The 282,326-nt window shown below is 37.6% G+C and overlaps 20 protein-coding genes, 1 long non-coding RNA gene and 1 other non-coding gene across 54 annotated transcripts in view; 10 read left to right on the top strand and 12 right to left on the bottom strand.

The window, feature by feature from the left end:
• The window catches only part of tle3a (TLE family member 3, transcriptional corepressor a), a 26,837-nt gene extending 14,721 nt beyond the window's left edge, over positions 1 to 12,116 (top strand). For 6 of the 9 annotated variants that reach the window (XM_028038566.1, XM_028038556.1, XM_028038529.1 and 3 more), the window contains 14 exons: positions 430 to 634; positions 1,923 to 1,930; positions 3,273 to 3,395; positions 4,558 to 4,608; positions 4,691 to 4,843; positions 5,294 to 5,426; positions 5,561 to 5,736; positions 6,473 to 6,546; positions 6,631 to 6,880; positions 8,021 to 8,268; positions 8,398 to 8,545; positions 8,632 to 8,782; positions 9,851 to 9,927; positions 10,203 to 12,116. In XM_028038566.1, the coding sequence (XP_027894367.1) occupies positions 430 to 634; positions 1,923 to 1,930; positions 3,273 to 3,395; positions 4,558 to 4,608; positions 4,691 to 4,843; positions 5,294 to 5,426; positions 5,561 to 5,736; positions 6,473 to 6,546; positions 6,631 to 6,880; positions 8,021 to 8,268; positions 8,398 to 8,545; positions 8,632 to 8,782; positions 9,851 to 9,927; positions 10,203 to 10,310 (1,905 nt within the window). In that variant the 3' untranslated portion in view covers positions 10,311 to 12,116. The remainder of the gene's footprint in view (positions 1 to 429; positions 635 to 1,922; positions 1,931 to 3,272; positions 3,396 to 4,557; positions 4,609 to 4,690; positions 4,844 to 5,293; positions 5,427 to 5,560; positions 5,737 to 6,472; positions 6,547 to 6,630; positions 6,881 to 8,020; positions 8,269 to 8,397; positions 8,546 to 8,631; positions 8,783 to 9,850; positions 9,928 to 10,202) is intronic. The other 3 variants (XM_028038539.1, XM_028038583.1, XM_028038590.1) reach the window with 1 other exon arrangement.
• Positions 12,117 to 85,407: 73,291 nt separating this feature from the next.
• Positions 85,408 to 96,183, bottom strand: kif23 (kinesin family member 23). Of its 8 annotated transcripts, XM_028003552.1 has the most exons (25): positions 96,032 to 96,183; positions 95,735 to 95,801; positions 95,474 to 95,602; positions 94,989 to 95,094; positions 94,430 to 94,566; positions 94,223 to 94,335; positions 93,965 to 94,135; positions 93,776 to 93,820; positions 92,900 to 93,012; positions 92,510 to 92,631; positions 92,297 to 92,399; positions 92,140 to 92,219; positions 91,949 to 92,068; positions 91,729 to 91,873; positions 90,677 to 90,838; positions 90,407 to 90,573; positions 90,149 to 90,322; positions 89,878 to 90,036; positions 89,767 to 89,829; positions 88,360 to 88,785; positions 87,981 to 88,214; positions 86,951 to 87,039; positions 86,110 to 86,188; positions 85,733 to 85,803; positions 85,408 to 85,650 (listed from the first exon to the last, which is right to left on the bottom strand). In XM_028003552.1, exons 1-25 carry the CDS (start codon positions 96,043 to 96,045, stop codon positions 85,635 to 85,637), a joined length of 3,105 nt encoding a protein of 1,034 aa, XP_027859353.1. In that variant the 5' UTR covers positions 96,046 to 96,183; the 3' UTR covers positions 85,408 to 85,634. The 8 variants fall into 8 exon arrangements, with proteins under 8 accessions (XP_027859353.1, XP_027859330.1, XP_027859339.1 ...); XM_028003529.1 differs by having other exon boundaries at positions 89,767 to 90,036; XM_028003538.1 differs by having other exon boundaries at positions 88,369 to 88,785; positions 89,767 to 90,036.
• On the bottom strand, positions 92,756 to 92,853 carry LOC114137784 (Z30 small nucleolar RNA). Its single transcript, XR_003594102.1, has one exon. It is a non-coding gene; the product is annotated as a Z30 small nucleolar RNA (small nucleolar RNA).
• A 560-nt stretch (positions 96,184 to 96,743) lies between the features above and the next one.
• ddb2 (damage-specific DNA binding protein 2) lies at positions 96,744 to 108,529 on the top strand. Of its 3 annotated transcripts, XM_028000799.1 has the most exons (12): positions 96,744 to 96,762; positions 101,936 to 102,006; positions 102,098 to 102,232; positions 102,326 to 102,435; positions 103,706 to 103,897; positions 104,358 to 104,524; positions 105,689 to 105,788; positions 106,058 to 106,235; positions 106,795 to 106,940; positions 107,132 to 107,287; positions 107,379 to 107,424; positions 108,070 to 108,529. In XM_028000799.1, the coding sequence occupies exons 3-12, from the start codon at positions 102,106 to 102,108 to the stop codon at positions 108,324 to 108,326; spliced, it is 1,479 nt and encodes a 492-aa protein (XP_027856600.1). In that variant the 5' UTR covers positions 96,744 to 96,762; positions 101,936 to 102,006; positions 102,098 to 102,105; the 3' UTR covers positions 108,327 to 108,529. The 3 variants fall into 3 exon arrangements, with proteins under 3 accessions (XP_027856600.1, XP_027856611.1, XP_027856620.1); XM_028000810.1 differs by lacking the exons at positions 96,744 to 96,762; positions 104,358 to 104,524 and adding an exon at positions 104,061 to 104,206 and having other exon boundaries at positions 101,916 to 102,006; XM_028000819.1 differs by lacking the exons at positions 96,744 to 96,762; positions 103,706 to 103,897 and having other exon boundaries at positions 101,916 to 102,006.
• On the bottom strand, positions 108,326 to 109,414 carry LOC114134309 (protein FAM180B). Of its 2 annotated transcripts, none has more exons than XM_028000832.1 (3): positions 109,275 to 109,414; positions 109,049 to 109,107; positions 108,326 to 108,951 (listed from the first exon to the last, which is right to left on the bottom strand). In XM_028000832.1, the coding sequence occupies exons 1-3, from the start codon at positions 109,339 to 109,341 to the stop codon at positions 108,604 to 108,606; spliced, it is 474 nt and encodes a 157-aa protein (XP_027856633.1). In that variant the 5' UTR covers positions 109,342 to 109,414; the 3' UTR covers positions 108,326 to 108,603. The 2 variants fall into 2 exon arrangements, with proteins under 2 accessions (XP_027856633.1, XP_027856641.1); XM_028000840.1 differs by having other exon boundaries at positions 109,049 to 109,121; positions 109,275 to 109,413.
• Positions 109,415 to 109,985: 571 nt separating this feature from the next.
• Positions 109,986 to 114,428, top strand: kbtbd4 (kelch repeat and BTB (POZ) domain containing 4). The gene is made up of 5 exons (XM_028002323.1): positions 109,986 to 110,078; positions 111,123 to 111,593; positions 112,018 to 112,159; positions 112,244 to 112,350; positions 113,120 to 114,428. The coding sequence occupies exons 2-5, from the start codon at positions 111,132 to 111,134 to the stop codon at positions 113,978 to 113,980; spliced, it is 1,572 nt and encodes a 523-aa protein (XP_027858124.1). The 5' UTR covers positions 109,986 to 110,078; positions 111,123 to 111,131; the 3' UTR covers positions 113,981 to 114,428.
• Positions 114,429 to 115,603: 1,175 nt separating this feature from the next.
• On the top strand, positions 115,604 to 125,808 carry rapsn (receptor-associated protein of the synapse, 43kD). Its single transcript, XM_028032522.1, has 8 exons — positions 115,604 to 116,553; positions 119,101 to 119,439; positions 121,227 to 121,385; positions 121,907 to 122,005; positions 122,178 to 122,300; positions 122,418 to 122,471; positions 122,564 to 122,763; positions 123,973 to 125,808. The coding sequence occupies exons 1-8, from the start codon at positions 116,329 to 116,331 to the stop codon at positions 124,043 to 124,045; spliced, it is 1,272 nt and encodes a 423-aa protein (XP_027888323.1). The 5' UTR covers positions 115,604 to 116,328; the 3' UTR covers positions 124,046 to 125,808.
• A 204-nt stretch (positions 125,809 to 126,012) lies between these two features.
• On the top strand, positions 126,013 to 130,709 carry LOC114153751 (zinc-binding protein A33-like). Its single transcript, XM_028032512.1, has 6 exons — positions 126,013 to 126,405; positions 126,620 to 126,715; positions 126,891 to 127,121; positions 129,078 to 129,100; positions 129,180 to 129,298; positions 129,926 to 130,709. Exons 1-6 carry the CDS (start codon positions 126,013 to 126,015, stop codon positions 130,480 to 130,482), a joined length of 1,419 nt encoding a protein of 472 aa, XP_027888313.1. The 3' UTR covers positions 130,483 to 130,709.
• Positions 130,623 to 148,174, bottom strand: ighmbp2 (immunoglobulin mu DNA binding protein 2). 4 transcript variants are annotated; one of them, XM_028032468.1, is made up of 16 exons: positions 148,064 to 148,173; positions 147,748 to 147,836; positions 146,726 to 146,895; positions 146,435 to 146,630; positions 146,256 to 146,353; positions 146,009 to 146,172; positions 145,704 to 145,904; positions 145,478 to 145,625; positions 145,231 to 145,405; positions 144,432 to 144,614; positions 144,220 to 144,338; positions 144,033 to 144,127; positions 142,726 to 142,849; positions 141,843 to 142,637; positions 141,568 to 141,767; positions 130,623 to 130,903 (listed from the first exon to the last, which is right to left on the bottom strand). In XM_028032468.1, exons 2-16 carry the CDS (start codon positions 147,822 to 147,824, stop codon positions 130,706 to 130,708), a joined length of 2,943 nt encoding a protein of 980 aa, XP_027888269.1. In that variant the 5' UTR covers positions 147,825 to 147,836; positions 148,064 to 148,173; the 3' UTR covers positions 130,623 to 130,705. The 4 variants fall into 4 exon arrangements, with proteins under 4 accessions (XP_027888269.1, XP_027888242.1, XP_027888249.1 ...); XM_028032441.1 differs by having other exon boundaries at positions 141,568 to 142,637; positions 148,064 to 148,174; XM_028032448.1 differs by having other exon boundaries at positions 141,568 to 142,637; positions 148,029 to 148,162.
• An 86-nt stretch (positions 148,175 to 148,260) lies between these two features.
• Positions 148,261 to 152,525, top strand: chid1 (chitinase domain containing 1). Of its 2 annotated transcripts, none has more exons than XM_028032535.1 (12): positions 148,261 to 148,640; positions 148,749 to 148,892; positions 149,636 to 149,768; positions 149,850 to 149,894; positions 149,976 to 150,082; positions 150,170 to 150,231; positions 150,317 to 150,406; positions 150,511 to 150,612; positions 150,698 to 150,847; positions 151,709 to 151,789; positions 151,861 to 151,900; positions 152,006 to 152,525. In XM_028032535.1, exons 1-12 carry the CDS (start codon positions 148,533 to 148,535, stop codon positions 152,102 to 152,104), a joined length of 1,161 nt encoding a protein of 386 aa, XP_027888336.1. In that variant the 5' UTR covers positions 148,261 to 148,532; the 3' UTR covers positions 152,105 to 152,525. The 2 variants fall into 2 exon arrangements, with proteins under 2 accessions (XP_027888336.1, XP_027888328.1); XM_028032527.1 differs by having other exon boundaries at positions 151,858 to 151,900.
• Positions 152,526 to 153,743: 1,218 nt separating this feature from the next.
• Positions 153,744 to 156,849, bottom strand: gatd1 (glutamine amidotransferase class 1 domain containing 1). The gene is made up of 7 exons (XM_028032568.1): positions 156,699 to 156,849; positions 156,450 to 156,526; positions 154,626 to 154,731; positions 154,420 to 154,527; positions 154,249 to 154,340; positions 154,071 to 154,164; positions 153,744 to 153,988 (listed from the first exon to the last, which is right to left on the bottom strand). Exons 1-7 carry the CDS (start codon positions 156,745 to 156,747, stop codon positions 153,873 to 153,875), a joined length of 642 nt encoding a protein of 213 aa, XP_027888369.1. The 5' UTR covers positions 156,748 to 156,849; the 3' UTR covers positions 153,744 to 153,872.
• Positions 156,850 to 156,874: 25 nt separating this feature from the next.
• cd151 (CD151 molecule) lies at positions 156,875 to 162,604 on the bottom strand. Of its 2 annotated transcripts, XM_028032548.1 has the most exons (9): positions 162,441 to 162,604; positions 161,483 to 161,567; positions 160,078 to 160,269; positions 159,365 to 159,439; positions 158,931 to 158,951; positions 158,522 to 158,626; positions 158,214 to 158,369; positions 157,622 to 157,708; positions 156,875 to 157,533 (listed from the first exon to the last, which is right to left on the bottom strand). In XM_028032548.1, the coding sequence occupies exons 2-9, from the start codon at positions 161,564 to 161,566 to the stop codon at positions 157,474 to 157,476; spliced, it is 780 nt and encodes a 259-aa protein (XP_027888349.1). In that variant the 5' UTR covers position 161,567; positions 162,441 to 162,604; the 3' UTR covers positions 156,875 to 157,473. The 2 variants fall into 2 exon arrangements, with proteins under 2 accessions (XP_027888349.1, XP_027888356.1); XM_028032555.1 differs by lacking the exon at positions 158,931 to 158,951.
• Positions 162,605 to 162,732: 128 nt separating this feature from the next.
• On the bottom strand, positions 162,733 to 174,368 carry cracr2b (calcium release activated channel regulator 2B). Of its 3 annotated transcripts, none has more exons than XM_028032480.1 (18): positions 174,263 to 174,368; positions 172,575 to 172,831; positions 172,377 to 172,488; positions 171,109 to 171,256; positions 170,579 to 170,725; positions 170,392 to 170,488; positions 169,592 to 169,687; positions 169,327 to 169,514; positions 169,144 to 169,215; positions 168,348 to 168,402; positions 167,675 to 167,754; positions 167,460 to 167,583; positions 167,263 to 167,374; positions 164,994 to 165,075; positions 164,779 to 164,893; positions 164,470 to 164,577; positions 164,256 to 164,332; positions 162,733 to 163,023 (listed from the first exon to the last, which is right to left on the bottom strand). In XM_028032480.1, the coding sequence occupies exons 2-18, from the start codon at positions 172,827 to 172,829 to the stop codon at positions 162,921 to 162,923; spliced, it is 1,971 nt and encodes a 656-aa protein (XP_027888281.1). In that variant the 5' UTR covers positions 172,830 to 172,831; positions 174,263 to 174,368; the 3' UTR covers positions 162,733 to 162,920. The 3 variants fall into 3 exon arrangements, with proteins under 3 accessions (XP_027888281.1, XP_027888291.1, XP_027888300.1); XM_028032490.1 differs by having other exon boundaries at positions 167,463 to 167,583; XM_028032499.1 differs by having other exon boundaries at positions 170,398 to 170,488.
• Positions 174,369 to 174,785: 417 nt separating this feature from the next.
• On the top strand, positions 174,786 to 180,764 carry tmem138 (transmembrane protein 138). The gene is made up of 5 exons (XM_028026726.1): positions 174,786 to 175,020; positions 175,475 to 175,931; positions 178,189 to 178,360; positions 179,858 to 179,933; positions 180,007 to 180,764. Exons 2-5 carry the CDS (start codon positions 175,804 to 175,806, stop codon positions 180,117 to 180,119), a joined length of 489 nt encoding a protein of 162 aa, XP_027882527.1. The 5' UTR covers positions 174,786 to 175,020; positions 175,475 to 175,803; the 3' UTR covers positions 180,120 to 180,764.
• Positions 180,765 to 182,052: 1,288 nt separating this feature from the next.
• tmem258 (transmembrane protein 258) lies at positions 182,053 to 183,783 on the bottom strand. Its single transcript, XM_028026693.1, has 4 exons — positions 183,627 to 183,783; positions 183,215 to 183,324; positions 182,306 to 182,434; positions 182,053 to 182,211 (listed from the first exon to the last, which is right to left on the bottom strand). The coding sequence occupies exons 1-3, from the start codon at positions 183,627 to 183,629 to the stop codon at positions 182,308 to 182,310; spliced, it is 240 nt and encodes a 79-aa protein (XP_027882494.1). The 5' UTR covers positions 183,630 to 183,783; the 3' UTR covers positions 182,053 to 182,211; positions 182,306 to 182,307.
• Positions 183,784 to 184,018: 235 nt separating this feature from the next.
• On the bottom strand, positions 184,019 to 210,674 carry myrf (myelin regulatory factor). Of its 5 annotated transcripts, none has more exons than XM_028000685.1 (27): positions 210,077 to 210,674; positions 197,800 to 197,890; positions 197,384 to 197,662; positions 195,672 to 195,733; positions 195,246 to 195,468; positions 195,066 to 195,166; positions 194,789 to 194,903; positions 193,535 to 193,730; positions 193,214 to 193,290; positions 193,023 to 193,133; positions 192,817 to 192,922; positions 190,998 to 191,198; positions 190,557 to 190,665; positions 190,104 to 190,213; positions 189,859 to 190,019; positions 189,688 to 189,760; positions 189,494 to 189,576; positions 189,323 to 189,391; positions 189,146 to 189,229; positions 188,916 to 188,983; positions 188,749 to 188,823; positions 188,437 to 188,667; positions 188,172 to 188,265; positions 188,000 to 188,062; positions 187,147 to 187,252; positions 186,966 to 187,040; positions 184,019 to 186,816 (listed from the first exon to the last, which is right to left on the bottom strand). In XM_028000685.1, exons 1-27 carry the CDS (start codon positions 210,120 to 210,122, stop codon positions 186,736 to 186,738), a joined length of 3,090 nt encoding a protein of 1,029 aa, XP_027856486.1. In that variant the 5' UTR covers positions 210,123 to 210,674; the 3' UTR covers positions 184,019 to 186,735. The 5 variants fall into 5 exon arrangements, with proteins under 5 accessions (XP_027856486.1, XP_027856498.1, XP_027856515.1 ...); XM_028000697.1 differs by having other exon boundaries at positions 192,832 to 192,922; XM_028000714.1 differs by having other exon boundaries at positions 195,087 to 195,166.
• On the top strand, positions 209,130 to 212,745 carry LOC114134258 (uncharacterized). Its single transcript, XR_003593364.1, has 2 exons — positions 209,130 to 209,467; positions 212,094 to 212,745. It is a non-coding gene; the product is annotated as an uncharacterized LOC114134258 (long non-coding RNA).
• A 367-nt stretch (positions 212,746 to 213,112) lies between these two features.
• Positions 213,113 to 217,265, top strand: LOC114151236 (transmembrane protein 80-like). The gene is made up of 6 exons (XM_028028329.1): positions 213,113 to 213,204; positions 213,337 to 213,353; positions 213,458 to 213,551; positions 213,643 to 213,735; positions 213,840 to 214,041; positions 215,840 to 217,265. The coding sequence occupies exons 1-6, from the start codon at positions 213,186 to 213,188 to the stop codon at positions 215,850 to 215,852; spliced, it is 438 nt and encodes a 145-aa protein (XP_027884130.1). The 5' UTR covers positions 213,113 to 213,185; the 3' UTR covers positions 215,853 to 217,265.
• A 1,020-nt stretch (positions 217,266 to 218,285) lies between these two features.
• On the top strand, positions 218,286 to 249,444 carry eps8l2 (EPS8 signaling adaptor L2). Of its 4 annotated transcripts, none has more exons than XM_028028253.1 (20): positions 218,286 to 218,549; positions 225,738 to 225,788; positions 226,179 to 226,225; positions 233,427 to 233,491; positions 236,206 to 236,367; positions 236,727 to 236,876; positions 238,093 to 238,172; positions 238,288 to 238,400; positions 238,506 to 238,576; positions 238,683 to 238,809; positions 240,382 to 240,470; positions 240,563 to 240,637; positions 242,099 to 242,247; positions 242,336 to 242,504; positions 242,599 to 242,721; positions 242,889 to 243,005; positions 243,951 to 244,026; positions 244,121 to 244,289; positions 246,147 to 246,279; positions 247,718 to 249,444. In XM_028028253.1, exons 2-20 carry the CDS (start codon positions 225,742 to 225,744, stop codon positions 247,796 to 247,798), a joined length of 2,043 nt encoding a protein of 680 aa, XP_027884054.1. In that variant the 5' UTR covers positions 218,286 to 218,549; positions 225,738 to 225,741; the 3' UTR covers positions 247,799 to 249,444. The 4 variants fall into 4 exon arrangements, with proteins under 4 accessions (XP_027884054.1, XP_027884065.1, XP_027884072.1 ...); XM_028028264.1 differs by having other exon boundaries at positions 218,286 to 218,562; XM_028028271.1 differs by having other exon boundaries at positions 218,287 to 218,549; positions 238,521 to 238,576.
• Positions 249,445 to 249,790: 346 nt separating this feature from the next.
• LOC114151212 (fatty acid desaturase 2-like) lies at positions 249,791 to 256,812 on the bottom strand. Its single transcript, XM_028028293.1, has 13 exons — positions 256,511 to 256,812; positions 256,015 to 256,289; positions 253,770 to 253,880; positions 252,881 to 253,078; positions 252,697 to 252,798; positions 252,507 to 252,632; positions 252,352 to 252,412; positions 252,196 to 252,272; positions 251,984 to 252,081; positions 251,610 to 251,706; positions 250,737 to 250,816; positions 250,301 to 250,426; positions 249,791 to 250,041 (listed from the first exon to the last, which is right to left on the bottom strand). Exons 2-13 carry the CDS (start codon positions 256,222 to 256,224, stop codon positions 249,990 to 249,992), a joined length of 1,338 nt encoding a protein of 445 aa, XP_027884094.1. The 5' UTR covers positions 256,225 to 256,289; positions 256,511 to 256,812; the 3' UTR covers positions 249,791 to 249,989.
• A 4,724-nt stretch (positions 256,813 to 261,536) lies between these two features.
• LOC114151228 (fatty acid desaturase 2-like) lies at positions 261,537 to 267,425 on the bottom strand. Its single transcript, XM_028028317.1, has 13 exons — positions 267,192 to 267,425; positions 266,675 to 266,929; positions 265,410 to 265,520; positions 265,073 to 265,270; positions 264,893 to 264,994; positions 264,693 to 264,818; positions 264,543 to 264,603; positions 264,367 to 264,443; positions 263,738 to 263,835; positions 263,062 to 263,158; positions 262,782 to 262,861; positions 262,333 to 262,458; positions 261,537 to 262,122 (listed from the first exon to the last, which is right to left on the bottom strand). Exons 2-13 carry the CDS (start codon positions 266,858 to 266,860, stop codon positions 262,071 to 262,073), a joined length of 1,314 nt encoding a protein of 437 aa, XP_027884118.1. The 5' UTR covers positions 266,861 to 266,929; positions 267,192 to 267,425; the 3' UTR covers positions 261,537 to 262,070.
• Positions 267,426 to 269,466: 2,041 nt separating this feature from the next.
• Positions 269,467 to 278,464, bottom strand: fads2 (fatty acid desaturase 2). Its single transcript, XM_028028305.1, has 13 exons — positions 278,287 to 278,464; positions 277,748 to 278,022; positions 272,785 to 272,895; positions 272,416 to 272,613; positions 272,234 to 272,335; positions 272,043 to 272,168; positions 271,897 to 271,957; positions 271,741 to 271,817; positions 271,479 to 271,576; positions 271,133 to 271,229; positions 270,324 to 270,403; positions 270,082 to 270,207; positions 269,467 to 269,894 (listed from the first exon to the last, which is right to left on the bottom strand). The coding sequence occupies exons 2-13, from the start codon at positions 277,955 to 277,957 to the stop codon at positions 269,843 to 269,845; spliced, it is 1,338 nt and encodes a 445-aa protein (XP_027884106.1). The 5' UTR covers positions 277,958 to 278,022; positions 278,287 to 278,464; the 3' UTR covers positions 269,467 to 269,842.
• Positions 278,465 to 282,326: the final 3,862 nt, after the last annotated feature.

Raw genomic sequence — 282,326 nt, 5'->3', positions numbered from 1 at the left:
TTTTGAGAGAGAGCAGTGCTTTCAGCAGATAACAAGAAGGCTGAACAGTTTATACAGCAGTCTGTTTTACCTTTTTGAGCTTCCGATCTCTTTTGTCATGAAAATGTTGAAATCTTAGTCTCAGTCTTCTAGGGAGTAAACAATCTGTTTTTAGAAAAAGTAACCATGTTAGCTGTGCTAATTGCTACAATAAGATTCCAAAGAGTTTAAACTGCCAAGTCTGTGATCATATTGTCTTGATTTAAAAGTTGCATCAGTGCATTTCTATTTTTTGCAATAACTTCTGCTTCCTCAATCTTAGGGCCCATGCCACTTTAACTTGAAATGGAAAAAGACGTGTGCATTTGCTAATGCTGTGTGCTGCAAGGGGCTTCTCCTTCCCTCCAACCCACTTGGTGTTTGTCTGTCTGCATCCCTGTTGTCTTGCAGCAGCAGCAGCTCCAGGCGCAGCACCTCTCCCATGCTGCTCACGGCCCTCCGGTCCAGCTGCCGCCCCACCCCTCGGGGCTGCAGCCACCTGGAATCCCCCCTGTGACTGGCTCTGGATCGGGCCTGCTGGCCCTCGGGGCTCTGGGCAGCCAAACTCATCTCCCGGTGAAGGATGAGAAGAACCATCATGACCTCGAGCACAGAGGTGTGTTATATTACCGCGTTTTGAAAGTTTATTTAGCTGAAATTGGAAATATTATGAGATGCTGTTTAGCTAACATGCATGATAAGACTGAATATCCAGTTTCATTCTAATTATAAAAAAAATTTCTTCTTTAACATTTATTGTTGTCAATTTGAAAAATGTGTTTGAATAACCTTTCGAGCAGACTACAAGGGTTCCTACGTAGCCTTCAAAGCTCAAAAGTTGTGGAATTTAAATTTCTTAGTGTTTTCCAATCCTTGGTAACTACAGAAAAATAAAAGTGAGATCAGAAAAATTGCTGAATCAATTAGCTGAAAACTAAAATCAAAATTTTTTATCAAAAGTTATTGGTGAACACGTTTGGGCATTTTCGCAGTTTTTGTCACCGCTAGCTCCATCTGGGGTTTAAAATGCAAATCCCAAAATGGCAATTAAAGAGACTTTTAAATGCTAAGAATCTGGAAACGTGTGGAATTATGAAATTAAAAGTATATAGGAATCATATGTTTTTGACATTCTGCTTTGTAAAGAGTGTAACAGGTTCATATCTGATGGTTAAGCTAATGGCTTAGCTTAGCTTGGTTGTGCGATCTTACACTCAAAGATTGCTAACAAATAACAGGAGTGATATGTGCTGATCGGTCGTTTTTGAAAGCAGATGTATTCTCTAACACCCAAATTAGGAACAGTGTAGTTGACTTCTTTCAGCCAGCTGAGCAGAAGTGCTCAATAACATGAGGGCAAAAGGTTTTATGCTATATTCCAAACAGAATATCCTGGGCATCTGGCATGTTCTGGCATCTCGTCAAAGGTCATTAGAAATGAAATGTTGTTCTCAACTGACTTATCTGGTTAAATTAAAAGGACATTAAACTGTCTGAACATGTTTTTAAAAACATGATGTACCAAAATTGACCGTGTCTAGTTGAAATGAAATATATGGTATCTTAACCTTGTTTTAAAACATGTTAAATGTGGGCAAAATAACGCGTAGAGTATGCAATGCTTCTTATTAGAGCAGTATCATGGAGCTCTTAGGTGTGAAACCCAACCTGTCGGTTCACATTCTGTCTGTGTAATGAGCGGTTGCATTCCCAGCCCATGACGACTGCATCAGTTATTCAGCAGCTCCAGCATATGTCGATGAACGGAGCCTTGAGCCCCACAGCTGATTCACACATACTCAGCCAGAAGCTTTTGCTACTTTTGACTAACTGACATGCTTTTTCTCTTTGCTCACTTGGGTTCCCTCATCATCTCTGCTGCCTCTGTGACATCCGTGGAGCAGAAAGCACGGTGAGTGTCCAGGACCGCAGCGATTGTTGGGCTTCACTGTATCTTATTGCTGATTTGATATGCTGTTATAATCTGCTTTTAGAATTTTGAGTAATGGCATTTGGAGTGTAAAACCTGTGTACTATCATGCTGGAGAGATTAGAAGGCTTGTAATTTCATCACAATTGAAGAAGGACTTTGCCCTCCTTCTCTTAAAGGATTTGTTTGATCCCCTCTACTGTCTCTCTTGTTTACCAACTCCTGCTTTCTTCTTTTTGGCCGTGTGATGAATATTCATGCTCTCTGTTAGGCTGGAACCTGCTGAAGTGTTTTATTCAAGGCGCTGCAATGTCGGATGACTTGTGACGGGCCTGTGCGGTTCTGTTTCCGTGGGCCACGCCGGCTGAATGGGCTCAGTCATCTCTGAAGAAATGGAGCTCCTGGGGCGATTAGCAAGCCCTGTTTTGTTTTCTGTGTTCTCGTCCCAGGTCATCTGATAGTAGAGTGGTGACTTTGGTTAATGAGTCACGCTAAGCATCTCTTTAAAGGTCAGCCATTATGCAGACAGTGGCCCTTTGCCCAGACTTCCAGTCCATCAACCATTGTTCCCCTCCTCTGGTTTTTGTCTGTGCTGTTGCTTTGGCTCTCTGATGGAGGGACGTAGAGATTCGGGACAACTTGGCAGTTTGCAGGCAAATGGCAAGCTCCCCGTGAAAGCTGCTGGAGTCCTGCCGAGTGCCTCCCCTTCTGTTGGCGCTTGGAGTGAGCCATCCCAGCTTGTGTAGGCAGGTTCCACGGAGAAGCACCAGTCAGTCCCACGCTGCCGTGCCCACTGGCAGGATATAGATTCTTTTTCTTTATCAGAGCTCAAAGCAGGAGCTGACACAGTGCCCAATGCCCAGAGCCCACTGAATATAGTTTCTCTCTGTCTCTCTCTCGCATGCTTAGTCCAAATGACTCTGAGGAGAAAAGGCCCTCTGTTCAGTCACAACACATTGCTCAAGCCCCTGTGAGGCTGTTTGTTGTCCAGTTATAAGGAGAAGGGGTGGGCGAGCTCAGAAAACAAGCCGTACTCCGTTTAATTTAGATAACGGCTCATTCTGTTGTGTATCTCGGTGTATGTATGTGTGTGTGAGAGCTTGGGCTCGGTTGGTGTCAGGGTACTGTTTGGTGCTGGCCCACAGCTGCATGTTTAGACGACTGCTGTGCCCATATCATTGTGTGAATGAGGCGTTTTTAGCATTTGCATTAGCTCGATGTGTTCATTGTTTAATTTGAAATGCATACGTTATTTTGCTGCTGGATTTTGCAAAGGCAAATAAAGTGGCAGTAAAAAAGAAAAATTACTTTTTTCTTTCTCTAGAATAACTCGATATCGCCATCAGAAAGCTTGCGAACAGCCAGCGAGAAACATCGCAGCTCCTCAGACTACAGCTTGGATTCAAAGAAACGCAAAGTGGAGGAGAAGGACAGCATGAGCAGATATGTATGTTGATTAAAGGATAAGAACAGAAGTGCTTCACATCTAGTTTTAGCTATTAAAGCTAAAAATATTCAGACATTTTAAAAAATGAAACACAAGATTAAATTAGCTTGTAGCTTCACATTAAACCCCATTTTTATGACAGAGCAACCAAAAGTTGTACATAACTGTGAAACCTTTGCCCATTTTACAATAATAGCTCAATGTCAATCCATAATCCCCACAGCAGGATGCTACTACACTGATTGACTGTTGAGGTGGTGGGTTTAGGTCAACTGCAGCAGAGATACATCTAAAATATGTAAGACCATGGACCTGAGAACCAACAGTCTGATGTTTTAAATGTGTCCCTGCTCCAGCACAGCTGGGTGGTTATATTACCACTTTAACATGATATTAATTTTGTTCTGGTCTGATATGTAAACTTCCAATAAAATACACTAAAGTTTGTATCCTGACAAATCTAGCTTGATATAAAACCAGCCCCTTGTTTCTACACTTTGCTTCATACAGCTGGTCTATCGGTTATTGATAAATTATTGTTTGCTGGAGGTGTGGACTCTTTTAAAGTTTTACATTTTTCCCATTTATTCATTAACGTTTTGTGTGACTTATGTAATGCATCAGTTTATCACTATGAAGTTAAGTGGAAATTGCTTGCACTGTAAAGAACCATTAACACTTAATGTTAATGTTGAACATTAACATTAATGTTAATCAATGTTCTGAGTCGCCAACACAGACCGAACGGCTTTGTTCACTGTTGCCACTCTACAGGCAGACTACAATTCTAAAACAATGCAGGGAATCGACGTCATTGTTCACAACTTCTCTTTCTGTTTGTTGATTTGCCTGGTTGAAATTCTACTTGAGGAGTCCACTGCAATGGGAGAAATCCCAGGCAGAACACTAAAGAGAGATGAGAATCTAGCGGAATTCCAGAAGAAGGCGAAGGCCAAAAAAAAAATCAGTCAAAAGTTTCTCAACCTTATGAAAACTTTTGCAGTGCCCTGTGGATATGAACCATTATTCTACTTGAATGGCATCTTCACAGTGACAACTATCACTGTCTCTGTCTCCAGGCTTATCCAACTCTCAGAAAGAAACACACGTTTATCCAGAGTATGTCTACTAAGGTGGCTGATTTTTCTAACTATGTCTGCAGGACAGTGATGGAGAGAAGAGTGACGATTTGGTGGTAGATGTGTCTAATGAGGTGAGCAGTTTGTAGTTTTAAATGATAACACCCACTTTTTACCAAAGCTGTTACATAACCGTAAATATTGGTGTTTTATCAGGATCCCGCTACTCCACGGGCAAGCCCGGCCCATTCCCCGCCAGAAAATGGCATCGATAAACCGCGCCCACCCAAGAAAGACACGCCCAACAGCCCAGCGTCGGTGGCCTCCTCTGGGAGTACCCCGTCCTCCAAAGCCAAGGAGCTCAGTCACGTAAGACATCAAGAGAGATGAGGACAAACTAGGACAGAAGGGGGTTTTAAAAAGGAATTGCAGGGAGAGCAAAAGGGTATGTGCGAATAGATCTGGAGCATTTTCTGCTGTGGATTAGGAATGGCTGTCTGTGCTTTAAGTGCATGACTAAAATGTCAGGGATAATATTGTCCCGCATCAGGATCAGTCAGGTCTCCTCTGTTAATAGCTCAATGTATTTAACTATTCTGGGATTTTTGCCTCTGCCTCGCTGAAAGATTAAAGCTAAAGAGGATAGAAACGGCCCCATCTCCATTGTGACCGTAATAGGTTTTAGAATAAATAGCAGTTTATGGCTGTGGGTTGTCAGAATTAGATTGGATTAGGTTCAGTTTGCTCTCAAATTGTCAGTCTGCACAGTGCCTGGTTTTTGGGATTGTGAATGCGCTTGCTCTCTTGTTCCCCTGACAGAATGACAAATCCTCCACGCCTGGTCTCAAATCCAACACCCCCACCCCGCGTAACGATGCCCCCACCCCTGGCACGAGCTCCACTCCTGGGCTCAGACCCATCCTGGGCAAACCACCAGGCATGGAGGCTCTTGGTTGGTACCATCTCTGTCCTTGTTAGAGGCTGAATTTATTTGTTTTATTATTATTCTTTTCCAGTATGCGGTCATCTCACATAATGATATCCCTCTCCTGTTTTGGTTTTTCTTAATTTCTTTTTTTCCTGTAGCAGCACCAGCTTTGCGGACCCCTCTGTCCATTGCGGGCTCCTATCCTACTCCCTTTGCCATGATGGGCCACCATGAAATGAATGGAAGTCTGACGAGTCCGGGCGTATACGCTGGCCTGCACATCTCCCCTCAGATGAGTGCTGCAGCAGCCGCAGCGTATGGACGCACCCCCATGGTAATGATTCTGCCTCTTTCAATATGCCACTCACGATGTCACATTCAGTGCAAATCTGACTTTTCGTGTCATTTGTGACCCATATCTGTTTTGTTTTTTTTTTCCAAAATTTGACAAAGGCAAGTCAAAAATATATTTGTTTTTTAAGGCAACGAGCCTTCATGTTGCATTTTATCCAAATTTTCTACCATGGAGATTAAAACCTCAAAATCAAATGTAAAACAAAATGGATGAAATGGCCAGGGCAGACATGTAGCTAAGCAAACTTTTTGATGGTTTTGATTGTACAAACGTTTCAGAAACGCGTGACATATCCATATTTCCTTCCTTAAACAAGTGCCGTATGAGATGTGTCTCCTTCTGAGCATGGGGAACTTCAGTGCCGGAGATCGTTCACAACAACAGTAGTGGTTGCCATAAAGACATAATGTGAATAACTTTGCAAAATGGAGAAAAAAAAATCACCAGGAAGTGCTACCAGTTTGGGATCACAGCAACAACTCTATATTTCGGATGCAGTTACTGAATAAAAAACGCCTCCACTTCTAATATAAATGATGAAGAAGATTTTTGTATTTTCTGTGATGTTCTTATGTCCGATGTTTTAGTTTCTAAAGAAAAATTTGGACATATTAGTAAAAATTCAGATTGATGCAACTCTATCTGGACAGTTTGAGAGTTTTTTTCTTTGATCACAGAGCTGAATTTCAGACATTTATGTCTTCTCATTCTTTAGGGTTTTGACCCTCACCCACATATGAGAGCCCCTGGCCTTCCAGCTAGCCTCACGTCCATTTCTGGGGGCAAACCGTGAGTGTCTCATAAAATGTGTAGCACTTTTACACATTTCCAAGCCCAACGACTTTAACTTCACTTCTATGTATCGTTCTGTAGTGCGTACTCTTTCCACGTCAGCGCAGATGGTCAGATGCAACCTGTACCCTTCCCGCCCGATGCCCTCATTGGCCCCGGTATCCCGCGTCATGCACGTCAGATCAACACGCTAAGCCACGGCGAAGTGGTGTGTGCTGTCACCATTAGCAACCCCACCCGTCACGTCTACACCGGTGGTAAGGGCTGTGTCAAAATCTGGGACATCAGTCAGCCAGGCAGCAAAAGCCCCGTATCCCAACTGGACTGTCTGGTAAGAACCTTCTCTCGATTCACTCGTTTCTGACATTTTACAATTAGCCTTTGTTGTGGAGTTTATAAACTGTGTCACTCCATCTAAAATCGGATAATCCTTTGTTGAGGATTATATTCCAACTGTTACAGGGATAACATCCCACTTAAGAGTCTGATATTAAATGTACTGACTCAGAAATGCAAACATTTATTCAGTGTTTGAACAATACTGATCAAAACAATACCAGGCTCAAAAGTATGAGTATTATTACTTTCCAGATCTATGCAAGTGTGAAGAAATGTTTCAAAACAATTTTTTACATCATCATCATTGCTAGCAATCAATTGATGCAGGTAGTTACTATTACCAGTGCCTTCCATGCTTAAGTTATATGTTCAGAAAAGGAAAAGAAAATCCAAAAATGCCCTATGAGGATGATTGACAGCACTAAAACCCTCCTTCTGCCTCTGACTGGTTGCTCCTGACCAATCTGTGCAGCTCTTTCTGCAGATAGTAGCACATGGAGAAGTCAGAGGAGCTTGATTTTTTTTTTTTTTTGAATTTTAAACAAGTTATGTGCCTCATATTATACTGTCTGGATATACTGACGTTTTTAACAAATGTGTACAAAATAATTTTTTTATAAGAGTTACCTCCTGCAGCTTTAATTTGGGTCCAGGTTCGAACCACCATCTGCCAATTAGGAACCTTTGTTCTTAGTGGCAAAACTTTACTTTTGGGGGACTAAAAGTAAAGGAAATTACGACCACAAATTGGAAAAATGTTCAAAGAACATTTTTAGTTTGGTTTTACATATGTGTCATTCCTTGTTTTTCTTTGAACACTGTTGGCTACAGAAAAAAATGACCATGCAGGTTTTTGTTGTTAGTACAGAGCACAAATTTATGCTAGGAAGAAAAACACTGAATAATTCAAAGATCATTGTGTGGAAAAATATTGAATTTTAAAATTGGGAAATTTAAAATATATGCACAATCGTGACCATCTGTACGTCTTTCCACTTGATTCAGGTCAGCCTGGAGAACACCTGTTAGTTGATTTGGTCTGAGGATTTTCTTCCTGATTCGTTTCTAGTTCTCTGCACTCCTCTCACTGGCCAGAGCTTGTATTGATTGGCTTTTGTCCTCCATACGACAGAACAGGGATAACTACATCCGATCCTGTAAGCTCCTGCCTGATGGTCGCACATTGATTGTTGGAGGCGAGGCCAGCACTCTGACCATCTGGGACCTGGCCTCCCAGACGCCCCGCATCAAGGCTGAGCTCACCTCGTCCGCCCCGGCGTGCTACGCCTTGGCTATCAGCCCCGACGCCAAAGTCTGCTTCTCCTGCTGCAGTGATGGAAACATCGCCGTTTGGGACCTGCACAACCAGACTCTTGTTAGGTTAGGGGGGAAAAAAAAAACATATTCCCAGTGTGCGGGGTCTGGCCCCATAACAGAACCGCTCTTGTGTGAGGAGCTTTTAAAGAGGATGTCAATACATGTTTGTGTTCCTTCTTACTCTGATTGCAGGCAGTTCCAGGGTCATACAGATGGTGCTAGCTGTATTGACATTTCTCATGATGGTACTAAACTGTGGACAGGCGGCCTTGATAACACTGTTCGCTCTTGGGATCTGAGGGAGGGTCGACAGCTGCAGCAGCATGACTTCACTTCACAGGTACAGCCATTTAATACAGAACCAAACGTGTAGCCCACCAATATGTTGTTTTAGCCACTGAACTGTTAATACTGTCCCGCCCCCAGATCTTCTCCTTGGGCTACTGTCCGACAGGAGAGTGGCTTGCTGTTGGAATGGAGAGCAGCAATGTGGAGGTGCTCCATCATTCGAAGCCTGACAAGTATCAGCTGCACCTGCACGAGAGCTGTGTCCTCTCCCTTAAGTTCGCCTACTGTGGTATGAACTAACCCTCATAAAAGGAACAGAGAATAATGTGGCACATTGCAAAACTATTAACACCCCTTAAAATTGTTGTTACAAACTTGAACTTTTACTGTTTTTAGCTAGATCGACACAAATTTGTAAGTTGGTCTTAAGTGAAAGTAAAAAGAAAGTTTTTCTATTTATTTTTACTTTTACGAATTAAAATCTGAAATATGTGGCGTGTACTTTTATTTAGCCCATTTTACTCTGATAATCCTATGTAAAATCCACTTCATTCAACTACAATTAGAAGTCACCAGCGCAGCAGAAAACTTACTATACATCAACCCAAACACAACACCCCCACTTCTGGCAGCATCGTGCTGAGGGGATGATTTTCTACATGTGTGAAGGGGAAGCTGGAGATATAAAAAATTGGATGGAGATGAATAAAGGGTATCCCTGGAATCTAACCCATCTAGAAAATTCAGTCAAGTCTTTTACAGGATGTAAGAAAATAGTAAACCCTAACAATTAAAGAATTTGAAAATCTTTGTTTTACTAATGCAAACCTGTGGGATAATTCTGGATCATTTTTGGGGACGGGGAGTGTACAATGAGTCACAGATCCCGTTTCTACAGACATCAGACTGCTTACATCGTTTTGTTTTTAACAGAAATCTTTCTTAGTTTTTGTTTTTGCCTCTAATTTGGCAGGAGTTTTTGTGAATAGATGTGCAAAACTGTTAGACAGTTATAATTGAAGCAAAAGAAGGCTCAATAAAATGTTCTAGGATGACTGAATATGAAATGCATTCTGCATTTTACAGACTTTTATTCCAGAGAAAAAAGCTTAAACTCATATATCATTTTCTTTCTACTATGCAATTATGCACTCCTTTTTACTCTATCACATGAAATCCCAATAAAATACAAAACAAGAAGCATTTTATGGTACTACTGTAAGAGCTAAAGCCTTTTTTCAGTTGTTTTGTCCTCAAGGCTAGAGATGTAATGAGTCTTGTTCTGAAGGTATTTTCCTGGTCTCTCATTAGTTCAAGGAGGCCTGATCATGGCACTGCCTTTTTTTTTTTTTTGCAGGTAAATGGTTTGTAAGCACTGGGAAGGACAATCTGTTGAACGCTTGGAGGACTCCTTATGGCGCCAGCATATTCCAGGTATGCAGATCAATACCCTTTGTCTGCAGCCGCGGCCAAAAGAACGAGCGGAAGGACACGCCGACCGCTGTCTCACAGGTCTACCCTATCAGTGAAAACTGAAACTGAATTATTGACCTGACAAAGGAGTCTTTTTGAGGGCCAAAAACTTGATGTCACCGCAATCTAATCTACCCCTGTAGTCAGCTAATCTTCCCCACTTTACTTTAAATGGATCTAAGTGTATTAGTCGCTTTCAGGAATAACACATTTTTATCTTCTTCTCTCTTTAACAGTCCAAGGAATCCTCTTCGGTCCTGAGCTGCGACATCTCAACGGACGACAAGTACATCGTGACGGGCTCCGGTGACAAGAAGGCCACCGTGTATGAAGTGATTTATTAGAACTGCTTAGGACGGCTTCGGATCGGAGCATGCCCATGCTTATGAACGGCATGCTCTTCCTCCTCCGTCTATCTTCCCTCAAACAGACTACATGGATTCTGCTTTGCAGGACAGGAAGTTTGGCAGTGCCAGACTGGAATGGATGGTGGCGCTGTTCTGGACCTGGATTTTATGTCTTGATTATTACAACACTCTGTACAGCAAGAGCGGTTTTGCGAAGGCACTGAGAAAAGGAAATTAAACAAAAAGACGTCTTGCTGTTTTGTTTTTTTTCCCTGTTGGATTTTTTTTTTAATGCTTTCGATTGTGGAGATAAAGTTCCATGACACAACTAGAAGCGGTGCTTCACTTTGGAGCTTTTCCTCGGAGGTCCTGTGAAAAGTGTACATAATGGAGTAATAAATGGCCTTTTATAGATTTATATTTTGGTGTCCAATTTCGCTTGTGATGGTTCTTTCTTGTTCTCTCTGTGATTTTCTGTCCCCTTTGGGGATGGAAATTAGATTAGGACTTTGTAAGAGGATATTCTGTTTCCTCCCCCCTCTCCCCTCTTTTCCATTTTTTTCCCATGTTCTTTGTCAAGAGCAACCTTTTTCGGAAATCTAATTTGGAGGGTTTTTTTTCCTTTCTTTCCCGACAACAGCTTTTTTTTTTTTTTTGTTTGCTACTTGGTACAAAACAGATGCTTGTTCCAAGGAGTTTAGCCACAGAAGTCTCCGGAACTGCCCGTTTCCACCCCGCCCCCTGTCTGGAGGACGAAAAAATTCATTGTTTTCAGTTTTCATTGGCCCACTGGCTTTGGTCAGCAGAAACTCAACTCTGAAATGAAGATCTGTCCCTGAACACTGGCTGCCTTCAGTAATACCAAAATGGATAACTAACAACTGGGAGACTGATGGATTTCCTGAAAGGCAGCCGTGACTTGAGCTCAGATGTTGACTCAACCATTGTATGAAAATTCATTGCTCCGCTCTGCAAAGTCATCAGTCTGTGCAAGTTAATTATTGCCTTCCTTGTTTTGACGGCCTGTGACTGATATGCAAGACTTGCTTGGTTACACAGATGGCAAGAAAAGCCACGTCCACATTTGACATCCTAGGTATGCCATTTGCTTTCTTCAGTACTCGCAATATTCTGCCTGGAAAACTCTTACAGCAACAACCTCTGCATAAACTGTCGCATACACTCATCTTCACCCATAAGGATTGTACAGTAGACAGTTGTTGATAAGTCAATAAACTGTTTTTATATAAAGTATAATCTGGACTTGATTTCTAACCTGCTGTTGCCATTCTGCTTACCAAGGTGTTTAGTGAATAGCTGAATGTTTTAACTCTTATTTAATTTATCTTAAAGAGGATTAAACCTTAACATGAAAGTAACAGAAGAGTCAGGGAGAATCTGAAAAAAATCCAACCCTGTTTTCACAAAATCTGCATATCAGCTCTTTTTCAAATAGTAAAATTATATTTTTTTTTATTTAATTTTGAATGACTTATTTGCCTAATTGTATTTCCGTCATTGTTTTGGCTGCTGTTTCAACTAGTTCACTGGCGTAGATTAGTGCCAAGACTACAGATGTCTGCAAATGTTAATTTGAATCTCTTTATATTAAACTAGCAACTATTATGCTAATAAGCTCATTTTCAGATGAGATTTTGTGCAGCTTTTCTTGCAAGGGAATAAATAACAACTATGTATCCTCCATCAATCTTTGTGATAAATTCAGTTAATCCAAAATCTGAAACTTCTGAAACATAAGGTGTTCTGTTGAAATAAATGGTTTTAGATACATTTTTCAAAGAAGACTAAGGTATCACTCCAGACTTTTTTCCACTTTCAGAAATAAAATAGAAATAATAATCTGATTGATGGTACCTGCTTACACTTAAAATGGCATCAGATTTTTTGTTAGTTTTATTTATTTCCTGACTCTGGAACTTTTACAGCTACAATTTTCTTCCAGTGCAAATACTTTTTTTTTTTTTATTTCTAGAGGACACCTCAGTGCTTTGGGTTAAAATTAGCAGGTTCTTGCTATATTTTTAATTATTCTCAAGTAAGGTTGCATCAGAGCATGATACTGCCACTGCCATGTTTCACTGTGTTTCTTTGGCAATAGGGTTATTCTTTTGAAATTGTGGCCTATTCAGCTGTAGCTCTACCTATAACACTTTCTTCCATAAGTTTGTGAAGTCTTTAGTCAGGCTTGGATATTTTTTATGAAAGGACTTCTGTCTTGCCAGTCAACAATTTAGTCATATATGCAATGCTGTAGAACTTTATTTTAATATCTTTGTCCTAACCGATACTTTTGTACAATTAGATATATTTGATCTTCTCTCTTCAAACCATGATTTAAATGTGGAAGACCCAGACATAGACAAACATTTTTAAAAAGTTCAAGCTTGTTGATGGTTTTGTAGCACTTTGGAGGTGAAAATATGTTTTTGTACAGTTTTATGATGCTAATAATCTGAAATTATTTAGCATTTTGTGCAAGTGTTACACAGATATGACATATGTACACATTCTAATGATCACCCCCCAAAATTTTAAAAGACATTTTACTTACCTTCCTTTTGATTAATGTGGTACAGTAACTCACAGAGATCTTGCACATCAAAGGTTTTTGAAGTTGGGGCATTTTGTGACTGTAGCAGGAGATTATATGCAGGTTTCCTACCTAATAGAATTCCAAGACTGAATAAAAGTGTTCAGTCTCTAAGTTTGGGTACAAAAACAACAACAACAACAACAAAAAAAAAGCAAAAGAAAAATCAGTATTTGTACTTTTTTTTTTAAAAATAGAGATTGTGTAACACTGCAACACAAGGTCTTACAAGGTTAACTTGAAAGATGAAAATGTCAGGAAAAGACTACTAAGACAGCGGAACTCTATTTTTGGTTCATTGAATTTGTTATTATCGATGGCATGTAGACACAAGAAGACAAAACGCTGAAATTAAATCAAGGCATGCTATTAGATTAAGGGTGTGTCCACACTTATGCTTTGTTTACCTTTGCTTCTGGTACACTGGCCTGTATCCTAAAAAAATCTATAACAATAAAACAAAAGACGTAGCGAAATAAGGGATAAAAGCATGACCAAAAAAGCAACAGAAGTTAACACTGTTATTCACCAAGAATGCAGCTATTATAACACAGACACCATGTTCCCGTGTTTCCAGAAGCTTAAAGAATGCCTTTGATCATGAGGCGTTATCACAGTCAGAGACTTTATAATTAATTTTTTTATTATTCAAACAAAAAACATTTATGCAATAAGGCATAAATGTCATACGATCTTTTTCGTATGTCCCTGTTTATATTTCTTTTTATTGAACTGTATGGAATAGTACTTCCCAATAAAGGTGGGAAACATTTTGATATTATTTGTTATGGCATCATATTTTGACATGGGAGTCCAACACAATGTGTAACATGTTTGTATCCACTGTTTGTAGGGTATGCTAAAAGTATCTTGTCTTTGTGTCTACTGCCTGGAAGCCAGAAGCATGTCCACTGAGTCCTCGCTTCAGTTCGTCTTGTTACTATCGCAAGGATTCTCCTGTACTCCAGTCTGCATTTACAGTACGTGCAATATTATTCACAGGCTCTCCTTGACAGTAAATGGAAGTGCATCAGCAAATGGCAGTAAATGCATCCAGAGCTGACATCTATCTCAGGAGAACTGCAGACATAAGCGGAAGACTCTCCGTGTGCTGTTAGAGCGGCTGTGGTGGATCTCCTGGCTTAACTGGAACTCAGAAAATGACAGAGCTCACATTAATATTTGAGGGATGAACTTGGTGCAGCTTTCAAAGGCGCAGTGTGCCCCAAGTGTGGTCACTGTCAGCTCCAATCTCTTCTTAGGTTTTCATGGTTGTACTGTGACATCACACGGTCATCTTCAGTGTGATTCAGTAAGACAGAAGTTTTATTCAGAGCCACTTCATAAAGGAAAGAAATGACGTAAACACAGCTCTTGAGTTCTGGTGAGTGGCCTCTTGGTCGCTGAATTCGTTGGGGCAGGATGAGGAGAATGGCCCAGTCCATCCACTCCACCGCAACACTTTTCTAGGACCATGTGCTTGAAGCAGTGAGCTCTTCATAAGGCTGTCTCTCCAGAGATGTTGTTGCTGGATTACAAAAGCGGGGCCGGATGCTTTCAGCATGGAGCCAGCCGCCGCGCTACGCTCTCACGGGCTCATTTGTTAAAAGCTGTAGTCTTTCTTTTCCCACATGAAGTGTGTAGTTCCTGTGTGCATTTGTACCTTAAGCTCCCAGCTCAAGTACGATTTTCTTCCTCTCTTAATCAAACAGTGGAATATCTGCAGATGAAAGGCCGCACCTCTAAGAGCCTAATCGTGGACATCGAGGGGGTCATTGTCTCGCCTTCCGCTGATCTACGTTTCAATGGAAGGCTTTCAGCAGGTTCTCATGCAAAAGCCCGTGCTGCTCTCGACTATTTAAAGAAGGGTAGTGGTGCAGGATGAGAGACTAGAGTGGCCCGAGTGCTTTACAGAAGTTCAAAACACAAGAGCATAGTCCAGTTGCATAGTCTGTCTGGATTGTTAGAGGCAAGATCTGAAAACCATGCAGGAAACCAAGTGGTGACTGATAATATGCTACCTTTTTTGGTTTACCAAGTAGCACAGTTAAGCATGGGCTGGTTCCTTGTGTCAAGTTATGCTCAGGTTTTAAAATGCTAAAAATTTTCCATCAGGACAAATATTTTAATATCCTTCAATGAGATACCAGAGAAAGTGCAGCAGTGACATTGTATGGTGCATGGAGTAATGCAAAGTCCCCTCTCCCCCACCTGTTGCTGGACACTTCTTGTCATCTGGTGGAAAGAAGAATTGTACATTTTTCCTCATTTGCAATATTTCCGTCAATAGTAAAGGCAAAAACTCAAAATGTAGAAATTCAAAGTGCACCACTCATCACTCATTAAAATAGCACTTTTTGAAAATATCACTATTATTATTGATTTAGGTTTTTGGACCCACTTACTCATAAATATAACAGATAATGGCCTTTAAGTCAAATCAGAATAATTTTAGCATTTCTGCCATCAATATTTACTGTTTATTTCACAGACAGTACCTACATTTCCTCATAGTAGACTGAGTAGAATGAGTGAAGGATGACTTGAAATTTTTGGCTACCAAAGTGGGTACAAAGGCTCTGCCAGGTTGAAACTGATTTGTGGGGTTTATGAAACATCTAGCTGTAAAGGGAATCATTTTGGACCTGGATAAGTCGCATAAAGAACTACATAAACTGACAAAAGAAAGTAACAGTGAAGGGAATTAAAGGAAATGACCATCACCAGTTTTTATTGTGACATGTACCAGTACATTTTAGGATGGATAATATCTTTTATTCTGAGCATTAATGTGTAAAAAGTAGAATAGCGAAAAGATGGAATAGTCTATGCCATACGCATTTTTTTCTGCTTAAGTTTATCCATCAAAATCAAAGAAGTAATAAATAAAATGTATAGAAAGCATTGCAATCAGTGTATGGTAATAATCAATATGCCATTTTAATTTGGCTGCAGAAATAAGAGTCTTTCTGTTTTAAATAAAAGCTGTGTGATCATGTTAGATATTTCTGCTTTAAATTCTTGGTGTAAAAATTACGATACCCTGAAACTCTGGTGTTTTTACTGAAGATTATCATAATGTGAGAATCTCATAATGGCCCTTTCCAACCCACAACCCGAACAGAATATTGTCTTGATCTTATGGCTGAAACTCTGTTTAGTATGTTCTCCTTTTCATCACACAGAAAATCTTTTTCTTTTCTCTCTTTTTTTTCTGACAGCGTGAGACTGGCACCTTCCTGAAATTCAGAATATTAATAATCCTCTAATCACCTGAGCATTGCCAGTCCTCGGTTTTATCTCCAATGCATGTGAAAGCCCCCGGTGCCTAGTGATTACAGCATTTGATCTGGGTAATAATGTCTTCACTGTTGCCCTGCCTAGGGCCCAAAGGCAACACAGCTCTAATCCACAGTGCATTCTAGTGGAATCGCATTACACAAAGACCACCAGGGTTCTCTTATAGAGGGGAGGGCCAAGGGATGGGGGGGGGGGGGGGGGTAAAGTACGAGGTTGCCATGGAAACAAGCTCCCCGCTCTCTGTTTTTCTCTCTCTCCTCTCTCTTTTATGTAGACACACACTCATACACACCGACATTACAGGCACACTCACTCCTGGGACAGATAAGCGAAAGACAGGTTCTGTGTTTACCTTCTGTGGACCCTCCAATCCCCAAGCAGGTTGAGCCCTGATAACATGAAGCCTGTACAGTCACCGACCACTGACAGCAGATAAGCACTCCAGCAGAGCAGAGCAGTCATCGCCCTCCAACCAGGATGAACAAACCTGGGAGACCCGGATTCATTTGGATTAGGGTGGATTGCTGCTTGCCAGCTCTGCCTCTGTCACTCGCTGTGTTCAGACTGCTGATGTTCACAGGACTCTCTACATGAAAACTTGATGTTGCTCTTTACCCCGTGGAGAGCTTAGTGAAATGACACGGCCACACGAGTGGACTGGATGCTATTTTAGATATTGAGGTCAAGGCGGCTGCCGGCATTGGCCACGTTTGAGGCAACGCAGCTATTACGATAAAATAAATAATTTCCTCTCCGCTTGTCTTTAGAACCGCTGTTTTGTTTATGCTTTAGTAATAAAGGTTTTCCAGAAGAACTAATTCCAAAAATTCTGTAAATAATATGGCTTCTGATTAGATTGTTTTTTCTTGTTACTTTAATGCCCCATGAAGGGACCCACATGCTCTTTGATGTTAAGATCAAGACAGCTACAAGTGCTTCTTTATTATGTGCATTATGCTAAGATGCTAATTATTTTTCCACACACATTCAGTGATTAAAGCACAGCTGGAGGTGTATAAGTAACATGACTAATTACGGAGGAAATGCTGATATTGAGCTAAGGTGATGAGAACTGGATTTCCCTTTGGCTAATCTTCGCCTGTGTTTGCTTCTAATTATTATTTAAAATAATTTACACGATGGCTACTTTTGCTGAATTGGAAAAAATCTGCTCCTACATATAAGGAATTTTGCAGTTGGTTTTGATTTAACAAAATGTGTACACTTTACTGCTTTGTGGATTAATATTTCAATATAATTTGTCAGAATGTCTATCTTTCCGTTATTTTTGGAAGGATTGTTGAATGTATAAACACAATCCCATTTTCTCCTTGGTGATCATAATAGTTGCTTTAAGCCATTTAATGCAGTGTAAAGGTAACAACAGTCAGTGAATGTTGGTACTTTTCAATAAGAAACATACTCTTGTGTAATTCAGACAGGAACCAATACAATCTCTAAGGAAATATGGCTTGCAAGTTCTTTTTGTTTGTTTGTTTTCTTTTGACAATATCCTGTGCAATCAAGTGATTCACAGATATATTTGCTAACTCCAGGCTATCGGTTGTTGGTTAACAATGAAAAGATGCGAGTTTACATGATTTGATCATGTGAGTGGTGTGTTGTCTGAAATTAGCTGTGAAGATCTGAAAACATCCATATCTTTATCAAATACACTCCGAAAACCCCCAGCTCATCTTTCTTTTAAGGAAGAGAGTTTGACATTGAAACACATCTATATTTCATTTCTGAGAAATAGTTTTTAGCTAGTATGTAAACCTTTGAAAGTTATCTTTTGATTGTCTTTCTGAAGCTGGTGGCACCATATCATATATTAAATGTGTGTTTACAAAAACCAGTAGCATAATTCTTTATGTTGACACTAAAGTACGAGATAAAGTTTTACCTGACTTGAAAAAGTTAACCTAATAATCTCATAATGTTCTGTACTCATATTATACATGGAGAAAAATATGGAGGTGGTTTGTTTTGAATCTGTAAAAAAAAGTCACCAATAATAAGTATGTTCCTACAGAAAAGAGATGTGTAGGATTTTCTGAGGCTAAGGATTAAGATGATGACGAAAAGTCAAACTAATACTGTCTAAAAAGGCAAGCTTAAAAAGCTTTAAAAATAGGAAAGTTAAAACAATCTAATGGAAACTCATGAATCTTCGTTTTTCTAGTTAAAAACTTGATATACTGACATGTCTGTCACTCCTGGCACTCTCATCGCCCCTGGCCAAGGCACCACCATGTTCTATTGAAAAGACAGAGGGGGCAATCTTTCAAAAAGGATCTGTTTTTGAAAATATATTATGATATAATCATGCTTTCCCTCTAAAAGCCCTGGGGGAAACCTGTCTGTCAGACGGCAGCCCTCTCTTAGCTGTCCGGGCCTGAGCAGAAACAGCAGTTGTGTGTTAATAGAACCCAGAGGCACTGTGAAACCTTACCCATTTTGCTTTACGCTTTCAGCCAGGAGATTAAAGTCAGGGAAACATTACAGGAGGCTTGATAATTGCCCCTGTGTCTCCAGCAGACAAAAGGCAACGCTCTGGCAATTCCCCTCGGTAAATTGTCAAGAGAGGCTCAAGGATCCTTCAAGGCTGCAGCAAATTGTACAGTGCTGTCTAACAAACTACCAATCTCTGGATATTATGAGGCTTCCATATATCTTCGGCCATAATGACAGCCTGCACCACCGTAATAGAGTGCGAGCACACTTCCAATAGAAAAATTGCCACCTTGGCTCCCGGTCTTTGCTTTTCACTTTTCACTTTTGTTCCCATTTGTATTTTGATTTATTTTTGCTATCATTTTTATGTCGGTCCAGAGTTGTTTGGCTGCTGTTACCACCAACAGATGATTGCAACCTTTCCGCCTGAGGGCCACTTGATTCCCCGACAAAAAACCCCCCAAAAAAACATAAATCTGTGATCAGTTAATGAGCTGCCATCCATGCTTGGTGTTAAGGGTGTCTCCAAATTAACAGAGGCTTTTGTCATGACTCTCCTCTCTCACTTTCTTCCTCTTACTGCCACTCTCTCCGCCCTTCCTCCTGCTCTTCAATTTTCTCCCTCTACCTGCCTGCTTCATGCTCCAGCAGCTCCATGTCTGTGGCTCTGGCACTGAGCGGCGTTCATTGTCAGCACGGTTCATGTTTAGAATTAGCCGTTTAATGAGAACAAAAGAAATTAATTGGTGGTTTAGGCCTAATGAGACGTCTGTGAAATTAACAGGCCCCGTCAATAGAAACAAATAAAATCCTTCAGCGCGATGTTGGGGAGCATTATTCTGACAAAGCTTTTGACACAATGATGAATAGCAGGTCAGGAGAGACCATCTGTGCTTTTTTAAACCCCTGCAGGAGGCGGGGGGATGGAATGTGGGCCGGCTTCGAAGAGATGGTGATAAAAGAGGGAGAGAGGCTCAAAATGGGGGAGAGAGGGAGGGAAAAAGCTGAGAAAAAAACAAATTCACCAGCTTTGTTCATCACCCTTTAGCATGATACCACTGTCTAACCATGGTTACAAAGGAAATAAAAAACACAGGCATTAGCATGTGAAAGGCACTGGGTCTCTGACTATGCGTCCAGAAAGCCAAAGAGCTCTGATTTCGAGGGATATTTAACCTCCATTCAGACAGCAACAAAGGCCTGGCTGTCGCGCTGAGAGCAGTGGTTCAGCCTGATTGGGGCTCAGGGGGGAGGGAATGAGAGAGAAGGGGGGACAGGCAGGATCACAGACCTCATTTGTTCCCCCTCTTTACTTTAGCCCGTCTCTGTTCCCACTGAAGAGCAGCATTTCCTCTCTCTCTCTCTCTCCACCCCCCCACGTTGCTCCCCTCCCTCCCTTTGCTCTCAGAGTTGTAAATGTAAGACCGGAGGAATAAATTGGATGGGAAGGAGGTGAGGAGGCAGAAACAGAGAGCAGTAATACATCTCTATCATGTTTGCTGACCTTTATTTACCGAGCGCTCAGCAACATCTTTATGCGTCTGCTAGGCTTCCTCTCTTTTTAATGGCTTCGCCGTATGAAAGTTGCGGACGTGATGGAGCCGGTTATCTGCATGTCGTCGGCCCCGGCCAGTGACTCAGCCTCTCTGCGGCCACCCAGAGGGGTCGGCCCTGCCCAGTCCAGCCTGTTTGTGTATCATGGAGGAACTGTTTGCTTTCCTGTGCTGATCAAATAAACAGGCCATGTCTTTGGGGGGAGGTGGAAGGTTGGAGTAGTGGTGTTGTTTAGCTCTATGGTCAAAGATAAGGAATTGTTTGATGCAGTAGAGAGAAACGAGAGCGATTTAGGTCAGCTAATCTGATTTACACAGAGATGGTCTGGCCGTTGCAGGGAGCAGTAATTACATAGAGGGATTAGCCCCCCCCTCTCACGCTTCTCCTCCCTCCCAAAGCTGCCAACCTACTGCGAGGAGAGAGGGGTGCTGGCTTAAAGGCCTGAGAACTGCTCGAGTATGTTGCTGCAACAACAACAGCTTGAGCAGCTCTTGGTGCAGATTAAAAACGCCGGAGATTGAGCTCAAAACAATGGGAGCATTAGGAAAAACTAGAATTGCTGATCTTGTTTACAAGCATTTAATTGTGCTGTTCCATCCATCCGTCCTTTTTCATTCTTTCTTCCCTTTTTGAAGGTTCCACATTTACATTCTAACCACTTAAGGACTCCTTGTTTCTTTGAAAATGTGAAGATGTTGATGTAAATGTGAGCAAGATTTTGCATTCATACTTCACCAAACTGGCTATAAAGCAATGAGGTTTTTGAAAATCTTGATCTGGAAAACGCTGGAATTTGGACATAGAAATGTGAAAACGTAAAAACGGTGAAATGGGAACTCTCGGCGTATGACACATAATTTTAGATAACTGTAATTCTTAGCCTCTGCATTTCAGACATTGTTAGTTATTTTTCCATTGGCGCAGAGTTTCTTTTGTGCTTGTCTTTAAAAATGCACAGCTGAATTATAATTGCCCTGCCAGAGCTGTCACTTCATCCAGAGGAATGACTTGCACGCTTGGCTGCTGTCTCTAAAGTGTGCTTGGCTAATCCACTCATTGCTTTGTGCATTCAGTCCTGTGAACCATAGGGCACCCGCTTGGATGCCCGTGCATAAATTACTGCCATGGAACATAAAGTGCTGGGAGGATTTTTCTTAACGATCGCCAGCGCTTTAAATGCTTCTGCTTCAACAGTCGATACTGCTCAGCCCATTCAATTATTCAGCGGCCCGTCCCTCATTAACAAAATCCTGACCTTGACATGTCTGCCCTGTTTCTCTCCCCTGACAGACTCAGCTCTCCAAACGACTCTGTTTGCTCTCATATTGGCTGGGAAATCCATGCATATTGATAAGTTGTTTGCAGTGTAATTGAAAATGTCAGTTATGAGGCCCAAGCAGACAAAGGTCAAAACCAAGAATAAAAGCTGACAGGCTTATGTCCATTGAATATATACAGTGATGTGTACAGGTGCAACTCAATCAAGTCAAATCTAATTTTAAATTTAATTCATTTAAATAATTAAGTTTTAAAATATGAAAGTTTTTATACAGAGACAGAGATGTTCCATGTGACTTTTGATGGTTACGATGATTATGGTTTATAGCTAACGAAAACCCCAAATTGAACTTCTCAGAAAATTGCAATATTGTGAAAAATCAATAAAGAAGATGACTTTTAATGCAAAATTTCATTGAAAAGTATATTTGTACTCCCATTGCTGCTTTTCTTGTATGAAATGCTAAGGAAATCAGACTGAGGATCAGCAGAGGTTCTAAGGAAACTCAGGTTGCTTTAATTGTGGCCTTTTTAATCTCTTTTGTTGCCGTTATTTTCTCTCATCTTCTTCTTGACGATGTTGTTTAAGTTAGACCAGAGTGATGTTGAATCCAGCACAAATGTCACTTTTGGCATTTTCTGAGTTTCACTTCTGTAATAAATTAACTTTTGATGATATTCTAATTTGTTTAAATGCACATGTGGGTCAAATTAGGTCATATGTGTAAAGCTCCTCTAGGTCTGAGGTAATCAGATGACTATTTTCCATTTCATATCATTTTATGGATTGGTCAAATGATGTCACTTGATTAAAATTCTTCTCCGTTGCCAAAGGTCAAATTGCTCATCATTCATATCTCTCACGGTCTGGGTAAACATCCACATCTCAAACATTCGATAGGATTTATGAATATGCTTATCAGGAGCGTAACTCATAATGTCTTGAGGAGTAGCAGGTGTCCTGTGGGAGCCTCCTTCTCTGGGCACGATGTTGTACCTTTTCCATCAGTGACATGAGGTGTCAATCAAACCCTGATATGTAATATTCCTTTGCGATGTCAATATCTTAATCTGAGCCTGAGGGGGTGTCACCCAAGGCCAGCATATTGGCCACTATTTCTGCATAAACAACGATTTGAACCTCAATCCCTGGGGCAGGTATGCTGGGTAACGGGCCTCCTCTCGCCCCTATCGCCAGACGCTGTCCTCCCCCCGCAGGCGGGAGCAGTGACTGCCTGCTGGTTCTTTAATCGATTGCTAATGGGTTCAATTCCATCGTTGAGGGAGCTCCTTGGAACATGGCCCTGAGACTGAATGAAGTGGAAATACCATTTGCGGCTTTATGAGCCGTTATACTGCAGTGAGAGACCTCTATTCGGCATGCTTCATAGCGCTGCGCAGAGTTTTGCACCACCCGGTTGATAGTTTTTCTTGCGCCGGCTCCCACTGCTTTCGTCTCAGTGCTTCCCATTTACACCGTGCCCTAAAGCATTTACATCCACTCAATCTGCAACAAAATAGCTTTGCTTTACTGCACTCCTGCAAGCCTTGATGTGTAGGGTAATGATATTAGTATATCTCCCTTATATACACTGTGGCCCAGCACACTCACTCCCCTTTTTATGCAGGGATAGTCATCAGCTTTTATCAGGAGTTATAACCCCGTGTAACTCAAGCTTCTGACATCACTTTGTCTTATTGCCTACACTATCTGTAAAGGATAATTTATGAAACTGCAGTTCTGTCTTTCTATGGCAATAAAATGTTTATACCTCTTGCAGTGAAGGAGCTTGTGCCATATAGCGTGCCCTCCCTGATTTACAGATCTGCCCGGATTTCTGCAGAGCTCTTATGAGCTTGCTCTGGCTGAAGTGCAAAGCTAAGCAGCCAACACTGTTCTACATTTCACAGCCAGTCCCAGCAGACATGTGCTCTTTGAAGCATTCTGGGCCAGGGATACAAGCCTTGTTTGTTCAGTACTTCCACAGAGGTAAGAGAGAAAGGGAGAAAACAGACCTAAAAATTATTTTCTTCTGTCACGGCAGTAGAGAGTAACAGACTTTGACGTCTTAACAGTAAGTTGCTGCCAGATGCCTTGATGCAATCGGCCATGTCAAACAGGAAGAGAAACAAATGCTTCATTGAACCGGAGGTTATCTTAGAGATTGTTAGGGGAGGAATGGCGAGGGATAAAGAGGGAGGAGGCAACAGCAGGAGGCTCTGTGGGTGTCAGCACACTCGGGGATGGTTATTCTCAACCCTCTGTATAAGCACTTTCTTAGATGTTGTGTGAATAATTAGTGTGCCTGGCCTAGATTGTCTCAACGATGGACAGTTAATCTCCTGAAGAACACCGAGGAGAAAGCTGCAATCAAGGAAGCCACCGACTCCTGAGGAGGACCCGGTGCCAGAACGCTGCAGCGGGGTACAAAGCACATGTTTGTGTTTGTTCTTTCAGGTTCCTCTTCCACCGCCAAGTAGAGTATGACAGGATTTACATGCAGGCTTCTAATCTTTGTAAGCGAACCTGTTTCGGGATGTAATTCACATGGTATGTCTTTTGATTCGGATTAGTCCAGGCAATCCTCTTACCCCGTGGCTCAGTATAACTTATCACTGACAGGGCCGTCTCGTGGAGCGGTGCAAATCCTTATATCCACCCCTCCCAGACTTCCAACTCGTAATTCTAATCTGTCCAAATCTGATCTGAGACTTTAACTTCCAAATACCTCTTGAAAGCCACAGCTCAAACTGAAGTTCATGCAAGGTCTTTGGATTACATAAATTGAGGTTAGGGATTTCCACTATGTTCTTATGTTGCAGAATAAAGCACTATGTAGTCTGGGGTGGCATTTCTATGATTGCTTTGGCTCTTTCATGTTGATTCTTCAGTAAAAGCATAATTTCTCATATTAATTTCTAAATATTCCTAAATGCTTGACATTCTATATAATTCTTTAACTTAACCCTATATGGTTGACTGTATCATAAAAACACACTTATACACACTATGAAATTTATCTCTGTAGTAATTGTAATCAAGAATAGATTATACTCTATGCACTACAAAATTTCACCATTTATCATTTTTATCATTTTGCTCTATAAAGCAGGTTTTTGTAGAAAAGTTACTTTGAAAAGTAGCAGGAATTTCAGAAAAAACACAAAAAATGCATATATTGTTATATAAATAAGATGAGGAGGATGTGTAGAATACATGACCAAAACAATACAATATTTTGCAACCATTTCTATCTTTCCTTTCAATAATTAAAGTGTAAGATGTATTTTATGATGTTTAAAAGGTAGGTGTCTCAAAAGGTTAGTATCAAAACAATGATACATCTGGTGTTAAAGACTGAAAACAATGAAGATAATGAAATATATCTCTTTAAATGGGAATTTATACAAAATGAGATATGCTATTGAATTGGTCAAATTTCATGTATTGTATAATAATTAAATTGATCTTCTTTATATTAAAATCTACAGTATGTACTATATTTGAACATAGAACTAAATGAAAGTGATTTCACTTGACAAAAAATTTAAGAAAAAGCTTTTTAAACATTGCATATTTACATGATGGCATGCTTCAAGATTCCATAAAATATTAAAATGTATGCATCATGTTCAATATCCTTTAAGGTTCTTTATAATTCAATAAACAGGATTTAAAGTGGAAGCATATATGCTCCACTTTTTCTGCCTCAGCTGGAAGGCCACAAACGCATTCCTATTAAACCTCGCAAGATTATGCCTTAATCTCAGTGAACACATGTTGGGTGGAATAAAAGCAATTTTATTTCTGAAACAGTACTCCACACAGCTTGCTCTCTCCCTCCTGCCATAATCTCATCCCGGCTTCTGCAGCAGAATTAAAAGTCTTGCTGTCGTGCCAAAGCAGTTGTGTTTTTAAGAAGGCAAAAAGAGATCAAGGTCCTAATTAGAAGTTGTAACACATTTAAATGCCCCCCTCCCCTCCTGAATTTGACTGCAGCTACAGCCTGAAGACAAACTTGGATTTCAGGGTCTGTGTGCTCTGCTAGTGGTGAGACAGTGGTGTGAAGATGATGATAAGCCAAAGCTCTAAATCCCAGACTCAGCTGTCTTATCTGGAGCTTGCTGGGCTGTGCAGCACGCTTTAATGGAGGCGGCTTGCTGTCTAAGCTTTAGCTACAATCGCATTAAGATTCCCCGTCACCTTAACTAGGCATGTTTGTTGTCAGTTTTTGATTGAATCTTGTGAATTTAGGATCATGCCGCTTAAAGTCACCCCACAGTTTTAATTCCTTTGAATACTGAGTCCCCAAGAAGGAAGGAAGTCTAATTTAATCTCTTATCACATGAGTAAAATGACATTGATTCTGCAACTAAGAATATATCACCTTCAAAAGGAGTCAAGCTGTCTTTTTTTAATCTTGCATCAAATAAAGGATTTGCCCTTTTGCTGCCATTATTAGAAGTGGAAAAAAATAAAGACTCAAGTGTTGAAATGAAACTAAATCATGTTGTTTTTGTCATTCAAATCAACACTTGTTTTATTTTTTGATAACATGAAAAACAAACCAGTAAAAACCTTTTTAAAAAATAATTCTGCATCCTTTTGTATCTGTAACAAACTGGTATTCACTTCTTCCTTTTACCTCTTTTAGATCAGTTTACTGGAAAAGCCAAGATCTAAGATGACTGAGTTGCCTAACATAGAACCATAAAAAGATTTTATGGTGTTTGGTTTGACATCTGCATAATAATTAAGCTTTAACATGTATGAAATAAAACAATATCATCAAATTCACAAAAGATTCCCAAATCAAATATACTGCAACAATTAAAGCTTATTTTGGTTCAAAACCCTGTAGAGAATTGGGCTGAAGTAGGGTTGGATAAAATGTGCACTTTATCTGAGAACTTCCTCTTATTGCGCCTTTACATCCGCTTGTAAACAACAATGAAATACACAATATCCATCAAAGAATACTTTAGCATGCCTACAATATCCTGTGGGATCCATTTATTCACAAGGGTCATTTAATTTAAGAGATTTTTGAAAATAAATGTATGATCAATAAAATCATCTTATAAAATAAGCATAAAAGAGTTAACTGTTCAGGCCCGCTGGTCATAAAATGAAAGTTCAAAATCTATTGTCTCAATGTGTTTTTCCAAACTAATTGCTTTTCAAATAAACAACTATTTGGTTTGTAAGGGCTGAGTGGCAAAACTGTCTGTCTGAGGGTAAAAACAGGAAAACCAGAAAATTTTTTTCATTAAGCTCTCTCAAACCCAGAAGAATAATTGCAGCAGATTCTGGTTTCCTCAAAGTGGACTTTATTATTTATTATATGCCACCAAATCAGTAGTCTTTACTCTTTATATTTTCATAAATGCCAGTTGTTACATTCATTACTATAGCTTAATAGGTTAATTAAACCTTTAAATGACCACCTGAATTAAAAAAAAAGTGTTTATTAATCAAGTTTGACCAAGCAGTGCTGGCAGCTAACATCCTTTTATCTCAAAGATAAAGTAACGGGTGTTTTGTGAAATTTTTATATTTTGACGCTGTGGTGCATATCCAGTTAAAACCCAAAACAGTAGTGGATGCAGTGGAGAAAAAAAGTCAGTTGGTTGCCATGGAGACTCAACACAGACTGGTGGACACACATTGATGATCAAGAAGTCTTTCTTCTGCAAGTTATCTTGCTGCTTGGAAGTCAAGATATATTACATTTCCTGCTCCTCTAAGTGCTACTTCATCTCCTGATATTGTTTCATCCAACAATTTGTTTAACTTTATATTTTAGACATAAATGTAAAAACAATATTTTCAAAGTCCATCATATTGTGAATGAATAATATGAACTGGAAGGTTAAATAACAGACCTCTAAAGCATTTTAACAGTCAAACGGCTCAGAAAGTTGTGTAGGGACACGTTGGGCTAAGCTTCACTCTTGCTAGCCTGCTCTGGCAGCACCACAGCCTTTGTTATATCCTCTTTTGTTTATCACTGCACTCCCTCACACTCAGCCACAAACATTCACATGAAGAACACGCACGCATCACACCAGCACCCCAATGAGTCCTCACTCAGTGCAGCGATGAACTCCTGTGCAGACTTTAACACTCTGCTGCCTCTCAGGCAAATGCCAAAACAAATCTTGTCATAATTAGCTGTAATCCCGCTCATTACCGTCTGCTTAATTATCCTATTAATAGCACTTCCTGGGAGAGCTTGTTTGCTGTGCAGGCAAATGTTTGTTCCTAAATTAGCAGACAAGAAGACAGCTCCATTGTTCAAACACAGGCTTTGACAAAGCAGAACAGGCAGGATTAACAACAGACAGAACAGGCCACAAGCCCATCTTCGCTTGGAGCTGACAGGCAGGGAGGAGGCAGCCCAGGCTAACAACAACACTCTTATCCTTCAAGCTGCTGTGTAATCTACATAGTCAAGTACATACAATCAGCATGGGCAACTTGTCATATCAGCTGCAGTGAGCTATGAAAGAAACATGAGTGACAAAAACAGAACAAGCTACAGGTGCAAAATGGGGGGAAAAAAACTTGGAGTAGTATTTTTAATGGTATGATAAGTTTTTTTTTTCTTGCCTTTTGCCTGATGAACATCATAAACCACCAAAACAGCAAGAAATACATTTTGTGGCCAGTTTCTGTTCTTTGGGGGTTTGAAGTGGGCTATGCTTTAACCTGCTTATATCATGTTTTCAAATTTCTCTTTGGGCACTGTAAAATAAGACAATAAAAGAACATCATCCATATACTTGTTTATATCTTGTTTTTTCTAAAAACAAAAGGCAAAATCTAGCCACCAAACAATTTTTGTTGCCTCTTTATAAAATGCTGAATAAAATAGAAATATTCCAGTCTCTGTCCACTTTTTCTTGACATGAAACATCACATGCAGTAAAAAGAGAATTTGATTCAACAGTCAAGGTAAAACTGCTTTCAAAAGGCAATTAGCTGACATGAATCTCAAAACAACATGGTCAAATATCTAAAAGTTTGATATTTAGGGTTTACCAAGTCCTAAAAATTACTCCTGTGCTTGACCATGCAAAAGGGACCATCAAAATCAACTGTGTTTTTCCAATTATAAACACTATTGCAATGTTTTGTGCTATCTCTACCAAGGAACAAATGTATTATCTTTTTAATTACAAGGTACTGAAAGGGCACATTCCCTGAAGGAAGTAGGATTTTTATGATCTCAAGTAATAGGGATTGTCATTTGAAAAGACAAAAATGGAAATAAAAACATAAACAATCATTTCAAAAGCAGGTTTTTCATGACAGCCTGTTAGAGCATATGTTTTGAAAAAAGGTTGTGTAAAATTATCAGCTGTGGTATATGTGGTGCATACACTTATTGGACAAGAGTTTAACATTTTAATTCCGACTGGCCAATCACCAACCAAGGATAATCCACCTAAAAATAATCTAATTTCTACTTTGTACTCAAAGTTTTACATATCTGTCCACTCACATTATTCTAAATCCCGTTCTCTACGGGCTTTTTGTGTCCAGCTCCCTTTTGCACATCACAGCCATCCCCAGATTTCTGCTACTCTCAGTAAAATTATTATTTAGTCCTTTTGTAAGCAAGCAGTGTCCCAGATCACAAATTAATCTTTCATATGTTTCCAAGATCTAGCCTGCTGTAATCCCATCTGTATGAGACACAACAAAGCACAGCGAGAGAGTGCCCATGAATTATTCATTCATTTCTCATGAAAGGCTTTCGTTATGTCTGTCATGTTTCACTCTTGCAGGGAAAATCCATTGATCCTTGCCTTTTCTCTGACAACAAGAACAAACAACCGACATCACATGGGCTGTGCATTTTGCAACACACCGGCAAATAGATCTGAGAGAAAATGCATCAGCAAACGGTTGCAAGGTTATCTATTCTACATATGTGCATAATTCGAACACACAAATCGCTCACTCATAACCGTCCTCACACCAGATTAAACATATCTCTTACCTAATAGCTGCGAGAGCGGCCTGAGGGAAAATGCTTAAGCGAGACACAGTGGATGAAGTCACATGTGCCTTGCCAGAAATCATTTATCTCCAGTATTATTATAATGTAACGAGCATGTCTTCTTTCTAACAAGTTGCCTCCATAATTCAGCGCTACAGAATAGAGAAAACAGCATTGTTAACAAGAAAAAGGCTTTAAATCACAAGCAGGGGTACATTTCCTGTGAAATATTAATGTGGAAAGTGTGTTTGTGTACAAGGAACAAAGGCCAGAGTGTTGTACATCAATGGGCTGACAGTGCTGCGGGCTCTGCTTACTCCAACTATGGCACATTGTGTATGTATAAGGGATTGGTGCATTGGGGAAAGAGAGAGAGGGTCATTTATAATGTATAGGCCTGCTGGAGCATGAAGTGTTGAGTCTGCCTGGGTTAGTGTGCACCGCTCAGTGTGGCTGGTCTTCACCTCACTCCAAGCAGTTGCCTTATTTACTTTAAAGGCTGTACTCTGGTGACTTGTTTGGGATCTCAGGATGCCTGATGGATAAGACAGATCCAATTTATTTTTACTGGGATGACCCGAGAAGACACGACTCTCCCTTTGAAAGTCATACAGTCCGCATTAGTGTCTCTTTACCTGCAGTGTAATGAGGTTAGTTGGGGAGTTGTCTGCAGGGTGCTTCAGTGATGCTCAGCAATTCCAAAGTGGCAGGCCTGGATTGAATACAATCAAAACCAGTCCAGTTGCTTTCTGCTGAGCTACAGCTATGAAGACACACACTCATCCCACAGACTGGGCAACAAACTGGTGGTTTAGGCACTGTTGTCTAGTTAAGTCTGGGAAACTTAGAGTAGGTGATACACAACTGAGAATAAAGAAAAAGAAGCTAAGAAAAATAATTTAGCACTTTAAAGCAATTCAAACAAAAAAAAGTGTCATATAAGTTGACCAGAATGCTATGGTAACATAGTTTTCAATTTCACAACGGACCATTGTTTCATTTTGGTTTCAGCCAAACAATGGGCGTGTTTCAATGTTTAATTATTTTCATTGATATGACGTCTTTCTACTGCCGGTACTGTTACAGGCATAAGTGAACTAGCTGCTAATCATCCCCAGAACAGTAAAGGTCTCCTAGAGCCCTCGGCTTCTGAGCTGTGCTCAAATTTAATCAAAATAAATTACATTTTAAAACTGAAAGCAATGTTTAAATTTAGAATTTGCATGAAATGAAAATTATTTTCAATTAAAATGTGATTTAGCAAAAATAAAGAACTAATAAATGCATTCAGTGTAACAGTACAAAGGCAACTCTTGCTAGCTTGATAAATAGTCAAGATTAAACAAGAAGCAAATTCTACTCAAGATATGCCATTCAGTGTTTGGACAGCTCCACTGACAACCCTCTTCAGTGTGGAAGCTGTTGCTTCAGAATGTAGACTAATAGTTAGCAATTTTTGGTGCTAGTGAGAAATGTCACATAAAGCATAAATTATGTAGCATTTGCAAGCTGTTTAAAAGAAAAAGTTATTTTCTACAATGTGTTGAGACATTTCTGAAGTTTGTTTAAGTCGCAAGAGATCGACAGAAAATGAGACTTTAGAAATTAATGAGAAGGCTGAATAGAGAACAAGAGTTGCTCTCTTTTTTCCATTTTCTGCTTCAACTGTTGGTACTGGAACATGTCGGATTTGAAAAAGATGGCTTTCTTTAAGAAATCTTGTAGTGAAGATAACGATTAACATTCTCAAAGATGTGACATGAAAACTGCAAATTTAGTAATGCTAACTGTGCTAAACAGGTCTATCGCTAACATAAGAAGCTCAAGAAAGACATTATATCTCATAAAGTGCTCCCACACAGTGGCATGCCATTACCTCTATGCTTAATATTAACAATCATTGGGCTGTTACATCAGGAGGGCTAAAAAATATATGTAAAAATATTTTCTTTTGTTTTTATTTAAGTGCCTGGAGAGAGAATTTATCGATTCTGGTATCAGTAGGTCAAAAATTTGCAAAGCATGGATATTAGAATCAGCCATAAAATTCTTACTTGTGCAACATTTCATTTGGACTAATTTGAAAGACTGATGCTGTCTTACAGATGGGTTTATTGCAGTAATGGCATGCTTATTCTTTGTTTAATTGATCCCTGAAGGGTGAAGCGCTTCATCCTCTTTTTGTAGGGAGGTCAGACAGTTGTAAAACTTCCCCAGCAGCTGTCAGGGATTTGCTGTCTTGCTCTAGGACACTTCTGCTGTGCAGATGCTACTTCTTCCTAAACCCAAGCTCTCCTGCTGAAGAGCTGACTTCAAATTAGCAGCCTGCTACCCAAATTTATTTCTTTTTTACATCAGCCGAATCGCTTTTCCTGTCCTCCGAGTTGCTGAATCTGGCATTAGGGGTTGTCTGAAAATAACTTGAAACTTTCTATAAAAGTCCTCCAATTATTCACCAGGGAACTCAAGAAGCAGTTGTCTGCTCCCCCACAGATGGCACAGACTCCAGGGTGGCACCGCTTGTTGTTTTTGATGAGCTGTGCATATACAAAAGCAAAACATCTGGAGCTGCCATGTGGCCTCTCCATTTGGCCAACTTCGTACCTCCCTGAGCCAGATGCACCCAAACAACTGTGAGCTAAACAGCATGAATGATTCATGGAGAACTGAGAGGCGCGGCTCACACCAGAGACCTGCCAGCCACTTTGATTGGAAATCTGAAAAAAAAAAGCTATAAATATGCAGGAGACATTAATCCTGCTGGGTGGAGAATGATTTGTCAAATGATGTGTGTTTGACCAACATGGTGGGCATATTCAGATGGCAAAATAAACATGTAACATCACATTTTCATCATTAGGTTGTTAAGATTGTTAAAATATTGACGGTTATTGCTTGGTACTGGGTTTATCCTGTGCACAAAAAAAAAAGAGTATGAATTGGAGAGATTTTGTGTTTTTCCCAATCTATTTAAATTGGTATGGACATGAAATCGACAGAAGTACAAAATCCAAGTTACACAGAAAGACCGAAGGCCGAGATTTGAACTCAAGACTCTCTTGTTGCAAATCAACAGCATTCACACCTACTCCACCATGCAGCCAATTTTAAAAAGACAAAAGCAATATGCCAAGCATACATTTCCTTTATGTTAAGAAATATTACATCTTTTGGGAGATGTTTGGTTATGGTTGAACATCAGTTTCTCTGCTTATCCCTCCTGTTGTGAACACAGCGCAAATTTATCTCAGTTTAGTCTTGATATTATCCTGTTTTAGTACACACAGCAGAACTATGACAAGCATGCAAACACAAAACCCCATTTCTGCAGCTGAGATCAGAAAAAAGACTGTGGTGCATAACTCAACAGCTTTGATGTGAGCAATATGCATAAATGTGTGTCAGACGTTTCTGCCGCACTACTGTTTTCAAAAGAATCATGTTGAATGAACTCTGTTTTGTGATTGTCTTCCTGGCTGACCTAAAGTTGTTGTGCATTGTTCTAATCAGAAAATTGTGGTTAAAATTTTACTTTTCAGATTATGACGCACTAAAGAGTTATCAGTGAGTCAAATTTCTTCTGAGATGTTGGCTTACTCTTTGAAATCATGGCCTATTAGGCAGCAATGGTGGTGATCAAGGCAGGCAGCAAGAGTCTGAATTATGACCTGAAAGTGGCTAGTCTCTTTATAGGTTTTCTCTACTATAGTATATTGCACTTTTCAGGTAAGTTAGGTTTCTAACCACGGATTGTTATATGATTTAGCTGCACTCGTGCTATTTTCTTAGGCTTACCAGTTCACTCTCATGTTAACACATTCAGAAATAAGTCAGTCATATGGCAGCAACTCAGTACAATTAGGTTTCGATGGGTAAAGATTTCTTGCTGAAGTTCAAATCAGGCATCAGAATGGGTAAAAAAGATGAGTAGGTGATTTCGTTAGTGATATGAATGTTGGTTAAAGATAGGCTTCAGGGCAACAGCAGTAAGGTGTATCTAATAAAGTGTTTCTGCACATCTTCCGGTGAGACAAGGCTCAATTATGACTTTAGGACTCACCAGTTAAACAGCACCTCAAACCTAATTTCATTTATTTGTGCAGCATTTATAACGTCTGCCCACTGATAGACGTATAAATTACTACCGAAGCACTCAACATCATATTGGTAGTGGATGCTAATAAAAATAATTTTACAGGAAGCACAAATTAGCTGTCATTTATTTGGAGTGGCCAGGTAGTCACCAAAACATTTAGAAACGTCATTTTGTTTAATGCAACACGCAGCGGTTCTGAGAGTGACATGACTTGAGCTGTCCAGAAGAGAGGTTTTCTTATTTTCTCATTCAAAGATGTCTTCCGCTGAGTTTTGTCCATTTATAAACATAGTGTTGCTGTGGAGGTTTCATGTCATCCTGCTGAGTCATGACCTATAAAGACTGCACACCTTTAATTTACCTTATCTCAGCTGGAAACAGTCTCTCCTCTCATAAATCTGTATTAAGCAAAACTAAAACATGCCAGACAGAAAATGTTAGAGTCTGCCAAGGCAGATCTACATGAGGCCCAACTGGCCCTTTGCAGTAGAGGGATACATTTCATTTGGACTAATTTGAACGACCGATCCTGTTTTACAGATTTACTGCAGTAATGGCATGTTTGTTCTTTGATTTTGACAAGAGGCAGTATTACCCAGCCTAGACTCTTTTGTCCCCCAAAGGAAACATTTTCAGATCTTCCTCTGCCTTCTGCCACATTTATCTGTGAGGTTTTCTTATTTGTAGTGTATGCAAAAAGCAGTGGTCTCCACAACAGTTTAATTTGTATTGATGTCACAGTGAACGAACCAAACATGAATTACGTCAACAAGATCGCAAAGTTTTTCAGGTTGAGGAGAGGTGTTGGTACTTTTTGCTAATTTTTTGCACACTACAAACAGAATAAGTACAGCTCTGGTTGAGTTAGTATTAAGGATAACTGTCTGATTGATATATTTAAGGTCATTTTTTCAGACAGTAGTTTTATTCTGTGAGGGATTAGTAATGAATCTGAATTCATTCTAACATGGTGATTTAATCTTTGGTCTCATTGCAACTGCAAACTGCAATATATTTTAGTTTGATTTTATGAACAAGGTAGTACAGAATTATAAAATATCATCCGTAGCATTCAATTAACCTTTTTGTTTAATCTGGAAAGTTAAATGTTCAAATGTAATTAGCCCTACTGACCTAATAATTCATAGAACTTCTTGCATATCTACAGGTTGATATTTTTGCTCTTTCTTTCTAATCCACATGCCTGTTGAGTCAAATTTAAAGGAACACATCGATGAATAGCAATTTTCAAGGCTTTACAAAAAAAAAGGATTTAAGGCTAGATTTTAATTTTGCCATTTTCACACAAAAAAGGCTTCCCAGTAGCATAATAATGTTGTTAGTCTTCACACCATATATTTTGCACTTAAGCAAAAAAGTTTAGTTTTGGTTTCATTTGAAAAGAGCATATTATTTCATATGTTTGTTGTATGCTCCTTTTGTTCTGTTAACAGATTCCTCCACCTGAGCTGTGGGTCATTCCAGCTCCTCCAGAGTCGCCAAGGGCCTCTTGGCTTCTTCTGTGTTTAATTTTCTCCTTGTCTGGCCTGTCAGTGAGTTTATTACCATGTTTTGATAGGTTTGCAGTTGTGTCATAATGCTTCTATTCCATAAAAGAACGATACCGTGTGAGATTTACAGCGCTTAGATTATTGCTATGTAATAAAAAACGTTCTTTAAACATCTCCAAAACTTCAGCCCTGACCTGCTTATTGTGCACTTTTTGAGTTTATTCACTAATGTTCTTCAACAAACCTCTGAGGCCGTCTCAGAACACACACTCAGATTAAACAGTACACACTGTTTACTGAATAGATGTTTAAAAGCTTTTTAATACTAACAACACAAAATTAGCCAAGAAAAAATATTGTTTGGAGTGCTATAATAAGACAATAACAGCTTGCCATCAGAAATGGACAACTTCTTCAGATGATGTGGCAAGCTGGCAGGCAAAGTCATTTTGTAAGTGTGAATTTGGATCATTGTCGTGTGAAAGAGGCCTGGGGTTAATGATGTGTGTCACCGTCTATAAAGAGAAAAATAAACACGCAGAGATGCTGAAGCAGCTCTGTGGAAGAATGTGTTATCATAGCTCTGACAGCATGCTGTAGACTCAGCACCAATGCCATTCACTGTCTAATGAGATGAGCTCTCACTGCTAATTAACCCATCCATAACTCCCAGAGCTGCATTCATCCCTGCATAAACTGAGCGAGAGAGAGAAACAAAAGCCTTGCAGGGAATGTTTAGACTAAAACCTTCTTGTTTTTCACACAGGTTTGTGGCTTTTAATATATTTCTTTTGTTAAAAAGAGATGAGAAGAGATGATAGGAAGCAAAATCGAGTGTTCTATAAAATTGATCTTCCTCAGCGGTTACAAATAAAACTGCCCACATCTCAGCACAACCATGTGGGAAGGTGTCACATTGACAGATTCAGTGTGAACGCAGCCTAGGGGAACATTTCGCTTGTATGAAAGCGCAGTTTTGAGTTTAGGTGCCAAACCTCTGCCTCAAACCTCACATTGATCAGAGGCAAGTAAAGAACTGAGAAGACATTTCTTAATCAGCGGAAAGTATGTCTAACCGTCGTACGACCGAAATGAATTTGTGGTCAGCTTTGACCTAAAGATGCAGAAACTGAAAGAAGCAGTTTATTCTTGTACAGATCTGAATGGCGACCTCTAAGATGAGATGATGTGGGTCATCTGAGCCCGAAGAATATATTACCTTCCTTTTAGTAGCTGTTTGAGGAAGAAAATGGATTTAAAACAATGCAGACTAGTGAAGATCTTTTTAGTAAAGCTGCCTCTCAACTCTTCTGAGAATTAAGTTTGGCTCTGGCCTATGGAAACCAGACTGTGTGTGAGCTCTTATTTGCAACCACAGCAGGAAAGTTGTCATTCATAAAGTCATTAAGTGACACATTTATAACTTTTAAGTGATACACAAACTGCAATCTGGCTAGCTGAGAGTTCGGTATGTTCAAAATTTAATTTGACAATTAGCATTTATGAGCATCATTAAAGATTTTGCGTTTTTTATTTTTCAGATGGCAGATGGGGCCCATAAATTAGACTACAAGCACATACACGGTAAAATAAACAGTTTCTTAGTCAAGTATATTTATGGAAGTAAAATTTATCCACACCTAGGGCAGATGTTTCTTAATTAAACATTAAGAAGTGTCATTTTATGATTAAATACCCCATGAGCATAGGAAGTGGAATTTTTTTACATACAGAGCATAAATAATTGAAACAAGTAAGCACCTGTTTTATTTTTAAATAGCAAACATATCTCTTCTGATGCTGTGTGTTCATTGCAGGTAAGCAGAAATTAAATCCAAACTTGCAGCAAATAGGGTGTTCTCAAAGCATTTTATATCCACTAGATCTTTTATGAAAATATCATAAAAACGATTTCCTTTAATATGTCTACTTTAGTGTAAACATTGGAAAAAATGCAAGACATTTGTAAGTCACATGGGAAAGATATTTTCACAAAATAACAACAAAGGGAAGGTAATCTATCATAATCCATAGTTTAGGGTAATAATTGTATCTAGAAAATAAAAATGGATGTAGAGTAGAAATAAATTGGGGAACTTCAGGTGTAACAGACGCATTAGATGTAAAGGTCCACACAAAAAGTTCTTGAAGTGTTAAAAACAATTAATGAAAAACAAGATCAACAATTAATCTTAATGTTTACATTTGTAGAGCTTTACAGATTCACAATTTCTTATTAAAAAGAGGTTATGGGTTTTATTTTTTCCACTGTATTGTGTTGATCAACACAGAGGGAGGGCATCAGAAAAGCATTAATGCCCTTGTATAAAAATAAATTCAACTGTTTCTGGTTTGTTGCGTTGACGACTGCTTTCAATCCCCCCGCCTTCTCTGATTCCCTTTGGTTTCAGAACTAAGCTGCGTGAAAACGGATTAAGATCATGCTTTGAATGAGTCATCACTTTAAACTACAGATGGAGTTTACAGTTCAAAGAGGATTAAAAATATTAAAGAAGGCATTTTCTTTCTGTTCAAATGATTGAGTTTTGCTCCACTGCATCGCTAAATCACCCAGTGTACACAAATTCAAAGGATTAAGGAAAATATAAATCGTCTAGGTCTCTCTTATGATTTGCTCTGCATGTGGATTGCCTCAGAGTAATATCCAATTAAATAATGCATTGTTTCTAAGAAAAGAGGGGTGTGTCACAGAGGTCAGTGAAAGCACAGGAGGATGAAGTCCACAATCACTGTGCAGAAGGCATCATGTGATTAAACAGCTTATGAGCTTTTTTTTTCTCATTGTGTTGTATGGAAGACATGGTTGCAGAGATTTGTTCTCGCTTTTACTTTTACTCTTTAGATTATCGCTGTGGCAAAAAATAATGTGCGCAATTAATCTGACCTGCAAAGAAGTACACTGTAGTGCTGCATTATTCTACAGTGACTGTCTCTGCAGTTCATTGTTAAAAGGATCTATGACACTCACTTCTTTTTTATGTGACCCTGAAGGAAAAAATAAATTTTTACAACTAAAACTCATAAAAAACTGCACACAGGATTTTTCTAGGCTTGTTTTTAACGACTTTCTTCCTCCAACCCTTCCTTAAAGGCCAGATGTGTAAAGTGGATTGACTTTTGTAGCTGTAATGTTGCAAAACATGTATAATATAAAATATATATAAAATACAGGAATACACTTGCAACATTTGTTTGTGTTCACACTCCTACATGATTGCAGTTAACTAACCGAGATGACCTCTAACCTAATTGAGTCATTTAAGGTCATTGAGACTATTTGGATATACCAGCAAGGGTTAACATCAGGGAACAGAAACCTCACATCCCTATTTGGCAGCGGACCCCTGGTTGAGCTGATGACCAGTAAGCACATGAATGGATCGATATCTTCTCTTTGAGGGAACAATCTTCACTTTTAATGACAATGTATTGACTTTTCAATAACTGCTCATGTTTCAGCAGTGCTAATCCTTTTGCCTTCTCTGGAAAGTAGATCCTTAACTGTGTTCAGTAACGCATACATTACTGGCTGCGTGTATCATGTGTGCATCTATGCATTTCTGTGTTTAGTTTTGACATGAATTTCACCAGTATTGTGGATTTAAAAGCCACTTTGTGGGTCATTTTGACTCTTCAGGTCACGTGACCCTGAATTGTGGGTTGTTTGGAAGCAGAGTGACCACCATGAGCTCCTCTGCTCTGACAGTCTGCTCCCTATTATTAAATTATGAGGTGTGTGTGCTATCACAGCCAGTGAGTGAAACAGAAGTGAACCCAAAACTATTAATTTTATGTGGGGTTTTTTTACAGCTGGTGGTCTCTTAGAATGTTACTTTTGTTTTATTTGCAAAAAAAAATTTAAATGATGAAATAAATGAAAGACATTTGTTTAAAAATAAAAATAAAATAAAATAAAGTTTTTGTTCTCAGGATGACTTAGATACAGACACTTCTAAATACTATCAGAACCTTTTTGGGTTCTCACTGTTTCTCTGCGTTTTACTTTGGAAACTACCGAAGTGGACTTTGTTATTTTGTGGTGATCTAATATATTCCGGTATCTACATTCATATTTGTGGCAATGATAACAGGATATCAGCTGTACATGTACAATGGTGGCTCACACAGAAAGCTGGACAGATTTCTCACAACCTCAGTCTGACAGACAAGAGGAGCAAGTCTGTACATGTGCTGCTCAGTCAGGGGTGCTGCTGCTCACTGGTGTGAAGAACAACACACCACATAACAAACAGACATGTCTGAGGTTTTCATGGTGCAGGAATATCAAGAGTCGAGAAAAATAAATAAATCTGTGCACTTTTCTATGACAAAATTCAATTAGTCAAGAAATTAATCTTGTGTTATATATTCAAATGGCTCAAAGTGGTACCACTACATGTTGTCAAAGAGACAACTTATGTTAACTTTAAAAAAAATCATATCTTAAAAGAGAATAAAGAACAGAGTGAAAAATTCCCTTAAGTTGTTCTCATCCTGCTCCAGAAAAGAGTGAACAGTTTTAAATCACTATTGCATTTCCTCAATGTTTTGATTTTAATTGCATAGTTGTTTAAAGATATAAAAGGCTTCAAAGAATTTCTTTTTACAGAGGACAACTAGTCATGTGTAGATTTAAAACGAGCAATACCATGTGATTTACAGAATCAGCATTTTTAAAATGCTGTATTTTATTCTGAAGAGCTCAATTTAAATATTCGTCAGTAAGACTGGCTAGGCTTTTTTTCCCCAAGCAAAAATAAGTTGTTTTAAGGATGCCATACATACACAGCTCCTTTAGTAAAATTCGGTTGTCCATGGATTGGACAACAACATTTTAATGACTTTCTCAGCAAATTCACAAAAAGTAAAGATCTACGCCGCTATGTCATAGCTAGGAAAACAGGATCCGAGTTCTTAGTTTTGACAGTCAGTTGGAGGCAAGCTGAAGAGGAAGTTGCTAAATTATCCACCAAGCAGAAGTTAGTTGGAAGTTGCAAGTCTAATGAAGCAAGGTGTAATGTCTGAACCAATCTCAAGCCCAGAATTTGGTTCCTTAAGGAGAAGCTGCCTTATATGCACACCCGTTAATGTCAAATACAATGACAACTTGCATCCAGAATTTTTCACAGGCTATTTTTCCGCTTCACTTGAATAATAAATACCTACAAATACAAATTTACACCCAAACTGTCTTTGATAGGCATAAAAACATGATACATCTAAACAACTGATCAAGCCCTTGTCCCACACTGGTAGTGTATGGCAAATAATAACAACACTAAAAAATAACACAGAATTCATCTGGAAGAAAGTTGCTCAAAGTAGTTTGATATTTTTCTCAGTGTTTTAATGGGACAACAAGACAGCAAAGATCAGCCCTTTTTCTGACAAGCACTGATTTATGGTTGTACAAGTCAGACTCTAACACAAGTTTTTGTATAATTAACTCTGCAACACCAAGAGCATCATTTTCAGATGAGTACTAATGAGACCTCTCCATTGGAAACAGAGTTACTTTTCCTCAGAAACTTGCTGTGTTGAACTACAAGAGTTAAGCTTGAGGGAAAAATGTATAATGTTGTCTGAAACTAGTTTCAAGCAATTAGTTTTTGCTTTTTGCATTGAAAATGTATAATTTTGCTTCCAAGAGCCAAGTTACATGACTTCTATCAGCTAATATATTGACTATGATACAAACCATTTTGGAAAAACCAGATAATGTTTCATAAAAGAATCAAATAAACAACTAGAGACATTTTGACAATTTTAAGGAGCAAAATATTTTTATAATCCACCTGTAAAAGACAGAAATATTTTTAAAAATAATTTAATACAGATTACTGTCATTAAAACTTGATTTATTTTCTGTATAAGTAAACCAAGGCAGTATTATATGTTATAATGCTATACTACTTGACATATAGTCTTCTAAATGTCATCTTGATGACAGCTTTGTACATATACGTGCAAAGCAAATATAACCGAGAGTGCAATTTCCCCTCAGCTACTTGTGTCTACCTCATTGTCGAATTCAAGAGCAGAGAGGAGCAAGAGGCCGTGTGTTAAGTGTCTTATTAGTGGGAAATGACTGCAGTGTCAGACGTAGCCGGGCTGTCACAGTGCAGCCATCATTAGAATAAGCATGAGGAGCTCTTGTCGTGGATGGAATCACATTTTAATCCGCACCACATTATTACTGCGGCGAGGAAGGTCAGCACTCAGGCACATTTAGGCAGGAATAAACCCCCTCGAGAGTTTATGATAATGTCTTCCCTCAATGGGGGATATTGGTCATATTTTAGTTTCGAGCTTTTTGTAGAATACGCCTCAGCTAATGAAGAGCCTAATGTAATGCAGCTGTGCGGGCCGCCATGGTAACCATGAATAATTCAGCCTACTTGTTCTTTGGTATCCCGGTCTCAGGAGGGCTCTGCCTATATTGTCCATTATGACAGACCATTATCCAGCCTTCAGCTTGCTAGCTCTCAGATGGTGCGCTGAGCCCATTTGTTACCCTCTTGGCCCTGGTAACCTTCAACCAGCTGGAGAGAATGATTGAGATCGTACTGTTATATAAACATGAGAGCAAGAGGTGCAAGAGGCAAGAAAACGAAGAGACCTCTGCACACCAGGGAATTCAACGAGGCCCTTCCATTTCATTACAAGTGCATATTACATTTCCCTCCAAAGCCATCAGTTACTTTTTGAATACAAATGGCACAGACAGACCACTGAGATGCATCAACGTGCATGTTCTGCTTTCAATGGTTGTGGAGAATGTATTCAGGTAATTTACACATCTACAAAAACATCAGATGCAAAAATTGTACAAAAATGTTTTTTAAGTGTGTCATAAGTACATAGACCTTCATCATATAGAGTGGAAAATGTCTGTTATCTGGGTGACTGATCAAGTAGAAATTGTGATCATAACAAGCCTTTGTCATAATGCTGTAAGTTAAATAAATGAGTGTAGTACCACAGAAATATAAAAAAAAAAAGAAAAAAAGAAATCTAAAACAAATAGTGAACTACATATTTAATTGATGAGGGAATATATCTTATTAGGTAATAAAAATGTATCTTATTCTCAACCAAACATTATGCAGTTTACAAATGAAAGACTATTTTTGGTTTTGGCTTAGGCAAAAGAAGCAAGTTAAATATCACACCCCACAGAACAAATAAATGGTATAAAATTGTGAGAATTACCTACTAAGTATCATAAATGAAATATCTGATCGCGCTGGCTTCACTAATGTGCTAAAGTGTTAAAAGATTCTGTCATCCATAATTAGCTCTCTTTCACGTTAATGTTTCTCACCGCTCTGTTCTGACCGACCCATGACTCACTGTTATCAAGAAAGACGCGAATGTGCATGACATTTGCCATATTTAATCAGATTGGACTGTACATCAACCTATTTATGGAGCATTATGATGCATTTGCTCCATCAGTTCTTGCCACAACATGCTGCTAAATATGTATTTCCAGTAAATATAGTATCTTTTGTTCGTCTTTTTTCTTGTTCCAGTCACATTTGCAGCTTCTGATGGAATTAAATCAAAGCGTTTTCTGTATTTTAGCATGAAATGTTTTTCTCTTGCGTGCAGCAGTATGGATAGACACCAATGTGCAGTGATATTCAAAAAATTTAAATTGTTTTTCATTTATTTCAGTACCTTAATTCACCAGGTGAAACATGTTTTAGAGATTAATTACATAAAGACCAAAGCATTTATTTCTGCTAATAATAATGATGTTCCACATTTAGGATTGGGAAATTACATCAGATTAACAAAAACATTTTTAATACAGAAATACTGTCTTGAAAAGTATGTTTAATACCTGCTTAAATCTGACAATCTGGCTGTATTTTACTGTAAGAGTGTTATTGATGTAATCTGCTCGATTTTGAAATGGTTCCTCCTGTTGGCATGAATTTCCTTGAAATGTACTTCCTGATATTTTATATTTTTTTCTTTCATATTTAAAATATGTATTACTTTAGTTCCACTTTACCATTGTGTTCTTTATTTTATTACATATTGTAAAAAACTTGACAAATTCATCTGAAAACATTGAAGGGTAAGGAATATTCTGAGGTACTGCGCTTTAATCTCATTTTTGCTAAATTAACGATCACTATTCTAAAAAAAAAACTGGTTGAGTCTAAAAGGGAATTAGGTGTGTGATTGGATTTATTCTGGAATCTCGTTGGTATTGGACCAACCGGTTCAGGAGGTGTGATGCATTTGATCTAGTCATTAGAACAGGCAGGATGCTCTGCGCCCTGCTACATCGGCCATTTCAAATCAATGCTTGTGGCTGGCCTTAAATCAGTCAGCGTGTTGAATCTCAGAGATTCATCAGTGGGTTGTTCCTGAGAGGCTGAATGGTGAGTAGGAGGGAGACAGATATTGGAAATAAGGAGGCGGGAGGGGAGGGGAAGGGAGGTACACTCTTAGTGACTGACCTCTGTAATTACCCCGTGCTTCAGCTTGAATCCAAATGTGACCTGATTTAGATAATTGCCTATTGGAAAAACCATTGAGCCTTACTCAAGCCGCTGCTCTGGAGTGATCTCTGGCCGGACTGTCATGAAACCTCAGCAGACTTGTGGCAGATCAGCGGCTGTGCAAGGGTCTGATGTTTAGTAGGGAAGTGAATTGAGACTGATGTTTGTGTTCTTGTGATTCCATCCCAGCCGTCGTCCCAAGGGCAGGGCAGTGTAATCAGGGCTGTGATAGCATCTCTTGGGGAGGAGGAGGAGGAAGCAGAAGCCTGTGGGCTGATCCAGAGGGCAGATATATTTATCTAGGTAATGAGAGTCCAAACACTGTGCCTCTGCAGAGAAGGCCGGGGACATGGCCTAGTGCGCTGAGAGACCCGACGGTGCCATGGCAGCGTGGTCCCCGTGCTGCTCATTAAACTTCCATCAGCGTGTGGTCACCATGTTCCTGCCAGGCCTCCAAAGTGCCCGTTATTAATTCATGAAAGCACACTGCACATGTGATTGAGTCTGGCAAGCACTGAAGCATTGAGGCACAAGAGATGGGGAAAATATTGTCTGTATCTGAACACCCAACCCTCCACCAGCCCCCCACCCCTCATCCTACACTTTCCCCTCCTGGCAGTGTGCCCTTGAAAAAACAAAACTGAGACAGAGACACAGATACACTACACTGTGAAACATTAATAGGCAGTTTGCCTGCAGCTAGAGTAGTGCAGGTCATGTGAACGTGCATGTGCGCAGGAAGTGGGCGTTCTGGGCACATTTATGAATTCATCAAGACCTGTTTTGCATGCTTTGAACACATTTGCTTTAGTGTTTTATGAATGTGGACGAGGAGGTGGCGGGGTATTGTCAAGACGCTGGGTGAATACACCAACAACAAATGTCCTGTTGTTCGGGGATTGGAGGCTCGTACACACAGCAAGCCTGCCACTTTTATCTCCAATCCACAGACGGTGCTCTCTAAAGCTTGCGTTGCGAAGGCCGCCTTTAAAAAAAGGAGACAGTAAATTGGCCTGGATATGGATTGTTGCAATTGAATTTAAAACATTAGCTTCAGGATAATAAGGGCTGCTGCAGAGAAAATCTAGGAAATGCATTTGGTCATTAGAGCATAGTGGGATGGGACTAATGATATTCAGGGGTGGGCTTGCGTGTAGGCAGGGGGAAAAAAACTGAAAACCATTTTTAGGATGAATGATGAATGAGTTATTTCAGGGGGAGAGCAGGAGAGGAATGGACAGAGGAAGCAAAATAGAAAAGAGGGAGACAAGGGAGATGGTAAGAGAGAGGACTGCTACATGATTTCAAATTAACCATTATTGTTGGCTTTGTCATGTATTATGTCTCCTGAGGCTGTGAATCTTGAGCTCATTTTCACAGAGATGAGGGGAGTAGTCCACTGTCACAGCTAGAACGTGTACAGCTGGCTTGAGCTTCTCATTCTACGGCCAATTAGAACTCTTCTTCCTCCCAATCCTTAGCCCCAGCTCTGCAGAGCAAATCTCACCATGCATAGCTCATTGTTAGGCTTACTCAATGTCCAATTAACAGAATGTTCCTCTTAGTTCCTTCCCATACAGTGGAAAATAAGGCATTGCCCAGCAAGTGTCTGTGATGACATAATGATATCAGAGAAAGCTTTTGAGTTATAATTATACCTAAGGAAAGAACTGTGCCCAACCATAAAACTGTAATAAGTTCCATAAAAAATGATATGCTCTTACAAGTTGTTGTTTTTTCTCCAAGTCCTAGTTAATTCTCAAACCAAATACAGTCTCAAGTATTTCATCCCAAGTCCAAGTCAAATGCTGAGTCTTTTGCTTCAAGTCAAGTCTCATCTCTTTTGCTTCAAGTCCTCATCAAATCTCCAGTCTTTCACCCAAACTTAAGTTTCAAATCATCCTTGAACAGCAAGTCTATTTCAAGTCTAAAATCTTTCACTTGTCTCTCATATTTTTGAGAGACAAGTCCAAGTGAAGTCTCAGGTTTTTAAGTACCAAGTCCAGATCAAGTCTCAAAACCGTAACTCTAAGTCCAAATCAGAATCAGGTCTCAAATTTAAGTTGAGCCTCAAGCTTTCTCCCAATGTCTATGCCCAAATCAAGTCTCTTTACCTCAAGGGGAAAGTCCAACTCAGAGTCCACGTAAAGTCTTTTGCTAGTTTAAGTCATTTCAAGTCCCTTAGGGTCAAACACAATTCAAGTCTCAAATATTTTTGCTCTAGTCCAGGTCTTAAGTCAATGAGGGGGTTGTATAACTCCAATTGCATTTTCTATCTCTGTTGATATGTACCTTAAAACCTCAGTCAGGGCAGTGCAACCATGGCTAGACATACTGAAACTGAAAGTAAACAAACAGTACACCACCATTTCTCTGTTTCTCTCATTCATCATTAGCTAAATTCACAAACCGCTTCTGCTCTTCAAACTCATTTTCTAATTGGCATTGACTTGTTATGTGAAGAAGACAAAATGGCAACTTCAATAAAAGAGAGTGGGGATATCTCTGAATTATATTAACTCATGTTTACTGTCTTGAAATATGAAAGGCAGTGGTAATAATGTGCTGCTACTGCTGCTGGCCAACCCAGGAGCAATGCTGTCAAATTTCATCAGAGTGTAATTAATAAGGCAGGCTGGAGGAGCTCCTCGCGTATTAATAGCCACATTAAACTGCGGTGTTTATTTCATTTGGTCAGTATGCGGTGTCACTCTGAGATGGGTGGAAAATGTAGCACTAAAATAATATGGAGAAGTTAAAGTCTACCGTGAAACAAGCTAAACATGTCACATCAATTACACTAAGGACCTAATTAACTATTCTATTCTTGTTTAGGTTTTTTTATGTTGTATTAATTAAATATCTATTGCTTGTGACTTCTGCGACTGCCAGTACATTACCAATATAGTGGAGGCCTATGCTGTTTGTGTTAGTTAATGTAATTGCTATTGTTAATGAGACTTGATAAAGAAGATTCTGAAAACAGCTTTAGTAATCTTAAATACTCATATCTACTTTTTAACCTCATGAGTAAAACTCAGCAGACAGGAAACTTACACAAAGATCTGTATTTTGTTGCTAATTTACTGTATTTGTAAAGATTTGACATGCCAATATCAATTTTATTTGATTCTGATTTATCATTAAGTTATTTTAATTGTAATTCAATTTCAACCCCACTGCACTGAGAGCTCAATAATTATTGATATTACAATTAGAGGTGATGTCACACCATTTAAGAGATATGGAAAAACACAGTAATTGCTGTAAAACAGGTATAATCTATTATTAAAAAACAGAGATTATGCTTGTTTTGCTTCATTGATTTTAGCTAAAAACATTTGTTTTTATGCCAAATGTTTCACAGTATATTTGATCTTTTTAGACATTTATCCTACTTTATTTTACTGTTTTATTGCACATTTGTTTTCTGGGAAACATCTACATAATGTTTACCATAATGTAAATACATCATGTAAATGGTATGTTGTCTTTTTTAATTCACAAATACGAATACACATTACATAAAATGTCATCGCTTGTATAAAAGTATCCTGTTTCTGATAACTGTAGAGTGTTTTAATATAATTTTGTATTTTGTTTAATAGATTTTTAAAGCATTTAGATGTTTTTGTGTGAGTCTACATACATCGATGCTTCTGTTATTTCTCCTGAATAAAATAAAGAATATTTATTTTATTTCATATTCTGTTTTTGTGTTTTTGTTTCCCATTGCGCAGTCTTTGACTTCCACTTGTGATTGAAAAGTGTTGCATAATAAAGGTGAGTTGGGTAGCACCTTATATTTAGTATTAGTGTGGTAAGCAGTAATAACTGAAAATATTAGTCTGCGTGTGTTTTGCCATGGAGATCATTGCCTTAACGCTAAGATCTTCAAAAGACAGCAAACATTTCCAAAGTCGTTTTACTTCAGTAACAGCTTCAATACTAAAGAGTGTTGCTGGTCATGTATAAAAAACAGACATCCATGGCTGGGTTTTGACTGTCTTACACATACTGGTCTCTCTCTCTTAGTGGACTCATAGGTAATGTAGTAATACCCTAAAGTAGATGTTGGTTTGGTCATGCATGGAAAATATCTGTATATTTAAATGAACACTGTTTTCAGAAAAAAACTTTGTGTCAATGTTCTTCATGAGCCTAATATCATTTAATAAAGGACACCTTGATCGGAACCCAAACATTTGAAAGGGGAATCTGGAAATCCAATAACTACTGGTTGGTATCTGTGCCAACACTGAAAAACAACCTCAGTTTATGTGATTAAGTTGTTTATTTATAGGTGATGCTCAAAGAAGAGTAGATTTGTGTTACATGAACATTGTCGTGGGATGAAAGCTTTGTAAGAAAATACACAAGAAGTTTCCGCTTTCTAGGCGTGACTCATCATTTCTAAATTCTCTGCACAGACGCATCTGTGATTACTTTTCACCTTACCCTCAGACGTATTGACACAGTATTAGTTCATGTTTTTTGCAGCTTGAAGCATGTTTTCTGCCAGCAGAGCATACATTTACCACAAACTAATGTGCATCACCTGGCTGACCTATCTGTCTGCAATTTGGACTCCTGGACATGATGCCTCTGCCTCAGCTGTCAGTGGCGCAGGAGTGTCAGCGTGCCAAGACGAGTAATGCGTCATATCATGTGCTGGCATGTGAAATTTTGGGAAGCCCTGTCAAGATATCTGTTACTGTGAATAGCTGAACGATTAAAGGATGACCCGACTTCTAAAAGGCATAAAGTGAAACATTTCTTAAATATTTTTAATGAGATTATTGTTTTACTTCATTTTAACAGTGGAGGTCAGAGAAAAGCTGGAAGAAACTTTCATCACCCTGCGATACTAAAAATAAAGGTACTACATGGAGCTACACATCCAGAGGTTGCCCTTAGAGTCGGTAAGTATTAAGATTTATACCCCTGTGAGCTGTATTTAGCTAAGTTACAGTTTTATTTTTTAACAGAAAATAATTTGTACTTGGTTAGAAAACAGGATTAATAGTTGAAAAACTAAATAAATATACAAAGAAAGAAACTGTGTTTGTAAATGTGAGCCCTGTTTTTCCTGTTCTAGACTATGGGAACATCTTGAACTGTTGTTAATCTGCACTGTCCCTTTCAAGAATGCTTGGGTAACCAAAGGCCATCTGTAGCAATATAACTTACTTTGACATTAGAGCATAGAAATTATATTATTATCTTGCCTGATCCCTTTAGTAATAGTTTTAGAAGACATATTTTTCAAATTGCTTTGAAAGAATTTTTAACCATAATGTAAGCAAGCTTAGCCAACAGTAAACTATATAATTGGGATCTATAACACAGCACATTGATATCTATGTATCTATTCAAGTTTCAGATTAGGCATTTGGAGATTGATTTTATTATTTTATTTTATAATTTTTCCCAGTCAGAAATCCAATTAAAGTTATTAAAACAAATAACACAAGCACAAAATAAAAAAATAAATCCCTGGAATGTGGTGTAATAACGCACTAAACTTAAATCAGCTTAGATTGTCTACATTACTGTTGTGTTTTCATCCCACTTAACTTTAAGCAGATGACCTTCATGATGCTCCAGTTTCTACTTCTGGTTTTCTTAACAGCAATAGATATTGTATCACAAACTAAGTTTCTGCAGGACAGACTTTAAGGGTCTCCTTGTTTTTTTCTTATTACGTTTCTGTTGTTATTTGTAATCTGTAATACCTTACTTGTTGTAGAAAAAGGTCATACATCTAAGTCATTGTGTCAACAGATATTACCAGTCCATGACTTCACAACAAGTCACAACTCCATGTTTCACTGTGGAGTATATCGTGTGCTACTTCACCTTATTAGATGATCATGAATCCATTGGGAAAATGTTTACACAATGCAACCTGGAAAGAACAGAAAAATGCCATCTTTGTTCTTGCTATTTAGTTGAAAGCCTGGCACAAATTCCAAACTTCATTTCACTCGGGGCAGAGCTAGAGAGGACTGACTAGCAGATATAACAAGTTCATAGGCTAAACCACACAGTTTTTGATATTAAGTGCTTCATACAGTAGGTATTTGCCCACTGCAGCATTAGAAGGGCAGGGCATCCAAGAACTAGAAAATAAAACTTCTCATATGACAATCATACCCTCAACAAGTTAGCTACTACTTATCCTTGCTTCCCTTACCTTTACTGAGCACTGGGAGACTAGGTTACCTGCTTTCTGCTGGAAAAGCTATCTAATAATTGCTTGTCTTTTAATTGGTTGAAGGAGGGGCTTATCCAGGTCACCATTCTGGCAAGAATCACCACTGCAACCACAGTAAGTCCATAAAAATGAGGGCATCGTCTTCACTGCTTCTAACTCCCACATGGATGTTATTTCTGCCCAGTCTCTTCTTACTACATGATTGTGAACTCTGACTTTAACTGAGCAAATGCAGTTCTGCAGCATTTTGGATGTTGTTCTTGGTTACTTTGGGACCTGCCGGATGAGTCTTCAATGCACTCTTAGAGTAATTTTGGTAAGTCAATCAGTCCTGAGAAAAGCTCAAAATTATTCCATCTCTTCTCCATTTGTCGATATACGAGCACTGTAATTCTTGGAGGGCTTTTTAACTTTGTTTATACTATAATTCTAATCAGTTTAATTATTTAAAACATGTAAGAAAGGGTTGGTACAATGTTTTTGTAGTAGCCATGATATTTTTAACCTAATAAACAACTGACAGAGATCAGAACTTAGTCATTGTGGTTTCCTTTGTAGGTTAGTGGCTGTTGGGTGGATAAAATGGGAGTTGGTTGTAAACTCATTTACATAGCAGAACCTGCGGTAGCTGGAAGACATCTGTGTTATATGTGTCAGAAAATTGTTGGTAATGTTGTTATAGTCGCAGGGGTTGCTGTGGAGGAACGAGTCCCACTGGGAGACAGATGGCAGTGGCCACAGAAGTGCGAGGTGTTTGCTGGCTCGGCACATTCACCGTAGGACCAGATCTCAACACCTCACCCCTTTCCATTAATCACGCCTGCCGTGGTTATTTAAGGCTACCAATTATTCATGCAGGATAACGGAGATGATAGATTAGGGTTAAAGGAGAGTGGTTGGATTTAAAGATAAAAAGGCTTTTTTTCAGGGTTAGCGAGACCCTGTAGCCAGCAATCACCTGATCAAATGACTGCAATCATACCCCAAGACCTTTTCATTGGATTTACTTATGCTTGAATGAAATAAATTCCCCTTAGTCAACATTGATAATTTAATAGTTTGACTTATTCCTGAGCTATGTTGGCCTCCTACATTCACAAACAGACATGAGGTCACATAACACAAATGCTCTCAGTTTCAGAGTGATGTGAAAGGTGTTAATGTGAAGAAATTACACTAAATCTGTCTTTAAATGTCTTTTATCATACGTAATGTAGATATTAATTCAGTATATTGGAGAATTCAGGCAGTGAGAGCCAGAGAGAGGTGCTTGTCAGGCCCCTTCGCTGGGTATTAAAGCACTGTATGTGAGAGGGGATATGCATACATCAACACTCAACACGTCAACACTTACAGTTTGTGGGGGTTGGGGAAATATGTGAGTGTGTGTGTCTTTTTGCAGCGCAGCAATACTGCAAAATTTAATCTGAATAAGTAGCTATCAGAATAATTCAGCCCTCATGTGATTACTAGTAGCAAAACCCCAGAAACTTCTAGATTGTAGATTGATTAGGAAACAGTGTCATGCCTAATTATGTGCAGTAAGAACATTTTTAAACTGAATCCTTTAAGCAGCAGCTCTGTCAGTGTAATCACAGTCTTGTCTGTGAGCAGGCGCTCTCTCTACGATGCAATAACCAGTCCTCAGTTTGCTAATGAGAGTCTAAAATGAGAGAGTCTGGTGTGCTGTTAAATGGCACAGAGAGCTGTGAGGTTCTTATCCTAACACTTAAAGCTGACTTGATCTTCTGTCTTTACTCCTGCCAGCTGCTCCTCACTCTGACAGACACAAGCACATTCCTTGAAAAGAAGATTCAGGTTGAGCCGTTTACCTGCCAATCAATGCTGGAGAGGTCAACCCTCCCAACCCATCCTTCCCCAGGGGATAGCATGCTCTCGCAGCCTGAGCTCGTCATGGGCTGCGCGTCTACGCCTGAACTTTGCCACATGTGCGTTAATGTAGGATCATTTGATCACGCCAGAATGTGACCGAGTGCACACAACGTCGTGTCTATAAGGGGCCACAGTTAAGTTTAAACTAATAACTGTGCTGAACTTTTCAAGGAGATGCATAGCTTTCAGAGCTCCACAACTCAATTCTATATTTAAATGTTGGATGCAGCAGGGTTATTTACAGCTTGGAACACTATCCAACACCTAATTTTGCTGAATGAAAATGAAAACTGCCAACTGTGTGTTGAGATGGTCAGACTTAATTTGTGTTCCGCTTAGGGAAAATATTGTTATACTACATGCTGATATCTAAGTGATAATTTATGATAATATAGCATAGAACAACATACACAGCTCTGGGAAAAAATAAGAGACCATTGCACTGAACCCCAGAGAAAAACTTGTGGTTATTCCACCAAATATTGATTTCTGAACTAATCCTGAGTTAAAACATTAGTATTGTTGTTTCTAAATTAATCTGAACTTGTCTTCTTTGTATTATTTGAGGTCTGAAAGCACTGCATCTTTTCCTTATTTTGATAATTTCTCATATTCTGAAATAAATACAATTTTAATTTTTTTTTTTTTTTTTTGGAATTTAAGAGAAATTCCAAAAAATAGAATAAAATAAAATAAATAAGAGAAATAGAATATAACAACAATGTTCATTTTACTCAAACATATACCTATAAAAAGTTAAATCAGAGAAATTGATCATTTTCAGTGGTCTCTTATTTTTTTCCAGACCTGCATACTATTGGATCCTAAGAAGTAGTAATGCAAAAGGAAGTAATGGGAGTGAGACCAATAAAAAATGAGTGAGCACTTTATTCCAAACAACCAGAATAATATGATCAAAAGTTCAAAAGTTTGAGAGCATATCTAAAAATTAAGAAAAAAAACCCCACAAAATAAAATGAAATAGAAATAAACCCAACAGTGCAAAATGTAAATTTTTGTCATTTCTCAACCTTGCAGCAAGAAGGTTGTTGGTTCAAATCCTGGACCCTTTCACCATGTAGTTTTCATGTTCTCCATGTGGATGCAGTGGTCCTGTGTGCGCGGGCATGTGGGAGTGCGCAGGGGTGTGTGTGGGCTTGTGTGGGCTTGTGTGGGCGTGTGTGTGTGTGTGCATGTTTGTCTGTCAGCTCATTTTGAAAATATATATATATTTTTATAAAACCTATTTACTATAGATAGCTGTAAAGATCAAGAGAAAAATACTATAAACCAAAAACAATAAAATATCACAGTTTCACCACATTTACAGAAAAATGTAACACAAAGCCATGTAACCCTGAAAAGGCCTTACTTTATTGAGCTCACATTTTTTTGGTATGATGCAATGCAGGAAGGCTTCAACGAGAACATGTCCTTGCAGCAGAAGCTAGACAGTGAGGATGGAGTGCAGATATCTAGCTGGTGAAAGTTAGATGTTGCCACTTTGATGCAACATCTACTTTCAGACTGATGAGAGATCTTCACATGAGAGGGCAATTCTTACAACAGGCCATCAAAGGAATATCAAGGGTGCTACAGTGGAGTGGTCAGTGGTTGTGGCTCCAAAGAAAGGACCATATCTTTACCTCAACTTAGCAAAGCTGGACAAATCCAAAGAGGATCTGGGTTGCCAGAATTCACTGCTAAGCCTACTGGAGATGTCATGTGCAAAACCACTGAAATGTCAACAGGAATGGTGTTTGTCTTCCCTAAACATAAAGGAACACAGCACATCTCAACTGGATGATTACATATGTGACCAAACTCGACTCATTGAGGTGAATCCCTCTGTGATTTTGCTATAAACAGAATACCAATCATTATCCCTATTGCTGAAATAATGTAGCATATAGATTAACACTAATAATGTATAACGCAGAGACTTAATCAAAATGCTGAATTATCAACTGTAAGATTTAATATTACTTTTTAAAGAGCTTATTGTGCAGAAAATTCTCATGTTATTTATTGTCCGTAACCTGTCTACTTCCACAATTTTCCTTTATTTAGTTCAATCTACCCTATCATCAAATCTGGCTAGCATCCTCATCAGTGCAGAAGAAAATCATCCCCACAGCATGCTGCTGCCTGTACCATGTTGCATGGTGAAATGAATCTTTTAAGCTTTTTGGATGTAGGTGAAAAGTTTCGTTTTTGTCTCCTCTGCCAAACAGCAGGAACTGTATTGACAGGTGTAAACAACAAAGAAAAACACATACATACATGTATAAATATATATACAAGAATCCTGTGACATGTCACCACAGTGGTCTGAGTTAATACCATGAAACAATGTAGCACCTGATTGTTGGCTTAGTGTGGGACCTGCCGTCGCCTGTTGTGAGCTCGGCTCTTTTTGAACCTCTATTGCTGGGCAATGGAGGGCCGTGCTGAGAGGGGTGTGGTGCACAGCTATGTTGGGGGTGCTGAAACTCGTGCTTTCCTCAGTCTCTTTCCTTGTCCTTTTCTCAGCAGGCCCCTGTTGCCACCTTCCTCTCAGCCTGTGGCCCCTTTCCCTCGTCCTCCCGGATGACAGAGGAGCCGTCGGAGCAGCTGGGGTTAGGGATGCTTGTCAGCAGGGTGATCATGTGTCCTCTGAGCCTGTCCCCTGTCTGTACCATTGCCATGTTGACTGACAGCCAGCATCAGCTGATTATCGCCAGTGTGGCAGTAAAAGAAACCCACTTTGGCAGTGACAGGCTTATGACCTGCAAGACATGCTCATATAGAGTAACCAACACTTCATCCAGGGGCTCAAAACTTGTTACCCTAGCCTTGAGAACACACCACTGGGTAGATATTCTGACACATTAGCAATCTGTTTAAGGTTAAAGGATCAAATTGTAGCTCCAGTCATAAATTGCATCTGTTACCCATACAAGATGTTTATGCGTTTGTACACTGTAATTGAACTTTATTGCCTTTTTTAAACATGACGCAGGGTGATTATAGCATGGTTAATGTCATTCTAAACAGATCTACAAAAAACTACTCTAATAGATAATTAAACTGAATGTTTTCTCATCATTGAACCAGGGCTTTTTTCTGATGTTTAAAAGGGTTTTACTGCTGACCAAAGGGAAGTGTGCAAATGGCAGTATATGAGCCTGGCACTCATAAAAGTTATTTTAATCCTTGGTGGCCAGTCGTGCTTGGTGTTTGTATATTTTGAGAATCCCAGAGAGGTTAACACCCCCTGTGCACCGAGGTTCAGACAAACTACTGGTGTCTGGTATCAAACTGAATTAAAGCTATGTCAACACATTCAATCCCATCCCACCCGACATCACCCCTAATCCCCCACAGTCACTTCTTATCTGAGAGCACAACTACACTGTCCACCACTTTACACACACAAGCAACATATATTGTATTAAATGGTCGGCTTCCTGTTTCTTTTCGGTGCTAGTTTTACTTTTTTATTTTTACAATAAATCATGCAAAGGTTTTTTATTTTTTAGAACAGGAGTGTCAAACTCATTTTTATTTCAGACCACATCAAGATCATGAATCTATTGAAAGGTCCTGTTGTGGCAAGTTATATTGATAGAACTACCTATTAAACTGTTAAAATATGAATATGTAGGTGTCTCTACATTTGTTTAGTGCTCTTAAAGTTGAACGTCATTGAACATTTTGTCGCATTGATGTAATTTGGCAGAATACAGATAAAAACAGTTTTGATTAGATTGATGAAATAATATTTAGATACACAACTGTTTTCTTGAACGCTTACTTACATGTCTCTCTAAAGTCTAGAGGACCACACAAAAAGTTATGGTGGGCCAGATTTGGCCCATGGGCCTTGAGTTTGACACATGTTTTACAATTAGTTTTAGCTCAAGATAACCTGAGAAAATCAAAAAAATCGGTTGATGATGATTTTAGTTAAGGGATAAAAAAAAAACAACTATCAATCCTGTTTGAAAGATTGGTGTGTACCAATCTTTCAAAAAGATTGAAAGATTTGCATAAGGAAGATTATGCCTTCCTTGTCAGCAGAAAATGTTTGCAATATTTTTAATTTTAACCCACCATTATTTACAGAATTGCTTTGATGTAGATGTTTATTAAGTTATCATCTTGCTCTAGATATGATCATCTCCCCCAATAAGAATGATTGCTAAAAATGACCAACACTAGCAAGCAATTACTTCTTCAAACAATTACTTCTTCAACCTTAAATCAGAAGTTAATATCTGATTTAAGGTTCCCATTTGCACTAATGGGATATTCCACATTTCTGAGCGAGTCTGAATAATAATTAGTTATATCTAATTCGAAATCTGAAATATTCAACTAAACCAACTTGAAATAGATAGTTCTATACTTAACAGGCATTTTCTAAAAAAAAAAAAATCTTGCAATTTGGACTTCCAGCATAAAAGGTGAAATATATAGAGTAAAAAAAAACAGTATGGATTATTCTGAGTTGATTACAGATTGCTTAAATGTTTATCCTAATAGCATCTTAGTTTTGTGTTAAATACTACAATGTTGTCTAGTCCGAGTGAACCCAGTGTCACATATTTCTTTTATTGTGTCTAAACAATCCCCACTCAGCAGAACACCAGTAGCTGCCAAACTGTTATGTAAAGGAGCTCAGTCCAGTGGGAGAGGTGAACTGCCACCTACCCGCCCGGTGATTTCAGCCTGAATGAGGCAACGTAGATGTTTGTCCTCAGACTCCCGTTGTTCTGTTGATTGCCTGCGTATGTGGCTTGTTAGGCTGCTGAAAGCTTTGTGTTTAGCCCCAGAAATAGAGACTTGAAGGTGACATCTGTCTCCGAGGTGGAGGAGGTGGGAGGGTTGGACATGTGTGCCGCACTACGTTGCTATAAATACGCAGCAGCCATGACAGCTCATAGAGGAAACAGCTGAGAAGGGAAGCTTTGCTATGCTGCATACCTCCTGGTGACCCTGTCACTTCCATAGAGGTCTTAATTATTCTGCACCGGCAGCTCACCTCAACTTACTGCTGAAGCTGTGACACATAGGGCCCTGTCAGAGGAAAGCGCCACACTGTTCTATTTGCTGAACTAAGAGAAACATGTAAACTGGGGTTTGTATTCACCTTCCTTCACTTCAGGCTTTAAAACAGTCAACTCTACTTCCACATTTAACCTGCAAACACTGTATTTTAGACTTGTATGTGTAGGCACGGCTTCACTGGAAATTCAACAGCTATAATCTTTCTTTCCTTGTTAAACTTACTTTAACTTGAAGTCATAAAATGAGAAATGATAAGTAATAAATACTTTAAGATGTCTCACACATGCTGCAATGGGCATGGTTGGACGCCAATATAAAGATATATCAAAGTTTCACATTTAATCACCATATATTTTACTGAAGTCATTAAATTAAATGCCAAAGTAACACAGTGCTCCCCCTCCCAGAATTATTTATAGCTGGTTAGATGGTTGGAAGAAGGCTACTATATTTTCTCTTGGTTACAAGTCAGACACTTTTGCTATTTTGAAATATTTGAAAATGCAAAAAGGAAAATAAATTAAGTCCTACCCACAGTAATTTTCCAAATCAAATATTTTCAACTGTGTTTACAAGTCAATTCTGTACGCTAAAAAGAGAAGATTAAATAATATTTGAAGGGTAAATATGTGTACTATATTTCTAATTACTATTTAAACTGAAATTGTTGTGATGAACCATGTTAAATATGGCCCTTCTTTTTCTTATTCTAGAAACCACAAGAACTGTGGAGCAGTTCTGTGGGTTATTCCACTCATCTCTTTTCAGTTCTGATTCTGTTTCAGGTGAGCTTCACATGTATTCTTAAAAAGTTTAATGAAAAGAAGAAAAGGGTCAATTACTTCAACAAAATTTTACTTACAAATGTTTTTGGTAAAATCTTTAATCTACTTCTCTGTTATCGCTCAGGGTTTTAAATGTTTATTTAGTCACTGTCAACATTATCGCCACCTGCTGGTGATGGGCAGGTGTTACAGAATATTTAATTAGAATTCACCAGACTTAGTAGAAACTTTTTTTTTCTTTTTCAAAAATAAGCAAAAACATCTCTATTAAACTACAATCAGGAAGCTGTAAGCCACCAGCAGCATGTCAGTAAATCTCTGGACTACAAGCAGCTATTTACCAGATGACAGGTTTGCCCTCAATAAACAGTCTCTACTGTAAGGCCTATACACACTCCCGAACAACAGAGAAATGTGTTCCCTCTCCCAGGACAAACTGAAGTCAATCTGTTCTTGCAGCCGGTTTAAGAGTTCTCACAGCTTTTCCGTGATGCAGCTTTTTGGGCAGAGCTTTGTTCCTGTGTGTTGTCCCACAGCTTTAGTTTGATTGGTAAGAAATTTGAAGTGGTTGTGGGTACAATACTAATAAATCTGGTCTGCATTTGAGTCCTTGTGATGTATGAAATATCCTTGTCAGAACTAACTTTGTTCGTGGTCTTGCCATGTTGTGTGAAATGAATCATTTCTCTGTTCTAGCAGAATATGTGCAGGTTTTTAGTTGTGTGCTTAAAAGGCTGGTAACTGAAACAAAATGGGAAACAATGTCATAAAAAGAGCAAGAAAATCATTTGCAGTGATTGGTGGCCTTTCTATTTATATGTTTCATTCATTTCAGTGTTTCATCCCATAGCATTTGTACTTTCAGAATTTCATAGCAACCCATGTTTACACTGTTGCTGCATTTTGTCTCAAGAGAGTATTCTCCGGAAAGGATTCAGTCAGATGATCAGTTTCTAATCTTATACTTGCAGACTGTAAAGCAAGCAATGTTTTGGCATAGCGGGGGTGACCTCTGTTAGCCTCTGAATGACGTTGGTAGATTTAACAGAGTGTCCTGGCATGGCTGTACATCTTTATCACCTTTGCAGGCTTAACACCAACTTATAAATGGGCCCAGTGTTTCCATGATCAGGTTTCAATATAGCCAAGGTCAAAACCGTGTTGCTTTTATAGGTCCTGGACATCAGGATTTACCTTTATGTCCTGAAGCATCTCATTATTGCACAGTTTAGTACCAGATGGTATCCTTTCTGCATTTTCAAATCTGCCTCACTTTGCTGGCAAGATAAGTGCCCGCTAGTCACCCTGAAATAATTCCTCATGTTGTTCCTGCGTAGCCTCAGCCAACTCGCTTCCCTGACTATGACTGATGCTGTTGTGCTGCCTTTATCTGGGCCCAATTGTGTGCTTATTCGTGAGTGTGCGACACTAACTGGCACCAGTGGATAGATTACCTAATACAGTCCAAGCACGTTATTAGACCCTGGGGCGCTGGCTAAGTCACTCAGAGTTCTGTTTCTGGCCTTTTAATTATTCATCAAGGTATTGCCTGGGATGTAACCTCAATTACTGTGGGCTGCAGGGCCAGGTCACGTGTTGTTAACACTGTGTTGTGATCAGAGCCACCACAGGGAAAGCTGCCAACGGGAAGAGGTGCTCTGTGGCTTGGCGCTCCACCCACCATCAAACGATTGGCTTGCATTTAGCAGGATGCTGGCTACGCAAAGGCCGGAGAAGGGAGGGGGCCATTCAGCAGATTCCCCACAGTCACAACGAGTACAGTGTACAGTATGGTGTAAATAGTGTAAATCAAAGCCTGATGGGTGTGACACATCTGCACGAAATCTGAAATGATATTGGGAGGAACAGCTGAAGACTTTCAAGAGGAGGGTGACGTGTGAGATGTTGTTCTTGGTCCCACCTCTAGTGGGCAGACAGGCTTTCCACCTGCAGTCCTAAAATCATCAGTGCCGTGGGAGGCGGAGAGGAACTGGCAGCCAAACAACACTTGACATAAGGACACAGGGATGAGAGCCTGGCCTGATCTGAGTGGCTGGAAGGTGCCAAAATTATCTCTCATTTTCCACCAAATACTTCCTAGCCACAGGATTGTGTTTTTTGTTGGGTTTTTTTTCAGAAAAACAGTGAAAAAAACTCAGCATTCGTACCTTAATAAGTCACTTGCATTTGCATTCATAACATCCAGTAGCTCGAACTGCCAGAGGTGAATTTGTGTCCTTCTATCAGATTTCCTGAGAGTGATCAGACATCCCATTTCTTGGCTGATTTGAGGCAATCATGTGTGACTGTCCCCAGTGCCTGCCTCGCTCTGACAACCATGCCATGCATATCCAGGTAGTGATAATGAGAGCCGCTGTCATGGCGAGCGATGACTAACAGCATTTTCATGCTATGTTAAATAAGGACTACTGCCTTGTTAGAGTCCCCTCCCTGAGGCCGCGTAGTTCAGAGACTTTCGAATCCAGCAAACTAGGACATGGTTATCTGAAGGTGACAACGTAAAGGATGTTTTTTCCCAACTGTGTTATCTATGCAAAAGCACAAGTATTCCACCATTCCCCCATGTTACATTGCAGAAATCCAACATGATACCTGTCAATTACATGGTTGTGATCTATAGGAAATAAAAACAAAGTGTTATTAAAACCATTTTAAAAATTGCAAATTGTATATGCTTTATAGTTAAAATACATTACAAATCTAGAGCCACAAAATCTCCCAACAATTAAAAGCCACAATATTTTTTGTCAGTGAAGTTTGTCTCATGAAGTGAGACCCGGTTGCTATCATCATGTGACTTCATCACCTTTTATGTCTTATGAATGCAAGATATAAAAAGTGAATTCTTCAGATCTAATGTCCTGTATCTGGATTTGAAACATTTGTTTTGGAATTAGCTCGTAATTTGCCCTGCTGTATAGACGCAGAAATTGGTTTGCCTCTACAACCCTGAAGTCATCTGCTTTGAAACTATTTTTCCTAATATCTACAATAACATGCATAGGTATGATCTATTTGGTTTGTTAAAAAAGGCAATTTTGAGATTTTACCTTGAGCTTTAGATTTGCTATCAGTCCATTTTTTAGCAAGCTGCAAAGAAACCATGCCCTTTTTTAGCCAATAACAGAGCGAAGGTATAGTTTGATTCCTGGCACAGGCGAGGCCTTTAAACATAGTCTATACATTGTCTACAGGGCTGAGGTAGGTGTGATTGAAAACGCTTCATCTTAATGCACTTCCAAAACCAGTTACGATGTGTGCTTGGTCTCACCTACCTGTTGGAACGTCCTATCAAATTTCAATATGATCCAGACGAGATGTTGTTCAAGAATAACTTGGAACCACAAAGGCTTGAAGACGCAGGATCCCTGGTGTTATGATACACATGAAGCCAGTTTAACATCAATAAGAAGTGAGAGGAGCCCGACGGCAAAATAACCACCTGCTCCTTAACTGGAAACCATCAAATGCTGCTGGAATTTTCAGCTGTCCCACATGGATAAGCTAAATCCTTTCTGGAGAAAAATGTTGCTGTAACAGCAGAGAAAAATGTGAAGCATGGTGGTTGGAGTATCATGTTGAGGGGTCTTTGAGCTTCAAGTGATACTGGTGCATTCCACACAGTGAGTGGAATAATGAAGACAAGGGAGTAACCTGAATTCATCGGATTAAATGATCCTAGCAAAATGGAGAACAATGTGACAGCAGCTTTTATGGTAACACATCTTGGGAACAACATATTGATTGACATACCACATCAATCCCAAGCTGTATCCTCTGATCAGTATTGGGTGAGATAAAAGTTTCTTTCAGATCTTAGTGCCACCATAAACCCATTCCCTCAGCCCCCCCAGTGACAAATCACTGTCCATTCAGATCATACAAGTCAATCTGTTGAGCTCAAGTGACTTCTCAGAACTTTTCAAAGGTGTGTCTTATGACTCGTGTCATTGGTGTGAGGATAATACATAAAATGTTTGTGGGAATTTCACCTTTCTATGGCTGAGCTCTGTGTTGTGGTCCTAACACAAGCTGTCCAAATGTAATCGGTACTTTAAAGAAAAAATAGAACACAGGACAAAATCTGAGAGAGACTAAAGGTGACACGCTGTCAAACATTGTAGGAGAATGCTAACAGGTCGTTTAGCTGCCTGGGAAACTGTGGCTTTCCACAAAGTTATTGGAATAGAAACGGTGAGGAGTAACCCAGACTAACTGACCTCACAATAATTCAAGAGCTAGATTTAAAGGGTTTTGAAATGGATGAATCATGTTCTTATGGAGTAAAAATATGGAGTTAAAATAGGTCTGACACAGTCCTTATTGAAAACTGTATGGTCTGTGCTTAAGAACTGGAGACATCTACTTGTTCTGCCAAGAAGAGTGGTCAAATATCCAACCAGAATTATATCAGGACTTTGTTGATGGATATAAATAGTGTATGGTCTACCCTGTAAAAAGAGTAGTTTACATTAATTTACTGCTGGCAGAGCTAGAAGTTAACATAAATGACTGCTGTTGCTCTAAACATTGCATTAACAATGAACAATCAAAAAGGAGTTGGTATGTTAAACCAGAAGTGCATTGCATTACTCCCAAAAGAGAAAAGCAAAATGTTCCAGAAAACATCTAAAAGCCTCGGGCATCATGTTTGCAGGGGTCAAAGGATGGGAACATCTCCTGGCTTCTGACCAGGGACAGCATAAGTCATAGATAGTTTTTGAATTGCAAGTTCTATAATTGCAACAACCTACAGTACCAAGCGAGAGTGAATAATTTTGTTCAGCCAAAAGTTCAGAAAGTGCTTAGGGTCATATTTTATGAATTACATGTTTACATTTTTTTATATATTTAACCAAACCCGGTACTTTATGTGTGTATATTTACATACTGAAGTATACTGTTATTTGCATTGACTGATACAAACATGCACATGTTCATTTTCACCAGCTGACAGCATTTTTTCCCTTTATTAGTTTTATCAGGGGGTCTAATTACGTCCTCTCTAAAGGTCTTGTTTGGATAATGAAGCAGGTGATAATTAAGCAGCTTGCTCCCACACTTCTCAGCAAAGGCCGCAATATTGCTTTGCTCACACTGATAGAGCGGTGAAGACAAAGTTCCCTCCTCTCCATTATGCTTACAAGCAGAGCGAAAGCTTCCAGAGGATAGAAATGCAAACACTCCGTGAGCTGAGAGGATTATCTATAGCTGCAGTACTGCTGCCTCTCTGGGGTAGTGCCTTTTATTATGGAGTGTTTTATTGCTGCTGGAATAAGCTGACATGCAAGAGGCAGCTATAAAATGAAGCGTCCCTGTCTTGGTTTTCTTACCACCTCCTGAAGCTTTGCAGTTTGCATTCATGCATGTTGCATTAGCATTGTTTGTGCTTGTAGGGGAATGATGTGAATTATACGTTGGTTAGTCTCTCCAGTTGGCTTAGGGAGCTGACTTTTTGGAATAACTCTTCGAGCATTACTCATGTGTCACTGTAAACCATGCTGATACATGAGTTTGTGTGTAGAACAACATCAGCGGGAGGTCTGATTTATGATTCATTTTAATGTGTCGCCACATCTGTCTTTAGCTAAATTTGAGCATCCCAAATTTCTTTTCCTACAACCCACAATGAGCTAATGGGGCCATCCATGAAACAACATGCCAGCGGTGCTGTTTATCACTGAAGTGTTTTTGCTTTATAAAGCTGTCAATTTATTCAAAACACGAGGATCAGAAAATGTAGCTTCCCTGCGGGACACACCCAGAGTGCTTTTTTTTCCAACGTGTGGAGCTTTGTGTGTAGGGGTGTGTGTGTGTGTATATGTGTGAGACAGTGTGGATCAGTGACTCTGTTCACATGTTTTGCAGCAGGGAGTAGCAGGGATCAGTGGAAAAGGAGCGATGACAAGTTGACCCATACCAAAGCCCTCTGTCATTACAGGGATCAAAGTGTTCAAGGCCACAGACTTTCACTTTTACTCCTCCCACTGGAAAAATGCTACACCCTCCGTCTTCGATCACATTGACTCGGTCACACGTTGAAGGAATTTGAAGTCTGTGCTCAGGCAGTCATGGCTTCTTTCCAGTATTAGGCTGTAGATTATTCATTCTTAACAAAATTTGGCATATGAATTTTACTTCAGTGCCTTCAGAATGAAAACGTTCTATTTTTCTCCACCAACAATTTGCTCCTAAGAAATGAATATTTATTTTGAAAGAAATAGCTAAGAAATTCAAAGTGTGGCAGATGGTTGCATTTAGGCAATCAAATTATGGAGTTTTATTGAATCTTATAAAAATGAATGCCTCATTCGTGAGGCTTACATGAATTTTCCCACAAACCACAAGTTTTTTCTTAGCACAACCAAATATACTGTTTTTATGATGCTTATTTACTGCAAAGAGACGAAACAGGGACAAACATCGAGTGATGTATTTATTATTTCTCGGATACCGGAGTAAAAATGGAGTGTACAAAGACGCATTGTTTAGTTGTTATGTAAATATAGTTTCTGTTTACGTCATTTCCATAGCAAACACAGGTTTCTAAGAGAATGCTGTGCTTTTCATGAAAAATATTACTTTTCCAGAGTTCAGAAGCCTTAATGCTTTTCTCTTCCTGTTTTGACAGGGACATATTTATGCTACCCTCCTTCTGCTGCCACTGGCATTTTATGGCTTCCTCAGATGGATTGAGGAACAGGTTGATGATTAACGCTTGATGTTAATATGTAAATTGATGTTGGCTAAATATTAAGGTTATGTTTAAGATATTTTTAAACAATGTAATTCACAGGTATTTGTATTTTGATCACTTTGGATTGTTCTAGATTACTTCTGTCATGGTTAGTTTATTCCTTGTGTTCAGCCTTTTGCTTATGTCAGGTTTCCTGTATGTTGTATCAATTTATTTATCTTGTGTTAATGTTCAACTTGTTCCACTTGTCTTCAGCTCATTGTCTGTTATCTGTGTTAATTAGTCGTCTTCCGTTCCTCTGCTCAGTCTTCTGTCACACCTGTTTAATGTTCTTCTTACTAGACTCACCAGTTTCCCATGCCATTGGACATTTCTCCTCTGCATATAAGCTTCTTGTTTTTCATTGTTGTTGCTGTATTTCTACAGTTATCCTGCGTCTGCTCCGTGTTCTGTTCTATTTGTGCCCCATCAGTAAGTTTTGCATCATCTTCATAATTAAAATGTTCCATTGCCATGCTGGTGCCTAGCTCTTGTCTACATGTTTATCCTTTCTGAACTACACAATACATGACGTACAGCTTCTTATTAAGAGACAGAACCAGCTAGTGTAATGCCAAGATAAACAAATACAAATATGGATCCTCTATTTCAAACAGAAACAGAGAGCAACAGCAGGAGGGGAAACATTCAGGATTGAGATGTACAGATGGCTAAAACACAGACCAGCTTAAACTGTAACTGGCTAAAATTATCTTGTTTTTGTCTAATATTACCTTCACAGTATTGTGTCTGCATTTCATTTCAATGGGACAGGTATATGGTGTCTTAGATAATCAAACTCCAGTATTGCCCTCTTATGCATTTGATACATAACCCTGTCTGCCATGTTCTTTTGGACATATTGAAAAAAATGCTCGCTTGTGTGCTACAGCTCTGACATGCCATATTTACCATACATGTGCACATCTGCTGCAACTTACTCACAATATCACAGAACTAACCTAATAACAGTACTAACATTATGCTGCACCATGCAAACACTCTATCTGTGCTGATGAAGATAAATCTTTCATTCATTCCTTTGTACACTGATTTGTTTGTTGTCCCTTTCTTTCTTGCTTTTAGCTTAAAATGATCAATCAGATGCTAGCTATAAAATAGGTTTTACCTACAGTACGTTATTTCTTAACAGTTAACCTTAATATATTTTTTTGATGTTTGATTACAAGTTAAAACCTAAAATCTTATAAAAACTGTTGGAAATCAAATGGATGAAGCACTCAAAAATGTCCTTATGTTACTTCACAAGAGGTGTGTCTGTGACAACACTTTCCATTGATCACTCCAGAAAAGAGTAATCTATCAAAGGTTTAGAGGTCGGTTAGTGGTATGCGGTGCAAGAAAATAGTCTGCGTGTGCTTGTACACGTTTAAATGTTTTCTAAGACTAAACGAATAGCATAGTGTGGTAAGAGAGCGGGTTTTTCTTTCTATTCTCCTTCTCTGATTACTGCTGTTTTGGCAGCTGACGCTTAGTAATGGAGACCTGGCTGTCAGTGAAATTTGTAGCTGTCTGCCGGTGCACAGCTCTTCATTCCAATCAGCAGCTGTCAGACCAGCCGAGGCCATTATTAATGATGGCCACTAACTGCCTCACAAATTCTCAGCACTATTTGAGATCCAGCGTGAAATAAGGTTACACTTTTCCCAGTTCGCCGCTGTGGATGTAATGGAGAGATCTCAAATATCAAACAGCTTTAAAAAGTACTTCTCAGCCTTCTCTAATTTAAGGAGCACACGTCTCAAATAAAAAAAAACAAAAAAACATTTTAAAGCATCCGTTTTAGGGTTTTGTCCTTGAAAGCCACACAGCTGTTGTCAGCTCAGTCGCGAAATCTCTGTTCCCGCACTCAAACCTGGGTCACTGTGATAATGTGTGCTTTGCTGTATTACTCACATTGTATGATTAAATGAGATAACTACCCCATAAAAACTTTTTTATATCCTTGTATGGTTGCGGTTGCACTAATAGAATTGTGTGGGGGGCAATAAATGCGACGTGACAGAAAAAGCTTGTGTTTGTCAGCTGTTAAACATGGGGCACGGGCATTCAGAACGGCACACTGGGGAACAGCTGCCATATAAATCACTCACCTTTGAAATGTTGCAATGAGCCTCCACGCTCCCCTCACCACCACCCAGTGGTAGCACACAGAAGCCTTTTAGTGTGGACAAACTGACACTGGGGACATAATATTACTTTCAAATTACAAACTGCTTCTCATAGAAATTATGCTTGTACACCAAGAAAGTCTTTTTAGGTAAAAATGTTAAATTAGCCAGTTCTTAGAGTTCATAAATACTGATACGCTACCTAATTTAAATAAACATTGATGATAATTTTCAGGCTAAAGTTTCAGTTTTAAGGTTCCCTGCAACTTTTCAGACAAAACAAATTCACTTCAGATCTCTTGTGTAACTTGTGTAAGTGGATTACCTTATTTTATGTGTGAATGACTAATGTAAACATCATTATAATCTGTGCTCCTTCATCATTTTCTGAGCAGACTGGCAGTGTGCAGCAAAAGCTGAGGGACAGAAAGAGCTGCGCTGCTCATGCTCCAAACTTTGTTGACTTTTAATTGTGGAAAAGGTGCAGTCAAGATTTTATTGGCTTGTATCAGTAAACTTTTAAAAGTTTAGTACCCCTTTGTATAACTGGCCTTAGTACAAGTCTTCTGACCTACAAAAAGGTTGTAATGGTGTATATTTTCAACTCACGCAGTATTTCCTGGGTTTCTTATTGTTTTAGTGTGTGTGACACATGAATTTCCATTCACATTTATTGGCATCCATCATAAAAATGTGTAAACCCTTATAAGAGAATTTCATTTTTATTGTGGCTGCATAATGTAACACTGAAGGGGTATAAAAATTACAACCTCGAATGTAGAAGGGACAAGAATCCAACATCATTCCTGGTACCATTTTTAGAACATCTACAAGTTATCTAAAATTTACTAATCTTGCATCTTGGGATCATTAAGTTTTTCTACAGTTTTTTTTTTACTTTTTGACTTTTTTACACCTAAACATAGGCTACCAATAATTGTGAAAGATTATGTATCTGGGCATTTCAGAACATACCTGCTGTAAAACGTCAGCTATAATAGAGCAGGCGTGGATGGTCTTCATAAAACACTTCTGCTATACACAACTCATTCAAAGAACAATCTGTGTATATTCATCATAACAATATAACTGGAGGAAGAAATTTTGCAATTTCAAAACCTAATTACTAGGGTAGAGTTTTCTGCCTGTAGCAAAAGGACGGCAAGAAAAGCCATTGTTGCTGTAGCTTTGGTTCTTTTGGCACTGGGCACAACATTTTATACAACAGTACAGGACATTGACAAGAACAAAATGGTTGCATTGAATTGACTTACAGAATTTTCCTCTTATCTTTTTGTCTGCTGGGTTACTTGTCCACCCTATAAGGTTGATGTCTTATACCGCAAAGAAGATTTGATTCTCAGCTATTATGGGCCCTGTAAAAAGAAGAAAAAAGAAAGATTTGTGACAGGTACCAATTATGTTTAAAGCGGGTTTTACAAGGTCCTGGAGTATTGTTGTCAGTGGTATATCAAAGAAGAGAATGTGCTGTTTATGAGTTGTTACAGAAGGATAAATTTGATAGCGATGAGATTGTGTAAGGTCGCTGTTTGTTTTGTTGTTTGTATGACCTTTGCTTTCCCAGTAGTCCTTATCTCAACAATCTTGAGCAGATTTCCTACCCTCATTCACACAGCAATCTTTGCATCCCTCCTTGGTCTGCAAAGGAATGCTCACACCTTCTACGGCATAGCACTTCAATCCAATGTGAAATCGCTTGCAGGAATCTTAAGGACACACCCTCTGGTCGCAAAAAGCTGATCGCTGCTAAGATAATGAGCTGGAGAAGAAACAAAAATAATAACAATTATAACAGCGACTTTTGCATGGCGCCCTGGAGTCCTGCAGCTGCGTTTGGCTCATTTAAACCTCTTGTGCCTCTGTTTCAGTGCAGAGCGACATTCCATGGCGTGTCGAGTTGTTTGTTAGCAGCGGCGCTGTGAAATGGAGGGCGGAGAAATGGATACGTGTGTGAGTCAACAGCTCCACCGATCTGGAACTGAGAGAAGAGTTGTGTGATGTATCACTAACCACTCAACCACCTGACAATCTGCTCACTATTACCACCCTACCTTGCAGGCACATCACTGGGAAACTGCTGACAATTACAGGATGCGGTGGATATAATTTCTCCAAGAGGAGGAGCGAACATTTCTTCAAGCGTTATTTGATTTACAGTCGACAGGATTGGGTTTATATTATAAGGCATGTTGTATCTGGTTGATACTTCGGTTGGATCAAACACATACAGAGAACAAGAAATAAGACCATTTAAAGCAAGCTCTGAGAAATATCCTGAGTAAGTTTAGAGCATTGGTATTTGATCATTAAATGTCTGAAACCTAAAAGAAAACCTAAAACCAAAAACTCACATTGTTCTTAGTTTTATTTATCAGTTCAGCTATTGCCCAGCTATTTAAGCTATCGGTTAGTTCAAACAGTTTAATGAAAAACGACAGTGGAGTTTAATTGTTCTTCCTTTCTGAGTACCATTCAAATTATCATATGTTGAAAAATAAGGGCAGGTGAGAGTTGCATGACAGAAGGTCACAGACTCTGAGGCATCGCTGTCAGGATAATGTGAACCACTTCACCCTTAACACAGGAACAAGCCTCTTTCTCTTTGTCTTTTCACCTTAATCGCTTTGTGTTTTTCACTTTCCAGCATTTACATGTCAACCTTTGAAACATAAGTAGAACATCATACTGTCTCAGAATTACTGACACTCTGGTAATAAAGCTTCTGTCTTTTATAATTAAAGTAATCTATAATAAATTACAGATTGAAAAGGTTTGAAAAATGTAACGTTCAGTTTGAGTTTTTGTTCGCTTCCTGTTTATGTCAAATTTTTATGTGTCTTTGATCCACTGTGCAAGACTGGTTTGGTTTGGAAAATGTGTTGTACAGTAAAATCATAGTTGAATTCAGAAAGTCAATGCAATTATGCAGAATGCTTCCTATATCTGAAGTACCAATACAAATTTTTAAACTTTGAGCTTTGTAATCCAACTTGGTTGCATCTTATGTAAAATGTAGCTACAGCTGGAGTAAAGGTCTATTTATTTGCATTTGTGACACATTCAGCAATTGAGGATATCATTGAAAAGACCATAATTGCCAAGTGAGGCACATGTATAAATTACACACAGATAGATATTTGAATGATGAGTTTCCACTTGCACTTAATGAAAACACGACCTTATACAGAACATTATATAAGACCAAGAAAAAAAACTTGTTCTTATTACAGGAATAGAAACAAATTGTTAGAGAAGGATAAAACGAAAAGTATGTTCAATACCTGCTTAGATTTAAAATTTTCTCATTGACATATTATAATTTATTAAATATGGCTGTAGAGCTCTCAGATATTTTACATGTGAGGCCAGACTGGCAGGAGAAAATGGATGAAGCTCACTTATTTTACATGTCAAACAACATTACAATCTCTCACAATTTGAAAAGTTAATTTGTACCACATCGACAGTCACAGAACAAAGGCATGACTGCAAAACCACAACTCTCCCACCCACTATAAACCAGTCACTTCCTGGCTTATTTATTGTCTGACATGAAGATGATTATTTCATATTTGTGCAGAGTACAAATCTGGCATTGTGAAATACTGTATATGCTCACTGTGGTTATTCATTCAGAGCTTAATGTTAGTCACCGACTTATTTACTGACTGAATCAATCATATGATGTAATACGTGGGGTGTCAAAAGGGACACATCAGTTTTCTAACAAGGTATTTGGATAAATAATCATCATGTCAGATTTTGACAGATATTCCCAAACCTTTCCCAAAACTTATAAATAATGACAGCTGGAAACACTCGAGGTGAATTTTGTTTGAAAAGTGGCAAACTCTGGCTGCTAATGATTATGAGACAATGGAAAAATTCATGACACTCACGAAATAAATGTGGATGCCCAAATATACAATATAATTTGTCAAAAATAAGAAGGACAATTAACCAAAAAAGAAAGTTTCTATTCTGGAATCCAAATATAAAAATTATTTTAATCACTTTGTTGACAGCAAACATTAGGTTTGCCAGACAAAATGTTCTGTCTTGATAGTGTGCCCACTCTTTCTGACTCTGTACAAGTGTAGGCGTGCATAATTTTTTTTCTCTTCAAACCTTCTGAGGATCATGTTGCCAAAACTGGTGAATGGATGTCTGCCAGACCCTAAAACCAGTTGTAAAATTATCAGCAATCCAGAATGAGGATAACATGGCCTGCTAATATGTCTCCTAATCCTCGTTAAAAGCTTGGTTGTGATTGCCCTTATTACAGTGGAGGTGTTTTATGGATTAAATTGTGTTATTGCAACCCACAAGGTGGAGTCCCGTAACACAGTCACGTATTTAGCAAAGAGAGCTTTATGATGTTGATAGACTTTCACAACAGCATCCAAGATAGAGTGTCACATTGAATGAGGAGGGGTATGAGGATGAGGAGGGACCCACAGATATAGCAGCCTGCTTCCCCTGGAAGAGTTATTTGGCGATAATGAGGCTGCTAAATGTGGGCTGAAAAAAGAAAATAACACCATGGAGCCAAAGTGGAATATCTGCCTCAGTGTATTTGCTGTACACTGAGTGCCGACGCTCAAACAGGGAAACAGGGAGAGGGAAAACCGTGGAAATTAACAATTTTGTGGCTAAGCTATTAGTGGCTTTTTGGCTGGCAGTGCTAAAGATGGATAGCTTATCTGACTTTAATAGCTGGCACAGCAGCATTAGTGCTGAGCTGGAGCGAGGAGAAGAACAATACGGCACATTAGAGGAGCAGCCAGCACACACCACAAAACTGCTCCAGACTTCTAATTAGCATTCATTAACAGTAGGGGAAAGAGCAATTATGGTCTTTAAGTAGTGCATTAGCTAATGTTGCTCTTTTTCACATGTCAGCAGATTTATAAAGGAGAAGCATGCTGCCACATCCGAGTCACTGCTTTGTGCTGACTCTGAGATTTTGGTTAATGCCTGTGATGACCTTAAAATACACCGCTGCTGTTTGTTTACTCTAGTTATTACTGCTAACAAGGCCACAAGCTCAGTCAGACATGACTGACTGTTTGCAACCATCACAGCTGCTGCAGTAGCTTAGCTACAGAGTTATTTCATATGTGTGGTGGCAACTACATCATTATTAAGTGTTCATGTTGCTGTTTTGACAGAACAAGATGTCTTTGGCTGTTCTTATAGTCCTTTTAGAAATTTCAGAAATGTTCAAACATTCCATCCAAAGGTTTTGTGGGGCGGGGGGCAGTCTTGTGTGCAAAAACATTGCAATTTAGTGTGTTTATAATAGACTGGGTATTAAAAAGAGCAACTTAGCAAGACTGAATTGTTTGCAAGTAAAGTTGGAGGGGTCTGTGATGTCAAATTCTTCAACAATTTCATAACTATACTTAGTTTAACATTGCAAAAGCAATGCCACAGTTCACAATTAGAACTATTTAAGCAATAGTGATGACTGAAGGGTACAAGAGAGAAAACTAACTTTCAAGAACCATGATCCAAATAGTCTATGGGGAAAAAATACTGCTTAGGTTGAGCAACGTTTTTAGATAGCATCATTGTCATTGCATTTAAATGTAATTACAACAAGCATGACGAAGTACAGCTTCTCATTTACAATGTGCTGAGTTTAGGTAGAGAACAGTCTCTAAATTTGTAATTCATTTTGGAAGTCATGGGCCGTGAATCATCCAACGTTTAAGAAACATGTGGCGCAACAACTCAACATTTTTACTATTGCTCTTTATTCCATTCCAAAAGTTGAATGGTTCTTTTAAAATACAAATTTGATGTCTATTGGCATTGTTGACTTATTGGAGCACAGTTCAGTTCATGGTGATCACTTCACTGTGTAAAATTACAGCAGTGTTCCAGCATCTTCAAGTTCAATAGAGGATTGAGCCTTGGTTGTCCCCTAAACATCCAAACGTTTTCCTTTTATCTACAATCACATGAGTGAAATTTGGCCCAATTTAGTATTCCAAGGAAACAATAATGCCAAACATTTATCAAAACCTATTTAGGAAAAGATAAAACAAGCTGGAATTTAGCTTCTGCAATGGATCCAACCTTAAAGGGGACTAAAAAAGTTATAGATTAATAATAGAAGTTAAATATGATCTGGTAAGCTAACTAATGAAGTCTATTTCATAGGTAGACTGTTTAAATATCTACCCAAATTATGACTTCACTAATGACTACAAAAATGTTTGACTTATTTGCAACTTGCTAAGGGACATTCAACCAACTGTAGGTGGGGATGTGTATATATGGTTGAGACAATCTTTAATTTCTGCTTAGATTACATAAAATTCACAATAAATTAAAAAATATACATGTTCTTACTTTTAAAATTCACTATAGTTATTTGTTATCAAACTTTCTAGAAAAGAATGGTTAAAATTAATCAATCAAAGCCTAAAATTAGGATCCCACACTCATGCTCTTGATGATAAGAAAGAGATGGCTTTTGATTGGTACTATTTATACTAGATGTTATACTTGTGAGACAAAAATCTCACTCCTCGTACAATATTTTTAATTTTAAGGTATCATTAGCTTGGTAAAACATCTGAACTGTAAATAAATTAAGACAAAAGTAAAATCAATACATTTCCAGGATCCTCTGAGATTGTGTTGTGTGTAAGCTGCAGGACCAACCCCAAAAATTGGCCTCAGGCTGTTTTGAAATGCCAATAAAGCAGGTTGCTATGGCCACACCATTGCAGTGCTATAACATGTTTAATCTGCCACATTACTCTCCCCCTACTGCGATCAACAAATCTTTGAAAGTAATCCATCATGTCCAAAATTGTACCAGCTGCATTTAAACGATTCCCTCTTCACACCCCTGATTTTAAGGTCAATTATTAAGTTGAGTCAAATAATAATGTAAAAAAATAATGACGATATTTCATGGACTGCTATTTGCCTATATAAGTTGAGGTGCCAAGCCTGACATAGAGGCTAAGCAGAGCTTTGTGGCCAGTTTCTTAAGTACATTTTTGTTTTACAACGTTGTACTGCTGATACCAGTTTTAGTAAATTCTGTTTTTATTTTTCAGAACTATAATATGAAAAAATGAGAGCAGGATTACATTTTTTATAGCCTTACTGCCAAGGTCAGGAAGGCTATAAAATATTAATACATTTGGAGGAAATACATCTTGGTGCTGTGTGTGATAGAGAAGATGCAGACAAAAGATTACAGAGTTGAGATTTGAAACTAAGTTCAGCATCTTTTATTAGCAATTAGTTAGTATCAGAATTATCAGAAAGTATTCATCTAGACACTGTTCAGCCTTCTTGTTATCTGCTCAAAGTCTGCAGATGTGCCAATGTGTCTTATAAATACCAAACTACCGAGTGAATTTGAAATGTAAGCTGCAACCACTAGCTTAAAAATACACATATACTGTATATGTCTAAGCCTCATTTGTCTATAAGCCACAGGTGTCAGAGGTATTTATGCAGAAAGATTTTTTAAAACTTCTAAAGATGTAAATGTGCCTGTGACAATGCTTTAAAAAAACAGTCCCCGCTCATGTTGTTTCATTTTCAAGTTTGGAGAAAGTTTGTTTTTAATAAACAAAAGAATGGGAAACAGATGCAGAAGGGTAATTTCTTTTTCTACCCAGTCTCAGTCTGTGGAAATAAGAAAGACGGATGAACCATGAACAAACAGAAGTTGCTCTGGGCTGATTGATATATAATTTCCTATGACTTCATGATTACAAATGAGGCAGAGCAGACACATTTTTTAGCTGCTATGTGTAATTAAAACTTCATTCAGGCATAAATATTGTTCACGCCGCCACATGTTTTATGTGGTGAAACGATTGCCTTTAGGAATTTTTCCACTATAAGCCTGCTCACCAAGTCTCCATTGACTCTATAAAGAAATCTGTAAACTAACAGTGACACAGTGTTTTTTTAAAAAGGTTTTGTTGGCTCTATTGGCCTTTATTTGAAAGTAGTTCGACAGGAAATAGTGTAACGAGAGAAGGGGAAGACATGCAGCAAATGTCGCCAGGCCGGTAATCGAACCTGCGACCATCGCCACGAGGACTAAGGCCTCAATACGTGGGTCGTGCTCTGCCTTTGTGCCACCACAGCACCCAGTGGCACTGTTATTATCAGGACATTGACATGTGATGCTGCCATTTGATTGTGACTGAGAAAAAAAAAAAAAACGAATTTCCTTTTTGACGTGCTGCTCACAGGCCCGTTGGCAGGTTGGGGCTTGACTGCAGAGCGCCCTCAGCTGCACGGTGTGGAATAAGAGAGTCTGATGTCTAACAATAACATCAATGTGAGAGGCAGGTGATAAAAGACATGTCATTCTTGTTAAACACGGAAACCACAGAGGACAAAAAAAGGTAAGCAGAGGTTTTCCTTCTTCCGTTTTCTTATTATCTTTATTATTATTACTGCAGTGGGCAGTCAAGGTTCACTAACAGAGCACACTTAACTGTGTGTGCTGTCACACACCCATCCCACACACACACACACACACATAACTCCTGTCTCTCCTAACACCAGCCCTGCTCTGTGTGCTCTGCTAATATTGACTCTCCTGACTAACACTGCCTCTATTGAGTCAAACACAGAACTGTTTGACTAGAATTAGAACATCATTGAGATAACAGCCACGGACTTGTCCAGGCTGGAGCGGCGGCGCTAACGTGAGGCGGAACAGGAGAAGGAGAACCGCAGCTGATGATGGAGGTTGAGGGTGCACAGGTGAACTTCACAACCAGAACAAATGTTTTCCTTCTTTTTTTAACACCAGTGCACAATAACAATCACCTGTGCAGTGTCTTTCTGTGAAACGCAACAGCTTTGTTGTTCCTGTGTGAGCAGAGCTGTGTTTATGTGTACGCTTTTTCTGTCATTAAGTTCATTGAGGCCTTGAGGTTGTAAAACAGGCTTGTCACCCAGATTATTGTGCAGTTTGCATCTCCGTGATGAAAACAGTGCTGTCAAACTTCTTGGCAGCCGTGATAAAAGCTTGCGTTCTGTGCCAAAGCATACTTTTCATCTGAATGCAGGTATTAAATTCTTATCATTGGTTACACATCGCAGCTATAATGTTAACAGCTCTGCTCAACCGTAAAACGCACACGCAGACAAAAACACAGATAAGAAAAGCCTACTTGATTATTCACATGCAGGCCTACTCACCTGCTTGGTGGCTTTTTATCTCTATCTCTCACGTAGACATTTCCCAGACTGTGTCTGAAATTCTTTACTAAACAGTCCACCATATCTATACTTTATCATTCACCTTGAGTCCATGAATTCCTTTCATTTTATGCCCTGATGTTCTTCAGCAATCATGTCCTTTCCGCTAACAGTTTCACAATATGGGTGCTTGTGAAGACGAAAAGACAAAACAATAAAGATGAATATTGGCAAAAACATCTCGAAGGTGTTTTATATTTCAATTGATCCAAAGTTTGGAAAATGACAATCTTTTAGGGTAGAGATCATGTTACATAATGTCAGGAGAGACAATAATGCATCAAAATGAGAATAAAATATGTTCAACATCTATAAACGCTAAAGATGTATTATACTCTCATGCCAAAATTCAATAAAATAAAACATTTGCTATTCTCAGCTTGACCACTAGATGTCAGTAACAGCTGCATAGTGTTCCTTTAACATAGTTATTTGATTTACAAAGCCACACATCTCTTGTAAAGCTGGCATGAACCAAATATTTTATCACCTAAATATTCATTGAACATCAGTATGGAAAACTGGCCATGACGCAAAACGCTTAAAAACATCAGGATAAGTAAACATTAAATTAAAAACAATAATACTCAATTTCTGATTCACTATTTAGAAAAACCTGAATGCAGAAGCGGATGCACAAGCAGAAAGATTTCAAATGAGTTATCATTATTTACCTCATAGCTTAACACAGCAATACAAAGAAGGAAAACACAAACACAGAAATTTGACCTACAATAGTTAACTTGAATAGATAAAGTCATTGTTTTTACTTCTAAGAACAGATAAAGAGATAGGCAGGCAACTTGAGATTAAGAGTGTTTCCCAAGAAGAGCATTTCAACAGACAATCAGACTCACTGTTATTGCAAAATGACTTCTCTTTCAGGGTTTTGGATTCGGCAACAAGGCTGGAAAGCTGATCAGATGGTTTTGACAGGATTTTGGCAGAAGGTTGCTGAACTGGTGGCACCAAATTTATGGTTATGGCTGAATGCCAGACATAAGTGAAAGAAAACCTGTGCAACTTCAGTCCATCACTTGTTGACAGACTACTGAGGGATACACCACCATTCTTATGTCCCTGATACATTACTGCAAATATGTTTATTGATATGTTATTTTTCGTTGATCAGTAATCACTGTGTTTTAAATGTACTGCAGCTGAGTTGGGAACCAATCCAGAGCTCCTCTGTGACCTTGGACTTTCCCGGTAACTTCAAAGGTTGTTTTTTTATTGTATTTCCAGCTGGAAATATAATTCGTTATTATATTAACAGAATGCACAGTAAAGATTATAATTTGCCCCTTACTCTCAATATTTAAGTTCAACAGTTCACCTTCAAAATTTAGTGAAAGACAGGGTCTTGTCAAAGCTAAAAAGATAAGAAAAAATTAATTTTAGTCATCATAAATAAAAATGTTCCCTCACCTAAAACATGTATTTGTGAACATAAGGTATAAAAATGTAAAGGATTTCAGAAAACGTGTTGCTTCATTTATTATTGTAGCAACAGATCAATGTTCTGGAATGTTAGTCAAGATCCTTAAGATGTTTTAATGAATGTGAGATTTGGTGACTTTAGTGATTCACGCCCGTGCTGCTCTGAGAAAGGTAAACTTTCATAAACAAAGCCAGTACTGTGCATGATTACACAACCACCTTCAGACAAGGTTTAACAATAAATCTTGTTCTTGCAGGTCTTTCTGTAGATTACCAACACACATTTCAGCTCTGTCTTCAAGGTCAACTGTGGCCATGTTTTTCAACTGTGTGAGCAAGAGGAAGAGCTACAGGATCCAACAGAAGACATTGCAGCAATCCTTTCTGCTTATGTGGTTTCATTTTATTCCTACAGGCCCCGACGATATCTTGAATTGCCCTGGGTTATGTATTCACTCAGTCATGTAAGCTAAATGAACCATCCATAATGTAAATGAGAAAAGAAAAAGAGATTGAGAAAGAGATGGGGATGTAAATCCTGTGGTGCCCCCGGTGTTAGGGAGGGAAGAGAAAGAGATGTCAGCATTTCCACACATTTCACTTTCAAATGAGCCAAAACTGATTGGCGAGTCAAACCTTTCCCTCTGCATATATACCAGACAGTTCAAGTGCAGACAAAAAGATGCGACAACTTGTGAATATGGAAAGTAAATCATCATGAGAGGTATTATGTTTATCCACTTGTTATATTCACCCTTAAAACGGACTTCACTTTCAGGAGTCAAAGGGTCACTTTAGTTATTATGTGGTGGCTTTCCTTGAGTGCACTGTGTGTTTTTAAGTTTATGTCAAAACACTTGAAGAAGTGTTAAAGTGTCTTTAACTTTTTCACATTTTGTCACATTACAACCTCAAACTTTAATGAATTTTAATGACATTAGTAGTCAATAGTTGTGAAACAGAAGGAAGAGAATACATGGTTTTCAAAAACTTTTGTAAGTAAAAATAAGAAAAGTTTAAAGAACCAAGAACCAAGTTTGCAGAAAATATAGCTAGGTGTATTTGGGGTATGTCTCTACCAGCTTTGCACATCTAGAGACTAAAAGTTTTCCCCATTCTCCTTTAGTTCAAATAGTTCCAATTTAGTCAGATCAGATGAGCAGCTTCTATGAACATAAATTCTCATATTTTGCCAACGATTCACAAATAACTCCATGTCTGAACTTTGATTGGGCCAGCCATTCAAATACATAAATATACTTTGATCTAAACCATTGTTGTGTAGCTCTCTTTTAGCATCAGTTCCCTGCTAGAATCTGAACCTCCAGCCCAGTGTTTTGCAGACTGACAGGTTGCTGCTCTGTATTCAGCTCTGTCCACCTTCCCATCAACCCTGACCACATTCCTTGTCCCTGCTGAAGAAAAGCATGCCCACAGCATGATGGTGCCACCACCATGTTTTACAGTGCAGTTCTGTAGTTCAAGGTGGGATGTGAATATGTGCTTGAATATTGCACAAAGTCTAAAAAAGAAATTCCATTTGGCTTTATTTTATAGGAACACCTTCTTCTGCATGTTAGCTGTGAACTCCACCTGACTTATGGAAAACTACGTAAGACTTCTACCTCATCATAGTTTAACACCATGCACATGTATTCTTTTCCTTACAGTTGACAATTATGCATTTGGTCTGTGACATAAAATCCCAGTTATACAAATAGAATTTTGTAGCTGTGAAAGTAAAAACTGTGGAAAAGTAAGAATACCACTGCAAGGTATGTACTAATCCATCACATTGCTTCTTTTGTCTGCAAGCCATCTCTTTTAAGATTTGTTATTAACAGGCATTTTTCACTTGGCACCGTGGAACATGATGCAATTTATTTTGTGGCATTTTACTGCTTCCAAAATATGACAGCCAGTTTGATATTAGATAAATATTTGAGCTGGCACCCAATGAAGCGTATGTCAGACGAGCAAAAGAAAAGAAAAAAAAAAACACTGGCAGAACGGATGCGTTTAGCTGCTCGAAAGGAGGAAAAACGACAAGAGAGAGAGGGGCCTCGTATGTTATCCATTAGAAACCACTCAGTTCTTCAACAAACAGAGATGATGCTAGCCAAACAAGCTTATTCAAGGGTGTTCTGGGTGGACCGTGTTAGCTCAGCAAATTCAGCTCCACAAATATGCTTCAAAGAATCCTGCTATCTCCTCAGAGCCTTTGATGTGGTTATTGCTCAAGCAGCGGCCTGTGAGGAAAAAAGGGATGCAGTGGAGGTTTAGCATTCACTCCTGGATCAGATGGAACAGATAATAGCAAAAGCATGCTCCCCGTGTCACGTTGAGCCATGCCGCAATTATGACAGCTGCACAGCCGTTTTCCAGCTTTGAGTCGGATTCAGAGGCGGTAGTGGAAGACAAGGGGAGAGCAAATCAGGCCATCCACCCTGACAACAGGTCGCCACGCATCACGTCTAGAAATCACAGCAGGATTTAAATACCGCCCATTGGTTGAGAGCGATGTGACCTAATATGTTCAAACTTTACAATGTCTCTCCGTCGAGAGACAAAAGAAAAAAAAAAGAAGAAAAAATGCCTCAAATGTTTTTGATGGGTCTGGTGTCACGCTGCGGTGGCAGTGAAAGCAACGCAAACAAAGCTAACACTTCCACAATCACACAGTCACGCTTTATGCTATAGGAAAGCAAACAAAGTCTGTTCCTCTTAGCGTGCTGAAACAGCCACCCACAGCCGTGCTCCTGTCTCACACTGAGACCATTAGTCACAATGATTTCTCTGCCAGCTGTCCTGGTGTTTGCTATAGCGAGCCTCGCAGGCAGTTTGGGCCTCATTTGAATTCTCACCTCAGTTTATTAGGCATGCATTGAATCATCAGAGTCTGGTAAGGCCGGTGCAAATGGCATCTCAGATTCAATTCAATAACTTGCAAGATTTGTAAAGCACATTAAGCTAAGATCAGCAGCAAACATTTTCAAACCCCATCACATTTTGTGATGTTACGACATCAAACTAGAGTATATATTATCTGATAAGCCAAAAGATCAAGAAAAATCATGATGGGGACACAGCATCATTTTTGTCACCTGCTCAGATGACAAATGAATAGAATTTTTTGGCTTGCAAATAAAATGTTATGTGTAGTGGTTAAACTAACAACCCTGAACACTCCCCCTCTAAACTCAGATATGGTGGTGGCACTATCATGGTGTTGGGATGCTTTTCTTCAGCAAGAATAAGAAAGCCAGTCGGAGTTGCTGGAAGATGGATGAAGGCAGAACTGAAAGGAAAATCCCCAAAAGAACCCAGAAGAACGTAGAACGGTAGCATAAACTACAAGAATTGCAAGAACTCCCCCCTTTTTTTATATCTTAGAAAATAAAGCTTAAAGGTAAATCTACAATTTGCTTCCACCTTTTTCCAACGATCCTTTGTTGTCTTTTGTTGAGCTGACAGTCTAGTTCTATTGTTTGGTGTCAATATTTGGTTAGTCAGGGAATCGATCCGGATCTCACATTCAGCTGCTTGGCAAATCCCAAATTTCTTCATTGTTTTTATTATTATTATTATTTATTTATTTTGAAAGTCTTTTGGGGTTTTTTTTCTTTTTTTTTGTATATTTTTTGTTAAACTTGAGTTAAAGACCTTTCCACATTATTTATTATGTAGCCTATGAGCCACTTTGATTTATGGACCGGAACACAAATGGTCGCCTAACAGTATACATGCAACGCCATTTAGATTTTTATGTATAAAAAAAATATAACAAACCATGTTTTATTTCCCTTTTATTTCACAGTTACTACTTTTGGTTAGTTTGTCACATAAAATCATAATAAAATATATTGAAGTTTGTTGTTATTACATGAAGATTTTTTAAAAAGATCAAAACTTACTAAACAAGATACAAAACACCATTGCAACAGCTTTATGAATCAGTTTTTTGTGTAATTCTGTCACGCTCGCCTTTCATTAAATTTCCTGCCACTGTCTGATAAAAAAATTCTGCTTTATTAGAAACTTTGAAATTAGTCAAAAAAAAATTCTTAGCCTGTAATTGTAATTACCTACCACTCAGAAAGGGCAACTTCTGGAGGAAAAGGCCAGGCTATTTTAATATAAACTGCTGATGTGTGTGTGTGCGTGTGTGTTTTGAAAGAGGCTTTTGTGTTTGCCTTTGCGTAGGTGTTTGTGTGGAGGAACCTGACTGACTGAGCTTTATGCAGATATGAAAACCATGTGGTGCAATTTCACCCTCCTCCAACTGCCACCTATGATTGTTCACAGATAAGCTGTATCTACTGTGAGGAATTTGCATGATAGCATTGGCAAGACAAAGGTTTGAAATATCATTCTCCTTCCTGCAGCAAACAGACATCAGTTGGTTAAAAGCTATTTTTAACAAGCTTACATTTTTTTCATCCTAATCGAGCGAAAGGTAAATCTATCTGTACCACATTCAAACACCATTTAAGCCTCATACATCATCTTGCATTGCACCATTGTCAGCACAACGATTTCTGGCATCTCATCTCCTTTCTTTTCATCAGCAAATTGCTCGCAGCGCTCCTTAAATAATCAGCCAACTGCACGCAAACCCCGGGTTACGCTGTGGCGTTAACTAGATGAGATCGAGCACTTGTAAAAAAGCACTCAAGACTTTCTTCTTTTTTTTTTGTGAAGGACACATTGTGGTTACAATGAAAGTGAGTCGACGGAAATCAGTCATGGCACACTGTCACCACAGTGAAGACACAGCCAGCTAAAAGTGCAGCCAAGCCACATATACTGGGCAAGGAGAATACACTCAAGTGACAGCTGCAAGCACTTAGTCAGCCGCCAAGAACAAAGAGGGGGAGGGAAAACTCTTCAGCCCAATTTGGCAATCTGAGGCTACACAACAGCAGTTCCCAGTATTTTCAAAAAGAAATCAGTCATGTCTTGAAATGCGGCTGTCAATGGTCCGATTTTTTTTTTTCCAGTGCTTAAAAGTAACCGCAACACGCATGAGGACAAATAGATTAATCCAACGACTGGATTAATCGATAATTTTATATCAAGGATATAAAATGGACAGTGTTCAATGTAATGTGTGTTGTGTTCATCTTTAGAACAGCAGTCAAGTGCATGAACTAAAAAAACACAGTGATTTAGACTATGAACATTTGGATCCTCTGTGACTTGAAAGGCTAAAAAGAAATCAGAGCTGGAAGTGGAGGCAGCAGATGTGTGTTGTAGCATCTTACACATGCGCTGATGGGGTTTGAGGAATTCTTCTGAAATGTACTTCAGCAGCTTAAAAACCAAACCTAACCTTCAAGAGTGTCTGTAAGCTTGAAACTTCTTTGACCCATCTATTTGTCAAAGTAGATAAGAGAGTGTGGGAGCTTTTACATCTGTTATCTCTGGACCTTATTCATTTTTCAGAGCTAGTGTGTTTTTAACCTTTTATCAGCAGTCAGTATAGAATGAGAGTATTTTTGGTTGTGCATTGTGCAACTACGAACTTGAAGTAGCTCAGAAAAATCCTGTAGGAGTTGTATAATTGTAGATTTTTTTTCAGTCTTTCACAGACAAAACAACAGTTACACCTCTTCAAATTCTTAAGTGCAAGTACACAAGTTGTACTGTTTGAGTCACACGTCCAAAAATTCTTACAGTTTTGCTCCAATCTATCTACAGTAGTAAATTAGGAGCATAGCTAATTCTCATGCCTGTATTAACATCTTCCCACACTTTGCTCCTTTTTAGGATTTGATGCAATGAAGGGAGACAATGGGTAAAAGGGGAGAACTTCAGTAATAGGTCTACATCGTCTTATCTTGGTCCCTAAAATTTTGTTTTAGTTACTTCCAAATCAACATTTCTGTCTTGTAATCAAGTTCTTACTCACATCTATAACTTAACAGGTTATTGCATGCATAAAATACGGCATTAGGTAGGTAAGAAAGTAAAATTTTATTTGCACAGCACCTTTCACAGATGACAACACAAAGTACCTCACAAAACACATAAAAGCACGTCAAACATAAACTTATGCCCTTTAAATATTCATATCCCTTGAAATTCTTTTGTTTTATTAAACAGCTATTCTTGCAGGAAGACTTTTGTGGCAGCTACAAGTCTGCAAACCTGTTTTAAATGCTTTAATCTAAACCATTGCATTGTGGCTCTGACTATATTTTAGGACATTATCCTGCAACAGATGAATGTCTGTAAAAAAACAAGAAAAAACACATTTTCTTTTACCCTATATTTAACTTCTGTCATCTCCCCATCCAGTCTGACAAGTTTCTCTGCCCACAGTATGATGCTGTCATCATTTGGGTCTCTGTCTAGATATAGTTTGTTCAGGGGGATTATTGGGTTTTTCACTGCACAGAGTTTTGCATGCTGTCAAAAACGTCAATTTTGTCTCATCTGACCAGCGCTCCCTCTTCCTAAAGTTTTCTTTGTGTCCCCTGAAAGGTGTGTTTCAAACTGCAATGGCTTTCTACTGCTTAAAAGCCAAAGTGGTGGAATGTGTTTTGTTAACTACTGTCCTTGCAGCAATAAAAAAAGGTGTGAAAACTAAAACTGGGGTATCCATTCCAAGTTTCTTTGTTTTGAACAACCTGTGGACAATTATATCATAAAAATCAAAAGCCAACAGGGGACTCGTCTTACCCTCACAATGAATTTCTGTTTTCATTTCCAGAAAATTTCTGATGAGTTTCCAAGGAGATTTTGCAGTTGTACATTTATGGAAGAAATATTTTGGCAGCAAGTAAGAACACATTCAAGTCATTGAGTTAATTATAAGAGCTAGTTTCTGTCCATGTTCGGACTAAACTAAGAGGAACACTCTTACACTCTTTTTGTGCTTTGCTCATGTAAACAACAATTTTAAAAGGTTATTGATTAACTAAACATATACCAGTGAAACCTTTTTCTTTAGTACTATAAAAATAGAGTAATGTTCTCCCCTTGGTTCTAGTCTCTCCTAATCTGACTCATTGACAGTTTACTACAGAGAAGTGATGTCTTCATGCTCTCATCAACCCCACCAGAGCAATTTAGTGGGTTAGACAGCCATCTCAAACAATACCTTTGGTTTTTAATGTGTTTTTAGCAGCCCAGATATTGAACTAAACACTCTACTGTCCGTGGTTTCCAACTCCAAACCCAGAATCTTCTAGTTGTTCCATGTTGTCGGGTAAAAACTAAGGGGCACATGGCCTTTCAGTCGTGGCTCCAAAACCATGGAACAGTTCGCCCCTGTAGCTTCGCTTTGATAACGCAGTGGAGTTTTTTAAAAACTAACTGAAAACTCTTATTTTTTATTATATTTTTACAACACATATATAAAACACAAACTACATGCTGCAATAAATGCACTGTCCAAGTATCCTCTCTCCCTGCTGACTTTCAGTGGCAGGCTGCGGCAAACAGATAATCAGTCAAATCCAAAATCATAATCTTCTTTCACGTTTACTCCTGCCTACAGCCTTATAAAAAACTTCACTGAGTTCAAGTCCAAAATACTGTAATTGTTCATAAGAAAAATGGCTTGAATGTAGTGAAATGTTCAGACTGAAATGCTTAACGTAATGCATAACTGTCTTATGCAATTCTGCTTCAAATAAGTAACTTTATGCTTACTAAAATAAAATGATGAATAAATAAACTGCGACCACTCGCATTGAGCCAAACGTACACATGATTTTCTTTCCAGGAAAATCTTGTGTTCTTCACTGCATGCTTGGAGAAGCCGCTGGACATCTGCTAGTTTAACATGGACATGTTACTAGCAGATTAACATGCCATGTTAAACTAGCAGAAGCTACTTTGGAACAGGTTCCTCTCCGGAAAGCCAGTTATTAAACTCCCCGACCAAAACCAATGTTTTGTTCAAAGTGATATCACGCTTAGCTCACTGACGGTTGACAACAGCGCCCCAAAGTCCCACCTTCTGTAAGTTAAAGCTTTCTCCCAAAGGGAAATTCATGTAAGATGAAAAAGCAGTAAAGCCTGGTGAGCCTTGAATGTCTGAGCGATGGGCCAGATGACAAGTCCCTGGCTGTCAGCACTGATCTGTGTTCGCCTAGTTTTCTGGCCCAACACATTGAGCTGGCTGCCAGCCACAGCTGTGACATATGAAGATGTAGTGTTGAAAAAGAAAAGAATGAAAAATTTAAACAAATAGTGAGTGGCAGACCAATATCAACAATGTTTTGTGAATACTTTAGTGACCTATGTCTAGAAATCCTTTGCAAATACACATTTTAAAAAAGGCATGAAAAAAGCATAAATATTAGAAAAGGAGCCAAATACAAAATACAAGTTCATAGTATTGCACAGCAGCCAAGTGAGGACAGGAGAGAGGAGATACTGACGGAGCAACCAGCAGCTTTCAGGGTTTTCTGCGCCTTTAACAGAACAGAGTGAATCAGACATTTCCTACAATGTCAATAAAACGATCTCTTGTTAATTATGTTGTTGACAGCTTACTTTGAGATCCCGTGATGCTCAACTCCAGGCCCCATGTTTGACCCGGCCCTCATCTCCAAGGCCACAGAGCACTGGAAAGAAAAGAAAAATGGATTCGAAATGAAGCTTTAAAAGTCTTTAATGGAAAATTTAAAAAGAAACATTACAGGGATAAATTTTGGTTCCTGCTACATCAGTGAGTTTAAAATTATCTGGGTAAAGTCCAGCCTTTTAATATGCATCAAAGTTCCTCCCATTTAACCAATATTTGCTGTGTAAGAAAACAGACTAACAGAAATGCAGCAGCTGCTGCTTGCTACCTTTTTTTAACTTCATCTTCATCCTAGATCAAAATTAGATGACTAAATAAAGACGGTGGTTAAATTTTTTCCACTTACCCGTGTCTTCACATCAGTCCAAGCACCATCTGTTTGACTTCCACTTGAAGCAGCTCCTTCTGAAGATTTCCTTTTTCGGCTTCACAGAAAAACAGTGACGGAAATTTGTTAAGCTAGCATTTTCTCCACTAAAAATGCTTTAAACTTTACAAAATTCAAATTGAATTATGGCTACGTAACATCAGAAAATATGCAATTACCATATTGTTGGATTTGGGGATAACCATATTGATTGCAGTTAAATCACATTTTCTGGCCACCATCATCTATACGAGGACTGCCCTCAGTGAGTTCATCTAACTGGCCATATTTACTGTAGATCTGACCATACAAACCATGAATCCACATGGCTCCAACACTTTTTCAGCATCATATCTGAAAGATTGTCCCAGACATTGGAGTACAAAGAAAATGTACTCTGTTTGGTTCCATCACCTCTCTTTTATATACAAATTTATGAAACAACATGATGCTGAGGAAGTGCACTGGTTCGCGGTTAGATCTGGGAGAGTTAAATCAGCTGTAATTTATAATCTAACATTTATCAAATCGGAACATTTAGCCTACAATTACTAAAGATGACTGAAAGAGTTGTTTCGCATACCTTTGCTAAGGTATGCAACTTTGTCTTTTAGATAACAGAATGAGGACTAAAGTTTAGAAACACTTTCTCTTTAAATAAATAACAGTCACCTTGAAAAATAATGAAATGCAATTCTATACTTTTCCAGAATGTGCAATGACCATAAATACATTGCATTGAAAACAATAGCCCAAAAGCCTTTTGCAGTCTTAATATTGAGCACTAAAATACTGTAGGGGCCATTGCCTTTTTCGTCACCTTGAGACGGTGGCGAGCTCCTGTTTAAGCGTCTCGATGTCGGTGAACTGAACAGATTGGCCTCCGCCTCTGGTTTTAATGACCTCCCCCTGAAATGTTAGGAACAATAAGGTTAGAACCAACTTTAAATAGTAATATAAACTCAGATATTCCAAGATACAGACAGACAATCAGTTAACCTGGTAGGAGATTATTTAATTAAAGTGTTGAAAAGAATTGTGCAACAAAAACAAAAATGGTCAAATGTAAATTTGCTTCTCTGCAGTTCAGAGTTCTTAAGGTTTCTCCTGATAATATAAGATTGCTTTCGCCCAAAAAAGAACTGATCCCATTGCTCAGCAATTTTTTAAAGCAAAAAAAAAAACACAAAAAAATAAAACTTCATTAATCTTCTAGATCCACTTCTGAAACTCAAATAGCAACAAATAGCAATAAATATCTGCTAATACTGGCCTAGTTTTAATAGTTGGACTGATCCGTTAAAAAAAAAATTCAAATATCAGACGATACCGATGTTCATGCTGATACATCGTACCTTGCTAGTTGAAATTTGCCCTCAACTTCATCTAGCTTAAAAAACTGGCAACATATTTTTTTATGTCTTAATTATCCTGGATGAGTTTAAAGAAAATAAAAAATGTGTAGAAAGGTTTACATATTGAACATCTAAAAATCATAATAAAAAAAAAAAGAAATGTGGACATATAGGTTGTAATAAAGAATAGATTTGAAAAAAATTTATTTTCACACGTTAATGGATATACACCCCCCTATACAAAACAAAAAGTAACATGACTGAAACAATAATTTAATCAATGCATGCAGAAATGAATACCGATTCATTTCTATCTACATTCATTCTTTTGTTCATATAATTCCACATTTCCTCCATCTTTTTATTTGTTTATTCTTTTACAGATCTGCTCTTTATTTCACTGCAATGAGCAGTAAAATTCTCTCAAACTGAAGTCAACCTGAGTAAAAAGTAAACATAAGTAAATCTTTAAGTTCATGCTACATTTTACTTGACCTTGATGAGTTTGGTCTGTATCTCGCCGTCAGAGGCGACCTCCTGGTGCGTCAACACATATCTGTCGCACTTGGACAGGGCCTTCTCGTTGGGCGCGGACACCTGGATGGCGTTGGGGATGACCGGCTGCAGGACCGTCCCCAAGTCGAGGCTGGAGGGCGGCTTGTGGTCCACCCATTTCTCTACGCCCGCAGAACGGGAACGGCGGTGGCGAGGCCGCACCGGTGTGGTCGTCTGATTGGATAACAAGCAGAACAATTCAAAAACAAACAAAAGACATGTGAAACACTTTTAAATTACCCCTGAACAACATGAAATTTAACTACCACAAGCGGAGAATCTAGTTTTAAATTCTTCAACCTGATGCTGCTGCAACTACCTCACTGACCCTGTTGCTTCTCTCTTCTATGACGTCAAGGAGCAAAATGGGAGAGGGGAGACAGGCCTCCCGTCTACTACAGCACTCTGCCCTTCTCTTGGTTCGGCAGGCTGGGGAGCCGGCGGGAGACAGGGTTCTTTTGGGGACATCAGAGGCCCGTAAAACCTCATCTGGAGTCGCCTCCTGCTCCAGTAAGGTGACAGTATTGGCCACTGATAAAGAACAACTGCTGCTGGGAATGGGGCATGTGGGTCTTGGGTTCATTTCAACCTCCTCATCACTAATGGCTCTGACTGCAGGTGACCCTGGCACTGGACTGACCTGAGGAGACTCATCGATACTCTGACAAGACTCGTTGAGATTTAGACGAGACTCATCGAGACCCTGAGAAGACTCGTCGAGACTCTGACAAGACTCATCGAGACTCTGAGGAACAAAATGGAAATAAACAATAAGAGATATGATCAAAAGAACAAATTCATTTAAAAAAATAATTAGAACAAATAGACACCTGTTAGGAATCCAAACAATTAATCAACTCATGATTAATTGTATATTAATTATTTATTAGATTAAAATGAGTCCCAATCGATTAATAACAGCTTAGAGCTCTTTTTAATGTTGTAGTTTGGCCGCCATCCAGCAGAGGGCGCCACTGGTCATCCTTAAGCTGAGCCAGTTGAAAAGGTCCAAAACGGAGTCGGGTGTGGGTAAACGACAAGCTCCTTAAGTTTCACCGTAATGGCACTTAAGTCATAATATCATAATTTCATTCTTTTAGGTTTTATTATTATTTTGCTTTCTTAGTGTGGCCCCTAAAACCCTGTCGTATATTATGCCAATAAGCAAAGTTTATTTTGAGGGTTCTCATGAGTTAACACGCTTCATAGAGTAACGTTTTAATTTCCCTTTAACAGCAACTACAAACAGCAATTCTGTACCAACATCTCTGTTTATGGAGAATGACATGTTTCATATATGTTTTATTATTTTCATATTTTATTTTTCTATACAGCAACTTAAGAGGTTCCCGTTTTGTTATATTTTATAAACATGTCTAAGTTAATATGAAAAAAACACAATTTTCTGTATTTAGAGTATTTAATACAGCTGATACAAACTGTTAAATTGTAATAATTTTTTGGCATATTATGAAAAATTTGAACCTTTATGTTATGAAAAGACAGTCAGCCTTCTTGATATAAAGAAAATGTTATCCATTAATTGTTAGTCGATCAACTTTAGATTAACAATCGATAACTTGCATCCCTTACACCTGCACAATCTTACAGCGAGAACCTTAGAAAAAAGCAAAAGAGCATCAGAAAAGTCAGTGATACTCATTATCTTAAACAATTTTCAATAATAAAAAGAGCTTAGGAGCAAAGTACTTAATTGACTACATACCGGAACAGGCGGCGGTGAGGCTGATCTCTTTGATGGAGGCCGCTCCTCCCTGGACGGCCGCTCCTCCCTGCGCTCCTCCCTGGACGGCCGCTTTTCCCTGGACGGCCGCTCCTCCCTGGACGGTCGCTGAGGCAGAGGCTGACGCGGCTGGGGATCGGGGCGACCAGGAGTCTTGCTCTCTGTTACTATAGCTTTGAGTTGTTTCAGCTTTTCGTCTTTCACCCACAGCTTGTTCTGCATCTCAAGCTGCATCGCATTCACTCGTCTCTCCTGCGCAACATTACCAATGTTAAAGTGCCATCATTACACTAAATTATATCACTGCAGTCTAACAATGCTCCAGAAGCAACGCACAGGTGATGATATGTTTGTTACAACTTACACACTCTTTCTCCCACTTATGCTGTGTGTCCGAGACCATGCCCTGCATGCGCTGCTCCATGCGTCTCTTCTCAGAAAGCTCTCTCTGCAGCCTGTGCCCCCTGGTTTCCACCTCTTGCTGCAGGGAACGCTTGTCGTCTTCATAGATTTTAGTCGTTTTCTGCAGGATGTCAATCTGGAAGGAAGATGTGAGAGAGTTAAAAAAAACTACAAACCAGTAGTGTCAAAGGAGTCCAGGGATTATAAGTCAAAGAAGAACCTTGTGTTCTTGCATTTTGGTCTTCTTCTCTAAACGTTCAATCTCCATCTTGTTGCTATGCATCACTTTGTCTTTCTCTGCAAGTCTACCATTCTGTTCAAGGATCACATTCTCTTTGGAAATGATGTTGGAGTCCAGTTCTTGCAGCATAGACTTCATCCTGCTTGCTAAAATAAGATATGGAAGGTGAGCCAAAACAAAACAAACAAGAAAGAAAGAAAAAAAAAAAAAAAACTGTTGACCTGTGACAGACGAGCTGTGAGTTCTCACCTGCTCTGTTGAATTCTTCAATCATCATCTGCCGGATCCTCTGTCTGTTTTGCAGCGCTTCAACCAGCCGAGGAATGGTGAGCTCATCATTCGGGTCAGTCAGTTCAGATGTGGGCAGAGGTGGCAGGCTCAGCACCACGCCATTTAGAGCAGACATCGCGTCTGAAGGAAGACGCCCAATTCATCAATTTAACATTTTATGATTAAGCACATGGAAAACTAAAAGCAATCCAGGGATTATATACATTATGCCAAAGATCAACATGATTTCAATCTAAAAACTCAAAACCTCTTAGCCTTTAGTTTCTGTAGTATGAGCTTATGACGCTATGTTGCGAAAAGTGTTGACCCACCTGTATTCATATAAGAACTAGAGTAACATCCTATTTTCATTACATGGAGTTTGATATGATGCCAACCCACCCCTTGCAGATATACATTTGTGTTTATTTTCTAGAAAAGCATTTGTGAGGTCAGAAACTGATGCTGGACAAGACAGCTTGGCTCTCAGGCTCTTCTCCAATTCAGTCCATAGACGTTCTATCAGTGTGAGGTTTATACTCTCTCTAGGTGAGTAAAGGTCTTCCAAACTTACTTATCCATATCCTTATGGAAGTTACTTTGTGCACAGTCATTTTGGGACAAGACAGTATCATCTCCAAATTGTTGACATAAAATTGGAAGCATGAAATTGTCCAAAAGCTCTTGGTGTGAATTAAGACTTCCTTCAGACTAAGTCCAGTTCTTCATTCTGGAAATGGCCCCTTATAAATATAGTTCTTAGTTGGCTTTGAAAGCAGAACTTATGGAAGAAACATACTATAAGATGGATGGATGAATAAAAAGTATGAACAGAGATTAATGGATGCATAAATATTACTCCAGAATTTAAACCTCTAAAAAAGTGGATTTTTAAGACAAAAACAAAAATTAATTGAAAAAGAAAAATTGGATTTAGTATAAAAATATGTATTCATCAGGATAATTTATTTTTAAACCTTATCACCCAGGTCTAATAAGGTTTTAGAATTATATTCAAGCAGCATCCTTACCGCCGCGGTCCTCCACCCTTTGAGACATCTCCTCCCGAAACGCCTGGTTCCTATGGCGGCGTCCCGGAGTGAACCCACAGATGGGCCTGTCTACCGGACGAACCACCTCTACTTCCTGGGTCATCTCTGCAAACCGCATCACCAGCTGCACAGACAGAAAGCTTGTTAGAGAACAGAAACATCTTCAGAAGGAAGCAGAGAATCCGTCGGATCAGCTTGCCAGCGTTTCCTCGTAATCATCCGTCTTGGGGTTGACGCACACAACCATCCGGACTTTTCCTTCTCCATCAAAGTAGTTTTTAAACAGGTGGGAGACTTTGGAGTCTCTGTATGGTACCATCTACAACAGACGTTCTACGTTACCTGCATGGTCTGAATGGAAATGTTTAGCTTCAATCTGGCAACACTTACCTTGTTGGTGCCGTACATTTGGTTCTCCCGAAGTATTTCGAGGCACGTCCGCAGATTCAGGAGCGACTGATTAATGTTTCCTGCATAGAAAAACTTGTTAGATTGAGCAAAAGATTTCTAGATGACTTATCTAATCTAACATTTATGTTTAACAAACCTGCTTCACGTATTCGCGTGCCTTCAGCTCCCGTCCTACCAGTGCGCTCGCTTCCTGCCAAGTCAACGAGACACAGCTGACTGACGCTCACTTGGTTCTTATCCTGACGGTTAAAAGGGAGAAAATCCAAATCAACTGCGTAGATGATAACTTAATAGCAGGTGGATATTGTAATATGTTCTGAACTTTGAGAGAAGTGTGGTTGCAACTAACCTGGAGAATGTTGTCCCCCTCTGCATCCAGAGGAGCTTGAGCCAGTTTGATGATGAACACACTGTGCGATCGGCTCGACTCTCTGTTCAGCCGAGTGTTTGCAACCTTCCTCTTCTTTTGACCTGCAAAAAAATATCAAATGTTACACACACAAAAATAAAACATCAAACACAGAATATTAATGTGCAAGTTAAATGATATCAATAATTCATTGCACAAAATTTATCTTTTGCAACAGATCTGAAACCGCTCAGAGAGAAGATTAACCCAAGTCATTTCCTGAACAGAGCCAACCCGGAGACCAGCAATTCCAGGTCAGTCACATCTAGAAATCATCACTGCAGCATCTGTAGCTAAAAACATTTGTGGATCAGAGACAGAAACGCTCACCTCTCCAGAACACTTGAAATGCTTCCTCAGCAGATTTGACTTCGACCTCCATACAGCCGGCAACGTACATGTTGTGGTTCTGATCCTCTCGAAGGATTTTAGATTGAGGCGGTCTGTAGTAGTAATAAAAAAAAATTTGATAAATTGTTCTTGTGTCGTTGTTGTGAAGAGGAACAGTTTTTCATGCAACACATAAAGAGCATGGAGCACAAAGTACAGGTAGGCATTGGGAAAGTTTCAGACACAAATAATGATAGAGCGGCAAGAAGCATGAGTTTACAGATACGTGTGACACAAAGCAAAGACTGCAAGCAGAAAGTGAGTCATGTAGGGAATGTAGGGATTTCTAAAGTTCAATGAAACGAAAAGAAGATAAAACTTGAAAAATCAACAGTCCTCAGATTTAAATAGTGAGTCATTGTTTAGTAATCTTTCATAATCAGGGCTCCAGCACATGTTCCAATGACAAATTTCATACTTGTCTGGACAGAAACTTCTATAAATGGTCCACAATTTCTACATTTTCAACAAGACATTACAAGATCACTCAAAGAGGTTCCAGGGAAACATTTTAATGGCAATTTACTGTTTTTCTAGTTTAATGGATACATTGTTTTCTAGAATTAATTAGTAATCACTTTAATTAGGGCAGTTTTAGCCAAAACCAAAAATAATTGAGTGTTTATATATTTTCCCCTATAATGAATCCAGTTAACATCGACTCCTGTTTTACAAATTAAGTGGCCAATAAATATTTTGAAATACCAAAAATCACTATTAAGGAATTCTCGTCTACATGTGTGTTCAACTGGACAGCTTAGCCTGATCATGCAGCTAATTTGATGTCTACTAGATTAGCATTCACTGGCCACATACATGAACTCAGTGTTCTGGCGCACAGGTGTGCCTCCACCGTTCCACCTAGCAAAAAGAAAAGACAACAGTTTTTCTCCTCCAGCTATTCTGTCATGAAACTATTAAAGATCTTCACAGAGACTCTAGAATGATAGTGCTCAAGCATACACTTCAAGCACATCTGTACGTCCATTTATTTTAGACACTTACTTTGGCTTGATCGCGTCTTCCTGCGTTTCCTCCAAGAGGTCATAGATGTAGTTGTTATAGATTTCGATGTAGGAGACAAAGACGCTGTAGCAGCTGTCTTCATCCACACCGTCTGCTTTACAGGTCTCCTCTGGTTTCAGCATGTCACCAATTTCAGGGTCAACCTTTTGTCTAAAAAGTAGGAAATTACACACAACCTCAATATTTAGTTATAGTGTTGATTACAGCTTTTGTTTTTCCTAGCATGACATGATTTACCTGGAAGAGGGAGTTTTAAGAACTGTTAAGTTGTTTTCCCGTCTCTGACGCTCCAACAAAGCATCAACTTCACTCTGAACTTCCATACTGTTTTTATCATCAGTCTTAAAAATCTGAGCAGAGGAGATTCCAATAAACATAAAGCTAGGGAAATACAATGACAAGTCATGTGGACTTGAAAGATATCATTGTGTACTGCTCTCTTACATATCTTTTGGCCTGAAAGGGGCCAACACTGTTGAAAATCATGTCAAGGGAACGTGGCAGCAGTCCCCCCTGACCTGGAGAGCCAGTCATAGTGAACGTCTTCCCGCTTCCCGTGACACCGTATGTGAAGAGCAGCCCTGCAGCAAACAGCACATCATCAGCAAACACTGAACTTAAAAAGGAGAAAAAGAAATCTGATGCTTTCATAATGCAGAAACAGATGGACAACTGTGGAAGCGTAGAGCTACCAAAAGAAAAAAAGCTATATCATGTTACATTACTGATGTTAGTGTGGATATATTGTGCATCAATAATATTTATATTTGGTAATTGTGTTCATTTATTATACAAGTGTCAAATAAATAATTAAAAATACATTTATATGTATTTATATTGTAAGATTGTTGAATATACTGTGTTGTTGTAATACTTATATTTGTAAAGTTTTTGTGCTATGATGTGATATTGCTGTAATTTTCTTATGCGTTGGTGGCAGCTCTAGTCTTCTATAGACACCTCTGATTTCTGCATGTTACAATTTATTATATTGTGCTCTTACCATTTTTCCCATGAATGAGGTCGACAACAAGAGGTTTGGCCACGTTCTCAAAGAGTTCCATCTGCGACACAGAAACTCCAAAGACTTTTTTGAAGGAGTATTGTGTCTAAAAACCAAAACACATCCATTAATATGAATTTACTTTATTATACAAAAGCATACATTTTTAAAACAATTTTAATAAATGTGAACAGCCTGCTGTGCTCTTCATCAAACTCAGAATCAGACATGTTTGATAGGCTTAAAATGGTTTAATCTTCTAGTCTGGAGTTGGTAAAAGTATTTGAAGATTTTTTTCTTTAAATAAAAAAAGGCAAGATACAGCTTTTGAAAAAAACCATGCACATAATTTAGGCCAAAGAGCATTTCTAAAGAGGTTTTAAACAGACTTTGCTGAACTGAGTCATCCAAAATTGACATTTAATCCACGTATATTGCATAGCTGCTGTAGTTTAAAGGTACACCTGCATGGCTGGACTGGTTACCTCTTTATATTCCCCATTGCGGTTTACTTTGAAGCCCTCGGGAGCATGCAGCTGGACGGTGGAGCTGCTGATCACCTCAATGCAGCACTCCTCGTCCTCCGCAACCAGAGGCCGCACACGTAGATACACCTGATATAGATCAAAATTATTTTTCTTACAGAATACAGTGAAGACTCTCCAAAGACGCTAATAAGATCACAGAAACATTGTTTTCTTAGACCGCCATGTTGAAATGCTCGCTAATCCACCTGGGATACTTACCCCAACTGGGTCTCTCTGGCTGTTGGGAGGCTTTTTAGGAGGAGGCCTTCGGGGCGTTTTACATTTCCTGATAGTCAAGGATAAAATTGATTACATTTCAAACCGTCGTAGCTACTTTTAGTGGTTCATAAAAGCAAACGGTAATGATTGGCTCCTCTGCTAACTATCCCACAGCTAAGCTAGTCATCAAAGTCTCCCCAACTCCGTAAATCAATAGTTTGGCATTTAATGATAACACAAAGCATATTTGAAACAAACCCTAAAGGCGACGTGCGGGGAAAAATAAATCCTACTTACGCTTGTCGATTCATTGTAAAGAGTAGTTAATCTGTTTTAGTTTTGACCGTTTCTGTTGCTCTAAATTTGAATCTTCCCTCCGCCTTAATCTCAGACGGAACGTTTTGAAAAGAAGCCTAAACGAGCCAATAAGATCCCAGAACAAGAACACGTGCTTCCGCTGGTCTTCTTCCGTGTATGACGACACCAGACAAAAATGTAAACTATGTGAAGTCCGCAGAAAAAAAATTATGTGAAACATCCGAGTGTTGATGTAGCAAGTTGAGCATTCTGGCTAACCTAGCAAATGATAAATAGCAGCTAAGAAAAAACTATGAAATGTATAACTTTTCTTCCATTTCAGAAATATGTACTACTTTATTATTATTATTATTATTATTATTATTATTATTATTATTATTATTATTATATTGACTCACCATTTTTTATAAAAGTTAAAACAACGAAAGCCATACGAAATTTAGATTGCTAATAAACACATTGCTTTCAGTTACCATTTTAACAGCCTTTATATTCAGAATATTCTCAGAGGTTCAGAATATTCTTGTTGGTTCTTCTTTAAAGAAAAAAAAAGGCAATAATCTTGAAAAAATAAATCATGTCACTTTTGTAGTCTTTTTTTTCCCCAACATCCAGTGAAGTTGTTCTTGATTAACCAGCGCCCCCTGCTGTTCTCCGACTGTATGACACAGAGGTTACAAAACACAAACCTGAAGTCACGTGTAGTGCAGGGCTGAAAAACGTGGTGGATCAGCTGACGGCTAGGCGGAGCTGGTGCAGGGTGTAGCCGGTCGGTTTTTGAAACGGGAGCTCGCTGAACTTCGGTGTTAAATGCGACTTAATTCGGAACATGACGACGTTGGATTTGGAAAGAAGTGACTGTAATAGTATGGAGTGCAGTGACGAGGAAGGAAGGAGTGGTCGGAATGAAGATAAAGAGTGGGAATTGGTGGGAAAGGGTGGAAAGAAGCAGCGAGCTGCTGAAAGAAAGAGAAAAAAAGGAAATGAGGACAGCACTGAAGACACTGATAATGAAGGAATTGAGGAAGGAAAAGAAGCACAAAAAAGACAAAATCTGAACATTATAATAAGATTTGATGAAGGAGAAGGAGTCAAGAAGATTGATCCACTTAAACTAACAAAAGCACTTAAGACACATGTTGGGGAAATTAAACATGCTAAAGTACTGAGAGACGGAAATCTTTTGATTGGCTGTAATTCTGAAGGTCAGGTTGAAAAGGCAAAAAAGCTTGGATGGGTATGTAAAGTCAAAATTAGAGCAGTTGTTAAAGTGGGTGAAAAAAGAAATAATGAAAGCAAAGGAATCATAACAGGAGTGCCGTTAAGTGTTGATATGAAGGAATTAATTGAGAATCTGAAAGAAAGAAACAAGGAAGTAAAAGGAGCACGGAGAATGAAAAGGGGTACAGAGAAGATTGAAACAGAAACTGTGTTGCTGGAGTTTGAAACAAAAGAAATGCCAAGGGAGGTTTTCTTTGGCTTGATAAGATTTAGTGTCAGGGAATATGTGCCCAAACCAGTGAGGTGCTTCAACTGTCAGGAATTTGGCCATATTGCAAAAATATGTAAAGGTAAAAAGAGATGTGCCCGTTGTTCTGGAGACCATGACTATGGTAAATGTGGAGTTGGAGTTAAACCAAAGTGCTGTAGTTGTGGAGGAGAGCATAGTGTCGCTTTTTGGGGATGCGAGGTAATGAAACGACAATCAGTGATACAGAAAACAAAAGTTACGCAGAAAGTAACATATGCAGAAGCGTGTAAAGTAGTTGAGAAAGAGAAACAACCTGAGAAATCTCTATCAGGAGAAAAGCAAGTAATTTCAAAAATTATGGTAATGGTTGAAAAGAAAATTGAAGAGGAAAAAAAGAAAATGGTGACTTTTATTGCAGGAGTTATAAATGCAACATCGGATGTGAAATCAAAAACGGAAAGGATTCAGATTATTGTAAAGGCAGCATGCCATAGTTTAGACTTAAAGAATATTCGGTGGGAGGACATAAGGGGAGAACTGTGTAGTCAGGCAAGCCAAGAAGGATAGTCTCAATATTGCAATGGAATGCGAGGAGTCTTCTGTCAAATGGGCAAGATTTTAAACAGTTTATTTATGAATTAAAAGAAAAACCTGATGTAATTTGTATACAGGAAACTTGGCTGAGGCCTTTTTTGGATTTCAAATTGGATGGATATATTGCAGTTAGATATGATAGAGAAGAAGGAAATGGGGGAGGGTGTCTTTCTCTGATTAAAGGAGGTATTCCGTATAAAGTTATTGGAAGAAAAGGAGATTTGGAGTATGTTGCAACTGAAATATGGGTGGAAGAGAAGGTACTGTTGGTTTTAAATTTTTACAATCCTTGTAAAAAGCTTGAGGTAAGTAAACTTGAAGAGATGGATATGAAAGGAAATGTTATTTGGTGTGGAGATTTTAATGCACATCATTCATTATGGGGTAGTGGAAAAGTAGATTATAATGGGAACATTTTAGAAGAATTTCTAGATAGTAATAATTTGGTTTGCTTGAATAATGGAAAGAAGACAAGAATTGATATAAATTCAGGTAAGGAATCTGTACTAGATCTGACATTTGTTTCTAGCTGTTTAGCTCCACTATGTGATTGGCAAGTTAAAAATAAGTCATTTGGTAGTGATCACTACATTATAATCAGCAAAATAAGGATGGGCCAGGTGCATAGGCCTGAAATGATAGGAGGGAAGTGGATATTTGAGAAAGCAAATTGGGAGGTATTTTATAACCTATGTGATAGGAAAATTTTAAATGTTCAAAATGATCACAGTATTGAAAGTATGAACCGAGTGATTAGTCAGGGTATTTTAGTTGCTGCAGAGGAGGCTATTCCAAAAACATCAGGGAAAAATAGGAGAAAGTTGGTTCCATGGTGGAATGAAGAGTGTAGGAAAGCAGTTAGAGAAAGAAATAAAGCATTTAAATTGGTTAAAAGGTCTCATAATTTTCAACATTTAATTGAATATAAAAAGTCACAAGCTAAAGTCAGGAGAACAATAAGGAGCACAAAAAGAGAATACTGGAGAGGTTTCTGTGACACAATTGGCAGTAGTACAAAACTAGGGGATGTTTGGGGGATGATCAAAAAAATGGGAGGAGATAGAAGGGAATGGAGTTATCCTATACTAAATAAAAATGATATAGTAGCTGTAACTGACAAGGAAAAGGCTGATATGTTAGTGAGAACATTTGTGGAGATACATAGTGGTAAAAATTTATTAGGTAATGAAATGGAGGGAAGGGAGAGAACTAAAAAGGAATACGATGGAATCTTAAGAAGAAAGAAGAATAATAATGATCTGATGAATTATCCTTTCTCTATTGGAGAGCTAAAAAGAGCTTTGGATAGAACTAGGAATAGTGCTCCAGGTAAGGATGAGGTGTGTTATATTATGTTAAAACATGTAAGTGAGGAAGTTTTAAATAAATTATTAATTTTATTCAATAAGATTTGGAAGGAGGGGAGACTGCCTTGTAAGTGGAAAGAAGCTATTATTATTCCGTTGAAGAAACCTGGGAAAGATCAGAGTAACCCTGTAAATTACAGACCAATAGCTTTAACATCTAATCTGTGTAAACTGATGGAAAGGATGGTGAATGAGAGATTGACACATTATTTGGAGTCAAACCATTTAATTGCTCCGTATCAGAGTGGTTTTCGTAGAGGGAGAGGAACAATGGATCCTATTTTATGTTTAGAGGATGTTATTAGAAAAGCTCAGATTAATAAAGAAACTGTTGTTGCTGTGTTTTTTGATGTGGAGAAAGCATATGATATGTTATGGAGGGAAGGGTTAATGATTAAATTACATCAGATGGGTATAGGAGGTAATATGTTTAATTGGTTATGGGATTTTTTAAGGGATAGAAATATTCAAGTTAAAATAGGATGTCAGTTTTCGGAAATATGTAAAATAGAAAATGGAACCCCTCAAGGAAGTGTGGTAAGTCCAACATTATTTTCAGTTATGATCAACGATATTTTTAAAGAAATATCCATTGGTTTTGGTAAGTCACTTTTTGCTGATGATGGAGCATTATGGAAAAAGGGAAGAAATGTGGACCATCTTATTGTTAAAATACAGGAAGGTATAGATAAAGTGAGTAAGTGGGGAGTAGAGTGGGGCTTTAAATTTTCAATTGAAAAGACAAAAGTAATGTTTTTCACAAATAAAAAAATAGGGGTTGATAAGAAGTTGTGTTTATATGGGAAAGAGTTAGAAAGGGTTGATTGGTTTCGTTTTTTGGGAGTAGTTTTTGATAAGAAACTAACTTGGGGAAATCACATAGAACATATTATGGAGAAGACTAAAAAGGTTCTAAACATTATGAGGTGTTTAGCTGGGTTGACATGGGGTGCAAATTTCGATTCCCTTAGAAATATATATGTGTCTCTAATTAGATCAAGAATAGATTATGGGAGTGTGGTGTATGGATCAGCAGCTAAAACTAGGTTAAAAAAGTTAGATGTTATTCAAGCCCGAGCACTGAGAATATGTTTAGGGGCAGTTAAATCAACACCTATATGTGCATTACAAGTAGAGTCGGGAGAAATGCCATTATGCATTAGAAGACAGCAGCTAATGGTAAATTATTGGATAAGTTTAAAGGGACATAATGCAGATCACCCGGTTAAGAAATTATTAGGAGAGTGTTGGGAAAGAGGAAAGAAACAAATGGATAGTTTTGGGTGGGTTGGGGATAATAGAGCGAAAATTTTTAATGTATATTATAAGGAATTTAGTCCAACTGTATTGTGGCCTTTGAGACCGACATGGACTTGGAAATATATTAATGTAGACAGAACTCTAACAAATATTAGGAAAAGGAAAACATTAGATACTTGCCAAGAATTTTATAATCACATGCAGAATAAATATATTGAATATTTGCAAATTTATACGGATGGGTCGACAGACCCTAAAAGTGAAGCAACCAGTATAGCCATAGTGATTCCTGAATTAAAGATTAGTATTTCAAAAAGAACATCTGATTATTTGAGTGTGTTTGCGGTAGAACTAGGTGCTATTTTAGTAGCTTTAGAATGGGTGGAGGAAACTAATAGGAATAAAATAATAGTTTGTAGTGACTCTCTATCTGCGTTGACGAGTATCGGAAAGGGAAGTACAAAAAATCATCAAAATATTTTATATGAGATTATGGCGGTTCATCATAGGATCTGTGAACAAAATAAAAATGTTGTATTATTCTGGACTCCTGCTCATGTAGGTATTATGGGGAATGAAAGAGCAGACAAGCTGGCGAAGGAGACAATTAAACAAGATGATATTGTTATGCAAATAAAGTTATCTAAATCTGAAGGCAAAAGTATAATTTGGAAAGAAAGCAAGAAGATATGGGAAGATAGGTGGGTAAATGAAATTAAAGGAAGACATTTATTTAGAATACAAAAAACAGTCGATGTAGAAAGGATCAGAGGATTAAACAGGAGGGAAGAGATAATTATAAATAGAATACGAACTGGGCATAGTTTCCTAAACGGAACTCTTTTTAAGATGGGGAAACACCTTACTGGTTTATGTAGATGGTGTGATGAAGTAGAAACAGTGGAACATGTTTTGATTAAATGTAGGAAATACGAAAGTCACAGAAGATTATTAAAAACAGAACTAGGTGTTAGTAGGGAATTGAAATTTGACAAGGTGATCGATCAGCTGAATAATATTGAGGGGAAAAAGAAGATTTTTCGTTTTTTAAAAGACACTGGGATTTTTAAGAGTCTTTGAGGAGTAGGTAGTAGGAGTCAATGGAGGGCAGTAGTGCAACATAATTGGATGCAAGCTGCCGTTAAAATCTAAAGAAGAAGAAGAAGAAGAAGAAGAAGACGTGTAGTGCAGTGTTACGCAAACGCAGAAGTTTCTTATGTTGATTTTTCAGTTCATCCAGCTCTCCCAGCTGACCACCACAGGTAAGCAGCGGCTTCGAACACTATGCGTGAAGGCAGATTGATTGTTGTCGAGTCAAATTACTCTTCTCGTGTTGTGTTGTCGATTTAACAGGCTGAGAAATGAAAAACAAGCCCACCAAGTCACAGGCAAATGGATCGAAAAGTAAAGTGAAGAAAGGAGCTGCAGAACACACGTCGCTGAGTAAAAAACTGCGAGACAAGATAGATGGAGAAACATCTAAAGAGGGTGTGCTGCATCGATTGGACGACTTCGGTGACTCATTGTGCCAGTGTTGTTTTAGTTTTGGTAGCTGAATGAATGGGTCTCTTCGTTTTGCAGGGCCTTCTTACAGTTCTGCAGGAGCCCACAGGAAGACTGGCCCTGGAAGTATACTGCACTACATATACAGGAGTACTTTGGGCCAGAGTCTGCACTCTCAGATGAGACAGGTAAACATCTCTGCTTAGTTCAGGATCAATAAGGGCAGTCTGTATGTAGGGGTCAAATAATCCCTAATTTCTCTTTAGTGGCAGTCAGTCGTTTCTTTATGTAGCCCTTTACACATCAATAGCATTGCTGACTAACGTGCTTTTCAAAATAAATGTATAAAGGAAACTAAGACAAGATACATAAAACTGGAAGTGCCACCACATTTTGTAGGTATTAAAAGCCTGCCTGAATAGAAGCATCTTAGGCTTTGTTATATATTAAAAAAAATGAAAATCTTTGTCTAGCAGTGAGGGAATGTTGACCATCTGACCATAAAGAACTGGTGTGACTAAAGAAGTTTTATTTATTGCGTTTACTTGATAGGGCCAGACACATAAACCTCATTTAATGTAACAGCAGTCCTATGCCTGTATAAAAATTGTTCATGCTTACAGCATGAGCAATTTGCAGCAACAACTCAGCTAAATAAAAGGGAGAAAGGGCATTAAGAGCTTTAAAACCAAATAATAAAAGTTTACCATTTATTTTTAAATGGACGGGAAGCCAGTGGAGTGAAAGTAAAACTTCTGTAATGTGTGACCTAAAAGCTGAGAGGCTTCGTTCTGAAAACTGTTCGGGGTGACTCAGGCATGACTTTGGAATACCGATGGCAGTTGATTCTGATAAAAACAAGAACAAACTACAGGGGCAATTTGTTTGCCAAATTTGTGCTGCTGTAGCACATTTTCTTCGAAATTTGAAGTGTTATGGATTATGAGAAGATATTCTCAGCATGGTGTTTGAACTGTTGGCAAATTGGAGCTACCTGTAGCCAGTCAGAAAATTGTCATTGGACATAATTAACAATACATTTATTTCCACACAATTGGATGTTTTCATTCTCTTTTAATCAAATTTATGATTGTATGATTTCAAATGCTCACCTCATTATCTCATTTGTGTGCGCCTCTTGTCTCTCTCCTTCAGGCTTTCTATCCAATTCCTGCAGAAATTATTCACTGCATACAATTTTGAGGGATGTTTTTCCAGTGTTGTACAGAGCCTTGAAAAACTCTATATACCTCTCGATCTTATTTGGGTTGTAAATTTATGCACAACATTATTCCTGACAGGGATGATCAGAGATTAATGTAGTTGAGAATGAGAAGACCTGTAACAGCAGACATGTTTAGGCCTGGCTTGGATTTTTCCTGCGGCGTTCTGCGGCATACCGAATGAAAATCTGGTTTTAAAAAAACCCCACAACAAAACTTGTTTTGTCTCTCGCAGTGTCTCCAGGAGCCGTTTGTTCGATCTCTGTCATCCTACCATTTTCATGGCGCCAGCAGTCCATTTAATCGCAGAATCACCTGCTTGGAGTGGCACCCCACTCATCCCACCACTGTGGCTGCAGCCTCAAAAGGGGGGGACATTTTTCTGTGGGACTTTGAGAAGTCTGAAACAAAAAGCTTTACTCGAGGGGTGAGTTGATGTGTCTGATTGGATTTATCTCAACAGCATGGAGTGGTCCTGCTGCTCTTTATAATCATCTGCAATCCTTTTGTGGCTAAAGATAGTAGGTGGATTTGTAGAAGTGTGCATCCTTGATGTGCCTTTCGACAACCTCTTTTGATTCTCTGCTTAGATGGGGGCTGGAGACTCAGTAACAGACATGAAGTTTAACCTGTTAAATCCCGGTCAGCTCTTCACCTCGTCTATGGGCGGTACAACATCTCTGCAGGATTTCAGTGGGACAACCCTAACAGTGTTTACATCCACAGACTCCCTGAAGTAAGACTAATAGGCCTTTTTCTTTCTCCATCAGGGCTGTAAGCTCACTCGGTCTAGCATCAGTCTTCTTATCAGGCGGCCCCCAGCAGATTCAAGCATTTCCATGCAAAGCAAATGCATTATTGGCCTGCATTTGTATTTGTGTGTGCAGAACGGAGCGGGAGACTTCATTGGCGGGATGAAGTTTTGCCCCACAGACTTCTCCAGAGTTTATGCGGCTTCTGGTGAGGGGAAGTTGACCCTGCATAGCTTTGAGGGCCACACTCCCACCCTGCTGTCCAGAACACAAGACTGCAGTCATGATCACCACAATGTTTGGTGAGGAAACTGAAAGGAAGACTGATGCTTGACAGTGGCAACATTTGCCTTTGAAAAGTATTTATAAGCCTTGAACTATTTTTGTTTTGTCACATTACAACCACTAATCTCTGCGGTGATTTCATGTGTTGCAACAACTATATCTAAATTTAAAGTTTTTTAAAAGTGGAACCGTCATTTTGGCAATTTCTGTTTTTTTATTTATATTTGTGCTTCTGATAGCTAAAATCCAGTGCTACAAATTATTTTCAGAAGTCCTCTATGAAGTATATATTGTGTATTTTAATCTTTAAGTTTCTGTGAACGTCTAGCACAACCAATCAGTCTGGGGGTGTACTGATAAATTGGCTGATTGGTCGGCCAGATTTCCTTGATTTGGGGTAATTGGCGTAAACCTACATGTGAAATTGATCTTGTGTAGCCCCACAAAGGTCTGAAAATCAGCCTCTGTCACTTTTTGCTCTTCCATGAAAGTGTCGTAACTGATAGTCACCTCATAGTTGCTAAGTTGCCAATTTAGAGCAACTCTGTCACAGTGTCGGATACCGAGAAAAATCTCTATCGGCCAGAATCGTCAGGTTCAAATTTTTAAAGATCCATGATAAGTGCATCCTTAAATAAATAATCTGAAAATACAAAAAGGTACACCCACCAAGACATGACTGACCTCCTTAAATGACATGCTGAGAGCATTATTTGAAGCAACAAAAGGCCCATGACAAATCTAGAGGAGCTACTCAACAAGTCGAGTCGCTACTTTTGGTTTTTATGTAAAAGGTTTGTGGCTCCAATATCACAAAATGTTAAAGAGTTGTGTTGATATTATTTGTGAGGCACAGTACAAGCTGTTTATGCTTTTCTAGTTTTCTGTTTTGTGCTCTTTTTGTGTATAAGCTATCCTAAGTTAGTTTGTTTTTTGTGTCTAAAAGTCATTCTCTAAACCTCAAAACATATTAGTTTATTTCTATTGATTTGTTTGATTAAGTACTAAAGCATAAAAAAGTTTGTTGGGGGGTTGAATGTTACATAACGGAGTAGACAGAATTCTGTAACTTTCTAAATTGATGTAATGTTCTTAACTATTATTTATCACAAATGTCGCATATGACACCATTTTGCTGATTATTGCTTACATTTTCCAAATGGTTCTTCTTTTTTTCCCAGCTTTTGGTACTGTTGTGTCGACGTGTCTGTGAGTCGGCAGATGCTTGTGACTGGGGACAACATGGGAGAGCTTCTACTTCTGGGTCTGGATGGGAAAAAGGTTTGTTCTTACAGCCATTTCACAGCAGTCTTCTAAAAATTGTTTTATTTTTGAATGCACTAAATGAATCTGAGTTGAGAATTTATTTAAAGCAAAGGATTGAAGACGTAAAAGGTCTGCAATTGGTAGCAACTAGATCAATCATTTTGTTCATGTTCAGGAAGAAGGAAGACATTTGGTGAAATCAAAGTCAGTATTACTTCCAGTCAAGAGAAATATGATGGTTATGTTAAAAACCATTTGTTGCATTTGCTCTGTTTAATTGTTAGATTTTCAGCAGTAAGTTGCACAAAGCCAAAGTGACACACGCAGAGTTTAACTCCCGATGCGACTGGTTGCTGGCGACGGCCTCGGTTGATCACACGGTGAAGCTCTGGGATCTGAGGAACATCAAGGACAAGAAGAGCTTCCTCTACGAAATGCCTCACGAGAAAGCCGTCAACTCAGGTTGGAATTCTGTGTCTTTGGTAAACTTTTATTTTTTAATTCTTTATAAGTCTGGTTCATACTGAAGCAATACAACCTTTTTGATGTCAAGTATCAGAGGAAAAATTAATTATCTTTAGATTGATTTAAAATTCTTCAGGCTTCATTCCAGAGTGTTGCTTTTAGCCCAGAGGGAATAAAACAAACAAAACAAATGATAAAAGAAACAACTGAACTCTGAATTTTTTGGGGTTGTTTAATAATAACAGAAATTCTCTATTATTCTAACATTTAGCTAATAGAAATACTTTTGACCTATTAAAGGAAGAGGTTTTACTAAGTATTGTTAAATGGTTAAAAATAATATTTTCATTCAGTACAGATAAATATTTGGATTCTAGTTTACTTTATACCAGATATCTTTAAAAAAAAAACTGCTTTTTCTCAAGGGGCTGTGAGCAAATAATCTCTCAGCATGATTTAATATAAGAAATGAGAGCGAATATTTGAAGAAATTTTAAGTTAGGACCTTATTAAGAGATAAAAACCTAAAGGAACCCATTCTGTTAATCTACTGCAGCCTATTTCAACCCTTTGGACGCCTCCAAGCTGCTCACAACAGATCAGCACGACCAGATCCGCGTGTACTCCTCCTCTGATTGGTCGAAGCCTCAGCACATCATTCAGCACCCACACAGGCAGTTTCAGCACCTCACACCCATCAAGGTTTGTTGTCTCTCTTCAAGTTTATTTCAGTGGGAATAAAAGGAGAATACGACTTTATAAACATTTGATTAAAAAATCCATCTGGTTTTATGACTAAAAAATCTTATTTTGGGCACTATGGCTGTAGAAAGATATATTTTTTTTAGGAGAGTCTGTCTGTGACAACAAAATAATGACGGATTGTTCTGTAGGCCACCTGGCATCCCCTGTATGACCTGATTGTGGCGGGCCGATACCCTGATGACCGCATCTGCACCGGAGATCAGAGGTCCATTGACGTCTTTGACTCCAACAGTGGAGAGTTGGTGTTTCAGATGTATGACTCCACTGCCTCAGGGATCAAATCGGTGAGTATCACTTAATTTAAAAAGTCAAGTTAAAATAAACTAATTCAGGACCTTTTTAAACCAAGAGATTCTTTTTGTTTTTTTTCTGCAGATCAACAAGTTCAGTCCAATGGGTGACGTCATCGCATCTGGAATGGGTGAGTTATCTTCATAGTTACACCTGAATTATATTTTGTTGTATTAAAGCTACAAACTTTCAGTGGATTTTATTGGGATACTTTATACGACACACCAATACAAAGTAGTGAATAACTGAAGGATAATCATATTTGGCTTTGGGGGTATAATTCGCTCATTCTTTTTGGAAAATAAGATCTGTTTTGGTTCAATTTGACACATGAATATGATTTAGTCTACATCTCTAAATTGTAACTGTTTATATATCTTAAGGGTTGTTATCCTCCTCTAAGTCCTTTTGTCACTTTTTTTTTTTCCAAGGCCAGAATCGGCCATCTAGTCGTACATAACTAATATTTTCCCACAAGCGCTGTGGATCTCTGCAGCGCTTATGTGGCTTTTGGCTGCACTGGATTTTATTTAAATTTAGAGGTATTAGAATAAAGGGGGATGGATGACACATAAAGCCCTTTCCACATTTATATTTGTGAAAATTTTGGAAAATCATCAGTTTTTTCCTTCACTTCACAGTTATGTACTACTTTATGCTTTCATGTCAGTAGATTCATTACAGTTTGTGAAGTGCAGTATAAATAAATGTGAAAAAAGTTTAAGAGGAATAAAAGCTGAATTCAGCAGTAAAACTCTCTTATGATTGCTCTCAGGTGTAACACTACTGATCTGGGACCACGATGAGTCGCTGGTCAGCGGCCGACACAAACCGATTGAGGAAACGTCGGCAGACTGGGTCAGAGGTCAGCGGAGGGGTCAGCGGAGGGGTCAGCAACGCTCCGGCAGAGACCGGAGGGGTCCGACCGGGGATGCAAAGCTGAAGAAAAAGCTAGCTTCTCTGGAAGAAACCGAGACCAAAACCAAAACCGGGTGCACCAAACAAAAACAAACTCAGAAGAGGAAACTGTAGAGAGCTGAGAAATTTAAGTTTATTTTTGTACATTTCTCTGTTAGTGTTTTGTGTTTCTAACATCAGGGATTGTTTGCATGTTGACAAACAATACAAACCATATAAAATGGTTCGTATTTTATATGAACCATTCGTATTTGCAGGGCTGTGTACATTTTTCCTGCACTTTTTCTACTGTAAAATAATAAATATCTTCATTCGTATATTGCTGAATATTTCTTTAAAAAAATGTTTCCTGTATAATTTTAATATCCAAGCTTCCGTCGTTATGATTCCTTTAAGCATAATTGTAGAGAAAACCTCCCCGTAGGTCATAGGTGGTGATGTTTGCCAGCTGGATAAGCGCTCCACCCCAAACCTCTCGCTCCTCCTTGTTTCTCTGGACCCCAACCTGCAGAGCAGAATACACCATACTCAGAACCTGGTTCTCAAACTGATCCCGAGTCAGAGGAGACTTCCGACGAGCCTCCTGTGTCTTTATCATGAGCTCTGTCGAGATCAGAGTCCTTGGAATGCCGTCATTGATCTGAGACAAGAATTCCCGTCCTTTCCTCATCGATGCCAGCTCTTCGTCCAACAGGAAAACGTTGTTATCCTTGTTTAACTCAACCCCACTCAGTAAAATCTGTGAAGAATACAGAAAATATGTTTTTACCACAGAAAAAAAACGGCATAGATGCTTTAGTTATCTGAAAGTTTGTAGAGGTCGGACATAAAGCTACCTCAAACATCAGGTTTGCATCGGAGAGATCAGCATTTGGACCTGAGCCTGCTGCCACATCTGAAGAGGAAAAACTATAATCGTCATAGATTTAATTATACTACTGCTAAAAATTGAGCTGATTTACCATTATAACTGTCATTACTTCAGTATCTACAATACAAACTGGACAACACATGAATTACCTTAGTGTAATGGCATAAACTATCAGAATGTATTGTACTCACCTTGCAGCACTTGACCAAGCCAAAGCCATAGAATAATTGGGAGCCAGAGTCTTAGTTGTGGATTCATGCCTCTCTAGATTAGAACAAAAAGAGGAAAAGCAACATCTGCCCTACCTCTCCACTCATGGAAAGAAGAAAACTTCCCCTGAATACCACAGATTTTTTTTTCAACTTGGAAAACAGGCAGAAACCAGATGGCTCCTCTGGAGCAAGTCTAGGTTGTGGAAATTTTTCTAATTTAGATATTCTTTATCTTGCAAAACACAATAAAGTGAAAAGATTCACTTAAATATTTTTATCTGAATACCAAGCACAGGTAAGGAAAATCTGAATTCTTCTCTCAGTTCTCATCCTTAGATTTCAGGGGAGAAAAAAAAAACATCACGTGGAAACTGTAGTGAAGAAAGCAATCCCAGACAATCTATTCTAAGTCATAGTATTGTGATCAGAAGTTTTCATGAAAATATGAATAATAATAATAACCTAAATAGGACCTCTTAGACTGACTTCCAGGCAACAGTTCTACCAGGGAGGAAATTCTGACAAAACTGCTTAACTCCACTTCTTCTTCATACCATTTGTTCATTAATGTTTTTAACACACCTTCACCAAACAGCTTTATTTAAATATGCTTACTGAGATTCAATTACATACGTATTTTGTTGTTTTCAACAAGACTGCAGTAATGAGGTTCTGCCACTGGGGGGCGGTAAGCGTTTGGCGCTATCTTAGTTTAACCTTTTACAACAGTTATTCCGGTGAACAGTTCAGCTGCCTCTGAATGCTGCAACAGTGCAAATAAAGGTAGCGTAACTGCATGGCTATCACAGTTAAGCAATATTCGTTTAGTTCCATGTTTTTTTCAGAATATTTTGGTAGAACATTTATTAGGAAAAAAAGCTGGCGGCTTTCTGCTGCGAGCGCTAGCGGCAGACAAACACAACAACACAGCTAGCGATAACCTAGCTTAGCCAATCAGCATCACTTTTCACTTGTTTTGGTGGATCTTTGCATGTTGAAGACCCTTTATTAGAAAACGTGTATAGACTGAACGATTTAATTGTTCGTCGTAAAACAACAACAACAACTAATAAACACGTCTGAATATTTGAATATCTCAGTTCAATAGTCTAGTGAGCTTTGGAGTGGCACATATTTCTGCAAAAACTCAGAAGTTAGTAATATATACTTTATTGTCCAAATTGAGGAATTATAGTCAGTGAGGAGACACAGCTTTAGAAACAAAAATAAAACCTGCAAACTCCACTCGTTGACAGCATCCTATTCAATTTTTAATTGAATACATTAATAATTAATACATTATCCAACGAAACATCTTACTCATAAGTAAAATGAAGATTTTACTATTCAGACCTGCTGATTATAAAAAGGTAACATTCAAAACATGCTGTATCCTGTTGCTGTTTTAATTATTATTATTTAAAAAAATCTATGATAACTTTTTGTATGAAGAACAATAAAAAAAAATATTAGGTAGCATTACCTACCTAGAATAAACCCTAAGAATAAACAATAAAAACTGAATGTTTTAAAAAGCTACAATACTTAAGAGATCTTAGTAGGTACATGTGTACTAAGTTATCCTGTTCTCCGAAACCACGCCGAGATACATGTGGAGCAACTGGTAGATCAGTTCTCTAGACAAACTGTTCTTTGATAAGCATCTAATTTATGTCTCCACTAATACATTTAATATGCATTTAGCATACTTATGTATTTACAGTTGCTGTAAAGCCTCTGATAAATGATAACTAACGTCCTTCCATCTAATACACTGTTTATTTTTCCCTAATAATCAGGTGTTAACATTTGTTTTTAACATGGCAGGCAGCATAGATGGAGTCCGGTGAGGAGGGCGGCGTCAGTGTCGGCGGCTCTGTGGGAGAGGAGAACTACTTCCTCGGATACACCTTCACTGACCGCTCTCATTCCAGCCGCGTGGTGAAGAGCATCATGGACCTGTGCCTGGAAGACGGCCTGTTTGCAGATGTCACCGTCACTGTGGATGAAAGGCAGTTTCACCTGCACCGGCTGGTGCTGTCAGCGCAGAGCAGCTTCTTCCGCTCCATGTTCACCTCCAACCTCAAAGAGTCCCACAACCGCTTCATCGAGCTGAAGGACGTGAGCGCCTCCGTCTTCCAGCTGCTGGTCGACTACATCTACCATGGCACCATCAAGCTGCGGGTGGAGGAGCTGCAGGATACCTACGAGATGGCGGATATGTACCAGCTGACGGCTTTGTTTGAGGAATGCTCCCGCTTCCTCTCGCGGACAGTGGAGGTCAAGAATTGCTTACAGGTGATTTCAATCAATCAGTCAAGTTTATTTGTACAGCACATTTCAGCAACAATGTGCTGCACAAAATGCTTTACATCATAAAACACAGAAATACAAAGTCACAGAACACACAGTCAACAATTGAAGCATTATATTTTGTCAATCGTTACACATCAAAATGTTGATTAATGTTTCAAAAGCAACTCTAAACAGGTGGGTTTTTAGCTTAGATTTAAGGCAGCTGCTTTACAATTTTCTGGAGGTTTGTAACAGCTTTGTGGTGCTTTGAAGCTGAATGCTGCTTCTCCATGTTTGGTCCTGGTTCTGGGGATGAAGAGCAGACCAGAATCAAAAGACTTTATTGATTTGTCACTTGTGTTGCAGGCCAGGCTGATTTAGAACATTTAGAACACTAAATCTTTTTTCTGTTTTTATTTTTTTCTAGGTGATGTGGCTCGCAGACAGACACAGTGACCAGGAGCTGTATACCGCAGCCAAGCAATGTGCTAAAATCCACCTCGCCCAGCTGCATCAGACTGAAGAATATCTCAATCTGCCCCTCTGCCTGCTGCTGGACATCATCAAGGGTATTACAGTTAGACAGATTTAAAAGCATAAGAATTGTAACCTCTCTTGATCAACTTCTCAATCGGCTCTGTCTCTGTGTTTAGATGGTGTTCCCAGCTCCCAGAATCCAACGATGGCCATTGAGTCGTGGATAAACCACAACAAGGTGGAGAGGGAGGAGTTCTCCTGCCTTCTCCAGGAGAATCTGAAGGTAGAATTTAAACACCTGCCAATCAGATTTTTATCAGCTAGTGTCAGATTTCCAGTTTTTTTCATGTCTTGTTGATAATTTATTTTCTTTTCAAGGGTTTTAAAAAGGTGCAGAACAAAGAAGTTATTCAACATTTCAATGTGTCAAACATTGAACCTGAAGGAAAGAAAGGGGCTTGCAGGTTCCAACATGAAGCTAATAATTTTGAAAGAAAAAAACCCAGAAAATAAAAGAAATACAAAATCATTTGGTACGTTATTAGTCAAGTTGATGATTTCAAAGGGAAGAAATGTTTTCTGTAAATATTATTCTAGTTTTTCAGTCCACTATAAACATGGAAAGGACAAGAGCATGTTGTGATAATGGATCTAGTAATAATTATTTTTTGAAGGGCAGTTTTGTTTACAAAGTCTTCATAATCCATTTCATTTTCGGCTGTGTGTTTTTTTATTGCCGTTTTATTTATAGTTTTTGTTTGTTGTGTTTTGTTTTTTACATTTATAATTTCTTCCAGGTTAAGTGTTCTTTAAAAAAGTATAATTTATTCATCTAGGAAAGGATGAACTTGGTTTATCATGCCATTATCAGTATGTTACTTGAAGTTGGTCTAAAAACAACATCATTGTTTATTGCAATAATTACTGGGACAATTTATTGTCCAGCAAAATGTCTTATTGCGACAGATCTAAGTAGTAATGATAATAATAAGGTGATTGGTTCTCGTCATGCTTATTTCTGTCTCTAAAATCTCTTTCTGGGTCTATGGCAGGAAATCGGGGAGAACGTCCACATCTACCTGATCGGTAAAGAGGAGACGAGGACTCACTCCCTTGCCGTGTCTCTGCATTGTGATGAGGACGATTCGATCAGCGTGAGCGGCCAGAACAGTCTCTGCCATCAGATCACCGCCGCCTGTAAACATGGCGGGGACCTGTACGTGGTGGGGGGGTCCATCCCCCGCCGCATGTGGAAGTGCAACATGCACACCATGGACTGGGAGCGCTGTGCACCGTTGCCTAGAGACCGCCTCCACCACACCATGGTGTCTGTCGCCTCTGAAGACGCCATCTACTCCCTGGGCGGGAAGACGTTGCAGGACACGCTGTCGAACGCCATCATTTACTACACAGTGAAGGACAACATGTGGACAGAGACGAGCCAGTTGGACACAGCCGTGTCCGGGGCCGCTGGCGTCAACCTGGGAGGAACCATTTACCTGCTCGGAGGCGAGGAGAACGACATGGACTTTTTCACAAAGCCGTCCCGTCTCATCCAGTGCTTCGACACCTCCTCCCAGAAGTGCCAGATCAAACCGTACATGCTGCCGTTTGCGGGCTGCATGCATGCCGCCGTCCACATGGACGTCATCTTCATCGTAGGCGAAGGGGACTCGCTGGTGTGCTACAACCCTCTGCTGGAGAGCTTCACGCGGCTGCGCTTCCCAGAGGTGTGGAGCTGCATCCCTTCTTTGTGGAAGGTGGCCAGCTGTAACGGCTGCATATACGTCTTCAGGGACAAGTGTAAGAAAGGCGACGCTAACACGTTAAAGTTTAACCCGGCCACATCTGTGGTCTCGGTTATCAAAGGTATAAAGATCCTCCTAACAAACTGGCAGTTTGTATTGGCCTGAGGATTTCCAATCTACGGTCCACAATCATCACAATGACAGACGTCGGTGTGACTTACAGTGACTTCAGATCTGCTAAAAAGATTCCCACTCAGCTGTGTTAGCCATTCCAAAACCTCAGCTGTGTCTGTGAGATGCTTCTGTATCAGCGTGCTGTTGTGTATCTCTTAGCTGGGGACCGAATGTGTCGTAATAGTGTGACCAGTGATGATCAAAGCTATTGTTTCCTGTGCACTGCTCGTATATTAACATGCATGAAGTGCTTTAGTGGTCAGTAAAAAACTCCTCACTGAATTGTAATCATCAGGCTGCTGAAAGTGGCTAAGTTTTCACACATTTTAAGTCTGTAAACATAATATCAGAGAATGTTTTGTAGCTTTTCAACGTTTACATTTTTATGTATGCTGTACTGGTTCGAGTTCATGTGTTCTGATAAATGGTAAAACCTGCATAGAGTCACTTTTAGTTTTTATTTGGTCAGTCAGCCTTCAAAGTCTTTAAATAATGGTGGATGTTTCTAAAATTCAAAAAGTACATGATTAAAAAAATACAGTGCCTAGTAAATTTATTAATACTTGTTGAACTATAAATATGTTTTACTGAGAATTTATGGTAGATCAACACAGAGTGTTAGTATTTGGTTTCTTCCTGTGTTTAACAAAAAGGTAGAGAGTCAGAAAAGGTAGATTAGCAGAACCATTGAGTCTTGCTGGGATTTATTCGGAAACAGTTTTCCAATCAAACAGTTCAACTCTTAAAAATAAGACTAAAAGTCAAATGAGGGATTTTTAAACTGTCTAATTCTAGAGTCTAATTCTACTTCATCTAAAGTAGCAGGTAAATAAGTAGAACAAAAATGGTACATGTTTTTTTTAAAGAAGTGTGTACATTTGCTGTTGATGTTCTTTTGTTTTGATACCCTTAAATAAAATCCAGTGAAACTATTCAGAGGTTTCCGAATTAGTAAATGGAGACCAATTGTGTATAAATTTCAATACGGCTTTTCTTTTAAATCCTCAAAGGCTTTTTAGCGAACATTAGTAAAAAAAAACTGCCACAAAGTCTGAGGAACACAACTGACAGGTCAGTTATGCAACAAAACTAAGCATACAGCTGGATCTACAATGAGCAAACATATCTATTCTTAGAATGACCTGCATCTAATTAAGAATTTGTGTCAAGAGTTATGAATTTAGGTATCCAAATCTCATAGAACTTGATCTTTTGTGCAAAGCAGTGTGGGCAACAATTTCACTCAAATTGTCCCAAATGGTTGAGATATAGAAATTATTTGCAGCTTTAAATTCAGCAAAAAGTGATTCTACAAAGTACTGACTCAAAGGGACTGAATACATACGTTGAATCAGTAGAAGCAGGATTAAAGTTGATAAAAATTTCTGCAATGATTTTTGGGAGCGAAAAAGTTAAGGGAAAGATAGAGTTGGTACAGAGAGGCCAACAGTGTGATCCCATTGATGTTCTGCTGGAGTCTGTGCAGCTGAAACCTAAGCTCGGGAACATGTCAGACTGTGCGAACTATTCTGAGCATTGGCTGCTGACGGCGGGACGAGGGGTGGGTGTTGGGGTTCAGATGCACCTACACAAGAACTACCAATAACCACCTAGCCACTAGGAACACTGTCTGAAACGCAGCTCTTTTACAACAAACAAAAGCCAACAAAAAAAAAAAAAACTTGGAACAGCAGCATGTTGCTTCCTGGGACAGTGGTTGACCTCTCCCATGACTCTCTGGGACTTCTGTTTTTTAAGGCTCCAGACTTTTCCATTTTGTCCAGTGTGTATCTCTCCGTCATTGGGTCATGTAAAGGTAGATTGCTAGGAGCTGTAGTGACCTTGGGACAGTTTGCTGAGGGCAGAACATTAATTCCTGAAGGGACACATGGTCTGGAGTGACAAGACCATCTGCTGGAGCCGCAGCAGGAGGAAGGTGGAGTGGGGTGGCTGGTCGAAGGGGGTGCTAAGAATTCCTTTTGCTGGGGTGTGGAGGGAGCAGATATTCTGGGAAACCTTTGCCAGCTCTCAGCAGGGATACTTGTATCTTTTATATTTTTTCCAAAGGAATTTAAAAAGGAGAATTTTCTGCACTCCTGAGGTGAAAGAGGATCAGTTTTCCAGCTCTTAGCAGGGCATTTTTGTGATAATGTTCTTGGTGTGCCACCACTGTTCCTCGCTGGATCCGGTTTCGTCTCCATCTCAGCTCGGCCGGAGCTGATAGAGCTGGATCTGGTACCGACCGTTCTGAGGGGATCATCTTCAAGGAGTCTTCTTTGGAGTTGTGCAGGAAGGATCTGCTTTCTTCCTGCCTTGCTGAAACTGCATGGCCTAAGCGAATGAATATTTTCACGTTGCGCATTGCACCAGAAATGGGCCAGGACCAAACCAAGCAGCAGATAGAGAAGGGCCTGAAGTTGTATCAGTCCAATCAGACGGATAAAGCCCTGCATGTCTGGACAAAAGTTCTGGAAAAGACTTCAGACCCTGGAGGGAAGTTTCGAGTTCTTGGGTGCCTGATCACAGCCCACTCAGAAATGGGAAAGTACAAAGATATGCTTAAGGTATGCAACCTGACACTTTGAACTCAATGTGTGCTGATAAATAGTCATTGGTATTTCTTTAAGGGTAAAATAACAATAAAATAATTTTAGTTCATGCTTTTATTAAGGCATTTTTCTCTGAACAGCCAAATGAGCATTGCATAAGTCCTGCTCCATTTGCACCGTGTAACTTAGTGGTTGTAAATCCGAAGAGTGAATGTCACAGAGTGTCCCATCACCTCATATGTCAACATGTCAGCTCACTGACTTCTGCTGTTGTAGCATTTAAATATTTCCATTAAGGAGTTTGAAGGTAACCACCTACCATTAACAGCCATCCTGAGAAACATGGATTCATTTGTGGGCTTCCCAGCGATGCAGAGTAAATAAGTGTCCTGCAACCTTAGAGTCAGTGTAGGGTGTCTTGTTGATATAATCATCTGCACTCAGAAAGAACCCAGTCTTAATGATGCAGTTTTAATGAGGGCTTCAAAAAGAAGAGGTCTAACGACCAAAACGATACAGTGCCATGAAAATCTGCCATGTCACATGCTTTTTCAGCTATGTGTTTTTCCTGTTTCTCAGATTATCTGAATATTATGAAATCCATTTTTCAAATTATAATTTAATTCATAGGAGTTATTAAAATCAGACTTTGTAGGCCACTTCTTGGTTTTGTCACAATTATCGATTTATTCCGGCTGCTCAGTGGCGCAGTAAGAAGGTCCTGGGTTCGATTCCCGGCCGGGGTCTTTCTGCATGGAGTTTGCATGTTCTCCCTGTGCATGCGTGGGTTCTCTCCGGGTACTCCGGCTTCCTCCCACAGTCCAAAAACATGACTGTTAGGTTAATTGGTCTATCTAAATTCTCCCTAGGTGTGAGTGTGTGTGTGCATGGTTGTTTGTCCTGTATGTCTTTGTGTTGCCCTGCGACAGACTGGCGACCTGTCCAGGGTGAACCCCGCCTCCCGCCCGGAACGTAGCTGGAGATAGGCACCGGCAACCCTCCCGACCCCATTAGGGACAAGGGTGAACAGAAAATGGATGGATGGATGGATGGATCGATTTATTCCATTTTGATTATCATGCTTCAAATAAGTACTGCGACACAGACTGACCAATAATGCACAAGTGCCGCTTCCTCATACACACAAAGCCAGCACGCCAGTAACCTTCCCATTAATACCTGGTGACGTCACGCCCACATCGACACACCCACCACCCAAGTGTCAAAGCTGCGTGTTCCTGTCATATCAATAATTACTTATTTCATTCATATGACTCTTACAGAGCCTCAGTGAAAACGTGTTTATTATTATTATTAACTGTTTGGTACAAAAAAATGATTGAAACTCGATTTACTCACTGCATGTTTATGTCTGTGTAAGGTTGAGATGATGCAACTGACAACGGCCCTTTAAACCGTTCAGACTTCCAGCACAATAGAGACACAATCAAAACTATCTCATTACCCAGCAATAATATCTCAGAAATAGTCCAACTAGTTTGGATGTATTTTTATTTCTTTCCTACATACGGAAAGTTTCTGTATATAAGTTTGTGGTGCATTTCTATACCAAAGAAAAACGAGATATTAACTTTCATGGAAAGACCTTACATAACTTTGCATTAAAGCAGAAAGTACAGCGGCCCCGTAAGAAAGACTTGCAGTATTCAAGGGAACTATTGGGAATGCAAAAGTTTTACATTCCCTCGCAATACTTCTGATCAAACCTAATGCAAAGATTTTTCTCAATAAGATTTTAGGGAAAATATTTTGTGGACTGCAGAAACAAAAGGGGGACATTTAGGAAACGTGTGTCCCATTACATGTGATATATATTGTATATATAAAAAACACACATAATTGTCAAACAGGTGGTAGTAGTGGGATTATTTTGGATTGCATTGCTTGTTAAAGACAATGGTGTTTTGTCAAAAATGACAGCCATAAATTTTAGTCTTTACAAGGACTTCTTAAAGGAGAATGTCTGGCCTTCAGGTTGTTACTTTAAACTCAAGTGTGCTTGTGTTACACACCTCTATCCATAACCCAAATCCTTCCCTATGATCTGAAGCACAACAGTAACTTATTCTCTCATTGGTTTAAATAATAATAATAAAAAAAACATAAAAGGAAGGTTTTGGAGAGGCCTAATAAATACTTTGAACATAGATTTGATCGAAATGTTGTGGCATAACCTTAAATTGGCTGTTTATACTCATAAATGCTTCGATGTGACTGAGTTAAAGGGGGAGTATTTTGTACTTTAAATAGTACTTTTTAGAGCTTTGCATCATGCTATAATGTTATCCTCTCATCAGAAACATAACAGGGGTATTGCTTTGATTCTTTCATGCATGTTTTAGAAATCCTTTAATCTCCCGTGGGAACAGTTCAGCTGTGCAAAACACTTGGGGGTGACCAGCTGCCGCCTTCGAGGCACAGCTCCTCCTCTGAGCCTCAGTTTCCAAACTCCCACATTACAGCACAGTTCTTAAAGCTCTGCATTTCAAATGAGATTTTTCCATATTACCTGTTTCTCTTTACCAACACGTTCCTCTGCAGTATGCCCTCGAACAGATTGACACAGCCCGGGAAATGGAGGACCCAGACTACCTAACTGAAGGCTACCTGAACTTGGCGCGTAGCAACGAGAAGCTGTGCGACTTCCAGAAGACGGTGTCTTACTGCCAGACCTGCTTAAATATGCAAGGCACCACTGTAAGCCTGCAGCTCAATGGTCAAGTGTGTCTGAGCATGGGCAACGCCTACCTGGGCCTCAGCGTCTTCCAGAAGGCCCTGGAGAGCTATGAGAAGGCACTGCGCTATGCACACAACAACGATGACAAGATGCTGGAGTGCAGAGTCTGCTGCAGTCTGGGAAACATCTATGTGCAGCTAAAGGTGTTTTGAATACTGCTGTTTATGAAAATAATATACTAAAGCTCTGAAGAATGTTTAATTTCAACCTGGTTGTTAATCAGCTTTATTTATTCCAGATGTATTTTAAGGACATAGTCCAAAAATTCTGAGGACCAAGAGCCTCAAAACAATTTTCATTATGATTTTCCTAGTCCTTTTGATGCCATTGAAAGTGCCAGAGTGTCCAGAGTCTTTTTTGCTTGCATAAAGTCAAAATAATACTGTTCCACTCTCCCCAACGGATTGTTGTGCACTGATGATCAGCTGACTGCAAGAAAAACCAAACACTTTTCCTTTGCTTTCAAGAAATACACATTTGTTTGAAGCCCAACTGTAGGATCTTTGTTAAATGTTTTCTCTTTTCTCTGCACATTTCTTGTCTCACACTTCTGAATAAAGATCTACTGCTATAAAATAATAATCAGGAAAAAAAATCTGAAATTTAGGAATATTTCTGGTCACAAAACTTCAAGAACAGAACCTATCTCTCTTGTCTAGGTAACACTGTTGCAGTTAATTAAAATATCATCTAAAAGTTAATTTGTAACAGCTGAATTGAAAAGGTGAACCTCGTTTCTTAGATTTATTTATTAGCTAAGAGCAGCATTTCATATCAACTTGCTAAACTTCAAGTCATTCTGTAAGATTCTAAATCTAAATTTAGCAGAAGTTTATATAGTGTTTATATGCATGTGCATAAGTTCATGGACTGCATCAAAATCAAAATAACAAATATTATATGGATCAAAAAATTCTATCTCTAATAGTTAATATATTATTTTAGCTGCTTTTTAGTTTTAAGTGCAACTGGCTAGTATATTTTATAGAGTTTTCGTAAGATATTTATGTAAATATCAGGACATCATACTTTTACTCAAAGTTTTAGGTCCTTTTGAATCTCATGCTTTGGAATTTGTGTGATAATACAAGGACTGAGTGGATGAGCAGGCTGGTTGGGGTTTATGCGGTTCCATTTAACACATAAGAGGAACCACAAAGTCAACATTCTAAATAATCCTTAGATGATTAGTTTGGTTTAGTTTAGTTGTTGGTGATATTGTGATAAAACAGATCAATATTAAATTCCTAAAATTAAATCATGGTCTAAGCATGGGCCGGTGTGAGATTTTCTAACTATAACCTCGAATGAAAATGTCATGCCTTGTCCTACTTACACAAAAAACTAAAGCAAAAAAGTACAAGAAGATTTAGATAATGATAATAGATCATGTAAACAGAAAACCAACAGTCATTCCATCAATAGCAGCTGAAATAACACAATTGATTGATTGTAAAAAGCAAATTAAATGAAAGCTGTCTTTTTAAGATTATTTATTTGTTCATTAACAGACTAACAGAATCGTATAAGTCTATGCTAGGTGGATAATTATTAGGATTGGTAAAGTGATCATTAGAAAGATCAACAGACATGCTGCTCATAATATTCATTTACTAAAAGTGATAGGAGGAGCTTTACTTTCCACGCTGTGAACTGATAAATTTGCTTGTTTTGTAAAAGGGGAACAGTTGCCTTCTTTCCGCAAGCTGACTGGCTGTGCGCAGAAACAGGTTGGGGAGGGAGAGTGATAGTGAATTGTTACTCTTTTGCTCAAATACATCTGGAAGAAGCTCGGGTCACTCTGGCATGAGTTGTGTTGTCAAAAGACGGCAGACAAAGCCAAATAGGACTTCTAATACTAGTGCGTAAGTGGTGTACTACGCTATTTATTTGAAACTGAAGAACTGTAATTCTGCATATCTGATGACAGGACTACGAGAAAGCCCTGTTCTTCCCCTGCAAGGCAGCTGAACTCGTCAACGACTACGGCAAAAGCTGGAGCCTCAAGTATCGTGCCATGAGCCAGTTCCACATGTCTGTGGCCTACAGGAAGCTGGAGCGTCTGCCCGACGCCATGGGGTGCTGCGAGGTATCCATTTAAAGGAAACCACACCATATTAATCTCCTCACAGACTTTAAGAATCTCCCAATTTAGGTTTCCTCACTAGGATTCTGTTATATATGTTGTGCTTACTGCTGACAGGTGCGAGCTCCAGTTGCTCTGCCGTCCTCAGGCCTCGGACCTCTACAAAAATATTCTCACAGAGTCGCTGGTTTAAAGTGTTAATGAAAAGGGCGGCTTTAGGCCCCGCCCTGTTCTAATTATGTACAGAGGGTGAAAAATAACTTGATGTCATTGCTTTGGAGTGTAAAAGTATAGCAACAAGAGACATTACAGATTTATTACATTTGACCAAACAGATTACACAACCTGGGATACTTCAGATACCGGATCACCCACATCCTAACCCACTGAACATTTACTGACATGAAAAACTGAAAATAGAAATAACTGAAGAAATTTCTTCAGCTATTCAAGAGGTGTCTGTTCGTAACCTAAGCTGGAGATGTAGAGCCTTTCTAAGCATCATTTGTGTTGTGCTTTGACAGGAATCCATGAAGATTGCTTTGCAGCATGGCGACCGGCCCCTGCAAGCTCTGTGCTTACTGAACTTTGCAGACATCCACCGCTGCAGGCATGATGTTAATGTGAGGCGACATTACTGCTTCTGTGTTAGTGTGAACCTGTCTTTCCAGTCTAGTTGATGTGGTTCATCTGCATTTATTTTTTTATCATGTATTATTCTGACTCTTATTCTAGGACATTCATTTATTTGAGAAATGTGTATAAAATACATGCTGTTGTTCTTTTGTCATTTAGAAAGCATTCCCTCGTTACGAGTCTGCACTGGGCATTATGACCGAGATCGGAAACCGTCTTGGACAAGCGCATGTCTATCTGGGTGTTGCAAAATGTTGGCTTCTGCAGAAAGAATATGACAAGGTTTGTGCAGTTAGATATATATACCTGTACCCTGTTTGTGAAACCGGTGTATTTGTTTAATTGGTATCTGGAACAACAATTTTGTGATAAATTTCCTGTGTTTTTTTTCTTCTTCAGTCTCTGGAATCTTTGGAGCGAGCGCAAGAGCTTGCAGATGGAATGGGAAACAAGGTAACTGAAGCTTATGAAAAAATCAGAAAAATTTAAATATAAGCTACAAAGCCTTTATCAATCTACATGTTGATGTTTGTCTTGTACCGAAGCTGTGCAGCCTGAAGGTTCACTCCCTACGTGAGGGCATCTACCGCAACAACAAGCAGCAGGAGGAGCTGCGAGAGCAGGTGGTGAAGTTCCTGCAGTGTGTGGAGGAGCTGGAGCTCTACTGCGGCATGTGTGGGGAATCCATCGGGGACAGGGACCAAAAGCTGCAGGCGTTACCCTGTTCCCACATTTTCCATCTCAAGTAGGTGTTTACTCTCTCCCAATTCCAAGGGCGTAGGTTTGGTCTAAGTTTTGGTGGGACCTTACAACTTACTGACCAACCACCCCCCCCCTGCACCGACCATTTTTTGACGGAGGGGTGGGGGGACCACATTGGCTTAATAACCCCCTCCCCCCAAACCATAACCATACCTTGGATACAGTCTTACTCAGCAGATCAGTTCAAGAACATTTTACTTTTTCCTGTTCAAAATTCAGCAAACATTACAAGTAAGATCAAAAGAAATATCCTCTGGATCTACTGATTATACAACAAACACAATTGCAGATAAGAACAAAAAATGACTTCTTGCACTTCAGGAAAAAGATCCAATTGTTGAGATATTATTGCGTGATTGATATCTAACTTATGGGTCCACTCACTGTACTTACAGCCGAGGTAGCGAAATAACTTCTAATGTCTGTCGTCCTTTTCTTTTTTGGTGGCGACATGGTCTCGGAGACTCATAATAAATGTCAAATTCAGAAGGAGACGCGTTCACTTTCAGCACCATGGACCAAGCTTCCGTTCCGCGTGTGGCCAGCTGGCCGCCGCCTGTTGCAGCTAATCAAAGAACGTAGATCCACGTTCTTTGAGCCAATAGCGGCATGGGTCGTCATAGTTCATAACAGCGAATTTTAAAATGAATGCTACCACTGCATAGTATATTGAAATATTAAACTAATCAATGTAGATTTTCGTTTATTTTGTTTTTGTTAAAAAAAAATACATATGTTTTTTTTTTTTTTATTAATATGGCAAAAATTGGTCGGGACTATTTTATATCCCTTGAATATTGGTCGTGACATGTCACGACCGTCCATACCCAAACCTACGCCCATGCCCAATTCATTCCTACTAAGGTAATGAGCACAAAAAAAATAATCAAGGAACTTGGTGCGTGTTTTAATGTGTTTACACCCCTCAAACTTTGTTGTTTTTTTTTACAAATAAAAGTCTGAAAAGTGTGCTGCAAAGTATCCTTCGTGGTATGTTTCTTTGCTCTTCTAGAGGACTCAGCCAACGCTACAGATTTTAATAAAAATCCAGGCCTTACTTGTAGGCTTTTATTTGTTAAACATTTTTAAAACTCCGTATGATTATCCTTACAATTCAAAATGATGTGCAGATTTGTATTGGTCTAGCAGAGACGTAAAAATAAAGTGTCTTTATTTTTTGTCCTGTCCCCAGGTGTCTGCAAACAAACGGGACAAAGGGTTGCCCAAAGTGTTTCAAATCCTCCATCAAGCCTGGATTTGTGTGACTGCCACCGTCAGTTTGCATGTTGGCTCTGCAGACACGGCATGACGCCTTCAAGGCTCTGGACTGACGTGAAGGCGGCAGGCAGCCTTAGGATGTGCTGAATTTCAAAAAGGCACAAACGTTTGGTCCTCTGCACACGGGACGGCTACTCTAACGCAAGAGCGTCCCCGAGTCTGTGGCTCACAAACCCAGATTAGGGCCTCGGTCTCATTGAGACTTCAGACTCAGTCCATCAGAGGAGATACTGTATAACTAACTGTGTTAAATTGTGAGATAAGCTGAAAAATCAGATGAACTTTACATCTGTTGCAACAGGCTAAGGACCGCCAACTTCACTGGCTGTTGTATGTGTAAGAACCATTTAAAAACAATGAGATGAGTCTTTGATATCTAAAATCAATGCATATGTCAAAATTCACCACAGTTGTTCTGTAGGAATTGTTTTTCTCACAAAAGCACAATCACTCCTGAATAATACTGTTTTTTTCATGTACATAATGTTCTCATGTTATTTTCTGGCAAACATTTGGTTGATTTAATGTATTTTTTTTGTAAAACTAACTAAAATCTCTTAATCTTTGAAAAACTAATATGTCTTTACAAACAGGTTCATGCAGCTGTATTAATATGTTATTATTACTTTTATTTATAGAGGAAAAAAACTGGACCTTTGATCAGTCATGTAGGCACTCAGTTTCTTGGGGAAGATGTAGAGTTTTAGTTTAATACATTGTTAGTATTTTTATATCACTGGTTGTATTTTACTTACAAAGGCATTGAACGGATTGGCCTTTTTTTGATGGATAAAGTAAAAAAGATAAACAAATCTGGATCTTTTTACATGAGCTAAATGAATAACTAAGCAGCAATGTGAGATTATGAACCCATTTATTTATTTATTTATTTATTTTACTGTTTATTAGAGTATTTCTTAACAGTCTTTGAGATTTACTATCAATATTCCATGTAAATGATTTACTTCTAGCTTTATTGTTTTGCCTAGGACGAAAAACATATTTAGCTAAATAATGTGCTTTATTTGCAGCCAGGTTACAAATATTTGAGAGACTGAAGGTAATCTGCCAGTGCAGCTATTTACACTCAGAACTTTAGCTTTAAAATCTAGGGTTCCTAAGCAATCTGGAAAAGAGTCAAATTTGAATTCAGTATTTTCACTATCTGGACAAACAGGAGCAAATAACATGGAAAAATAGAAAAATTATGCATATTTACAGACTTTGTTCCTGCTCCATTGCTTAAATCATCCTCTGTTTCTGGGAAATTATGTTTGGAATAGGAACCCTGTCTTTGTTTTACAAACTGCAGTATGACAAAGAAGAAATCATTGGATTTTTTTTCGTCACCAACTACATTACAATTATTGCACAACAAAAACACGTATGTCAGGATTTCAGGAAGTTGACTTCACCTTTGAAAGCCAGCTGGTTAGATGTTTCCTTTCTGGAAAAAAAACACAAAAAAACAATGATTCATTGTGAGTGTACCTGCTGAGGCAGTTTATTCAAGGTGACCACTTGGATCCAGTAAATAGAGATCATCCTGCCAGTTTCTTTAACAATATAAACTACCTCTGTTTTTGCCACCAGTCTTGGAAACAAGAGTAGCCACAACTTCTGTTTCTGTTAGGATTTTCTAGTCATAATGAGGTACAGATTCAAAGGCATAGTTGGAATACTGATCAAACTATGTTACTGTGTCTCATATGGAAGTGTTTTATTTTTGAAAATAAAGGGCAGTTACAGTAAATTTGTGTGTTTTTTGTTTAAGCTCTTTGCACTCCACACAGACACCTTTACAGTGAAGTCCTAAATATGTAATCACGTGGAACCTTGAACATGCTGGGATTTTTAACTTGCTCGACCAGCTGGGCAGCATTTGCTGGAATCAGTCAGTGTAGAAAAAACAATGAAGTTTTCTTATCTAGTCACTCTGTAGGTGGACACCATCATGATATCAACGAGGAAATCTATCTCTGAGGAAGAGATATCCTGTCCTCAGTGCTCCAACATTTATACTTACCCTGTTCTTTTACGATGTGGACACAACGTTTGCAAACTTTGCCTGCACAACTTCTGGGAGTGGAAAAAGTGTCAAGAATGTCCCGTGTGCGGAACTGAGTCTTCCTCTGGGATGCCTCCTGTCAACCAGGATCTGAAGTTAGTCGTGGATCAGTTTCAAAACAAAAAGCCTATGGCTCAGGAGATTTGTGCGCTTCATAAGGAGAAACTGAAGGTTTTTTGCGACAATGATGAGGTTCCCATCTGTCTCGTCTGCCAAATATCAAGGGACCATAAAATGCACAAGTGCTGCCCAGTGGAGGAAGCAGCTCAACAGAAAAAGGTATGAATAAAAACAAGGAAGAATCAAACATGGTAAGATAACAGTATTATAAGAAAGACAAGCATGGAGGATAGGGAGATTTTTTTCTGTGTGTGTAAAGTATTAGAACATAATGACCAGAATTATACCAACATTGTATCTTAGTTTGCTATGAAAATGAAATTTAGCTATTGAGTCAAGCATTTTGAAAGTGTTCTTAATGTTCTCGTTTTAGACAGAAATGTCTAACATCATTGGGTCCTTGAGAAAGAAAGTAAGAAAAATGAGTAAAACAAAACACCAATGGGAGGAGATCAAAACTTATATAAAGGTAAAAGCCTTTGAGATTATTTTTTCTTGGATAATTTCACCAATTCCACTGTTTTAATCCTAATGTTGAGCTCTTAAGTTATCTTCTATAACTTAAGAGTTATATCCTGTAGGGATGGAAAAGTCCCTCCTTGGCAAGTACTAACCAGAATAACCAGCCTTCTCCAATGTTACAGACTCAAAGTAATGACATTGAGATGGCGATAAAGGGGGAATTTCTGCAGCTTCACCAGTTCCTCAAGGATGAAGAAGATATGAGACTGAGAATGCTCAAACAGGAAGAGCAAATAAAAATACAGGTCATGTGTAGTAAGATTGAAGACATAGACAAGGAGATCCAGGCTCTCAACTCCACCATCAGCAAAGTAGATATTATCCTCAGAGCAAAGGATTTGCCATTTCTACAGGTACATTCTACTGATTATGGACTTATTTCTTTGAGAAAATAGCCAAGATTAATTTCAGTAAAATTCTAAGTCAACAGTTGCATGTTCTCTTTTCAGAATATGTGCATTTTAGACATTTAAAATAAAATTAGGTAAACTAGTGGATAGAAGCTCACAGGAAATGACATCAACCTCTGAAATATACACAAAAAGCAAGAAGAGGATAATTTAAATTGATGGTAGAATGGAACCATCATTTAATCGAGTAAAATCTTTTTTAGCTATGTCTCTCTGTGAACTCCACACAGCAGTTTGGTGCTAAAGAGAATATTGTAAATGTTCCAAATGGAAAATTTGGAAACTACTGATCACTCAAAGGGAACAAATAAAATCTATAATTTTCAATGAGTCATGATTGCCATAAATGTTTAGAAGCTACCAGAACCTTCTTAGTTTTAAATATGGGCTGCACCCAAATGCATAACATACATTGATTTGTAAACGTATTCCTGCCCATTCAAGTTTTTCCATATTTTGCCACATTACAACTACAAGTTTTGGTGTATTTTTTAAAAAAGATTTTGTGGCATGAGTGGGCTTTATTGGCAGTAATTGGGGCAAGACAAAGGAACAAAACAAGTACAATGTGTTTTGGAACAGCTCTGAGAATTGCAGAAATTTGGATGATCAACACTAGAACTTGGTGCAGATGTGTGCTTGTAAAAATTGCATAAGAGTGAGATTTTCAGAAACAGCTTAAAATATTCTTACCGTGAAAATTTTGGGGTTCAACACAAAGTATTTCTCTGTCATTAACCACAGTTTTTCGCTTTCTTTTTAAATCCGGTCATTAATGGGATCAGCGCTGTTTACTTCAAAGCAAAAGGAATGCAACCATTCATTACACTTAGCTTGTTCCAGGTTATTGTTTCTGAAAATGAAAATGAAAACAACAATAATAAAAATAATAATAATACAGACCGTTGGGCACTTAAATAACTTTGAAACAACATAATATGTAGGAGAAAACATAAGATACAGAAACCCTTCAGCTATGAGTTTGACAATGAGGAACAGCAAAAACAAGTCTATGATTTAAACTAAAATGTGATGATTTAAAAATGTCTGCAAACATTTCATCCAGCTTTCAAGTTGTCAAAAGGAGGAATAAAAATGGCTGAAGGGCTTTCAAAATGCCAGTCCCACTTGCACAACGTTTTATTTATATCTCAGTGGCTCAGTGGTTGTTGCTGATAACAAACAAAATTAAATTCTAGACCAAGAAAACAGAAAATCGACAATTCACAATAATTTGTTTTTAGATGGCTTAATGTTTTTAGGTGGAATTTGAATTTTGTGACTTTCAACTTGTAACAGCCCATGTGGAAATGTTTGAAAATCAGATTTAAAAGGGGCACAATTCAGTTTTCAGATTTTCTTTTCGCAAAACAATTAAGAGAACCAAGTAACTCTTTCCTTATGCAGTGATCTTTCACATTAAATCCCAGCAAAACTCACGACAGTTTGTGGGCTCTAATTTGACATTTTCTCTACAAAAGGATGTGCTGTTTTAGAACTAAAATAAAATTGATATGTAATAATACACATCCAAATATGGGTTGTACAAAATACAACGACATTATGATGCTGACAGGAGGAAGTCAGAAATGCTGCTTGGGTAAACAAAAACTTTAAGCTCATGGTGCAGGCCTGTAAAAAAAAGAAAAATTTAGTTTATGCAGATTATAAAATGGTTAAAGAGTAAACCATTAAGATTGAACATACTTAACTAAGAAAAAGTTTTACCTGTGCATTTGCTCATGACTGCCTTGTGTAGCATACCTATCAGCAGAGGTCTAATTAGTGTTTGCATGATTACTCTGGATGTTTTTCCAATGACTGCATATGGAATGCATACAATCTTTTTGCTAAAAAAAGTGTCTTAAACATGTTTTATTTTTTTTACTTCATGTTTAGGAATACAAGCGAACAAAGCAAAGGTATGTGCAAGTTCTCATCTGCAAAAATCAGTAATAAATGTTTCTATAAACCAATGTTGGTATGATTTTCACATTTCAGCGTCAATCGCAACTTCCAGGAACCTGAGACCATGAGAGAAATTTTGATTAATTCTGCCAAGCATCTGGGAATACTCAAGTTTACAGTTTGCCAGAAGATGTTGAAAAATGTCAAATATGGTAAGAACATTTGCTATTAGGTTAATAAAACCACCAATTAACCTTTTAAAACAAAATGTTTTTTATATATTCATTAAACAGTCATTATGTTGTGACAGTTTAACATGAGAAATGTAACCTGAGAAGAGATCACATCCTCCCAGTGCTGCTATTGCATCTGAAGAAATGCACCACTCCAATCAAAATCAACCAATCAGAGCCAGGAGGAGGGTCTTAGCACTGTCAATCAACCTCGTAAACACACTGCTAAATGTGGGAATGGTGGAGAAACAACAAACCATTGCAGGAATGCCGTTTACCCACTGTCATCGGTGGCCATGCTAACTAGCCTTAGCATTCAGGACGGGCTCTGCTGACAGTGAGAAGCTGTGTGGTAGCAGAGAGCAAGGGAGGAGCTGATTGACAGCACCAAGACCCTCCTCCTGGCTCTGATTGGCTGTTTCTAGTTAGCGCTGGGAGAAGAGCTCGATTTTTTTTCACAGATTATCCATCTCATACTATTGTCACGTCATAACCGTTACAACAAATGAATATATATATATATATATATATATATATATATATATATATATATATTTAAATAAAAGATTACATATGGCAGCTTCAACTGAACTTCCTGTTTTGCAGCTTCAGTCGTTTTGGACCCAAACACGGCCCATTCCAATCTGAAGTTGTCCCAGGAGCTGACCAGTGTGCAGTACAGCAACAAGCTGCTTCTACCCGACAACCCTGAGCGCTGCACCAGCCGCATGTGTGTGCTGGGCGCCACTGGGTTTACGTCCGGGAAGCACAGCTGGACTGTAGAGGTGGGCCACGACAAAGACTGGTTCGTAGGGGTTGCACGTGAGAGCATCAAAAGGAAAACCACCACCTTCCTGAGCCCTGAAGAGGGTTACTGGGTGATCGGCCAGTACAGCAAAGATTCCCTCTGGGCTCAGAACTCTCCTCGCACCAGGGTGTCGGTAAAGCAGATGCCGGAGAGGCTTACCGTGCAGCTGGACTGCGACAAAGGAAGGGTAGTTTTCACCAATGCTGCTGACTCAGCTGCGATATACACATTTAAAGACAAATTCACAGAGAAAATCTTCCCATACTTCTCTGTTGGATTGTGTGAGGACTGGAAAAACTCGAGCCCACTCACAGTCTGCGCTCAGACAATGAAAGTGGTTCCAGAGAAAGCCTAGGAAGTGCCTTTAAGTGAAGTGGGATTGCATGGCTTTGGGTCTTTTTGTGACAAAAGCAAAAGAACAGAAGTAAAAGTAATTCTTTTGACATAAAATTAAAACTAAGCAATATTCTGTATCACATGAAGGACATTGGAGTATTTTGAGTTGAATATTTGAGCTGTTTTATTTAGTCAGAACAAAGTCTTCACATTCAATAAACTATAAAGGTTATTTTACGACATTAAGTGTCCTTCTCCTTGTTCTTTGGTTTCCTTTGTGATGCCATATCTTTCAGCTTGGAGTCCAGTTTTCTTTGTAGGTACACTTTCTTATTAGGGTCCAACGATTTGTCTTTCTTCCCACTCCCGGCATAAAGAACCCCCTCTTTGCTTATTCTCATCCGAGCGTGAGACTTTGCCTCATCTCCACAGCCATGAACCTAAAACAACAAAACAGAACGGCACTTAGAAAACAGCAATACATTAGAATATTGCTGAAAAGTTGATTATTTCAAGAATTTAACTAAAATGTGAAACTCTTTGATTATCCTGATTAATAACGTTCAATGATGTGTTTGCTAATTTTGATAATTATGGCCTTACAACTAAAGAAAACTCAAAATCCAGTTCCTATTAGAATATTACAGTAGTATTTTTAATACCAAAATGTTTGGCAACTTGAAATTATGTTGATGAGGTACAGGGGGTCGTATAAATCAAGTAAGAAGTTTATAATGTTGTCTTTAGTTCAGGAGTTGTTGTCCATGTCCTGGATAAGTTCAAAATTATTTTTAAAAATGGGACAATGCGTGTTAATGAACATTTACATGGTGGTTTATTTCCATCTCTAGTTTCATTGGCAGGTTGATGTTAAAGCACAATACTAAATACAGAAATAAAAATCATAAAACACGACAGAGTAAGAAATGCATACAAACAATTGTAAAAATTTATACATCTTTACATGTACTCAATATTGACATTTGTGGCTCTCCAAGAGCCCGCTTTTAAAATATTTTTTAAATGAGGTGAGAAGAGAAAGGTCCCTTATGTTACTTTGGATTGTACTCCAAGTATGAGAACCACGATAGGAAAAAGTAGCTTCACCCAAAATGGTTTTCCAAAGTGGTAAGTTTTTTCATACTGACTGAAACTGTACATTTTCCCCCCTCTTCTGCAATTTTGGTTTCTCCTAAACTCGAATTTGTTGCACCTACTTCTACAACTTGTTTTCCTTCCACTCAATTTTCTGTTGTAATGCTTAGATACAGCACTCTGAACAGCCAGCTTCTTCAGTAATGAAAATAAATGACTGAAGTAAATGAATTTCTCTACAATATTTTATTGTTCAGAGCTGTGGTACAAGTTCTGAGCCGTAGAGTAGTCAGTAGGCCTGTCGCGATAAACGATAAATCGATTAATCGTACGATAAATTAAAACTATAGACGTCATTTCAATTATCGGCATTATCGTCTCTTCCGGCCTTTTTCTCTTTCTGTTGATGACACCGAATGAAAAAAGGCTCAACTCCGGTGTTATGCCCAGAAATGCATGCCTGCCGAGAATTGCATCCCCTGTCGCGGGAGCGCGCATCGCTCTAAACTCTCGTATATTGATGAGAAAACGGACTGAAATATGACCGAAGAGGACATTTTTGAAGATATTCGTAACATTATCACGTTTCTTAATCATGTAAGACATAAAACGGTGGGTTTTATTTCGCAGATTAATTGAAATAAATACGGTTCTTATAGCTTTATTGAAACATCTGAGTCGAACGTTTTTCAGTCAGCGTCTGATGAAAATGGTCTCCGCAGATGGCTTGAAATTCCCCGATTTTTCTTTTGACACAATGGCTTAAAGCATTACAAAACAGAAGCCCGTTGTGTAGAATATTTTATATCACCCTTTACTGTCTAGTCTATTAATGTAGGGGGGATGATTTTAATTTCTGAGCCTGCCAATATTTGTATCCCCTGTCTATTGTCCTGTTGATATGAAACTTTACAGAAGTAGCTCAGAGAACAAGTGTCATTACGTAGAAAAGGTAAAATCCCTCTTAACTCTGTATTTCTCCATTTTAGCAGGGGATGCATTTTACGGCAAAGCCTATTATTAGCCTGCCAAAATATGCATGCCCCCTCTATTTTCCTCAAACATTATAATATTGATATGAAACTTATACCAGCAGTTCATAGAACAAGTGTGATTATGTAGAAAAAGTTATTCCACTCATAACTCTGTATTTCTCCATTTTAGCAGGGGATGCATTTTTTGGCAGAGCCTAATATTAGCCTGCCACAATATGCATGCCCCCTCTATTTTCCTCAAATATTATCCTATTGATATGAAACTTATACCAGCAGTTCATAGAACAAGTGTGATTATGTAGAAAAGTTATTCCACTCTTAACTCTTTATTTCTCCATTTAACCAGGGGATGCATTTTACGGCAAGGCCTATCATTAGCCTGCCAAAATATGCATGCCCCCTCTATTTTCCTCAAATATTATCCTATTGCTATGAAATTCATACCAGCAGTTCATACAACTACTCTGATTATGTAGAAAAAGTTATTTCACTCTAAACTCTTTATTTATCCAAGTTAGCAGGGGATGCATTTTTTGGCAATATGGATGTCGAGCCTGCCAAAAATATGCATGCCCTATCTATTTTCCTCAAAATTTATCCTATTGCTATGAAATTCATACCAGAAGTTCATACAACTACTCTGATTATGTAGAAAAAGTTATTTCACTCTAAACTCTTTATTTATCCAAGTTAGCAGGGGATGCATTTTTTGGCAATATGGATGTCGAGCCTGCCAAAATATGCATGCCCTATCTATTTTCCTCAAATTTTATCCTATTGCTATGAAATTCATACCAGTAGTTCATACAACTACTCTGATTATGTAGAAAAAGTTATTTCACTCTAAACTCTTTATTTATCCAAGTTAGCAGGGGATGCATTTTTTGGCAAAGCCTATTATTAGCCTGCCAAAATATGCATGCCCCCTCTATTTTTCTCAAATATTGTCCTACTGATATGAAACTTATACCAGCAGTTCATAGAACAAGTGTGATTATGTAGAAAAAGTTATTCCACTCATAACTCTGTATTTCTCCATTTTAGCAGGGGATGCATTTTTTGGCAATATGGATGTCGAGCCTGCCAAAATATGCATGCCCCCTCTATTTTCCTCAAATTTTATCTTATTGATTTAAAACTTATATCAGCAGTTCATAGAACAAGTGTGATTTTGTAGAAAAAGTTATTTCACTCTAAACTCTTTATTTATCCAAGTTAGCAGGGGATGCATTTTTTGGCAATATGGATGTCGAGCCTGCCAAAATATGCATGCCCTATCTATTTTCCTCAAATTTTATCCTATTGCTATGAAATTCATACCAGCAGTTCATACAACTACTCTGATTATGTAGAAAAAGTTATTTCACTCTAAACTCTTTATTTATCCAAGTTAGCAGGGGATGCATTTTGTGGCAATATGGATGTTGAGCCTGCCAAAATATGCATGCCCTATCTATTTTCCTCAAATATTATCTTATTGATTTAAAACTTATATCAGCAGTTCATAGAACAAGTGTGATTTTGTAGAAAAAGTTATTCCACTCATAACTCTGTATTTCTCCATTTTAGCAGGGGATGCATTTTTTGGCAAAGCCTATTATTAGCCTGCCAAAATATGCATGCCCCCTCTATTTTTCTCAAATATTGTCCTACTGATATGAAACTTATACCAGCAATTCATAGAACAAGTGTGATTATGTAGAAAAAGTTATTCCACTCATAACTCTGTATTTCTCCATTTTAGCAGGGGATGCATTTTTTGGCAATATGGATGTCGAGCCTGCCAAAATATGCATGCCCTATCTATTTTTCTCAAATATTGTCCTACTGATATGAAACTTATACCAGCAATTCATAGAACAAGTGTGATTATGTAGAAAAAGTTATTCCACTCATAACTCTGTATTTCTCCATTTTAGCAGGGGATGCATTTTTTAGCAAAGCCTATTATTAGCCTGCCAAAATATGCATGCCCCCTCTATTTTTCTCAAATATTGTCCTACTGATATGAAACTTATACCAGCAATTCATAGAACAAGTGTGATTATGTAGAAAAAGTTATTCCACTCATAACTCTGTATTTCTCCATTTTAGCAGGGGATGCATTTTTTGGCAATATGGATGTCGAGCCTGCCAAAATATGCATGCCCTATCTATTTTCCTCAAATTTTATCCTATTGATATAAAACTTATATCAGCAGTTCATAGAACAAGTGTGATTTTGTAGAAAAAGTTATTCCACTCATAACTCTGTATTTCTCCATTTTAGCAGGGGATGCATTTTTTGGCAAAGCCTATTATTAGCCTGCCAAAATATGCATGCCCCCTCTATTTTTCTCAAATATTGTCCTACTGATATGAAACTTATACCAGCAGTTCATAGAACAAGTGTGATTATGTAGAAAAAGTTATTCCACTCATAACTCTGTATTTCTCCATTTTAGCAGGGGATGCATTTTTTGGCAATATGGATGTCGAGCCTGCCAAAATATGCATGCCCCCTCTATTTTCCTCAAATTTTATCCTATTGCTATGAAATTCATACCAAAAGTTCATACAACTACTCTATTTATGTAGAAAAAGCTATTTCACTCTAAACTCTTTATTTATCCAAGTTAGCAGGGGATGCATTTTTTGGCAATATGGATGTCGAGCCTGCCAAAATATGCATGCCCTACCTATTTTCCTCAAATTTTATCTTATTGATTTAAAACTTATATCAGCAGTTCATAGAACAAGTGTGATTTTGTAGAAAAAGTTATTTCACTCTAAACTCTTTATTTATCCAAGTTAGCAGGGGATGCATTTTACGGCAAGGCCTATCATTAGCCTGCCAAAATATGCATGCCCCCTCTATTTTCCTCAAATGTCATCCTATTGATATGACATTCATACCAGTAGCTAAGAGGATAAGTGTAATTATGTAGAAAAGGTAAAATCCCTCTTGACTCTTTATTTTTTCAAGCTAGGAGGGGGATGCATTTTTTGGCAATATCGAATTTGAGCCTGCCGATATTTGCATGCCATACCTATTTTCCCCAAATATCATCCTATTGATATAAAACTCATACCAGCAGTTAAGGGAACAAATGTGATTATGTAGAAAATGTTATTTCTTTATTATCGCTATTGCAAGGATACTGAAGGAAATAAATCTGACAATGCATCTTTGCTAAATGTAAAGCATACACAAACCATTTTTATTTTGGTTTAACATAAAAATTAAATCACTTTTTTCATTAATTTCAACAAAAGAATATTCATAACAAAAATTTTTGGAAAACCAATTAAGTCAACAAAAATTATGTCACATGTTTAAACTGAAAATCCACTGAACTGCAGTCATTAACGAATTAGATTGGTACAAACATAAAATCTATAAACACATTGCACAGCAGTAGTCTGTGTCGGTTTGTGGGACCTTAATGCAGCCTTGATGGTACCACCAGTTGCATCTGTCACATGTGATCTGTAAATAAATAATACAAAATGGTCAAATAACAACATAAAGAATGTTTTTTTTAGTTCCTTATCTGTTTACTGAAGGTGATATTGGGTTTTGCCAACATAAAGCTTCTTCTTAATTATCAATATATGATTGGTAGAACTTTATTTGAGGAGATGACAGCATGTTCCTGACATGTATGGAGGTAAAAAAAATTCTAGGACCACAAGCATCTGTGTTTAATGTTTTACGACTGTACTTAAAAAAAAAAAAAACTTAAGCTACTTCCCACTTACCTGCCTTGGGTGTTTATTTATTTTATTATGATTCATTTTTGTATATCTACATACTTTGCAACTATTTTAAGGATGGTATATGGTTTGCTTGAATTGATTTTTCACTGCATTACATTGTTGTCTTACCCACATGTGATCTTCTGTGTCCTCACTGCCACAGTGTCTGCAGAGTCTCCACTGACTCTACAGAAAAACAAACCGCATCTTTAAATCAATGTTATAAAATAATCTTAATGGTATTTTTTTTTCTTTTAAATAATTCCATTTGTTAGTGTTCTTTTGAAAGTGGAACAATAATCCTCTGTGTAGATCTCAGTCGTCTAATCATCCCTTTTTGATAATGTCTGGTCTCATAAACAAATACAAGTAATAGAAACTGTACATCATATTGGCATATTAGGCAGGCGCACATGGTGTCTGTCTATTCATGAATTGAAACACACATGTATTTAAGGTATTTCTGGGATTTATGGTAAAAGAAAGCATCACTTAGTGTTTACCTTTTTATAATTTTCTCCAACTTAAGCCACTGAAAGTATAAAAATGGCATTCAGAAAATTTTAATATGTCTACATATATATGTGTATACATCTTGTGAAATTTGTCATTTTGTAAATGTTAATTTTATGAAAATACAGTAATGAATATAATGGTTCACATAATACATCTCATTCCAGTTTTGTACTTTCACAAACTGCAAGTCCTTTTGCTTATTAAGTTACATTAAAGCTACTCAAGAAAAGTGTAATTGTATCCTAGAACAATTTTAAGTTTGTTGATTATGTTTTTTGCCTCAACAGTTATTGGGCTGTGTTATGTGTAATTTATTTATTAGAGATCAAGGCCAGGTGTATTGAAATGTTCTTCACTAATTGAATTTGACATAAACACTAACATGATTGTACTTCACACATCTGCAAAGTTCAATATTTTAATATTTCTAATTAGATAAAATAGCTGACCTAACACAATTTTTTTGTGCGTGCATGATTTTACACACAACATAGTATCCCACACACATAGGAACTGAATGTGGACAATATGAAACATGTATTGTTCTCTGATGAGTCCACCTTTACTGTTTTCCCCACATCCGGGAGAGTTACAGTGTGGAGAAGCCCCAAAGAAGCGTACCACCCAGACTGTTGCATGCCCAGAGTGAAGCATGGGGGTGGATCAGTGATGGTTTGGGCTGCCATATCATGGCATTCCCTTGGCCCCATACTTGTGCTAGATGGGCGCGTCACTGCCAAGGACTACCGAACCATTCTGGAGGACCATGTGCATCCATGTATATATATACACTGCTCAAAGAAATAAAGGGAACACTCAAATAACACATCCTAGATCTGAATGAAAGAAATATTCTCGTTGAATACTTTGTTCTGTACAAAGTTCCATTTGCACAACAGCAGGTGAAATTGATTGTCAATCAGTGTTGCTTCCTAAGTGGACAGTTTGATTTCACAGAAGTTTGATTTACTTGGAGTTATATTGTGTTGTTTAAGTGTTCCCTTTATTTTTGAGCAGTATATATATACTGGTGTATATATATATATATATATATATATATATATATATATTTAAACAGCACTTACTTTAAGCGCAAACACACCACATGAAACCACATCTTGCTGGATGGCATGTTATACTGTTTCACATTTCCACATTGACACTTTCATCCCTTTGCTTCTCATAAATGTCCTTGTTGAGAGGATAAAATGTTAAATTAACATTCTAGTTATCCAATTATGACATTTTTTATTATAATAAACAATAATTGTTCTTGTTTTTCTCACCTTGTTACTTCCAAGCACCTCTTCACATCTTTTTGGGACTCTCCAAGTGAGTTAAGGAAACCTATTGTTATGAATATTCTTTTGTTGAAATTAATGAAAAAAAGTGATTTAATTTTTATGTTAAACCAAAATAAAAAGGGTTTGTGTATGCTTTACATTTAGCAAAGATGCATTGTCAGATTTATTTCCTTCAGTATCCTTGCAATAGCGATAATAAAGAAATAACATTTTCTACATAATCACATTTGTTCCCTTAACTGCTGGTATGAGTTTTATATCAATAGGATGATATTTGGGGAAAATGGGTATGGCATGCAAATATCGGCAGGCTCAAATTCGATATTGCCAAAAAATGCATCCCCCTCCTAGCTTGAAAAAATAAAGAGTCAAGAGGGATTTTACCTTTTCTACATAATTACACTTATCCTCTTAGCTACTGGTATGAATGTCATATCAATAGGATGACATTTGAGGAAAATAGAGGGGGCATGCATATTTTGGCAGGCTAATGATAGGCCTTGCCGTAAAATGCATCCCCTGGTTAAATGGAGAAATAAAGAGTTAAGAGTGGAATAACTTTTTCTACAAAATCACACTTGTTCTATGAATTGCTGGTATAAGTTTCATATCAGTAGGATAATATTTGAGGAAAATAGATAGGGCATGCATATTTTGGCAGGCTCGACATCCATATTGCCAAAAAATGCATCCCCTGCTAACTTGGATAAATAAAGAGTTTAGAGTGAAATAACTTTTTCTACAAAATCACACTTGTTCTATGAACTGCTGATATAAGTGTTAAATCAATAAGATAATATTTGAGGAAAATAGATAGGGCATGCATATTTTGGCAGGCTCAACATCCATATTGCCAAAAAATGCATCCCCTGCTAACTTGGATAAATAAAGAGTTTAGAGTGAAATAACTTTTTCTACATAATCAGAGTAGTTGTATGAACTGCTGGTATGAATTTCATAGCAATAGGATAATATTTGAGGAAAATAGAGGGGGCATGCATATTTTGGCAGGCTAATGATAGGCCTTGCCGTAAAATGCATCCCCTGGTTAAATGGAGAAATAAAGAGTTAAGAGTGGAATAACTTTTCTACATAATCACACTTGTTCTATGAATTGCTGGTATAAGTTTCATATCAGTAGGATAATATTTGAGGAAAATAGATAGGGCATGCATATTTTGGCAGGCTCAACATCCATATTGCCAAAAAATGCATCCCCTGCTAACTTGGATAAATAAAGAGTTTAGAGTGAAATAACTTTTTCTACATAATCAGAGTAGTTGTATGAACTGCTGGTATGAATTTCATAGCAATAGGATAAAATTTGAGGAAAATAGGTAGGGCATGCATATTTTGGCAGGCTCGACATCCATATTGCCAAAAAAATGCTTCCCCTGGTAACATGGAGAAATAAAGAATTAAAGAGGGATTTCACCTTTTCTACATAATCAGAGATGTTCTATGAATTACTGGTATGGGTTTTATATCGATAGGATAATATTTGAAGAACATGGAGAGGCCATGCATATTTTGGCAGGCTAATAATAGGCTTTGCTGTACATGCATCCCCTGCTTACATGGAGAAATAAAGAGTCAAGAGTGAAATTACTTTTTCTATACAATCACACTTGTTTTATGAACTGCTGGTATACATTTTGTATCAGTAGAATTATATTTGTGGAAAATATATAAGGCCTACATGTATTGGCAAGGTAATAATTTGCTATGCCAGAAAATGCATCCCTCTGCTAACTTGAAGAAATGAAGAGTTAAGAGGGACTTCACCTTTTCTACGTAATGACACTTATTCTCTGTGCAACTGCTATACGTTTCATATCAACAATAGACAGGGGATACAAATATTGGCAGGCTCAGTCATTAAAATGCATCCCCTCTACATTAATATGCTAGACAGTTAAGCATGATATAAAATGTTCTACATAATGGGCCTCTGTTTTGTAATACTTTAAGCTAATATGATGTTAAAAGAAAAATCGGGAAATTTCAAACCAAATGCGGAGAGCATTTTCTTCAGACACGGACTGAAAAACGTTCGACTCATTTGTCTCAATAAATGTGTAAAAACCGTATTTATTTCAATTAATCTGCGATATAAAACCCACCGTTTTAAGGCTGACATGTTTAAGAAACGTGATATTGTTACGAATATCTTTAAAAGTTTCGTCTTCGGTCATATTTCAGTCCGTTTCCTCATTAAAATGCGAGAGTTTAGAGCGATGCGCGCTCCCGCGACAGGGGATGCAATTCTCGGCAGGCATGCATTTCTGGGCATAACACCGGTGCTCTCCACTGACCCTCCCTTTCTCATTTCCTTAGTGTAAAGCCCAGTGCACGATTTTGTCGGCCCATTTTCAAAACCTGACAGACCACATATTAGCCGACAGAAATCCTAGGTATAACGGTTCGATCGGGTTCGGTCCTGCTGTGTGGTGTCCAACAATGGGCACAAAATAATGGCTACAAGTTCAGTGAACTAATTTTAAAACCAGGCATTAATCAATGCTTTACTACAATCTACCTGCAATGCATGTGGCTAGTGTCAGCGTAAAGTCCTGAATGAATGAAAATTATTATAACCTGTTTACGTCACGTTAACGAATAACAGCTGAAAAGTTACCGGGTTTATCACCAACTGCGGTAGCAATTTCGCTCCAACTCCTCCTCTTGTCATTTCTATATTCTTTGCATGTTGAATAAACATTAATGTTGTTTCCACGTATCATCTCCAATGTCCGCTGGACTTCGTTGCGCCGTGTCAGCTGTTTGGGATTCCCCGACATAATTTCCCCTCAGAAAACACGGAGGAGAATCCGGGCTTTCTGATTGGCTGCCTGTCACATTCAACAGGTGTAGTTAAGCTCCCAGTCGGGGGAAAACCCTGATTTAGATCGGAGCGGCAACGAAGATCTACCATAACACACCACACACTCTTAGAAAGACCAACGTGCTAAGATTGTTGTAAGGGGAAAAATAGGAGCAAAAAATCATGTAGTGTGAACTATTGCATCAGGTAGTCGATGTGCCCATCTTCTCTATTTAAATCTAATTATTACTGAAGGGCAACATAATATACAGACTTCATAATCTGCACTCTTTTGGTTGAATGCAGTATTTATTTCCACTTTGGCTTTATGCTGTTTAGTTTTTATCAAGTACATTTTTTGTTAATGGAGATCGAGAATCCATTTTGTTTTTGGTTGTTTTGTTTATTTTGTTTATCAGCTCCAGTGTTAAATATTCTTTTGAAAATAAAGTGTATCTATCTTTGGCAGGAAATCACATGCATTATTACGTCATTTCCATTACATCAGTGTAAAAAGGTCTTCAGACAATATTATCGTTTATCGCAATAATTTTTTGAGACAATTAATCGCTCAGCAAAATTTGCTATCGTGACAGGCCTAGTAGTCAGAAAGCACACACAACACTTCTTACCTCTGGTATGTGATGACTGAGACAGAACTGCCGGTTGCAGAAGATGCAAAGCTGGCCGAGTGTTAACACAGATGCTTTGCATTTCACAAAACTGCAAACACTGTCTGCCTTCACGACAGCGCTGATGAGAGCATCAAAGTCATCATCTGGAACGGCGGCAGCAGCGATGTCACAGGCCCCTGCCTTCGTTTTGTTCTTTCCTGAGGGGAAATAATCCAGAGTTATCCTGTAAGCAGACGTGGAGTTGAAACACTTCCCGATGGTTTGAGACAAACCTTTAGACTTCTTTGCTCCCTGAGCTGCAGGGTTGCAGTTCTGCTGCTTTTTTTGCTGGACGTTTTCCTCCCTCTTCTGCTGCTCCCGTTGCATTCTCTCCAGATGTAACGTCTTCAGATCTACTAACGGTTGGGATGGTGGCGGCTCACTCTGCAGAGCAGGAGCTGGTTCTTCCTCTTGGGTTTCCTCCTGCGTCGGCTCCTCGACAGGTTCCAATGCCACGGGCCGGGAGACGGTGATGCACCTGCCGCCGCCCTCGCCTCTGCTCTCATGAACGAGGCCCAGCTCCTCAGCGATCTGGTGGACCAGCAGGCGATCGTGGGAGTTGAAGGATGATGGGAAATGTAAATTCTTCATATTTACATCCTTCATGAAATTCTCCACTTGCAGTCTGATCTCAGCGTATCTGCTCTTGTCTTTTTGGTCTTTCTGGGCTGGTGTGTGGGACTTTGTGTGATTCTGTGAACCAGCTGTGTTGTCCTTAGAGCTGCTGGTCGTTTTCTGGCCTTCCTTTGGTTTACCTGGACCGTGATCTCTACTCTTCTGCTTGCTAGACGTGGAGGAAGTGTTGGTCTTTGTGGCTTTATGATCCCTGGTGTAGTTCTGCGGCACAATATCTTGCAGGTACTCGAATGCAGTTCTGACCTCACCGAACACGGCCATATGATCGACCAGAGATTTAAGGAAAGCGTGATTCCCAACTGTCTGCGTGTCGCACACTACGGCGATGTGACGTCTTGCGCGTGTGACGGCGACATTTATCCGTCTGTCCTCTGCAAGAAAACCCACCTCACCTAAAGAGGAAAAGAAAAAAAAACTATTCAAAACAGCTCATGGTTATGATTTAGCAATAATCATAAGAAATTTACATTAGGAAACAACCTTTTCTGTTGGAGCGAACTAACGACAGCACAACAGCTTCTTTTTCTCTGCCCTGAAATCCGTCCACAGACTTTATTTCCATCTCTGGGTGACGTGCAGAAAGCTTCTGACGCAGAAGATCAACCTTTAGAAAAATAATGATTTAAAACCATTTAATCTCTTAATAAAAGGTTTGATCCTGGACTTTAATTAAATATTGTTAATAGTATACATTATGATGCGTCATATAATATATTCACTTTATTATATTACAAATCAAGTAATATAAAAGGAAAAGCACAACTGTTTCTAGAACAATAGTAAGATTTAAGTTAGAGTTAATTTATAAAAGGAGTTTAATGTTAATTGCCCACTATAGTATGTTATTAATGTAAACATACTATAGACTAAAATGCTAAAAACTCAGATTCAGGGGAAAACTCCCAAAGGCAGCCCTGTGGAGATTTATGAACAGGAACAAATTTGGTCACTCAGCCATTAACGTTGGGGCTGAATTTGATGTTTTAGGAAAATTATGTGGCAGGATAGTCTAAAGGCAGGATAGTAATCTGGAATGAACAAAACAACAAAATTAATATATTTTATATTTTTTAATATTTATTAAATATTATTAACAAATAATGTTTAGTTTCTAAATATTCCACAGATATCCATGTACATTTCTCATATTCATCCAATCCAGCCAATTTAAACATGTGGATAAAATTGTTGGTACCCCGCAGTGTTAATGACCAACAATAACAAAAAAATAAATAAAAACTTACAAATTAAAATCTGACATTGTTTTTGAAATGTGGTTCACCAGAATAATTTTTAAAAAGAAACTAATGAAACAGGTCTGGACAAAAATGATGGTATGCGTTGTGCTAGAAATGTATGATTTTCTTAGGTTTAATTAATTTTAGTGAAGTTTGATTTATCATTTACTAATTATTAATTTAGTCAGTTTCATCCTGTTTCAGTGACCATTTTCATCATGGCTTTTTGGTCATTAACAGAAAGGTACCAACTCTTTTGTCCTCCTGTGTGTTTACTTTTATCTTAAAATAGTTGGTTCTGCGCTGATCAATTAATTTTGAAATTACAATAATGTTCCTTTTTTGACTCGTCAATAAATAAAAGGAAATTTGTTTCAGGTTATTTTTCCAAGATATTTTCTTTGCTGTGCTCTTGTTTGTGGAGTGTATCGATGACTTATCATGTTTTCCGCACAGTAAAAAATGTTTGCTTTGTTTGCCAGGTTCTATTTCATTTTGTGAAACTAAAAATCAGTGTTACCTGCAGCTCTTCTCAAACCAGAGACTTACTTGTAGATTATACGGAGCAATCACAGCAATGTCTTTAGCCTTTACTCCAGCTTCCGTCAAGCTCTTTATATGCAGTGAAACAATGTCGACCTCACCTGAAGACACAGTCAGTAAAAGTTAGACTTTACACTAGAAAAATCAATAAACCCATTGAGATTTTCTACAGTCTTCCAGTTAAGACATTTACCTTGGTTGCCTTTGGACTGCTCGTCTGCGATCTCCATTTCGCTCAGACCACACCCTGCGGTGTCAATCAGAAGAAGTGGTGTGCTGGTCTCTTCGACGCAGGCAACACCCGGCAGATCTCTGTTGGAGAAAATATTTTACGATTAGTTTCAGGAGTCAGCCTTCGTTGCCGTGGGAAGATGAGATATTTTCCAGGAGTGTGTGGAAACGTACTTCAATAAATGTTTCTCCACGGAGCTGTGAGCGGTTAATCGTCCATTGTACATCTCTTTGGAGGCCCATTCCATGATAGCACTGTTCATGCGGTACTGAACTGTTAACATACGGACCACTGAGTCCCCATACATCTGAATAAGTCTCTCCATGAGACTCAGGGACAGGCCTTTAGCTGCAGCTCTGTACAGAAAGGACACAAACAGAACAGGATGGTTTGATGAGCTTGATAAATGCCTTAAGTTTATTTCCACAACACATACATGTAAGTGCAATTTAACCCTGATTTTTGTTTGCTATGAGCCAAATAAAATCAGTACTTCTTTTACGATGTACCCCTTGATAGTACTTAATTCCTCAAGGCAGATTCAACAAATCAATGATTTTGGTCCATTTTAACATGATACCTTTATGCAGACGCTGCAGATTTCTCTGTGAATTCAATCCCACACTAAAGTTGGTTTAGCATGGAACTTGCTTTGTGAGAGAGCATTTAAGTATCCCGTGAATGGTTGCTATGGGGGATTTAAAAATTCCTCAAAAATGCATGAAAGAATCAAAGCAACACTCCAGATAGGTTTTTGATGAGGTACTGACATTATAACATGATGTAAAGATCAAAAAAGTCAATTTTACATCATAAACCCTCCTTTTACATTGATTGTGTTGAAAATGTGTACACAAAAAAGTGGACGGTGAGTGTGTTTTAAAGCGAACAGATCAGCTTTGATCTATATTTAAGACTCATATATAAATTCTTGACAGTTAATGAAAACAAAAACACAACTTGTTTTGTTACTTTTGTGATTTGATGGTTGGTGGTAACTGCTTGTAGTCTCCAGCCAGGATGCATTTACGCGCCCTGAGTAAAGCAATCCAGCAGCTGCTCTCCAGGGCCTGCGCACACTCATCGATCATCACCCAATCAAAATGCTCTGCCGGCAGGAACTTCAGAGGACCGTCGTCACATGCACCTGTGAACACAAACCTCCTCCATTATTTTCATTGTTACAGCTGAAGGATGATGAACGCTTCACTCCACTGACCAGTGTTTGTGGACAACACAACATCCGCACTCTTCAGGATCTCAGCAATGGCTGCTGTCTCCCTGTTTTTCAGCTCTTTCCTCAGCTCTCCTATTTCACGTTTAAAGTTTCCTCGCTCTCCTTTTTCGCTTTTCTTTTTCATCCCCACCTGAAAAGAAAAGTTTCTTTAGCCTTTAAGAGACTAACAAATCTCCATCCTAGCAAGAATACAACCTCCAGTGCTGACCAATGCTTTGTCGATATCTTTCCGAATGTCGGCGATGATGTTTGCGTTGTCGCTCTGAGCGAGGATGGCGTCCAGTGAGTGTTTCTGGATGGATTCCAGCAGTCTGGCGGGGTGGCCCAGTCTCAGGACTTTGGCCTTACAGCGAGCAAGCCTCTCCACTAAATTATCAACGGCAACATTTGAGGGGGCACAACACAGGACCTGGACATGAACAGGACCATACTTATACCAGTGATCCAGCATCTGATTATTTAAGAAGCACATTTGTTTTTTTTACTGTGCTAAATTATTGAAACTCTTGTCACCTTCTGGCCTTGTTTCACAGCTTGCAGGATGATCTCCACCACTGTGGTGGTTTTTCCTGTGCCTGGAGGTCCATGAACCACAGCCAGCTCTCTCTGTGAAAGAGCGAAGGATACAGCTTCTCTCTGGGAATCGTCCAATTTGGAATTAAAGAACTCAAACTCATCTGATAAAACAAAAGAGCAAAATACACATATTTAATCTGGATACTGTGATCTTTAAACTTGTTTTACGACCAGCTTCACTCACTTGACTGTGAGTGAGAAGAAGGTTGCGCATCTCCAAAGAGAACAGGTATCAGACAGGAAGCTGGTCCCGTTCTGTAGCCATTTAATGCATTTAAGGCCCTGCAGAGACAAACTCATTATAGACATAAGACGGATTGAAGCTGAGTTTAAACTGTATTTCACCCACTGGATGTTACTCACCGTTTCATCCGTTTGTAGGTAACATCATTGGCCAGTTTCAAGAGATTATAAAGACCATCTGAATCAAAGCTGGCTCCATCCTTCAGGTCATCAACGGCCACACTGACAGAAGCTTGGCTGATCCTTATTACTATCCCTGTGCAGACCTGCGAGGCTGCACTGCATCCAGAAGGGTCATATATGCCAACAATATCGCCTGAAAAACCAAACAAAACAAAAAAAGACGTGAATCTCGGACTGAGAAAAAATTAAAACCAAAGCAACAGTAATACTTTTAGGCTCCTTTGTCACCTGGCCCAAAGTTGTTGCTCGGAAGAGAGGAGAAACCAAGATGCTTCCTGGGCTCTAAAACGATGACGGTGCGACCATACAGGCCGGTGGACTGACTCCCTATCTGAAGCTTCAGCAGGCAAACTCCTTTATTCTGAAGATCCTTCAAGGAAATGTTCTCCTGCCATATCCTGAGGATTGAATATGTAATTTTACAAACACATCTATGACAAAAATGCTTGGTATTTTTAAAATCAAAATTTAAAGACATAGATTTAGGCCAAACTGCAGCTTGTCATGAACAAGATAAATCTATCAGTTTTCATCATAGGGTTATATTGATAAAAAAAGGATTATTAATCTATGAAAGTATGAAACCTGGAACTTCACAAGCACAATTAGTACTTTGGAAAATATGGACTACAACCAACAGTGAAAAAAAATTGTAGTAACAGAGAAAATAAGAAACTCTACTTTATAGGAGTTAGTCAAAATTATCATGTAGAGTTTATTATATTGTAATCTTCCGTGTCATCATGATAATTATTTAACTACGGTAGTTACATTTAAAAAATGTGACAGAATTCTACACCCAAAAAGCAAAAATCCACTTACATTTTGTTTTGCAATTTCAGTCATGTTTTACTTAAATTGAATCTATTAAAAAGCCTTAAATAGGAATGTCATGTCTTTATCATAGAAAGAAACTTAAATATTCACCTCTCCCGATCACTGAATGAGAGTATGTGTCTATAATCAGCATCTGCATTAAATTTCTCACATTATGAAAGAATTTATAGTGTACACATCTAAAATGATCAGTTTACAAAGAGAACTCTTTTCAATCAGTCAGCACATTCTCTGTAAAAAAAACAACAAAATAAATAGATTCTGTAAAACCTCTGGTTATCTTTACTTTGACGTTTGGGAAGAAACATCTCTAAAGTTTCAGTATTTGAAAGTTTGCATTTTTGAAGGTTAATGTGGAATTGTATATGGCTCTTTTTGTTAATAATAAATAAAAACTTGTAAATATTTCATACTTGGTTTCCTCTATTTCAGCCTCCCGCTCCTCCTGTAGAAGCTCCAGAGTCTTGGACACAAATGTCTCCACTGCCATTGCTCAGTACACCTATAGTACATCAAAAAACGAAAGCACAATTTATGCTGCTTTATTTAATCTATCAAAAAATATATTTGAGATTTGAAATGTTGAATCTTATATTTTTAGACTTTGACCTGTGTAATGAAGCTCATTGACGTAAACAGAAAAAAATATGTTGACACGGCAACATTTGGGAAGAAATTTTAAGAAATAACTCACAGTTCAGTTTGGAGTCAAAGATTGTAAATACGTACTGTAGTTGTTTAAATGCCCGTCAAAAATCGTCTCTTACATTGCACCATAAATACCCCTGCGTCTGTTTACAGCAGCTTGCTTTGACTTTTGTCATCCGGTTTTCAAGTCCACCACACTGCCACCTACCGGCTGGGAAGATATCTTTCTGTGATTGGTCAGAACTTTTATTTTGAAAACCCCTAGACGTGGAAGTTACCTAGGTGGGGTGACGCTTCAACAACACGTTGAGCTAAGTTTTCAATCTGTGACAGGTTGTTTTAAATCATATAAACGCGCTTATTGTTTTTTTTCCTTTACAAAGGGGTGAATGTTGACCGTACCGTTTGCGGTCGCTGTCTCACGTGACGTCACACATCAGGACATGGTTTTTAATCTGCTTCATCTGTGGCAGATAGGAAGGAAGGAAGGAAGAAAACACTTGCACTGACATACTTGAGCCAGATAATTATTAACTGACATTTTAAAAAAATGAAGTCTATGTTGATATTCCTGCTAAGTGCCAGCTCTTTCTGCTGGCTGGTCGATGCCACTCTGTCAAAAACGGATTCAAAGAAGTCGCAGAAAGCTGAAGCGCAGGTAAGTAGCAGTTGCTCTCTACCTGTGAATTAAAGACTGCTTAGTGTAAACACTCGATGCTTTTGCTCAAAGCCTCAAACGGTTTTCTTCCTTTATTTCGCCTTTTAGAGTTCTCCATCTGAATTGTCTGTGTTGGACAGAGGTCTTGTTGTGACAGATGTGCAGTGGAAGGACATAGTAAAGGAAGAAAAGAGATACTGTGCTCAAATCAAGAAGACATTTGAAGGACCAGTGCTGGGATATATCACGCCTGTAAGTCTCTATGTAAAAAAATGTGTATCTTAATTGGTGTTCAGACATTAAGTGGTTGTTACCGCAGCCAAGAAGGAATCAGATTGCTGCCTACACTAATAACCTAAACAGATGGATATGATTAGCCACTCTTAAATTCTTAAGGAGAATTATAGTACTTATCAGTCTTTTGTAAACCATTTTTTTCTATAAAGCTAAAGTAATCCTTGAAAACAAAAAGTTTTGAAACTTTACTTAGATGAAGAAGTTTGCCTTAGGTTTGAGTTTTATGAGGGCTTATTTGATGAAATGCAATTAAATGTCAATTATTTTGACACCAACCTGGTGTCGAGATAATTACTGACAATTCTTGTGTGAAAATTACAATTCTTGTGTTTACCGATAATAAGTCAAACTGAATCTATGGTGGAAAGGAACATCTTGTACTAGAAGCTTTGCTGAACAATCAGGAAACAATTCAGTTATGAACAATGTTTTTCTTAACTTCATGTGCCTGTCTTTTTATCCTAATTTTCCCCTTGCTCTGTGAAGATTTGAATCTTGTGTCAGTCCAATATTAATGTTCCATAGCAAATTGAGGCCATTTTTTCCAATTAGAGATACAGATCTGTGGTTTTCTTAAGGCTACACCTCCCTTTCTCTTGAGATCTCTTCACATACTCTATGACAAACCAGTGGAGACGTATTTGTTCATTTTCGTCTGACCAGTCCTCTCTTGTTTCATATTTGTTGTTATCCTGCAGTGGAACTCCCATGGCTATGATATCGCCAAGCAGTTTGGCTCCAAGCTGTCGTCGGTCTCTCCAGTTTGGCTTCAGCTCCGCCGACGAGCTCCTGGGACGTTTGACGTTACAGGACTCCATGATCACGACGCTGGTAGATAATTCACTTCACTGACAACCAAATTTTAAATGTCTGTTCATTTTCATACAGTAAAACATGTTTTTGTCTCTCTAGGCTGGGTCAAAGCTGTACGCAAGTCAAACAAAAAAGTCAGGATGGGTGAGGAGATGGCGTCTGTTATTGGATGTGGTTTGAGATTGGGAGGTTGTTTCATGGTTTTCTCAACCTATTTATATCCAGTGCCCAGAGTGCTGTTTGATGGCTGGTCCTACCAGGATTACATGAGCGTGTTTGGGAGTGAGGATGAAATTGAGGAGCTGTCAGGTGAACTAGTAGATGTTGCTAAGGTAATAAATGTATTAAGTTAATCTTTTGACTCTGCGATTTTGCCATTTGCTCAATATGAGTTTGATGGGAACATTGTGCCCTTTCAGACGGAGGGTTTCGATGGATTTACCCTGGAGCTTTGGAGTCAGCTGGGCGGGAACAAGAGAAAGCGAGTTACTGTTTTGAAAAGGGATATTGGAAAACTCTTAATATTTTGATTTGATTAACCATGTTTTAATCTCTTTTATTAACAGGGAGCTTGTTCATTTGGTGAAACATGTGTGTGAGACTTTAAATGCTAAAAAGTTAGACTGCATACTAGTTATCCCACCAGCTGTGACGAGGTGAATCTAATTATTTTACATTCAACAACTACTTTTGTGTAAAACAAAACCTTAAACTGTTCCAAGCTCAAGGGAAAAAAAAAAGTTTTTTGTGTAATTATCAGTACGGGGAGCCCAGGGATGTTTGGCAGGGAGGAGTTCGATGAGTTGGCCCCTGTTGTTGATGGATTCAGCCTCATGACCTACGACTACTCTAGTGGATCCAGGTGAGTTCATAGATGAGAGGATTTTTCTGAAAGCAGGCAGAGAAAATTAAGAAATTAACCCTTTCCTTTTTTATTGTTCTAACAGACCGGGTCCAAGCTCGCCACTGCCCTGGATCAGAGACTGTGTTCTGCAGCTTGCACCAAACACTCAGTGGAGACAAAAGATCCTGCTTGGAGTGAATTTGTATGGCCTTGATTTTTCAAGCCATGGGACAGAGCCAGTCCTGGGTGGGAGGTGAGATAGAACCGTTGGTTCTTTGCTGGTTAAATGAGCTTGTTAAAGTATCATTAATGTTTATTTAGGAGTTGTTCTTCAGGATTTAGTTATTGCTGCAAAATCAGAGAAATTACTTGTTCATAAACTCCTATCAGTTACTTATTTTGCATCTCACTTACTAAAGTATACAAAGGTTGCCATTGAATGTCATCAGAGGAGGGGGGCTAACCCTAAACCCTAGCTAACTGACACAGGTAATTCCATATCCCAGATTATTGGGATGTGGAATTACCTGTTTGACTAAATATAATTAATTACATTTCAAGTCAAATTTGGCTCCTGGACCGAATTATTTTGATCCTTTGTGACCTCTCTGCAGACTAAACAAATGTTGATCAAGTTATTCTAGGATTAATAACTTCCAATATTTAAATTATTGCTGGACTGAATGGTAGAACTGAATCAAATGGTGCTTTAACATAATGTTAGCTTAAGGATGGAGCCATTTATGCAACAAGCTCACCATAGCTTCTTTTTCTCACCCCAACAGATTTCTTTGTTCAGTCAGTTGAATAATGCAAGATAAATGTCTCATTAAAGAAAGAAAAAGTTCAGATTTTCTTTTTAAATCTTATTGTTTTACATTGCAAAATCTTAACATTTTAACAGTTGTGAGCATTTTTTTTATATCTGCTGAACATTTTTACCTGACTTGTATTGCTGGTAGTAAGTACCCTGGTTAAATTGCATGGCTTGCTACCAGATCACTCGGGTGTAAATCTTGGATCAAAATTCCAACTGCTAAGAGAAATCTAATGCAGCATGAGGAAAAACATTCAGGAGCTCTAACAGTTTCCATTTCCTGGCTGATCTCTGTAGGTATATTGAGATTTTGCGAGAACAAAGACCAAAGATGATCTGGGATGAATACTCTGCTGAGCATCACTTCAGTTACAAAAGGTACTGAATAAATAAATAAAAAAACACTTGCAAGAGTTCCTAAATAAATGTTCTTCCCTTCTCCCCAAAAGCAATGCTGTAAAGCATGTGGTGTACTATCCTTCACTGAAGGTAAACTTTTAATATTATTATTATAGTGTAAATTATGTTTATAACAGTAAAGAAATGTAAAATATTTGTAATTTAAAAAAAATAATTATTTAACTTTTTTTGCAGTCAATCTACATGAGGATCTCTTTGGCTACTGAGCTAGGAACAGGATTATCTTTATGGGAAATGGGACAAGGACTGGATTATTTCTATGATCTCCTATAAACGTTGGACTTTATCATAAAGGAAACAGTGTTTTTGGTGTCTGTACATTTATTTGTTTTGCCTCTTTGAACTGGAGAAGGAAAAAATGCGACAGCAAAAATAATCAGTCTGGAAATAATCAGCTGGTTTGAGGGTCATGAAAACATGGACAGCTTGTTTAGAAAAAGCACTTAAAGAAAATATTGGTACTTCAGATTTGTTCATTTGTGTTAATTTATAATTTTTTTAATTTGTACAGTTCAGAAATTATGATGTTCAGGGCTATAACAACTGCAGTTTTTCAGGAATGTTTTCACACCCATTGAGTTCTCACATTTTGTTACTGGCTTATTGTAAAAGAGATCTGAATATTGTTTTCTTTTAAAAAAAAATTTTAAGCAAAATAATATGCTGTGACATAGTAAAAACATGTTTTCAAACATTAAATGTGTGGAAAGTACCTCTGCTTTTCAAGAATGAAATATGTGAGGAGCCACGACCTGAATAATGAGGGTGAGGGAGTGTACAGGCCAGATGTCAAATATTGCTAAGACAGATAAAATAACCAGACTGTAGCCCCTCATTATTAAAAACAATTGAGATTTTACAGATCAGGAAAGACAAATCTCCTGATCTGTAACCATCATCCTTTGATACAAGTGTCTGCTGCTGACAGTATAGCTTTTCATGAAGAAAATATATGGAATGTTGCAGTAATCTCTAATGTATGCACAGTGGTGGCAGCATTATGCTGTACGGTTGAAATTCTGTGACAAAAATTGAAACATGGCAGCAGAATAGATTTTTGTTTTTAAAAACAACCTCTTCTAAAACGTTCTGGATGGCTACGGCACCACAAGTGGGTCCTTGGACCGTCCACAACAACTCTCAATAACTTTGGCTAAAAATAAAGAACTAACTTAAGATTTTAGATATGAATTTAAAAGTAAATGCAGCAGGTTTTTTTCTATCATGGAAAAAATAACGTTCCACAACGGAATGGCTCTAAAAGTATCATAAATGTTTATTTAGGTTTAGATGTGGTATAAGGCTGGAAACAGAGCAGATGTCAACATCTGATAAAATGGAGCTGTGATCTTTTTGCTGAGGTTCCATAATTTTACTTATTTTCAATCTAAAAATAAGAATAAAATGGTTTTTCAAAAATGAACAAACTTTATCTAGGAGATATTTGTCAAACTATGTGTTCTTCTTCTCAAAAGGTCACGTAATATTTGTGGCTCTAAACCAGTTTTATTTAGCCAGATCAAGAGCGAAAATAATTATCTGAATTGTGAAGGTTGCAGAACCCTGGACTGTAGTGACAAAATAACAAAGTAGTGGGAGAGGGCCCAGCCAGAACCTGGACCTCAGTTCAACTGAACGTCTCTGGAGAGATCAAAACTGTCAGACTGGACAGATCTCCTCTCTGCAGGTTTTTAATGTAGAGGATGAAGAGAACTCCAAGACTTGAGGTTGTGATTAAAGCCAAAGGTCCTTAAACACAATATGTCCTTAAACAAGGCGTGCTGGATTAATGCATTTTGTCAAAAATAAAAGGCTATTTTATCCTGTCATTGGTTACTGGCTTTAGACAAAATATTTAGCCCTAATTTGGAAAACATTCACAAATCTGGAAAAAAAATTGAAGGGTTTCTTGTTGCATCTGTGACTTTTTACTGAGTAGTTTAGCAAGTAGTTGTGTACGTATTTGCAGCTGAGCCCATCATCTTCAAAGATTTGTTCAAGATAAATGCTTGTTACTAACAGATCCAGACACAGTGACCTTTTATTTGGCATTACAAAGGAGGATGAGATTATTCACTGCCAGTGACGTCGACTGCTGATTCTGTCCAGTTATGACGTGTCTGTCCACAACTACATGCACGGCGTCTTCTTGACTCGCTGGGAAACGGAGATGAGCGTTAAAGCGGTTTGAGGAGCAGTAATTGTATTCGTTTAGTGTCTGTGCAGCGCAGCTGCTCACCTGTATAAGATCCTCCGCCGTCTTTCACAAAATCCTCCACAATAAGGGGAAGGTTGGCAAAGTCGGGCTGACGCACCAGTTCAAACACAGACGGCTTTGAGGAAAACATCGATTATTAGGCAGCTCGTACACATGTGATCAGCCTGAGTAAACAACCCCCCTGTAAGAGAAGACTAACCCCTGTTAAGCTGTAATCACTGAAGATCCACTTCTGCCCCTCAGTGGCGCAGCACAGTGCTGACACGCCCTGTCCAACAGCACACACGGGCTCTGCACAAGGTGGAGAAAACAAAAATACAGCAAGCACTGAGGCTGTTAACAAAGACATTAATACAAGTCTGGAACTCACTCTGCTGGGAGATGAACTGTGTGAGAATTCGGTGCATGGAGCCGCTGTGTGCCAAGTCATTCGGTGCTCCGGGGCAGTCAGGGATGAGCAGCGCTTGGTATCTAGCGCCTTGGAAAAGATCGGCGGATTATAACTGAGCAGAGTTCAACCAATATCAGCAGCAGACATAAAAACAGCAGATGGGTTGTGGAATTAACTCTTCTCACCATCTATAGATTCGAGTTTGGCTGGTGTTGCGTAGGACTTCACATTAAAGTCCTGCACCCATCTCGCTGTGCTTTCATCAACTCCTACAAAATCTATTGCCTTTCCCTGTATTTCCAAAAAAACACACAATCATAGTAAAATAGAACAGATTACGAAGTATTGACGTCAAACTGGCAGCTATAAGATAAACAGCACAACGAAAACACTGTTATTGGAAAAGACTTTGGTTTTGATAAACATCTTATTCAAGATCTGCAAATTTCACCTTTACCATTTCTGATCAGCAAGTCAAATACTAAAAAATCTAATTTATGCATCAGAAAAACTGATGCATAAATCAGATTATGCATCAGTTGAGCTGATGCATAAAATATCTAATTTATGCATCAGAAAAACATTTGTTTGTTATATAAAAACATCAACAAAGTGCTTGTTCTTTGACACAGTGTTTTCGTTTACTAGAAACAGGAACAAGATGGCAGACATACCACTTGATGTATTGCATGAAGGTATTATCTTGCAATCTCATAATTTGCAGCTGGACTCAAATCAATTTCCCGTATCAAAAAGCCTTTAAGGAAGGAATGAACTGACAAACTTAGATGGCCTTCTGATTCCTCATTCTCACCAACTGGTTCCAGTTCTTTTCTTTCTAAGTGCTAGAGCTCACAAAAGAAAATAATTTGCTGTGGATTTTTTTTTTTTTTTTTTGATAGAGATGGTAGATTTGGATGAAACACAACATGACTGAAAGAAAATATTTTCCCTAGTTATACATTAAAGCATACCTAACCATCTTATTTTTGAGGATTTTTGGATGATGAACTGGTGTATCACTGCTTGAATTAAACCAAAATGAACAAACTATGTGTTATAGTGTTAGAAAGAAAATTGCAAATGTGAATAGACCACAAAGGTTTGATCTGATCAGAACTTCACAAGAAAAGGCGAGAAACCTTTTTCGTTCACCGGATGAATAGTGCTATTTTGAATTGAAGGGATGAAATCATTTTACCATCTTAGCAGGTAGCAGGATGTCACCATGATAACACACAGGATATCTCAAAATAGAACATTGCATAAAAGTGCAATGCCTCTTGCCAGTCCACTCAGAGAGCATATATATATATCCCAGGTAAAGAAAACCCCAAATTCAGTCTCAGAAAAGTACAAATATCATTTTAGACAGATCAAAGATGGATGTTTTAAGCACAAATGCCAGGCTTCTGAAAAGCATGTCAATTTCTATGCAAAACATGTCCATTGCTGCCTCTCCAATCTTCCTTCAAACCCTGGAACTTTGATTTCTAAATGAAATGATGAATTTACTTTTATCTGAATACAGGATTCTGGACCATAATGCCACGGTCCTGTTTCTTTTCTCTGATGTTGCCCATGTCTAATATTCCTCTGTATGTCTGGAATAGATTTTGCTTTAGAAATCTCTCAAGGCTGAGGTTCTCCCTGTTCCCATCTTTCCTACCTCACTTCTTCCTTCCAGCCTTTTAATATGGTTGGATACAGAACTCTGTGAACAGCCAGCTTCTTCAGCAATGTCCATTTGTTCCCATTAATTACCTTTTTTCAGAGTATTCCAGTTTTCAGAAGTTTGGATTTTCATCATCTGTAAGCCATAATCATCAAAATTACAAAAACAGGTTTGGGATATCACTATGAGATTATTATATAGCTTCGCCTGCTGAGATAACTGGCAAGAAATATTGCGCTTTTACATATTTTTTGTGATGTACTTGTACTCAGGACTTTGACGTTTGCACTTGCTTTTTAGGCATTTGCTCATTCATTCATATTCAAGCTCTTACCCCTGGTGTGGCGGTCTGCAGATTGAAAGCTGTGCTGCAAAGACTGAAGCACTGCAGAAAGGATTTGGCGGAGACCCCTGAACGAATAAAACACACCAATTCAACATTTAAAAACAGGCAACAATGCTCTACAACAGCACATTCGGCTACAGTTTAAATTAACCATGGATACCATTGTTGAATACTAATAGGCTGCATAAATGACGGCTCTGCTCCGGTACGATGCAGTGAAAGCCGTAGTGGACTCACCTTGAGGAGAAGCGCTGGCCACTATTAAGCAGGTTGGTTTCGCAGACATTTTATTATTATTTTGCCAAAGAAGAGGATAATAGAAGAAATGCAAAAAAACGATCTAACGAGGAAGTAAGGTCAGCTGACAACAACATCCGCAGAAATATTTCAGAATAAAAGCCTTAAAAATTATGTTGGGAATAATTCAATTTTATTCGCATTGCAACTAAACAAGCTTAAAGCATGCATTAGACTTACGACAATAATTAAACTGTGTCCTTCTCTCTTAACATAATAACACTATATATTTATTAGATAGTAGCATTATGAGATCCTAAAGCATAATGATGAGGTAGTATGACATCATTATCAGTCAGCTAAGGCAAAATTACGAGATAAAAACTTATATGAGCTGGTAAAGTCATATTTATAAAATACTTTTGTCTTGCACAGCGGAGGAGAGGGACTTCCACAGCCCTTACTAAATTCCTTGTGCTACATAAAGACACCTCTTGATGATCAACAGTATTTATCTATTGTGTGTTTTATTTTGCGTAGAAGTATATTTACATCTCATACTTTATCATAAAATGTAAGATAACTAGAATTTCCTCTTGTGAAATAGAGATTGGTGCTGTCCAGCAGCATTAGTACATTTGTAGTGTTTGTCATTTAAAACAGTTTTCATCATTTCAGCTTCCAACTCTACAGCAACATCGTGGGAAGTGTTGGGTTTTATATCATTCAACTAAACGTTACACAGTCAAGAATGTGATATTAAAAGGGTCCAACGTTAGTACAGGTCTTCCTTCAGGTTTCGACAAAGGCAGCAGGTGAACATCATTCCTACAAGCTGGAAGGAAACAGAAGTATAAAACTTGCTAGTTCCTCTTTCACATTTCATAGATTGTGAATACTCATTTGTATTTTCCTCATTTTACCTGTAGAAATGCAATCCCAACACCCACTCCCCCAAGAATATACAACTGGCTTCTGATGTAATCCTCTAGTTTCTCAATGCATCCTCCCTGGGTGGGAATAAAACAGAATGAAATGAAGATCTAAAATGTTCGGAAATAATTAGTTTAGGAAGAAATTTAACTCCTCGAAACTTCTTCTAATGTTACAACCTCAAACTTCAATGCAATTCAATGTGAATTCATGTTATGGAGATGTCTGTAAAATGATACATGATTTTCAAAATTATTTAGAAATAATATGACAACCTTTGCTTGCATTTGTATTATTCACCTTTTTTACTCTGATACTCCTGAATGGAATTGCAGAAGTCACCTAGTTATTTAACAGAGTCCACCTGTGCGAATGCAATTGTTCTTGGAAGGCCTCAGATGTAAGTTAGAGATCAAACAACATCATGAAGATCTTGGTAAAACACTCTAAATCAGAGTTAGGCTAAAAAGCAATACACCAAGCGTTAAATATCACAAAACATCCCAATAAAACACTTTAAAGTTTGTAATAATAAACTTTGGTAATAATGAAGCGCTATGACAGTTTTGCGAGGTGCTATACCTCCTCCCTGTAGATGTTGGATGGATGATCTCTGCGACCGCAGAGGGTACTGGGAGTTTTACAGCAGCTGTCAGGAACGAGCTGTTGAGTTTTTTCTCTCCGGATCCACTCACTGTCTCTCCAGTCGGAGAAGTTGTGACTCCCACAACATTTAAACTGAGTGGGAGGAACAAAAAAAAGGATTTTTTTATTTTTTATTTACTAAAACTGCATTCAATCTTTTAAGGATGAGGATAGTTATTTCTGCTCCTCTCGTATGTATTTTTTGTGCCAGTTTTTGCAGCTGTAGTAGAAACAAATGTTCTCACCTCTTGTTGTAGCTTGTCAACAGACAGTGTGATGCTCTCCTGGCCTGGTTGCAGGTATTTCTGCTGCATGTTTAACTTTAGGTTCTGTCTGAGCTCATCATCCAGCTGTGAGAGGCGAGAAATACTTGAGCGTAGGAAGAACAATATCAAACGCTCCGCTTTTTCCCCCCTGCCTTTGTATCATTCGATTTGACACCTAGACACTCAGATATTGCTTTAAAGTTAATTGTAGTTATTTGTTAATAGTTTATTTCACTGTGAAAAAAGAAACACTTCAAATTCCTCATTAAACCCAAAAACAATGACATTCAAAAAAAATTAGAAGTGCATTTCAACTTTTTTACTAGAATTATGTATGAACTTCTGGGAGAAACAGATGCAAAACAGAAAACACATCTCGAGAGATTACCTGGTAGCAGAAAGGGAAACACTGCAGTGACGAAGTGGGGAAAAGAAACAGAGGTGTGAGAAGAATAGGAAGTGAAGAAAAACCAAAAGAACATGCAGAGAAAAGCATGCAAAAAGAATCGCTACAGAGTTAGGTTTTAACAATGAAAAGCAAATTTTGCATGATAACATAATTCTAAATGCACGCAAAACAAAATATACATTTGTTTACATTTTCAAAACAATCAATTTGCTTATTCTGGTATATATACAATGCCGTAAAAAAGCTTAAAGATCTTACTTTTTTTTTTGGTCAGCATAAAATACTTTAGATGATCAAACACATTTTTACCTCAGACACAATAACAATAACAATAACAGAGCTGACAGTTCAACATTATATTAGACTGAATTAAAACCAGTTATTAGCTATGTGCGAAGCTAAGCTAAATTTACCTGTTGTTGGTAAACATAAGCCAGGACTCCAGCTGTGATTTCCAGCAGAAAGACACACAGCAGCAACACCAAATACTACAGAACAGACATGAAAACAGGAATTGAAAAACAATTCAAACTCAGACATCTTTATTTTTATATTTGTTCAATAGATTTAGGGGCTAAATGGAATTTAAAGGAAAAGCTTGGATATGATTGAAGTTGAAAATAAAGTGGAAAGAATCAAAAGTAATAGTTCCATTAAATGAATCAACAAGATGAAGGGAAGGTGTCGCTTTAAAAAGGCAGAGGTCCAAGGGGAAATAAAAAAAGACATAACGTGACAGTTTGTTGAGGTTTGCCTTTGAATTGTATCCCGCTCACTGCGACCGTCTCTCTCTCTCTCTCTCATTCTGTGGCCCGAGCAGCCGCTTGTGATGTTCCTCATTCCTGTGGCATGAGCTGAGCTCTAAATCTAAACTCTTAAAGACACACTCTGCGTGACTTTATCTGTCATATCTGACAGACATGCCTCACATATCAGGCTACCCTGAATGGATGCAGACCAGACAGAAGGTCACCAAGGATTATTTTTCAACACACACTTCTCAGAGTCATGTTCTGTTGTATTGAAGAGCTTGTGCATGACCATCTGACTTCACATGCTTAACAAAAAGCTAACAGATTTAAGGTGTTGTATTTTTTCAGTGTTTTTGTGGGATCTACCATCTTACCACAATCAATAGGCTCCTCTTTTCATTCAGAGTGGCGCAGCATCCGATTATTCCAGTCAAAGTCACAATGACTCCAGCGACTATCAGGATGGAAGCAGAGGCTGAGTAGAAGCTGGAGTTCAACAAACTGATGTAGTCGCTCTTATCCACCAGAGTCCACAGTCCCACCGCCAACACGGCCCCTCCAGCCAGCTGAGACACAACATGCCACATGTCAAGAATCATGCATCTCTTAACTTTAAGTCGATGTTACTTCACTTATGCAAACCACACATCTCATTTAGTCACTGTAAACCCCTAAAGATTTTAGCTGAATTAGTTTTTTATAAAATGCATTTAAATTAATATGTTTGATTTAATTAAATTAGAATATGTGTTCAATGAGACTCATTTGTCAGATTAAAAGCCCCTTTTGAAAACAACCTTTAAACAGGCATTACACATATTTTTCTTGGGGCCCATATTTCACCAATATAATGTTCATTATTGGTCTGATTACCGGTTAATATTTTTAACTTACATGTTGTGTTTTCATTAGCTGAGTGAAAAACCATCACAGTTAACAAAAATTAAGGCTTAACAAACATCTATTTATGCATAATTAATATAGATAATCTGATTTACTTTGAGAATTGAGTTTCTGAAAAATATTAACTTTTTTCTAGTAATATTGTAAGGTATTGAATCTGACGCCATGGATTTGTGGTCATGTGAAAACAGCAATTTATGCCCTTAACTGGAAAGAAAATTGAAATGAAGAGAAATCCCCCTCAAAACAACAGCAGTGTGTCTATGTCATCTTCAGCACATCCTGCATCTGTAAGGCAGCCCACATTATGGATGAACACTTCATCCCCTCAGACACTCTTTTCCCTCTTGTCTCCCTCTGGTTTTGGAGCAATTGTGTCTCCACTACCAAGATGGCAGACAGTTTCTTCCCCTGGCCACCAACCTTCTGAACAATAACTGATTCTCACACGTCCCAGAACTTACAGACTGATCAAACAATAGCTGATCCAGAATATGTATTCATTTATTTATAATCAAACTCCATAATTTTGATCAGTACTTGATCACTTTCACAATTTTACTCTTTAGCTCCCTGACCAATGTTCATCAGCTGTGATTTGTTGTTGTTTTAATGTTATTCAGCATTACTGCTGCCATATATTTTCATCTTAAACCAAGCTAAAGCTAAGCTAAGGTTATGTTTGGAAGTATGTTTTAGTCTATGTTTAGCCTGGCACCCTGGTCCTGATTATCATCATTTTGCTTTGTTGTCCACTGTGTAAATTGCTGAAATGACAATGAATCTAACTCGAGAACTTTAGTACATTCATAAAACCTAAATAAATATAAGTAGAAGGGACTTCTTATTCGTAAACCTACTTATTTGTAAACTTACCCAGAAACAAATGTTGAAGAGAAAAAGTAGATACTTCAGGCAAATTGTCCCACATGTGTTTTTCTTCTCACGATGAGCTTCCATCCTGTAAAACAACATATGTTAAATCTCTGCAAGCATCATAAGCAACGTAATATTTTCCAAATACTAAAGATCCAGACAGCTCAGAGAGCTAAGAGACTCTGAATTCAGGTCACACCTCAAAATCTGCTCTTTTCCTGGAGATAAGATTATCAGTGAAACTTTCATGGCTTCAGGGTAAATAAAGCCTAATTACCACAAACTCTGTGTCTGATTAAAACTAGTTAGCTGTGGCCTAAAAGCACTCAGCAATTTCCTCTTTCAGTGGGCTTAACTTCCACCTTCAATGTGAAAAAGTGATGTACTGACATGAGTTAAATTTCAGCTGTAGGTTTAATGAACTTATTTGACAACTTGCAGACAGTTTCCCTCCTTTGACTAAACCGTAGACTGACAAAAAAGCTGGCACCAAATTTATTCAAGGGGGCCATGGAAAGAGCTCAGAGATGAAATCAAATATGTTGTGGGGAAAACATACTTAACGACTGTGTCACATGTCAGCCAGCACACAGTCGTATGCTCCCCATCTCAGTAACACAAGCTGAGCTCTTTACTCTACACCTGGTATGTTTAACATTTGACTTTACGATAAAAAAGTTTATGTATTTGAAACTGAACATCATAAGTGTAGAGCTTAAAAAATATAAAACCTTGGATTTTCCATATAGATTTATCCTAAAGATAAGTAGACCAAAACAGAAGGGCAAAGTAGATATCAGAAAATGTACATATTTCAGTTAGCAGTAAACTTATCTCACCTTAGCTTAAATATTAGACAACCTCGATGCTTGTACCGAGTTATTTTTAACCTACTCTGTAATGGAAAAAGCTGCTCTCTCGTTTTGTTTTTTTTTTATGGAAAGAACAACAGTCCTACCTGAAATCAGACGATGTGTCCCAGAGGGATGATGACTCTCAGGGTAACTGTGCAGATCCCACTCACCCGGCTGTGACTGTGACACTGTTGCTGAAGCAGAACTGCAACAGTGTAAGTTTTCAATGGACGCTCACAGTCTCCTACATGAGCGTCTGTCCTCCTCTTTTGGCCTCACACACACACCTCACCGCCTCCACGGACAACACAGAAGGCTTGTCTGCCCCCATCTGGCTACATATTCACACAGGCTTTACAATGCAGTAAAACTCTCACAAAAAAGGACACAAAAAAATAATAAAAATATATATTTTATAACAAAGATTTGATAATACAAAGTATGACAATATTATAGAAGTTGGTCAAAAAAGAGAAAAGAGCCTCTTGTTTAATGAAGTGACTCTGGGCAGTCCTTGTTGGTGTGAGACACTGCAAATCTTTTTTTAATTATTTTAATTTTTGTAACAAAGCTTTCCAAAAGCATCAAATCTTCTTTTTACTGAGAGCGCAGCAACTTCTCTGACTAGTGTCCTCTGTCAGTAAAAAAGCGTCTTCACACTGCCGATCATCCTTGGTCACCAGCATCCTAAAACAAGAAGAGAATTTATTTTTAAACAGTTAACACGGAAATAAAATAAACCACATAATTTATGCAGACAGTTTTTGTTTTGCACCTCTAACTGTCATCTTGTGCGAGAGAAACTAGAGCCTATTCAACAGTAACATATACACGAACAACATGCATATAAGAAACAAGAATTTTAATGGAATGAGATCATTTTGAAAGAATTAAATTAATTGTTTTTTATACTCTGACAACATAAATTTGGTCCAAAACAGTTTGGAAGGTTAATTACTGATCCAAAAGCTTTGTTACATTTACTTTACACAAGTTTAAGGAACTTGTCCTGGTTTTGTTCAGATATTAATTTATTCATACATATTTAAAGACAAAGTCTGAAGCTGTGGTGCATTTTCTTAGGAAATAAGAAAGCATTTAAAACTGCAACTTCTAAAATGATCATGTGGTTTGGGGAACAACTCTAATGAAGCTTCCAAAAAAAACCTTAGTGCAACCAAGATTTGCATGTGGTTTCATATTTGGGGGAATTATTTTTGTTTTGTTTCTTAAAGAGGACCTATTATGCTTCCTTAAAAAGGTTAGTATACGACTATGGGCTACCCAGAACTTGTTTTTTATATTTTTGCACAAAATCAATCTTAGATAATGATATTTTAGTCTGCTCAATTCTGCCTATTTTGAGCTGCTTCCAGAATGAGCTGTTTTAGGGCCTCTTGTTTCTTTAAATTCAAATAAACCAGTTGACCAATCGTGCTACAGCAGCTCAGCAGCTCTACAATAGGTAGAGCTGCTGAGGTTGCTAGGTGATGGACTGGGCTTCTCTGGGTCTGATAGGTGAGGGACAGTGCCTGCTGATTAGTGACATTATCTTCCAAAGAATTTTGAAAGAGCTCATGCTAAAAAACAGCTGGGTGGTTCTGCTAAGAGTTTGGGCTGTTTTAAGAAGCAGTAGAAATACAAAATAAAGAAAAACAAAATGTGAAAAATTTTGAAAATGTGAATCGTTAATCGTCCCCTTTAACAATCTCTCTCTCTAAAATCTTTACACCACTAGAACCTTTTCACATTTTATTGCAGTATAATCACAATGAAATGACAAATTTCAGTATGTTACAGATTATTATTATTTTTTTTAGATCATTGAAAAATAGTGGATAACTTTGAAGTTAATGTCATTAAAACCAATAAGTTCAAGTTTCCTGTAAGTGGAAGAAAAATATTTTGCAGTTTCATACTCAGCCAGGTGAACCATCAGCTCCTCCATGTTATACCCAGTCTTGGCACTGCATTCATGAAACAAAGCCTGGTAATCCTGTTCAAACCAAAAAAAAAAAAAAGAAAATACAAACATTGTATTTATTTGATATTTTAATATAGTTTATTTAATCTAGGCAGCTACTTTACGTGAATCAGTGTAGAGAGATCTTTGAATATTCAAATGCAGCTCACCTCTGCCAGCCTCTCCCCCTCCGGTCTCGTGATTTCTCTGTTGTTATTGTCTGCTAAGTCCAGCTTGTTTCCAAGCAGCATCAGCACAGTCCCTTCACACAGCTTATCCTGGAGGGGAAATACACCACAATGACTTAATTCGGTTTGCTCAAGTGTAAGAAAAACAAGAGGTTCCCCACACGAGTTTTTGAGGTAAACAAAATTATCATTATTATGCCACTGAGATTCTAAATGATAATTTTCCTCAATAACCTATGTGCGTATTCAAATGACTGATTTGCATTTGCCAGAACAGGTCTGCCCTCTTACCCTGACGGAATCCATCCATCCTCTCACGGCACTGAAGGAGGCGCTCTGAGTTACGTCATACATGGCAAGGATGCTGTCTGCCTTTCGGTAATATTGTTCAGTGATGCTACGATACCTGGAAGCATGCAAACATTTAAATTATAGCCAGATAGGTCACTTGAGCTACTGATAACTGATTGGTCAAAGATTCTGCAAATTAAAAGCACACATCTGACCTCTCCTGGCCCGCAGTGTCCCACAGCTGCAATGTGATAGTGGTGGAGTTCAGAATTAAAGTCTTCATCTGGAAATCTACACCTAGAAATAACAAAACGTCATCACAACACCCTCCAACAGTCCAGCTACATCCAAAGAATGTGATGTTTTACAGCAGTTTTCTTTTAACAATGGATGCTTTAAGTACACATCTTATTACATACGTACAGTATTACAGTTACATATTTTAGGTACTTAAATCTTAAAAGTAGTCAGTTTTACATGTAATCACAGTTACATCTGGATAAACCCGGGCTATCCAGATGGACAGACACATTTTGTCTTGTTACAACCACAAACTTCACTGTGTTATCAGGATTTTTTGTGACATACTGGCTCACAGCAATGCATGATAATGAGGTGAAAAGAAAAGATTATATTATTACCCTGATGTTTTTTTTTCTTTTACCAATAATCTGAAAAATGTTGCATATGTATTTAATCCCAACTGATCCTCCATGAGCACATAATCCCCATCATGCTGCAGAAGGGACAGGAGAGCTGAGTTTATTAAAAGATGGGAGGAGCCCGATCCAGCACTATCCTGGAAGATATAATGTTAGAAGATGCAAAAGACTGCGGTGTATTTTTGCCTCCAGCAGGACTACGGCTCTGAACAGATAGGCAACCTTACAGTTCATTGGAATGGTTTAGATCAAAGTACGACTTTGTGTTAGGATGTCCCAGTCAAAGTCCAGACCTAAATCATCATGAAGTCTGCAGCTCTAATTAAAAATAGATGTTCTCACATGTTCTCTACCCAATCTGACTGGCCCTCAGTTGGACTGGACCAGAAGAACATAAAACATAGATTTGAGTCAGAGCTGGCAGAGAGCTGCCTCAAAGTTCCCTGTTGTAATTATGTTGAAAGATGACTCTAAAAAGTACTGACTTAGGAGGTTGAGTACAAAAAAATAAGATTTTTATTTAGAAAAATATAACTTTTCCTTTCAAACAATTATGCACAACTTTGTGCCAATCTGTCTTCACTCAGACAAGCTGTAAGTTTCCACACAAATAAAGTTAAACATGTTAATTTTCCTCCACATTCTCATTTATTAAAATCCAATAACATACTTTCAAAATTTGGACTGTAATGTGACAAAATGTAAAAAAAAAAAATCAACTCTGATGTCAAGCAGCAGACATGTGACAAAGTGTAAATACTAGGTGTGTATTTTTGTCAGGTAGACATGACAGAGTAAAGTTCCTGTTTACATAGCAGGGTGTTTGTCCTTTCAAGGACAGACTGCTTAAAAGTGTATTTAAGGGTGAGGCATTAAACAGTGTTGCTTAAAAACAAGTTTTTAATATTATTCAAGTAAAATCAACACTTTTGTATTTAGTCACCAAACTCTAGATTTATGCAGAAGAATAAGGTGCCAAGGAATTAAGTTTTTATCTGGTTATATGGTTGAGCATAAACACAGTTTTACCGGTTGAGTTTTACTCAACTGGTCCATGCAGAAAAAAAATATCTCCACAGTGCAAGACTGGTGATTAAGAAATCCACAATGAAGCATGAAACTTAAGGTTGACTCAGACTGAGTTGGCAGTGGGTTATTAAGTTCAGCTGTCATTTAGGAAATGGTTAGACACAGTAGAACCACAGACAAACTAACCGCAGTAATATTTCCTTTTTATATTTGTTTTTATGTCCATTTTAAACCTTTGTACTGAAGTAATGCTCAGTAAAATATCTGGTATTCTTGTAATAGTTATATTGCTGTAAAATGTCCTAAAACCAATTGCAAAGACTGGATATTAAGGGAAGATATACATTGTTACTTTGACATTTATATTGTTTAAAATCTCAAGAATAGATGTTTTCCAAGTAAGCAAGAAGGGAATAAGAACTTTTGGACAATGGCATGTCTGGAAATATAAACTTGCTTCCACAGTCTTATGAAACAGGTCTGGAAAAGACCAGAATTAGGTTCCACATTGCATCATGGCACAGCTACAATCCAAGATTGACACATTTTAAATGTTGTCATTTCCATTGGTAGAACATGAAAAGAGCATGATAACCAGTAATAACCAGATAGTGTAGTTCTCCAGAGATGTGAAAATTATGTTCAGTATTAAAGAAATGCTCCAGGAAAATGTATTCTATGGTAATTAATTTAATGTGGCACTAACAATCTTAATAAAAACTATACTGCCCAGTGATACCCATGCCTCTCACACATGTATGGGAATGCTAGTATACAATAGAGAATTGCTTACCCACAGTAGAACTCATTTTGCTGCAGTAGTGCCGGATGAAGGAGGTCTTACCCACCCCCGAGTTACCCAGAAACACCACCTTAAACACTCGTTGTAGACCGACAAGTCTGCTCTAAAAGCAAAGTAAAAGGTACCAAACTTGACACTTTTCTTGGTCTAGTCTTATATTTTTAAGAGGGAATATTTAAGATTCTCACCACCTGAGTTTGAATCTGTTCAACATTTTCATCTAGGACTTTACATGATGGTAGACAGGTCTTGGATGAATCTGTGACCTCTTTTGTATCAGTCAATTCCAACTCTTCAGAAGAGCTCAGCCGTCTTCAGAATCAACACAGAAGAAAAATAACTGAATCTTGTCTGCCTCGTTACTATAAAAAAATGAGAAATGGAGACTGTCAATCATACAAACCTTCCTACTGGCTTGTCTTGCTGCAAGTAGTTGCCTAATATTGACCCTCTCTTCTGCAGAGACTTGGTGACGTTTGGATTCTAGAAGATTACGTGGACAGCATGAGTATTTTTTTTGAATGCTTTTCACATTTAAAAAGACAGAAATGGGGTCAAAAATACTTTATTCTGCAGCAAAATAATTTAACACAATGTTTTTTCCAATAATACAGTTTTTCTTTCATAAATTATAATTTAAGAAAAAATATAAGACATAGTATGTGCTCAAGACATTTCTGTGAATGAAAATTGAACATGTATGGCATTCACTTGAAGACAAATTTACTGACATGGTGTAATGGATTAACATTAACATTAATCCAGTTTAGTTTACTTGTTGGGTTCAGTAAGGGTAACAAAAACATTTTCTTTTCCCGTTGACCCGGAACATTAAATTGCGACTAAGCGCAAACCTTCGCTTCACTGACCACTTTCACAGAAAACTTAGATTATTAAGTCATTAGCAGGAGCTGCCTGTTTGAGTAATCATTGTCCAGGGGACGGAGGAAAGCACAGTGCTTTTTCCAAGACTTGGCTCAGGTTGGATAAACCTGGCGGGTCCAAGGAAGACAAGGGTCTTCACTGAAGAGATAAGGAAATGGCTGGGAAGAAAGGACAGTATGTCGGTGACTAACCATCTTAAGTGTTTGCTGGGCGTCTTTCTCATCTCGAAGCCTTCTGTTCATATCCCTAAAGAAAAAAAACCAACAGAAATTTGTAAATACATGGTTAATATGGAGAGAAAACATCAAAACTGAGGGAAACATCTTCCCTATAGTGAAGTCATAATCCATTCTATCAGTTTAATGCCTCCTCCACCAAAGTACCAAGTAAAAGAACAGTTCTTTCGGGATTCATGTTTCTATTAGTCTCAAAACCTGATTTTGTGCTTTACAGTCTTGGATTGGCTGTAAAATTATAATTTTTTCATAAGTGTTCATTTAAGTGCAGCCAGACACCAAACAGTCTATACGGTTAATTGTTATTTAGCTGGTAGAATCTCACATTGCTGTCATTTAATACAATTAACTTTAGAGAACAGAAACATTAATAACGATCAAACAGAGAATATAATTTTACTTTTACATAGTCACGAGTCAAGATGAAACATGATAAAGTGAGACAACATCAACACTTTTTTATTGACACACTGATGTATGACAATCTTTATCCAACCAGATAAAAAAAGAACATTGAGATCTACAATTTCTTTTTTCCAAACAGGACCTTGCAAGATAGCAGCACCGATTACAAGTATCAACATTTACATTCAACCAGATTTGTTTAGTTTTAAATGCATCACAACATAAAATAATAAAAGCAGCTAATGAAAACCATGTCTATCAAAAGCAATGGCAGTTAAAACTCTCTTCTTCACGATATAGCTTGTATGTTTTAATTGTGTTGGGATAAGAGACTGGTAATGCTTACCTTAATATCTCTAGTTGTCTCATCAGACTTTCCTTTTCCTTTTTGATGTTTCTTGATACCCTCATTACATTCCTACAGAGATACATAAGAAAACAGTGCTAATGAATAACCAACCTGCCAGATATTAACTGATAATTAATTGAATGATCACTTTCATCAGACTTGATGTGTTTTGGTGCTGACCTCTGTCGGGCCACCTGCTCCTGAGCGGCGTTGGCCTGCAGCAGGCTGAGCTGACGCAGTGCGGACTGCAGCCTCTCTCTGCTGCTCTCCACCTGCTCCTGCAACTGGCTGTTGAGGCTTCGCAGCTGCCGGTTCTGCTCCCTGATGTTGGTTTGCTCACAATTCAGTGTTCGGATTCTTGTCTCGAGCTGAAAGTGAAGGCAGAGCCCCGTGAACACAAACACTTTACAGAGAGATGCGTTTACCACTGCTGGGATGCCCCCACCTCTTTCTGCTTGTTCATTGTGTTCTCCAAATCCTGCTCCCGTATCTTCAGCTCCTCCTCCAGCTGTTGGCCTCTCTGCTTCTCCTTTAAGCTGTCCTACATTTTAAAATGGAGCAAAAATAAATTAAAACAATATTGATTTTTTGCTGAATGGTAAATTGGTTGAATTACTCAGTTTAACTGCGTCTAGAAGTAGATGTATAGAAAGATTTAAAATAAATCTAGGTTTTAGCATAAGCTACACAAAACTGGAGAAAAACGTAAGTATATTTATGAAGCAAGGATTAAAAAAGTGAATTTTCAAATATTCCTTCACATTTATTCCCTGGGATATAAATATGAAGAGAAAAAGTTCAGATTTTCATTGTAGAGGATAGTACTGATAGGCTTTTGATTTTGCAGCATAGAATCAGTTTTAGAACAGGAATTTGTCTCATTTTATTCTTTCAGGAATATTTTAAAAACCTTGCATAAATGCAGGCAGTGTGTCATTGACTTTAAGGTGATTTAGGACCTAGGTTTTTAATTTTTAATAATTATATTGTTATTGAGTAAAAGTGTGTCGATCTGCAACTGACTGCTCGTAACTATGCTCTGTCACTTGCCAGGACATTCTTGTAAAAAAAGAGATTTTTTTTCATCCTGGTTGATGGAGGAGATCTCCTAAATTCACTGTGTGAGAAGTGCAGCAAATAAGATCCATTGGAGGTGCAGGGGGTGGGGGTTATTAAATCTCCATAACAACCAGACTTTTGAACACATCTTTGCCAAGAATGCCAGAACTTAAGAGCATTGTATACCTGTACCTGAGCGGCCCATTTCTCTTTTTCCTCCCTGATCTGGCTTTCCATTTCTTCATATATGGATCGGACCATCTTGTTATGTTCGCTCTCCCTTCTGAAGCAAAACAGGTTTAAAAGATTAACTCTTTTCAAATGGTTTTCATATAAACTGCAGAGCATTTAAGCAGCAGGGGGAAGGAGCGACCTGAGAAGAGCTTGTTCCAGAGTGTTTCTCTCTCTGATGGCGTCCTGCAGATTGGACACAGCGTGGACTAACAGAGACTCCAGGGCACTGAGCAGTTCTGGACTGTCTCTCTGGAGCTCACACCACAGGGTGAAAAGCTCCTGCTGGCTGTTAAAAATACAGAACCATATCCTTAAATTCAGTATATAAAATCTAATAAATACATATTCCTATGGTTCATCTTCAACCTAATGTTAGCAAATACAGAAGAGTTTTGTAATAGATTGTAAATTTGTTGATTTTTGCAATAAATATATTGAAAATCTCTCTATTTTTTCCTGATAGTTTGAAAATTTAGGACCACAGATAAATGGCACAGATCATGATTCACATAATTTTCATACTCATTGGCATTCTTTGACATCTGGTGCTCAAAGCGTAGAGGCCCTGCCATCCAGCTAAACACCACACCCTCCCTTCTCAGAGACAATGCGCAACCTTTTTTCACTGGGGGACATTTCCACTAACATTCTGAAAGTAACACATCTTACTCTTTGAACATCTTGTCAGCACCCAGCTCCATTAGTATGTTGACAAATCTGGCTGCGGTGGGGTCCTGAGACCAGTCTACATCGTCCCTCACTGCCTCTGATCCATCTGGGCTCAGCTCAGCCGTTTCATCCACACCCATCAGTTCACCTGAGCCAAGAAGAATATGTTCAACTTCTTGTTTTGTTAAAGACACTAACTTCAAGGTAAGTCATAGGAGAGCAACACAAAGTATTCCATAATTTTCAAGTGGAAGGAAAATGATGAATGTTTAACAAAGAAAAATTTTAAATATGTGGAATACATTTGTAGCACTTCACTAATACTGCTAAAATCCAGGGCAAAAAACTACACTCAGGGCTCATAAAATTAGTAAAAGTTCACCTATGTGTCAACAACAACAAAAAAAAGTCCAGATTTTCTGTCAAGTCCTAAGAGGTTTGTTAGTGAACAAAAAGAATCATGAAGACCAGGAAACAAAAGCAGACAGGTCAGAGAAAGAATTGTGAAGAAGTTGAATCAACATCAAAAAAATCGAAAGAGTAGGGCAGCACTATAAACCCACCAAGAAATGGACTTTAACCTAAACCGGCAGGCTAGTCAAAAAGAACATTAGAGAACCAGTCAAAAGGCCCTTGCTAATTCTGGAGGAGCCTGCAGATATCCACAAACCTGGTCTTTTTGGAAAAGTGGAAAGAAGAAATACATTACTTAGTTCTAGCATCTTCTTCCAAACATATGAAACAAGGCAGTCTGGCTTGATGAGACCAAAATTTAACTTTCTGGCATTTTTGCAAAATGAAATATTTAGCAGAAAACTAACACCCAGAATTAACCATCTGCATTGTGAAACACGGAGGATGCAGCATCATGCTGTGGGGATGCTGGGAAGTATGGCTGTTTGATATCATAAAACGATGTCCGAAAATAAGACAGAGGTAGTCCTGATCTAAATTTAAGAGTCTGTAGTATTACCTGAAAATTAATGTCTCAGTCTGACTGAGCCTGAGCTATTTTGCAAAAACGGAAACATTTTAAGTCAAAGTCTTCAAAGCTGGTAGAGACAAAACCAAAAAGAAAATAGAAATAAAGTTACATATCATTTTCCTTCCACTTCATAATTATGTACTACTTTGTATTAGTCTTTGACATCAAGTACCAAATGTGATTTATTATGACAAAAATGTGAAAAATAAATACAAGGGGTAAGGTAATTTTTCAAGGCAATGTGTCTCACAAACAGCTTTGCTTCGTTTCACAGCCTACTCACCAAGTCCTGTTTTGAACTCAACAGGAGTGAGAAATCCATTGTTCTCTCGGTCCAAACTTTCAAACACAGTCTCCAGTTGCTCTGGGGAGAGCGGCAACTCGCCTTCTAACCTCTGACCACAGAACCAAAAACATAAAAATCAACACTTTAAAAATGAATGTCCTTAAAGCTGCTGGTCTACCAAACCAGCCACCATACCTGCATGTCTCGTTTTGTGATGAACCCTTTCCCCTCTTTGTCACACAGGACAAAGAGCTCTTTGGCTTTGCCCATGGTCTCTGCCTGTGGGCTCAGCGGCGTCGGCTCTCTGGCATGTGGTGAAGCCAGCGGGCTACGTCTTTGACTCAGCCTGGGGCTGCCAGACGGTAGGCTCCTCAGTCTGGGGCTTAGTGGGACCGCCTCACCCCTGCCTTGGCCCACCAGCACTTCACCATCATTCAGCCACATAGACATTCCTATAGGAAGACAAAAAAGAGGAGTAAATGATTCACTCATTATGTTTTGTCTATCTCTAGTCAAAACTAGAGATAGTTTTGACTAGAGACTTTAACTCTCTAGTCAAAAACATAGAGTTTAACTCTCCTGATGAATTGGAACCAATGTCTTGCTTGTATGATTGTAGAAAATGCTGTCTTAAATTAGCAAGAAAGTGTCCATGAGACTACTCCCTTGTTAAACACAGTGCAGAGTAAACGGTGACTGAGCACATGACACGAAGGCTGTCAGTCTGATCTACACCACATTTCAAAACAGTTTCAGACATCTTGTATCACGCCACTATAGCTGAAGGAATTTTTCCTTCATATTTATTGGTACATTATCCATCCAAGGTGTGTCAAGATCATATGCAGCTTTGCAGAGCACAAGTTGTTCTCCCTAAAAGAAGAGCAGGATGTGTAAGTGATTAAAAACAAGATGGTGTCATATGAGAAGAATTATGTGTTCTTGAAGGGGAGAGCAGCTAGAACGAGGGAAAGAGATGCAAATTTAACATTTGCAGTTGTTTGCATTGTCAAAGCTACCACAATTACAAGCAGATTTAACTCCAAAGAGCTACGGGGAAACAGCATTAGTAGCGACATCAACATTCGGAATTTTCTATTGAATACTATGAGCTATACATTTTTTACAGTAAGTGTGAATTCACATAAGTCACATTTTTCATTATAAACCAACAAAAACCATTTTGGACTTTCATATGCTGAACTAAAGTCAGGCTTAGTATAACATGCCTTGACCTTTCTACTGTATCTTTCTGCTCTGTAATCTGTTAAGACATAAAACAAAAAGCTGATAATAGTTGTAAATTATCTAGTTGGTGGTCTGGGAAGTTTTCAAAACTAAAGGATATATAGTACACCAGATAAGAGACTTGTGCAAACAGTGTGTTTTAGAGATTTAGTGTGTCAGTCGAACTCTAAACAAGCCAGAAGCCACACCAAAGTTCATAAACTACAATAGACTCTATTCATTTTACATTAATTTTAAAGAGGTGGCAGAAGTTGTTTCGCTTAACTACGTGGTTCAACTTCAAACATATGTTACCAAAAATACCAGAGCACTTGAGATAAAACAACAGGTTTAGCAAACAAAATTGTTACAAAGTGCATATCTGCGTTTGAAATGGCACATATAATTTTGTTAAACGCCTTTAGGACACGTTTAATGGCCTAAAGTGAATGCGAAACTTGAAATTTAGAGCGGCATTTCAAGCAGAGGAAACAAAACCCACCACAATAGACCATTAAAAATTATTAAAGCAGAAGCCCCCCACGGAGACAACAATTTACTGTGAACTAGTGAATTAAAAAGAAGGTCAGAGTTTATTTAAGAGACACATGTTGCATAATAAGCTTACCGAAGTTGGAAAAAGTTTGATTACTTACCTGTTGCAGCCGCGTTACTACAGAGTCCACTACCTTTGATCACTTAAGTCAGTCACTCAAGTTCCTATCTTAGACACTAGAGGGCGACTGCACATTTCATATATTTACCGTAATGTTTACTGTAGCCAGGAAAATTACATTTTTGGATCTTGCTACATTACGTTAAGCTCAATGTTTGTAAAATATATATATATATATTTTTTTATATTTGTTTATATGGCGCTGGATAGTCTTGGCATTTAGTACATTTCATAGCTGCTGGTCAGAAATGAAGCACGTTAACTATTCAAGTCATCAGAGACCACACTCTGCAATGAATTTCATGTAAGTGAGGGATAATTAGAAAACATCATTGTAAGCAATACTACTCCTCCTCCTCCTCTTCCTCCTCCTTCTCCTCTTCCTCCTCCCTCTCCTCTTCCTCTTCCTACTACTACTAATAATAATGACAACAACAATAATGCTATGCTCAAATTAAACTGTCGCTCTTTTGATGTAATTATTTTTTATTTATTTACATGAATTAACTTCTGTTGTTTTATTTTTTCTTTAAGGCAGTTTCACTTACTATGGTTATGTTGTGCTGCATAAATGAACTTGCCCTCGCTTTGCTGCCATTATGGTAAAAAAGAAGCGTTACCATGGAATTGCGGAAATGCTTGCGATACTGCTGAAAAGGGCTGGGGGATGCGTTAAGAGATCATCGTTTTGGGGGGAAAAGTAGAAAGAGGTGAAATGAAGAGCTACTTTTACTTCAGGTGAGTAGGCAATGGCCATTTTCTTAAACTCTGCTTGTGTAACAGTCGATGTAGTTGTAAAGGTGTGTAGATTTTGTAGGAATCCCACACTGATCCGTCTCCGAGATTATCCGCTACCAGAGCAAAACAGCGCCAGACAGTCGTCATTAGGGGAATAAAAGCAGATAGAAAAACAACAGCAACAAAACAAGAGATTGTCGTCGTGCCCGCGTAAATTTAGTTCGCCCAGAGCCATAATCCCAGCAGCGACCTTTACACATGCCTGCCTGTGTAACAGCATGATGACCTTAGATGGATGGGTTTACTTCTAATTTAGCTGTCTGAGGCAGACGAGCTCTTACATCAACTCCTCGTATTGGTGGAGATTTCCACGAAACCCAGGATGTTATGTTCTGCTGGAAGTTTTGCATTACTCCGCAACGTTATTTTACAACCTCTGTTTTTTTCTTTGTAGGTGATGCATTCAAGGGGATTTTCTACATGAAGGATGCCATCATACAGGATAAAGCATGCTCAAGTACCAGAATTTCGCTGACAGTTTGGACAGACTTGTGTCCTCAGATTTCTTTTATCTCTGCCAAAAAATATTTCAAAACATTTGTTTTAAAAAAGCAACCAAGTAAATTATGTGAATGGACTATTTTTCCCACTTTGTATAACCACATGGACCGTGTTTTTGTACTGAAGAATGTGCGAGGTTCATGCTGAGCGAATAGATCTACTAGTCAGAAGTGTGAAGGTAACCAGCCAAAGGAAAAGAGGACAGTGAGGATCGGGTCAAAGATGCTTCAGACTGGAAACTACTCACTGGTGCTTCTAATCCAACTGGTTTTGCTGGCCTATGACCTCTTTGTTAATTCCTTTAGTGAACTTCTGAGAGGAGCTCCTGTCATCCAACTTGTGCTTTTCATGTAAGTCACAGAATATAACTTTTTAGATATCATCTAGATTAAAGATAAATAGTGGTAGATCTGAGAGATGCAAAGATGAAGCTTTTTTGACCAATACGATTTCTGAGATATTTTTTATTTCTGAGCTGCCAAATCTGATTTTGAATGATTTGCTTTTTTGTTAAGAAATTATAACACATAAAGAAAAAAAAAAGACTTGTATCTGGGTCTTTGAGGTTGTAATCAAACAGAAAATGAAGGGCTTAAAAATTCCAATTTGTACATCAAACCACAGGTTTTTTCCCTATGCCTGCCACAATAACAAATTTTGCTTGACGATAAATTGTCCCAGACGTTATTGTGATAAATGATAATATTGTTCTTTTTAGACTATTTTCACATAATGTAATGTGGCATAATAATGCAAGTCCGCCCTCTTAAAGATCAGTAATCTTTAAATTCTAACAAATATTTAACTCTGGAACTGGCAGATATGTTAAGTATCCAAAATAAATAAACAAAACAACAGAAATGGAAAAACAAAATGAGTTATGAAGTCTCTGTTAACAAAATTGTCCTTCAAAAAAGGGCTAGCTGAGACCAGTGCACCAGAATGAAGACTTTTTGGTAGAAAGAGAGAGAGAAAAAAGCTAAATTATGCAAATGGAAATTATCGAGCTTATTTTATTTTATCATGCAATTAATTGATTTATTGCTTATTGTGACAAGCCTATTTGTCCCTAATTTTTACCTGATTTTTTTTTTTTTCAAAAGCAAAGTTTCCTGAATAGTTTTTCAGGATTTATCAGTAGTCGATCACGGGAAAATAGGCAGAGTCTTAAATGTGACCAATTAATTGCTGCATCTGTTGTAATAAATATATTGGAAACCATACAGTTGGTTTTCATTTAATTGTATTAACTGAAATACAGTTAATACAATTAACTGTATAATTAACTGTACAGTTAATACTGTATTTCAGTTAATACAATTAACTTCAATAGAAAGAAATACAGATTTAGCTCTACACACAAGAAAAATAGTGTCCGATGTGAGAAAAACATCACAGTTCAGTTTTTTTTCTAGATTCCTGAACTTTTTAGGCATTCCAGAAATTATACCTCTGTCATACAGTACATACCAAAAGTTTGGACACACCTTCTAATTCAATGGGTTTTCTTTATTTTCATGACTATTTATAAGGCAAGAAATCCCACTTATTAACCTAACAGGGCACAGCTATGAAGTGAAAACCATTTCAGGTGACGACCTCTTGTGGCTCATCAAGAAAATGCAGAGTGTGTGCAAAGCAGTAATCACAGCAAAAGGTTGCTACTTTGAAGAAACTAGAATATAAGGGGTATTTTCAGTTGTTTTACACTTTTTTGTTTAGTGCATATTTCCACATGTGTTATTCATAGTTTTGATGCCTTCAGTGTGAATCTACAATGTCAATAGTCATGAAAATAAAGAAAACTCATTGAATTAAAAGGTGTGTCCAAACTTTTGGTCTGTACTGTATATTTTAGTTTTTATCTTGACATTAATTTATTACTGGCTTCTAAATTCCATGTGTTTAAGGAAAGGTTAATTGAAATTTTTGTCTTAACTGAAGATGTTTACGGGAGTTTCTTCAGGAACTGAAGCAGCCTTTTAGATGAGAAATCCAGTTTCTTAGATTTAGTTTATTGTTGTTGCACAAAGACACAACAGTTAATTTGGCAACGAAATGTTGTTTGGTTGCCAGAGTACACAAAAAAATTACTGAAAAACTATAAGTAAACTATAAATATATACAGATATATAAAAGTCATATTGCGGATGATTGATAATCTGCGCCAGATTTGCCGGTGGGTAAATTCTTAATATGATTGCTTAAAAGATCAATAGTTCTCCTTGTGCCAACTAATGTGGTGTTTCTCAATTTAAGATAAAAATATGATTTGATAATATTTAATTCCACGATTGTCTAGGTCTACCAGGGTTTTAAAAATAGTATGTACCAAAATTAGTGTAAGAACATCGAGTGATGCTGACCTGCCCCTCCTCCACCTGGTGACCAATTGAGCACCATCCGTCATTCTTATTAAGACCGAAGGCTCTACCCAAACATAAAGCTTATTGTTGTGTTACTATATAAAGAGCAGGACAGGAAAGCAGTAGATTATTTTGTTCAAGACGCCTAGCATAAGCAGTGACTGGAAAAACCCCACCGCATGTACTTGTCACCAGACCAAAATCAACACCCCAAATAAACCAACAAAAACTGTGTTTGCAGCATCCAGGACATTGCCATCTTGTTCAACGTCATCATCATCCTCCTGATGATGTTCAACACCTACGTCTTCCAGGTCGGCCTTGTGTCTGTGCTGCTGGGCAGATTCAGGGCTCTGCTCCTTTTCTCCGCTCTCTACCTGACCCTCAGCATCTGCTTCCACTGCTGGGTGTTGGTATGCTCCGGCCTTCACAGACAATTGTGTGCAAACAGAAACTCAAATTAAGACATGTCTGTCATTACTTCTACACTCTTTCAATGTACAGTGCTGTGAAAAAGTATTTGACCTCTTACAGATTCCTTTTTTTTTTGTCAGACAATTTAAAATTTTCAATACAACGTACAGTTTTAAAATGATTTAATTTATTGAGGAATCAACTCAACCACAATTAACCACATTTTCCAGGAAAGCCACATCTGCCTGATTACTGGCCCAACCAATCAAGAAATTACTTGAACAAAAACCTGTCTGACAGCATGAAGTAGGATGTGGGTCAGGAGGTAGGGGTTCATGTTGTAATTGGTGGGTTGCCAGTTTGAACCCTGATCCATCTGTCTCAGTCACTTTCCTGTTGTATCTCTGGTCAGAGGTGGTGCCGATTGAGTGGCAGCCTCTATTCTGTCAGACTGCCCCAGTGGTTACAATGTAGCTTACCACCATTGGTGCCACTGAACAAGCCAGTGACTGATTGTAACGTGCTTTGGAGTCCTCTGACTTTATAAAAAGATGCACAAGTGTCTATACCATTACCATTAAAAAAAATTGCATCATCCTCCCATGACAAGGTTTCCAACAAGTGCCAGGCCTCATCACTCGAAGAAAAGAATCCAGAAACTCTAAAGCTGTAAACCTGATGTTTGCCAGACAAAATCTGTGCTTGTTAATAAAAAACAAAAATTTTATGTTTCTATTTTGTAAAATATTCTCTACTCTCTTAGAACAGGTGCGTTAAAAAATAACACAAAAAATGTGTTACCTTTAATGCACATTTTGTGTTAATTTTAACACTCAATGTGTTAAAACTTACACAACATTGTATGTTGTATGAATATTTCAACACATACAGTGTGTTAATCTGTTTGTCAGACAGAATTTACTCCCTGCTGACATCTGATTGTATAATTCCTCTCAATGACAGTTTCCAGTATTTTTTTTCTAAAATGGTTTTCAAAAAGATTTTTTGGTATTTATAACAATTTTTATTTAATCTAAAAAACACAATTATTATTACTGTACTGTAGGATTTAATGACTTTTATAAATGATGCAGTACTAAAATATTTTTGTTCTGCATCTATAAACTTATGCATCTGTATTTCATAATATAGAAATAAAAGTAGGTTTGTATATTTACTCATCTTCACAACTAATATGCATTATAAATTTTGATTTTTTTATACAATTGTTTGCTAAAAAATTCATACAATTCTTCAACATTTACAATAAATATAATTAGAAAGGGCTAGCTATTTAAAAGACTCATGGATGGCACAGCCTCAGGACACAATTCCTTTTTCATATAATGATTAAGTTTGTTTGGATTACTTTTTCCTCTAATTCAATGAAATCATCATTGAAAAACAATCTTGAAAGATCTGTAATGGGGCAAATACATTTTCACAGCCCTGTGTAATTGCTTTGCATTGTGAGCGTTTTATCACTTTGCTCCTAGAACCTAAGATGGCTCGACTCGAACCGTTTTGTGTGGACAGACGGTCTTCTGGCTCTCTTTGTTTTCCAGAGAACAGGTAATTAATTCGGATAAAAAAGATACAAATGCAGTTACTCTTGGTTTTCCTTACAGCTTGTGTCTGTTAACAGCGGCTGTGTTGTACTACTACTTATACAAGCGCACAGCAGAGCACATGGGGGACCCGAGGCTGTATGAGGACTCTATGTGGCTGCGTGATCAATTTGCCAGAGCTCGTCAGTGACAACGGGACAGTGTTGAGAGAAACAATAAAGGCTCCTTTTGGAAACTGCCATCTGACAAGACTGGGCATGCGCACCAGTGACTGATATCTGAATGATTTCCTTAGATTTTATGTCTGTAATGTGTTGGACTCTGAATTGCCATTGAGCAGAGATTGAACTCACACTCTGTTAGTGAATGACTCAAAGTTTCACAGTTTGTTTTAACTGGCTCCTCAAAGTGAGGCAGATAGGCAGTTAAATGGTTTACACTGGCAGGCAAGCCAAGGATGGCACATGTAGTATAGTATTAATCAGGATTGAGCCTGTTAATCTTTGTGGCCTTTTATAAACAATCTACTACACACTTACTGCAAACGAAAGAATGAAAAAAGTTTGGCCTGCCTTAATTCATTTTATGTTTTGTACCCATCAACTCTAAGATGTAGACCTTGTCCATTTGGTAGAATTTTATTATTTCCCTCAAAGAAAGAAATCAGATGTTTTTTTGCTTTTTTGCCTTAATAAAATGTTAGCCTGTGCTGTTTACGTTGTAAAAGTGAGTTAAACAAGCCAATTTCTATGTGAACTCTGTTGGGTTTTTAGTTGGAATCTTTGTATTGTGTTCAATGTTTTGTTTTTTTTATTATTAAATAATCCTTGTCTAATTACGGTGTAATCCTTCATTAGTAGGCTAGTCGGTATTATCCAGGAGACAAGGTGAAGCAGGGCACCCTATTTTTAACCCAAAGATTAATCAGGGATTGAGGCTTTAAGGTGCCACTAGTAAAACACACCACAAATAGCCTTCAGTGTGTCAAAAAACGTACTATTCTCAACCTGGTTAAAGCTGTGAAGTAGTTCAAGACGGGTAGTATCGTTTGTACAAGACCATTACCACTGTTTTGCAAACGTAGTTATCCGACTATGTCCAGTTAATATAACAAACTTAATTTCTTTATGCAATTGTCCAAAACAAAATGGAGCTTAATTGTGAAAAGGGTAAAAAATTATACATGGTTTTTATATTTATTTCTACAAATAAAAATGCAAAGATTGCTGTGCATTTGCATTCAGTAGTTCATACTTCATAGAACCTTTCACTGCAATGAGGATTATTATCTTTAGATGAATATTAGTGATATTTGTTTATCTAAAAAAATTCAGTACAGACCAAAAGTGTGGACACACCTTCTAATTCAATGGGTTTTCTTTATTTTCATGACTATTTATAAGGCAAGAAATCCCACTTATTAACCTGACAGGGCACACCTATGAAGTGAAAACCATTTCAGGTGACTACCTCTTGAAGCTCATCAAGAAAATGCAGAGTGTGTGCAAAGCAGTAATCATAGTAAAAGGTTGCTACTTTGAAGAAACTAGAATATAAGGGGTATTTTCAGTTGTTTTACACTTTTTTGTTTAGTGCATATTTCCACATGTGTTATTCATAGTTTTGATGCCTTCAGTGTGAATCTACAATGTCAATAGTCATGAAAATAAAGGAAACTCATTGAGTTAAAAGGTGTGTCCAAACTTTTGGTCTGTACTGTACATCTTTGCCTCTTCTTTGCCATGTAGCTGAAACTTAAGTGAGATTAAAGCCTCCATGATGGCAAAATTGTTAGCACTGTTGCCTTGCAGCAAGAATGTCTTGAGTTGGAATTCCAGGGCTTTTCTGCACTGTTTGCATCTTGTAGAAATACTCTGGCATTAGGAGTGAATGACTGAAGGACATCTTAACAGATTTTTAAATCTGAACTCTGAATTACTTTATGTCTAATTATCTTTTAGCTAGACAGCCATGCCAGTCTATTTCAATTAAATTACAGATTTAACAGAGCATGAGTTATTGTTGTGCAACATGACCCTTCTTTAATCCTAACCTGTGTATATTGTATTATTAAAATATTAATAGAAGAATCACACTCACAAGACTTAAAGAACCACACCATAATTTGTACAAATCCCCTTTACTTGTGAAATGAAATCCAGAGTCCTTGTGATTCAAATAATATTGTCAGTGCCATCAAATTAAGAGCCAGAATCTTGTAAGTGTTGTGATGGATGTTCTTTGTCTCATTGGAATGTGTGATGTTCTTTTGACTTAGCCACCTAAAACAGCAGGAAAACAGATACAATTCAGTTAAAAGTGCTTAATAAACATAAACCTCTATTAACAATGTAAAAGACAAGATGTTACATGTACCTTCATACGTAGATGCCAACCCACAGCAGTAAGAAAAGCACACCAAAGCCCATAAAAAGTGAAGCCACCAGTGAGATAAGCAGCTCCTTGTAGACGTCCCTTGTGTATTTTGTTGATGTTACTTCATAACTGATGAAAAGTTCAGGTAAACTCAGACAGAAGCGCGAAAATAAAATAATCCTCTCTCAAGTCTAATACACATGAAGTGGGCTGATGAAAGCATTAAAATAAACCCACCAATTGGGCTTTTTATTCTAATTTTAATATTTGTATTTCCTCAGTTTGTTTTAAATGTCCATAATTATATTTTTTTACTGCCACAATATGTCATAATTCCATTTCATCACTGTAAGGCCAACATAATTCATCACAACATTGGGATTTTTAATGACATTGAACCTGTTGTACTGGCAGAGAAATGCTTGATCTTCCAATTGTTTTTTGTGTTTTGTCTTCTTTTTTTTTGGCACAAGCTAACAGTTCTATGCTGTGCAATTATTGTACAGCATAGTCTATTTTTTGTGTGTATCCTGACTTTGTTTTTTCAATGTCCACTCTACATTCCCCAGCTGTGAGTTTGATTTCAAACATTCACATACCAAAAGTCCAGTGAATTGATATGTCATCATATATTTTTGTTCAGTCCCTGCAAATTGTGTTGTGTCTATAACTCTGAAACACTAAAACTCTGCTATTTTCCAATCAATATAAGAGATATTTCAAATTACATTATTATTTTTTGACACAAGAGTTACAAGTTATAGAAAATTTAAGTTGCCATATATAGCGCAATATAATCTTGACCCAGAAGAATCCACAGGAGACAATGCGCATTTAATACTCTCATGTCCTTTATGCTATGTACAACGGACAGTATAAGGTACTGTAACAGAACCAGCGGAAGGATACACGAAGAACCAGGCTGTGAAGAACATTCCGATGGCCAGTAGGACCACAGTGAGGTGGGGGAACACCGCTGGGTTCACCGGGCTGGTGTACCTGGTCATGGCCTCTAGTTCCTGCAGCCACAGCAAACAGGAAGCCCACACACAAGCAGCTTAAAAATACTGAAATTTATCAAAGCAACGCAACATAAAAACAATTTCCGGCTTTGGTAAGCGATACAAATAATCTGAAGACATTTAATGACGTGCTCAGCAACGTTTGCATGCTTGCTAGCTGCTCCATTCAGAAAATATATTGATTAATCGGGGAACTAGAATACAACGTGTAAAGATGAAGCTAGCAAAAATATATCAAGGTTGCATGTATAAAAGCATAATATGATATACATTGAGTAATAAACATCGTAATTCATTACCATTTTGTGACAAAGCGAGATTCCCGCAGCTACTGTTCGAGATGAAAAGGCCACGTACTGGTTACTTCTTCCTGGTTTTTTTCTGGACGTAGGGATGACGTCATTACGTCAAATTACTTTTTCCCTCATGTTAGCCTTTTCAGGAAAATTTGCCTTTCGAATCTCTCGGTGCTATACTGTATACATTTTGTTCGTTATTTGCTCTGTAATTTTCTACCTAGTGATTTACAATGAAACAGTCAACAATGAGTCTTTTATTATGTGTGTTTTGCCTGTGAGACAGAATTCAGGGCATACCGTACTATTTTCTTCCTAGAATTCTAAATGATTGACTGCCATCCAGTGGACAGGATGAAAAATGATCTAGTAAATCCCAAGAAAAAGGAGACACATTCAGACAATGCAATAATCAATTTATTTGCTGCATGCAATCATAGTATTACAGCGTATTTTTGACCCCAAAAAAAAAGCTTTAATAAAAAATTTTTTAAAAGTAGTGATATTATTCCAGGAAATAAACTTCATTCTTATGCTATTCTTCTTTTTTCAAATAGATTTAAAATTGCAAATGTGTGCCCATCTTACCCTAAGTTAATATATTATTGATTAAAAAAACCCAGAAAAAATAAAGCACATCAGATAAAAAGGAGGTATAAAATGATGCAACAGAATAATATGGAATGCAGTTCTACCTTGGGAATCTGACATCAGCCTCATGCATTGGCTGAAGCAAAAGCAGTTCATATATATATTTATATACAGTGACAAAAGTGCTACAGTGGTTTATGCTAACTGGTGCTTTTTAAATAGCTAAAATAGTACCCTCTACCCACATGAGTACAGTGAAAGAATCACACAGTCTATATTATAAATGCTATAATCTCTGTTTGATGGCTGTTCTTTCCGTTCTTTGCTAGTTATCTTTGAGTTACTTTTTTGTTGTTGTTTTTCCTGATTATAGATGTTTTAAACACACAATACATAACAGTTTTTAATCAACACATTATGTCAGAAAAATGTCAAAAAGATATTAGAAATAAAAAAGAAAATTAAAAACAAGAAATCATATAATACAGATGTAATAAAAACTCTATCACTGCATAGTCTTAGTTTGTTTAAGGCATGGGGAAAATGTTTAATAGTGATCCAACAAAGTACACAGAAGAGTAAAACCAGTGCAAAATTTTCAAATTTATCATTGCCCTTTCAAACACTCAGTTCCATGATCCAAAAGGTAAAATACACCAGAAGACATCTAACCTCAAAGCCATGATGTAGTACTTAGAGAAATGATTGGACATGCACCTGAAATTGCACCTGAAATTTGCAATTATACCAATTATACCTCACCAGCATTCTCCAGTTAAAAAAGTACAGTGTAAGCTATTCCAGTGTTGGTGGACATATTGTCAGTAAAAGACTTTTGTTCCTCCGCCGCATCCTAAAAGCAACAGTGTACCATCATGTTTGTTTCCAGTGATTTGTTCTTGTTTCCAGTTTTATTCTACACAAATATCTTCCAGTGATTTTGCACAAGACTTGGCTCAGGGGTCTCATCTCATATTTCCACTACACCTTTCTATAAGGAGCAACTTCAGCGTAGCCAAATGCATAAACATTTTATAATGAGTCATTCAGTGTTATAACTCCAAACAGTGTTTAATTTATTTTTTCCATAAAGATGAAGTGGACAGTGTAGACGCCAGTAGCAGCCTCAACATGAAGCTCCACTGTGGAGATTAAGGATTTACCAGCGCTCTCTAACTGAGGTATATTCAATACCAAAGGCATATATATTTTTGGCTTATGCTATAGCTGGAAGACATTTTGATCAAATGTAAAGATAACCATATATTTTTGGATATTGCTTGGATCATGAGCGTTACAGTATTTAGTGTGTCATATTGCAGCCTCCATAATTACTGGCAGCCCTGCTAAAAATAATGTGTAAAAATATAGAAATCTTTCTTGCAGTTCTGTAATCTCACACAAATCTTAAAAAAACATTTCAAAACATTTACTCAGTTCCAAAAAGAATGTGTTAAGAAATAATACCTTTTAATGAAATCACCAATGGAGACTGCAGCAAGTGTCGTATAATTAATTAACTAAAATTAACTTTAAGAAATTACTTTTTGTTTTCAGCATGACATCACAAGGAGCCCCATTGCTTCTAGTCACTCCATAAAATACAAAAAACAAGAGAACATCTCTCCCCCGTATTGATCATCTATTTATAGAGAAATAATAATAAACAAATTAAAACAACTTAAGCTGCAATCAAAAAGGCTAAATGAGAATACATCATCTCGCTACCCCCCCACAAAAGCAAGATAGTAAAGGGCATAAAATATATCCAAAATAAAATCTCCGTAGCAACAACAAATCAGTAACACGTGATAAATATTTGTAAAGCCACATAATGCCCACTGTTTAGTGTGACAACAGATCTACACTGTTGTTTGCCTGGTCATCTTCCCAAGGCCTTGTTCGAGTGCACATCAACATAAACTGTCCGAATTTCCAGAATGTTTTGAGTAAAATCCGGTGGCTCCTGTGAAAACTGATAATGGATCATCATTGGTACTTTCAGTAGTTTAATGATCCAAAACAGCACCTGAATGCAATTAAAAACATGTGGGATGAATTTAAGAGAGCAGATCAAAATGTAATGTGGAAATTTAGACTACGTAAAAATATGATGCAAAGAGTAACGCTTAAAGGTCCCTCTGTCTGTAATTGGTTCACACATTGCCATGAATACATCTTTTGGCATGAGAGTTTCTTTCAGTCTGAATCACACACATTTCACTCCAGAGCAATCACAACTGAAGCTATTTTCCGGATTTTTACACATTTTGAACGAAGGGTGCCAACAACAATGGAGGGTGCTGTACTCCAGTGATCACAGGAATCAGGAATCACTTACTAAAAATTAATTTGGTACAGATTGCAGTTGGAACAGTGGTAAATTTTGTTCATCATGAAAATCTTTAAAATTATATACAGTAATAAGGAAAGATCATTCTATCATACAGTCTGCATCCAGAACCACAAACAGGAAATACATGATGAAGTGTGAAGAAACAGGCACACATCAACTTCCTCTTCACACACAGCTGCTTTGAATCAGAAAATGGTAGTCAGAGTGCAATGGGATTTTTTCTTCTGTGGCACAACTCACTTCTCCCTGTCAACAAAAAAATGAACAAATATATTAAAATCAACACAATCATAGAAAATCAAACTTATTCCACAAGATTTAGAAAATTGAGCGAGTCAGATGACAATTTTAGTATCTGAGTGAGTCCCTTATTTTTCTAGGTCAGGTTTACTCACAGAGTGAGAGACACGGAAGTGATAGGTGACGTCTTGGAAAGACGAAACGGGTACTGACCAGAGGTGATGAGTCCCCTTAGAAACAAGCAGAGATTTTATCCATGACACAAATAAGTAATGTATGCTGTGAAAATATAAATTGTTTATATAAGCGATACTGATAATTTTTGGTCAGATATACCTTTGTAGATGTACTCTGTCCACTATAGAGCTCTGACTCTGTGTGGTTGGGACATAAACGTCCTTTGGTGGCTCCACATTGTTTCACCCATACACTATTTCTTGACCTAAAAAAAAAAAAAAAATTATTTCATTATATTCATTACCAATTACAGTGCTCTATAATATAGTATAGAAACTACAGGCCTTTAAATAAGAACATTAGCATGCATGCATGCATCTTCTAGTCAAAGAGAGAAAGACAACAAAAAAAAGGTTAATGATGGTAAACAAAATCAAAATCACGTTAATAAAATCAACCAAAAACAGAACAAAAAAAATAAATAAAAGTACATTTTGTTAAACTAAAATGTGAAAGAACAGTGGGGCAAAAATGGCCAGTACTAAACTTAACATTACCAGAAAAATTGCTCTGCTCAATATGAACCTAGTAATGTAGATGTTATTTTGTTTTCTTTTACTTTTTTTACTTGTTGTAGCAGATACCTCTGAAATTAGGGTTTTAATGAGCTGAAAACACCATGATAAAATAAAATTTAGTAAGTTATCATAATAGCATAACAAGGTTTACACTTTTTATCACTTGAGAAATGCCTGTCCTTGAAGCTGTCATTAGTAACTCAAAAGTCAGAAATCTTACTGTTACAATTGTATTTGGAAGATATAACAAATGATAAAAATAAGTGCAAAATCTTATTTAAGAGATTTTAATCTCCTAGAAAATAAGGCAAGGAAAAAATATCTGGAAACACAAAATAATGAGATCCATGACATTTTAAGACCTAATAGAAACCCTGCAACTATGATTAAACAATGACATCATTTGTGTTATAGTGCACCCATGCTATACTTACATCATGTGTAGTGTAATTTGTGGTATGGAATGATTTTTTTGTCCCCTAAGTGATAGAGTGTAGCTGCGGAGGGACACAAAACATGCATTAATAAGAAATATTGAAAGTCATAGCAAAAATATTTATATATGTCCACCAATAACCAAGAATTATTATTCTTCTAATTTCAGACCTGCAGCTTTTCGCTGACTCACAACTTTGTGAGGTGATTTCTTGGTTTGTCTCCACAATGTGAACACTTTTTAGAGACGGAGCTGTCACTGTTCCTGTGATGGAAAAACAAAATGTATTATGTTCTCTAAGCCAGACTTATACCGTCATACATTAAATACACAATCTTGACTTTGTGGTCATTAAACCCAATGCTTCATATTATTTGTGCACTGCCTGCTAATGTGTAGAGAAGTGTCATGGCTGGGTTGTGGTCATGCAGGTACCTTTAGCATGCAGGCTGCGTTGTCTCCGTGGTGCTGGCTGTTGACCTGGAGGCAAACGGTTGGTGGTTCCCACTCCCTCTGCATCTGGGGACACAGGTCTCTTGGACTTGGCAAAGTACATGGGTGCTGATGTGTGGCTGAGACGGTTCCTGTTGTGGCCATCTTTGTCCATTTGCCTGGACTTGGCCTTTTTAACGATGGCACCAGGAGTGGGAACTGGAATGCTCAAACCTTGAGAGGACAGATAATTCATCCGTACAGTGAGCATGTCTGCTGTGTAATATGAGTACATGATATGTTAATTCTTCTCACCAGATGTGGATTGGTTACTACTCAATGTCAGAGTGGTTGCTGATTGGTTGTTCACAGCTGTAGTTGAACAGCAAGCTATTGATGACATAAAAGGGGAAAAAAACAACATGATCCAGCTTAATTCATTAAGCTGAATAATTTCACAATCAAATTGAAGTCGATAGTACCTGGTGCAGGTGTGGTAGAGACTGAAGTTAAAGGATTCTTGTGGGATGATTCCAGTGGAACTCTTGACCTGCACCAATCAGAAACATACTTTAATGCATTCCAGTGATTTATATTATGACCAAATGTGGTACATAATCTCATTTCACACAAAACAGAAACAGCTGAGCAATTTAAGTTAGGAATGACAGAGCTCAAGGAAACTTAAGTTGTAGAAAAGCTGGCAGTGTACCATGTGCAGACAGGCGGACAGACATTTATAGTAGCAGTGAAGATAGGCATCCATGAGATGTAGAGAACACAAGAAGAAACATAGCTACAGGAAACAGAGACATAGTTAACAGAATCATTTTAAAAGTAGAAATGGAGAGATGTGGTAAGCTTGTCTCTGAATCTGAAAAGTGCATACCCATCTTTCTCTGTGATGGCTCCTCTATGGTGAAGAGTAAGAACGTAAAGGACTGACATCGAAATGACGCTGCAAACAAACAAGCAAACAGGCGAGACATAATCAAACCAGATGTATGCATAACAACTTTCATGTACTCCCATTACTGCACCTGGAACCCTGCGTACAAACCTGAAGGCCATGACAATAAGAAGAGCCAGGATGATTCCCTGTATGAACCTTTGACTGATGCAGCCCTGGTCAAGAGGTGAGGTCTGGAACAGGCAGATTAAACACAATAACATCTGTACAAACTGCAGTTCACCAATATTTAGGTAGTTTTGCAAAGCAATGTATAACTTAAAAACTATAATTCAGTCACACACCTTACTCCCAGGTTTGACTGTTTTTTTCTTGAGTGGACCACTTCCTGTTCTGCTAAAATAACTTCCAGACTGGCTATAAAGACACACAAAAAATTGTTTTCATAGAGCACATGGCACATTTTAGATGGACCTATGCCTCAAAATAAAAAGGGATTTGTGTTTCTTTCTCACCTCACTGTGCTGCCGCTCACTGTGCTCTTCATGCTGTCAAGGCGCCGCAGCTTGGCCAGTTTGCGGCTCCAACGCTCAAGCTCGTCTATGCGAGTCTCCAGGTTGTCCGTCAACTTGCAGAGCTCCTTCACAGCTCCAACATTCTCCATAAAGATACGCTCCTTCAAAAACAACAGGACACAATCAGTGCCAAAAATATATAGAAGTTCTGCTTGTTTGAAAATGTATTTCTGTACAATCCTTACCTTATTGACAACTAAGAGGTTGGGAATAGTTTCTCCATTGGCACAAACGACATCACCTCCTTCCTTAACAGCTTCAGGAAGGATCTGCTGAACTTCCTGAGCAATGACACCTGTATCAATCAAATCAATCAAATTTTATTTGTATAGCACATTTCAGCAGCAAGACATTTCAAAGTGCTTTACATCATTACAAACACAGAATCACAATGCAATATAGAAGGAATCATTAAGTCAAGTTACATCAATAAATTTGTAATTGATTACATTTCAAATACAATTCTAAACACAATTCTAAACACCTACATACAATTCTATGGAGAGAAGTAGAAGTATAAAGAGCATCAAGAAGATGTGACAACATGTAGATGATGAAAAATGCACAGACATACTGTATCACACATCGTACTAGGAAGATAAAGCTGCAGAAGCAGAAATAATTTGTGAAATCATTACCTGTCTCTGCTGTGTTCTCTATGCCCACAGTCGCAGCAAACTCAGGTTTGTATTGGTAATGAACCAGCCTCATCTGAGAAATCCGTTTCAAATTGTCTGTGGTGTTAACCTAATGAAAGATAACAGCACTGTATGAATACAAAACGTATGATGCAGAAAGGAGCTTTATATGAGAAATGTTAAAACACTGTTTGAAATACAGAAAAAAACACAATGCAGTTACAGCATATAATATAACAGGCATGATGTTTTAAATGGTGAACTTTTTATTTTTTATTTGATATCAGAATAGGTAACGAAGCAAAGATAACAGCTAAAAAATACTAGGAAAATTATGTAATGCTAAAGAAAACAGAAGAAAGTTTCGCAACTTGATAGGGGAAAGATCGGCAAAATGTGTAATAGTCCCCCCCAAACCTCCCTCCCCACACTCATCCTGACCTCCTGGACATTTTCTTTTGCTCTGATGTCTGATGGATGGACAAGGGATCCCATGACTTTGACGTTGCCGTGCACAACGAGAGCCTCATCTGGACGGTCTGTACTAATGCCGACTCTGCCGTGGTGGTACACGGAGTCTGCCAGCTGCCCACGCTGCCACAGAACCTCGTTATCACTTTCAAATTGGCCTGGGTTGGATGCCTGTCGCAAAAAAATCAAAGGAAGAGGTACACTGGGAATCAGATTCACATATTAAAAAATAGCAATGTGGTACACATTGGAAGTAAAACACATATTTGGAATATTGTGCTTACAGTCATGGTAAAAAAAAGTATGTCCATCTTACATTTTGTAAGAACAATCTGGCCTTTACTGTGTCCTGAAGACATTTAAATCTAGCCTTAAATGTGTAAACCCCAGTACAATATATATTTTATCTTATATATTAAGAAAAATATGAAAAGAAGAAACACTGGAAAACCTACAGCTCAGAAATCATAGCTTCATACAAAACCCCAGTAATTAAATGAGATTTTTTTAACCATGGTTGTGCTTGCTTTATATACACTTTTGATTATCACAGCTACACATTTTTACATAATAAAAATCTTATTTTAACATCACAATGATAAAAGCAAAATCTCCAAAACAAGTAAATGCTCTTGTTACAAAAAAGACACATTATGTTTCTCTATCTCATGCAGTTATGATAAATAATTGTATAATAAATACAACAAACATTGCTGTCCGGCAAAAAGCTTTTGTTTGAAAATTTTAGATTTTATGTTTTAAAGGGCAAATGTTAAACTACTTCAGACTCAGGAAATCTATGAATTTCAATTGACCTTTCTATTGTTTTTAACAGCAATCCACTTTTTAAACCTTGTTTTTGGAGCCACTTCTCTAAAAGTAGCTAATTCTTGTGATTCACAGTTTTCACAGTTTTTCAGAGAAATATAAGTATCTGTGTAAATCAAACAAGAATGCTGATCAGAATCGGAGCAGAAATTATATTTACCATGATTTCTAGTTTTTGTAAATTATAATTTAGGCCATGAGTGGTCATTCACCACTTTGGCAAACTAGCCTGGGCTTTCCACAGACCACTTTTAAATTCAGGATGTGGTGCTGGTTTGTTAGATCTCCAAACATTTTTTTTTTTCAGATTTTCGTCTTCTCACTTGATAAATCACAATTAGTCTTTGCCTTTCTGAGCTCATAGTCAAGCTAGAGACATTGTTGTTGCTATTTAGACAATTTCTTCCCAGATTTTGGACATATAAATTAATATAGCAATTCAACCTACGAGTCTGAACATAATTGTTGTAAGAAGTGGTGATAAATGTCCTTTAAGATGAATTAAAGGACAAAGGACCATGAGAATTTAAAATAGTGCTTAAGAATATGCAACCGCATAAATGTTTTAGATTTAAATTTTTGTTACCACCAGCTGTTTATATACTTATATTTGAAACTGTACTCCATCTCATTGTTCATGCCATTATTTGTTGCATCACTGCTGACATAGTCAACCTTCAAAGTTTGCAGCTTGTAATTTGGACATACCCTGCATCAACAGCAACACGTTTTGCTCCTAAAATAGAGAAATTCTCTGAATTCTCTTTTTACAGGACAGCAACACCATGTATTCGTTCATCATTTGAGTTCTGGGAACAATTTTCTTTTCAAAATGTAAAGGTAAGAACATTCAGACAGGTTAAAGGAATGGAGAGCATGAGGTTAGAAAGGGCCAAGGAGCTGATCAATAGAAAAGTTTCACATTCACACGGGATATGATTGCTGTAAGAAGGAAACAGACATGGCCAGACGTTACCCTGACGATGATCCTCTCAGACACATGTGCAGCCACAGTGTAGCTCTGACTGTGGGACTGTGCATGCAGGGCCACTACCAGCATGAAATACCTGCAAAGATTAATGCAGTCAAAAACACTTTTGTGTTTTATGACCTAAGGGTCATAAATGTGTCCAAATATTTCACATTTATGCAGCACACATTTTCTACCTCTGATCAGGATTCGGTTTGCCCTTCTTCCTCATGTTATTTGCTGTGGTCTCGCTGAAGTGGAGTCGTCCTACTGTAACTTTGGTGACCTGCTCAGGGGGCAACGTGACCCTGGCACACAAAGACAAATATAATGATGGCATGATTGAGCTCATGATTGTTTCAAAGTGATTTAAGGTGCATGGACCTACAGCACTGGCTTGAAAGGCCTCTTGCTGCGGTCAGACTGTGACTGTTCCACACTGATCGATTGATTCATGGCTTCCACCTGCCGGCAAAGAACAAAAATTGAGTACTTAATAAATACACACCCTTACACCCAGTGTCAAATTAAAGGTGTGAGTATTTTTTCCATATCATTATTCCTTAAAGACATTCATAAATCTACAATTTATAGAATATGTAACGTAATAAATGTCAGGTTGTCCATCATCTAAGGACCTAATCAAGCCAAGTTGGTACCATACATACATCTGAAATCATGCTTTGACTGTCCAGCATGTTTCCTTCACCTTCACTCCATGTAGTTTGAGATAAAAGCAGTCTATGGGCTGCAGGCCTTCATTCGTCTTGATATATTTAGGGTCTCCAAGCATCCCGATATACACTGTGACCTGGAAGTGGTTCTTCTTCTGGCATACAAAGGCATCATCAGCCAAGGAGAAGTTGAAGCCTTTGTCAGCATCAACGCGGTAGGTTGGCATCGGTCTAAACAGGGAAGAAGAAAATCTGCTGAATTTACCGGTAATTTTCACAAAATGTACTTGTTACTTTTTTGTAATTAAGTTGCACTTTAGTAGGTTAAAGGTGACTTTCTTTTTATTATTTTATGTAAATCTATATGTTCCTTTCAGTAAAATAAAAAGTTACTTTCCAAGAATTTATGAATTATGTTCACAGAAAATGCTAATTATTTTCTTTCAGCTTAAGTAAATCATTCTTTAGTATTGATTTTTTTAAAAAGTACTAATTTCCGTGACAGATTTTCTTTCACTTTATTAACAATTATTAACATATTATAAGTGAAAAATCTGCCAGTGGAACTAGTATTTTTATCAGTATTAATGAATTATTGACTTGAAACGAGCTCCTAAAGCTTAAGAGTTTGTTTTGTCTTATTTCAAGTGTACTAAAATACTTGCACTAGAAACTAGACCAAAAATGCTTTTCTATTTTTCCCGTGTAGGAAAATATAGGTTTCATTATACAAGTTCAGAAAAACTGAGCTGTACAGCCAGAAAAATCACAAGCTATCAACAAAATTTTATATTTTTAAGCATTAACATGGCTATTCATCTGTATCCTTCTGCTAATTGGAGGTCACCTCAGATTAAACGTTCCCTTAAAATTTTGTAATTTTGAAAAAGTCACTCCCGTATATTTTCATAATTTAAGCATTGTGTTCTTAGAGCTTCAATGCTCAACCAGGTGGTTTTGATAACATATCTCAAAGGTCCTGGGAGTTCATTCCAACCTCCCTCCCTATCTTGTTTGGCACTGCAAAAGCACAACGAGGTGCAATACATTTTTTTCCCCCTTTATCCTCGTCGACGGTGTCTGTCTAAATTGAAACCCTGCTCTTGTTCACTCCCCCATATACCTCACTGCGCAGGAATGTTGTGGAAAGCCATTACTTTTCCACTCCTGTCGTGCATTTTGTTGAATTATACCAGTAACCAATTAAATCATAGTTCATTTTTGACTCTAAAAAATTCATGAATCTCTTTTTGCTTCTGCACAATATAGCAAAGATGAATTCCACGCACAGGTCCTTGCCGTTGGCATCATAAAGGGGTGTCCATTTGTTCTGCTGGTGAGGTTGCCACTTGATGCACTGATAGTTTGGGTCCAGGTAGGAGTTGTCTGCGTCCTGCATTAAACCTGTGACAAACAGGTTTAAAACAGCTGACTTTAACGTGTTGAAGCTTCATGTAATAAACGTTCTGTTCTGTAAATCTGTGTTAAGAGTTAGTGAGAGCTGGTGAGCGTGAGGTAGAGGAGGTGAGGGAGGGAGGGAGGGAGGGAAGAAAGATGCCTGCCTACCTGGTTCTTGTTTGATGATACCTGTGAGGATTTGGGAATTCGAGGTGCTGTTGGGAGATTCAGAGTGCTTCCTCTTCTTGGTTTGATGAACAGAGATGCTGCTGCAAAAACAAAATCAGAACTGATTGTGTCTGATGATTCAACACACACTGGTGAAGACAACCCTATCCACTGACTCACTCTTGCCCCTGAGGATGCTGCAGCAGCTGATGGAGCATCTGTGTCTGCTGCATCTCCCCACCCCCACTAGTTGCTGGGCCGATATGATACTGCGAGATCATGGGCTCTGGCTTTAGGTACATGTCTCGATGCATGCCAGGATAGTGACCGTGTGGTGGGAGAGGCGGCGTTGGAGTCATCTGGCACATATTCTCTGGAGTCATGGTTCTGATCATGTGAGGATCTAAACCAAAGATTTGAGAATGCAAGCACACTATTTAAAAGGCAAAATTTAATCTAATTGTTGAAAAAAGGTGAGATTAATAAAACAATGAAACAATATATTTGGCTGCAAAGTCGGTGTCTAGTTTAATTAAAATAAAATAAACCAACATTAGGCTTGGCGTTTGAATTCCCATTTTCTAAAGCAAAAAGCCAGCTACTCACCATTCACCTGTTGAGGGGAATAAGGCTCAGAGCTGGAGTCTGGTGGGGACTCAGGAAGAGTCCTAGCAGCAAAGGATCAAAGAAGGAAAGAAAAATAATGGGAATGAATTTAAAGCTTATAACACAGGCATGCTAATCTCTAGAAATGTTAAATCTATTTAAATATCCAGCATTAACCACTTCGTCTTAGTTGTGGTTTTTCTTGTTCTGCACTTTCTCACAACCAGAAAGGTCAGACTTTCTGTTTCTGAGGATATAAGTGGACTCTTTATCTCTGTTATCAGTCCTCCCTCTCATCTTGACTAACACTTTAAATTACTAAAGTAACATTGATAATGCACTTGTTGAAGAGTTGGGTTTTGGCTGTAATGGTGAAGTAAGAGTAAGAGTATTGTATTATATATTATTAATCAAAATCCCAATTATTAGCAACCTGGTACAGCTGTGGCATAATATGAAAACATTTAATTTTGTTATATTAATTCTGTAAATGAAAACATACCCTCTTTCCCACCAACAAAACACGTGCAACTTAAGAATAAATTTTTTTTTAATTGATTTTAAAATTTTCTTAAGTTGATCAGAGTTTAAACAAATGTTTACTAAATGATCCATGGTATTATATTTCTTTGATATATAAGTTGTAAAAGTGGCCAAATGCCATTTTTAGAAAAATGTGAAAGACAAGAGAACGTGATATTCAAGAAAGGTAAATACATGTTGAAATCATGAGATGGCTGCAACTAAAGCATGCCTAAAATGACTATTATTTATCAGAGCATAAAGCAAAATGAAAATCTACTGTTAGAGAAATGCAGCAAAGAATGGCGTCATCAGAGGTATCACAATAAACACTTGCTAGTTCATTACTGTTCACTTAGTCGAACAATGTCTGTGTTTCTGTGTTTGACGAAGGCTGTCTGGTTGAATGATCAGGTGGAATTAAACAATGAAACACAGACGTAAATCAGCAACAAACTTAACAAAATACAAACATGTAGATCCTTAATATCTAATAACATGGTCTTGTATTCTCATGAAAATGTATATCTTCAGTTTAGTTTGTTTTATATTGATAAAGTCAGCAAAAACAAGGGGTTTGTGTGATTGGTTGTTGGCCTTCTTTGATAATTCCACCTTTTTTCAGTCTCACCGTGGTAAGACATCAACAGGTTTTAAAAGGGGATGGCTTCATTTGATTAAATTTGATATGATGAAATATACAGAAAAAATAGAATTAGGCTAAAAATACATTCTTTAAAGCAGTGATCCCGAGCCCTGGTCCTCAGGGACTGCTGTCCTGCATGTTTTTGATGAGTCTGGACTCCAGAACAGCTGATTTATATGATTGCATTACCTCCTTTGCATTCCTGCATATGCTATAGAAGTCGGTTCATCACCTATTCATTTAACCCAGTTGTGCAGCAGCAGGGAAACACCTAAAACATGCAGGGCAGTAGGCCCTGACAACCAGGGTTGGGGACCACTGCTTTAAAGGGTATTCAGGCTCTACATTCTTTTTTTTTTTTAAAGAAACTAAGTAAAGTAATTCAAATAACTAATTACTTTCGAAGATAAGCAATCAGTAAAGTAATTGGATTGCTTTTTCGGGGAAATAATCAGTAATTAAAGTAAATAATTACCATTTCCAAATAACTTAACCAACCTTCTGATAATAAATTCCCAGTTTTTTCCTGAACTACTGTGCTCACCCTGGAGCGTAATGGCCCCGGTGCTCTGGCTTGACGTGAGCCTGGTGCTGCTGATGCTGCTGCTGCTGCTGTTGTCCCAGGCAGGGGTAACCGTGTCGGAGCCCTAGAGATGGACCCTGGGGGTAGGCGTTCTGACAACTAGGGGGCCCGGCTGGAGGGGCTCCTTGGCGCAGAGGAATAGGGGGACTCACACCACACACCAATCCTCCAGAGGAGGACACTCCTGCCTGAGGAGATGAATAATTTGGTCCTGGGGTGCTGTGGACCTCTGAGAAACAGCTGGGAGGGAGAAAAAAGAAAAAGAAAGAAGGGATTAGCCTTATCAGAAAAAACAAATTCCTTTGTAACAACATGGTTTGCTTTGGTTGGTGCATGTTGTTTTGACGTTGCTGGGTTAGTCTGGAGTCCCTACTGACATGTCAGTGCTATCGTCCTCCTTGCTGATGTACTCTTCCAGGATACTGGTGTCGATGTTGGCTGGCTCCAGAGAACTGGTAATATCATGACCTGTGGAGAAGGGAGGGTTGGGAACGTGAAGAGAGAAGATGGAGAGCATCTGGGGATTAGCAACAGGAATCTATCAGCCGATCCACACAATGCCACAACTGCTCAGTCCAAGTGTTTCAACAATTCCCTGACAGATTTATCCCACAAATGTCTTTGTAAGAACTCTGTTAATTTCAAGGTGTAAAATGTGATAATGAGACATGATGACATTATCTTGAACACTTAATGATGATGTTGTGAAATGGAGGGTTGTGATTGGCTCACAGGAAATGTAGAGATTAAGGTTTCAGATGTGACAAAGAGTCAAAGGATGTGGACATAGTGATGATTCAGAGTCTCCACCATTGTTACACAAACTGTTTTGTACTGAAGCCATATTTGTTCTACTTGAAAACATTTGAGCTAAATTAACCCTATATTCCCAAAGGTATCATTTTTGACATTCTAACAGATGATTATATCTTCAACAAAGGTAGTATTTTCCTGCTGTATCTGAGATATATGCATTTCTTTGGGGGAGGCTTCTATTCATTTCCCCCTAATGAGCAAAGAAAAGTCAAGCAGTCATAGTATAAGGGAAGAATATGTTAAAAATGTTTTTAAACATAGTTTAGGGCAATATTCCACCCCTTGCGCCATATTCTTAGCACTCACTTTCACATGTGAGACACATATGCAGAGAGAACTCATATGTTTGGCTTTTTTAATTTCCCAGTGGAATATTTTAACTACAACCTGTAATTGGTAACTCTGGGTAGGAAATGGGTAACCACATGGAATTGAATTTAGTTTCATAAGCTTCATGACTAAAGATAACTAAACTATCAAAAAAAATATCAAAGAAAGTGAGAAATCCAAGGGCTGTTTAAAAATATTTCCAAATAGGTCTGACTACTATTTATTGTATTCATATTTAAAGTATTAACTAGTCAATTGACTAATTGTTTCTATAAATATATAGAAAATGTTACAAATAATTCTACACAAAAGTATTTCCAAAATCCAACCCAATCTTTCCCTCAGGGTCATTTTCAGCCTTTGATAGGCAAAGCCTTGCAAATCCCAAACACATGACCTCACTTAGTCTTGAAAACACAGACGTAGAATGAACACCTGCTTTGAATACATCTCTTATAGAGATAATCACCATCAGTTCAAATATTATAATTAAAAAGTAAATATTTTTTTAAAAACCTCCAAGATATTTTCCCAAATGTCAGATTGTGCAAACAGAACAAATGAAAAAAAATGGACTTGCTATAAGTGGATGGGTGGGACACCCCACTCTTTTAAAGCCCAAACACCACCCCCATAAATACGCACACACACATACGCCCCCACACGTGCGCGCGCACACACACGCATTCACTCCTCCTCCAATAGATTAGGAAGGTCCTCAGCTAGAAACTGGGGAATGTGAGGAATTTTTGTGTTAGCATTAGAAAATATTTCACCTTTTCCCTTTTCTCCATCCATTTCTAACTGCCATCAAAACACAACACAAATGTTGCTCCATGCTGCTAGAGTCACAGCTCCTATAATATTTTATTACTGAGTTCTACTGTTTGCAACAAAGGTGACTAATGTGTTATATCATCCTGGAAAAATGGCCCCATTTGAGAACATTTCCAGTGAACAGTCATATCTCATATCTTTCAACCAGAAAAAACCACAAACTTGAGCTCTTGTCTCAGACTAATTAAATTAGATTTAAGATTTAAGGTTATAAATCCTTGTGTTGCCATTTTGATGACAAAAAACAATCTTGCTTCTCAGACAATAAACAGCTGGTAAATGTCTGTTGATGCATGTTAGTAGAAAAAAAAGAAGGAAAAAAGGCAGGATGGTTCTTTTTAAATAGGATCCAGATGTGCACCCCACCCAAAGAGGCAGTAAATTTAAGCTGGCAGGACTGATAACAGAAAATAGGGAGATATAGGGAAAGAGGAGGGAAGATTGATGGGGCCTAAGGAAGGCTTAGAGGAAAAAGAGAGGAAAAAGGTATGATGTTCAAGGTTGGGAAGACTTTACAAAGGAAAGTGAGGGAGAAAAAAATAGACTTAACACTGTAGTCCAAGAAACATGTTCAAAACAAGATGGCATTGAAAACTAATAATAGGGTTTATAATTTTTTTATTGGAATGACTAGTTTGTATTCATGCAATCCATCACCATGATTAAGTGACAAAGGTGTAAATATAGACATGTTCCAAAGTGTACTTAAAATTAGACTTCTGACACACTGGTTCTCATCTTGCCGTGTTGATGTGTCTAAAAAACAAAGTGTGAAGCCAAAATGTGCATTTTGCAAAACAGTAAGCCCTGTCACTGGCTGATTAACAGCATCAAGGAATGCAAAGGGACTTTTCCCCCACCTGTTGCTGAGCACTGTTGGTCAGCTAGCTCAGTGTTTCCCAACCCTGGTCCTCAAGGCACTCTGTCCTACATGTTTTAGAGGTTTCCCTGCTGTAATGTGCCTGATTCAACTGATTGCAGTTCAACAAACGCCTGTAAATCAGTCATCAATTAAAATCAGCTGCACTAAAGCAAGGAAATACCTAAAACATGCAACTCAGATAAAGGCAGCTGTTTGGAATAATTACAGTTACTGCAAAAGATAAAGAGGGAAAAAAGCTTAAAAGCTTTTTTAATTCTATAGTTAGCAAGGTTTCATGAGTATGACCACCAATTCACTCGCTAATAATATCCCTTTGTCTTATTGGTGGAACTCGATAAAGATCAGAATGGCAAAATTACATAGCATTTTTAAGGACCCGAAAACTGCTATTAAATTCATTGAGTTATCATTCTACATTTTGCTCAAATTTATGAATTAAACAATGATAATAAATTTTATAGGAAATATTTTTGTTGCAGTTATAACCAATATATTATTTCATTTAGGTGGGAAAACTGTTGGTTTTACCTTCAAAGAAAAAAACAAACTTAGATACTGCAGATATTAAGACAACTACCAAGGTTTCATTCTGGGAAAATGAAACTCAAGATTTTCATATAACTGGAGCATGTTCAGCATATGTTAAAAAGTCATTAATTTAACCTTTATTTAACCAGGATAAAGCTCCTTGAGATGAAAGACCTCATTTACAAGAATGTCTTGACAACATAGTTAAACACTTCGGATGAAGAGAGTAAAAAATAAAGACGTGACCAAGTAGATTTCTTTTGTTGCGGCAGCAGCATCTTATTTCTTCCCTACACTTAATAATCACCTAAAATAAAAAAAATACAACTCAACATTCCATTCAGAATCTATTAGCAACCTTAATTGGCAAAAGTAAAAAATAATCTGAAAACAGATCGGACTGTCATTCTTTTGAAGCTACTTCATGCATTTGGCATGCTGAGTTGAGTAAACATTCCTCAGTGTTTACAGAACCTCTGCACATCATAACATAAAATTATGAAATGTTATTGCATAACTGGTGCAAAATTTGAGTCATACAGCAACAGAAAGTGACAGCAAAGCATTAAGAACAACAGACATAAGTGACTCCTATTATCGTCGACCCCTTGAGCACCTGGTTCGACACTTAAAAGTCTGATACCCAGTGATCCTTTTTGAGCCATTGTTGTTCTGAGGTATTGATAGTTTAAATAAAACATTCTGTGGCTGAAGTCCAGTAATCCGTTCTGTCTTAGTACGACTCACCATGACGTGTCCTGTTTGTGTCAAAGATCCCATTTGACACAAAAATGCTCCAAAACGTCAAGGTTTTTGATAAAAGAGCTGAAAAACAAATTATTTACCAAGGGAATTTAAACCTACTCACTGTTTTTTTTTATTTCGTAAAATAACATAAATCTTGAAGAAATCACCTCACTATGGAAAAAACATGAATTCTACTCATCTAGTTGTAAATGTTATTGTGGTAGATCACTGCTCTTTTGTAAGAATGGGATACTCCAAAAAAAAAAAACAAATTCTCACAGTGGAAACTGTGAAAATGTACAGTTTCACAGTAAACATATGAATTACTGTATATTTAGCTGGTATTGTGTTATTTTGTTGTCTAATTTTTTGTGATGTAGCTTTTTAATACAACAAAGAACAGTAATGGTTTATAATGTCACACCAAAGCAAAAAAACCAAAAGATTCTTCTGTTTACATGCTTATTTTGATCAATAATAGTAATTAAAGGAGCCAATGTCAATGTCATTTGGTTTAGAGAGAAGATTGACAGAAACGTAGATCAAGCATGTGTAACGGGCAAATTACTGAATCATCTTAACTGGCTGTGGACTGAATGTGTAGATTTCCCTGTCCTCTATGTTTTTCTCTGTCCAGCTGTGTCCAGGGGAGAACAGTGAAATGCTTGTCAGCCTGACTTCGATACAGACGTGCCTTTGGAAAGATTAAGGGTTGTGTGAGCATACGCGTGCCGGGGTGAACACGCATTTGTTTGTTTTTACGTGCGTGTGTGTGTTATGCCACCATTTCAATGGCTTGGTTGTCACACAGAAGACAGAGTGTGTGAGTTCCGATTAAAGATGAATATGATTCAGGAAAATGCGGTTTTATTTTGAGTAAGAACATATTCGTCCAGTTTCAGACATGAGTAAAGAACGTAACAATACACTGTGTTTCCTAAGGTAATCTTTGAATTTCATATAATGCATAGAGTTCTTATTTTTATCTATCATGCCATAAATTGCATTTTCATAAGTGCATTCATGAGTGACATAAGCTTTTAAGGAGAACTTTGAACATACCATAGCTGTTTTTTACATGTTGACCTTGAGCCAAGCATCATTAAGTGATCCGCCATTCAGTGGTAAACAAATGTAAGATAATTTTAGCTTCTTTTGCAGGAAAGGGTTTCCCTTTGGGGAATTGTGACTTTTGTGTGTATAAGAACTGGAGTGTAAATATCTGTCTAGGCAAACATACTGTTACTGACAGTATGTTTGTCTCTTTCCATTCTTTAAAATTAACTACATAAACACAGTAACTGCTTAAACAAATTATTTTTCTTGTTTATGCTGGTTTCTGTAACCTCAAGCCTTGTCTTACTGTGCATAGCCTGCTGTAGGCAGGGAGAGCAATGGAGTGATTTACAGATACAACAGAGTAAAGGAGCCCTGGAGTGAATAAGAGCTGGCCATAATTTAAAAACTTTGTCTAAATGGACATATTTTCCATAAAAATGTTGGGCTTATTTTACTTTCTGACAACTAAGTCACAGAATAACAGCAAGTCAGGCAGGATTGCAGACAAATTTAAATGCAGTCAACAAAGAGAACAGAAGAAAAATTAAACAGGTGTAAATCTGTAAAGGACAGGTTACCAAAGCTACATGATAATATATTAAGTTGCTAATTAACCCATAACTTCAAGCTTTTATGTATCTTTCATAACTTTATTGCATGTAAAAGTGATAATCGAGAATCATATTTTGTTTTGTGTGCAAATTTAGATTTGAAAGTTCAGTTAATAAACTATAAGCATGAACTGATTCAGTTTTAACCTGAGTAATCTTAAAGCAGCAGTGACTAACTTTTTTACATATTTGTTAAAACTGTCACTATATCCTGACAGTATAACATGAGACAGATAACCTGTAAAAAAAATCGAGCTCTTCTGTTTCTGGTCCCACTGCCATCTGCATAAATCCACAGCTCTCAGTCAGAAACAACCAATCAGAGCAAGGAAGGATGTCCTAGCACTGTCAATCACACTGGTGTATGAACTGCTTATAACCTCTGCCTTTCTCTCCCCTGCTCTGTCCTTGAGATTGAACCTACATGACATTAACTCCTCTTAACCAAAAATAAAAAAAATTCAAAGGATTTTTTTTTTCTTGAACACAAAGTCTAAATGTTTCATTTGCCGCACTATTACCTAAAGCTCTTTAAAATAACATAAATGACATTCCAGGATAAACAAAAAAGGACTTAATCTACTTTACCAACCTGTTTTCAGAAAAAAAAATTAAATGCAGACCTTGAATGAATTTTTCTCTTTTTCTGAAGACGAGCTAGCAGATTTTTTTAATAAATGGAAAATATCTGACTACAATGAATAACAATCTTAGTTAATCCTCCAACGATCTTGGCTGAACATCCATAAAATAGATGGAAAAAGCTGAATAAATAACATTCACACAGCACATACAGTATTATGCAATTGTTGACAAAGGGAAGAACTTAAGAGGATATCAAATCAAATGTTTGAAAGCTCTTAAATTGGTTTGTTGATTAATATACAGGCATTTTTAGATTTTACTATTTATGACTAACCTGCCAAAATCTGTCAACATAGACAAATAAGACCGCAAGCAACCTTCACAGCTGATCTGGAAAATGCAGCTCAATTTAGAAACATGCATACTGTGTCTACAGCATTCCGTCAAGTACACACATACTAAAGCAAAAATTACAGAAGATGTTCCAAATCATCGCCAATGCTAATGTCTTGCATATTTTCTCATGACAGAGTTGCTCAGAAAACTGAGGCATATCACTTTGACACATTAACAAAAACATAAAGCCACTCATCAAGTCTAAGAAACCACATCTACAGAAGCAGAGCAGACAGAGCAGCACAGGGTACCTGGACGAAGCCAAAGCATGATGACGTTCTTCAGCTGACAACACCTGAAACAGAAGATGAGAGAAACAATTCCTGTCTATCTTTTACATGTTTCTCCCATCGGGCGCAAAGACTTTAGAACAAAGTCTTAAGAGTCGCAGAACAGTGTAAAAAAAGTGTGTGTGTGTGTGTTTTGTGTGCTAAAAACACTATGTGTATGTGTGAAATAGAGTGTTTTAATGAGGATTAGTTCCCAGTCATGGGAAAGGGCTGTACCAGGCTACCACACACAGCCCTTGTCGCATACAAGCACTGGCCGCACCGGTGGCCCTGGCTCAGGGAGATTACAACAGAAATCAGGCTGGGACCTGGACGCAGAGAGAAGCTGTGTAAAATGTGAGGCTGAGTGCCAATGGCTGAAATTCTCAATATTGAGAAAAAAAAGGAGGAGGAACTAAACAAGATATAATCAGAGACAACGTAAAGGAACATTTAGGAAATTAGGAAGAAAAGATGTTCTGGTACAGATCAGAGTTGTTTCTGGTTTCACAACAATGATACGGGGCACTGCAAGACTACAGTGGTTACTGTTCAAAAGATGCAACAAAATGAAAAATAGTCATTAAAATTTTCTGGCAGGACTTTACATCATTGAAAATGAATGTGGAAACAAAAATTAATTAATCAGTGAAGTAATTTACTTTTACAAGTTTAACAATGTACGCAGGGAGCGGGGTGGCTTGCAGCACATTGCTTAGTACTTCAAGCCTGTCTGCAAGCTCAGAAACAACAGTAACTTTCTGATGAACCCATAAATCAGAGAACTCAGCTAAACTTTGTCAACCTTATTGCAGGATTTCCATGATGAGTCGTAGCATTTACACCCATTATTCAGAGCTACTGTGGGAGTAGCGCAGCAGGACTTTTCATAAAATTACTCAGATGGCGACAACTGAGTAATGGAAGAACAGGTTTACTGCTGTCCCATCAGCTTGTATAGTACAGGAAATACAGATTAACAAAATGTTTTAATGTGTTTATGGTGATCAGTCATAATGACGTTGCACATGAAACAATTTAAGGGCTTCCAGTGTATATTAAAGATTAAATCTCAACCAGAGAAAGAACAATTGTTCTCTCAAAGTTGGGGATCAGTCCCTGCCTCAAGTCTCAGGGAGTGAAGATAGAGCAGGAGATGAATTTAAGGATCGAGGCCTTGTCTGGACCAAAAAGGTAATATTCATTTACCTGTGTGAGAAATAGATCATAACCAAAAGAAAGAGTGAGTGAAATGAGTTTCCTCAGGATGGCTGAACTTAGAGGTTCAGTGAGGGGAAACTTCTCTGCATTGAAAGAAGTCAATTAAGAAATTTCGCTGATATGATAAGGAGACCTGATGAGTGCCTCCCTTTAAAAGTAGTTGGGAACATCCCATTGAGAGGAATCCCCGGGACAGAACTCGCTGAGGACATACTGTAGTTCCTGCTCATCAAAAACATCTGCATCCATCACAATTAGTGTTTTTGAAAGCGAGCCCTCATAAAGCCAATTTTGTGTATTTTAAGTGAAAATTCATCTCTTATGACAACTATATAAAAACTGCATTACATCTTCTCTTTTAATCAAATCTTTGGTGACGTTATGACTATTTGCAGACAGCTGTGACTCCAGTCTCTGTGGGCGCACACACCATCTTTGTGCGAGGGACTGGTTGCTATCGAAGTGAGTCAGAGAGGAGAAGGTCAAGTTTCAAGGGGGATCTGTGGTTGGCTCCTTTCTCCACCCTGAGTCTGCACTATCTCACCTCCTCACCCTGTCTGCTCACTGTCACTCTAATGGAGTCAGAGAGAGTCGGAGCGAGAGGCCTAAGACCACGAAGAGTAACACCAGTCTCACCTCATCGTGTTTTAACAGCCACCAGGACTATGCCAGGAATGTACATTAATGTGCACACATATAAAACACACTTTACCAGTACCCAAATCAATCATATTGCTGCATGTCTGAGTGTTTTTCTCTACGGTGCTGTTTTAACTGATCAGCTATAAAAGAGCATTTTTTGACGCCCATACAAAGTTGATTCAATAAAATCCTGAGCTCAGGATTAAAACAAGGAAAACAAGCACCTAATGTGTACCTCTCATGAACAAGTTGACATTTTAAACCAAGCGAGGGTGGCTGAAATAAAGCCAAAGAAAGAACATCTCTCTTACTCCCAAAGCAAGAATGTAAACACACTAAATTCCTGTCAGAACAGTGAGGAACCATTTGACAGTCATGGACGGCTGTGTATATTTCAGTAGGTGTTTAGAGCATACAATAATAAAGCGTCAAAATGTCCTCACAGATCTCTTCTTGGGGTGTGATTGTGTTTATGCACATCTGACATCTGAAACACTTTAAAAAAATAAAAACTTAATCAGTAAAGTGGGTGTTCTGTATTTTAACAAGAAGGGAACAGTTAACCGCACGGTGTATTGTGGACTGACACCACGTTTAAATGACTTTAAAAGTATTCATGCTCTATAGGAAGCTTATAGCATGAATAAGTAAAAATAGACAGAAGAAAGTGATCATATCAAAAATACTCTGCAGATAAAAACAACAAAACTATGCTTTTTATAAAGAATATTAATTTGGGGCTTGAAATGTAGACATTCCCACCTTGTCACCAAGAACCAGTATAGCACATACCATGCTGCTGCTTAGGGTCCCCAGTCCTGCATGGTGACCCCAAGCAAGGCAAGGTAAGGCAATTTTATTTTTAATAGCATATTTTTTGCATTTACAAATTCTTTTACTGTAAAGCACTATGTGGTTTTGTAACTTATGAAAGTTGCTATATAAATGAAATTCAGTTACATACAGCAACAAATCAATTCAAAGTGCTTTACATCATAAGAAAGAAATAAATCAACAAAGAAAACAAAAGCATTATATTATATTGCCGGCGCAAAGTAAGGAAAGACGATGACAGATTGAGAAACAGACAACATTTTATGAACTTAGTGTTTCAACATTTTTGCAGTTTTCTGGAAGCTTAACAACTGAATGCTGAATGATACAGAGTAGAAATGGACCAGAAGATCTCAGCCATCTGGAAGGTTGATATGTCAACAAACCGTTAATGTATTTTGGTTCTAATCATTTGGTGACTTATAAACTAACAAAAGTATTTTAAGGTTCATTCTCTGAGCTTCAGGAATCCTATTTAAAAACTTCAGAACTGGGACGATGCGCTCTACTTTTCTAGTTTGAGTGAGAATGCCAGCAGCAGCTTCACGGATCAGCTGCAGCTGTCTGATTGACTTTTTAGGTAAACCTGTGAAGACACCACTGCAGTCATAAATTTGACTAAAAATAAATGCGAGGATAAGTTACTCAAGATCTTGCTGGGACATCAGTCCTTCTATCCTGGAAATGTTCTTCATGTAATAGAAAGCTGACTTTGCAATTGTCTTTATGTGACTCTGAAAGTTCAGGTCTGAGTCCATCAATATAGTAGATTTCAGGCCTCACTAATCTCTAATTATAATAGCTCAAGCTGTGTGCTCACTCTTGGTTGTTACTCTTAATTCAAAATTCAAAAATTCAAATTAAAAAAATACTTTATTGATCCCAAAGTTAATGTTGTTGTAACATTAATTTAGATTCTTCAAAGAGTTACTGTAGATGATGATGGCTGTTGGCAGGAAAGATCTCTTGTATTACAACGAATCTGAAGAAGCCTCTGACTGAGAATACTCTGTTTTCTCTAGGCAGACTCATGAAGAGAGTGGTCTGGGTCGTCCATAATTAAGGTCCTAAAATAATTACTTCAGTTTTCTTTCTATTCAGCTGGAGAACGTTATGCCATATCCACGCATTGACTTGCATCTGCTCTGTGCTTGAATGGCTTCATAGTCACTTGGTAGCTCTGTGTCATTTGTGTAGTTAAGATAATTATTCTCATCAGTTGTTGTAATCTGAGTTAGCGGGGGGCTTCTATATTAAATAAGAAGGGTCCCCAGTATGGGACCCTGGGGTACTCGGCATTTGTCTGCTCCCATGAAAAGTAGGACTCAAACTGTCGCAGACCGCAATAGCATCTGACCTCTCAAACAGAATGTGTCTTAAACTAAAAACATCCTTTTTTTGTTTTTACATTGGCTTCGAAGTCCAGTGAAGTTTGAGTCCCATTAAGTCCTTTATCCTCTGGGGTCTTCTTGTTTTACCCAGTTATTAGTTAGTTTTATGTTTTATGTTTTTGCTAGCGCTGACAATCAATTTAAAAAATCATCTGATTATTCACACCCTAGACATCCCTATTTAAAACATCCTGTATTAATAAAATTGACATTAAATTGACATTTTGCTGGAGTAATGTTTCATCTGCAATGTAGCTGCAAACTAAATGTAAACTGGTTCCTCTTTCCTGAATTTACTAAGCTCATGGCTCATCACTGTACTCTAGACCTGACTGACAGACCGAAGAGGTAATTCAGAGAAATAACCTTTTCTGCACTATTTAACTACTGTGATTTATTTAATAAATAATGTGAATTAAAATTGGGGCCCCAAATCAAACTCTGCTCAGGGTCCCATAAAATCTCAAGCCGGCTCTGGTCCAACAGAGCACTTACAAAACACACTATTTATCTTGACTTAAATTCCTACACCCTTTTAGCCCCACCTTCCTCCACCTAATCCCCCTCCTTCAGGATTCCTACTTTTCTCCTCAATCTGTTACCCATCAGCAGCACTTTTTCTCCCCGCACCAGTTAACATTTCTGAATTCCCCTTGTTTTCAGCAGTGAATGAGAAATCTTTAAAGCAACAAATCAAAGCACACAGACTGTTGAAAATAAATCACAGATGATATCTGATGATGAGAACAACACGTCTTGTCCCTGACATTTGTTAATTTTGAATTTTTTTTTCATTTCTGCTGTTTTTGCTGCCCATGAACTCACACTAAGAAGAGCTGACTGCCCAAACCAGAACCAAAATATATTTACTCCTTAAAGGACAAGATGAAGGAATGGTGAGACTAAAGAATTATGCACAGTACTCTTTGAGCAAATGATGTAATTACGAAACTAGGTATATTTAAAATGTGCTATTTAGATAATGATGTATGTTCTCAAACGTTAAAGGTACATCACCTAAAATGTCTAAACAAAGGTATTATGTTGTGTTAAATAAATCTCAAATAATTTAGATGTTATTGGATCATCTATCTATCTATCTATCTATCTATCTATCTATCTATCTATCTATCTATCTATCTATCTATCTATCTATCTATCTATCTATCTATCTGGAAAAAAATGTTTTTCTCATTAATTGATTGTGACAATGTTATTTATTGTCAACTGTTAAAGTGCATATTTCTATTTACAAAGAGGAATTTGCCTAAAAACAAAAATGTTACAACCTTATGGCCAAAGGTTTGCAAATAAGTTTGGGTGAGGACTTTCTTTAAATTTTGCAACGTCCATGTCGCAAAAAATAGAAAAAGTGTTATTTTTTTACTTTTTTTCATGAAGTCAAGTCATTTATAAGTCAGAACTCTTACAAATAAAAAAATTAGTATTGTTTCGACAGTGGCTCTTGCGTAAAAGGTTAATGAGATTATTAGAAAACATCTTACCTTCGAAAAATCTTTGTAAAGCCTCTGTTTCATCTACCACGTCCATCCTAGCGGGTCCCACATAAAACCTCCATCAAATTCTCCCCTTTTCCGAACGACACCGATTCGGATTTGGGGGGAACGTTCACATATACATTACGAAATCCCGATTTTATTTAACTTCACTTCTTCGCACAAATGCCGGTTTAAATGCGCTGAAGTTTTTTCGGCTTTAGTAAAACAGCGTGGCACCAATCTAAAGGGCCAATTTTAAAGTTTCAAAATTCCCTTGTGGTTCGAAGTATAGGCCTATACGTGACGGGATAAAACTTTAAAACTAAAACAAAACAAAGAGCGCTCCACATGAGGACAACGTTAAAAAAAGTCGCCTCAACAGCGCAAATTCAGTTCTCATAAACTTCATAAAAATCTGTGACGTAGGCTACTTTCTTAAAACGTATGTCTCCTATAAAAGAAGGAATAAAACTCTACTTTGTCTAAGATTCAAAAACAAAAGCGTGAAAATGAGTTTAAAGTAGATTCCGGGAGTCTGTGAGGCGAGTTGTGTCCCTTCTGCGCCTCTCCCTCCCAGACAGGGTGTGTGCTGCAGGGAGAGTCGGAGGAGAGGAGCTGAGGCAGGTGAGGGATGTCCGATAGCCTGCTGCTGCTGCTGCTGGAAAAATATATCTAGGGGGGGGAAAGTTTTGAAAGTTTATGAAAAGTCACCATAGTGTCCACTTATTTTATGTAGGCTATAAATTCAAAAAATCTTCATGGTTTCGGAGATTCTGCTTCTGTGATTTTCCACACGACAGCAATTATTTGACCATGATCTGATGATTCATTTCTCAAACTGTGGAGATAATAAAACATAAACTGTAGTTAAACATCACAATAATATTGAAAACAGGGGCGAAAGCTTTAATCCATTGCCAGTTTGTGAATGCTGGTAATTTTGAGGTCCAACGCAAAAAAAATAAAAAGAGCACATTTTGAATTTTAATTTAGCTGTTTTATATGAAGGGAACAGATATGGGAAAACAGTTTATCATGGGGAAAAAAATTAACGAAAGATTTTACAAACAACAAAGGTTGGCTGTAAGTACAATTATTTCAAAGACAAATGAATCAGGGCAATTTTTGTCAGTGCAAATCAAGCAAGAATAATTTATTCTCATAACAACAACAACAACAAAGTTAATAAGAAAAAAAGTTAATGATTCGTGGAAGAAGTTGTATTAAATAAGATTAATTTGCAACAATCTGTGCATAAGGAGAGGTTTCACTTCAAAATCCAGCTCTGACAAAAGAAAAACAAATGATATGGAAATGACCACATAGTGTTATATAATCTGATTAACTTGTGCTGCATTATGATGATATGGGTGCAAATTATGAAAATGAGACTCAAAGTAATAACATATGGCCAATGAGTAGTAGTAAGAAATAACTTACATAATAATAAATCTTAGGTGATCAAAATTATTCTAATGTTCTCTTATGTCTGCTATTTGTTTGAACCAGCCTTCAGAAATGTCCAAGACAAATATTGGACACAGCATTTCAGTAATCTCCATTATTACTGTATGAGTTAATAATGCTTTACCATCAATAAATTTTTAAAAAATCACAAAAGAGAAGACAATGCTTGTTTACCTCTCAATAACCCCCAAAACAATCACTTTTAAGGACCTAATAGTTGAGCCTGTACGCAATATAATTCACTTTATTTTAATTATGCTAATTCTGACACTTTGAACTTTACTAAAATACTTGTTTTACCTCAAGTCCCTTTTTTGGGGGGAGGAGGAAATTTTTCTGAACAGTGTTAACTTAGACAAACACATAGCAACATTAGTGTTCTGTGTGAAGGCTTCCTAAAGGGAGGATTTGAGGGAATGATCCATTTCTCGCAACATTATCAGATACATCCAACTCCCCTATAACAATGCCACTGTGTGCATCCCCCGCAGCCTGGACACCCACCCCACTATCACCCACATGTGAGATGCTGTTGTGTTGTCTTGTCCCCCCACAGCTGGAGCATCTCGCTGTCCACCCCTCACCCCTCTGCTTTTCCTCCATTCAACCAAAACAACGCCTCCGTTCTTCCAGCCACACTATGCAGATTGTTTTAGAGGACAAGCGAGAAAGAGAAACAGACAGAGGCTGCAGAGGACAATGAAACAGCTGGATATTCTAAAGCAGTTCATTTTGCTATTCTGTATTTCTTATCTTATAGAGACGAGCAACTGTAAGCATGAGCAGAAGTAAATTGTGTGTTTCTCTTGATGTGTTTGGTTCTACGCTCTTTTAACTAAGGCATAATAAGATTCTCCTTTGCACAGCTCCGTTTATGGTTTGGTGTATGACAAGACAGATAATAATACACAAACCAAACAAAATATTGTGCAGAAATTCATTGTTGCTGATAGGGTAATTAGTTGTGTGGTCCAGTGCCACAAGAAGACAACCATCATTGGGAAAAAAAAAATCCAGAAGAAATCGAACTTTGCCACAAGCCATGTAAACCTGGGTAACACATGGACATGCTTTTCTTCAGCAGGGACAAAGAAGCTGATCAGAGTTGAAAAGAATATTTGCGAGTCTGGTGAAACATATCTTCAAAAGGTTGTAGCTGTGACTGCAGCAAAATGCTTTTTTTACTAAATAAAATACATTGAACTTTGTGTCATTTGTGTTCAAAACCTGAAAAAGGTATATAGCAGACATGTAGAAGAAGGTGATTTTACTGTGTCTTTTGCAAGACGCTGTAAAGATTAACTCAATAAGTGAAACACATTATATAGATTCATTACACACAGCCTGATTATGTTAGCCAACCTTTATTTCTGTTATTTTTCGCTCATACGGAAAATCACATTTTAAGATCAGAATACTACAGTATACCATTAAAAAAATGTGAAAAGTGTGTTTAGTATTCTTAAAGGTTATTATTAAAATATGAAAGCACATTTAATCTGATAAATGAGGCTCGTAGAAGTAATAGATTTTGTGAATACATGGTTATTTTAGTTTTATTTGGAGAAAGTGTCTTCATGTTGTAGTACGTCTTCCAGCCAGCCGATGGAGACGTATTTGTTTTGAATGTTCGAGGAGGAAAATCAAAATGGCGATTCCAGGACCAGGTAGGTGGACGCGTTGCTATGGTTATAGACCGTTCTCATTCGTAAACTTTCTAAAAACGAACATAATGTACCTACATGGGTTGTTGTTGTTCCTGTTTTGCGTCACTTTGTCGTGTCTATTTTAATTTGCAGGAATGTCTGCGGGTTCGGTATCCTTTTTAAAGTTGTTAAAGAGATACACATCGAAAATAATGAAAACACATTGTCCAACCTGATATTTGGAAGAGACAGTAATACTTAACTCTGCCTCCAGCTGTCCTCTGTTACCCTGCAGCTGCTGCTGAACCTGACGAGCATCTACTTCGTCTTCTATTTCCTCTTCACTCTCAGCCTACTCATCAAAAAGAGTCCGTGATGCCATGTGATACTCTTTTACATTTCTTTCCCAGTACGTGTTTTATATAACTACTGACAGTTACTAACATTTGCTCATGTTAGGCTTGGAGCTGCCGTATCCTTCTGATGCGTTGATAAGTGATGTTGGACTACTGCTCCTCTTTGCTGCTCTGGAGTTTCTGCATTTCTACTGGGGTGAGAAAAACGCTCACACTTTGCACACTGAGTCACTTTGACACGTACTTTTAATGCAGCGTGTTAATAAGATTTTTGAAACTCACTGGATGAATCCACTGCAGGTGTGAGGGGCAATCTGACGGAGAGTGACAGCTATATGTTTGGGAACCTCATTATGACAGTAACAACCATCTTATTGGCGGTGTACTTCCTGGTGTGGCAGACCTACGTCATGAGAGCAGATGTAATAATCAGCAGTGTGTTGATCACTGTCTATGGTGCTGATGGAGTCCTGGCTTTAAGCACCCTGGCCAAATTTAGGAGGTTGGTTTCAATAATATACATTTTTAGCCTCTAGTGTCACTTTCTTTTGTTATTTTACAGCACTGATTCCTCAACAAAGGAAAACGTTATGGGAATTACAATGATCTGCTGTTAACATGCGGTAACATCTTTGACCGAGCTATCTTTAAACTCAGCCACCATGGTAATTCAACCAGAGTTTAGCAGCTAAAACTTTAGATCTTGTTAATATATAGTTTAAAGAACTAAAGATAGGTTGGTGATTATGTGTGTTTTTAGCTATTAAGGAGAGGTGTGACTGAATCTGAGAAGACAATGTATCATTAAATTGACCTCTGAAAAATGTGTCCTCCTCACTTCTGAGATGATGTTTGCGCCCCTGACTGATAATTCTAAATCTATTTCCTATAATGATATACACTGGCAAAGAATTCATTACAAATTGGTCTCTTGGACCAGTTTAATGATTTACCTTCAAAGTTTTATTTGCACAATAAGCTTCAGTCATATTTAAATGACCGAAGCTTATTTTTCTGATCTAGAATTTTTATCTTCTAGATCAGGGTTCTGGAATTTGAGGCTCTGGACTCAAACAACAAAATAGTGCCCTGATTTTTCTTTGTTTTGTTTCATTGTTTTGTCCTGCACTCTCATAAAAAGACACTTGTCCCACGCTGGCTCCCCTAGTAAACTTAGTCTAGAACCGCCTCTGGTTGACAATATTTTATCTTACACTCTTATATGAGATTTACTGATGTGTTAAGTATCAATGTTGCAGGTAAAATGCTAAGGTTACACAAGTCACTCTTTTGAGATCTGGTTTAAAATCTTTAGAATTTATTCTATCAGAAATTTAAACTATCTGTGTAGACTTCAGAAATCAGTCCAAATAAAGATGACTGTGCAAGTTCTGTTTATTACCAGAAATAAAAGACAGTCTGGCAAATTATAATATCTGGTGTCAAACGTTAGACAAAACACTTCTTTATCTGATATTGACACCAGGACTTAATTTATGGTGATTGACAAGATATCCTGACGTAATTAGCATCTCATATGTTTGTTTTGAATGACCTGACAACAGTGACCTTTTCTTTGTTTCTCAGGCTATTGTTCAGGTATGGCTCCTTTAAGACACGCCTGCATTATTGATATGGATATCATTTATCAGAGTGACACATATACCTGATAGAGTGTCAGCACATTCTTAGTTTTTTTCCTTCTGAAATAAATTTTAAATCATGTTGGAACTGAAGGGATTGATCCAAACGTGTTGCTGAATAGTTCTGTTGTTTACAGTGTGGATTGTTTAGATCAGTGGTTCTCAAATGGGGGTACGCGTACCCCTGGGGGTACGTGGAGGTACTGCAGGGGGTACGTGAAGCTTTTCAAAATATCTTTAAAAATCAGTAGGCTCCTCATAATAAGTCTTGGGAAAAATTATTTTGTAAAAAGTTCGATAAAATATAAATGTGTGTTCATGCACTGAATTTTATATTCAGTATTTAGTTTCAATATCCTTTAAAATAAAACGGTTTGACTGGTTTTATACCTTCCTGGTGGAAGGTTCACTGATATAAGTTGTTTGGCTTTAATAAATCAGACAGTGATTTTACAGCACTGTACCTCTTTTTTATTCCAAAAATGTTTTGCCCGTGTCAGGGGGTACTTGACTAAAAATATATTTTTAAGGGGGTACATCACTGAAAAAAGTTTGAGAACCACTGGTTTAGATAATGCCTCTTTTTTACCTTATTGGTAAAACATTATTGATTGATATAAGTGGTTTTAATGAAATCCTCTGTCTTTCTTGTTTCAGAGAGTATTTGTGAGGAAGACTTCACCACCATATATCCTGCAGCAAACTAGGAAGTTAATATTTCACAGATAGAAATCAAGATTTATGAAATGAATTTGTTTTTTGGACAGTTTGAGTGTTTTTATTGTAATTTATTTTTTTTTATTAAACTTTTGTTCTTTTTTAGTTATTTAATTCTTGCAGGCTAAGTATGAAAAATATACTAAATATGACTTAAATTATAAATTTATTGAAATCTAATTAATTGTACGTATTTATGTAGCTGAAAGTGGAACAATAGTAGTAGAAATGTTGGTTGTGTTCAAAGTAAAGCCCAGGATTTCTGATCAGTCAGGAAAAGTCAAAAATCTGATTGAAATAATTTCTGGGTTTGGATAAATGTTGAAACAGGAGAGAATACAGAAAATATTTGCATTTTCACATTTAATTCATTATCCCAAGGTCTAAATCCATTTTCTGTTCATCCATCTAATCATTCATCTGCCTTTGTGTCCCTCTTTCCAGTCTCTTGGTTTGTGGGTTCAATATTTTCCCACTGACCACTGTAGAAATATCTGCCATAAAGTCACAGCATTCTTTGGTTGTTATGAATAAAAAATCTACTTAACTAACTTGGATCCCTTCTATTAAAATGTTACAAACCATTAGTTTCAATGTGTTACCTAGTTTGTCCAGCAGAGGGCAGAATAGTTTTAAAGTGTAATAAAATGAAAGATTTTTAGTACATAGTTTCTTTTTTTATTACAGTGCTTGTTTTTAAGTGTTTGAATGAGGTTTGGTCATACTTTAGTCAATGTGAAAATCCACAGTCTGGACTTTTGCACAGCAATAACAGCCTAAATCCAAAACAGTATTGTGAGATAGCGTGACATGGCCCAGTAATATGAAATAACAAAGAATAGCCCTAATGTTTTCACACTGTGTCCTCTACAACGCCTTCCTGGCTGCATTTAATGTCTACCCCATTTTCAGTGTTGGTCCTTTATGGCTCCACTTTCCTCAAACAGATTTCTCAGTACTGACAGCTAAGGTTAATGATCAAACCCAGTGACAAGGTTCCTAAAGTAACCACCTTCCAAACAAATCACATATCAGAGTGCTTGTGGTTGAGCAACAGGTGAGCACAGATAAACACTGACTGTAGGTCGGCCACGCTCTACGCCTGTCCTTGATACCCCAAGAGGTGCCTTTTTCTTTGTCTTCTTCTGGCTTTTAGTTTAAGCACTATGACTGTAATTTGCACTGCATAAAACCAGCATTGTGTGGATGAATTTCTCTGGAGGGACCAAAGAGAGGTCATTGTTAGCAAGTGATACTGAAACCTGGGCAGCGATCCATGCAATCACCCTCAGGAATCCAGCCAGTTTAGACCAGTCGCTGCCTAGTGTACAAAAGAAGCCTCTGAATAATAAAACAATGCAACACATTTCTGAAGTGATTTTACTTATTTGTTTGTTTAATATTTTCTGTTGCTATGTAAAAGTTGAACATTTCATTGTGGATGTATTTTAACTTATCACTTCTAGTTAATCTCATTTCTTTCTTCCTTTTTACTCCACAGCATCAACACTGATGCACAGTTGGTGTCAGTGGTTTTATCTTACTTGAATTACTGGGCAATGATTTGAAATAAACATAAATATGTTGAAAATATCATGTTAAAATAACACTTTTGTGATAATATATGATACACAATAATAATAGGTGATATATTGGTCATTAAACAAGTAAACATTAGTTGTGTGTAATATACATGTAAGTATAAATTTTGATGTATGGTTAGGCTGTATAGCAATAATATAAATGATTAGGTAATTCTACAGGTATTTACCACTATAGACATATGGATGATATAGATGCAGGACGAGTTAAACAGTGATAAGATTTAATAAGCATTTCCTTTCTCTAACTCCTTTCGAAATTAAACAGAATTTAATTTCTATTCTGCCTTTTTAAATTAAATTATTTTATCTATTAAGCCTGCAAGACAGTTTTATTGTATACTTGATTTAGTATAATAACCTTGTTTGAAATAAAGGTTATCCTCAGATGAAACTGCTGCAAACTGTTTAGAATGAAATATTATGTCTTAAATTAATTTAATTACACATACTTATTTTACATTTTATGCTATACATGTTTTCCAGTTAAAGTGGGGGAAAAAAACTAAGGTTTTTATATAAAAAGGGGAACTCCCTATTATGTCAACAGAAATGTTTCCAATCAAGTAGTGTTGGAACCGCCCTCAATTCAATGCAAGTTTATATGCATAACAGCATGCAGGAAATAAAGTACACAGTTTTTGTTTCATCAAAGAGGAAAAATGACTTTAAAGTGACTGCAGTAAATGTTTGAGACAAATTAACCTCTAACCAACCAGCAAAGTGAGGTCTGAGGTTAGTCCCGCCCCCTTTGGGTTGAGTTACCTGCTCAGTCACCATCTCTCACCTGTACCGCCTCTCCTTCAGTTGCTGTTTTCTCAGAAGTGACAGCTCACAACGGGTGGTTCATTCGGACCTGTCTTCGTTTTTCTTGCAAAACCAAAGCTCTTTGACTTCCACAGTTTCGACAGCTTTTTTCCCTCCCTCCCGCGGAGTTACCTTTCCTTCTGCGGTTCTGCACAGAAGATTTTAGGATGGTCGGCTGACATCGGGGGCGCTGTCTGAACCCACGTGTGTCAACTTCAACGCCCAGTCTGCAAAACTTCTCCGTGAGTTGCTAAGGTGGTGACAAATGCACTGTTTGAAATCATAAACGTCATTTAGTGTGTTTAGTTTTCTACTGTAGTCACTGTGCCTTTTAAATGTTTATTAAAATGTCCTGAAGGTTTAAATAAAACCTGTTGAGTCTTTAGTTTACGGAATCTGTTGATGTTGTGCTACTTCGTTAGAAATTATGGTGAATGTTTAGGATAAACAGTTTTTATCAAGATTCAAAGATGTCTGCACATAATCAGCAGTGACAGTTTTAAGAGCCACTGCAATGAGAGACAATTTAAAAGCAATACAACTTGATTTGTTCCTGTTTTGTGTAAACAAACTAAGCATAAAGTTTCTTCTTCTGCTTAGTTGATTAACAACTATAGTTGAACTCATTAGGAATTCCCCGTTGCAAAGGTGGACATTTTCTCCATCAACCTAGGCTTCAAAATCCAACATGGCTACCACCTGTTTAAGACAGAGATGGATTAATTAAGATGTCTATTTGAAGTTGTGTCATTTTTTTTATTTTATTAATTCACTTTCCATTCACTGTACTGTCCATCTTCTGTTATGTCACTAGAGAGCTTGAGCGCCTAGAATGGCAAGAAAAACACTTACCCTTTAAATAAGTAGAGTAAGTACTTATTTAAAGTACTAAAATGACTTTAGTACCACTAAAGGCAGCACTAAGATATTATCAGTAACACTTTTACCACAGTCTAATAAGGACTGATGTAAGGAGTTCCGGAACGTTTAGGCACACCCTTTCTTTAGAAAAATTGTGTCTGTACATAATGCTCCAAGCAGTAATTGAGTAATTGAATAAACTCTGGAGCTGTGGATTACGTCATAATTAATCTGAAGGCAAGTGTTTATGACATAATGTAAAACTAAGATCACCAACTATGATGAAGCATGATGATGAAGGACCGTTGTTCACCTTTGCATATAGAACACATCAAACATATAATTGAGAAATGATTAAAATAACTGACTATTAATCAAGTTTGGAATAAGGTGACTTTATTTGAGTCCATTTTGAACTTGGTTTGATTGTTTTGTTTTTATTTACCTAGACAAAAATGTCTTTGTTATGATAACTTCACATTAACCAAGAAATCATGATCTGACATAAATTTGTTATAAAAGTATTACTGATTAAACTTCAAAAATTATGTTATTAAAGCTAAAGTTTAATCAGTAATACTTTTATAGCAAATTTATGTCAGATCATGATTTCTTGGTTAATGTCAAGTTGTCATAACGAAGACATTGTGAATAATGTCAACTTTGTATTAAAAGTGTCATGATTTACTGAATGACACTTTATGACAACAGTCATAAATATTCATGAAGACTTACTCATGTTCATGACAGGTGTTATGTCATGTTTATGACGGTGTCATGACAGTCTTATTCACAACACGTCAAATAAAGTGTTACCCATTTATATTTTTGAAAATAATTTTTTTTTTAGTATTATTCTAATATTTCTTAGTTTTCATGGTGCTTGGCACCATGAAAAAGTTTGATTTGTTACCATGGTTAATTAAAGAGCGAGGCATCTGACTGGTTAAGATTCACTGGAACTCCTTTGTAGACCAATCATATGTAACTGCATCAGTGCTAGTCCCGCCCCTAACTCTGACAGGTGAAATAAAATTATGTCCTGCAATAATTGACTGACTGTAAAAATATATCTGCTTTTTGGTTGATTTATTTAGCAAAATATATTTTAACACATTTTTGACCTTATCATGGTATATTTCGTCTTTGTCTCAGATGTTCAAAATTTATTAGAAATATAAATAATATATTCATTTTTTAAACTCTCACTTTTGAACCTCCATAGAGCATATTAAGTGCTTCTGTTTTCTTTGTTTTGCTATCACAGAACACTGAAAATGTCTATTTCATTCATATGTGATTATTTTAGAGCTGCAACATTTATCTGGCTCTGTTTTTCCAGCATTTCATCAGGATATTCAATGTCACATTTAGTCTTAATTGCGGCATTTAGTTCTGTGGTCAGAGGAAAGTGGTGTCATGTGGTTTTACTCATTCTAAATACAACTACCCAGTGTCCAACACATTTTCCAACACTGACGTGTGAATCATGGTGCTTTTAATGGAAAAATCATCAGCATTTACAACAGCCTGAGCTGATTCAGTTAAATGGCCTCAGATCAGATATGTGTTATCTCTTTCCAGATGGTTTTCAGGGTCCGTGGGACAAAGTCCAGATTGCTCATGTAAGAAGAAAATTACATTTTGGTGGAGATTACACAAGTTATCGCTGTCAGTGGTTTCTGGTCCTGCTTTATGTTAAGAGTTGTTCATAGGTGACTGAACAAACTGCAAGATTCTTAAGAACACAGGCTGTATACTGTCTTATTTTTCACTGCAATAATTTATTTAGAGTTGGTTAAGTTCTCAGAATTGAAATCCATATTATGAGGAGTGTATTGCCCTAGAATTATTACTTTGGTATTAGCATAAAGCTCATGTTCTGCAGCTGTGTGCATCAGCCGTAAATATTGTAGAGTCTTTTAAAATGTTTGTCTAGACTCGATGCAAGCAGTTATTCACTCTGATGTTTTCTTAAACTTATTTCTACTAACAGCCCCATTTATTCACACCACTGACCCGTGACCTTTTTCTGTCCCGGCTTCCATTGTTTTAAGTTAACTTATTACATTTCTGCCTTTAGATTAAGGTTTTCAAAAATAATCGATATTTTGATATAATCAATACAACAATAAGGAATTTTTCAAAGATGCTCATTTGTATCCCAGTCAATATTAACTGACCCATTTGCATTTGCCCAAGTTGTTGTACTTCTTCCAGGAACAATATTGAGCTCAACACCTGGGGAGCGATGAATAATAGCAACAGGCAAAGGTCATCACCTCCCAATGTATCGTGTTGTGTTGATACTCAACACATGGGACACGATAGCGACGGTAGCAACAGTAACAAAAGTTGAACATCTTTCAGCTTTCATGCGCTGTGTCAAAAGCCCGCATGTTAACGTCTAACTGTTGCCTCATTGTCAAAGTTCCATAAGAAATAGATGGTGTACCAAATAAACAAACTAGTGTGGACCTCTGGTTAATTTTAATGGCGTTGGAGGCTGCTGTGGTTAATAACAATGTGGGAACCTATGCAAACCAGCTGCTGTAGGTGATCTCTAAAGATATGCATTTATAATAAAATAAAATAAAATAATTCCACAGCTGATTCAAAGGTACATACTTCCATGGTTGATATTAACAATTGTGTCTCTGCTACTGTTTTGTCAAATGGGGTAGTGGCAGTTTTAAATGATATATTCTTTCTAGAGAAGGGCTGAATTATACCTACTCTTTGGTTTTGTCCTAATGAGGTTAAAAAATTGTGATATAGTGGTTAATATAGCCTGCATTTTCATATCTAATTGTAAGACCTTGTACATTTTGCATTCATAAGAAATGAATAGTATTATTTATAATAATTTCTTATTTTTAATGATAATAATAATTTATATAAATTATATGTGTGTCATATGGATAACATATGTATGTATTTATTAGTAAGTAATTCAATACTAATTAGATGTTATATATTGGTTTTTGGCACTAATTATCAACCAAAGGTGATTAATATCACTTTTTATCACCTGCTCTCTCAATTAATTTGTCATTTTTGAAAGCTAGAAGATTATTAAATCTATATTGCCTTATTACCTTATTACATAACAGTTTAAACTCAACCTCTTGATGTAACCATGAGTAGATAAAGAGTAAAATTAAAAATACTGTAAAGTTCTGCTTATCTGGATTACAAGCCATTTTCTTTAGTATCTTGGGCATTCACAGTGCCCTCCACACCCATTGGCACTTATAGATGTGCACACAAGATATGATTCTTCTTAATGTTGGTCTTTCCTTCCATGTGCCCTCCACACCTCTATTCCTTGTGTTCTTCCCTTTTTTCAGTCTTTCTTTTTTTGCATCATTTCTTTCTTTATCTTGGGTTCCTTTCCAGTAATCATGGAGGACATTGTACTTTAAGGTAAAGCTGTCATTGCTCAGCAAAGAACAGATGCAGGTGCACAGATGGCCTTGTGCTGCAAGGTTGACAACACATGACACTGAGCCGGTCCTCTTCTGGCCTCGAGCACCTCCTGAATGCTGGCAGCAGGCCAGAGCCACGAACAATAGCATGGAAAGGTGATGACCAGAGCGATAAGAGCAGGAAGAGCGGTCTGTAGCAGATTTCACTTATAGTAAAGTAAATACTCTTTGTCATGGCAGATTTAAGCCGTGGAGCCACACAGCGGGGGTTCAAGCTGTAAAAAGTGTGGATGTGAGCTTTCGTTTTATTTCTTTCCGAGGATTTGAGAAGATTACTGCTTTAAGCTGTTTTTTATGATCTCCATGAGGAATGCTGTTTAAACACACCTCCAACTGTCACACAGAGTGTTTATGTCCAACCAACACCTACAGTATGAGCTGCTTGGTATAGCAAATGTAAGATTTGCCACACATTATGGTTGATCAATGTTAGAGAGTTGAACACAAGACCAGTTTCCTATAGCCAACATCTGCTGGTGACACAGGATCCTAACCTCTTGCTACCTGTTAATAATACAAACAGAGCTGCTACCTTACAGCAGTATGTGGCTCTTTGGTGTTTAAAAGTCAAATAAGACGATTATTTACAGTCTTAACTGTTGCTCACCTTTCTCATTAACAAACATTTATTAGTATTTAATAATGTATTAAAAGCAAAGACCTAATAGACTTCACTTGTGCTTTGTTGCACATATTTTTGGGTTCAGTTGATTATAGATAAGGAAAATTAGGCTGTTCACTCATAGACCTGGTGTTTACTGTATAACCTGTCTCTTCACGCGTTCACAGCTAAGCCAAAGTCCTGAGGCGGAAGGGCGTGGGAAGGTTTTGTTTTCTTCTTCTCTGCTCCTCCTCATCCTTCAGATTTAGGAGCCGGGCTCTGTTACACGTTGCTTTGTGTTCTTAGAAGTCGCGCTAATCATGCCAAACAACTAGTTTGTGTGTCTGGATGTGAAAAATCTGTCGAAATTAATGAGCTTTTGGTTATGCACGCATAGTCCTCAATGGACTGGATCTAATTACACAGAACGTATCAGCCTGCTGTTTGCTTTTGTCTCCCCCACCTGCTGCTGCAGAAGAACAAGCTGCACACCTCAACTTCAGATCTGACTTGATAAAACACCTTGAGCTCTTTAACATCATAATGTTAAAAACTTGGGAATAGACACCGACCTGGCAAAGTATTCAACTTTTTCATACTTTCTTCATGATGCAATCACAGAGTTGAATCGTTTTGGAATTTCTTGTGACACAACAATACAAAGTAGATTCTTATTGTAAAGAAGAATGAAACTCAGTTTAAATATTTTTTTTACTAGTGAAAATTTCAACTTTTTCACCAACTGAGTGAAAAATCCTTTGATATTTTCCTGAAACCAGCTGCCTCCAGAAGTCATACTATGGATTAATATTAAAATACATGGAATTACTGAAAAATAATATTTTGATGGCTACAAAAGTATTTAGACTGAGGCAGATATTCATCTGACAGCAAAACCCCTAAATATGAAGTGAGGACAGTTTAAGACAAAGCATACTAATGTATTTGAATGGCCCAGTCAAAGTGCAACCCTAAATCCAATTGAGACTTGAAAATTGTTCATGAGTATAATTTTTCTTCCACTTCATAGTTCTGCTCTACTTGTTATTCTGTAATGCATTAAAATGCATTGAAGTTTGCGGTTGTAAAGTCACAAAATGAGAAAATGTTCAAAAGATATAAATAGTTCTGCAAGAAAACCTATTTCACATTAGACTGTATACAGTATTATGCTACAGTATTTGTACAGTTGTCCATAAAATTACAAAATATGTAAAAAAATAATTCACTGTGTTGTGCCGTTGTTACTATATAGTCTGTTCCTTATAAAACCATAACGTGCTCTGAAAATGTATTTTTCCCTTACAGATCTCATCTGTCACTACATTTTGTTGGACTTGGATGTTTTAAATCATCAAGCAAGTTCAAGTATTAGACATGGATATCATAAGTGTATACATGGTTTTGAGATAATAATTTCATTTATAAAGGGTTTGCAGTAACTGGCTATGAGCCACTATGAAACACTACACCCACCATGCGTGTCTGTCAGCCAGGTGCTCTTTTTCTGATACGGTCTCTTAATGTTATGTCAAAACTCTTAGGGACAATTTGGTGCCAAAGTTGGTTTTTTCCTTTTTGATGAGCTTGCTTTTCTCCTTGGGATTAATGCTGTTGTCACCTGGCTAATCATTGGCTCCAGAACCTCTGTAAGTGAATTTGTAACCCTTTCCAGACTAATGAATGTAACTGACTGCTTTCCATTTGTTCTTGAATTTTGCTAGACTATATGGTATGATGTGTTGCTGTCTGACATCTTTCAGTCTACTTCGTGTTGTCAAACAAGTTCTACTAAATGTTTCTGAATTCCACATGCCAGGCAGTTATTAGGTGTTAATTTTGGTTTTCCAAACAGCTGAACCAAAATTCATTTTCTAATTACTTTTTTCACATTTGAGTTTTTCTCCCATAATTTAAAAACTTCACTTTGCGTTACTCAGGATATCTCTGTAAGGGATTTATTAAAATGGGTTTGGTCTGAAATATTTACGTGTAAAAAACTGAAAATAGTTCACTGTTGTGTTACCTTCAATTAGAAAAGGCAGTGAAAATGGAATATTGAATTTATCCACTATTGAAGTTTTTTCAAGGCTGGAGAAATGGACAAACTTTTTTATGTGACAACTGTTCAGCAGGTTTTTTTATTAGTGTTAGTGACTCATGTCACTGTCATTTCATTTAAATGGGAGTCAGATGAACAACTTTAAATGGAAGTTGTGATTGTGTTTTTACTTTAAGATATTTGGTCATATTTCTGAATTACATAAAGCATTTCTTAAAGCTGGAGGTCGTTCAGTGTGGAATGCAAGGGTGTGTGTGTGTGTGTGTTTTTTTTTATTAGATTACAAAATTATAGCATGTTGTTTTTAAGAAAATATTGTGGTGAGAAAAGATCCCCATTCTCTTCCAGATGCGTCCTGTCTTCAGTCTCTCATTTTTACCTTTATTCTGACTGCCCTCTTCTCTGTTTCTTCACCCAGGTGGATGCCTGAAATCATGAACGCCCCAGGACCTCTGTCGAGGCAAGCCAAGTGAGTTTCGCACAATCCACGCATTTCTGCTGCTTTCCTGTGGCTGTTTACCTTTCTATGTGCAGACTGAGTTGAGTTGTGTTGGCAGCAGAGAATCACTAACCCAGTTTGTGGAGGGTAGTGTGGGTCAGGGACTTTGGGCACAGAGCCGCTCTGTTCAGAGTTGTTTGCTTTGCCTGGTCTCCCCCTCTGTTTCTCCTCCCTCTCTCCTGTTTCCACTCTCTTTCTCTCCTCCAGTCCATATGCTTCACTTTGAATGTAGTCTAGTCTGCTCCCTGTCCTATGTGTCAGCGTTTATCAGAACCGTTTGAGGGTCTCTGACGGAGATATTCAGGGAGAGAAGATGAAGAGCTTCCAGCGTAACCCCATCTCCTCCTCTTGTCATTGCAGTGGAGTGGCCAGATCGGACAGCAAGCTCAGCGCCAAGGCCCTCTATGGTAAGCTTGTAGAGGTGTTTCTTTACCGTTGGCTTTTTTTCAAGAATGTGCTTTCTCTCACCTCTAGCCTGTGTCTATGCTTTCCTTTAATGCTGGATGTTGTCACAACAGGCTTTTGACAGATAAAAACTTGTAATTTAGGGAGTCGCACACATTTACCATTAAAAGAATAGTTTTTATAGAAACAAAACAACTTTATCTTGAATTTATTAATTCCTTTACTTAAACTTATATCCTAGTTGCAAAGAGAAAATTGAAAACCTACCAGATTTAGGTAGGAATAAAAAAATTCTATAGGAATAAAACATTATTCTATCCTCAGTTGTTATCATTAAACTCAAGCATCCAGAACAAGTGAATTCTTCTTGTTGCCCTGGTTGAAATATTAATTAATTTATGATTTTGGGTTAGTTTTAGGTCTTTATTTTGTATTTTATTTGCCTATCTTAATCAATTCAAACATACTGCTTCTAACCAAATAAATCATAACTTGAAAATTTTAAGTGCCTTCGTAAAAGCGTGACTATTTGAGCCTCAGAGCCACAATTATTTACTTTCTCAAGTGAAAGCGGGCACATTATGTGCGTGCAAGTTCTGTAATTTATCTATTTTATTATTCACCATATAGTTAAGGAAATGATTACTGTCTGAACAACAATAAGCACAAACAAGTTTCTCTACTTTTCTTGTCAAGATCTGTTATATTGTAAATACAGCACACTGTCATTTTTCTAGTAATTTAAGCTAGCCTGAATATTTACAAGCTTCCTCTTCATACACTAACATAGCATATCTACTATCTTTCTACTTTCTATGAATAATTTTCAGTTCAGTTTATTTACAGTGTCATTTCACAACAAATGTTGTTCCAAGGCACTCTGCAAAACAAATAACTCACATACATTCCAATTGCTCCTGGTTGCCAAAGAATTAATTAAGCTCTGTTTATTATTCAAAATAGTTTTCTCACTAAACCCAACCACTTCCATTGAGTCATTGAATGGCATTAATTACACAAAACTGACAGGAATGGTGTAAAGTAGCTCTGATATCACTAAAAGGTTGCAGGTGTGCCGAAGAAGCTTATGGAAGCAAATCTAACACGTATGAAAGATAATATTTCAATGCTAGCAATATAAATCAGAATATCTTGACACCTGCTACGTTCTAAAATCAGTCCCTTGTCCCAAAAGAAAGTCGTCCTTACACTTTTGAATCCGCCACACCTTTTGTTGCTTTAGATCCGCTCTGCTATGGACACAAATCATAATACTTTTGCTCTTGCAATGCAAATGACTCCCATCAGGAAACCCACAGGTCGCCATGTGCGACGTGTAGCTGGGGTTGTACAACCTTACCACCCCATCACTATCCCTCCCCAATTAAACACATGTGCATAATCACTGACTGTAAAAAAAAATTACCAATGTTTGTGCAGAACAAGCTTTCTTTTTTTCCATTGGTGACACCCAGTTAGAAAATGAGGGCAATGGGAGGGATAGAATTCTTGAAGGAAACTGGACTTTCCGGCTCCCCATGTGGTACAGCAAGGATTAGCAGTGGGATGCATCAGTTTCTGTGTGTCTTCTCATATGAACGGATGCATTCATGTTTTAGTGCATTCTTTAAATACAAGGGTGTGGTATGTAAGTGATTCATTTATATTTGCGCTGGGAAAAAAAAAAGATAAAATATTCTCTGACTATTGCCATTGCTTACCTAAGGTTTGTTTTTTACAATGTGTGTTTAGCATTTCTCATCTTGTGAGGCCCATTTTTCCAGCAAATACTACTTTGTGAAGACCCAAAGCCTAAACCACATAAAAAGAAGTGCTATTCTGTTTAAAGACTGATGGGGGAATTGAATTAAGCATATCACAATAATCAATAAATCAATTAATGATGAATTAAAATGAGTGCGATATGGCAGTTTTGCATATCTTCCCTGTCTGTGCCTAATAATGAATATGTTTTGAAATGCTGTTTTGTTTTGCTGAGACTTCATAATCCATTTTATATGCTGTTTTAATTGTGTTGTTTATTTATTTTGGATTTTTAAAATATCTGCCTGTTCCAGTGTTAAATGTTCTCTGGAAATTAAAGTTTTTGATATCCGAGAGCGCGTACTTGCATTTTTAAGCCTTTATTGTTATATTAGTTGAAAATGGTCTCAAAGCGACAATATTATCGTTTATCGCAATAATTTCTGGGACAGTTAAAACATGTTATCATGATGGGCTTAAATTGAGCTAAGTTTAGGGCTAGACTATAGAATAGAAAGAAATAAAATATAAATGGAAGTCGGTGAAATGTCTTTGCAGAGATGTAAAAACATAAAATGTGTGTGTGTGTATGAGGGAATAAGAGTGCAGGGTGTGCCTGTTCCTAATGTGCGGCTGGAACAGGGTGGGGATACCCATGCATGGCAGGTGAATAAAAGGCACATTGAGCAGTGGAAAGGAAAAGGCCATCTCATTCGCTTATTGACCCTCCCTTCTTTACTTCAGACATGAGCTCACTGGTCCCTGTCGGCACCTCCTTCTACAGAGAAAAATGTTCCAACCTGTCAATGAGTCGCCTCAAATAGAAACAACACAAAGGTGCAACGGGGCAGCGCTCTTTCATGGTTGCACTCTTCTATATTTAGAATCGGCTCAAATAGCTGGAGATGGTGCTGAACGGCTGCAAAGTGTCTTCAGAGTTTTTCTTGCTGCCCCTGAAACTCAATGAAGCTATTTGTCTTCCAAATATCCTCAGGGAGCAAGCAACCCACTGGTGATCTGTGTGACACCCTACTGTACGTGTGATTAGTTGTTGTTTTCTTGCTCCGCTCCTACTGAGTAACAGATGGTCACCGCTACCAGCAAAGGGAGGATCGCCTGTCCTCCCTTTGCTCAGATGAATTGTCTATCTGTAACAGACCTGGATAAAGTGTTTAATAAACATGCAGCAGAGTAATCTTACATATGCAAACTTCCCCCATAACGCAAACAGTGCAGTAGACAAGTGATGCAAATCAGATCAGGTCCTTCTGCCCGATCTGTTATCAGTTTTTGTGGGCTGAAGCACAAAGAGAGAACATCAGACTAATCGTTGCTCTGCTTTGGACTAAAACACTCAGTTACCTAAGCTTCTCTGGACAATGTCTCTGTCAGGTGAGGTCTCTAACTGAAAGCTTTGACTCTTCTAATTCCCATATTTACTTTTAGTTTTTGGATGTTGATGGAGACGCTTTCAGGTGAGGTCTCTTTGTGGATGCAAATGTAAAGAAGGGAATGAAGAAATCGGCTGGCGCCTGGAAACTGTCTTCTTCTAGATCAGGCCTTGAATTGCAATTTTTCTGATTTTACCGAGTTTCGAAGACTTAGAAGTCAAAAGAAGCAGAAAGTCAAACAACTGTGTAAATGAAATTTGTATTTACTATGAGCTTTCAACTTCTGTCAGTCATGAAATATGCTGGATTAGAACACCTCAGAGTTAAGATAAATCTATTATGTACAATCTGGAGGGGATACACACAGGCTAACATAAGATGCCAAAAATGATTTTTATCCACTTTTTGTAATAATTATGTCTTTGTTTTAAAATATCCTAAATCATGTTTCGCAACTTCTTTCTCATGCACAAAGTGTGACATCACACTAATACAAATAGTTATTGATCACTTATGACAGGAAGGCTGTAAAAAAATCAATTGCCAAGGCTGTTTTCAGTGGCCAAAGTTGGCAGATCAAAACTTTACAAAACCTGAAATCAGAAATTAGCTACAAAGTTTGGATTTGTGCATTTATTCTTAAACTTCAAAATGAAAGAAATTATTTTGTAAAAATCAAATGTCAGTTTGCTGTATAATTTATCTGTTTTGTTAATTGCAGCCCAAGTTTTTTTCTTTAGTAATTGTATTTTCATAAGCCTAACTTAATAAGCATTTAGCTCTGAAAGCAGTGCCAGTTCTGTAAGGATTGGATTGCTTGAGGTGAAATATCAAACTCCATGGTGTTTAAGTGATTGTCCGATGGATCTGGGTCATGTAAGAGGCTGATAATCTGCCAGGGTGCTGTGTTTTTATCACCGACCATTGACTCTGGAGAGTTCCGCAGATCGGCCCATCTGCCGGCTAAGTGGCTCTTATTGCACTCGGTCACAGGGCTGTGAATTGATTGGAATTAATGTCTGTCATTAATAAGACATTAGTCGAGCTCGGCTTTCAGAGTGACACCTGACGCTTATGTTTCACCTGCGGAGAGCCAAGCAGGAAGGAAATGGAAGGAACAGGAAAGACAATTGTTTGCATCATTTGGACGGTATAAAGTCGTCCCCTTTATAAATCTGTACTCAAGGTTATGCTTCAGCTCGATGAAGAGCTCTTTGTCACGATGGTAAAAAGAGTAAATATTGGAATTTACTCACTGAGCCTTGACATACATTATCTTAAGTGTTCTGCAAACAACATAACTTTTGTGCTGCAGTGATCATAAAGTGAACAATAGGAAATGTATCTGTATGAAGACAAAACCCTGTGTGACATCAGAATGTTGACTTTGGTAGATGGAACATGGAAATTTAGAGAGATCTGATATGAAAGCTACTGCTAGAGTTTATAGGAACATGTCCTTATTGAAGCATAATTGTTACCTTTAATAATATTCACCTGCTAAATGGATCCAATCACTTTGGTGCACTCATTTAACATCAACTAAGCATCTACAAGGACATCTGGTGCTTGCATGTGGACATAAATAGCTGCTAAGATTAATGTGTTTTTGTCCTGTTTGATTCTGGCTTTTAGAAGTTGTAACATGTTTTTGCTCTGAAAAAGAATCTATAGGTTTAAAGATTCAATGGTTTCAATTTTAAAACAACAAAGAAAGGAGAAAACAATCATAAAATATTTTTGCTGTAAAAGTTTTAAAAACAGTGCATCTTGATTTTGGTGTAAACCGTTTTTAATTTTAAAAACAAAGACATGAAAAGTATGGGATAACTAAGCCACCATTGCTTGGATACCCTGCAAAAAAATCACTGCAGACAATTTGCTTTGGATTTTTGTATAACAAGTTGAGTCCACCTCCTGTGTGATTCAATCGTCACATAATTACCTCTGTTCTGTGGACGCCTCAGAGGTTTACTAGGGATTGTTAGTGAACAAAAATAATTATTAGGATTAGAAAATGAAGCAAACAGGCAGGTTGATGGATTTAATTAAGGATAATCATCAAAGAGAACCTGCTTGAGACTGCAAAAGACTTGGGACTGTGGTGGAGGTTCACCTTCCAGCAGGACAACGACCCTAAGCAAACAACCAGAACCACAGCGATTAGATCGAAGCTTGTATTAGAATGCTCCAGTCAAAGTCCAGTTTAAATCCAGCTGACAATCAGAGGCAAGACCTAAAAAAATGATTCCCACAGACACTTTTTATCAATTCTGACTGAGCAGTCTTGATGCAGAAGCTTGTAAAAACATGTAGCAGTGGTTACAGTGAAGGTGGTTTTAAAAGTATTGACTGAAGGAAGCTCAATGCTACTCTAAAAGTTTGGTCTTAGGAGGTTTGAGATGTCTGAATATTTTTGCCAGACACTGTAAGACTTTAAAAGGAACTGTAATACAAAATCAAGAACATATTAAATCAAACTAAGATGAGGTTGTGTGGTACAAACTGTTCATTCAGCTTGCTGTAAAACACCTTTATCACCTGACTCCATTATCATCCATAGGACCTGATAAGTCCCTTTCTGTGCTGGTGTATCAGTGTTTTATAGTCTTTTATTTATGTGAATCTCCTATGAGGCCATGTGTAGCAGCTGCAGGTCACTGAACCACCTTGATTGTTTTCTTCTCTTACCTATTTATTATGTTGTATGTTTGTTGATAATTTATTATTCTGCTACTGAATATGAATGACCCAAATAAATCCAAGCATCAGCTGGAAGACAAATGGCCTCCCGATAAAATACTTCTAAACAAATCTGCATAACTTTGGGCAAAGCTGTGCTAAATATTGCAGTGTTTGGATAAGCTCTGTTAAACTTTTTGTTCTAGCGTCATGATACATTCAACATTTAGGGAACTTTAGTTTTTGGGCCACTTGCATCTAATCTCCATATTTGAACATGCTGCAATGAGAGTTAGTGATCAGCTGAAAATATTGATTAGATTATATAAACCTGATCTATGATAGATTTTATAGAGCTTGATTTGTTCATGGAATCCCTGATAATATAAATTGAGTTTTTCAGACTGTCCTATTAAAGAAACTTAACGTTTACAAAGTTCGGCAAAGTTTGAGATTTCCCTTTTATAACTTTCTAAGTTACATTTTTGAACATCTTAAATGTTTTGTCTTGTGAAGAATCATTCTTATTGTAGAGACTCAGGCTCATTATTTAGCTGGTCTCAGATTTATAGTCAGACTTTATTAACCAGTGGGTAAAGTGCCAGAGAGGAGGGACCATTCCTGGTGCTGTCATTGATCTTTGTACCTCCAATAAATCTGGGCTTATGAGTCCAGCCCTGGCTGTTCCGTGCCAACTCTGACAACATCATGAAATGTGGGAGGGGAAATCAAGATACATGCAACCCTACAATATAAGATTTAAGATGAACTTATTTAAGGGTGGCGCATGGTGTAGAGGGAGGCTCTCAGTCCTCGATTGGGGTTTTGTTTTCCGACCCTGAGACCTTTGCTGCATTCCCCCTTTCACTCTTTGCCCATTTCCTGTATAATCTATTGAAAATGAAGACTACTAGTACCAGAATAATAAAACAAAGTACTCATTTGGTGCCTTTGGGGCCATTTTACTTATATGGGCGTATATATTCTTTAATCTGACACATTTTACAAAAGGTTTAATTTTACAAAAAGGTAAACACTGCGTATTTTGACATGATTTTTGTTTTGTTTCAGCACAAAAAAACATTTATCTAATAGACAATCTAAAGTAATTACCTTGCTAAGTATGTCACAAACCTGAAACATTAGCAGAGTTGTTGACTGTGAGGTCATAAGGTAAAAAGCTGTCACTTCCTTATTTGCTGTGTGCTCTTCAAGCTCACGCATTACTTTTCCCCTTCGCCTCGTCTCACTACTGAAACGCCAACATGTGGACTCGCGGTCAGAGCTGGTTTTTAATGGAGAGATCTACTTTACAATAGCTTTTTGTCTGCATAGAATAATTTTTTTTCTTTTTTGTTACCTACAGAGCAGCGGAAAAAATACTCCAACTCAAATTTCATCATGCAAGAGACGTCGCAGTACCACGTTGAGGTAAAGCCTTTGTTTTATGATTCGATTTAAGAGTTTAGAATTACAGCTAAAAAAATTACAGTTTCCTACATTTTTAATACTCAGTTACAGTTGTTATTAAGTGGTTTATAAAGAATAAAAGAAGTTAATGGATTGTCAAATCCATTTAGATTTGACATCCTCTGTATTACATACATTCTTTGTAATCTTTTAAAGTGCTCTGAAGTTGCTGTGTAATAGAGTATAGATTGTCTCTCCAGCCCATGAGACAATGTGTGGTAAATGGTTCATGACAGGGGAGATGAGTAATAACATATATACAGTATATTTTATTTAAAAAAAAACAACAAAACAAAAAAACAATTATTTTTTTGTAAAAAAGCAAAAGTTTAAAAATCAAATCATTTGTAATCAGTGTAAAAATGATCTAGTCCTGATTTGAGCCTTTTGTATTGTACAGATTTTATGCTAGTTTAATTCTAGAAGAAACTTTTAGCTTAATCTGTAAATCCAAATTCCCTGCGTTGTCATGTCAAATCATTTAATTGATTTTTACAGGAATTAAAATTTATTTGAACTGTTTTATCTCAAATGACCAAATCTCAACTTGACTTTTTTCTAAGTGTTACTGATGGCTTTGATTTTTAGCTGGCAGAGAGAACCAGGTAAAAGCGCATTTAAAAAAAATGTCAAGAAATCCTTAAAAGTTGTTTGAAAATATTGTGAAAATATTAATATATGATTTTGATTAATCATTAATCAAAATTAATCATTTTCACATATTAATCATGTGAAAATATTGATTAATCAATATTAATCACTTTCCATAATTTTAATTATGGAAAGTGTGGCTCTTTGGAAGCAAGTAGCTTGTGTAGTATTATTGTTGCTAACATTTGACTTTTATTTAAGTATGTTAGCTATTTAGACTGCCTGATTGCAGCGGAAAAAGATAAAGATCACATCATGATGTTATCCTGGGTTGTTCTTCGACCAGAGATTAAAGCTCACATCCTGTGAGTTCCTGTGATTTATGAGATCTTATGATAGAACAGTCAGCCCTCGGAGTGCAGCTATGTGGGGCGGATATGCACAGGTGAAAGATGTGCTGTGGGTCAGTGATCAGATCTGAACTGTGTCCCATGCCAATCTTGATAATTTTCCAAATTCATTCATTATCACACATGGGCAGGTTGCAAGACATACTTCAACATAACGAATGCAGAAAGAAGCAGTGCTAAATGTTTTAGAGCAAGAATTTAAAAAAAAAGCACAAGCTAAGATTTAACTGTTAGCTAAAGGAACTGCTATAATCTGTATTTTTAGCTCATATTTTTTTTCACTATTAGCCATCAAAAAGACAAATAAGCTTGCAGTTAGATTTTTTTTTAAGTTTCATTTTTCAGGTTTATATGTCTTATCATAATAGCAGGTCTAAGATGTGAAACACCCTCATTTGAAAGACGATTAATTGTTTCCTTACAGTTTATCTCTGCAACCGGATTGCATCAGATGCAATAAAGGATAGCTATTTGCCTATCACAGAAACGAAACCTTGGTGTCAGTAATGCTCCAACTCTTCAATCTAAAAGCATCACGTGAAAATACAGCTTGTAAAAATATGCTAACATGAATTTAAGCTAATCCACTCTGGTAAACTCTGTTAGGCAGTCACATCAATAAAACTGATAAATTCATTTGATCTCTTGTTTGCAGCCATTTTTTGTGCAGAACCAACTGAAATTGAGAGGCATTTGGACAGATTAAACATATCTTCCACAAACATTTATGCTCCTTGAACGTTTTTCTAAGTTTGACATGTTACAACCACAAACTTTAATAGATTTACTTGGATTTTATTTAATTGACTTGCATGAAATTGTGTATTAGTGTGAAGTGGAAAGAAAATTATACAGAGTTTATGAACTTGTCTTAATTAAATGTGAAAAGATGTAACAGGCTGTGTATTCAGATCTTTTCTTTATCTCATCCTGTAAACAAAGCTTTAGAATAGAATAGAATAGAATAGAATAGAATAGAAGTACTTTATTCATCCCAGCAGGGAAATTACTTCGCAGTTACAGCATAGAGACAAGACACAATAACAACTACCACTGAGTAGTAGTTGTAGATAAAATAAAAATAAAATATAAAATGCTATAAATTGTAAAAATTTGAAGTTCCCTTCCAGTTCACGTTCACTTAGTAAATGAAATCCATACCTGTATAATTTAATCTGTGTATGAATCCAGCTGTTCTGTGAGAAAATGAAGCAGGGTTAGGTTATGAAACTTTACACCAAGCTCTGAACATCTCACCAAGCACTTTTCAGTTCAATCCACAAAATGTGATTGTCCATCTAAGCTAACAGATTGGGCAAGTAGAGTATAAGTTAGAAAAGCAGCAAAGAGGTAAGTAGTAGCTCTGCAGGTGCTGTAAAAGCTCATGTTGGAGAATCTATGGACTGGACAAGTAATAGTTGTATATGCCACAATGTGAACTTTATAGAGTGATAAGAAAAGCCACTGTTGAAAGACAGTTGTTTAAAGTCTTATTTGCAGTTTGCCAAAACCTTTGCAGAGGACACAGAAAACACAGAAGAAGTTCCTTGGCAAAGGAGAAAACTAACCAATTTGAGCAATTTGAATCGTTTTCATTTTTTGTGTGTGCTTCTTATCCATTTTCTTTTACCCAACTCCAGGTTTTAATCACTAACAGCTTTTTTTCTTCTTCAGCATCTCTCCACGTTTGTTATGGACAAGACAGAATCTATTGTCACAGTAGACGATGCTATCAAGAAACTGATTCTTCTGGACTCCAGGGATAAAATCTGGACACAGGAGATGCTGCTGCAGGTCACAGACAAGGCAGTCAGACTTCTTGATTGTGACACTCAGGTTTGTTCATATTCACACATTATGCTCTGCATATGTCTCTGTGTCTCTCTGATATTAGGTATGCTCCCATAAGGAGGTCAGATTTAAACAGATGTAGATGTTCTGCATGACTTCTTAAGCTATTAGTTAAATATAAAGTTATTTATACATTTTGTGAACTTTCTTGAAATTTCATGTTGATTAATGTGGTTGTTTGAGTTGATGAATCTCATCTGGTAGGAAAGATTTTCAGAAATACGTCAGAAAAGTGTAAAGCATGCCATATGAATCTACAATAATTGGTATATTCTTGTGATGTTGTTTAATTTTCCCTTAACATTTTTTTTCTTAATAACAATGGCATTCTGGTTGTTATGCAGGAAGAATTGGAGAACTTCCCCCTCACCACAGTCCACCTCTGCCAGGCGGTGCTGAATCAGACACGCTACCCATCTGTGTTGCTGCTCGTGTGTCAAGACAGGGACCAACACAAACCCGACATCCATTTCTTCCATTGTGACCAAGTGGAGGTGTGTGTCTGAGTGTTTTTTTTCTTCCAAGACTTGAAGTGCGTTGTTACCTGTCCAGGTGCCCTTGAATACCTTTATGTTGTTTGTTTAAAAATATATTCAGCTATTTATATTGGTTGTTTTGGTCAAATTTGACTTCCATGTTTGAGCAAATAATGTTTTTTTTTATGTCTATTATATGTTTTTAACCTACTGTAGAAAGATTCGCACTTCCTAAACAAATAATCACATTTTAAAATACAAAGTAAACCCTTAATGTCATTTTTCAAAGTCACTACAATAATGCAACTATTTTTCTTTATCTTTCTATAACCAAGTACATATTAGATACCATTAAAACACATTAAAAATTACAATTAAATGTTAAAATCCAGTTAAAGTGATGCTTTAGAAATTTGAATGGAGCTTTTGGACCTTAAGCAACATATCTGCAGCGTTTATTTTCTTTGTTTTGTGTAAATACTGGAACAATACGGCCTGCATCAGTAGTGGTAAAATAAATGGTTGTTATGGAGACTAGATATCAGATCTTTACTAGGGCTGATGATATAGTAAATTAGAGCAGGACAAAAATAAAAGCACATTTCTACTATCTTAAAATGGCTCCAATCCCAATAATTTAATATCAAATATAACTGATATCATATTATTACAGCCTCTTTCCTTCTGGCCAAGGGAAGGAAAGATTTTTCTTTCCTTGCGTTTAAACTGATTCTGATTTTCTATTCAAGAATACAAACTCTATTTTACCTCAACAATATATAAATATAAATGTTTTATGATCACATTTGGACCATAAAAAAGCTGCAGTTTCCTTGATAGAAGTAGTAAATTTAAATCACTCTGGTAAGAAACAAATTCAACTATTATCATTATTTATGCATCAAAACAAAAATACATAAACGATCAGGCTGTTGAAAAAAGATCTTTATTTGTCTCACTGCTCACCAATAAGGACCTGACTGATGCATTTATAGATATATTCATAGAAGTTTTTTTTAATTTACAGTAAATACTATTTCAAGTCACAGATTTTTGCTACATACCTTTTGTGTGAAAGAGCTTCTGCAAAATGAAACTTGTTGAGCAAATTCATTCAGTCATTGTTAAAAAAAAGAAAAGTAGTTTAGATATAATTTTAAAACCACTCACCTAGAACTGTGATTTTTTAAAACATTTCTTTTCTTCCCTCTGTGTCTCTTTCTGCTTCGTACAGGCTGAGATGGTTCACGCAGACATAGACAGTGCACTTGGCGACAACAAACATGGGAAAAAAATGAGGCTGGAAACCCTCAAGTAAGAACAATGGCGTACACACACACATGCATATGTATTTATTTTGCTAGTTACCTTTACTTTTGTGGCAATAATGACTGCTAGTGATGCATTTTGCCCCATTCTGCCTGTTCAGGGTGAACCAGGAAAAAATGAAGCGTCAGAGAGAAACCATCCTCCCTCCCTCGTCCCCCAGGGGCCCGCCACCTGTTGCAAATAGACGAGCGGCAGCCGCTGCAAACACTCATGGTAAGAACGCATGCAGAGTTACACAATCATGCAAACTCATACATTTAGTAACAGAACATCATTTTACCAGTAACGGTATTAGTATTTTTTTGTGGTTAGTGATAGTTTCTCCACTTGCAGGTCCTTACGATGCAGAGTCGCATGAAAAGCTGGCCCAGCGCATTGAGAAGGATGTGGTGAGCTTTGATATCCACTGTGGCGGTCATCATTGTCCTTCTCATGAGATCATAACGACTACAGCAACATGTTTTTTTTATTATTATTATTATTATTATTCTTCAGCAAATCCTCAACTGTGCCCTGGACGACATCGAGATCTTTGTGGCACGGCTGCAGAAGGCAGCTGAGGCTTTTTATCAGCTCAATCAACGCAACAAGAGTAAGAAGAACAAGAAGAAAGGACCAGCAGGTCTGTCAACCTTTCTTCTTCTGCAGTGGCTCAATCAGCGTGACAATATGGACATATTGCTCACGTTGCAATGTGTGGTTCTCTTTGTGTCCTGTGTGCTGATCATTTCATCATATTTATGCATGTTTTGTCAACACTTTACCTGCTTTCATGTTTTATGGGTTGTTTTTTAACATTTGAAAGGTAGAAAATTTTATAGATGAATCAAAAATCCGTTTGATCAAGTATGACAAGATCTTACAGTATTGAAATATAACAATACTACTCATCAAACTGTCTGTCTGGGAAGCTCTATTCAGTTGTTGTTAGTGTGTGAGGTATTTAGTCCAATAGGTTTTATTATGACTAAAACTGATGATCAGACTGGCTGACAACACTCAGTTAAGTAGGCATTGAAAAGCTCTCAAATAAAATGTCTGTATGGAGACATTTGTTGCATGGTTAAAAAGAGAAACGGTGACAGCTTGGAAGATCAGCATGGAAGCGCTGCTGGAGTACTGTGACTGGTTAGAGAGGCTGACGTTAGTATCTACTTTGAAGCTTCAGATTCCTTCATTGTTATTTAATCAGAAAAAAACCCCAAAACAAACATGAAATGATATTGAAATCAGAATAATGAATAGCTACTACTCTACAAAAGCATGTCCAAACAGTACTAACAGTGCAGACCAGCTGCATTTAACCAGATTTTCAAATTTATTCTTATTCATTGATTCTTTTATTGATCCTTTTATTTATTCTAGAGTATCTTTCTGACATTTTGTAAAAAATACCATAAGAAACGCATATGATGTCTGAGTACACAGCAAGTGAAGAGGTCTTCATGCAAAGAAATTATGTGTGACTAGTAACAAGACATAAACATCTCTGTTGGTACAAAAAAATTTTCCATGCAGCTGATCAGCATCATGCAAGATTGTGCTGTGATAAAGCATTCAAATGGCTAAATTTTTGACTCTTGCTGAATGTTTTTGAAGACCTACCAAAGAGATGTGAAGTGGTTCATTAAACATGAAAAGGAGTCTGAGATTTACAACCAGCTTGGAAACTCTTTGTAGTTGAGAATTTATGGAAAGCAAGTCAATCTACAAAGATCCAGCAACCAGTAAGTGGAAAAGAGACTTTTCTCATTCACAATCATACTGGTAAAATTATTACGGCTAACTCGTAATTTTTCCTCCCATCCCTAAATAATGACACAACAGAAAAGCAAATACTACAGACTCGACAATTCACAAAAGCAGTCAGCGTGTACTTTAAACTCCCATTTTATATCCAACATATCCTGTGTCATAAACTTTTTGTTCAACCAGCTGAGTCACTGGTTATGAAACTCTGTAGGAGTTTTTCTTGCCCTGCTCAAGGTGAGCTGTTTATTACCTTCCTTCGTTGTATCGCTTCAGCTATAAAATGCTCTGGAATAGATGAAAAAAAGAAAAAAAAAAACAGAACATTTATGGCTTTGATCCTTTGCCAAGAAAGTGAAACCTGCGTCCTGTCTGCAGCAGGGGTGTGGAGCAGCCGGTAACCCTGGCCTCTGTGTGTGGTCACTGTTGTTGTTCTTGCTTACAGAGGGCATGCTGACCCTGCGGGCCAGGCCCCCCTCTGAAGCAGAGTTCATTGACAGCCTGCAGAAACTGAAGCTGGCCCTCAACCTCTTGGTGAGATATCAAAGCTTCTAACCTCCGTTGTGGAACGGCCGCTCTCTGGTCATCGACTCTCCAGTGATTGTTTGCCACTCTGCCCCCTGCAGGCCAAACTGAAGAAACATCTACAGAACCCAAGCGCTCCGGAGCTGGTTCATTTCCTGTTTGGACCTTTGGAGCTGGTAAGAGTCAAAAACCATTACCTGTTTGAGTATAATGTGACTGAGGAAAGCCGTCTTTCTCTCACTGAGAGGCCTTCACTAAAATATTTGTTTTAGTTAAAATGAAACTTGGCTCAGCTGAGAGGCTACAGACAGACTGCTCTTTAAATTCAGTTCATCGCTTGCATTTTTTTCACATCAGATATTTGTGGTTTCTTTGTTGTTGTTTTTTTGTTTTTTTTATTCTGGCACCACACCCTCTCTCGGTCCTCTGCTCAAACACTTAACCAACTGGAGCGACATGCATGACTTTCAAAGCTGGAGTGTTCAGCCACTCCTTCGATACTGCTGGACGGAAAATGATTTGTGAACTCTTTAGATTTCTGTGATATTTCTGAGGAAAGTTGACCTATTTTAACTCTTCCACATTGCCCAAGCAGGGTTTTCTCTCCAGAAACTGTGCTGCAGAAGATGGTAGATAGATTTGTAAAGCAGCAGCTAATTGATTTTATTCTGATTTTTTTTTTTTTATGCGCTGCTTGTTTTTAATGCTGTTTATTAATTGCTTTATTGTTTTCACTGTTTCATTTTATACAAGTTTAGGTTATATGATTAACTTTTGCTTTTCTAAAGTTATGTAGTCGAGAAATACAAAAGGTTTTCATACGATGTGAATATAACTGTATTTTATCGGGGTTTTGTGTGATAAACTAACACATTAGAATAGATGTTTTTAAAGGACACACAAATAAAAAAAAGAAAAGTGAAAAGCGCTTTTTAGAACCACTATTTTCTGCCATTTATGCTGTCTTGTCTCTACCAGCTTCACACATTTTATAGTCCAAAAACTTAGCATATTTGTTTCTTTTTAGACTAGCTCAGGCTCAGTCAGATTGTATGGTGACCATCTGTAAACAGATCATTTGAAGTCTAGCAACAGATTCTCCTTTGATTTGTTTCTGAACTTTAACCAGAATGTTTACTCTTGGCATCATTTGAGCAGAATACATTTCTTAACATGTTCACTAAGGTCAGATTTGTGGCATGCTCGACTAATTGTAGTAGTCCTCTCCCCTGAGCTGTGCATCTCTGCAGCTCCTCCAGAGTGACAGACATGTCTTGGTAGATTTGCTGCTGTAACTTCACAAGATAGTTGTATTTTTAATGAGCTGAAATTGTCCACAAATAGACACTGTTTTCTGATTTGTGGAAGGTAAATGTTGACGTATTAAATGTATTTTATTTGTAAAAGACAATGCAAAAATATGTAATTTTTCTACCACTTCATAATTACACTGAAACTATTCTTGTAGCATTGCAAATGTCTAAAGGGCGTTAATGATTTGCAAAGCACTCCACAATTTTGGGGTTGTTATGCCATCTTTAGTATCTTGACATTATCTTCTCTGGTTATTCAGAGGAGATAATGAGCACTACTCTTTCAGTAAGGTCCAACTGTGAACCTTTAAACCATGTTCTCAGGTCCTGCAGACTTGTGGAAGTCCTGACCTGGTGCGTGCCGTCATCTCCCCTCATCTTTCGATGGATGCCGTCGACTTCCTGCGCGGACACCTCACCCCCAAAGAGATGACCATGTTTGAGCTGCTTGGCGACGGATGGACCAGACCCAGGTGTGTTTACATGTGGAGTGCTGCCGCTCCTGCTGCTGGCTTTATGTGCTTATTATGTGATCACTTTTAAACATTCCTCCTCTTACAGAGCAGAGTGGCCCAGAGATCAGTGTGCGCCTCCTTATTACCCCAAGTTTCGAAATGGATGGGAGCCACCTGCAGAGTTTTTTTTGACGTCTCCATGGGAAACCGAGGGACCACCCAGTCCACTTGCATCTCCCACAATCCCTGACCACAGAAGACACTCACCTGACGATGTAAGATGCTTTTGTTTCCCTATTTCAGTTCAGATTTATTAAACAGCTGTGTCTTTAAATATGTATCTGTTTTCTCTGTTTTGTCTTCTTTTAGTATTACGTCAATCATTCCCCACCAAATGGGATGCACAGCAACCGCAAATATGCCAAAATCTGTTATAATTTTGTGGCGCGGAATCCCAACGAGCTGTCAGTGCTGCAGGATGAAATCCTAGAGGTTGTAACACCACACTTGTTTTTACAGTTTCAATCGAGATGTTTTCTTTTGCTTCAGAACTGTGCCCTTTAAATGAAGAATTGTTAAAGAAAGATCTTGGGAGATAATGTATCACATCTACTCCAGCTTCCTGTGTTGTGGGGTGAGCAGTTGAATTTTTCTCGCAGGTGTTGGAAGATAACAAACAGTGGTGGAAACTACGGAATCGCAGCGGCCAATCCGGCTACGTCCCATATAACATTCTGGATGTTGTAAGGCTAGAAGAACCAGAAGAGCCCTACCCGGTAACTTACCAACTCTGCATGCACAACATTTACTGCAGTCCTCGCTGTTCAAGACACATTGAGAAACACTGCAAACTCGTACACATATTATCACTCTGATTTCCTAAATACTTTGGCTCAGGCTTTGAAAGATGGTGCAGAGGCTGCTACATCTATACCAGGGCAAGAAAAACACACTTTCCTTTCACTAAATGTTTTTGGTATACAGGAAGTGTACATAGCCCTGTTAAAATTAAATTTTTGTTGAGTAAAAGAGACAAAGTTTATCTCATAACCTCCACATGAAATATCATAAATATCCCATATGATTCAACTGAAAAAAAACAAAACAAATATGGTGTCTTTACTCTGCAGAGACATGTTTAGAGTCATATTTTACAAAATGTGAGTAGTTTCTCACCCCAAAATTTTAAGTATCTGCTTGGAAAAAAATTCATCCCTGAGCATCACCGTAAGTGCATATTTGCATCCAAACAAAGAAATTAATGATTCCATGAGAACACAATTAAAGTTTTCCGTATGATCGGGCTGGAGTTCAGAACTAAATCTGAGAGAAAATCTGTAGGATCTCCTGACCAAGGCTGGAGAGAAGAGATAGATTTGGAGAATTTTTGTATGGTAGAGCAAATATTGCTGAATGGCGATTTAAGACACTTATAGACCTAAAACAATGGAAAGACAAAATATTCTGAAGTGTTAGCTGCAAGCTGCTCTGTACAACTTGTCAGCACTTCCTACGTAACATTCCAATTTGCACTTCCTCTAGACTTTATGCACAACAAAGATCCTGCGTCAGCTCATGCATGCAGCTCCTCGCATATTTTGCTTCTGGCTTTCATTCAAAAATTAATTGGCCGGAGAAAGAGTGAAGCTGAACCGGTTTTTGTAGTAACATTGTGGTTTCTCTGTCTTGAACTGCGTCTGTGTGTGGCTGTGTGATTCCAGAGCGACTACAGGAGTTCGCCCACTGATCCTCTGCACAAGAGGGACAGTTTCAAAGGGGGAATACAGAAAGACAAAAGTGAGTCAACGCACGCAGCAAAAACAACAAACCGAGAATGTTTAAACAAAACACCTGTTCTTACTTCCGTTTCTATCATGTTTCTGTTCTGCAGAGATGGACGAGGTTAATAATGAGCTATTGATGAAAATCACAGCAAACAAAAACCCGCCACCCAGAAAGATACGAATAGAGCGCCCGGCGGCCCCACAGGTGCCATTAACTTCCGAGTCATCTCCAGAGCAGGTGACAAAGTGGCTCAATGCAAAAGCTTTCTCTAAACAGTAAGTTTGCTTCGTTGCACACGTTCTCTAAAACCCAACGGCAGTGATGCTTTTAGTGTATTTGATTAGTCTTCATAGTCATAAAGTTACTCGGGGTTTTTTCCCAAACCATTTTTGCATTAGACTAATACTACTGCACATTTGGAGGTGGAAGGCAAGGTTTATAATCTATACCAACCCCAGCCCTCAAGGCTCACTGCCCTGCATGTGTCAGATGTTTCTCTGCTTTAACACACCCGATTCAGATGACTGCAGCTCAGCAAACGCCTGTTAATCAGCAATCAGTAGAAGTAATGTGTGCTGAAGCTGGGAAATGCCTAAAACATGCAGGGTAGTGTGCCTTGAAGACCAGAGTTGGAAAACACTGATATATCATACATCATTTTGTAAAACAGGTGAAACTGAGACCGATTGGGCAAACCAATTGGTTTCTTTATCTGTTATATTCCAGGTTATAATAATGTCAGTTTTCTGTTCTTACCTGTCAGCAGTGGCCCCAGTGTCGGTCTTCTGCTGCTGTTGCACATCTGTTTCAATGTTTCACATGTTCTTTCAGGGAAGTCATTCTACATACCTTCTATGCAATGAGTAGTTATTTGAGATAATGTTACCTTTCTATTATCTGGAATCAGTCTCTGTATTCCCCTCTGACTGCTAACGTCAACGAGGCATTTCATTCAGACAGCAGCATACTGAACCCAATTACACAACAAGATCTACAGTAGATTGTTTTATTTTTCTCATGTGTTAGAATGGCCTAACCAAAGTTCAGACCAAACATTCTGAAAAAATGTTTCAGAATCTGTCAAAGATTTTTAAATCCATGTCTCATTTTTCTTCCACTTCACAGTTTTGCACTAGTTTGTGTTGGTTAATTACATAAAATCTTTGAAGTTTGCAATATAAAGGACAAAGATGCAAAGGCTTAAGATGTATTAATACCTTTCCAGGCTCTGTACATGGGAATAGAAGGATTCAGCAACAATAAAAGGTAAAAATACGGTATATTAATGCGCAAGAACGTGAGAGATTATTTCATTTTTCAGATGACCTGAACTGCTCTCATTAGTCATAAAGGTGACATTACATCAACAATGACAGCAGCGTTACATCTACATAACGTTAATCATTCAGTAGGTGTCTTTATCCAAGGTGGCTAACAAGTGAGTAACAAGATGCAAGACAGTAGCAGACCTTGGTATCCACTTTAGGTGAGGCGTGTTGACTTGTCAGAGGAGTCAGAATAACTGGTGTTCACGTCTGTTTTCAAGACTCTCTTTAAGACAGACAAGAATCTTCATCTTTCTGATGTTGATGGCAATCAGAAAGGAGCATTTACTTTGAGTACGGACAACTGCACAGTCGCTTCAGAAATCCCATTGCAATGAAATGAACTGTGCAGCGCCTTCACGTCCTGCACCATCTTGGCAGTAACAGTCATTAAATGACTGTTCTTCAGTCATGTTGCGCAAGTTTTTAGAATCGTTGATTGGGAGATGGTTGAAGAGGTAGCTTTTATGTGGCTATATTGTTATGAAGAGATGACTCAGAGATTAGGCACTAGAAGGCATAGCTGAAAGTGTAATTCCTTTTTAAATGTGGAAATATTTGAGAGGCAACCCCCCAGGGGATGGAACAAACTCACTTCAGAGGAATCCACTTGTTCCTTATGCCACTTCTGACACCAAGGCTTTTCCTGCCGCAACATGCCACAATGCCTTGAGAAGACTGTATCTGGTTCTTCACTGTTTAACCAGCAATGACATGCCCTCTGTTAGGAGCAATGTCACACTCAGAAATGCAACAGATGTATCTGAAGTGCTATTACAATAAACTGTCTTACATTCCTTTCTGCAGGACTGTTGAATGTTTGGGAATCCTGACAGGAGCGCAGCTGTTTTCCCTGAACAAAGAGGAGCTGAAGGCCGTGTGTGGGGAAGAAGGGGGCCGTGTCTTCAATCAGGTGTCTCTGCAGAAAGGACAATTAGAGGTTGGTCACAAACCTCTGCATGCAACCTGCTTAAAAACCTGTTTTTCTGGGAGTCTTTTTATTGATGTGTGAAATCTTCATGCTATACTTGGGCAAGTTGGGACAAAGTGTGCATTTAGAAATGTAGGAGCTGTCAACAGCTTTCAGACTGCAGGAAATAGTCTTAAATTAGTACATGTTTAGTAGAAAAAATGACTCAGAGGTGATTAAAATCAACTATCTGACAGCACTTGTAAAATCAAAGTTTACGACATTGACACTCAAACTGAAAAAGAAAAGAAAAGAAAAGAAAAAGTCAAGAAGGTCAATAAAGTTAGATCACAATTTGACAAGAATTAAAATTAGGGTTGCTATCAAAAAAAAATCAAATGACTAAATTGTTGATGAAATATAATCTAAACAGTTAGGAATTCATTTTTTTATTAAAGTGCGCAAAACGGACTTAAAATAAAAAATACATAGCCAACCATAACTTTGTTTACCATTACAAACGACTGTGGCTCTGTGGTAGAGTAGTCATCTTGCAATCGGAAAGTTGTAGGTTCGATTGCCTCTGGGCAAGGCACTTAACCCCAAATTGCCTACTGATCGGTGTATAAATGTGTTTGTGAGTGCGACTGTGTGAATGTGACTCTAGCGTAAAGCGCTTTGAGTGGTCAAAATGACTGGAAAAGTTCAGTCCATTTACAACCTTACAATTTTTTTTTTGCTGGGTCCACTTATGCCCTGTTTTTTGAATATCCTGGCTGCTCATCTCTGCTCTCAGGTTTTATTGCAAATAGATTGAAAATGAAATTAACAACACATGATCCAGTCTGGTGCCATTGTATTCTCAACTCTCTTTCAAGATGGTTCTGCAAATAAACTACTTTATTTTTTTACAACTCTTAAGTTGGACTCTGAAATGGTTTAAAATATTGTTTTCTATTTTCTTATAGACATAAAGTAAACTTCCAAAATAGGTTAGCTTCAACAGCAGACATCTTGATGAAGCAGAAATATGGTAAAATGTGTTACAGTTTAATCGTTTGTTTGCTTAGTGTTATAATTTTCCAAAAGTTTCCCTTTGGTGCCACCTTCAGGAGAGTTACTGTAACAACAGTTCAGCAAACAACTTGAAGTGTTAGTTACAATCACACTGCTCTTCAGACCAGTCAGATGTAACGTAAACAAGATAATAAACAATACATGCAAATTTGAAAATGTTGGACAAAGCAAAGATCAGTGCTGAATTGGTAAAGTTGGCCTTTTTAGAAAAGTATTTATTAACATAAACATCTAGAACTGATTAAGAAATTATAGTCTCTGCTCAACTTTTGGAGCTCTCTCATAAAACTGCAACATGTTGTCGAAGTTTTATGGACAAAGTAGCTGCTGTGCTCTGGGAATGCCTCAGAGAACAAAATGATATAAAGCATCAAATGTGTTTTCTCTCCAGAAGACCCAGGGAGACTCTGAGCTGCAGGAAATCATGACGCGAAGGAAGGAGAAGGTCGACTCCACAAGCAGCTACGACTGAACACGTGGAGCACCACGACCTCCTTTAGATGCTTTCCCTCCTCACAGCTTTCCAAGTGCAGCAGCTCGCTAAATCAGCGAACATTTTCTTGTGATCCTCAGATAAAAAAGAAACAAACAACATTGAATACACTCATTTTTAATTGCATATTTATTTTGTAAAATGTTAGATGTTTGTTATTCAAGTGTTTTCAAATTATGTTGCATTTTTCTCAATTGATGAAATTATTGAAGAAATGACCTGCTAAGAAGAGGAATGAACTCGTGTACAGTTTGGTGTATGTGCAGGACATGCATACAACATACGTGTGGATGAGAGAGCAGGGTCAGTGTATGTTCTTAATAATACTGTTTTATACTGTTTACAAAATTTGTCTGTAAAATCTAAAATCTTTGCAGTTGCTTTTTAAAATCAGTGCCAGGATGTTTCACACATTTTCTATTGCGTAGCCAATTATTTTCATGTTAATGCTAACAGAAAAAATAAAGCGAGCATACTTTTTGTTGTGTATGGCAGAAGTTTGTATCTGGTTGGTGAACATAAATCAGTGACAAGTATTAGAATAAATGTTCTTATTCTTATTTTCTTGATGTTATTTGACATTTTGGCAACTTAATAAAGCAGTATGCCTTTCTCAGTAATTGTGGGAACGTTTATATGGCACCCTCCAAATTTATTGGCATACCTAAAATGGGTATAAACCTTTAAAATGAATGAATCTTTTATTGCTGAAGCATATTTTCACATTGGAAACTTTTTCTGCAGCTCTTTAAGAGTGAAATCTTTTTCATATTCCATGGACAAAGTCATACATTGGTGCATGGTATTATGTTGTGCACACAGTATTTCATAGTCTTTTCATTTTGTTTCTATTTGACTACTTGTGACACAGCAAGTAATCAAATACTTGTTTGTATAGAACCGATTCACATGAATCGTTTCATGATTCACGCGAATCATAAAACGTGAATAACGATTCACATTTCATGATTAAATGAAACATGAATCTTCTCATAAAAGGAAAAAAAAATAGAGAACAAAATGAAACAGACCAAGGCAGCTATGCTCAGAAAATCACTGAAGAAACAATGTAGTGAATGTCCCCTGTACAATTTGATATTGTCAAGAAGTTCAGTTCTTATTGGATTAATATAATCAACTCTACAGCATTCTCTCTACAATCTGACTTTCTGTCTTAAGGCACGGTTAAACCATTTGATTTCTCAGTGAAATTGTAGTGACCCAGTTAAGTAAAATACTGATGACAAAATCAACCTCAACACTCTGAACAACTTTAAAAAGTAAGATAGAACTTTGAAAACAAAGCCTCCACTACTCCTCCTTTAAGGCCTTGTAAATTTGACGCAGGTGACATTTTAAAAAGTTATTAAGTGCTATTATTGATTTTTTTTCCCTCCTCACAGAGTGTTTATTTTTTTAAATTAGTGTTTAATTATGCTACAGCAAAAATAGTTTAATCAATTTTAAGGGCTTTTGCACATCTTCTATTATTTGTGTACGATAGTGTCTATTGTAAGAGGAATGAACTAAATTTGTTTTCTGGTATGTAAAATGACATAAAGATTCATAGAAAATGCTATTGGTGTAAATATTTTTGATGACATAATTAAAGAATCTACCATTAATATTTTGCAACACATTTTTATGTACCGTTTTGTTCCCATTTTTTAATAACATTGTATTTAATAACTCCAATGAACCAAAAGCTGGATGTCACTGGAAAAAGGTAAAAATTATGCAATGCCCAGTTGTGAGTTTCAAGGTATAATCTAAGTTCTAAAAGTTACCATCTTTCTGTTATATAAACTATAACTGTTTCAGCAGCAGTTTCATAATTATATTTTGCTGTTTCCAGTCCAGATGAATTCCAGTTACATGTTTTATTGTCTTCAGCATTAATTTTTTTGGCATTTTTTTATGTTTCAAGTTACCATGAATATTATTCTAATGTAACAAAAAAAAGATGCACTATTTGTTGTTGAAAGTCTTTAATGAATCAGTCACATTTTATAACTTCATGTTTAACACTGAATTATGGTTGATCCTCAAAAATCCAGTCTAATCTAAAGATTACAACAGTCTTTTACATTAAACACTGAAAAACACAGATCATTCCGGTTTTGTCTATTAGATTTTCATATTATATGACAAACATGAAAAAGCCAGCTAATCATTTATGGAGATATGCATCAAGCCACATTTCCCCTGAAATTTTCAGTGACCTGAAACAGAACAGAAAAAACATCAGTTAAGAGCCTGTTTTGTGTAACTGTTTAAAGAAAGACTAATAGCCTCAAAAGAATGTAGTTAGTAACTCAAAAAATTAGCATTTCCTATGAAAATGCAGTTTTCTGCTGTAATTGGAACATCCAATTAAAGTTGGAAGAAGGTTTGAAAGGAGGGTTGGGATTAGGGTTGGTTAGTGTCTTGTTGTTTTATGATCATTTTGTTTATTAGATTACAGTGGCTCTAGGTTATTACCTGACCACGTCAACCATTCCTTGCCACAAAGTTTTTGTCTCATAAGGAATCCCGTGTTTCTCACACAGCTCGCGGACCTGCGGCGCCACCAGCTGGTAGTTGTGGCGCGGCATCCTGGGAAACAGACTTGAAAGAGAGACGCAGAATAATGGACTCAAAAATGAATGGGCATTAGCTTCAGAGGTAAACTAAAAATTAAAAAATAGGAAAAATAAATATTACATTCAGAAGACAACAAGTAAATATAATTTAAAATACTTATTTTTAACAAAGTACTGAATAGGACAAGTCTTTCTGAGCACAATACATTCTCTTTGTAAGTATTAAATCCATTGCAGGTCCAGAGGAGTAAATCACTAGCAAACAGCACCTTGTAAAAATGCTGACATGATACAACAAAGTCAGTTAAAGTCCAAGTTTAAATCCTTTGACTTACTGATGCTCGATTTGAAAGTTGAGGTGTCCACTGAACCAGTCATTGAAGAAGGACTGCTCAATATTACACGTCGCTTGTAACTGAAACAGGGAAAAAGAATGAAGAATCAACATGGAACTTTTTTAGATTTTGTCAAGTTACAACCACAAACCTCAAAGTACTTTATTTTATGTAGAAAGTAGACAAATGTAAAGTAATGCACCATTTTTAATTGAAATGATAACCAATTTTTATAAAGTCTTTCCCCCACAAAGTCTGGAAAGGTGCGACGATATTCCAGTATTGTTTTTTTTTTCCAAGTCTAACCCTACTTTAAACTTTTGCACAGCTTTATTTATGCCATGTTCCTTGGTTTTCATAATGCTGCTTGTCCACCATTGTTTTCTTTACAAAACCTCAAATACCTTCACAGAATATACAAAGATTAAATTTCATACAGGTGGGAAAGAATGACACACTTTTCACATTTCTCATAGTGATAAACATTTAACAACTATGCACTTCTTTTTGTTGGCCAGTCCTAATATATACAAGGAAGTTTGAAATACCGCAAAGGTACTTAATTTTTTTATCTTTCACTTTGACAATGTGGCTGGGAACTGTAGACTGAATACCGTGCTGTAAAGTATTTATCAAACAAAATACAGTAAATACAAAAATCTGTAGCAAATGTGTGTGATCTTGCAGGAATAAGATGTAATAAAATGTATGATAAAATAATCAAATTATCTGGAGTGTTGAACCTTAAAACATGTTGATCTGGCTTCATTAAATTTTATTTTCAATTAAAATATGCCGTTGGCTCTAATTTCCACCTCTGATAAGAAGTAGACACAACAAGACTCTAATATTAGTTGATTATAAAGCAGGTACCTGCATGGTCAGCCAGTCTTGGCGCTTCTCGTGATTGATCTCCTTTGGCAAGTGGCTCATCTGAGTCACCCACACAAACCAGTGGCTTTCTAAAAACCTGCGGATTTTGATATCAACACATTTCGATTCATTGTATTCTGTTTGAAAGCAGAGCAAAAAAGCATACGGCAAAGAATGCAGGCAATCTTATCAAAAAAAGTTCATGCAAATACATAATCAAATTATGATTGTTCTTTTTTCCACTTTGTTTGTCTGCCTCTTTATTTCACAACTAAAACAAACACGAACATGTTTGCAACCTAAATTAGACACATACATTTTTAAAAGAAGCTATCGGCGTGTGCATCATTTTAAATCCTTCTCAGTGAGCTCACCTGACGAACATCATGAGTGCCAGAGAGCCAAACACACCATACAGTGGAACAAAACAGTAGAAGTAACGAATGTAGTATGTGGAGGCCCAGGCCAGATCCTTCAAACAAAAAAAATTAAAAATATTATTTATATGTTTCTTTACAAAGAATTTTTAGTTACAACTTCCTTTTATGTAAAATATATTTATTCTAAACTGAGGTGGGCATCTTACCACCCAGTCACGTCGAGTAAACATGGTCTTCATTATATTGTAGTTGTAGAAAACTGGAATAAGCAGCGGTGGTGCCACTGAAAGAGATAAACTAGTTAGTTCTGGAACAATTTTAGATTTCTTTCATTCTTTCCAAACATCTTAAAGCAAGCATACCGAGAAAGAAGTACTGGTGTTGGTAGTTATAGGGGTAGTGCTTGATCTTTTTAATGCCGTACTGCAACAAAGAGAGGCACAGAGTTCAGTGAGCTATTAAGCTGCATTAGAGCTCAGAACGAATTAGAAATGCATTCCTTTATTGAGCTACTTGCCTCCACTGGCTGCGTGTTCCCAAGTACAAAGATATCCATCATGTTGATGTCGGGATCCTTCTTGAAAATGTTCGGTTTAGCGTGATGCTGGAAATGTCGGTGGTTCCACCAGTTGGCTGAAGCTCCCTAAAAAAAACAATCAAATATTTTAGAGAACTCTAGATGGTAAACAGAATAAATCATGAGTTACCTTCAAGTGTCCAATTACAAACTTGTGGACCAGGTGATTCCATTTGGATTTCTTGAAGACAGAGAGGTGACCAAAGTCATGCTGCAGCCATCCGGCCTGCGACTAATGGAGAGGATAAGTAGTTATTTCATCCATTTAAAGTTACTCAATGACAATAAGGACAGTTTAGTGCTGCTGAAATTACTTGAGCGGTTGCGAGCAGTACTGAACACAGTAGCGTCATCGTCCAGCTTGTGCCCCAGTGTGAGAGAAGCAGAAAGACCAGGGCCTCCAGCAGCACAATGTGACCCAGATGGAGGCAGAAGAATAAAGGCTGTGCTTGAAAAAGGCCTCTTTTCTCTGTCTGTTCTCGTAAACGATCAAACTCATCAATGAGTTCTGCCTGCAAGCAGAGAAATAAAACATATTTAAAGTTAATTTTATTATAAAACAAAATCCTTGTGCAATCCTTAATATTATAAATCTCAGTAAACCTGAATGGAGGTATAAAGACCTGGGGTAGCCAAATACTGCCCTCAAGAGCTGTTGCTCTACATGTTTTAGATTTGCCAGAATTAAGAGCTTAATTACTTCTTTAGTATGTCATAAAGTTATTCACAGGCCTCTTAATGGACCATTTATGTGATTCAGATGGATTGACTCAGGAAACATCTAAAATATGCATGCATTCTTTAGAACTGAAGTTGAGCATCACAGTAGTTTAAAATATCATTGAAATATGAATGTATACCAAAAAATTCAATTCCAAAGGGGAAACTGTAATGGTCCATTTCAAACAAAAGGGGATATTTTTCAAAGTCTCATTTTTTGGAAATCTTGATAATTGTGGCTTTTAGTTAATACAAATCTAAGATTCAGTTTCTCGGAAAAAATTTAAAAGTATATAAGAGCAATAAAAAAAAGTGACTGAAGTCCAGTGGATTGTTATTAACAACCTCCACAAGGGGTGTTACAAAATGTATTTGCCACAGAAGTTGGCTGTTCATGGTGTATGCAAGGATGTTAAAATTTGTTGTGGAAAACACTGCACAGGCAGCAGGGATCCCCCACCACCTTTAAATGTAAAATCTTACACTTTTGTTTCCATCCTGGTTTGGCTCTGCCGCCACCAACTCTCCAATCAGCAGAGGCTTCAGAAACTTCTGCACAAACTTTTGATCAGGATGAAAGGCAGCAAAAACTTCCTGGAAAGAGAAACATTTGACGTTTTAGGCATAAATCAGAATAAAAACAGAGCAAAGTTGAGAGCTGTTAAAAAAAATCACATATATGTTGGAGCACAGCTGAGCCGAATCCAACAGAGGGCAACATTACAACTAACAATGTCTAGTTGTAATGTTGCGGTCTAGGAGCAAAGTGCTGACCATAGCATGCAGATAAAAGTCACTTTCTGCAGAACTGTTGTCATCTCTGGTAAAAATGTGCAAAATCCCAGTACCAAATTTATTGGCCTTTGTTTCACTTATATTTTCACCTACTGAATGACCTTTAACAGGGTTACAGCAAGGCACTCTACAAAGGTTACTTTTGAAGGTAATCAGAACCAAAGCATAACTGGTCCTCCACCATATTAGACAGTGGACATGAAGTGCTTTTCCACGTGTTTATGATTTGTTTCCCACCACAGTCACCTGCAAAGTTCATCAAACTCACATCCTTGTAAAAGGTAGACATGTTTCCCAAACAACAGGTTAGGATGTAGATAGCATCTCAGGTGTCATGGTGACAGGCGAATCCTATTGCTGCAGTTCCCCAAATATGAGATTTGGAGATTTTTTTAAGTGTTAAAGATAGCCTAATTCTTCCTGTGTTAGATTGATAGTTTTCAATAATTTATACATTAACCCTGCCCATTTTTTTGTGTTTTATTTTTATCAGTTGCAGTAATCTGCAGAGAGCTGTGAAAGGTAGAGGTATCTCAGGGCCAAAAAAAAGTCAACTTCATTTACAACCATAAGTTATGTATCATGTGCAAATGTGTGAACCAACTGCTATAATCTTTTTCATTTCTATTTTTGTGCATTAAATGTGCATTATAGTGAAGTTAAAGAAAAAGAAATTGCATCAACAAAAGAAAAGAAAATCAATTAAGAAAAAGTTAATTAATGAATACATGTGGATATCCTTTTGCCAGAGGCATCTGGTATTAACCCAACAAAAAACGAGGTCATTGGTAATCCAGCTAGCTCCAGCTGCTCCAAAATCCAGTATTTCCAATGTCAAATTTGAATCTTTTCGAAATCAATTCTGTTCATATATTTTTAATTTATTATAGTACTTGTAATAACAGATTAGAACATTACATTTAGACATGTCAAGCTGACATCTGGAGACATAGAGACGTCCAGTTAGAAGCATTAAGTAATATGTTTGTCACAGATAATGTCCAGTTACACGTAATGACTCTGTTCAAAGTTCACAGCGAGGTTCATTCTGCAATTTCAAATATTAACAACCCGCTTTTTAATGAAATAACAGAAAAATTCAACTGCACAATCTTATAAAGATGTTCAAACTAATCCCTGTAGCTCTGTTACATAAAATTTTAAGTTTCAATCAAGCAATTTTTTATTTTATATTATTTTATTTTGCAATTTCTACTACATGGAATACCAAAAAAAGCCATTTACAGTGCAGAAAGGTAAACGGTCAACATGCAGTATGGGTAAAAAGTTTTTAAAAAATCAGACAAAACTTTTAACGCTTTAGTTTTTAAAAGTGATTCATATTAAGTAGGAGTACCAAAGTACTATTAAGTAGGATAATAAATGAAAATCAATGTGGAAACCTGAAATGATGATAATATGTAAATAACATAATATAAGATTTAGTTTGACATACAGTTTGAAGGAAAGCTCTAAGTTAAACCTCACTTATATTCAAGTCAATGTAAAAATATATTCTCTGAGATAAACTTTTATATCCATATTTAGGCAACATTTAGCCTGAATAGCTTTGCACTTAAAGGTTATGCACACCTCCAACATAAAGTGTGTAAACCACACAGCACTTTGTGATTTCAGTTGCACCAACCGACGGGCTAAAATGCATGAAAAATAAAACTTCCCAGAATTTTGAAGTAATGACTTTTAAATCAACAAAGTGTGGATTTTTATTATTTATGGAGGAACAAAAAAAAAGGAATCATCATACTTTCATAAATAACAGCATGTCATGAAGTAGAATGCAGACAGACTAGCACAACTTCCTACTAGCGAAGCATCAGCAATTGACATATTGACATTTGTATTTTAGCAATTTATCAACATCATTAGTGAAAAACAATGATCTTTTCCTGCATGAACAAAGCGTATTTACCGTCGCATCCTCTCCGGCGTAATGTCCGATTACTCGGGACCCTCCTGGATGCCTTTTGACCCACTGGCTGATGTTATAAACCTTTCGGTTGACCACCAGCCACTGGTCGTTTCGGTTGCGGTGCTTCTGCACCTCCTCCCAGGTGTAAACACCCGCAGTCTTCCCGCTGCCTGGCTCTGCAGGCTCCGTCTGCTGTCCTCCGCCTCCCATCCTCTTCTCCGCTGCTGCTGCTGTCTCTTCCTGGATTCACCTGTTCACAAGAGGACCAGTCCGCCCTCACAGACGGATGGGGGGGGCGAGGGGGGGAAACAACAACAACCACAATCTAATCAGGCGTAAACGCGTTTTAAAAATTTCCACAATAGATCCAGCTAGCAGTAATGAAGCATGCATTGTTCTGCTGAGCTCAACATAAACCCCCTCAGATTATGCTTTCACTTTTGTCTCACAAAAATGGCGGCGATTGGGTGTATTACAACAAATATTTGTAACTTACAACACCCAGATCCGGACTGCTCTCCTCACACCCACAGAGCGCCGTCCAGCTGCTTTATAAAAGCAGGAAGGCGATCATAAAAGCCGACCGAGTTGGCAGTCCTCCCTGATAGGCCTTGTTCCCTCTCTCACCCTCCTCCTCTCCTCGTCCTTTGTGAACTTCGAGCGGATCTTTCGAGGCTTTCTGACCAATAGGAGCAGAGCAGCTCTGGGTTGTTGGAGCGCTGCCTTTGCACCAGGGGACAAGATGCTGCTGAGGTTGCGCCAATGTTAAGGAGCGGGTTCGGATCAGACTGGGGACAATCAGCTGCAGGGACCCCCCCTAGAGGCCGAACCCTGGAAGTGCTGCTTGCTTAACACCGGGGTGAATTAAATAGGCCAAAGGTCATAACGGTCCATCCAGTCAGTGTGTTTCAGAGTCCGCTGCTCCTGCGACACTTTGTGGTTCACACAGATTATACAGACGGCGCAAAATGGGTTAGGGATTATCTGTAGTAGTAACTATTAGAATAATGTAATGATTTATAATGTTTCAATAAATGCAAATGTTTTAGTTTTTCTGATCAGAATGGACAAGGAGTAGGCAGCTTCCCTCAGACTGACTGCACATATTTCTTACAAAACAGGTTACACAATGTGCATATTACAAGTCCTCTCCTTCCGTTCCTTAGCACCAGAGCCCCGACTGCTAAACAAATACAATAATCCTAGCTAGGTTTTCTCTGTGTGGTCATCTTATGTCTTTCTAATAGCCTTTGTGCAGCCGATGGTGAATATAAAATGTTCCCTTATGATATATGTATGCCCTTTGGACTTTTTCTCGTTTGGTTGGACTTCAATGTAATTTATTATTTTTATATGTGGTAGAACAATAAATAAAAAGCAACTCTTAATTATTAAGTCAAATGGTTAATTTTTTAAAGTATTGCATACATTCATGTTTACAGTACTGAGTCAATACTTACAGAGAGCTACAGTCTACCAGCATTTCTCACTTTCCTTGGGTGTTTAGGTTTTGATTATTCTCTTATTTTTTATATTCAACTGGTCTTGCCATATTCAGTTAATTTCTCAGTGTTCATTATTGTTAGTAAGGTGTTGGCATATGAATTAATTTGTTGGTTTGTAATTATTTTCAGTCTTAGGTCAGCTCCTTCTTTCAATTTCCCTGTTTCTTTATTATTTTCCACCATTCTTCATGCTGGATTTTTCAAGTTGCTATGGTGCATGACTCTCTGCATTTTCCCTGTAATTTTTCTTTATTTTATTAAAGCACCGTGTTTCAACCACAATATTTTTTACTCTGAATTTGTTTGTTCTTTTTACAACCTAAATTGTTTCATCGTTGACGATCCGGAAACTGAAAATAGCTCTACTCTTGCAGTAAATATCTAACATCGCTGGCTAGCTTTCCTGTCCCTGCTGAATTATAGCGCTCCCACAGCATGATGACAGATTTAGAGTGATATCCAGTGTTATTTTTCAGCAAAACAAAACATTCTTACTTTGATTACTCTATGCACAGTGAGTAACTTTTATGAATGAAGAAGAAACTTGCTTTAAATAAAAATGCACCAAACACACACATACACAGTTTGGTAAAGTAAGACTTCTGGTTTGTACACAGGCTTTGTTCTAATATTCTAATTTTCTATCTGTGCCATTTGAGATCAATTGAATATTCAGCAAATTACCCTTTTCTAATAATATGCACAACATACTTTGAGTTTGGGTTTCTTTTTTCAGTTTTGTGTCCAGTTGTGGAAACATGTCCTTCTGGACATTTTTTAAATGTCCATTAATGCCTCCTTTTTTTGTCTCTTTGCTGTCCTTTTATGTGCTTATCATCTCTTTCTCCTGTAAGTTCCTGTTAATTTTGTCTCCTAGGTGTCATTCAGCATTTGCTTCATGTTTAAAAGTGTTTAATTTTATTTGACACATTCTCGCTGCAGTTCTAAAAGCGGATCATGTGAAATAATTACTTTATCTGTTAACTTAAGCACTGCAGATAGATCTGTAATTACAGTGTGGAAGTGTGTCCATCATTTTCCACTTTATTTTTTATCTGGTAAAACTTAATTAAATGTCTTAGTAATTAAAATCTGATCAGATCTGCCAGAATTCAATACAAAGTTTCAGTTAATCACTGCTTTACTTCTACAATCAAAACTTTAACTTGATCCTTGCACCAACTGGTCTCTCTCTGTTAGTTTGCTGCATAAAGACCAGTCTGTCACTTTTTAACCTTATATATTTATGAATGCTAAGCTTAGCTGTTATAAAAATGAGGATAGAAACCTAATTCTGTCATTTTGAATATAGTTAGTGTAACCCTTACTCGTGTTTGAATTTGGTTAACTTATTGATTATCTGGCTAATGATGTTTGCTATTTAAGAACAAGGACAGTTATTTTTTTCCTTTCAACTCACAACACAGTGCATCTGGAAAGTATTCACAGCTCTTCACTTTTTCTACATTTTGACAAACTCTATCAGGTTGGATAGGAGATGCCTGTGCAGCCATTTTCAGATCTCTAGAGATTCACAGAGTGGTTCAGAAGCCACTCCTTTGAGATTTTGCATGCTTTGGTTTGTTGTCCTGCCGAAAAATGAACCTTCGCTCTAGACAGAGATCAGGAGCGCATTTGACTTTCAAATATCGTTGGAACATTTGCTTGCTAGCTGGGCATTTCTATTAATGATGATGATTTCTCTCCTGCAGCTAATAAAAACATGCATTTAAGATTTGCATATTACATCAAATCAATAAAAAAACAGTCGTATTGCAAAATTGTGAGTCTAATGAAAAATATGCTTAAATCCTTATTGTATCATGCATATCAGTGGGGAAAAATACTCATTTTCTGCACAATAACACTCAGTGGAGAGTCAGTGCTGCAAGGAAACGTGATCTGCTAATAAAGAAATGGTAACTGGAGACGATGCATTCATCGGGAGGTCTAGTCAGCGGCAGCATGACCCAGATTCCCACAGTGAACAATCAGCTATTTATGTCTAATTCATGTGGCTGAAGAGATGAGAAAAAAGCACATTTGTGGTACCATGGCTAATGTTTTTATTGTTGAGGGATTGGTTCATCCTCTCTTCCAAACTATATTGGAAAAAGTGTGGTTTGCCTTCACTTTAAAAGAGACATATCGTCACAAGAGAATATTTCAGTAAATAATGTGTTTTCAAACACCAGGAGCCCCAAATTAATTTGGTGTTTATTTACTGACATTTCGCCATAATAATTACATAAATGGTGATACTTTCCATATCATATAGTAAACTTAAATGTTTCTGGTCAACAAAATATAAATAAGTAATTTCATCATCTGGGACAACGTTACTAAGAGGCTATTTAGTAACCTCCTCTCAAAGAATGAGGTTAGCAAGTAACCAGGAACTTCTCTTCTAGGTTGAGAATAAGGTCCTGCCTCAATTGGAGGAGATTAAGAATCTCAAGGTCTTTTTCACAAATGAGGTAAAAAAATGTAGCAGGCGATCAATAGACAAATTGGTATGGTGTTTGCAGTGGTGCCAGCGCTGTACCGTTCTGCTGTGGTGAAGAGAGCTGAGCCATAAGGCGAATCTGCCAGTTAACAGATCAATCTACGTTTCTACCTTCGTCAATGGTCACACCTTTTCTCTGCAGGGCGCCTGGGCTCTCCCTTAGAGACTAGTTGAGAATCAAACATGCTAATATTTGTCTGATGACTTGGGAATGCTTTTTTGCTTCCGAACTTGGATAATTTGCCATGACTGATGGCACATAAATCCAGAAATAAAAATGTCCATCCATCTGTCTAAACCTTATGCTTAAATGTTCTTGAGTCATGCAGTAGGACAATGATCTGAAATGCCCTACCAAGTCCACAAAGAAATTGAAGGTTTTGAAGTGACAAAGTCAAAATAAAGAGTGATTACGACGGTGTGGAATAATCAATAACAATACATTCATGCTTTAGTGTGGCTGAATTAAAACTGTGCTGCATCAAAGAGAGAAATTCCTCCAGTCCCGTAAGAGATTTCTAACCAGTTTTTGCAAACACTGGGTAGCACAACCAGCTACTAGATGAAGGGGGCTATTACTTTTTCACATAGGGCCACCTTGTACTGGATGACTTTTTAAAATTAATAAATGAAAACCTACTTGGAAAAACTGCATTTTGTTGTCTCAAGTTAATTTTGTCAGTCCGAACTGCAAAACGGAGAAGTTCCTAAACCTGCTTTGTGATGCAGATGTCGGTGTCCCTTCATAATGTTTAATCTCTTCAAATCATGTTGTGTATGAGTAGGGGACAGACAAGTAAAAATAGAAAAAAAATATAAGCTTCACATTATATGTTTTTCAAATAAAGACATGATCCTTCAAGCTCTAAAAGTGCTCATTTCCTCAACTATACATTATTTTTATAAAACACCAAACAAATCACAAGTTTTTGTGCTTTAGAAGTTTCACCCTTACCTCTTGTGATTCCTCTCCTAACTGTTTTCTTGATGGAAATACATTTTTCGGATGAACAAATCCTTGTCAAATGTTATTTTTCCACTATGTCATTCATTTTGTTTTGTCTTGAGGGAACCTCCCCAAAATGTCCTTCCTTATGCATTTGTGCTAAACTTGTCATTTTTGTAGGCATGGCCATTAATTGAAACTTGCAACAACTTAAAATATGCTTTGTTTAAAGCATGGACTATCTCTCTGCAGGGTTTCATTGAACTCGATTTTGTGTTTTATGACAAAAATATTTGACACATAGGAAAACAGGAAATACAAAATGTTTTATTTGTACTTCTTAAATATTTTGCAACATCTATGGGTGCATAAATCCTTTCACTCTTGTTTCACTTAATAACTTTCGTCATGATTGCTAAAATTCCTTCTATACGTTCCTACACACAACACATCTGTCAATAAGTCTACAATGCCAAGTTACTTACAAAGCATAACAAAAATTTGATCATTACTCTTTAAAGAATATTTATTATGTTTACCTCTCCAGCAATAACACTAAATGTTGTAGACAACAACTTGTTTATTGTGCAACAAAGAACAAAATTGTTTAAAAGGTTGCAGGTCTACAACTGAAGAAAGCAAAATGAAGGTTATGAGATTTGATAATATTTAACCTTTGCATGACAGAATGAGTACAATAAGAGGACTACCATTCTATCAGTAATGTTACTTACTATTATTATTATTATTATTATTGGAAAAAAGTCATCATATTAACTGCCTTATTTCAGACAGTTAATTTCCAGTCACAGTCAGTCAGTGTGACTGGAAATGTTTACCAAAGAAACATTAAGTTAATTATCTTATTTAAATTAAGATAAATTAATTAAAAATACTTAAATTATCTTCAATTTTAAAGATAATTTCAGATGATTCTATAAGCTTTACATTTAAAATCCTATAAGCTATAAATAGTTTTTCATTAACTGCACCATCTTCAAAAATGGTTAAATTAGTTGCACTTTCAGGTATTTTTTTATTCTCAACACACAACATGTTGTTGATGCAAAAGAAGATCACTTGATTTATAAGCAGCTCTTCATTTATGAAGATAGGCATCAAGCCAGAGATCACCTGAAGTTTTCAGTGAACTGAAAAAAAGCAAGAAGGGGAAAAAAATGGGAAAACATCAGTTTGCAGCCAGGCTGGTGAGCAGGCAAGCAGTGCGTTGTTGTGAACTGGAAGAAGACAGATTACCTCTGGTGTCATTGCTCTGCTCATGCATTTTAAATCAGCTGAAGGATTATTTTCAATTTAGTTTAAATAAGTGTCATTTCTGCCTATCCTGTTTGAGTTATTACCTGACGACATCAGTCATGCCTTGCCATAACGTCTTCATCTGGTAAGAGATCCCATGTTTGTCACACAGCGCACGGACCCTCGGAGCAACCAGGTGGTAGTTGTGCCTCGGCATTCTCGGAAACAGACTTAAAAAATTTGATTCAAATTATTAGAAGAATCAAAGTCAAACCAACTAACGTGATTAATAGTAGAGCTTTAAATCTCTAATAGTTTAAGACCAAATTTCATACCCCACCCACTGAAGAATGGCGTTATTAAATCAGAAGCAATAGAGAACTCAAAGTGTTAACATCACTAAAGTCATGCAAAACATTTCAAATGGCAACTAAAATATCTGACAGTGTCTTTGTGGCAACAACAGGTTAACAGGAAAAAGGTCACCTAATTAGTATCCATATTTGTCTTGCAAGCGAGAGGCCAGCATTTTCATAAACCGTTGTCGACTTACTGGTGTTCGATTTGAAAGTTGAGGTGTCCGCTGAACCAGTCGTTGAAAAAGGACTTCTCTATATTAGATGTGGCTTGTAACTGAAACAGAAAATGATACAGAAGCATTAGCTTGTTAACAATGCTCCTCACTTAGAGGTACAAAATAACAAGAAACGCATTTCTGATGAGATGAATGAGGCGATTCAAATAACAGGCATTAAATTTCTCAGTAAAAATTGTATATTATGGACGTATATCTATTTAATAAATATAAATTTGATTTTTAAAAAAGAACGTACCTGCATAGTGATCCAGTCTCTGTTCTTATCATGATCTATATTCATTGGAAGATGGTTCATCTGAGTCACCCAGACAAACCAGTGACTCTCCAAAAACCTGCAAAATAAACAATTTTAAAAATGTCATCTAAAGATTGTGCATTTCATACATTTGCAGTTTTTGACATTTTTTATTAAGACACGTCTTTTAATAATAACGTACATATTCTGGTAGCAGATAACCTAACGTAATGGTCTAATATACATTCATAAAGGTTATGTGAATTTAACAAACATCAACAAGATGTGACTCAGAGGTCAGAATCTTTTGTTCTGTCAAAACTGCCTGATCCATCTGGGGTCAGAGCCACAATTTAGGAAAATTGTGTGTAAAATAAAAACAATATTTAATGTCTACATAAATTGTTAACTAAATATTAGCATTATCATTATTATTTTCTTAATTATTAAAAAAAGAATGTCACTGCTAAGAAAAATAAGCTACACTGCGGTTCAGTTAATGATTAGGAAATGGTCTGCTTTGGTGAAAGTCTAAATTACTCTGAGCTCAGAAAAAAAAGACTTAACAACAATATGAAACACTTAATAACAAGTACTATTTAATGACAGTATGTAAATCATTTTCACTAACGAGTAAACAACAGATGACTAAATAATTAATAATTCAGATTCTTACCTAACAAAGAGGTTGAGAGCCACAGAGCCGAAAAAGCCATATAGGGGCACGTAACAGGAGAAATATCGAATATAAAAGGACAAGTACCAAGCCAGATCCTTTAAATGACAAAAAAGAGGAAAAACACAATTTCATTGTTTAAAACATTTTTTTCTCATGTTTTTATGTTTGCAAATCCTGATAAAAAGACAAAAATACTCTTGAACATGGTTTACATTATTTAATAGTTTTCAAAAATACTGGATGTTTTGTCTCATTTACTGAATTTTTACATGTGAGTCTGTTTCTGAATTTCAGACCTGCTACAAACTCTTCCAATTAAAGCTTGTTAGTTGTCTTTAAATGGCTTCAAGGTTTCAGATCAAAACTAGATACGTATTACATATAATAGAATACTGAATAGTAGCTTTAAACTTTTAATATTTTTTATTAGCAACTGTTTGGACTTATGCAACTTTTAACAACAGAATGAAGTAATTTATTGCTTCTAAGAAACATTCAAGCAAATGTTGGCATGTACCAATACAATACATTAAAGTGATATGTTTACATAAACCTTTATCATTTGTGCCTTTTTTAGAAATGTAAATAATTACATGCACTGCAAAGCATAGGGTCCAAAATCTTACCACCCAGCTTCGGCGAGAAATCATGACGTTTAGATTTTGCAGGTTGAAGACGACTGGGACGAGAAGAGGCGGCCCCACTGAAACAGAGGTAAATTATTATGATTATTATTAGTTTTTTTTGTCATGAAAAATTGTTCATCTCTTTTCTCATATTCCATGACTTCTGACAAACATACATAAAAAGAAGTACTGGTGCTGGTGATTGTAGGGCATGTGTTTGATCTTCTTTATGCCATACTGTGAGAGAAAAAATAAGGAGAAAACAGTTTGTGAGCTGCTACAAATTTCTCAAAATACTTAAAACAAATCTTCTTCCAGCTGCTTGCCTCTACAGGTTGAACAGATCCAAGAACAAAGATGCCCGACATGTTGACATCAGGATCTTTGCTCAGGACATTTGGTTTGGCATGATGATTGTAATGCAGGTGATTCCACCAGCTGGCTGCAGCTCCCTGTAAAACATAGGACTCTTAAGAACAGGAAAAAATTACCAAAAAACCTAAAACATCAAAACTACAAAGGTTACCTTTAAATGTCCAATAACAAACTTGTGGACCAGGTGATTCCACTTGGACTTCTTGAAGACAGAGAGGTGACCGAAGTCATGCTGCAGCCATCCAGCCTGCGCCTAGCAAAAGAAAAATCATATTTTCTATTATCTAAGGTGATTTAATCTTCATGAGACATGCAACTTTGTTGAACTTACTTGAGATGTTGCCAACATGACAGCGCACAGTAAGGTCAGAGTCCAGCTTGTCCCCCAGTACCATACCATCATCCAGGCGAGAGCCTCCAGTAGCAGGATGTGACTCAGATGAAGGCAGAAGAATAAAGGTTTGGCTTTAAAAAGTCCTTCCTTCTCCACCTGGGTGCGTAAAGTTTCAAAATCCTGTATGATGGCTGCCTGTGGCAGAGAAAAGGGAAGCTGTAACGATGTTTTGTTAATGCCTTTTCTGAAAAGAAATAGCAATAATAATAATTTGTGAACGAGTAAATATTGTGTTAGTTATCTGAGATCCTTGTGAGACTTGAATTATTTGTACATTTTTGTTTCCCTCCTGACTCGGCTCTGTCGCCGCCAGCTCTCCAATCAGTAGAGGCTTTAGAAACTTCTGCACAAACGTTTGATCAGGATGGAAAGCTGTGAAAGCCTCCTGAAAAATATAAAAGAATAATCATATTATTAGTACAGCTTGGAGTAGAAGAAAATGCCCTGTAACACAAAAAATATTTTCCTCAAATTTATGTTATTTCATACACCACCACATTCTGATTTTCACTTTTGCTTAGATAATTAAAATATGATCTTCAGAACTAGGTTCATTCCATCTCATTTGCACCTTGAGCTTTTATGATATATTTATAAAAACAAATGAATGACACAACCTGATAAACAAAGATCATTGTGCTAAAATCTTTACCTTTAATGCTTTGTAATGGCAAACTGTGACAAGAAAATGATATTGGGCTTTTATATAATTGTCAGATTTGTGTCATAAGAAAAATGTTATATGACCACTAATTGAAGAATTCAACAACATGACAGCGCATGTTGTTGAATACTGACTCTGACAGTAAGGTCAGAGTCCAGTTCTGACCTTACTGTGGGTCAAAGCCCACAGTAGGGTCACTTACAATAGTCCTCCCTTGGGAACCTATTGTAAGTGAAGGATGGCCCTGGCTGATTTGTATTTCCTTCCTTTATAAAGGCCAGAAGCTAAAACCTTTTAGCCTCATAAAGTTGTTCCACCTGCCACAAGTCTAGCTGGAGTTTCAACCTTGTCACAATTTATGCAAATTGGGCCATTTTTAGCTACAGTTTAAGGCTCTGTGCATAAATAAGTGTCCGCAAAAAAATCTGAAGACTTGTCTTCACCGCAGTCTGTAATTTTGAAACCCAGGGGGTCACTGTGTCTCCTCACTAATTCAACATCTGCCACTAATCAGTTCTTTGCCCTTTGTTGGTCCTTTATTATGATGCCTTCAGTGGTCATCACTGGCACAGTTTTCTCTTTGGTGTTCTTTCTGGTAAAGTCTGATGATAAAAACGTTTCTCCATGAGGTATAATTGTGAAAAATTGTTAAAAAGTGTTACTGTTGTTTTTGTTTTTACTTTTCGTTTATACTAAAATGCCGGGCTAAATTAAAAATTAAGCAAACAAAATCGTCCTCAATCATGTAAATGACCCAATGACACTTTAACAGCACGTTAGCTTGTTAGAAATGCTAATATTTTATGGTTTTATGTTAACTGTTAGTTCATGAATGCATCCTGGTTTTATTCTGATTAAAGAGGCGGCATGTTTACTGTAGCATCCTCTCCAGCATAGTGGCCGATGACATGAGATCCTCCTGGGTGCCTTTTGGCCCACTGAGTGATGTTGTAAACCTTTCGACTGATGACCAACCACCGATCATTTCTGCTGCAGTGCTTCTGGACCTCCTCCCAGGAGAAAACAACTGCAGCCTCAGTCTGCTGGCCTCCAACTCCCATACTCCTCTCTGCTTCTGCTTCTGCTGCTGCTGCTGCCTCTGGATCCGGGAACCTGCAGGCAGCTGTGCGCTAAACAACCAGTCATTCACACATGAAGTTAGACAAAAAAGGCGCGACATAATTAATAATTACCAAAGTTTGTAAAAGACAGTCATGCATGCATCTGGAAATCTGTGTAAAATCATACACGCAGGAGAGGAAAATGTACCGCTTTGGGTGCTTTTTAAACATGCATAATACATTCTAAATATTTGGTTTATGGGTATGCTATAAAACTTTTTTTTACATAGTCTGACTGTTAAGCGATATTAGAGAACAAATGTAAACTTACACAATCCGGATTCCTGTTGCTTTTCTCCGGACTTCAGCCACGTCCACAGACCTGTTCACGTTATTTTCTCCGCTCGCAAAGACCAACTTTTAATAAGAAAGACCATAAAAGCCATCAGTTCATTCCCTCTGTTTAGTCACCCTCCTTCCCCAGCACGAACTTCGAGCGTATCATTCGAGTTTTTCTGACCAATCAGCGCGCACCTTTCATACATTTCGGACGGCTTGGTCCGGGCATAAACATACAGGGTCGTCTGAGAGCGCAAAGAGAAAATAAAATCAGCAGGGGAGGTGTGTTTCATGTAACTTTGGAGATGCTGGACATTTCCCAGAAAAAAGATAAACTAATGCAGTGAAGCAACTGCTGGGTGTAACTCACTGAAATAAACAGATACGCAGCATTTCAACCTCTTGTTTTGTTGGACTCCTTATTATTAATTTAACACGTGGAATCAAAGATCATGTGGCTGATAGAAAAATGTCTAAAACTTGCTTAAAATATTTTAGTGATAATAAGAATGAGAGTCAAAACAATGGGCTGTTGAGTCTTAGCAAAGAACTGCAAAGCTAGAAACTTGCAGATAGTTGTAGGGGAACATAATGACCTGCATGAAAAGTTACTCTGCAGAAGTAAATATTAAATAATTAAACTTTAAGGTAATAAAAAAAAAGTAATATAATTTTTATTTCGGTTGGTTCATGCTTCTTTTACATAGCATGAAATAATAGAAAGATGCTGTAGTGATAGAAAAAAATATTTTCTTTAGGCTTTTTGTTATGTCATTAAGTTCTAAAGTTGTTATTTCTTCACTTTCCATAAATATGGAACTTTCCATTTAAATAAAATTGCCCTTTTTTTCTTCTTGTAAAAGTAGGACATTTTTATTTGCTCCAAATCTGTTAAATAGACATTATTTATTATTAAATTCAACAATCACAAGGACTTTATATGTTAGGTTCTCTTGAAAACTGGATCATGTTCTTAGTACAATTTTATTATTAAGATAAAAAGCAAAAATGCCTCTTTGGATTGTAAAAATTCTATTTGGAATCTGTCACAAGATTTGGAAATTGACATTCACCGATGGTTTGAATACAGTCGGTTTTTACTTGAGCAACTTTACAACAGAAATGGGTTTAAAAAGGGAAACACAATAGAGAATAGAAATAGATTTCTAAAAATCTGTTTGTGCTAGACTTGAAACACCCTGGAAATGATTCTAACATTTCAGGAAAAGTTGGTTCTGCAAAGTATTGACTCTGGATAGATGGTGATAAAAACATATCATATATTATCTTCCATCCACTTTATTCTATGTGCTACTTTGTGATGGCTGGAAATGTGAATTTATGTTCATCAAACAGTTGTATCAGTTATGCTTTGAAGATGTTTTGCACCGTCGAGTTGGCAAGGTTCACAAAGTCCAAAACAAATTTAATGAGGAGCAATATTATCTCACCCTGCCATGTCATACTGGACCTTAAGAAAGTTCTTTAATTGGTCACAAGTTTATCATGCAGTAAGATCATGTACTGTACTCATGTACACCTTTATCCTTTGCAAAACTTTCCTGAAGAAATAAAGATAAGGCTGGTGCACAATCAGTCATGCCAATGTCACCGTGGTCTCCTGATATAGAACACAAGACTTCCGCAACTAGTCCACATATTTCAAATACATTCGTCAATGTTACTTTTATTGATGTTGTCTAAACATGTTAGCTTTATAAAATGTGCAAGGTTTCATGTTTTGAGTGTAAGCAGTGTGGTCAGTGTTGTTTTTGTGTGTGTTTTTAAATAATTTTCCCACCATTTACTTTTCTGAAACTTTACCAAGCAGTAAAATACACTTTATTACCAATTACTGCGTAATTGTGTTATTTCTTCAATAAAATTTGGTTTTATATTCAAATGTAAAAAAATTCTTTAAAGAGGACTTATTTACAGATGTAATTTGTCGTAACTTCTGCAATAACTTCTGTTGTAACAGAAGTAAATTCAGACTGACTGCAGTTTTTTGTTTCTTATTGAAATGGTAAAAGCAAACCGCTTCTAACTGTAATTCAACCTCTTAACTTTCTGATGCAGATGCAGTTTTGCACATGTGAAACTATTTTAATGCAGCTCAAAGATGATTTGATGCTTTTCTGTAAAAGTAGCCATTACAAGTGCAACAAAGCAGATTTCTAGCACACTTGTCAACTAAACTATCCTTAAGAAAAAGGATGTATGGTTTAGTAGAACAGCTAAAATAAAAAAGAAGGTACATGAACGGGTCAGCATTTTATTGTTTATTCAAAGATCACACACAGTTACAGCTGAAGGACTGACAGAAGAAACTTTATATTGTATGTTTTTGATTAAAAAAATCTTTTATATTTGTCTGTATTAAAAATTATTTCTTTTTCTTAGATTTTTTTAAACAAGAAAATAAATTATTTCACTGTATTGTCCAGTTCACATTCCACTACGGTTAATCAAAAAAATATATAATAAATGCATTATGTAAGCACAGCAACTCTGTTATTAAAAAAGGCCAAAAAAAACCCTCTAAAGTTCTAATTTTAACACCAACAAAGTCAGAGGTATAACTTGATTTTCAGCCACGCAAATTGGACAGAGAAAAATCTCAGTCCATTTAGAAACATTTCATCACTTATGAAGATACGCATCGAGCCAGAGTTCCCCCGAAGTTTTCAATGAGCTAAGAATAAAGAGAAAAAAAGGAAAAACAAAATTTTGGTAAATTGCAAAACATTTTGGATCTGACAAGCAGCTGTTTTCTATCATGAGAGGTAATAAAAAGAAGACATTTATTCTCATGATATTTCTATTTATTAAGGACATTTTTATTTTTACACATTTTGCTGATTCACGCAGTGAATTATTACCTGACTACATCAGCCATTCCTCGCCACAAAGACTTAATTTCATAAGGGACCCCGTGCTTCTCACACATTGCACGGACCCGACGGGCCACCAGGTGGTAGTTGTGGCGCGGCATCATGGGAAACAAACTGAAAAAAAAAGACAATAAATAACAGATGAGTTCTCATTTGTGATGTCTCAGCATCTTTCTGCGTGAGTTTGAAAAATCTTACAATCATTTCACGCACAAAACCGTTTGACTTACTGGTGTTCGATTTGGAAGTTGAGGTGTCCACTAAACCAGTCGTTGAACAGGGACTGCTCAATATTGCATGTGGCTTGTAACTGAAAAAGATCATATGAGAAAAGACTCTAGATATGTTGATACATCATTTGATTTAGTGTATCTGCTGGGTAGCTGTAGTTTATAGGCGAGATTAATTAGTGTATTAAAGCTAACAATAAAACAAAGCACTGTAAAACGCATCAACCTGAACTAAGTCAATATTTAGGGTGTACAGTCTTTGTAAACAGATTACATCTCAATGATCATGTATTGATGGGTGTCTTCAGCTTACAGGGTGCAATAGACGGACTAATGAGCAGAGAACAAGAAACCTTTTGGTCAGGCTCGTGGCACATTTATTAACCCACAATATCTACACTTTATCAATAGTTTCCTATCTTAATCTGGTGAGATTAGGTTTACCACCTGCTGCCAAGATTGCATTAAAAACAGACATACGCTTCAGAAGAACTGCAGAAAAAACCGCACAGTTCCAGCCAAGACAATTTACGACATACGCCATATTACCGAAAGTTCTAGTAAAACATCAAAACTATTCTAATTGCTTGTAAATAAAAAATAAATACATCTTTTTTTCAGTAAATTAGCATTACAAAGCCACATCATTTGTATGATTGAAATGATTATCTAGCCTGTGTTTGAAGCAGCTCAGCAGATTATAGGCGCCAAATTGTTTGGGAAGGTTGAGTTCTGCAGACAAGCAACATCAGCAGAATACAAATCTTTATTATGACAGTTATATGGTTTTCTTTTAATAAAGCAGGCACCTGCATGGTCAGCCAGTCCTGGTTCTCCTCATACTCAATCTCCATTGGTATGTGATTCATCTGAGTTACCCACACAAACCAGTGACTCTCTAAAAATCTGCAAAACAAGCAATGAAAAGCAAACATGGTGTTCATGTGGGTTAAAAGCCCAAAATGGAAAATTATTTTACAATAGCAAATTAGCATAGAATGATGCTTTTGAGAATGAAATAACATCACTTGTGGAACTAACATAAATATAACAAACAAAATTAAAATCAGAGGTTGTCTCATTTACAATTAACTGAAAACAAACAAAAACAGACCTCACCCATCAAATTTTTTCAGTTTTTTTCAGAATACTTACCTGACAAACATCATGAGTGCAAATGAGCCAAGAAAGCCATACAGAGGGGAATAACAGCAGAAATAGCGAAAGTAGTACGACAAGGACCAAGCCAAGTCCTGGAAAACAAAAGATTCAGATTATCTAAAAAATGTTTTATTGTGAAGAATAATTTGTCAATCATCTTGTGTGGTGGCTAAATATGTGTTTTATATAGGCCTAAATTGAAATCCCATTCCAACTTATGTAATGATTCTGCAACGCACGGTGTTTGGCATCTTACCACCCAGTCACGACGAGTAATCATGGTGTTCATTATCTGCATGTGAAAATAAATCGGTATGAGCAGCGGAGGTCCCACTGCAAAAGAAATATTCATTATTCCTGGAAAGCTATTATAATTTTCTAATTAGCTTTTAATGACTCCCAACAAGCATACCAAGAAAGAAGTATTTGTGCTGGTGATTGTAGGGCATGTGTTTGATCTTTTTAATGCCATACTGTGACAGAGAGAAGGACAGAGATGGGTGAGCAGGTATATGACAGTTTGCATCATGTGAAACATTTTTCCTTTCAGCTGCTTGCCTCCACTGGTTGAGTCTTTCCCAGTACAAAGAATGCCAACATGTTGACATCGGGATCTTTCTTGAGGAGGTTTGGTTTGGCGTGATGCTGGAAATGTCGGTGGTTCCACCAGTTGGCTGAAGCTCCCTATAAAATCCCTCTGTTAGCATCCATGCAGAAATTATTCAAAGGGCAGAAACCTACGCAGTCACCTTTAAGTGTCCAATGACAAACTTGTGAACCAAATGATTCCACTTTGACTTCTTGAAGACAGAAAGGTGACCAAAGTCATGCTGCAGCCATCCAGCCTGTGACTGCACAGAAGAAGGTAAATTAGCATGAGATTTAGTTTCTAAACAACAAAAAATTTAAATGATTTATGAGTTTAAATTACTTGAGATGTTGCCAGCATCAGTGCACACAATAGAGTCATCGTCCAGCTCGTCCCCCAGTACGTGACCATCAGCCAGGCCAGGGCCTCCAGCAACAGGATGTGACCCAGATGGAGGCAGAAGAATAAAGGTTTGGCTTTAAAAAGTTCTTCCTTCTCCACCTGGGTGCGTAAAGACTCAAAATCCTTTATGATTGCTGCCTGGAAGCAGAGAATGAAATAGTTTTTGTTACAGCTATACTCAGATGTGAAACTGTTGAAATAAAGCAAAAATTTCAGTTGCAATGAGAATATTAAGAACATGTTATTCAGCTCAAAACAATGGGGTTTTGATGCTGCAAACTCAGATCAGATTTCAATGTAAAGACTCACGTTTTTTTTCCTGTCCTGACTGGGCTCTGTCACCGCCAGCTCTCCAACCAGTAGAGGCTTCAGAAACTTCTGCACAAACTTCCGATCTGGATGAAAGGCAGTAAAAGCCTCCTGTAGAGCAAGCAAATGCATATATTTTTTTACACAATCACCCCTCCAAAAGCGACCAAAATGAGCTGATATACTAAGGGACTGCACAAAACATAGAGCTATTTGTTTATATTTATGGTGTATGAAACATTTCTATATTTTTTGTAATGTTTTGCTATTTGTAGCCACAGCATTTGTTCATATTTGAGATAAAGAGCTTGCGGTTAATTAAATGGACTAAAAAAACGCATCTGAAATGAGTCATGAATAAAAAATTTGAACTGCAGGATTTCACAAAAAGAGTTCTGGTTAGTGTGTATTTCCACCAATGGCATCACAAGAAACGCGTGGTTATTAGAACGGTTATTAGTCAACTCTGTAGACACAATACATGTAAATATCTCTCAAATAGGAATTTAATTAATATTTAACTAAGGACATGAATAAAATGGAAAAATAAGAAAATTATAGACACATTCAAAAGAACGCAGATTGCTTATCTTATGTTTCTGTAACTTTGCCAGGAACAAGTGAGTGTGAAAACCTGTTTTTGGTAGACTTGATTTTACTTTCTATAATTTAGAAATAAAAAGAAAAATAAGGATATCCATTAACAATTATTGTTCCTTAGGTGACAATCCATATCTAAATAAGTTTTCCTTCTTGTTATCATTATCTTACTAGAATGGCAATAAAGAAGAGCATAAACACACTGCAGCTGGTCTGACTCATATTTAGAGATATTAGCCATGGGGTGATGAGTTTATTAAAGTTCACACTAATGTTCACGTGACATCACTGGACAAAGATCAAACTTGATTCATTAGGGAATACATCTTAAGAGTGAACTATAATAACCTATGAGAGAAGGTTATTATATTACTATTACTATTGTTAATTATTCCTTATATCAGTGTGGAGTGGCATGGAGGTGATCACTGTGTGGAGCTACTGTGGCATTGAGAAAGCGCATGTCATGAAAGATGACCCTCAGCAAATCTGCATTGTTGGATCGTCATGGTCTTCCTCTTGATAAGATCCCTTAGATCCAGTATGGAGATCAGGTCAGGAGCGTTTGCTGGCCAATCAGGCATGTGATTCCATGGTCATTAAACCAGAAATGCTTGTCAGCACAACGAAGCACAAAGTGCTGTAAAATTTTCTGGTGGACGACTGCTCTGACCTTGGACTTGATAAAAAAAAAAAAACAGTAGCTGATGACATGGCACCTCAAATTACAGCTGACTTGAAACCTTCAAATTAGAGATCAAACAACTTGGATTCTGTGTTTCTCCACTCCTCCTACAGACTCTTTGACCTTGATTTCTAAGTGAAATAAAACATTGACTTTGATCTAAAAATAGTTCTGTGGATTGCTAAGGAATAGTCCAGTCTTTTTTCTCTTTAGCCCAATCATGTCTGGTTTAGAAGTGGCCTAATGCCAGTGGTGGAGAAAGTACTCATACAATGTACTTAAGTAAAAGTACAAATACACAGACAAAAATTTACTCAAGTAAAAGTCAAAGTACCACATTATTATTTTACTTAAGTAAAAGTAAGAAAGTACAAGCTTTTAAAACTACTTAAGTATTAAAAGTAAAAGTACTTGCCGACCATAATACCTAACGGCTTATATAATGTCATTAAGTGTACCTATCGTATTTAGTTTTAATAAATCAGTAATGTACCATTTTAATGAGCAATGCTGCAGATAAAGCATGTTTTTATTGTGTTTACCCCCTGTGACAGTTTAGATTTAGATATTTTATTCTATGCATCAGAATTTCAGGGATGACCTGCAGGGTTACATGTAATTAGGCAAAATGAGAGAAATTATTATACCTTTGAAATGTTTTATTTAATTCAAAATAAACACGTTCAAAAGAAAATTGTTTCCCTGAAAAAAGGGACTTTAAACTGACCTAACAAACATCAAGCGATTTGGAAACATCTAGTCTTTTGTCCTAACAAAACATGAACTTAACTTTTTTGCCAGCTATTTTGAGAGAACTCTTAACAGAAAGGGGCTGACAATAAACACCTTCCAGGCAGGGGGGGGGTCCGGCTGACTCTGTGGGCGGGCATGTCCGCCAATGTCGCCGGACTTGCGACAATTGCGTCTCATTGGAACCCATATTCTAATTTATTGAATATGACTGTAACTGTTACATGGAGATTATTTTAATGGCGCTACCATTTATTCAATAACCAGGACGTGAAGGAGTTTAGCGTCAACTTATATGTAACATTCATGGCGGGAGACGTGATCACGACCGCAGTAATCACTGTTACTTGCAAGTTCATGCTAGCTTATAACAATATACAGTAATCGTATTTATTTACTGCAGTCGAGTTCAACAAAAAGCTTGCTAAGATTACATAAAACTTCACTAACACAAATTAATTTAACATCGATAGCGTTTAGCAACTTAACTTACCTCAATATGTTTTTTCAAATGTGATGGTGAATTTTTGAAAGATAGAATTTCATGCTTTCGGGGAAGGCAAAGGCGGCATTTGAATCTCCAGGAAGCGTTTTTTGACCCCGTTATTTCAAAGAAATGTTTTAAATAAGGCCATGGGTGGGGCAGGTCTTCTGGAGGATGACTATCCTTGGACTCCATTCTGGGAGTTAATGATTCTGCAGGTCCTGCGTACTGTGCTGCTCTTCTTGAGGGAGGGCCTAATGGTTATTTCCCGCTTTGGATTGGTTCAGCGGACTGATTCTGCTCTCGCCATTGGATACTTTCAAACTAACGAACAAATCAAAAAACTGAAATGCGTCTTGGATGTAACGAGTAACGAAACGCTATATAGAAATGTAGTGAAGTAGAAAGTACAGATACTTACTGTTAAATGTAGTGGAGTAAAAGTAGAAAGTATCCATTATTAAATCTACTTAAGTAAAGTACAGATAAACGAAAATTGTACTTAAGTACAGTAACGAAGTACTTGTACTTCGTTACTTCCCACCACTGCCTAATGCAATATATGCAACATTTGTAGCCAGTTTCTGAGATATGGTGGCTCCTGTAGCATTGAGAGCAGTTACAGTTCATGCCTTGTGAATTCACCCTATAATTCTGAATGAGCTTTGCTTCACAATCTTCTCTATGCTGCAGTATTGTTTGTGTACTTTTCTACTTCCTGTGAACGTTAGATCAATATGCTTTGGGGCAGTACTAAAACCCAACTTCTTTAGCAATGACATTTTATCGGGAGAATAAGCCACATGACTGTCTGTTGGACAACGGTTATGTCAACAGTTCCCCGTACGATTGTGTATGCAAGATAAGACAATTTTGCAATAAAAATATTTGTATTGGTCTAATCTTTTGATAAACTGTTTTATTTCAGGGGGTTTTCATTAGTTGTAAGTCACATCATCTAAGTTTACAGATATTTGCATGCTTAAATACATATCATTGTGTGTAATAAATCTATATAATATTAGCTTCACTTTTTAAACTGAATGAATGATATAATTTAGCTTTTCAAGGATGATCTAATTTATTGAGATAGACCTGTATCTAAGATGTGCAGGGACTGGATGAAAACACCTCAACAGGCTGTTGAGGTTAATAGTGTTAACATATGTTAACACTATTAATGTTAACATATGTTAACATTAATTAATACTATTAACTCTATGTTAATAGTGTTGAAATATGTTAACACTATTAACATATGTTAATATGTTAATAGTGCATATTAACATATAGTGTTAATATGCACTATTAACATTATAGTTGCATATATTAGAAAACATTATTATTTAAGTTTAATGTTAGAAAGATTATTTTGTCGTTTTCACCATTTTTTATTAATTTCTATTATTGCATCGTGAAATTAGCTGATTTGGCAAAGAAAAATTAAGCCAGACCAGGTTTTTGTATATAGACATACTAAAAAGTCATAATGCGGTCAGCCAAACCTTAGATAAACAAGACATGACATATTACACTATTTCATTATTTATTTAACAGAAAACAAAAGCCAAAGTGCGGAAGCCATGTGTGGGATAATAGAGACATGCCTGGTGCTTTCAAAGGAATGAGTCAATGTGCAGCAGCCAGCTGGGTCATTATCTTATCAGTGTCTCAGGGCAGGTATTAGCTCATACATGAAAGACATCTGGGGCTTCAGATGAGCATCTAGATGCTGTGTATGGAAATGCCTAGCATGGGTGGGAAATCATGAAAACTGTAGTATAGATTGTTTGGAAGTTTGATCAGAAAATCAAGTTTTCCAGAAAAAAAACCAAAACATTTTCGTCAGAGAAATATGGTCTAAACTGAGATTTTGAGGCATGATAAACAATACAGAATTAAGTGAAATAGTACAGCATGGTAGTGGAGGGGTGATGATGGGGGCTTGCTTTGCAGCCACAAGCCTTGGGAAAAACCTGGCAGCCGTTGATTTTACTCTAAACTCTCCAAATGCAAAAATGTAAAGATATTTGTTTGACAATTAAACTTGGCAGAGTTTGGATCGCGCTTTGTGAAAATTATCCAAAGCACAAAACTGCGATGATTCAAAGTTCAGAGTGACACTGTAAAAAAAAAAAAAATGTACCAAAGCTTCTTCATAACAAAATGTCAGAGAGAGGATGACTACTTCTGTACATTTCTGTCTACAAAGGTGACACGAACATGTTCACAAAGGTTCTTAAATTTAGCTTTTTATAATAAAATGAATAATGAACTTGTAATATGTCGTATATTATTCTTTAGCTGATCCTGTTGACCGATTGATAAAAGTGAATAAAGATCTGATTATATTCAAGATGAGTTGGAACTTAAAAAAAACTGCTTTATTTGCATGCAATAAGATTTTATTTGATTATTTTTTTAAGAGAGGCTAGAGATGTTACCGTGGCATCCTCTCCAGCATAGTGGCCGATGACCCGAGACCCTCCTGGATGCCGTTTGGCCCATTGGGTGATGTTGTAAACCTTTCGGTTGACCACCAGCCACTGGTCGTTTCTGCTGCAGTGTTTCTGCACCTCCTCCCAGGTGTAAACACCTGAAGCTTTCCCACTGCCTGGCTCTGCAGGCTCAGTCTGCTGTCCTCCACCTCCCATCGTCTCTGCTGATGCTGCTTGGACTCACTCGAAGCTCAGGACCACTTTACCACAGATTGTCACACCTGGAGGGAAAAAAGCAAACTTAGAATATAGTCTGTTAAAAAAAAATGCTGCAACACACTGAGACACAAGTTAAAACAACGAAAAGGAATTGTCATGTTATGAATTTATGACTGAGCCCTTAAACAAACTGTTAAAGCAACTCTTCAAGCTAGGCTTACATCAAATGCAGGAAAAAATATTCAATCAAATCAATTATGAATGTTTTTTCGACTTTTTTCAGCTACCGTGTCATAACATTAATAGGACAAATGTCTAAAACTTACTGTAGCTATTAACCAGATCTGGATGATTTAAGTCCCTCTGTGTTTTAGTCTCATCACCAGGTCAGTTTAAATAAGTTTGCTCCAGCTCAGCACGAATTCATTTTCTAACTGCGAGCATCATAAAATCCATCCTCCAGTTTCCTTCCCTCATAGGCTGCGCTCATCGTCTCATTCACCCCCACCGGGTGCACGAACTTCGAGCGGATCATTCGAGCCTTTCTGGCCAATCGGCACGCAGTTATCAGGAACCGAACCGCTGGTAAATACGCGATAGGCTCAGAGAGCTGCTCCTCTGGACATTACCGGGTCAACTGCATGATCCTGGAAAAGGTTCAGCTGGGGGGCGTGGGTCTGGCCCCTGCCCGGACTACAGGGGATGCGGTGGCATTCTCAGAAAGCATAAACAGATGCTTAGCCTGTTTATCACGTTCTTCCCTTTGATCCTGATGCCCTGGACTGCTGTTAATTTGGAGATATACGTTTCTCAAATCGTGAGACCAACTTTCCGATGATACAGTGTTTAAAATCAAATACAACTGTTTTAAACTTTGTTTTTTTTTTTTATTAAATTGCTATCTCTTTCGTGTGTTCCTGTCAATAAAATGTTTAAAATGAAAGTTACTTTGCTGTTTCAAACTTTTTCACAATTAAATTGCTATCCCTTTCGTAATTTTCTTGTTCTTTAATGAAAATAAAATGAAAGCTACGTTTGTGTTTAAGACGTTTTTAAACTAAGTTGCCATTTCTTTCGTGATTTTCTTGGGGTTTTATGCCATTTCTTTTATTTGTCAAGATCTGTATATTCTTATCAATCTCTTGCATTTCTAATATCTAACGTTTTTCATTACGATTTTACATCAAGTTGTTTTAGGGCTATAGCTCACGTTAAGTATACTCAGTGAAAACTAAATTCATAAAGTGAATGTGATGAATGTTACAAGAAATTCTGTCTGAGCTTGATAAACTGGCGCTCTATAATCTGCCTCACTTTTCATTTTAAGAGAAGGGTGGCTATAAAGGATTTGTTGTTTTCAAAAAGTGCATTAATACTCTCTGCCTTTAAAACCAGTGTTAAGGAAGGTTAGAGTTTATTTATGTTTGATAACTTCAGTATTTAAAGTCTTTAATGCTTGAAATTTACCTAGGTTCATCACCATTTCTCTTTGTTTTTGAACAGGTCAAATTTATACCATTTTGTACAGCCAGCTTTGGTTTCCCTTCAGAAACAGAAACATTCACACACACCTTTGGTCACAGGTCTGGCAAGTTTAATATACGAGTTTCTAAAAGATTTTTCCATGAACACCTATGAGCAGCTACAGTGTGTTTTGAGAAACTGAGTAATGCTTGTAATCATTTTACAGTGCAGCGTTTTTGATATTGACGTGGGTGTTACTTTGACACCTACGTGTTTGGTCTCACAAACCTGCTCAGGAATGACTCAAGGAACATCAAAGTCTGTGACACGATCTCAAAACTCTCCAGGTGCCAGTTTGAAACTGAAACATAACATAAAAAAACTGCATTTTTTTAGTAAAGTGATTGATTAATTTAATGTGCAAACTGCTTAAACTGTACAGCAAAAAGGCAAAACATCCAGCACCTTCACTTAGACTTTGCGAATGATCTGTATAAATAGTGAAGCTTTTATTTAATCAATAGTCAATATTTATATTGGAACAACACACAGTGAGTCAGATAGTAGGAGATGGTAAAAAATGATCTCCAACACTCAATGTTAGAGAACTTCAGAAAAGAAAGATCTTTTTAGTCACCAAGGCTCCATAACGACCACTAGATGCCATCTACCGTATGTTCCGGACTATAGAGCGCACCACACTATAAGCCGCACCCGCAAAGTAAAAACAAAAAACAAAAAGCAAAACAAACTGGAAACGTACATATATAAGTCGCACCGGGCTATAAAACGCTGGTATCTCCGCCGCTCTCGGGTTTCCACAAGGACAAAGCAGAGGGCTGCTAGCCTACTTAATAAATCTGCTATTAAGGACGCAGCCCTGCATCTCCAATACCGAACCATGGATTCGGTCTCGCCCAGCTTACGTGCGGCGGCTCTATTTCCCTCCTGTACTGCCAGATTTTTAGCCCTCAATTTAAAAGCTGCATTATATGAACTTCTTTGTGTGGTTTCCATGATGAGGGGGAATGAATTTGAAAAATTTCTCCCTCCTGCCTGCTGCTAGCATGTGCTTGTTCTAAACAGCACTTTCTTCTTTGATTTCAAATTCTGACTTCCAATGATTCACTTCCTGCTAAAGAGCCCCCTGGTGGTTGAAGAAAAATCCATAGAACAGCAGCACCCGGCTATAAACCGCATGGTTCAAAGCGTGGGGAAAAAAGTAGAGGCTTATAGTCCAAAAAATACGGCAGTTGCCGGCTTACAGAGTTCACTTATCACTGCTATCACAAACACAAACCATTTGTGCTTTGGTCAGATGAGACTAAGATTTAGTTGTTCAGCAAGAAACACTGCAGGCAGCGCTTTGTGAAACAAAGGAGGAACATGTAGAAGACATGGGTCTCTCTTCTAAAGGCCTGGGAACCTTTTTAGAGTTTATATCATCACAAACTCAATGGGCCTGGACAATGTAAGCTGAAATTTTGGTGACTTCTGCGAGTCACTAAGAATGGCTCGTCACTGGGAGATAATGAAGCAAAAACATGTGGCATGTGATGCCAACACAGTGATAGTTTGACATTATTAATCTTTTTCCATGGTCACCTCAGTCCCCACGCCTAAAGCCTGTGAGTCTGTGTGGCAAAATGAAGAGTGCATAGAAAGGACATGATTTAGAGAGACAGTTTTTCAAAAATTACTCTATCTGTATGATCATGTTACAGGTGAAGACAAAAACATCTTACTGATGGAAGCAGTTTGTAAAAAGTTTTATCATTAGTGTCAATAACTGTGACAGTGGGATTTTGTGAAAAAAGCATGGGATTTTTTTCTTAATGTGGGATGTTCCTTCACTACCAAAAATAATCAAATTAAAGTTATTAATTATATTAGCTTTTTTTTCTCACCCAATTCCAAATCCACTTTATTTATAAAGCGCGTTTTAAAAAGAAGGGTTGCCCAAAGTGCTGAATTTACTTATTTTAAGCATTCAGAATTTGCCTTAGTGCAGCAATAAATTCCTTTATTTCAAGGCTTTTTTCACATCTTCACCACAGCTGCCAATAAGTGTTGAAAATGTTGTGAATGCTATTTTTATGCCTGTTGCAGTTCCTTTAGCTACCAGCAAGTGCCAGAGTTTTGTTTTCTTTAAATCACACAACTCTTATCTTCATTTAACCCAAGGGCTGCACAGTAGCTAGGGCTCTTATTGCAGACCTTTTCTGCTTCTTTCATCATCTATTTAATATGTGAAAAAATCTAAATGCACTATGTAGGCCTACAATTTTATTCATTTTCATGATTTTGCACCTCATAAAATAAATATTTTGTTTTTTCTGTCTTCTTTCCATATGTTTCTGTACTGCCTGCATGAGCCGCAGTGCTTCCAGGACACATTAACCTCGGCAGCTGTGTCCTTTCTCCACCCAGGGTCTTTGTCTGTCTGCTTGCCTATCTACTGCTTCCAGTCCATCGTGTCGTTTCAGGGTCACTTGAATGCAACACCAAAATGTGCAAATCAGCTCTTTTGGTCCTCAGCATATCAGACAGAATTATCCTCAAGCAGCACGCTGACCCATGGCCCTGTTTGTCCGCTTCTTCTGCTACGAGTCATCAGGCTGACAGAAGCCCAAAAAATCTGACCCCAGCAGCTTTCTTTAGGCTTTTCATTCCACCGCAATAAAAAAAATAATGTCACCCAGGAAAGCTCACTGTCAAATAGTTGATGGATTCAGCAGAAGATTGACTTAATAGAAGTCTCAATTTACTTTGGTACATTTGGAAACTTTTGGGTTTTTACTTAACTCCTCATATGAAATGTTCCAGGTGCTATGATGTCTTTAATGGATGAAGCACTCCTTTGTAGGCAGAAATTCAGCTACGATTGACATTTCAGATTAAA

This window comes from Xiphophorus couchianus, chromosome 2 (assembly GCF_001444195.1).
Source record: "Xiphophorus couchianus chromosome 2, X_couchianus-1.0, whole genome shotgun sequence".
In the NCBI taxonomy this organism is placed as follows: Eukaryota; Metazoa; Chordata; class Actinopteri; order Cyprinodontiformes; family Poeciliidae; genus Xiphophorus; species Xiphophorus couchianus.
This window is presented reverse-complemented; position numbering and strand designations above follow the sequence as displayed.

What these genes read in the sequence shown, in the direction of transcription:
- kif23 (XM_028003529.1), bottom strand. An exon ending in AGGGGGACAACATTCTCCAG is followed by an intron (nt 92,400 to 92,509) that starts GTTAGTTGCAAC and finishes TTTAACCGTCAG; the next exon opens with GATAAGAACCAAGTGAGCGT. An exon ending in ATAAGTGGGAGAAAGAGTGT is followed by an intron (nt 90,037 to 90,148) that starts GTAAGTTGTAAC and finishes AATGTTGCGCAG; the next exon opens with GAGAGACGAGTGAATGCGAT.
- ddb2 (XM_028000799.1), top strand. Translation starts at nt 102,106, where the DNA reads ATGAAAAACAAGCCCACCAAGTCACAGGCAAATGGATCGAAAAGTAAA. An exon ending in CAAAAAGCTTTACTCGAGGG is followed by an intron (nt 103,898 to 104,357) that starts GTGAGTTGATGT and finishes TTGTGTGTGCAG; the next exon opens with AACGGAGCGGGAGACTTCAT. An exon ending in CATGATCACCACAATGTTTG is followed by an intron (nt 104,525 to 105,688) that starts GTGAGGAAACTG and finishes TTTTTTTCCCAG; the next exon opens with CTTTTGGTACTGTTGTGTCG.
- LOC114134309 (XM_028000832.1), bottom strand. Translation starts at nt 109,341, where the DNA reads ATGAATCCACAACTAAGACTCTGGCTCCCAATTATTCTATGGCTTTGG. An exon ending in GCTTGGTCAAGTGCTGCAAG is followed by an intron (nt 109,108 to 109,274) that starts GTGAGTACAATA and finishes TTTCCTCTTCAG; the next exon opens with ATGTGGCAGCAGGCTCAGGT. An exon ending in ATGCAAACCTGATGTTTGAG is followed by an intron (nt 108,952 to 109,048) that starts GTAGCTTTATGT and finishes TATTCTTCACAG; the next exon opens with ATTTTACTGAGTGGGGTTGA.
- kbtbd4 (XM_028002323.1), top strand. Translation starts at nt 111,132, where the DNA reads ATGGAGTCCGGTGAGGAGGGCGGCGTCAGTGTCGGCGGCTCTGTGGGA. An exon ending in AGGTCAAGAATTGCTTACAG is followed by an intron (nt 111,594 to 112,017) that starts GTGATTTCAATC and finishes ATTTTTTTCTAG; the next exon opens with GTGATGTGGCTCGCAGACAG. An exon ending in TTCTCCAGGAGAATCTGAAG is followed by an intron (nt 112,351 to 113,119) that starts GTAGAATTTAAA and finishes GGTCTATGGCAG; the next exon opens with GAAATCGGGGAGAACGTCCA.
- rapsn (XM_028032522.1), top strand. Translation starts at nt 116,329, where the DNA reads ATGAATATTTTCACGTTGCGCATTGCACCAGAAATGGGCCAGGACCAA. An exon ending in AGTACAAAGATATGCTTAAG is followed by an intron (nt 116,554 to 119,100) that starts GTATGCAACCTG and finishes GTTCCTCTGCAG; the next exon opens with TATGCCCTCGAACAGATTGA. An exon ending in TGCAGAAAGAATATGACAAG is followed by an intron (nt 122,301 to 122,417) that starts GTTTGTGCAGTT and finishes TTTCTTCTTCAG; the next exon opens with TCTCTGGAATCTTTGGAGCG.
- LOC114153751 (XM_028032512.1), top strand. Translation starts at nt 126,013, where the DNA reads ATGATATCAACGAGGAAATCTATCTCTGAGGAAGAGATATCCTGTCCT. An exon ending in AGATCAAAACTTATATAAAG is followed by an intron (nt 126,716 to 126,890) that starts GTAAAAGCCTTT and finishes CCAATGTTACAG; the next exon opens with ACTCAAAGTAATGACATTGA. An exon ending in AGGATTTGCCATTTCTACAG is followed by an intron (nt 127,122 to 129,077) that starts GTACATTCTACT and finishes CTTCATGTTTAG; the next exon opens with GAATACAAGCGAACAAAGCA.
- ighmbp2 (XM_028032441.1), bottom strand. Translation starts at nt 147,824, where the DNA reads ATGGCAGTGGAGACATTTGTGTCCAAGACTCTGGAGCTTCTACAGGAG. An exon ending in ACCTACAAACGGATGAAACG is followed by an intron (nt 146,354 to 146,434) that starts GTGAGTAACATC and finishes TTGTCTCTGCAG; the next exon opens with GGCCTTAAATGCATTAAATG. An exon ending in TTCTTCTCACTCACAGTCAA is followed by an intron (nt 146,173 to 146,255) that starts GTGAGTGAAGCT and finishes TTGTTTTATCAG; the next exon opens with ATGAGTTTGAGTTCTTTAAT.
- chid1 (XM_028032527.1), top strand. Translation starts at nt 148,533, where the DNA reads ATGAAGTCTATGTTGATATTCCTGCTAAGTGCCAGCTCTTTCTGCTGG. An exon ending in TGCTGGGATATATCACGCCT is followed by an intron (nt 148,893 to 149,635) that starts GTAAGTCTCTAT and finishes GTTATCCTGCAG; the next exon opens with TGGAACTCCCATGGCTATGA. An exon ending in AAACAAAAAAGTCAGGATGG is followed by an intron (nt 149,895 to 149,975) that starts GTGAGGAGATGG and finishes ATTTATATCCAG; the next exon opens with TGCCCAGAGTGCTGTTTGAT.
- gatd1 (XM_028032568.1), bottom strand. Translation starts at nt 156,747, where the DNA reads ATGTCTGCGAAACCAACCTGCTTAATAGTGGCCAGCGCTTCTCCTCAA. An exon ending in GGCCAGCGCTTCTCCTCAAG is followed by an intron (nt 156,527 to 156,698) that starts GTGAGTCCACTA and finishes TTATTCGTTCAG; the next exon opens with GGGTCTCCGCCAAATCCTTT. An exon ending in CAAACTCGAATCTATAGATG is followed by an intron (nt 154,528 to 154,625) that starts GTGAGAAGAGTT and finishes ATCTTTTCCAAG; the next exon opens with GCGCTAGATACCAAGCGCTG.
- cd151 (XM_028032548.1), bottom strand. Translation starts at nt 161,566, where the DNA reads ATGGAAGCTCATCGTGAGAAGAAAAACACATGTGGGACAATTTGCCTG. An exon ending in TCTTCAACATTTGTTTCTGG is followed by an intron (nt 160,270 to 161,482) that starts GTAAGTTTACAA and finishes GTTGTGTCTCAG; the next exon opens with CTGGCTGGAGGGGCCGTGTT. An exon ending in GTTTCCCTTTCTGCTACCAG is followed by an intron (nt 158,627 to 158,930) that starts GTAATCTCTCGA and finishes CGCCTCTCACAG; the next exon opens with CTGGATGATGAGCTCAGACA.
- cracr2b (XM_028032480.1), bottom strand. Translation starts at nt 172,829, where the DNA reads ATGTCTATGTGGCTGAATGATGGTGAAGTGCTGGTGGGCCAAGGCAGG. An exon ending in AGACAACTAGAGATATTAAG is followed by an intron (nt 168,403 to 169,143) that starts GTAAGCATTACC and finishes TTTTTTCTTTAG; the next exon opens with GGATATGAACAGAAGGCTTC. An exon ending in GATGGATGGATTCCGTCAGG is followed by an intron (nt 164,578 to 164,778) that starts GTAAGAGGGCAG and finishes TTTCCCCTCCAG; the next exon opens with GATAAGCTGTGTGAAGGGAC.
- tmem138 (XM_028026726.1), top strand. Translation starts at nt 175,804, where the DNA reads ATGCTTCAGACTGGAAACTACTCACTGGTGCTTCTAATCCAACTGGTT. An exon ending in ATCCAACTTGTGCTTTTCAT is followed by an intron (nt 175,932 to 178,188) that starts GTAAGTCACAGA and finishes CTGTGTTTGCAG; the next exon opens with CATCCAGGACATTGCCATCT. An exon ending in GCTTCCACTGCTGGGTGTTG is followed by an intron (nt 178,361 to 179,857) that starts GTATGCTCCGGC and finishes CTTTGCTCCTAG; the next exon opens with AACCTAAGATGGCTCGACTC.
- tmem258 (XM_028026693.1), bottom strand. An exon ending in TTCACAGCCTGGTTCTTCGT is followed by an intron (nt 182,435 to 183,214) that starts GTATCCTTCCGC and finishes ACTTTTCATCAG; the next exon opens with TTATGAAGTAACATCAACAA.
- myrf (XM_028000685.1), bottom strand. Translation starts at nt 210,122, where the DNA reads ATGGACGTGGTAGATGAAACAGAGGCTTTACAAAGATTTTTCGAAG. An exon ending in TGTCCGCCTGTCTGCACATG is followed by an intron (nt 188,984 to 189,145) that starts GTACACTGCCAG and finishes TGATTGGTGCAG; the next exon opens with GTCAAGAGTTCCACTGGAAT. An exon ending in ACTTCCGTGTCTCTCACTCT is followed by an intron (nt 186,817 to 186,965) that starts GTGAGTAAACCT and finishes TTTTGTTGACAG; the next exon opens with GGAGAAGTGAGTTGTGCCAC.
- LOC114151236 (XM_028028329.1), top strand. An exon ending in CAGCCTACTCATCAAAAAGA is followed by an intron (nt 213,552 to 213,642) that starts GTCCGTGATGCC and finishes TGCTCATGTTAG; the next exon opens with GCTTGGAGCTGCCGTATCCT. An exon ending in GTTTCTGCATTTCTACTGGG is followed by an intron (nt 213,736 to 213,839) that starts GTGAGAAAAACG and finishes AATCCACTGCAG; the next exon opens with GTGTGAGGGGCAATCTGACG.
- eps8l2 (XM_028028253.1), top strand. Translation starts at nt 225,742, where the DNA reads ATGCCTGAAATCATGAACGCCCCAGGACCTCTGTCGAGGCAAGCCAA. An exon ending in TCCATTGTGACCAAGTGGAG is followed by an intron (nt 236,877 to 238,092) that starts GTGTGTGTCTGA and finishes TGCTTCGTACAG; the next exon opens with GCTGAGATGGTTCACGCAGA. An exon ending in GCAAAAGCTTTCTCTAAACA is followed by an intron (nt 244,290 to 246,146) that starts GTAAGTTTGCTT and finishes TCCTTTCTGCAG; the next exon opens with GACTGTTGAATGTTTGGGAA.
- LOC114151212 (XM_028028293.1), bottom strand. Translation starts at nt 256,224, where the DNA reads ATGGGAGGCGGAGGACAGCAGACGGAGCCTGCAGAGCCAGGCAGCGGG. An exon ending in TTGTAATTGGACACTTGAAG is followed by an intron (nt 252,633 to 252,696) that starts GTAACTCATGAT and finishes TGTTTTTTTTAG; the next exon opens with GGAGCTTCAGCCAACTGGTG. An exon ending in TTACTCGACGTGACTGGGTG is followed by an intron (nt 252,082 to 252,195) that starts GTAAGATGCCCA and finishes TTTTGTTTGAAG; the next exon opens with GATCTGGCCTGGGCCTCCAC.
- LOC114151228 (XM_028028317.1), bottom strand. Translation starts at nt 266,860, where the DNA reads ATGGGAGTTGGAGGCCAGCAGACTGAGGCTGCAGTTGTTTTCTCCTGG. An exon ending in TCATGTTGGCAACATCTCAA is followed by an intron (nt 264,995 to 265,072) that starts GTAAGTTCAACA and finishes TTCTTTTGCTAG; the next exon opens with GCGCAGGCTGGATGGCTGCA. An exon ending in GCTCTCAACCTCTTTGTTAG is followed by an intron (nt 263,159 to 263,737) that starts GTAAGAATCTGA and finishes TTTATTTTGCAG; the next exon opens with GTTTTTGGAGAGTCACTGGT.
- fads2 (XM_028028305.1), bottom strand. Translation starts at nt 277,957, where the DNA reads ATGGGAGGTGGAGGACAGCAGACTGAGCCTGCAGAGCCAGGCAGTGGG. An exon ending in TTACTCGTCGTGACTGGGTG is followed by an intron (nt 271,577 to 271,740) that starts GTAAGATGCCAA and finishes TTTGTTTTCCAG; the next exon opens with GACTTGGCTTGGTCCTTGTC. An exon ending in GGAATGGCTGATGTAGTCAG is followed by an intron (nt 269,895 to 270,081) that starts GTAATAATTCAC and finishes CTTTATTCTTAG; the next exon opens with CTCATTGAAAACTTCGGGGG.